Source organism: Astyanax mexicanus, chromosome 1, assembly GCF_023375975.1.
Source record: "Astyanax mexicanus isolate ESR-SI-001 chromosome 1, AstMex3_surface, whole genome shotgun sequence".
NCBI lineage: Eukaryota > Metazoa > Chordata > Actinopteri > Characiformes > Acestrorhamphidae > Astyanax > Astyanax mexicanus.
Genome location: NC_064408.1, coordinates 28,609,755 through 28,898,112, shown reverse-complemented (window position 1 = coordinate 28,898,112; position 288,358 = coordinate 28,609,755). Strand labels below are relative to the sequence as shown.

The 288,358-nt window shown below is 38.1% G+C and overlaps 2 protein-coding genes and 1 long non-coding RNA gene across 20 annotated transcripts; 1 reads left to right on the top strand and 2 right to left on the bottom strand.

The window, feature by feature from the left end:
• The first annotated feature begins 41,882 nt into the window (after positions 1-41,882).
• LOC125785768 (trichohyalin-like) lies at positions 41,883-44,034 on the top strand. Its single transcript, XM_049469910.1, has 2 exons — positions 41,883-42,306; positions 43,053-44,034. The coding sequence occupies exon 2, from the start codon at positions 43,077-43,079 to the stop codon at positions 44,001-44,003; it is 927 nt and encodes a 308-aa protein (XP_049325867.1). The 5' UTR covers positions 41,883-42,306; positions 43,053-43,076; the 3' UTR covers positions 44,004-44,034.
• Positions 44,035-65,729: 21,695 nt separating this feature from the next.
• tmem132e (transmembrane protein 132E) lies at positions 65,730-226,375 on the bottom strand. Of its 2 annotated transcripts, XM_049475812.1 has the most exons (10): positions 225,611-226,375; positions 223,864-224,794; positions 149,658-149,795; positions 130,777-130,969; positions 114,453-114,596; positions 99,231-99,436; positions 89,384-89,660; positions 75,223-75,417; positions 68,515-69,492; positions 65,730-68,362 (listed from the first exon to the last, which is right to left on the bottom strand). In XM_049475812.1, the coding sequence occupies exons 1-10, from the start codon at positions 225,678-225,680 to the stop codon at positions 68,330-68,332; spliced, it is 3,165 nt and encodes a 1,054-aa protein (XP_049331769.1). In that variant the 5' UTR covers positions 225,681-226,375; the 3' UTR covers positions 65,730-68,329. The 2 variants fall into 2 exon arrangements, with proteins under 2 accessions (XP_049331769.1, XP_049331765.1); XM_049475808.1 differs by having other exon boundaries at positions 65,730-69,492.
• On the bottom strand, positions 149,802-152,008 carry LOC125799322 (uncharacterized). 17 transcript variants are annotated; one of them, XR_007438172.1, is made up of 7 exons: positions 151,350-152,007; positions 151,072-151,133; positions 150,979-151,009; positions 150,824-150,916; positions 150,700-150,761; positions 150,576-150,637; positions 149,802-150,451 (listed from the first exon to the last, which is right to left on the bottom strand). It is a non-coding gene; the product is annotated as an uncharacterized LOC125799322 (long non-coding RNA). The 17 variants fall into 17 exon arrangements; XR_007438177.1 differs by lacking the exon at positions 150,979-151,009 and having other exon boundaries at positions 150,731-150,761; positions 150,824-150,947; positions 151,350-152,008; XR_007438168.1 differs by lacking the exon at positions 150,979-151,009 and having other exon boundaries at positions 150,824-150,947.
• Positions 226,376-288,358: the final 61,983 nt, after the last annotated feature.

Sequence of the window (288,358 nt, the reverse complement as noted above, 5' to 3'; positions counted from 1 at the left end):
GTGTCACAGTATAGAGTGTGGTAAAGGTCAGTGGTGTAAAGTATGGAATCTGTTACAGGTCAGTGGTGTAACAGTGTGAGGCATGCTTTGGCACGGTGGTGTCACAGTATAGAGTATGGTAAAGGTCAGTGATGTAAAAGTATGGAATGTAGTGAAGGTCAGTGGTGTAACAGTATGAGGTATGTCTTGGGTGAGAGGTGTCACAGTATAGAGTGTGGTAAAGGTCAGTGCTGAAACAGTGAACTGAACATTTTGTGTCAGTGGTGTCACAGTATAGAGTATGGTAACGTTCAGTGGTGTAAAAGTATGGAATGTGGTGTAACTGTGAGGCATAATTTGGGTCTGTGGTGTCACAGTATAGAGTGTGGTAAAGGTCAGTAGTGTAACAATATGGAGCATGTTTTGTGAGTTATGTATAACAGTATGGAATATGTTAGAGGTCAGTGGTGTCAGTATAGAACATGTTAAAGGTCAATGTTAAAGGTCATTGGTATAATGGGTCAGTATGTAATCGGACAGTGGTGTCAAACTATGGAATGTATTAAACGTCACCAGTGTAACAGTCTGGAACATCTTTTGGGTTAGTGGTGTCACAGTAATGGAGTGTGTTATAGGTCAACTCAACTCTGCCACAGTATTAAATGTGTAACAGGTCAGTGGTGTCACAGTATGGAAAATCATATTCTTTGCATAGGATCAGAATTAATGTACTTTCTTTTCCCCTTCCCTTCTTTCTTATTCCCATTTCCTTCCTTCCTTCCTTAATTGCTCTTATTTCTTTCTATCATTTTCTCCTTTGCATCTTTTTGTCTCTCTTTGTCTGCCTTCCACCACCACCCCATCACCACTATTACCTCCATTGCCTTCATTACCTCCATTACCTCCATTACCACAGAGGTAAATATTTGCTAATACTAGCCGAGGCGAAGAGGAGTCATGTGGAAATGAATGGAGTTCATTATTGCAGGCCATTTCTGAGCTCCTTAATTAGCTCTTTCTGTTAACAGCCAGATGTTGATGTTTTTAAACAGCCCTATTATCTGATCTAATAGTGTAAAGAGTAAATATTACTCTTTAATATTAATTTTACAAAAACAATATTTATCATGATACATAATAGTATAGCAATTGCAGTGTGTTTAATAACCCTATGGGCAAATATTACTGATTAAATTGCACTTGTGGAGAACAGAATGAATTGTTTGCAGAGTTTGGAATATCCTGTGTTAATAAACACTGTCATGTTTTGGTTTATCAGTGACTCGTGAAATTATACAGTATGAGACTGCCAGGTAAATCACAGGCTGAAAGATTCATATTGAAGAGAGAGAGAGAGATAGAGAGAGCACTAGGGGATTTAATAGTAATTTGAAATCACAGTAATCTCTGATATAATCTCTTTAAATGTTTATATAAACTGTCAAACATGTGTGCCATTAAAGCAGACTAGAACAGATGTTCCAGCTCTGATAGACTGAAAAAGTGATGCTGCACTTCAGGGAAATACTGCATGTTTAGCAGCTACGCTTCTGTCACAGATGCCACTTTTTTGGGGGGGGATTACTTGACATGTTTCACCAGACATGATGAGCAATGTGTGAATGATTCATTCTGAGTAATTAAAAGATGATTAATGAATATTTTAATCCAAAATCAAAATCATAATTTCAGCTGAAAAGCCTTTTTCTTAGTTTAAAAAATACATGAAAAAGCTAAAGAGTTGTAAAGATTCACTTTGAGTTTTATGTTGTTCTACCTCTCATCTTAATTGGTTATGATATTATGATATGATTTGCTGTAATATGTAAATATATTTGTTTCTGTATTTATTTCCTGTATAAAAGGAAATAATGCATCATCAGGTAAAAGCAGGTAACTTCAAAGCCTTTTTAAATATAAAAGAGCACGGGATGTTCAAGCATAGTGTAATACAGTAAAATAAAAACATTAATCAATATCAACATCACCATAGTTGCACCCAACTTTAGAAATGTAATATGCTGTATGTACATATAAATACGTACATATATGTGTATATTAAATACAATGAAGTGTATAAAATGTATGACCATATAAAGAAAACAAATGCACATACTGAATATAAATCCTTTTCAAATAGGAACAATATATTGACATATCATATACTGTATGTCTTGCCTATAAAATTGTATGGTCATATATATGAAAGACTATGTCACATATACATATACACTATGTCACATATGTCTGTCCAATAAAATATGTATGGGTATACATGTAAAAGAAAACGTTTTGACATTTTTTCAGACATACGTATGTCTGGACCATTAAAATATATGTGATTATACATATGAAACTTATTATACTTATCACTCTTGTGGGCAGATGGAATCAGAATTTAATGCAATTCAGTAGGGAGATAACTGTTACCAGGAACAATAAATGATTCAAATTTAGATTGATATGGGCAATTGGTAGTGTGTAATGGTAATAGCAGGGGTAACAACACGGCAGACGTAGAGATTTCTAATGGTATCCTGTGATAATCCACTGCAAACAGCTTGAATATTCATGCCAGACTTTTAAACATTTTAAAATAATATAACTTTTTAGCTTGACTGTGTAGCTGTGACTTTACCATAATAAAACTTATGGGGCCCTATTTTAGCAATCTATATTTGAGCTGTCAACACGTGCTGCACAGCTTGATTTAGGGTGTAGCAGTGTTTCTTTGCTATTGTTACGAACCAAAAATGCAGAAAAGGCATACATTAATTTTCTTATTTAATCATGGGTATGTTTTGGGTGAAACGTGAAAAAAAGCAATCAGCATATCACCTACCATTCCCTTTAAGACCCAGGTGCACTCTGACTAGACGGATTGCTATTTTAATGGTGCAGCACTTTTGTGCTTCTCAACAGAAGAAACTGACCTGCATGTAATGAGTGGGGATGTACATGAGTTGAGCTGACTGGTGACTGTTGTCAGGGTTCGAATCAGACAGTGGTTACCTTTGTGTTTTCTGTTACCAAGATAGCAATACGCTAGATATTTACCTGAACACACCTCACTTCCAGACAAGCATGCCCATCAGCGTAGATATACTCACAAGCGTCTATGCTATTTAAATGGTACCGTTTTTTGTTTTTTCTTCTTTCCAACAGTAGGTATCTCAAAAACTAGTCTTTACCAAACACGAACTGCTTCGTCTCCTGGGTCAGGAACAGTTATACAATCTTGTATAGCATGGTACGTACATACATGGTGACTTGCATGCACAAATCTATCTTTACCTTTTGACTGTACTTCTACTTTAGGACAGACCCTTTTGGTTTTTCCCTTATAAGGACTGACCATGTTGTTTCTTCATAGATAGATCACCTAGGTCATAGGTCAGCTTTGTTCACTCACTCGGCCGCCTCTGTACACCAAGAATTCTTTGTCTCTGGAAGGTCTTCATGCACTAGTGTATTTTTTTTGTACATGTTCAAACTCCAACAATGGCACAGTCACAAGGCGTAAAAATAGACTGTTTGTGGGGTGTAAAATAGCAATGAATGCCACTCTCATGCTGATGGGACCAACATTTCAGTCAAGGGTTATTTTTAGAATCACATCATCATTCTAATATTTTGTGTCCTCTGCTGATTCTCGTCCCCATTAAAATTGTCTCGACACCTTTTCTGAAGTCCACGCTTCTTATCATGCTAAATTATTGCCTGTCATTATAGTCAAAAGCTCCCGTAAACGCTCACGACGCCAGCCAACCCACAGCACTTAATGAAGACTCAAACATGCAGCTGAGAACAGCTAACGGCCCGGCCTTATCTCAGCATGACTCCTTTAGAGTGAGCTGTGAGCGGCAAAACAGATGGGGTATCAGATCAAATTAAACCAGAAGAAAAAATATCAACTGAAACCTTGAAGGAGGCAAAGGCAAAAGAAATTGTCTTGGCTCACACAAAGCTTTAAAAAAAAGAGAGGTGATTATTGCCCTGCTGTCTTCTCACACACACAATCCGAATTCGCACTTAATTAAATTCAAATTCACTCCGCCTCGCTATCACTGCTAATCGGAAGTGCCAGAGCATTATTCGTCAACTTCTGAAAGGCAACCAACACACACGTAGCCTTGTTTTAAAAAAGCACGTTATTTTTTCAATTATCTTGTTTTTCTTTAACTCATAACTGTGCTTTTTGGTTTGTGACGAATCTGTAAAGCACACGCCACAAAGAGGAGTGATGACCTTCCTGCGTTAGTACTGACTAAATAACCAAAGCTGTGAACAAGTTGGCAGTTGTTGATTGGTGCTGAATTCTGTAGCAGCCTGAGACACGGGCTTCATTTGTTATAAAAAAAAAATCCCAACCTACTGCTCACTCATTACATGGTATCTACAGCTCTGGAAAAAATTGAGACCACTTCAGTTTCTGAATCAGTTTCTCTGAATCAGTTTCCTTTTGCTATTTATAGGTTTATGTTTGTGTAAAATGAACATTGTTGTTGTAAGAGCCTAAATTTAGTTTATGTATATAATGTTTATCTGGTTGTTGGATTATTAGAAAGAATAACATATTTCAAGTTCATTATTACGTACAATTAATTTTTATTTGAAGGATTTACAGTTCATATGTTAATATATAGAATTTAGGTATTTATATAGATCATTTATGTATTGTGGAAAGTTAGATTTAGAACAGAGTGGTTGCCTTGCTAGCTGTGGGTAATTGGACTCTACCATGAGAAGGAGGCTGTGGGAGGGGCTAAGAGTTCCAGAGAGAATCAGGAGAGGGAGGGGTATAGGGCAGTTGGTGAACAAGAAGGAGAAGATGGAGCCTTAAAGCCAAACAGTTTTTTGACCTCTCTTTCTTTCTTTGTTAAGTTCCCCTTTTTGGTTAGCTTTGGAAGGACTTTGGAAGAATGTAACCTAACTTGGAAGAAGTAAACTGTTCAACTTTAAACCCAATGGTTCTGTGGATTTCTTGTCGTATTTCCTTTTTTTTTGTTTTTTGGTGGACTTAACCAAAGGGAGTGTGGTAGAGCGTCAAGCTGAGGCTTATTCTGAAATGGAAACTATAGTGTAGTCAAAAAACTGGCTGTACATGGATTAATGGAACACTTGGAAGCTGTGGAACTGAGATTGTGGAGGATGGAAACTGGATGTCGAAAAAAAACAACAAGTTGTAAGTCATTTTTCTTGTTTGGCTGCTTGATGCTAGTTGAAGCCAAAATGGAGGACAGTGTGCATTCTATGGAGGAATTGGAACACATGTAAATCTAGGTTTTCAGCACTGTAATCTTTACTAATTAAGTGGGAATTGTATTCATCATGGATGAAGAAGCAAAAAGTGGAAAACGGATAGTAAAAATGACAGAGAAGGCTTTAGAAGAGTACAAATCTAGACAAGTTCAGGCACGCAGAGGCAAGCTGTCCCAAATAACTAATACGGTGAAAAAGATTGAGCAGCTAATGGAAGATGACGCAAATGCTGACATTGTTAAAAACAAATTGCGTGTCGATTTTCATCGTTTGCACCAAGAATTTTTGGAGATAAATTCTGGTTTGCAACAATACATGACTGAGGATGATTTTTTGAATGATCAAAGAGATTGGTTCGATTCCAGAAATAAATCTTTAGATGACTTCTTCTGGAAATGTGAGGATTGGATGAAAGGAGTCATGAAACGCTCTGAGCAGGCTGAAGAGTATGATAAACAAGTAACTCCTAAGGATAGTAGGTCCACATCTTCAAAATCAAGCTCTAAACGGGCTAGTAGATCTGGTTCACAATGTGGAAGCATGTTGTCTTCAACTTCCTCTGCAAGAATGAGGGCTGAGATGGAACATGCAGCATTAAAGGCAAAGGCTGCAGCTTTAAGTGAAAAGTTAGCCTTAGAAAAGGAAGAAGCAGATTGGTTTGCTACTAAAAGACTGCGGGAAGCAGAGTTTGAGGCTGAACAAAAAAGAGTAGAAGCTGTACTAAAGGCAAGAAAGGAAATGCATGCAGTGCATACTGCTCTGGCAGAGTCTGGTGCAAAAATGGAAGTTTTGCAAAAATATGAACGTGGACAAGAAGCTGAGAGCATCACTAAGGTTGGCGTGCAAGATGAAAAAACAAAGAATGCTAGTTTTCAACCATCACTGAAGGCCTCACCTTCATCCGGTGCTGAGCATAAAACTCCACCTGACACGCATCCAGGAACTTTGACCACACAAGGCATTGAAAACAAGCACGAATCTGCATTTGATAGTCTATGCATAGCTATCTCTCAACAAGCCAATGTCACAGAGTACCTTGTAAAGAATCACAAAATGTCATTGCTTCCTGAACTCAGAGTTCCAATATTCAAGGGGGATCCACTTGAGTATAAATCTTTCATTAGATCTATTGAGCATGGAATTGAAGGTCGTACTAGTGACAATCGTGATCGGCTACAATTTCTGTTGCAATATACAAGTGGACAGCCACACGAATTGGTGAAAAGTTGTATCCACATGGAGCCATCGGCAGGGTACATGAAGGCAAAGCAGATGCTAAGAGAGTTCTTTGGTGATGAATACAAGATAGCAGAAGCATATATCAAAGAGGCTTTGGACTGGAAGATAATCAAGCCAGAAGATGGCGCTGCGCTACAGTCTTTTGCACTGTTTCTCACCAGCTGCTCCAATGCAATGTCAGACATTAGTTATATGGAAGACTTGGATAACACAGCAAACATAAAGGCGCTGGCAAACAAACTTCCATATAAACTTAAAGAAGCTTGGAGAAAATTTGCCTGTGACTTACAAGAAAAAACAAAGGCACGGGTTAAATTTAAGGATTTTGTTGACTTTGTCAACAAACAAGTAAAATATATGTTACATCCACTCTATGGTAACATAAAAGAAACCAGTACAAGCATGAGAGACCCAGTTCGACAGAAACCAAAGACACTGCATGCTGAGACAGTCAGACCAAAGGTGTTCTCAACTGCGGTTGCCTCTCCAGGAATTGGAAATAAAGGCAAAAGCGAGAACACTCAACAAACAACACCAAAGGCACAAGCTGTTGATACGAGCGGTAAACCTTGTCTTTATTGTGGTGGAGAGCAACATGGACTCATGGTTTGCAGAAAACTAAGAAGTAAGCCCCACCAGGAGAAAATTGAATTCTTGAGAAGCAAGGGTCTGTGCTTTGCATGTTTGAAACATGGTCACATGAGCAGTAGCTGTAAAGAGAAATCACAGTGCCAAGAATGCTCTCGAATACATCCAACACTGCTGCACGTGAAAAATAAGGACTCAAAAGATGAAACATCTATGGAAGTCTGTGAGCAACAATCTGTATCAAGTGCCCTTGTACAAACAACAGAAGCTTGTGGTGCTATTGGGGCCGGTAAAGAAGAATGTGTTCTTTCCATCATTCCAGTGCGTGTTAAAGCACAGAAGGGAACAAAAATAGTCACCACATATGCGTTTTTGGACCCAGGTAGCTCAGCTACATTTGCAACTGAATCACTGATAAACCAGCTCAACCTGAATGGGCGCAACACAAGCATCTTATTGCGGACAATGGGAAAGGAATCTATGATGAACACTCGCGTTGTGACTGGACTGGAGATCTGTAGTTTGGATGGTAACCAGTTTATTGCACTTTCAGAGGTGTTTTCACAGAAAACCATTCCAGTGACTAAAGACAATATTCCCCATCAAAAGGATGTTAACAGATGGCCTCATCTAAAAGATGTGAAACTTCCCAGCATCCAGTCGGAGGTTGGATTGCTCATAGGAGCAAATGTTCCCAAGGCAATGGAGCCACTACAAGTGGTTAATAGTGTGGATGATGGACCATATGCCGTAAGAACAGTATTGGGCTGGACGATAAATGGACCGCTTAGAAGTGGATACAATGCAAAAGAGGCAAAGAAATTGTCAGACTTCACTGTAAATCGGATTTCAGTAGCCAAGTTAGAAGACCTCTGGCAGCTGCAATTCAAGCAAGACTTTCCTGATGCTGGGCTAGATGAGAGCATCGAAATGTCCAAGGATGATCACCAGTTTATTGACAAGGTGTCCTTGTCTGCAACATTGGTGGATGGTCATTATAGTATTTGTCTTCCACTGAGAAACAAATCTATGTGTATCCCAAACAACAGATCAGTTGCTGAGCAACGAGCACTGAACTTGAGGAAAAGATTTACAAGAGATGTCAAGTTTCACAGTGAATATGTGGCATTTATGAATGAACTCTTCAAGAAAGGCTATGCAGTTAAGCTCCAAGGCGCTGAAATTGAGCCTACTGAGGGACGAACCTGGTATCTGCCTCATCATGGAGTCAGACATCCAGTCAAGCAAAAATTGCGTGTTGTCTTTGATTGCGGAGCGAGCTTTCAAGGAACATCGCTTAACCAACATCTCCTACAAGGACCAGACTTAACAAGTTCACTAGTAGGAGTTCTCATGAGGTTCCGGCAAGAGACTGTGGCAGTTATGGCCGATGTAGAAGCTATGTTCTACCAGGTCAGAGTCAGCAATGATGACACAGATCTTATTAGATTCCTCTGGTGGCCGGATGGAAACTATGAACAAGAACTTGTCGAACACAAGATGCTGGTTCACATTTTTGGGGCAACATCATCGCCAAGTGTAGCAACTTTTGCACTTCAAAAATGTGCTACAGATTCTGAGGAGGAATTTGGACAACACGCTGTTAAGACAGTCAAGAAAAATTGTTATGTAGATGATTTTCTGATGTCAGTTAAAGATGAAAACACAGCGATTGCTCTTTGCACTGACTTGAGAAGCATGTTGGCAAAGGGTGGTTTTCGACTGACAAAGTGGGCAAGCAACAACCGAAAGGTGCTCAACTCAATTCCTGAGCAGGACAGAGCAGAAGGATTTCAAGATCTGGATTTGGACGTGGACAATTTGCCTATGGAAAGAGCATTGGGAATCCAGTGGTGTGCTGAGTCGGACCAGTTCAGGTTCAAGATCAACCTAAAAGAACGACCGCATACTAGGAGAGGTTTGTTTTCCATTGTCAGTTCCATTTTTGATCCATTAGGCTTTCTTTCTCCAATAGTACTTCCAGCTAAAGGAATCTTGCAAGATTTATGCCGACAGAAGTACAGTTGGGATGAGAACCTGCCTGATAACATTGTTAAGGACTGGAACAAGTGGATTTCAAGTTTGCAGCAGCTTGCAGATTTTGGAGTTGACAGATGTATCAAACCAAAACAGTTTGGTGAATTAGTTTTCGCACAGCTACATCACTTTGCTGACGCAAGTGCAGATGCTTATGGAACTGTGAGCTATCTACTGCTACGTAATGCATCTGGTGAAGCTCATTCCACTCTGGTGATGGCAAAGGCCCGGGTCACACCTTTAAAGGCTCCAACTATACCAAGAATGGAATTAACAGCAGCCACAGTTGCAGTCAAGATGGACAGATTGCTGAAGAAAGAACTGGAATTGGAACTTCACACATCTGTATTTTGGACAGATAGCACAACTGTGCTAAAGTACTTGAACAGTGAAAGCACAAGATTCAAGACTTTCGTGGCGAATAGAATCGCAACAATCCTGGAGCATTCTCAGGCTTCACAGTGGAGATATGTCGGTACCAATTTGAATCCTGCTGATAAAGTTTCTCGAGGACAGTCTGTTGAAGCATTCTTAAAAAATAAAAGCTGGCTCTCAGGACCAAGTTTCTTGCATTGTGCACAAGATCAATGGCCCAAGAATCCAGATCCAGGAATGCTGGACACTGATGACTTGGAGATCAGAAGATCAGCACAAGCTCATGTCATTCAGTTTCAGGAAACTCAAAACGGAATGAACCAGTTGATGACTGCCTACTCATCCTGGACAAAACTGAAACAGATAGTTGCTTGGTTTCTGAGATTAAAAGAGTTGCTAAAGAAACTGAAAGAAAAGAGAAAGGAAGTAAACTCGGAAAGCATGATGAACCAGTTCAAGAAATCTCTGAAGGGAACAGAGCTAAACTGTGAAGATTTAACCAGATCAGAAGAAGCAATTGTAAAGCTTTGTCAGAAACAAAATTTCAGTGAAGACTTGGCAGCATTAAAGCAACATCAAAGGGTAAAGAAAAACAGCCTACTCTACAAGTTGAATCCAGTACTTCAAGATGGGATCATTAGAGTTGGAGGACGATTGAGTCGAGCAACAATACCAGATGATTCCAAGCAGCCAATTGTCTTGCCAAGGAAATCACACATCACATTGCTCATCCTGAGACATATACACAATGTCACAGCGCATGCAGGAAGAAATCATATGTTGGCTCAACTCCGTCAAAGATTCTGGATTCCTGGAGCTAATGGAGCCATAAGAAGATTCTTATCCAAATGTGTTGTATGCAAAAGACTACATGGAACTGCTGGTAAGCAGCTCATGGCGGATCTGCCGAAATGCAGGGTCCAACCAGATGATCCTCCATTCACAAGAGTTGGTGTAGACTACTTTGGCCCGTTCCTGGTGAAAAGAGGAAGAGGGCAAGAAAAGAGATACGGTGTAATATTTACATGTCTTGCCATACGAGCCGTACATTTGGAAGTTGCAACTTCACTTGACACAGATGCATGTCTTAACGCAATAAGAAGATTTGTATCCAGGAGAGGACAAGTCAAGGAGATGTACTCTGACAATGGAACGAACTTGCGATCTGCTGACAGTGAATTGAAGAAATCAATAAAAGAATGGAACACCACTAAGATCACAAAACACTTGCAACAAAAGGACATACAATGGCACTTCAATCCACCAGCAGGTTCTCACCATGGAGGAAGCTGGGAGCGGCTCATTCGCTCAGTGAGAAAAGTTCTGAACATCACAGCTAAAGAACAACTTTTGACTGATGAAGGTCTTCATACCTTGCTGTGTGAAGCCGAAGCCATCATAAACAGCAGGCCTCTCACAAAGGCATCATCAGATCTCAATGACGTAGAAGCCTTGACACCCAATCACTTGCTATTACTCAAGAAGAAGTCAGAGTTACCTCCAGGAGTATTCAACAAAGACGACAATTATGCCAATCGCAGATGGAGACAGATACAATACCTCACAGACCTCTTTTGGAAGCGCTGGTGTAAAGAATACCTAACACAGCTTCAAGAACGTCAGAGGTGGTTTACGCCTGGAAGAAACTTCTGTGTCAATGATGTGGTATTGATAATTGATGACACGTCACCCAGAAATTCATGGCCACTTGGAAGAATAGTGGAAACTTTCCCAGACAGGAATGGCTTTGTCCGTCAAGTCAGAATCAAGACCAAGACCAATGAACTGTGTCGCCCAGTAACAAAGTTGTGTCTTCTTTATGAATCTGACAATGACTGATGAGTATTTAGCAGGCCCAATTTGATTGAAGGCTCTTACTTATTTTCAGTTAAATTTTGGTAATTGTTTCAAAGCTTTGAGAACAATTAGGGGCCGGTAATGTAAGAGCCTAAATTTAGTTTATGTATATAATGTTTATCTGGTTGTTGGATTATTAGAAAGAATAACATATTTCAAGTTCATTATTACGTACAATTAATTTTTATTTGAAGGATTTACAGTTCATATGTTAATATATAGAATTTAGGTATTTATATAGATCATTTATGTATTGTGGAAAGTTAGATTTAGAACAGAGTGGTTGCCTTGCTAGCTGTGGGTAATTGGACTCTACCATGAGAAGGAGGCTGTGGGAGGGGCTAAGAGTTCCAGAGAGAATCAGGAGAGGGAGGGGTATAGGGCAGTTGGTGAACAAGAAGGAGAAGATGGAGCCTTAAAGCCAAACAGTTTTTTGACCTCTCTTTCTTTCTTTGTTAAGTTCCCCTTTTTGGTTAGCTTTGGAAGGACTTTGGAAGAATGTAACCTAACTTGGAAGAAGTAAACTGTTCAACTTTAAACCCAATGGTTCTGTGGATTTCTTGTCGTATTTCCTTTTTTTTTTGTTTTTTGGTGGACTTAACCAAAGGGAGTGTGGTAGAGCGTCAAGCTGAGGCTTATTCTGAAATGGAAACTATAGTTGTTTTATTTTAAAAACTACAGACAACATTTTTCCCAAATTCCAAATTAAAATATTGTCATTCAGAGCATTTATTTGCAGAAAATGAGAAATGGCTGAAATAATAAAGAAGATGCAGAGCTTTCAGACCTCAACTAATGCAGTTTAGAAATCAATATTTGGGTGGAATGAACCTGTTTTTCTTGCATCTTGGCATGTTCTCCTCCACCCGTCTTACACCCTGCTTTATGTCACTCCTGGTGCAAAAAATTCAAGCAGTTGGTTCAGCTTGGTTTGGTATCTTGTGATCATCCATCTTTATCTTGATTATATTTCAGAGGTTTAAAATTTGGTGAAATCAAAGAAACTCATCATTTTTAAGTGGTCTCTTTTTTTTTCCAGAGCTGAATATTTAAAAAAAATATATTTTTGTTTAGCCACAGAGTTTGATGTAGTCTTTAAACAAATTCAAAAACCTACTGCTCACTCATTACACTGTATACTGTAATATGTAAAAATTATGTTTTGTTTTTTTCACCTTCAATGTAGGTAAAATTACAAGATTTGTTTGACTGAACAATAATAAACAAATCCTCTCAGGTCCCTCGGGTTGCTGCAAGAGAGATGCGAAGGCGGATGTTAATTTAATAAAGAAGGAAACCAAATAAACACGAAAGCAGATACTAACATAAGATACTAACATAACAAAAAATAAATCAGAACAAAAACAAGAGACTAGCTGTAAAATACACAAGAACCGATAAGGGAAGACAGAAACAAAATAGGAAAGGGGAAACACCTGGGGACAGGTAAAGAGGGGGCAGACTTACAAATGAACACACAAGGTTTACCAAGCTGGATGACCAGTATGACCAGCATACTGGTAAAAAGAGTGCACTATGGAAGGAAGTTGGGATCAAACTTTGTAAAATTATTAATTTGAGTTTTAAATAAAATTGTGTGATAAACACCAACAATCTCCATATAAAAGTCTATAATAAACATAAGGAACATGTGACTGGAAGAGCACTATCTGCACAAACATGAATAAGGAAATGAGATCTCCAAAGCCAGCAGTGTCACAGTGGAATTCCCATCATAGAGCTTCTTTGCTTTGGATTGCATCAACTGATGTCCATGGTCAAAGGAGTCCACAAAATCATCACACGCTGCTCCTAAACTCATTACAGTGAGCTAGCCTTGTGTTAAAAGTCCACTTTCTGAGAGAAATTAGCATCTGTGATGCCTAACATTACAGCCGAGCTTCAAGAGGACATAGCTCTGCTGGTAAAGTGCTGTTTAATCAGTTAGCTTACCAGTATAAGATGTTTCTGTATGTTTCTGCATGTTTAACCAACTTTTAAACCAACTTGACCATCAAAGACTATTTTATACCATTTTCAGCAGGGTGGTGTCCTGCTGACTTTACTAAATTCTTTATTATTTAGCAATAAATCATAATAAAATGGTTATCATTAGCAGGGTATGTAAAAAGCTTTAAAACAGGGGTCTTTTTTTATTTGCAGAAAATTTGAAATAATATTAATATTAATAAAAATATATATATTTATATATATTTTTTTTGCCACAGAGTTTGATATAGTTAATCAGCTAGCTGTTACCTGTATAAGATAGAATGTTTCTGCATGAATAACCAGCCTAAAAAACAGCTTGACCATCAAAGACTATTTTGTACCATTTTCAGCAGGGTGGTGTCCTGCTGAATTTACTAAATTCTTTATTATTTAGCAATAAATCATAATAAAATGGTAATCAATAGCAGGGAATGTAAAAAGCTCTAAAACAGAGGTCTTTTATTTTTTTATTATCGTTCATTATACGTTCAAACATCCTCACGGGCCAGATGTTTCATGCAGGTGGGCCACATCTGGCCTGTGGGCCACCTGTTGCCGACCACTGCTTTAAAATGTGTTACAGGGACGGTAGGTCCTTGATACTTAAGTTTAGTAGTCTTAGCTAAGATGTTAAATCTAATTAAAAGCAGCATGCTATTAAGGCAGCCACAGTGAATATTGATGTCAAATAAACTATAAATAAATAAATAAATATATATATATATATATATATATATATATATATATATATATATATATATATATATATATATATATATATATATATATATAAGAGCATTATTGATGTAGGCTGAGAAATTACAGCAGAACTAAAGATGGTTCAGCAGGTTGATGGCCTCCAACTCGGCTAGTAGATCATTTTGTTCTGACTTTTTGTTCTGATTTTCATGCAGGTCTTTTTTTTTATACCGTTAACTGCATAAGAAGCAGCCTTTTTCATGCTTCTTCATCCACTGACTTCAATGACACTGCAGATCTCTTGCTTGGAGGCCTGAAAAAGCCCAGAAGAGCTGATGAAACCTCAGCAGTGGAAGCCAGTTAGCCTTTGATCACTGTCTTGCATGCTGGCCCTCCAGAGACAGTAAGAGCTACGTCCTCTTGAAGCTCGGCTGTTATGTTAGGCATCACAGATGCTAATTTCTCTCAGAAAGTGGACTTTTAACACAAGGCTAGCTCACTGTAATGAGTTTAGGAGCAGCGTGTGATGATTTTGTGGACTCCTTTGACCATGGACAGCAGTTGATGCAATCAAAAGCAAAGAAGCTCTATGATGGGAATTCCACTGTGACACTGCTGGCTTTGGAGATCTCATTTCACAAGAAGAGCATTTCCTTATACATGTTTTTGCTCTTCCAGTCACATGTTCCCTATGTTTATTATGGACTTTTATATGGAGATCATTGGTAAAATACTTTGAATTAGTGGTGTCAATGTGAACACGTGACAACATTAATACGTGATTATCCAGGAGACTTTATCCCATAATTTTATTTAGAAATATACAATCAAATTAACCATTTTACCAAGTATAGTCCCAACTTCCTTCCATAGTGCATTCTTTTTACAAAGCCTAGTGATGTATTAATGTTTTTGCTTAGTGATGAAAAACACAGGGTCACCACTGTTCAGAAGTAAGATTGCTTTTTATTTATGTTGTAATATGGATTAAATCTTATAACTAACTGTCAATCTTAGATTAACCCCTTTTTCCTTGTCTCATTCTTCTGGCTTTCTCTCTGCCCTTTCTCTGTTAATCACACACACACACACACACACACACACACACACACACACACACACACACACACACACACAATGATTTCCTCCATTAAAGCTTCTGCATATGAGCTTTGTCATGTTCAATACAAACTATAAAACTCTCTATAAAACCTTTTCTCAGCAGATTAAGAGAGTGTAATAAAAAAAATAATCTAATCAAAACTGAAATAATATAATACACTTTAAAACATTTTAAATGCATACCACACTACACATTTATTTTTTTCCTCACCAAAATTACAAGAAAGTACGTTAATTTTTACTTTATTAATTAATCGTCATGAATAATCAAAGAATATTGTTGAGATTAATGTTTTTAATCAGTTGAGAAATTGAGAAAACGTCGATTTAAGAAATTATTTTTTTTACATTTTAATAATTTCTGACAATTTCTGTTTAAGTTTATCCATGAATTGATGCTGTGTATTATTATGGAAGTTTTGTACAGTTGGGCCAAAAATTAAGTTTAAACAAGATGATTATTGGTGTTAGTCATTGGTGTTAATCATCAACAATGTTTAAGATGCTTTTGAACAGTAATCAGTAAAAAGTACACCTCATGTACCATATGTGATGCGAATGACAATAACATCTCCTTGAATCCTTGAGTAATCGGGAGTTTTATGTGTATGGCTGAAGCGCCTTTGTCTCCAAACAGAGCGATTTGTGTATCATGATCTAACAGGTGCTTTGACCCAAGTCTTTTCCCCAGAGGTGTTTGTAAACCAGTGTATCTCTGAGAGAAGAGGCTGAGAGAAGTGAGGAGCGGCTCCTCTCCATTACAGAGGTTGGCGTTCTCAGCAGCTGTGCTGCAGTAGAGCTGTGCGAAAGCTTTTCATTTCTCTGAGCTCAAAGGACACTGTGACTCAAAGTGGAGAGCCCGTCTCTCTGTTCCTGAGGGTGTGCGGCCTTCAAGGAGCTTCCAGTACTGAATCCCTCAGCCCAAACTTTCTGAAGATCTCCACTGGAGGATTGTGCACTGTACTGTACCCACTAATAACTCTGAGTCTGAAGAAAACTCATCTTATGTTCTATTGTATGTTATTTTTGGCTGTGTATATATTCTAAAGTCATGAATGCGATTTGATTTGGATTTTTTGTGGGTCAAGCTAAATTAGTAATGTGGAATGTGGCACATATTTGGGGATTAAATCAAAGTACAGTCCTGGTTTGAAAAGAAATCGATTACTAACGCAGGTTTTTTGTATGTTGCATCTGCTAACACTCTGTGGCGTGTTCTCAAAAAAGGCTTCTTCTGCATTTCTCTCCCATACAGCCTCTCCTTGTGCAAAGTGCGCTGAATAGCTGAACAACGCAGAGTGACACAGTTATCTGCATCAGGATGATTGTGTAAGTATTTGGAGCTGATATGTTGGTTGACTATGACTGTTCTTACCATCCTTCTCCTCTGCTTATCTGATATTTCTGGGTCTGCCATCACTTCAGTTCTTAACTAGAACTGTGTCTGTGGTCTTCCATTTCCTCACTCTGTTCCTCACAGTGGAAACTGACAGCTGAGATCTTTGAGATTTGAGCTTTCTGTATTCTTCCTCTAAACCATGATGTTGAACTATCTTTGTTTTCAGGTCATTTGAGAGTTGTGTTTTAAGGCTCCCATGTTGCCACTCTTCAGAGAAGATGCAAATACGAGAAAAACTTGTAATTGTCCACCTTAACCCTTTCTTATAATTGAATTTACCTGTGTATGTAAACTACCAAACTAATTTTGTGTTCCAATATTTGATGCTAAATTATTCAAATCAATAAAAAACGACAAGGGTGCCCAAATTTATTATGTTTAAATAATTATTGCACACTTTCCTAAATCCTATAAATCCTATAACCTTAATTTTACTTCTTAAATATCACTGTGTTCATCTGCTAAATTATATATTTAACCTAAGATGCTGATCTGTAAAACCAAAGATTTTTAATGAAAAATCCTGAAAATTATCAGGGATTCCCAAACATATTTATACCACTGTAACTCCAAAGTAGCAACTTTACAACAAAAAGAAACTTTCCACATTTTCATGAAATGTTAATAAAAGGTGATGGAGAGCTACTATGCTCAAATGATGCAGAAAACAAAAGAAAAATAGTAAAAATGGAGATGCATGTTTTTTGGACAGTGTATGAATATAGAAATGAGTTAATATCTGTATGACTACATATGGGTTTGCACTCTGTCCCAGGTCAATGCCCATAGTGCTTAATGCACTCCTCCAGGTGGACTGTTGTTTCCGGTTAAGAGTATGCTTTCTGTAATTGGCTGCTGCTTCTTGACAGTGTGTGATTGTTGAGTGCTGAGTGTAAAGGGTTGTGTAGAGTGTGTAGTATGTAGAATTTCTAGCATTCTAGTGTAAAGGGACACTAAATAAGTACAATCTAATGTATTCCTCTACTCGCTTAGTCACTGTATTTACAGTGACAGAATTCATGTCTTTGGGAGGCCCAAACAATTGCATGCCACTTTACGTCTCTATCATACTGTTCCTTTCTCACTCATTTCTATGCAGACACATTTTTAAAAAAGTACTCCAGCCATGTTCGTACTGGTGAGTGACGGAGTGACACTGTTTTGCAGACAGAACTGCCACCATGACATGACAGCTTGTCGGACGTGTGGCGCAGAGTCTGTCGAAAGCCATTTTTTGATGCTTATTTCACACACCAAGGGCTTGTTGTGGAGGAAGATATTTTTCCACGACAAATAAGACTACGAAATGACTATGAAGAGCCAAATGGTGCACAAAATTACATTTTAGTGCTGACTAAGTTGGTTGAGAGATGCTCAATTTTTTTCATCCAAAGCCACAAGCCTGTTACAGCTTCTCTGATGTCTGATCACAGGGTCTGATCACAGGCTAGAGAGAGATGTTAGTTTGTTGGATAGGTTCCAAATGCAGAAAGGAACTCTTATTATGACACTGCTTAGGAAGAAGAGAGAGAGAGAGGCAGATTCCCACTGGGGTCTGGTCTAATTTGGCCAAAGTCTTCTTCTCAAATTGGACCCCCTCAGAAGATCAGAGCATGGAGCTGATCATTTGCAGGCGGTGGTGTTAGAGTGTTAGAGAGGGCTGGAGATGACCTCTTGTTCTCTGTAAATTGACTGAAGGACTGACTGATGTGAGGAAAGCTCACTGCGTGTTTGGCCTTTCTCTCTCTCTGGCTGCGTCCAGATACCCCAAAAGTTTCTGCATTTTCCTATCAATCCTCCCTTTCTCCTCTGTTACCCGGAAACTGATTTGATGAGGCCATCTTGCCGTCTGTCCGAATACCAGAAGAGAAGAAATAAGCCAATGAAGTTTTCCCTTAAAGCCTCTTTCAGTTGAAGATACACCAGATTATCCTACCCAGGAAGTCTTTTTGGCATTTTGGAGTGACATCAATCTGGCCACAGCCACAGAACACATGAGCACACGTATGTTTGTTTTTGTATTATTTAAAAATATATATTTATTTACTGAATTAAAAATCTAAAACTTACATGACACTAGAACATATACAGTCACTTCTTATGGGCAAACAAAAAATAAATTATAATAAAATGAAACAAAATGTATAACACACAAGGCTTCTACTTTTATCTTGTTTGCAAATATTTCATAGTATTTTTGAAATGTACTATTTTCTCTGCAGGCATTTAAACATCCAAAATGAACACATTAAAGAGGATGTCTGCTTGCAGCAGCTGTGATTGGCTGTGCAGTATTAAGGTGAGCTGAAAGCAAGCACTGTGATTGGCTCCGTTGATCAGTATTCAACATCCTATTAAAAGGGATCAACTGACTCATTTCACCAATTTTTGCTCCTTCTCTCCATTCCTCCTGCTCCTCTCCTACCCTCAATTCCTCCACCTTTTTTGGGGGTAGGAGAGGAGGAGTAGGAAAAAAGGTTATCCTTTCACAGGAAGTGCTGCTCACTCCACCTCCTTAGACTAAACTTGAATCCTGACATGAATGGGTGCCTTCCTGCCTCAGAATCCTTTGGTTTTAAATCTCTTTTAGAACTAGTAAAAGAAATGCACAATAAATATAGATGGACTCTCATCAGGTTGACTGTGAGAAAGGGGTGTTGAAACCTAGCAACCGTAGCTATTAAAAATGCATTTGTGGCCAGAAATGGAGAGACTAGTTATGACCCTACTGGCAAAAGAAAAAAAAAATCAGTGTGCATATTTATAGCTTAGTTATGATATTACTCTATTTGTCCAATTATTGCATCAGTCTCCTCACTGGTCCATTTTAAGGATTCTGCTTTCAATCCGGGTTGTTTTACCTGTACTTGTGTCCAACAGCGAGGACACTGGTTTGCAGTGAAGATTTAATGCGCCCCCCCTGCATACAGTATATTTGTCTGCGCTCTACATCGCCTGCACAGCGTCAACTTGTTATTTCCCTGTGTTTTTAAACTTTAACACACATCCAGCCATGAAGAAAATAGACTCCGTCATTGTTGCAGTGATAACTGCTAAAAGCCTGTGTTCCTGCGCCGGGGCCGCTTGAAAACATGAAAGAGAACGGCGCTACATGAGAAAACAGTGGGGAATCAGAGCTGGGATAATGAGGAGAGTGCACGTGCTCACCCTTGAGAAGGGTACTCTGAAAGGATAAGGGGATTAGGACACATTTCGCTGCTACAGAGCTCCTGTTCTGTAGGCCTGTCCTCCTTTAGGATTACTGAGATGGATACAGCGCTGGTGGTCACTGAGTTTAGTAGGTTAGGCTGCAAACATCCAAAGTGTCTTACTGGAAATTATATAAACTGGAAAGAAATGATTGGTTCCTTCCTTCCTTCCTTCCGTCCTTCCTTGAGAGTTCATAGTGTCTTGGGATGATAAAATAAAACTCCCAAGAAAGTTATATATATGTGTATGTATATATATATATATATATATATATACTTGACTGATTTACTTTCCTTCATATCTTAGTGTTTTTTTTATCTTCACTTAGTTGAGAAGTTCTTGCCATAATATGGATTAGAACATTACTCAAATGCTTTCAAACGCATTAAGAGGCAAAACAAAATCAAGTACTTAACTCTTGACAAGTTTAGCAAAGCTGTTAACCGAAAATTTAAAATATAAAACATTCTGTTTTCTTTATTTTTTTGTTTGCTAATTAATTCCATATGTTTTTCTTCATTCTTTGGATGAATTAATCTACAAATCTACAGAGAGTTCTAAAATAATGAAGGAAAAAAACACTATTTTTAAATTAATTTAATGTAATGAATGTAATGTAATGTGTGTCCAAGACAATGTAATTTTTATCTGGGAATATGTCATAGAAGGCATTACCGCCCACAGGGAACAGAGCACAGTGGGTGTCAATGGTCATGACTTAGAATTGTTGGTGCAAATCTACATTCAGTCAGTGCAGCGTCCATTAGTTTACATAGGATATGATACTAGTCACATGTCCCTTTTGGCATGTCAGTGTAAAGTAATTAAAACACTGTGATTTTTAAATTAAATTTTGTTTAGTTTAGCGAAATATAATTAGCACATTTTTTATTGTACTTTAACAGGATTTCTCACACTGTACATGTCGTTTGCATTTCAGCATAAAGACTCAATTAAACCAATCATACATGCAAAATGATACACACCTCTGTTTCTTCCGTCTTAATCTCTCTCTCTCTCACTTTCTTTCTCTCTCTCTCTCTCTCTCTCACACATTGCATTATAGCATCCTGATTGGCTCGGTCGATCCAGTTCTCGCTGTAAATTCCCATGGCAAAGCTTGAAGTGAGAAACTCCATCCAGCTTGCTTTTTCTCTTGTTCACTCTCTCTCACTCTCTCTCTCTCTGGGTTGTGTGAGGTATGTCTGACTCCTCCGCAGGGATGTGGGTTTTACACAGCCGTGGTGAGGCAGACAGCTACTTCAGCTCCTGCAAACCTCATGAAATTTACAGCCTAACACAAGGCTGTAAGACAAAGAAAAACACCACAATACACAAATTATTCATCACCAGCAGACTGCAGCACATCATTTACTCTGACCATGATAAGGATGGATCATCAGATATTAAGGAAACGTTGTGTCAGTTTGGAGCAGGGAGAGGACGCGGGGAGTGGATGCAAAATGCAAATAATATTTATTAACAACACGAACAAACCATAAAAGAAAACTTGAACAACAAGAAAATGTACAGAGTACATAAAGAAACACACGCAACCTGAACTGACCTTAAAAAACATATAAGATCCAACAAAGGAAACAGGAAAGACAGGGCTAAAAATACACACAGAAGGTGGGAAGAAAACAGGGAACACCTGGGGAAAAGTAACGAGGGGGCGGAGCTACAGACAAAACCGGTGAAGGCACTAAACAGGGTAGGAGACACAGAAGAACACACATCAGAGCACATGGAGGAGACAAACAAACAGAGAGAGCAGTAAAAACAAAGAGACAGGACAGGCATGGAACAGGGCCAGAACATGATACATTGTGAGTTTAAGCTATGGTAGCGCTTGTCAGCAGAGCTTCAGCCAATATTTTCTTATATGAAATGTGTAATACGGCACGATATTCTGTGTGGGTTTCAGCCTCCGAATCATCCCACCGCCATTTCCCAGAGTCATATGTCCACAATTAAGATTGCCAGGTATAGACAACAGACAATACAATAGAATACAGTGCACTGCAGCCATGGAAACAGGCATGCTGGCTCGATTTCTGCTGAACAGGTAATCACTGTTATTGCAATTACCACAATCACAAGTGTAGTAGAAATGGGGATTTTGGACATTGAAATATATATATAATAAAAAGAGTAAGCCATCACTTTGTGTCAATCAGGCAACCCGCGTGAGCTTGGCATCTTGAGAGCCATACAATACACTAACATACGATACCACCTATAATAAGTCTAATTCTAACTTTAATCTCACCCTAAAACAATACACACCATAGTAGAATGTTATAATCTTACATCTTATGTGCATTAATTCCCTTTTAGAAGCTCCCTAACATGTAGACACTGGTTTCTCAAATTTTCTTCGAGTACATGGCAATCAAGTCGTGTGTATATGGCAAAACCACCAAGTGAACCGGAGCTTCACTGAACCAAAAATAAAAATGTGTTCTTGATTTTATAGGATCATTTAAAAAAAATAGAATATCATTGAAAAATGACTTTATTTCAGTGATTAAATTCAAAACGTGAAAAATATATTTTATGGGTGTATGGGTGGAGAGGCACACAGTCCAAGCTACTTGGAGATGTGGATTTCATTTTCTGGCAGGACTTAGCACAGTACCCACACTGCCAAAAGTAACAACTGGTATAAAATATCAAATAATGCAGAAGTTCATATTCATAAAGTTTTAAGAGTTCAGAAATCAATATTTGGTGCAATAACCCTGGTTATTTTTGCATGCATTTTTTTCAGTTTTCATGCATCTTGGCATGTTCTCCTCCACCAGTTTTACACACTGCTTTTGGATAACTTTGTGCCAATCCTGGTTCAGCTTGGTTTAATGGCTTGTGATCATCCATCTTCCTCTTGATTATAATCTAGAGGTTTTCAGTTTGGTAAAATCAAAGAATCTCATCATTTTTAAGTGGCCTCTTATTTTTTTGTTTCATATTTGGAACTGAACATTTTTTAGATGCACCTGCATGTACACATTATATGAGATCTTATTAAAACATAAAGGTCATCTGTGGTCCTCAAGGAAAAAATAATGGATATGTGCATTTTAATACCATTATTATTTTATCTTGTATGATTCCACAAGAGGCGGTTTCCATCAGTGAACTCACTAGACATTCTGCTAGACTGGTTTAGAGGATTTCCAATGCGGTATCTGCAGTGTTTTGACAGTGACATGCGTTTAAGACCGCCTGTTACCCACCAGAGACAAATGATAAATCACGTGCTTTTAAAAGAGTCTGGCTCATAACAGATGAGCTGAATATAAATGACGGGATGAGAGGGATGAAACGAAACCCTCGCCACGTCTGCTTTCTGGCCTCGTCAAGAATTAAATAAGCATTTTTCCTCCCGTAATTGTTTATTTGTTGACAGAATGACAGCTGTGCTGATAGCAGATGTGCCTGCACTTCTTTAATTGCGCCCAGCGTCAACAGTGTCCCGGGATGGCTCAAAGCAAACCCATAATGATGCTAATCATATCCAGGGGAATTCACTCCTCACAGAAGTAGCTTGAGGCCTGCCATGTTTCCACAGGGAGAAATACACACAGAGAAAAATACAAGTTTTCATTCATGTCTTTATGGGGTGTTTCTAATGCCTTGTGCACATAATCCAAACATTCACTCCCAATTTAGTCATTTCCAGCTCCCATCCCTTTAGCTAGAATACTCCCAGTGCTGGAGAGGACAGAAACAACTCATTATAATAATGTAATAACTGCACATGACATAATAATGGAGTAACAGAGTAATGAGACCAGGCCGTAGACTGTGTTTTGCTAGTATTGACCTACGCCCTTGACTGGACAGAAAAGAAGAAGAGAAGGGGGGGGCAAACACCGAGAAAAATTGGGGGTGGAGTTCAGGGCAGCTTCGCTGAAGTTCCCCCCACGCAAAGAGAAACACGAAGAGAAAGGAAGAAATGAAAGAAGGGGCAAGATGGGAAGGAGGTGGGTGCAAGGTTGCTCAACAAGCAGGTAGAGAGGAAGTGACGGTTTATATAGGTCAGAGAGGGGGAGGTTTGAGGGTGGAGAGAAAAAACCCAACTACAAAATCAGCTAAAACAGTAGCAGGCTGTATGGAGGAGGTTGGTGACTAGGAGTGTAAAATGATTGAGTGACATGTAACAGAGGCTCATAGGTGGAGACCCTTATTCACCCTACACTACGACATTATAATAAATCATAACATAATCATTACTTTTTTTTATTGAAATCGAGCATTCTTCATACACATTATGGAGATTCTTTACTCTTTATTATTATTATTATTATTATTATTATTATTATTATTATTATTACTATTATTACTATTATTATTATTATTTTATTAGGGGTTTATTACATATCAGCTTTTATTACATTTGCGCTTTTTACAATATATGCAGTTATTATAATATGAGTTGCTAAAAGAAGGCCAGTATGTGCTTTCTCACATGAAGTTAGTCACATCATGCATCTGATTATGAACTACTGAATGAGCTAAATAAAAAATAAAAAAACAGTTTTCTGTAGCACAGTAGCAAAATCCTACTGAGATCTAACCTATAGTAACACAATACTTATCATAAAAGAATAGATTTATTAAAAATCCACTTTACATCACTTATTAATCAATTCACTGACATTCTGTATTTGCCATTATTTGCAATAATTTTCTACTGCCTAAAACAAAACAAGCCAATATGTGGAATACGTAGATGCATTTTTCCATTTTTTTTATTCCAGCAGCAGAGCCCAAAGCTTTAGATTTAATTCTTAGTTCCTAAATGCCTGGAATTAAATATTTCTTTCGGTATGGACTATCAGGCCCACTTTTATTGTTCATTAAAGTTCAGTTAAATAAAGTTTTATTCCAAGTCATTAGGAGCATTCCTTTTGGTCCATTCTCCACAAGATGTCGACAGACGTAATGGTCAGCTGGCATTTTTACCTCCAGGTTCTGAGGTTATTTATGACAGTAATGACATTCATTTCTTCAGAATGTTGAAGGATGTGTTGCAGAAGAAGTTCTTGGTCCTTTGAAGGCTTTTAATAGGCGCCATGCTTGACTGCTCTTTCCTCTAACTCACACTGGAATTAATGCACCAAGACTAAAGATACGGGCCGTGGAATCTGCCTCCCTGCCCTGCAAATAGATACGCTGGCCTATCACTATTCTATCTAACGCTCAAACCGCCGGGATAATTATCTCAGAATTTCACACTCGACGAAGCAATGAAAAGGAGAGAGATGGCCCGGAACAGAGAGTTAACGTCATGGTCATATTTGGTAAGGTCAAGACGGAGGAACGAGGATGGCGGCTGGGAATTAAAATTGCTCTTTCGAAGAGATAAACAGCTAAAAAAAAAAAAAGTTTTTCCATTTGCAAAAACACTTATTTTCATCAGCAAGCAGGGCCTCAGGCCTTGAAGACCTTGAGTCTGGCCTTTTCTAGGCAGGCGCTTTTTTAAGATGTAATCTAGCAAAACGAAGGCCCTCAGGTCGATTTCCAATTTCAACAGCGGACTCCGCAAGTCTCCAACAGCTGAACCGGAGCTCGGGGTGAAATATCGCTTTGAATAGCTCATAATGAAGCATAATTTCCCCCGTGTCCAAGATCAGAGTTTAGACTGCACCTAAAGAGTGTAATGAAGAGGATATTAAGAGGATATTAATATTATTTTATAAGTTTTCTTTTTTTTTGGTCATGCTGTTCACCAGGGGTATCACTGGAGATGTATGAATGGAGGGGGCTAAGCTTTTAACTAGGGGGTCTCGGAGTTAGTCTCCTGGGAGAGTTAAAAAAAAACTGCATAATAAAAATGCTATAAAGTATAACACATACATTCATTTAAAGAAATTGCAAGATAATTGATAATTAGCTGATACACTTTACCCTTAGTACTGATAGATAGATAGATACATAGATAGATAGATAGATACATAGATAGATAAACTTTGATCATATTTTTTAAAAGTACAATATAGTATATAAAAAATAGACTACTATGAAGTACACTTTTAGTTTAATGTAATTCAATATACTTTTAAAATGCTTATTTCCAAATTTCCAATATTTCCATTATTTCCATATTTTTGTACATTTTTAGCAAAGTGTGTTAAAAACAACTGTTACAGTAAGTCTCTTAACGTGCAATGTATCATGTAACCTTTTAGGTAGTAAATTAAATTACAAAAAAAAAGTCAATTTGTTACATGTTAAAAATTGTAGTACAGTATGTTAAAATTATTATATATATTTTTACACATGAAGTATACAAGTAGTATGCTACTTACAAAAGACAGGAACAAGAAGGATATTTGTGCTCTAATGTATGTTAAATATATTTAACATAATTCCTAATATACCTGGTGTATAATAAATAGTGATACAGTTATAATACTCATTAAATGTGTTATAAATTTACCTTAAGCATATTTAAAATATTGGGTTACATACATGAATGTTAATTCATGTATGTTAAAATGTTACTTGAATATATTAAAAAAAATATTTTAGTACAGTTAGGTACACTTAGCACAATTTAAGTTTTTTTACTGTTTTTATACAATTAAAGTATAATAATTACAAAAAAAAGTTGTTCCATTTTAGCACTCTTTAAATATACTGATTAATAATGTGGCTACAAGAATACATTAGTGCACTATAGTATAACAATACATAGTATACTTTAATCTACTTTTTTCACTAGGGATATGTTGATTATTAGACAATATTACCTTACAACTTTCGATCCAAGCTCTGTATAGAAGTCACGTGTGTCAGAGTGAATAGGCTTTATTAGGAAGTGTGTAGTGTACAGCAGAAGAATCTACACTCAGAACCTGAACTGAACTGAGGTACAGTTTTATCATTTAAGCGCTATGTTATTTATGTATCACGCTTCTTCAAAGATCACACCCAGTCAAGTCATTGCTAGACTCAACACTATAGACGGCCAGTGTCCCGTGGGGGATCATGAATCACCTCTAATTGGTGGAGTGATAGTGCGAGCTCAGTGCCGCAGCCCCTCTGGAGCCTGTCTGCTTAGCTCAGCGTCAGCCTCCGCCGACGTGAACTGTGTGGAGAGAGGATGCCAAAACCCGGCCCCGCCGATAAATCCAAGACTGCTAACTCATCTCTCTTCACCCAAGGCCAGACATCAATCACATCCTTTGACCGCTATCAATGGACCTGTCGGGCTTGCAGATTAGCGGCGGTTATGCTAAGGCCGCGAAAGTCGCTCTGATTCATTGCAGATACACAGAGACGCATGCCGCCTGATTGCATGCAGATACAGAAAAGGAACAGCAGAGACGGTCGATGTCCGTGGTGCGATGATGAACCACAGCACTGCGGATCAGTTGCCAATAATCAAACTGTGCATGTAATGGTCAGCAGGGTGTAGACTAGGGGTGTCACGGTTTTCTAAATCCTCGATTAGATTTTATTTACAATTTTTTGGGACACAATTCGATACGATTCTCGATTTTCTTTTTTTTTTTTTTTTTTACAGCAGAGAGGCCTATGCCAGTTTTTGATTAGTCTATGGTCAGTCATTGGTTTGATTCATCAAATTTATAATATCTTATTTTAAAAGGTGGGCTCGATATAAGTGATGCAAAGTGATACAAACAACTTTTTTTGGTGGCAGCAGTGTGCTTATTTTGTGTGTCGGCTACAGTGTGCTGCATCACTTTGCTTTTCGCGTGTGCTTGCGTAGCTTAGAGGGAGGGACCGTCGATCCTCTTTTTGACTTCGAGGCTCGAGACCATGACATAATTTCGATCGATTTTGATGAAATATCGAAATCGTGACACCCCTAGTGTAGACATACTTTTTTATGCTGAAATAAGATGGTGCTTAATGTATATTGGAGAAAGTTTTCAGATTCAAAAGATTCAATAATTGTATTGTTATATAAACAACAGAAACAAGCAGTTACGCAGTTACACTGTACAATGAAATTTATACTTTGCAGTCACTCCAACTACCGACTGTCCTATCATCTGTCTTTCGTGTATATATATGGATATATATACAGCTGTGGAAAAAAAAAAGAAACTGCTAAACCTCAATGTTATCCAAAAGCAGTGTGTAAGACTAGCGGAGGTGAACTAGCCAAGATGCATGAAAACTGTAATAAAAACCAGGGTTATTCCACCAAATACTGATTTAATATTGAAATCCTAAATCTTTATGAATATGAAATTGTTTTCTTTGTATTATTTGAGGTCTAAAAGTTCTGCATCTTTTTTTCTTATTTCAGCCATTTCTCATTTTCTGCAAATAAATGCTCTAAATGACAATATATATATATTTATAAATAGCACAATCAGAGAAACAGTGGCGTAAAAAAGTCTTTTTTGTCATATTGATATTTTTCTAAATTATCAAACAAACTTTAATCTCAGACAAAGATAATATGTTAATTTAAATGATAATTTTATTAATTAAAGCAAAAAAAATATATATATATATCCAAACCCTATCTAGCCCTGTGTGAAAAAGTGTTTGCCCCCTAAACCTAATAACTTAGTTTTGCCTAGCTTTATTCCACAACAAAAGTGGATTTTAGTGGCAAAATTTTATTGTTGCACATAGCATTAGTAAATAATTTGGAAAAATTAGAATTAGTATTATAGTATAGTACAGTAAGTGAAAAGGGGGGCTAAATTGTTTATTAAATATTATTTAAAATTAAACCAGAACATAATCTCTGGCATGAGGCAGCATATTAGCATCCCAAACTCTCTGTGATGTGGTTTTTATGGATGCCCATTTGTCCAGTTCTTATCTATGTGAACAAATATTGTTTTGTTATGCCAAACCATTCTGAAATATTAGGTTTACATCTTAACCAGATTATTTAGCAAATATTGAGAAGAAATTAAATTCACTGGAATGTGAATAAACTGGTTAAAGTGCTGCAGGCTGAATTAGAATTATAGAGAAATGTAGTGTTTTTTTAGAGCAATCAATAAATTAATGAATAAATTAAATTAGAGCATTTTAGTAACATAATCTAAAAACAACTGCATATCGTTGCTATCCAATTAAAAACAAGTATCTCCATTTTTGACGACTTTTAGTTTACTACTGTCACGTGGTCCCTGTCTGTTCTCGTGTTTCTGTGTTTATTTACCTTTTCTGTGCCTGTCTGCTGCTTGTGCCTGTGAGTGTGTCTCCCACGTGATCTGTGTTCCTCAGTGTTTCTTGCCCTCACCTGTGTTCATTTGTTACTCCGCCCCTTAGCTCCAGGTGTTTTCTGTTTCCCGTGTGTGTGTTCCTCTATTTATAGTCCGTGCTCCCTTTCCCTCGTGTCGGTCCTTGTGCTTTGTTAGCCTGTTATGGTTGCGTCTCTGTTCCCCGTATTTCTTGTTTTCAGTTTAGTTTCAGTTTATTTGTTTATTTTTGTCTTTTGTTATTTGTTTAATAAATTCATTTGCATTTGCATCCGCTCTCCTCGCCATTCCTTGCTGCACCCTTACAACTACATAATTTGAACAGACAAACTGTCCTTTAAACTGTGCCAAACTTTCTTGATGAACGGACCAATAAAAACTCATCAAAATGACCTGAAATAATCTCTTTTTACATTGACGTTCACTGAAAGTTTAGAAGGTTTTATCTCTCTCCTGTAAAGTTGCTGTTTTGGAAATAATCGGTTTTTACTGCACAGCGACGATATGCTGCTGTCTTGAGGAGTTAATAAACACATTATCACATTTCAGTTTAGAATATAGGTCAAGTCTAATCAGGTCAATTATCTGACAATACCAATTTAATTTAATATCACATTACTATCCTCACATTCACAATGCCACATTAAAACACATATAAGAAAATTGAGTGGAATTTTAATTATAATTCTGAGCTGTGGGCTTTTGAACTGCTGAAGAATTTCCTGAAGGACATTGTTTTGGACTTCTTTATCACCGCGACTTCAACCCTCAGGGCCCACGGTTTTCGCTGTGCATATGACAGCTTTGTAATAAACCAAACACAAAACAAATCCTTTCTGAAGGCAGCAACTTCATTACTCTGCTGGCTACTGTAAATATACTGATAACCGCTTCCCTTTCAAGGACACTGAATGAGTCTGAAGCTGAAGCAGGAGGGCCAGAAGTTGAGTCAGATACGGTCATCACAGCTACGTATATATTTATACATATATATATATATATATATATGCTCCGACATGGTCAGATTTGATGACATAATCATCTTTATTTTCTTTTCTTTTTTTTTTTGCAGAATTGTGCTTCTGCAATATGTCTCGGTGACTCTGGGATGATTAAATGACCCACAGAGCGCATCCGGTGCAGAAGGAACACAAAGCATCAAACCAGACAGCCTCCTTGCTCCACAGCTGTGGGCTGCTACGCTGCTAAGTTCAAACAATAGTCAACTCGGCATCTCTTCATATAAAGCCGGGGAATGAATCAGTGTTATGCCCAATACACAGCTCCGTAGAGAAAGGTCATCCGAAAGTTATTGCTTCTGTCGGATGGGCTGGCCAGGTTTTTACAAATGACCCTCAATCATCTTTAAAGCGATTTGCCAACTGCCCCCCAATCCCTACCCCACCAACACCACTTCAGAGGAAGACAAACAGCTATATCCATCACCAGGGCCTCATATGCACCTCAATTACGCGAAGATATGCGGACATATCTCCCGAGCCCTTCATCACTGTCTCCTACCATCAATTCCCCTGCCCCGTCCTCCCCCCCCCTGAATTTCTTCATTTGTCAGTGCCAGTGCCATTTCCTGTGCAGATAAAGGTGTGATATGTAAATGCCACGGGCCACATTCAATAAAAAAGGGCCTTAAAAATGGGAATGTGCACCACAAGCAGAGAAGATGTACCTAGAAGAAGACTGAATATATTAGCTAATCTCATTTAAAATGCATGTTGACAACTTTTTTATAAATTTAATAGATTTTAAATTTTATTTTAAGTGTACAGTTTCATGGGCACTGAGTTCTGCCACTATAATAAGGAGATCGCTGGTTCGAATCCCAGTCATGCAGCTCGCCATCAGCTGCCGGAGCCCTGAGAGAGCACAATTGCCCATGCTCTTTCTCTGGGTGGGTAGATGGTGCTCTTTCCCCTCATTACTCCAAAGGGTGATGTCAATAAGCACAAGTCGTCTGTGAGCTGATGTATCGGAACCGAGTCGCTGCACTTTCCTCCAGATGCGCTGTGATGCTACTCAGCAATGCTGCATCAGCAGCAGTTAGAAAAGAGGCGGTGACTGATTTTACATGTATCGGAGGAGGCATGAGCTAGTTCTCATTCTCCTTGTGTTGTGGCATCACTATTGATGGGGGATATATAGCTGCTGAGTTGCAACTGAATGGGCCAAGCTAAAGTGGGGGAAAGTAGGCTAAACCAATGAGATTGGATATACTCGCTCTTCTTAAAGTTTCTTTTTTAACACTGCTGAACATATGTGAAAATATTAACAAAAAATATATCTAGTCACAGATAAACATGTGTATAATTTAAATGTGTAAAATGAAGAATTGTCAACACCTTATAAACCTTATAACTAAAACAAATAGTTAGTTAAAATACACAAAACAAAACCAAATACTGTACATATTCAATAAAAAGCGAAACCTGAACAATTTTGTTCAAAAAAAGACCAAAAAGAGCAAAAGAGTAAGAAAATGTGAAGTTTAACACTATTCTTTTTTATTTATGATTCACAATTGCTGTATATATTCTTATAATCTTCCCATCAATATATATGTCTATTTTTTAACATAACATATTTTAGATCTTGTCTTCTATGTTCTTTAATATGGTCAGACAGTCATCAAATAATTATGTGCAAATGAACTTTGGTTTGATTTGATAAAGATTTGATAAGTTTTTGCCCTGAGCAAGGAGTAAAAAAATAAATAAATAAGATAAAGAGAAAAATTGAAACTTAATTGGATTCCCAGCATGTATTTCATAACAAGAAATGCAAATGGGTGAATGAATCTGAAACATGATTGGTATTTCTTTCCCTTGTTGGTGCGATTTTGTGATAAAAAATGAAGGCCATTATGTTGTCCTGCTCTTTTGTGCTTTTAGTATCCTCTCTCTCTCTCTCTCTCTCTCTCTCTCTCTTTTGCTGCTTCTTTGGAATTCTGCAAACAATAGAGACAAACCCTGATGCAGGAAAGCCACCTTTTCACAAGGCCTGTTGAAAATACTGTCATTGTGAGCTGAGCTGTTCTTATACAGTGCTGTGAAAAAGTATTTGCCCCAATAGAGATTTCTTTTGTTCTTTTTGCTTTTTTGTCACACATGAATTAGCTGTCATTAACTACATTTTTTGGAACGTTGAGTTCAACCAGGCCTGATTACTGCCAGACCCGTAGAATCAAGAAATGACTGTCTGACAACATGAAGAAAAATAAAAGATCTTAAATAGATCTCAAATATGTCATTACCTGATCTAAATAATATCAAGAACAGATGAGAAAATAAAGTCTATCAGTCTACAAAATATTACAAAGCTATTGAACACTGATAAACCTTCCCAGAAGTGACCGACTCCAAAAGGGCATGGACAACTTATCCAGGAGGTTGCGAAAAAAAGAACCCAGAACAACATCTAAAGACTAGGAGGTAATAAAATAATAAGAAAGAGACTAGGCAAAAATGGTATCCATGAACACAATGAACACAAATGCCTGTCTTACATTTGCCAACAAACATCTTGATTATCCACAGGACTTTGGGAAAATAAACAGTTTGCTGACGAAACAAAAATTTCTTTTCAGAACTTTTTGGAAGGTGTGTGTCCTGTTACATCCGTCATTAAAACTAACATATAATTTTAGAAAAAGAATATCATACTGAACGTAAAACATGGTGGTGGTAGTGGGATAGTCTGTGGCTGCTTTGCTGCTTCAGGACCAGGACAATTTGCTGTAACTGATGGAACAGGAATCCTGCTCTTTACCAAAAAAAACCCTGAAAAACTTTTTTTTTTACATATGGCCAGGTTGATTTGGATAGTTTTTTTTTACTTAATAAATAAAACTGTTTTCATATTTACTCATAATTACTCATATATTTGTTTGAGATTAAAGTTTGTTTTCTAATCTCACAAATGTATGCGCGACAAAAAGGAAAAAAAAAATCACTGCTCAGTATATAAATAGCAGAAGTAGATTACGTCTTTAAGCGCAAAGCGTCCAAACGCAGGAAGGAATTCTACGATTACATTAACCTTTCTCTGAAGGTTAAAGATAAGACCAGATAAGGCCATTTCTCTTTAATTATGCAATCTGCCAACAAGTCTCCGTGCGACCTTGGACGTTAAGGAAGGCTGAGCCCACGTGAACGTCATGAGGAATGAATAACTAGCTGATGTGTTGAAGCAGGTGAGCCAGAATAATGCAAATGAAATTTTCTTGGACTCTTGGTTGAGCCAACAACAGTGTTGTTTGGAACCCCTAAGAGAAAATTGATCAATCCATTTCTATTAGAATAATTACTCACCAGTGCAATTATTCTCAGTGGCAGAGAACAGTCAGTGTGTTTGTTCAGAATGTCTAAAGGACAGTGACTTGTCTCCAGCCAATTATGCTATTTATTAATTAAACCTCCCACAGCCTCAAAAATAGACACATACCAAATTGTAGTTTTTCATTTTAGTTCCAACTTCAGTATCAATTAAATTAATATCTAGTGCAAAATGAATGTCTCTCATCTGCTTTTAGCGCTCAAAAATGAAAACACCATACAGTACCTGTGAAAGGTCTGGAACAGCTTTTTTGTGTTACCCTTTTAGAAGACTGAAAAGGAAAGCATAAAGAGCACAAGCTCAATGTAATTTGGTCACACTGACCCAAAAAGTCCAAATAATTAATTATAATTTTAGATGCTTTAAAGTAACCAGCCATCCATTAATCCAGCTGGCCAACAACGTCAATAGACGTTAATTACAGGTAGACTGTTGGTCAATACAAATCTTATCGCTTAAATCAGATTTTTTGCTCAGATTGGATTTAGTGGAGTTATGTATCATAACTAAATTTTGGGAGTGAACCACGCCCTCACTCCTCCCACTTCCTTCCCTATTTAAACCGTCACTTCCTCTCTACCTGCTCATTGAACAACCTCGCACCCACCTCCTCCCCATCTTCCTCCTTCTTTAATTTTATTCTCTTCTCATGTTTCTCTTCATGAGAGGGGGGGCTTCGGCTTCACGCTTAACAGCGAAGCTGCCCCGAACTCCATCCCAAATACTCTGAGTTCGCTCCCCCTCTTTTCTTCTTCTCTGCCCAGTGAAGGCGTGGGTCAATACTAGCAAATCGATCTTGATGGTTCATGTTAACAAATGTAAGTGACCTGTATCTGTATGTAATGTAAGTGAATATGTTTCTGAAATGCCTTACATGTGCACATTCATACGTGTATCAATATAAATGTCGCCTTCTTCACCAACAACAAAAAACGTCATACTTGAGAGACGACCCGTGTGCTGTTTTTGCACTAAGAGATAAAGTGCGGGTAAGAGAGAGAAGCACGGAGCGCATGCATAAAAGCAAAAAGACGCATGAATTCCGAACTTTTGACCGTTCACATTCATGACTCATGTCCATGCATTGGATATGTATCCGATTTAGGACCACATATGAAAGTGACTTAAATCTGGTGCATTCACACAGCCATGAAAAAATCAGATCTGAGCCACATTGAACAAAAAAATCTGATTTGAGTCACTTTTAGCCTGGTAATGTGAACGTAGCCTGTGTAAGTTACAAGTAACAAGAAAGTATCAAGTCTTCAACTCCAAGTCCTAGTCAAGCCACTGGTCAAAAAATGGTAATGCCAATTCAATAGTCTATAACACCAATAAAGTAGTTAATTAGTAGTGTATTAAACATCTCATTATTCCTAAAGCTTTACTCTTAAATAATTCCAATATTTTCAAACCAATGTTTCATTTGGCATAGTCTGGCTTTTTTTTTTCTTGATTATGAAAAAGATGATGTACTATAGATACACACCTGGACTCAAAGTTTTTGAGGGGATGTTATAAACAGTATTATACCACAGACATCATACTGACCCTGCAATGTGATTGGCTGAGAGGTGTTCTATGAGTGCAGTCATCAGCCGGTAATGCACTGTAACCGAAGCTCTCCATGTATTACTCCGCCACATACAGGTAACCTAGCAACGATACAGCGCTTACAAGCCAAACAGCGCAGCTACAAACAGAGCAGCAGTGGAACTCTTTTAACTCACTGAGTTATAACCAAACAAATCATATTTTCTCGTCCTCTTTAACTCAAAATCGTTCTATAAACAGCCATAATGGAACTGTGGTGTAATCAGAATAGTACACTTGAGTCTCCTGCCTGTGAACGCAGCACAGCAGTGCCAATATTACACGTTACAGCACAAATCTCAAGTGTATTATTGCTTAAGTAAATGGAGTCCATGGACTCCAGTTAGTTTTTAAGGTGGAAGGTCATTTAGAATCCTGCTTTTTCTGTGACTTGTGAATTGTAAGTGCATGTTTAATCCAGTGTCCACACCTCTCTTTCTCTCTCTCTCTCTCTTTGTCTCTCTTTCTCTTTCTCTCTTACTCTTTCTGCAGTCACTGCATGAGCTAAAATAAAGTGTGCATGTGAAAAAAATCCTTCTACATATTTATTAGCTATTATTAGACTAATTTTGTTAAATAATGCCCGCCCATACTGCTTGACTGATTGGTTGTGTGTCATTGCCATCATGCCACAGTACTGTTATTAAATAACTGAATTGCGCATGCTGGTGTTGTTTATGTCGCTATGGTTTCACCACTGTCTTACACTGGGAGGTCTGTTACGCCCACACACAGCCCAGTCCATTTTCACTCTTCACTCCGCTGGAGTTGGGGTTTAGATTTTTGTTTTCCAATCTGACTTTGGTTAATAATTCTTAAGACACAGATCATCAGAAATTTTAAGATTTTTTAATATTTGTAATTAAGCTGACATCCTTTGCCTTTTGTGATGAAGCATGACTCAACCGACAAAAGCAAAACTTGCTGCACTCATGCCAGACTAACATAGAATGACGCAGAATGGCAGCGAATCATCTTCATTGTCATGTCTCACTTTTGTCTTGGTGGAGAAAGCCAATGTATCCATGTGTAGTCATTCCCAAGAGCAACAGTCAAGAAGGACATTAAAGTTTTCTTAATAAGGTCCTGCAACCAGTGGCCATACCTTTACTGAAGGCACACTCCAGTGTGCTATTCCAACATGACAATGCTTGTGCACATACTGCTGCCATTTGAAGAGATTGAGTTAAAGACACTGATACACTGCTATACGATGGCCAGCCATATTGCCATATTTAATTTAATCAGATAAAGAATGTAGTCCTCTATATGCATCTATTTGATTTAATGACATCAGTTTACTGAAAACTTCATAACACAAAAATATGTGTGATAAGGTAGACTACTCCTACCTATCACTAGTACATCACAGACATTTTTATCTTGAACATACAAAGACTCTTAAAACACTTCTGATACTTACTGTGTCCCACAGCTTTGTAGCTTTGAGCAGTGTTGGGCACGTTACTTTGAAAAAGTAATCAGTTATAGTTACTAGTTACTTCTTCAAAAAAGTTACTAACGGAGTTACTCCACTATAAAAGTAACTAGTTACCAGTAATTTGCCCCGTAAAAAAGAAAATTAACAAAAGAAAATAAATTATGTAATTACTATTATTATTAGAAAAAAAACAAATGGAAATAAACCCAAAATGTTGACAAAAATACAATCTAACGAATTAAAAATTCGTGAAAATGAAAAACTTCACACAACCAAAGAAAGTTACTAAGACTTGTAATACAGAAAAAAACCCAGGAAAAACCAAATACGTGTCTGGGGATGAAATTAAACAAACCAAACCACACTCAAAGGAAAAATGTATATATAAACAAAACAAAAGAATGGACAAAAACACCAATCTAACAACAGTTAAAATGATATTAATATAACAGTTTAACAGATGGATCAAACAGCTTTACCAAGTAGGAAAATAAGAAAACAGCAGAAACCGGAGCAGCTAAAGAGAGCTTAACGTACTTAAAACGGAACTTGGCCTGTCCACGTCTAAAAAGAATACAACAATTCTCTCATTAACCTCTACAAATTCTACAAATAGCTAATAATTAAAAAACAAAAGAGAGTAATATTCCTACCTGGAGTAAAGCTGTGGATCAGTGAAATGGCGATGATAGAAAGAGATGAAGCAACAGAGATTTGCAGCAGAAACCGAATGAAGGCCTCAGACCCCGTCACAACACTACCACGCAATCACTGAATTGATTAGAACACGCAAATCGTTGCAATCGTGCCTCACTTCACCAAAACACATGTAAACCCACACGTAAACCCAAAGGCCCAGCGGCCAGAAGGTCAAGTTCACCGGAAAGAGGAGGTGTTAACCAGGGCAATCCATCCTTCCGTTCCTTGCGAATCACACGCACACTTGCACCTTTGTCTGTATGCGCGAAGTTAAACAAAGCTAAAAATTTCATAGAGCGGCTAAAGTAACGTGCCGTAACGGGGTGTCGGAAATGGTAACGGCGTTATAGTTACAGTCAGAGTAATTAGTTAGATTACTCGTTACTAAAAAAAGTAACGGTGTTAGTAACGCCGTTTATTTCGATGCTGTTACTCCCATCACAGGCTTTGAGTGGGCTTGGGGAAGTCTCTGGTGCAGGGGGGTGTCAGGAGACCTGTAAAAGAAGAAAATAAATATTAATATCTTGTATTGTGTCTTGTAATCATGTACTTACCTTTTCTGTCCTAAGAGTGAATGTCTAAATAACCGGTAATGTAAATAGTTAATTGCATTGTATGTGGTATTTTGGTTCTGGTCGGGTTTACCCAGGAGTATATCCCTTTGGTCTAGTCTGGGGAGGCTAAAGGGGTATATAAGGGGGTAAATGGGACATTTAGGGGTTGGCTCAGGGCACGTGAGAGGCTGGATGAGTTTCTGTTCTGATCTGTTTAACTTAACGAGCTGATGAGCTCGAGGGACTCTGCTATGGACTGCGTATGTCGTACTGTCTTTCTGTATAGCTAGTGGTAGCTATAGCCACTTTTTTTCAGCCAACTCTGTTTATTATTTTTATACTAAAATTAAAACTAACCCAGTTGAGATCTCACATCTGCTCTGGATCTCCTTCATTTCCCACTACTGCCTGCTCTTGAACAAGGTTTCTCCAAACCACACTACCACAAGACCCACACTACCACAACATGCCATACTTAATTATCTTTTTTGTTGTTCATAGTGTGACAAATCATCATTCTTTTTATAATCATCATTTTTCCCCAACAATAGTTTTGGGATTGGACAGACTACTGGAGATTTTGATTGTAGACTAGAACACACTCGCTGACCAGCTTTAGTTACAGTAGTTGTTGTGTTGAAGGTTGTGGAAACGCTCCACTGAGCAGTGTCACTAAGTCAGTGTTCATTAGTTTTTTCCTAAAGAGCAGAGCTTTGTATCAGTTTGAGCTGAAGAGCACTCTGAACTTTAAAGAAAATCACTGAGGGTAGACATATGTGTGTTCTGAATTTTCAATTGGACCAATACTTTTAAAGTTTATGTCCTTTATTGAGGATACTGAGTTATAGTTTTTCCCAAATGTTTAAACGCATTTCTAGGAACTTGACTCAGTTTCTCAAAACTATAAACACAAAGTGAAAATTATTAACCGCTTTGTTAAAACTCCACAAATCTCCAGCAAAACTGATTCCTTTCACCAAAACAACACACACAGCTATTATATGCTTATCTCCTGCAGAGCATCAAATAAACACTGACAAGATAAATTCAGAGCACTATTATTATTACTATTTGGTTATGTTTTTGACTTCATGAGGCCACTGTACAAATTCAAATGCATATCCATGCAAGTCCATGGAAATATGTTGCTTTTCTGTTCTTTATATTTATTTGGTGCAGTGTAGAACATGACGAGGACAATCAGTTCACATACAAAGTGGTAACAAAAATGTGTTTATAATTTATGTATTTGAAGGTCAGTGATTCTTAGGTGACCAATGTGCACCACAGTTTTTCCACATTGTTTAAACACAAAATGTGGAACTATGCACACAAATCCAAAAACATGAAGCTCATGTGTCGACATTGTGACTCCAAACTGCTAAACTCTAAACACAATTACACATGTTCTCACTCAAATATCATTCTAAATCACAGCTTTACAAAACTAAAACTAAACTAAACACAAATTGCATCCTTTAGAACAACTTGGTCACCTGAGAATTACTGACCTTCTACAGTTTTTCCCAAATGTTTAAACGCATTTCTAAAAACTTGGCTCAGTTTCTCAAAACTCTAAACACAAACTGAAAATTATGAACTCCTTTGTTGAAACTCCACAAAACAAATCTCCAGCAAAACTGATTCCTTCTACCAAAACATCACACACAGCTATTTTATGCTTATCTCTTACAGAGCATCAAATAAACACTGACAAGATCAATTCAAAGCACTGTTATCAGAGGTATTTGGTTGTGTTTTTGACTTCATGAGGCCGCTGTACAAATTCAAAAGCATACAAGTCCATGGAAATATGTTGGCTTTCTGTTCTTTATATTTATTTGGTGTGGTGTAGGACCCCCCCCCCCCATTTACAGTACTACACAAATATAAGCTATGTGTACTGTATGTAAAATGTTGCAAAACTGTAATTTTCACCTATTTTCACAATGAGAAACATGATAAGGAAAATTCACATACAAAGAGGACACAAAAATGTATTTATTGCAAAAGACAAAGAAACAGATCACTGTTCATCAGACCCCTGATCTCGGTCAGACCAGAGGACCTCATCTACATCAGCTGCAATATTCTCCCTCACCAAACAGCGGGGAAAAAACGCCTTGCATGGCAAATCCATCTTTGGCAATCATCTGCGTGGATGTCATCACATGCCTCCTCCATTACATGAAGTAGAGCCACACACTCGTGGGGTCTGCGTTTGTACACTTTCCACCTCCATGCAGAAAAGAATTCCTCTATTGGATTGAGACATGGGGAATATGGTGGAAGGTGCAGCACAACAAACTGTGGATTTAGAGAACCAATCATTGACCAGAGCTGCCCAGTGGAAACTTACATTATCCCAGATGACAACATAGTAGGGCTGTGTCAGTCACGTGAGGCGTCTTTTATATTCTGACAAATGATTAAAACGTTCTGCTAATTAAGTTTGCTCAGGTGCAACTTGTGTGAGAATACTTGGTAATTAGAGTTTTGTATCTGAAGGTCAGTGATTCTTAGGTGACCAAGGTGTACTAAATGATGTAATTTGTGTTTAGTGATTTGTAAAGCTGTGATTTAGAATGATATTTGAGTGAGAACATATAAAATTGTGTTTAGAGTTTAGCAGTTTGGAGTCACAATGTTGACACATGAGCTTCATGTTTTTGGATTTGTGTGCATAGTTCCACATTTTTTGTGTTAACATTTGGGAAAAACTGTAATGCAAAACCCTATTTACCAATAAGTCTCATACAAGTTGTAAACTTAATTAGAAGAACGTTTCAATCATTTGTCAGAATATAAAAGAGGCCTCACGTGACTGATACAGCCCTCCTATGTTGCCATCTGGGATAATGTAAGTTTCCACTGGGCAGCTCTGGTCAATGATTGGTTCTCTAAATCCACAGTTTGTTGTGCTGCACCTTCCACCATATTTCCCATTTCTAAATCCAAAATATTTTTTTCTGCATGGAGGTGGAAAGTGTACAAACGCAGAACCCACGAGCGTGTGGCTCTACTTCAGGCAATGGAGGAGGCATGTGATGACATCCACGCAGATGATTGCCATGGATGGATTTGCCATGCAAGGTTTTTTCCCCTCTGTTTGGCGAGAGAGAATATTGCGGCTGATTTAGATGAGGTCCTCTGGCCTGACCGAGATCAGGGGTCTGATGAACAGTGATCTGTTTCTTTGTCTCTTGCAATAAATACATTTTTCTTACCTCTTTGTATGTGAACTGTTTTTCCTTGTTATGTTTCTCATTGTACTTATATGGGTGCAAATTACAGTTTTGCAACAAACTACATACAGTAAAGATGTCTTTCATTTGTGCCGAATATACATGTAGTACTGTAATGCTATATGGGGGGTCCTACACCACAACAAATAAATATAAAGAACAGAAAGCCAATATACTTCCATGGACTAGTATTCATTTGAATTTGTACAGCGGCCTCATGAAGTCAAAAACATAACCAAATACTTCTGATAACAGTGCTTTTAATATATTTTGTCAGTGTTTATTTGATGCTCTGTGAGAGATGAGTATATAAATATATGTGTGTTGTTTTGTTTTGGTGGAAAGAATCAGTTTTGCTGGAGATTTGTGGAGTTTTAACAAAGCAGTTCATAATTTTCAGTTTGTGTTTAGAGTTTTGAGAAACTGAGCAGAGTTTCTAGAAATGCGTTTAAACACTTGGGAAAAACTGTTTATCTGTAAATATGTTGCACTGACTTGTTTGATGAAAAATATAAACAAAATGTCTATGTGGAAAGAATTAGTATTATGGTAAAGCTTGCTGAAGATGAGAGGGCTTTTCATTTTGCCCAACAGTGTGTAGTTAATATTTAAATCAAACCAGCATATTTTACAAAACTGTAATCCAGGAACCCAGTCAGACCTGTTTCTGAAAACGTATAAATTGTGAGATAAGACCTTTCTTTATAAGCGTAATTAACCCCATTTCTACCTGGACTCTTTACGTGTATTGAGTATCAGTATTATATTTTTAGATTAAACACACCCAAGATGCATTTAAACAGATACAAATCCAATCATCTGTGTAATATACTGTGTAATATATAATATATTAAACACTAACTCTAAGCATACTGACCTTGGACATACAAAATAAGAAATTAACTGTTTTTCATCTGTTTCTGCATGTATTGCGGAATGTATTTTAAAGTTATTTTGGGTGCACATTTACACATGTAATTTTTGGGGGACAGAAATGGTACAGATTTATTGGAACGGCCCATAAACACAATATATACATAATCTATATCACTGTTATCTATATTACTCATCTATATTCATCTATATTTTAGAATTTACAGTGTGGCCAGTTTATATATATGGGAGCGGACGGTTGCCATGGCAGTGGCTTCAGTACAGCATGGCTGCAGCAGTGTGGTGATGTCACAGTAATGACATCACAGCATTTGGAACTTTGGAGGTGAAGAAGATCCTGAGTTTGAACTTTAGTGATCAGTTCTGCTTGCACCTGCGACTGAACTGCACTGAGAGAGAGACACCTGCACTGAGAGAGAGACACCTGCACTGAGAGAGAGACACCTGCACTGAGAGAGAGACACCTGCACTGAGAGAGAGACACCTGCACTGAGAGAGAGACACCTGCACTGAGAGAGAGACAGAGTCCGAGAGAGAGTCTGAGAGTTTATCCATCTACTTCACTGTGAGTAAACCACTGCAGAGCAGCAGAAGGAACCATGTTGAAGAACCAGTACACTAAAAAAATGATGCATAAAATTTACTTTAAAAAAGATTCTGCATTTGCTTTTTTTAATAAATTTAATTTCAGATAAATTTAAGTAACTTCAACTGAGTTTCAAGAATTAAATGTTACATAGAGTAAATAAGTGATCTCAACTTCAGTCAATCCTTTCTTATAGTAAACTTTACTTCATTTCTGCATACAATATTACCTAATTACAATTACTTCATTTATACAATATTATTATATATAATTTTAGTTAAACACACATTCAAATATTTACATAATCTCAAAGATCTATTTTGTAAACAGACCAATTCTCACTGTCTCAACACATGGCTAACATTAAATACATTTAGTATACTAAAAATAATGTATTAGATGTCATCCATGTGTTGAGACAGTGTAATCTGTGTGTTTTAACTAAAAATATTACAATTTCAGGAATTATTATATATTATGCATCATAAATTAAGTAATTGTGATTAGGTAATATTGTGTGCATAAATGAAGTAAAATTTACTAAATAAAAGAAAGGATTGACTGAAGTCCAGTTCACTTATTTACTCTGTGTAACATTTAAGTCTTGAAATCGAGTTGAAGTTACTTAAATTGATCTGAAATTAAATTTATTTTAAAAAAGTAAATGCAGAAAGTTGTGAAACTTTTTTTAAGTACATTATTTTCCGCATATTTTTTTTTCAAAGTATTCCAGAGATCTGGAGAGAGAGATGAATGGGACAATGAGCGAGAGCGAGGTCCAGCAGACCATTGTACTGATCCAGAAGATTGAGAGTGAAAAAAGAGACCGAATCCTGCAGGCCTGGACTGTGGCCAGTAAAGAATGGACGGAGGAGAAAAAGAAGATGAAGCAGGAGATCGAACTGCTGAAGCAGGAAGCAGGGAGGCTGAGGATGATGAAGAAGAAGGATGGAGAGATAAAGGACCTCAAGGAAATGAGGAAGCTCCACCAATCAGAGATGGATCTGCTTCAAAAGAAAGAGAACGACAGGAGAGACAGAATCCTGAAGGCCTGGACTGAAGCGGGTAACAAATGGGACTCAGAGAAAAGGAAGATGAGGCAGGAGATCGCCCAGCTGAAAGAAGAAGAGAAGCTGAGAGCGATGAAGAAGAAGGATGAAGAGCAGGTGGGAGAGATGAAGGAGCTGGAGAAAATGAGAGAGCTCCACCGGAAAGAGATAGAACTGCTCCGAAAGACGGATAATGAAAGAAGAGACAGAGTCCGGGAGTCCTGGCTTAAACTCTGCTCTGAATGGAAGGAGGAGAAACAGCAGATGAAGCTGGAGGAAGAAAAAAGACAGCGTCTCCTGGAGTCCTGCATGAAGGAGAAAGACGAATGGAAGGAAAAGGTGGAGTTGATGATGAAAGAAAGAGAGAAGGAGAAGAAGGAGATGGAATCCATGATGAAAGAGAGAAAGGAGGAGAAGGAGATGGAAAAGATGAGGAAGGAGACGGAAGCCGAGGTGATAAAGGAGGAAGAGGAGAAGGAGGAGAGAGGGATGGAGGTGCTGGTGCTGAAAATGAAAGCACTGTCCCTTGGAGAGGAGGACAACAGGTGGCAGAGGACCAACCTGAAGTCCAGGAGGAGAAGAAGAGCAGTCCGTTCCATTTTCCCTTTCTCTACATCTTTCCTTTAATCTTCCAAATAAATCAGTTTTTTATTCAAACTGAATAAAGTCTGCTGTACTGAATTAATCAAGGGTTGTTACATACATCATTACTTGATATAATAATGGTTTAAAAAGGTTAATTAGAAGAAAATTAAAAAAGAAATGAAAAAAAATGATAAATACATTTATGAATGTAAAAAACTGATAGTTAACCAATGTATTATATAATAAACAAAAAGCTATGTATACATACATATATAAATATATAAAAGGGTAAAAAAATGATTGTATATAGAGATAAACAGCTACAACCCATCATAAGTACATTATAATGATTTTTTTAAAAGAGGAAATCAGACAATGTTTAAAGTGTAGCGCTTAAAGTGCCATGAAATAGTATTTGCAGTTTTTTTTAGATGATCAAACAATCTTTAATATCAGAGAAAGATAATTAACCTAATTAAACAAAAAGCATTTTTTCAAACAATTATTAAGTATTTATTAAAGCGTACTACATCGTAATGCTTGGGAAGGTCGTAGATAAAAATGAATTGAGACATTAGTTGAAGAAAATGCAATGATTAATAATGTCTTAACCCGTAATTGTAAAGTATTAGCAAAATGACTGATGTATAAAATTATACACTGTAAAAGATGGAAATAATAATAATAATAATAATAATAATAATAATAATAATAATAATAATAATAATAATAATAATAATAATAGTAATAATAGTAAAAAAATGGGTACCACTTTTTATAGTTTAGCAGTTTGGAGTCACAATGTCGATACATGAGCTTCATGTTTTTGGATTTGTGTGCATAGTTCCATATTTTGTGTTTAAACAATGTGGAAAAACTGTAATAACAGAAATAAACATACTTTTTGTCACAAACGCACACAATGAGAGAGGAACATCAAACAAAGGGTCTGTACAGTCCTTTCAGCAGCAGAGCACCAAAGCAATTAGTTGCTCAAGCCTCTCCACAGCCTCTTAATCACTCCAGTGATCCTATTGGCTGAGAGCTTCACTGATTGCTAATTACTAACTAGGAATGCCCCATTCTCTCTTGTACAGTAATTTTCACCTACATAAGTACAATGAGAAACATGACGAGGACAATCAGTTCATATACAAAGAGGAAACAAAAATGTATTTATTATTTATGTATTTGAAGGTCAGTGATTCTTAGGTGAGCAAGACGTGCTAAATGATGCAATTTGTGTTTAGTGATTTGCAAAGCTGTGATTTAGAATGATATTTGAGTGAGAACATGTGGAATTGTGTTTAGAGTTTAGCAGTTTGGAATCACAATGTCGACACATGAGCTTCATGTTTTTGGATTTGTGTGTATAGTTCCATATTTTGTGTGGATATCATGTGGAAAAACTGTAATATCCACAGTGCAGGGTAGTAAATCCTTAATAAATGATAACTAAGCCGTAAATACCCTTTTAGCAGCAACTTACCTTCAGCTAATGTTTCCTGTAGCTGCAAAGAAAGACTGAGTCATGGCCTAGTTCACTCTTCACTGTTGTTTTTCGTAAGTCTGATGATTTTCTGATGCCTTTTACAGACAGTGCACATTTTTTCCTCATCTGTTTAAAACATGTTTTCTTGCATTGTGGAACATCCAGATAGTCTTGGACAAATCTGAGACTGGCTGTAATGTGTTTTTGCAGAAAAATGGTTCCTTTATGGATGTCCTTCCATACATATCCTTTTTGCAGAGTGTTTTTTTTCTAACAGTAGACAAATAAACGTGAAGGTTTCTGCAGATTGTGAAGTCTTCTAAGGCTTCTTTCTGAAGCTGTAACACTTGGCGTTCTATTTTATTCTATTTGTGCTCTTGGAGTGACCTTCACAGGACACTCAGTCCTAGGTAGAGCAGCAGCAGTCCTAAATTTTCTGCATAACTCTCATCTTCTGAGGTCTGAAAGTTGTTCGTGGCGAGGCAAGGACATGGACAAAATTGTCAGCAGCGTTTTGTCAGCAGGTATTTTTGAATAGACAAAGCCACATCTCATTGATATAGTTAGCTCTAAGAGAAGTCATTAAAATAAAGCTTCACTTACTTTTTCTAGCCTGCATCGTATATATACAATATAAAATTGTTCACATTCATTACTCAGGTAAAAGTATAGACATTAGGGTTTAATGTACTTCTGCAGAATTATCAACTCAAGCTTTTTACTCAAGTATGTGTAAAAGTACTAGTTTTAAAACTACTTAAAGTATAAAAGTAAAATTAATGTATGTGCCATTAAGGACAAAAGCTAATTCAAAGCAAATATATTAAAGAAGCTTAGTTGGACATTTGGCTTGAGTTTGGCTTGAGAGTCTCTGCACAGATCATCTTCATACTAGACTACATCCTTCTGCTATGTTCTTGCTGGAGTGTGGGCGTGACGTGTGCAGGTGTGACGGATCGCATATAAACCAATAGGACGGAGTGTTACAGACTAGAAGCTCTCCAGCCCAGGGGGTTGTTGAACCCAATTGCAGAACAGTTGATCTCAAAGCAGGTAAACCCAAGAAGAAAGGAAAAAATAAATAAATAAACTCACTGCTCCTCACTGGGGATCAAACCTGTGTCGTCAGGGTCGTGGTCCAATACACTATTGCTGCCCCGGCTAGTGAATTGGGATAAAGCCAGGAAAAAACACCCTTATACGGAGTTAGTTATTTTAAAAAAAGGGAGAACGGGTGGAAACTAAAGTCACGCAGAGTGCAACAGAGAGACAGGGGAGGATCGTAAAGCATTTTATTGTAAAGCATTTTATTATTTTTTTTCATTATAGTTCATTGTAGTTCAAACAACCTCACGGGCCGCTCATTGCCAAATCCTGTCCTAGACTGTCAGCTATGTGCAGCTATTGGTCACATGAATGCTGTCTTAATTGGTGACTGTCTTTCCCATCCAATAGGGTTCTTTTGGCTATGGTACTGTGGGTATCTGATAAATAACTGAAATACAACCAGTTCACAATACAGCTACAATCAGCAGCCACCATCACTTCTTTAACTCTGAAAGTCTGGGCTTTTAGAAAAACAGCACTTTTCTACACTAGTAATTACCACATTGTGGTTCTGTGCATGTGCATTCATTTAGTAATTACAGTATCCCCCACCCCAGGCTACTGCATAGGGATGGGTACAGATCAGATTGTGTGGTTGCAACTAAATGGACACAATGGACTGTTCCAATCAGCGCTTTAGGGGAGTCGAGGTGGGTCCTAATCTTTTCTGAATGGAAATCAGGCCCCTATGAAGACCTCAGCATTGCTCAGTCATGGCAATATGTGGTTGGTTCCAGCTGATTAGACTGGCTGACTCACAGTGAAGCTGTGGGAGAGGGAGCTTCAGCATTCCGTTTCCTCCTTCCCAAAGAACTGCTGTGATTTATAACGTGTCCGGCCACTGTAATGACAAATGGTTAAATCCCCACCTCACTGGAGAGAAACTGTGTGAGTGTGTGTACAAGTGAGTGTGTGTTTGTGTGTGTGTTACACACTACAGCCAGTTTAACATCTGCACCCTGGCTTTCTCCCCAGAGAGGAGGTGAAGTCTCATGGGGACTGGAGAGTAAATGCATGAGATTAGAGGAAGAAAAAGTGCCACCTGCTGACCTGACTGAGACCAGCAGCACAGGTACAACAGACACACTGCTGAAGCTCTTCCTGAAGACCAACCAAACTAACTACCTACATTTAAAATGGCTAAAGCATTTGTGTTCGGTTTAGTATGTAGTATATAAACAGTGTTGATTTATATATATATATATATATATATATATATATATATATATATATATATATATATATATATATATTGTTATACAGTACCAGTCAGAAGTTTGAACACATATCTTCTCATTTAATGTGTTTTCTTTCTTTTGATAAATGTACATTTTTACACTGTAAATTTAATATTGAAGTAGGGGTGTGATACAGTCATATGAAAAAGTTTGGGCACCCCTATTAATCTTAATTATTTTTAGTTCTAAATATTTGGGTGTTTGCAACAGCCATTTCAGTTTGATATATCTAATAACTGATGAACACAGTAATATTTCAGGATTGAAATTAGGTTTATTGTACTAAAAGAAAATGTGCAATATGCATTAAACCAAAATTTGACCGGTGCAAAAGTAAGGGCACCCTTATCATTTTATTGATTTGAATACTCTTAACTACTTTTTACTGACTTACTGAAGCACAAAATTGGTTTGTTAACCTCATTGAGCTTTGAGCTTCATAGCCAGGTGTATCCAATCATGAGAAAAGGTATTTAAGGTGGCCAATTGCAAGTTGTTCTCCTATTTGAATCTCCTCTGAAGAGTGGCATCATGGGCTCATCAAAACAACTCTCAAATGATCTAAAAACAAAGATTGTTCAACGTAGTTGTTCAGGGGAAGGATACAAAAAGTTGTCTCAGAGATTTAACCTGTCAGTTTCCACTGTGAGGAACATAGTAAGGAAATGGAAGACCACAGGGACAGTGCTTGTTAAGCCCAGAAGTGGCAGGCCAAGAAAAATATCAGAAAGGCAGAGAAGAAGAATGGTGAGAAGCCATTTCTGCAAGCACGCCACAAACAGAGTCGCCTGAGGTGTGCTTTTGCATACGACTCTGTTTGTGGCGTGTTTGCAGAAATGGCTTCTTTCGCATTACTCTCCCATACAGCTTCTCCTTGTGCAAAGTGTTTTGTTGGCCGATGCACAGTGACACCATCTGCAGCAAGATGATGCTGCAGCTCTTTGAAGGTGGTCTGTGGATTGTCCTTGACTGTTCTCACCATTCTTCTTCTCTGCCTTTCTGATATTTTTCTCGACCTGCTACTTCTGGACTTAACAAGAACTGTCCCTGTGGTCTTCCATTTCCTTACTATGTTCCTCACAGTGGAAACTGACAGGTTAGATCTCTGAGACAACTTTTTTTATCCTTCCCCTGAACAACTACGTTGAACAATCTTTGTTTTTAGATCATTTGAGAGTTGTTTTGATGAGCCCATGATGCCACTCTTCAGAGGAGATTCAAATAGGAGAACAACTTGCAATTGGCCACCTTAAATACCTTTTTTTCATGATTGGATACACCTGGCTATTAAGTTCAAAGCTAAATGAGGTTACCAAACCAATTTTGTGCTTCAGTAAGTCAGTAAAAAGTAGTCAGGAGTATTCAAATCAATAAAATGATAAGGATGCCCATACTTTTGCACCGGTCAAATTTTCTGTTAGTACAATAAACCTCATTTCAATCCTGAAATATTACTGTGTTCATCAGTTATTAGGTATATCTAACTGAAATGGCTGTTGCAAACACCCAAATATTTAGAACTAAAAATATTTAAGATTAATAGGGGTGCCCAAACTTTTTCATATGACTGTATAAAATGGCAACTTTACATTAAAAAGAAGATAAAAACTTTTTACCTTTCAATGAAAGTCAATAAAAAAAAATCTATTGTTTTCTTCACTATTAATATATACAATATATAGAACAACCACATTCACATTATGATAAATATGGATCTAAGTTGCAAAAATAACTTTTATGACGTCAAGAAATCAATTACTATATGTATTGTCACTGGTGAAATAAAACCCCATACAGTATATCTCTTTTCTTTCTTGATTCTTCTTTTTCTTCCTCCTCAATTTACTCATTTTCATGTCTGATCCACTAGTTAAAACTCCCTCTATCACATTATGCTGCCAGTGCTAGGAGGCTGAAGGTCAGCTTGAAATATTTCACTGGCAGAGGGAAGAATAAAAAAAAAACATTCGAGAGGCAAACATCACACCATCTGTAAAGAAAAAAAAAGTTAAAAAGAGAAATAAAAAAGAGGATGGCTTCTACAGCAGAAGAGTGACCCCTGGAATCCACAACAGAGGTTTAGCCATGGCCCTCATAGTCTCCAGACTTAAACACCGTCTGTAGATAAACCTCAAAAGAAAAAGCAGTGCAGCAAGATGACCCCAGAATCTCAAAGAAAACTAGAAGCCTTTTATAATGAAGAATGAGAGAGAAAAATACCCAGAAACAAAACTAAAAAAAGACTTAAGGCTGGCTTCTAAAAGTGCAGGCGGCCCGAACGTTTGCTTTGGTCCCTATTTCTTTTTTTGTTTCTTCTTTTCAACCAATAAAAGATGGAAATAAAAATTAATCTTGCTTAAAATGCTAAATGTTGCGGCGAATCAAAACATCTCTTTTTTACAAACCAGAAATATACTAAAATTAACCTGTTTAATACCAAGACAGTTGTTTTAATGAAATGACTGAGTGACTGATGACTGTTGTTATCCACACAGCAGAATAGCATTCAATTCCCTTGGACAAGGATGCCACAAGAAACCTGACATTTTTAAATTCAAGGCATATTTGTGTGCTGTTTTAATACATTAATATCATTAAATGTAACATACACTGCCTGATCACCTGGATAGAACTAAGTAAATGATGTGGGGTTGATGCTGCAGTTGGTCTGCAGGTCTGGGTTCAGCAACAGTATGTGGTCCGAAAGAATGAGGTCAGCTGACTCCCTGAATATACTGAATATAGACCAGGTTACTCCATCAACTGATTTTTTCTTTCCTGATTGGAGGAAACAGACACATTCCAAGATGATAATGTCAGGATTCATGGTGCTGGAATTGTGAAAGAGTGATTCAGGGAGCATGAGATCATCACTTTCACACATGGATTGAGAGTTCACCACAGAGTCCAGACCTTAACCTCATTGAGAATCTTTGCGATGTGCTGGATGGTGAAGACTTTGTGCAGTGGTCAGACTCTAACATCATCAATGCTGCTGCAAGATCTTGGTAAAAATTTTGGATTGAAATAAATCTTGTGACATTGCAGAAGCTTATTGAAACAATGCCACAGTGAATGCGAGTGACATACCTTTAACGAGTGTCTAACCTTTTTTTTTGTGGCCAGGCAGTGTTTGTGGACATCACTTTATTCAGTGATACTAAATTCTGTATGTTTCTATGTTCTAACTTCTTGACATCCGAATATATAATATCCCTTTAGGAAGCTTGTTTTTTAAAAGAGAGATTTTAAAAGAGAGAACTCCTAATTTGATAAAAAAGAAAAAAAACGGAATATTTGTTATACACTGACCAAGTTGGCCTACACTTATTTTCTTTTCTGTTCATTTAGTGGTTGATGGGATGATCTGCTGCTATGAATGTTAAGAACATGTAAAATTAACTTTTTAGTTCTTTTGGCTGCTTAGTTTTGGATATTCTAACAAAAATGCAAAACTTTAATTCTGACAGTGAAGGAAAAGGGCACTGAATTTTCAAGCATTCTGAAAATCAGGGAAACTGAATTACTCTGATTTCATTACAGACATAGTGATAGTTTTTAAGGGTTATGTTGACTCCAAAACTACCAGTGAATCACATATGTCTTCTGAGATTTAAAATGCAATGTTTACTTGTGATCTCAAAAAATTGGAATATCATTAAAAAGATTTACTACATTTCAGTAATTCAGTTAAAATGTGATCTCATACCATATATAGATGATTTACACACAAAGTAATTTATTTTTTCTAAGTTTTATTGTTGATGATTTTGGCTTACAGCCAATGGAAACATAAAAAACATCAGTGTCTCAGAAAATTAGAATATTAAATAAAACCAATTGGTACTTGTGTACTGTAGTTTAGTGTAGGCAATGTGCCAAGTCCTGCTGGAAAATGAAATCCACATCACCATAAACGTGGTCAACAGAGGGAGACATCAATGACCTGGAGTCCGGAGGAAGAGTGGAGAGGCACACAGTCCAAGCTGCTTGAGGTCTAGTGTGAAGTTAATTATTAAAGGGCCAGAAATTAAAGGGTTGAACCAGCTGTTCAATAACACAAACATCATACACACTATTGAGCACACCTTCCCAGAGTGGTGGAAATCCTCTGCTGTGGTGGCCAGGGAGCAGTAAGGGGTTAAAAAAAAGTGGCAGTTCAGGGAATAAAGGGGTTAAGGGACTTGCTTAAGAGCCAAACATTGGAAGCTTGGTGTACCCAGGTATCAAACCCACATCCCTATTACAATAACCCAGTGAGTGTTCGAACCACTGAGCCACTACACAGCACCACAATACATTTGTCTACATCTTTTAAACTATAAATCCCTTTAGATAAGAGCACCTGCCAAATCCAATAAATGTAGCACAATAAATACGTAAAGAGAGATTGGAACGTGTCCAAGAAAAAATGAATTGTGAGTGTTTTGTACATAAACCCACACAAAATGTCGTAAGTGGCCCTTGGGGAAAAAACAAGAAAAAAAATAATAAAAACAAGATAAAAGTAGGATCCACACACCTCTAAATGGTTATGACAGTTTTTTCTGGGCCTTGGATTTGACCTTTTTCTAGTTCTAAAAGCTTGTTAAGTCAGTTCTCTCCGAGAGATGATCACAGTCGGGTACGCTTTGTTAAACCTGCTATATATTTAAACACAGTTTAAAGGAGGAATTGCTTATCTTCAGTCAAGAGTGCAGAACGGACTGAATTCAGGAAATTGAGATTTTTCTTCTTTGTTTTTATATTCCAGTACTTATCTTGGCTGTTTTGAGAGATGTCTTGTATAATTAGTTTTCCCTTCAACTGATTTATTTCTTAATGACAGCCTTTGGAGACTGCAGCTCTGCAACATTTATTCTTGGGTTATTAACTAATATGCTGTGGGTCTGATATAAAAAAAAAATATCTACAAAAATGAGCTAATTAATAATTAAAGCTTCACAAAGGTGTATAAGGTTACGAATCTGCCAGCCACTGAAGGAAGTGGAGGTCTGATGTTGCCTTTCTGAGATTCATTGTTAGGGATCTAAATGGGAAAAGCAATAGTAGATGACATAAATAAGCAAGGCTATATAGTGTACATGTTTCTGTAAGCAGCAAATTCAGAACTCCCACTGATTTAATCTTGATGGAATATAATAGCCATTCTAGGCCACCTCGGAAAATGAAAATGTGATGTAAACAAAGCTAGAGCGAAATCCCTCAGGGGATGTGGGAGACAAGACAACAGGCAGGTTCTCGGAAGAACTGAAGATGAGACATGATATCAGTCTCTGTGTTTATCACTTTATAGATCTAAATAGGAACAGGGGGGAGAGCGCGTTTAAATTATTCAATCTGTTTACTGTGCTGCATCATTAGGGTTTTCTCTAACACTGGTGCAAGTTACCATTACAGTGGTGCACTACCACTACAGAAACACTCTGCTATCTGAAGGTTCACTTCAGGTCAAATCTCCCCAAAGACCTTCTCTCTGTGATCTACCACAGCGTCCATAAAACACTTTCCTCTCAACGAGTCGTTACTGTCTACCCTTTGCTATAAAATACAGCATGTCTGACTGCTAGGCACACTTGGTGACCTCGATCACTATGATTGGTGGAATTTCTTTTTAAGGCCAGAGTTCACTACCCGGACAAACAAGGACATTCTACGAAGACGTGCCAAAATTTTTTAATGGGTCAGGAACTAAGTATTATGCGTCAGGACTTTTGCCAGGTCTTATGGAAGCTACAGAATGCTGCCCTGAATGTTAATGTGATTTCTAAGTTAATTGTCTGCTGGTCACAATCATTGTCACCCACTGCTCTGTCCACTATGGGCGTTAATGTCTTATATGATGTATTTCTAGTAAACATGTGGCACGGTAGATCAAGGAATGTTAAATATCTGCACAACTTCAGAACTGGATCATCCCATCCCTCTGGCAACCCATCAAATCTCACTCAAACTCCGATAATTCATGTCGCCTTGCCATGAGCACATTGCACTGAGGTTTACCACACCAATTCTGAAATGAAAGGCTTTTTCTATAATCTAAGTGAGTGTAAGTGTGAAGAACCTTTGACCACTGAAGTTGTGCATCATTCTGTATTCCTAGCTATGCCCATATTGGCCATGTCTAATGTTAATTTTTAATGGGAAGGAATGAATGAACGTTTTTTTTTTATCGCTTTTATCATGTTTTAAAAATGAATAAATATGAAAACAAATTGATTTCAGAACCCTATAGGGTTTATTCTGCCTACATTTGTCCCCTCAACATAACTGAAGCCTTTGAATTATGAGGTTGTTTTAGAGTCATAATTCTTATATGGCTATATGTAAGCTAGTGCTACTAGGCACAGACAGACCAACTAAACCATCAAACTTAAAATGCTGTGCGGGTCAAGAGCTAAAGCCTTGGATACACTACACAAATTTTGAAATCGGAGCAGATCGGACTGTTTTTGGGGATATTTATAGAATCTGAATCAATATTGAGCACACATTGCACGACTGCACCACCATGCAAGTGACTCGCATTTACCTTAGGAATTTAGATGCCAACATGGAGGTGCATGAACTTGCTGCAGACATTATTTGTGTGGATATCTGTGCAAAAACAAACAAAAACCTGTAAAAAATATATGTTTTTGGTTGAGTGTGGAGATGTGGACAGCATGGATGCCACACATTACATAAAGAGCTGAACTTGGCAGCTACAAACGGTGCAGCAGTAGCGACTCCAGCTGCTGCAATAGTACTTATTTGCACTTATTAAGACTGTAATTACTATTTATGTGACCCACTGTTTTTTTTTTTTTTTTAACGATTACTTCAGTAAAGATCTGTTTTAGTTGGCTGCTGATGCTGGATGCTGATTCGCTTCAGACTCAAAATGGTGAAGAGTTTACACTACCAGATTCTACCCAAAATCGGATTAAAAAAAAAAAAAATAAATCAAACATCTGTTTTTCTGCAACTAAATTCAGTTGCGATTTTAAGGCTAAAAACTCTGGATAGAGTCTCAGTCCATCATACACTACACGACTTTTACTCCAACTGAATCACAAGCTCGACTTAAATGGAAAATCAGTGTAACTCCAGTTTAAGCTCCTCAACCAGCTATCTTACCAGCATAGGGTATGTTTTCTCCCAGCTGAACAGTTTTTCATCCACCTTGTCCATCAAAGTCCAGCTTAGACCATCTGAAACCAGTTAGCAGCAGAAGCTGGTGTTTATCTGGATGTTTCAGCAGGTTACACTGCAGTTATCGGTTCTTCATCTAATACCCAACAGAGCTTTTCCCTCCTAGCCCACACTGACAATCCCTGTAGGTGGACTTGCACTCGTGTTACACACTGCTCAACACAACCAGACTGACAGTATTTTTCACATTTTTTAATATTTCTCTGATCCTCTTTGAGGAAAGATGATAAACCAAAATGTGGTATGCTATAGCCTGATATCTTACTGATGTATCATTTGCTTCAAGTAATCTAGTAATGTTATTATGGCTGTAAAAAAACAACAACTTATAATTCAGAGCAATATGGTCATAACCATGAGACAAATGTACAAAAAAACAAGCATTTGTGTGCTTTATTTGATCTCAATCCTTAGCATACTCACTTGTAACTGATGTGCATTAGCTAATTCACATGAAGCAATATTGCTATTACGACCCTGAAGTAACCTCATAATTCAGAGGCTATAAAGCAGGGGTGTCCAAACTACGGCCCGCGGGCCATTTGCGGCACGTTTCCCTTTTTTGGAGAGGCCACCGAGGTATTTTAGAAATAGAATGAAAGTTGGCCCGCTGTTAAGCAGGTTTTTATAATGTGAAATTCAAAGTTTTAACGCTAGGTGTCAGAAACGGGCCAAAGAGTCTAAAAGCGGAGAGGGTGCGCATTTCTAACGCAGAAAAACGGACCAAAGCATAGACTGTCTCTGGGACAAAGAGTCTAAAAGCGGAGAGGATGCGCATTTCTAGCGCAGAAAAACGGGGCAAAGAGTCTAAAAGCGGAGTGGATGCGCATTTCTAGCGCAGAAAAAGGGGGCAAAAGAGTCTAAAAGCGGAGAGAGAGCGCATTTCTAGCAAAGAAAAACGGGCCAAAGAGTCTAAAAGCGGAGAGAGTGTGCGCATTTCTAGCGCAGAAAAACGGGGCAAAAGAGTCTAAAAGCAGAGAGGGTGCGCATTTCTAGCGCAGAAAATCGGGCCAAAGAGTCTAAAAGCGGAGAGAGTGTGCATTTCTAGCGCAGAAAAACGTGGCAAAAGAGTCTAAAAGCGGAGAGAGTGCGCATTTCTAGCAAAGAAAAACGGGCCAAAGAGTCTAAAAGTTGCTGTAATTAAGGAGTTTAATATTAAGAGACATCATGAAATGAAACATCAATTTGAAAAATCTTAGTTTACACAACACTGTCAAAGATAAAGACAGTTAGTCAAGTAAAATGGTGTGTAAATGAAATAATCAGGACAAAAGTATTATTTAAAGTGGTATATTTCATTATTTGTTTTATTACAGAGTGTGGCCCGTGACTTCAAATATATTTCTCCTTCTGGCCCCCAACAAAAAAAGTTTGGACACCCCTGCTATAGAGAGTTAACATATTTAAGAGAAATATGTACACAGAAGAACTGGACAAGCTTCTGAACATATTTTCTTACCACAGAACAACCCTTGTGCTTTATTTGGTCTCAATACTTACAGCTGCATACTCACATTTGATGCGCAGTAGCATTAGCTAACTCCCATGTAGCAATATTGCTATTACGACTCTAAAATAACCTCTTAATTCAGAGGATTCTGTAATATTCAAGAAATAAATGAACATAAAACAAGTGTACAGGGTTTTGAAGATATTTTCTTCCTGTCCCCTAGCTTACTGATGTCTAACTGATGTGCAGTAGTAGCATTAGCTGGCTTTCCTGTAGCAATATTAGTGTTAAGACTCCAAAACAGCATTATATTTTAGATGATTCGTTTAGGTTTAGGAGACAAATGCACTCAAAGAAATATAGAGAGAGTTCTGAACATATGTATGTACAACAGAACGTGATAGAAGTGATTTTCTTAAATCCTTGCCCTTTATTTGGTCTCAATCCTTAGCATACTCACAGCTAACTGAAATGCAGTAGTACTAGCTAACTCACATGAAGCAATAATACTATTACAACATAATTTAGAGAATCAGTTTATGTTTAGGAGAAGAATGCACTGAACATATTGACTGACCACACAGAACTTGATAGAAGTGAATTTTTGAAAACCCTTGTGGTTTATTTGTGGCTTATCCTTAGCATACTCACAACTTACTGATGGGCATTGGCAATAGCAGTAGCTTACTCACATGTATCAATAACCTCATAATTTAGAAAATTCAGTCAGAGTTCTGTACATATTTACTTACCACCGAAAGTAATAGAAGTGCTTTTTTTTTTTTTAAACTCTGCCTTTTTTTGGTCCTAATCCTAAGCATACTCACATTTAACTAGCATTAGCTAACTCTCATGTAGCAATATTGCTATTACAACTCTAAAACCTCATATTTCAGGGAATTTTGTCATATTCAAGAGAAAAAAGTACTAAAAACAGAATGTACAGAGTTTGGAACACATTTACTTTCCACAGAACATGATAGATGCTTTATTTTGTCCAAGTCCTTAGCATCCTCACATCTAACTGATGTGCAGTAGTATTAGCTAACCCTCATGGAGCAATATTGCTATTAAGACTAAACAACAACCTCATAATTCAAAGAATTCAGTCAAATTTAAGAGGAAATGCTGAGTTCTGAACATATTTACTCACCACAGAAAGAGATACAAGTGATTTTTTTAAACCCTGGTGCCATTTTTGGTCTTAATCCTTGGCATACTTCCTCTAACTGATGTGCAGCAGCTTTAGCTAACTCACTTGTAGCAATATTAGCACCAGGACTCTAAAACCTCATAATTTAGAAAATTCAGTGTATTCAAGAGAAAATGCTGAGTTCTGAATAAATTACTGACCACAGATCATAATATAAGTAAATATTTGAGAACCTTAGTCCGTAGTCCTTTATCTTAGTCCTGCTAGCTTGCTGATGTGTGACTGTATTAAATAGTATTAAAAGTCTAAAACAGCCTTATATTTCAGAGGAGAAAAATGCCTCAGATAAAAAAAAAATGTGTAGAGTTCTGAACATATTTTGGCAAATAATTTTTGATTAAAATGAAAATTAAAAGAAAAAAAAAATCATTACTTCCTTTAAAAATGGAGTTAGACCCAAAGTACAGAATAGTGATATAGACAACATGGTACTGACTAAAAAAAGTCAACACAACTTCAGTGGCCTATTGGCAATATATATATATATTTTTATGAATCTATAGGCCTACAAGTTTATCAGCAATCTGTGCGCCTTAAGACGAGCTGAATTCACTAAGAACACTTATGAACAGTGTATGTACACACACTCTGTCACTCCGTAACACTCAGTCCCACCTTGTTTTCTCAGATGCACTTCTACTTCTTCAGCCAGTTCTGCTCCTCAGTCCCTCTGCTGCTCCGTTTGGAAAATGATGGGTGATTTGATGGGGAAAAGTGTATGATGATAGGTTTCAGTGCCATTAAGAGAAAAAAAGGATCCCTCTGCCATAGAGAAGGTTGATTGCTTTCATACAAGCCTACACTGCCCTTCTAAAGTTTGGGGATGCCAAGCCATATGTTTTAAGAATTGAAAAAACATTTCTTAGTCAGGTTTTTGTAAATCTGTAGTACTTGAATTAAGCCCTCTGTGTTTTGTTTTGTTTTTTCCTTTTGTTCTTTTTCTGGGAGCTGATCACAAGCATTTGTTCCCAAACTTGTTCCCACAAGACTCTTACACTGAAACGATTTCATATCAAATCACTGCATCTGTTTGTGTTTGATTTGTCCAATTAGATCAATAAGATTTGTAAGTAGAGGATCAGAAATTATATTATAATTTGAATTACAGGAAGAGTTGTGTATTCAGCTTTGTTTTGTTGGCCCAAATGAATCTGTTGGGAAAAGGATTGCTTTCAAAAAACTCCACCAAACAAACTTGTAGAGGATTTTGGGTACTCTGTTTTTAGTCCTAACCCTTAATTTGATCATCATGGGTCTTGACTTGGTCTTGGTTATTCTCATTTTAACCCCACCTTTTCTTGGTTTTTGCTCATTTAGATTCATGCTCAGTCTTGAACCCTTTAGACTGGATCAGCCTTCCCCATTTTAGACTTAGTTTTAACCATTGGTGTGCAGTGAGGCCCTTCTAACCCTTCAGAGAAGGGGTGACAATAAATGCATGTAAATAATTACATATTTTTTAATCAGGAAATATATATCATAGCTATTGTAAGTGTAAGAATTTATTTTATAAATTAACTAAAATAAAAAACAGCAACTAATTCAAAGCATTAGTCTGTGTTTTTTTAGTTGCTACAGGACTCTTATCTGACTGACAGCGGTTTTAACCAATCAAAGCTTTTTATAATGGCTTCTGCCCCCTTGTGACGGCGTGCCCCTTTTCCTGATTTTGAGAAGGGTGTAGTAATGAATCTTTAAGCAAAGTCGAAGGACAATCTAACCAATCAGATTCATGATTTTCACTACGGGGGCGGGGCCATGGCTGTCTAACCGCTTATCAGTGCTGTGTTGAAGGTGTTATGCGTTGCTTAGTCATAAACGGAGCTCATGCTGAATGGGCTGTTGATGTGTATTAAGTTAATATAACTAAGTCAAGACAGAGAATTTGTAGTTATTGTAATATTTATCTATGTGTCGGTCGGCCGGCGGCAGGTTGGGGGTGGAGGGGTATGGGGGGGTGGTTGCAGAAGGGGTACCCACTATATTCACTGCACGCCACTGGTTTTAACCCACTTAGATTGAGTCCTGACCTGGTCTTAGCCAACATCCGATTAGATTAATCTAATCTCGATTGTGTCCCAATTTGGTCTCAGCTCACCTTAGGCTCTTGAGTCTTGAGTTGGTATTAACCCCTTAACTTTTTTTAAAACTGGGCCTAAACTTGGTCTGAGCCTTGTTTTGGCCTTGAGCCACACTATATTTAGTCCTGAACAGATTGGGTACTTTAAGGTGCCTTTTTATTTTAGGTGTCTCAGTTTCTCAGTCTTGACCCCCTTGAAATTCTGTCTTGATATTTTTTTCTCATTCCATTTTGGATTGGGTCTTGATTTGGCTTTGCTCCCTTTATATTAGATATAGTAAATTCACGAATTAAATAAAATGCATTTTCATTTGGCCAATTCTTAAAACTGCTGAACTAACTTGTTATACATTTGATTGCTATATTGTGAACATTTCAGTTACTCAGATCTTTTAGTTGTTTAAACCAGTGTAAAGTCAAAGTGTTTTAATTCCAATGTTATCAATAATTTGGCAAATAAAAGTGACAAATTATTTTATTTGGGTAAATCTGCTTTTAATATATATGTATGAGGTGGGGAAAAAAGAAATCTGCTGAATTAAAAAGCTCTGGAAAAAAATTAAGAGACCACTTCAGTTTCTGAATCAGTTTCTCAGATTTTGCTATTTGTACGTTTATGTTTGAGTAAAATGAACATTGTTGTTTTATTCTATAAACTACGGGCAACATTTCTCCCAAATTCCAAATAAAATATTGTCAGTTAGAGCATTTATTTGCAGAAATAATATGCAGAATTTTCAGACCTCAAATAATGCAAAGAAAACATGTTCATATTCATAAAGTTTTAAGAGTTTAGAAATCAATATTTGGTGGAATAACCCTGGTTTTTAATCACAGTTTTTATGCATCTTGGCATGCTCTCCTCCACCAGTCTTACACACTGCTTTTGGATAACCTTAGATCACTCCTGGTGCACAAATTCAAGCAGTTCAGCTTGGTTTGATGGCTTGTGATCATCAATCTTCCTCTTGATTATATTTCAGAGGTTTTTAATTTGGTAAAATCAAAGAAACTCATAATTTTTAAGTGGTCTTTTATTTTTTCCAGAGCTTTATTTTTATGTGGAAAAAATACCAGTTAAAACCAAACAATACATGTATACTTTAAAAAATAAATGTTGCAGTATATTATACAGTCCATTGTGAACACAGGGTAGAGAATGCTATGTGGTTCAGAACAGTGTTATTATGAGACTGAAAATTGTTTGTAGAATTGAGAAATGTTCCTCCCTTACATGTGATGACAGAACAGGCTCTTTCCTACCTGCACTCACTCCTGAAGGCTTACGCTACCTCCCGGCCGCTGCGCTCCTCCAATGAACGTCGCCTCGCTTTACCAAACAAACATTCACACAAAGCAATCCAGACTGTTCTCATACAGCACATGTGTCAAACACAAGGCCCGCGGGCCAAAAGTGGCCCGCCACGTCCTTTTATGTGGCCCGCGAGAGCTTGTAAAATCTTAGTGTCTATAATAAATAGGTCAGAAGCGTTCTTTGACCAAAAACTACATTTCCCACAATGCTTGTCGATTGTATTACCCACAAAGTTACGGCTTACTGCCACTACACGGCAGTGTAGTCATTGATGTGGAAACCCTGCCGGAGGGAAGGTGTAACTTCGCGGGTGGAATTGAGACATGTTTATCCCATAATGTCCAGAAAAAAAGAAGCTGATGCAGACGGACGGCTGTGCTTCAAGGCGAAAGACCGGTATGCCTTTTGTGTTACGAAGAGTGTTACTGACCAAAATAAACGCTTTTTAGGAGAGATATAAGTTATGTGTAAATATTAATAAGACAATACCTGACAATCTGTTTTAATGATGTTAATAAACATCACTGTGACCCAGCAAAGGACGAGGAGGTGAATCACTTATCTAACCAGCCTGTACTGATTTCTGCCCCCAATACCCTTTCAATAACCTCCAATAGCCTTTAATAGTCTTCAGGAGCCTTCTATAGTCTAACCTTGCAGCCGTGGTGTGTTCTAAACTCCGTAGTTATAAACATCCTGAGGTTAGCAGCGCGCTAACTGACCTGTTTATAATGTAATCCGAGCAGTGACTCCGGGATGGCTGTTCTAACCTGCTGCTGTTAGCTGCTTGGGCTGAAAGATGAACTGTAGAGAGCTGTATTATCCGGTTAGTGCGGTTAAAACCTTTATTTCCTATACAGAAGAACTTTAAAAACTGTAAAAACGCTCCAGACTGGCTCAGCTGAGCCCTGTAGCCCGTGGCTGGGCTGTAGCTCTGACTCAGTAAAGACTGCGGGCTTGTGCTGCTGCAGCTCCCACTAGTGGTTGGATGAGGAACTGCTAAATCTGAGGAAATGCTAAATCTGTCACATGTTCTTAACAGCTCACAATTTTTGATTTTATATTTATTAAGCCTTATTTCAGTATTAAACGTTTTGATCAAAGTTAATATAACTTGTATTTTATGTCATTTCTATTCACTTGAATAGTTTGGTTCTTGATTGGTGGAGTTTTTGGATTTCATAACATGACAAATTAAAAGGATTTATGTTAATAGAGCAACAAGCAAACATTTTTTTCCATGCAACTGTAATATTTGATTGAATAAATAATATATTGAGAGTTATTTAACATTAAGGAGTAATTACATTAATTTTATATTACATCTGGTTACATTTTATTACATTTATAAGTTACATCTGGCCCTCAGAGGACAGCCAATATGCCAATGTGGCCCTCGGCCAAAATGAGTTTGACACCCCTGTCATACAGAGTTCCCCAATGGAGGAACAAACTACCTTCCACTACCAGATCAGGAGAATCTCTCGCTGTCTTTAAGAAACTCCTGAAGACAGAGCTCTTCAAAGAGCACTTACTCTCCTAACACCTCTAACACACTAACTACTTCTAACCCCATTTCCTTCTTCCCCTCCTTCACTCATCTATCCTACTATTCCCCTTTGTCCTCCTTTTATCCCTATCCAAAGATGCTTTACCTTTAAACTTATTTTACATTGTACTTGACTATTGTAAGTCGCTTTGGACAAAAGCGTCTGCCAAATGTAATGTAATGTAATGTAATGTTAATTACTGATCTGAGACTGTGACACACCATGCAGCCAGGCATGAAAAATGGCAGTATGACATCTAATATATTACCTACTGCACCTTCAGCCTGCAGAGCATGTGCATTTCCATAAAATGCCGCCTCGTTCGATCAGAAATTATAGGTTCTGCATGCTTTTTCTTTTGAGAGTTAAAGTGGAGCAAACTGCAGCCTTGCTAAAGCAATCAACCTTCCCTGCTTTGTAGTTATGCAGCTTTTAAAAACGTAACAGTATCAATATATTTAGTGCGGCTGGTCTTCTGCACGAGCATTAAAGAGGCCGAACACAAGAGTTTATGCATTGTATTTTCTTTAGTACTTACATATAAGTGGGGGATACAAGGGATTAGATTTTTATTTTTTTTTCCAGAAGAATACAGGAGTTTTAACAGTGCTCTGTACATTAAGAGTGAGGCAGCACAGCACTGCCATGACCGTGCTTCAGCAGGTTCCCATAGAGTACAGCTCAAAACGCACTACTCCACATCACAGCGTGTGGCCGGGGCAAAGACCTAGTAGCAGCTCCTATAAAAACAGACACGTATCAGAATAGTGGGCTTCACACTACAAAATGGTTTGCATATACATATATACATGGAGGGAGCTATAAAAAAATAAAAAATCATAAAAACAAAAACCCAGAATAACAAAAGCAAGGAAAAATAAAAATCTGAAAAATGACAGTCAGACGACTCTGTGGCATTTACAGGAACCAACAAACAGAAAGAAATGAGCATGAAAGAATGCATGAGCTGCTACTAGAAACTTGCTAGTAGTTTTGTCAAGCGTTAGCACCCTACTGGTTGACCTTGGTAATACATTGGACATGATACTCATTTTGATGGTCAGAGTACAGCTGGAAGGTATACATTCATCCTGAGACACCATCGTTAAACTTGTGATTTGAAGCTTTGGGACAAAAAAAAATAATACAAAAAAAAAAAACAATAAAAAAAACAATTGAAATGAATGGTTTGGTGAATAAATCAGATTTATACTTTTCATTTTTTCAATTAACCCAGATGTAGTCAACCAGACAAGACATGTTTGAGCTCCAAATGGAACTTCTCTAGTTTAATTCTGGAGCTACAAAGCTAATGTTGCTGACAAGCTTCAGAAATGATGGTCACCTGAATATGTACTGTAAATTCATGCACACACACTTTAACTGTAACTGAACCTGCATTCATGTAATTGTTGCGATAAAGCTGCAACAGTGTGTGTGTGTGTGTGTGTGTGTGTATGTATATATATATATATATATTTTAATACAGCTCTGGAAAAAAAAAGAAAATAAGAGACCACTTAAAAATTATGAGTTTCTTTGATTTTACCAAATTGAAAACCTCTGGAATATAATCCATATGAAGATTGATGATCACAAGCCAATTAAACAAAGCTGAACTGCTTGAAGTTTTGCACCAGTAGTGGCATATAGTTATTCCAAAAGCAGTGTGTAAGACTGGTGGAGGAGAACACTTAAAACTTTATGAATATGGACCGTCAGACGTTTTTCATTGTCTGCTAATAAATGCTCTAAATTACAATATTTTTATTTGGAATTTAGGAGCAATGTTTTCCGTAGTTTATAGAATAAAACAACAATGTTCATTTTACTCAAACATAAACCTTTAAATAGCAAAATCAGACAAACTGAATCAGAAACTGAAGTGGTCTCTTCATTTTTTTCCAGAGCCGTATAGGTGTGTATGTATGTTTGTATGTGATACAAACACAGACAGAGAGCTAGTCAAGTGTAATTTATATCAGAAAAGGATGAATCTTCTCCTTTGTCACACCCCTGGCACTTCCGCGGGCCTCCCCACGAAACATGTGAAGTGTGGTTGTGTTGTTTATTTATTTTTATATAAAAAAACATGTAGTGAAGTACATGGACAAATTCATGGACTTGAACAGATTTATTTTATGAATAAAATCCAACTGGCAAATGTGTTTGCTAGGAGAACAAGCCCTTTTCCAGAGCCTTTAGCAAAACCACTGAGCTGCTAATAAAGTCCAGACTAACTATTCTTTATTTTTTTTCTGAAGATGTTCTCTTCATTCTTTTGTTTTCAGGTATAATCATGATTCTTCATAGTCTTTTTTTTAGCTGGAACATTAAGATAAATCACATTTTGTTCTACTGTCACTGTTCTTACTGAAAGCAACTTCAATTGGTTATCCATATGTACTTCAAATGTATAGCTTTTTGTTTTATGTTAAAGTTTTATACCATGATGATGTTTTGTTAATTTATATATATATATAGTGGTTTGCAAAATCATACCCCTTGAACTTTTCAACGTTTTCTCACCTTACAACCACAATCTTGAAAATATAATGTATTTTATTAAGATTTTAAGTGATAGACAAACAACACAATGTATTGCCTAAGTGTGAAGTGGAACGAAAACGATACGTAGTTTATTAAACACAAATTTACTCAAAATTTACCCCCTTTACTCTAAAACCCCTAAATAAAATCCAGTGCAATCAAATGCCTTCAGAAGTCACTTAATTAGTTAGTAATAGAGTCCAGCTGTGTGTAATTTATTCTCAGTATAAATACAGCTGTTCTTGACTGAGCTTGAGCTGTTGTATAAAGAAGAATGGGTAAAAATCTCTATAGTAAAGTCTCTAGATGTGCAAAGCTGGTAGAGACAAAATACAAAGCACTTACAGTTGTAACAGCAGCAAATGGAGGCTCCACTAAGTATTGATATAGGGGGGCTGAATCGTTTTGCACATCACACTTTTCAGATTTTTATTGATATCATAATTGATATCATTTTTATTCCAATTTACACTTATGCAATACTTTGTGTTTGTCTAATGTGATAGAATTAAAGGGGCATGAATACTTTTACAAGACACTGTAGAGTTCCCATAAAATAATCTAAATGTGACTATTAACTTCTTGTGTTTTTTTTTTTTCATTTTCTAGCAACATTAGCCTCGGAGATCTAGTGCACAACTAAATAAGCTAAATAAGCTAACAGCCAAACATGTCTCTGCTAATCAGCTACAACTGTGGTGATTAAAAAAAATAAAATAGTGTAAATTTGATTTTTAACCAGACAATCCCATTAACATATGAAACACTGAAATGAAAGAAAAAGTTTCATTTGGATACAAAAAAAAACAAAAAATCAAACAGATGTGGGCCTGTTTTTGTACAAATCCATTGCCATTTCAACACACAACCTTTATTGGGAGTTTTATTTAAAATAAACCTCACATTAAAAAGAATGGGGAGTGATGTAAATCATACAATAAGGCAGAATAGGATGTGTGAGGTGAGGTGAGGCAGGGGTCAGTAGTGGGTCCTCTGTAATTGTGGCCTTGAAGTGCAGTGGACCTACGCTTAAGAACAGTGGATGTAAGAAGGCAATAAATAAAGAAACATGTGTCAGACTACTGTTTTAAAATGATTAATGTGCCTACGTGAACAAGCTACAAGTTATACTTAATAGAGAAATGTATGCATTTATGACTTCAGGAGATTTTACTGTGCCCTGAAAAAAAACAGAAGAGACTGCAGCTATATTAAACCATCCTTGGCATGATTAGCAACTCTCAATCTTTAAATCAGTCTTTAAATCAAGTCATTAATCAAACATCTTAAAACTTTCCCCTTCCAAAGGTTTCTACACTAGTAAATGACAGTTTCATTGCTTACAGTGAGCCTAATGTGCCCTAGAGAAAAAAAACAAAAACCCCTAAAACAAGTTTGAGAATTATTGGTTTGATAATAACTAAAACATAACTGTAAATAACTAAAAAACTAAAGTCTTCAGAAATAGATCTCGTATATATTTATAAAACATGTAGTAAGTAAGTAATGTGGCATTTCCACTTACAAACCCCACTGGCATTTACTAGTGTAAAAAGTCAGGCGTAATAATAATGTGTATCTGAGATTCTTCTAGTCTTCACAGCCAGTGCTCAATATATATATATAAAAAACAATATAAAAAAAAGGGAAGGAAACCTACGTGTATAAATAAGTGTGAAAGAATATGTACAGAAAATTTAGCATACAACTCAGTGACAATAATATGGATCTTATACGTATTTGCTACACACAGAATTCCACATCCTGCACGTGTTCAAGTAGGTTTTGCGTGTTTAATTAGAGTTCCTTTTTTTATGTTATCCTGGGATGTGAACCGTTGGGACGTTAAAAATAAAGAAAACGAAAAAAAAAAAAAAAAAAAAAAAGAGTAACAAAACGAGATCCAAATGAATGACAAGCACTTGTCTGGCATCCAGCCTCTCTCAGGGGTGACTGAGAATCGCAATGGCAATGAGCCTGAGTAGAAATAATTAAGCAGAATATGGTATGTACACAGGAAGGGGACGATGCTGGAGGGTTGGGCTGACACCGCATGCATGTAAATGCATGGTAACATGTCCTCTATTGATATTAATGCATGTTTAGGTAATAATTATCATAATACAAACATTTACAAATTTAGGGGGAGAAAAAACAAAAACAGCTGATTGTGCCTCGAGCTTCTCCTTTCATGCATATGAATGCCGGAGAAGATATTTCATGTTACAATGTAGAAGCTGCTGCCTTTCTCGCTGCTGACGCCAAATTGGGATACACAAAGTCGTTTGGAGGGTTAGCCACCCCCCCCTACCCCCTATGATGACACAGAGCGATGGGAACAAATATGGTGTCAACACAAACAGAGACTGCGATTGATAGGATTCGTTTAATAAGGCATCTGACTTAACCAGGGGAATGAGTGAATAAGTGACGTCATCCAAAAAAGTAGGCTAGGTTTTAGTATGAAAATGCTACAGACGTATGACAAAGTAAGTATTCTGGAAGGGAGCGAACTAAAGAGAGGTGTTGCTCAAAGACGATGCTAAAAAAGGGGAAGGAGAGACAACCATTTAGTGTTTTTCAACATTGGTGAGAAAAAAAGAAATCAAAATCAATAGTATCTGTGTCCTAATGACCGCCTTTGACATTTACCGTAGCAGAACTGTAAGCTGCCAGTGGCGGCATGAGAGTGGCACCTCTCGAACACTTTTTTCTCTGAGTAAAATTAAAATCTGCACTACAAAGGCCTCTTTGTTGGAGAAGAATACTCGGATGTTCGAAAGAGAGAGAGAGAGAGAGAGAAAGAGAAAATAAAACCACGGACACAGTGCCAAAGACTCGTGGAGTTCCTCTGAGAAAGTTCCTGTCCACAGCAGGGTGACCCCATGCCTCCTCCTTAAGAGGATGACTGAGCGCTCGAGGAATCCGTCGTGACACCGTTTGCTCAGAACTCAAAACGGGTTTCCCTTAGGAGATGCCCTCTTCGCCTGAGTTATGACGACACGCAACACTGAAGCCATTTTGTGCTAGCAAAGTAAAGATCTTCTAGTCTTGTTTTTTGGCTTTCCCGTCTATTTTTGTAGGTTCGCAGTCTCTTTCGCAGCTGTTCCAACACGTTCGGAAGGGAAACGGCACTGTGCAAATACGACCCTTCAAAGAAACAGGACAGTAGGCCTCGGTCACTCCTTCGTTCGTGTGAAAAGATAACTCCACTAGAGTGAGGGGAGAAGAAAAGAAGAGAATTAGAATTAGAAAGGAAAGGTCTTTTAGAAAACTCCTAGCCGCCACATTAGGCGATTTCTTTTATCCTGCGCATGTAGTCATGCAGTTCCTCTGGGTCTTGGAAGCCCATGTCCTGACATACCCACTGGATGTCCTCCTCGTCAGCTATTGGGATGGAATTGTAGGGCAGCTCCTCTGTGGGCAGTGTGGTGAAGGTGGTGAATTTGACACGCTTGCGCTTGGACGTGGGCGAGCTGGCTTCTTCCCCGGGCTCCTTGGTGGAGCCGCCGGAACTGCCATCTCCCCGGCCGTGAACCTGGCTTTGGACGCTGGTCTGAGAGCTTCCACTGCTGTGGTGGTCTCCATGGCAGCAAGTCTGTACCCCTTCCAAGGGGTTACTTGGACTCTCCACCGTCTGCGGGGAAAGGTCACTCTGGGCTCGCAAGGGTTGCCCGTTGCCAAGGAACACCCAGTGGTGCGAGTGGTCCATGTTGGCCTGGCCTTCGGGCGGGATGCGCTTGTGCCGGTACTTGAGGACGAATACGATGCAGTTGATTAGAAACACCAGAATGGCCAGGCAGAATACTCCAAGAAGGGCATACATGCCGATCTCCAGGTCAGTCATGCTACGAGGTGAAGGCACAAAGTCATCATCTTCCTCCTCGGTCGGTTGCTCCGGGATGCTGATGGTGGGGAAATTGGTGTAATCGATTGGGACGCTGGCGGGTTGCTCGTTGGATGGTTCGTAGCCGGCATCGATATTTGGATCGGTTATGCTGATCTGTGTACTGACCGACACATCAGTCTCTGGTTCTACTTCTTCCTCAGAATCTTCCTCAGTTCCAAAACGCACCTTAACATGAACCGGAGAATAGGCAATCACACTCTTTCGCTTGGTCTTCTGGCAGGCTTCGCATATAGTCATCTCTACACGCACAATCTCTCCAGACCCTTCACCTTCCGCAACAACGACAGGCCACCTCTGCTGAGGCTCCTGGGAAATGGAGGCCACCTTGTCGTCTACAGTAGAAGCGTTAAGGTTGTAGTCCTTAGGGTCGTATATGCTGAGCGGAGCAGCCGTATTGTCGCTGTAGTACACCCAGATAGAGAGGCTGGCCTCCTGCAAACAAGCATAAGGAAATGGAATCAGTCACAACATGAGCACTTCCCTTAAGCAGTGTGCAATTTCCAACAATCCATTTGAGGAAATTGTGCTCTTCTGTCTTGCAACAAAGACGAAAAACACTGGAAACGAAGTTGCTTTGAATTCTCTAACAGAGGCATTCGTTCCTTCAGGCCTTCGAGAAACACATCAGAGCAGCAAGTTAGCAAATATATTAGGTGCATTTGTGCTGCATTTTGTTAGAAGAGGAGCATTTTAGCTTATAACTATAATAGAATATATGTATTTTACAACATTACACATCGGGCGTAACATTCTGTAGCGTGGCACAACATTCTTTAGACTCATCAGATTGACAAAATAATTCTATTACTGTCCATCACTGGTTTTTCAATCATGAATTCATTATGCAAATACACAAATCAAACCTAGAAAAGACCTAGAAAAAATATATAATTTAAACAGTGTGGCACAAAAATGACAGTGTTCATCCCAAAGTATTCCAAGCCAAGTAAAGTAGTTTTATTGTCAATACTGCATAATGTACAGGACATACAGAGGATTGAAATTGTAATCCTACCTTTGAATTACAATCCCAAAACAGAAATGGTTTTGATAGTATGGAAAATGCGGATAAAAATAGAGTAGTATTTTTCTTTTCTTTGTATGTTTGTTTCATAGCAGACAGTATAAACTCAAGATAGTTCAGGTTTTTTTCTGCTCAACTTGATTTGTTGTTAACACACATCCGTTCCTTAATTTCAGGCCTGAAATTTATTTTAGTTTCACATGTTATTTTGTTTCATTCTTCTTTCAAACATGTCTTTAGGTGTGCACCAATAGGAGGACATTGTTGCATTTTTTTTTCTCCAATTTTCTTTTGGGGGCCGGTTAGAAATTGGAGATCATCTGCCTGTTTGTGCTGCTCTAAGGCTCACCGAATCATGATTACAATCACCTGTTGGCATCACCTGTCTGAAATCACATCATTATTTAGTTATTTTACCTCATTACTAGGCTCCCATCTCACCCTAACTGTATATTAATACATTTAAATTAAATATAATTCGTTTATACTCTCTGCAATTAAATAATAGTCAAAGATATAGATATTTTCCACATTATTTCAACTTTTTCTGATTGAAGCTGTATTTTTTTACCGTCTTCATTGTTCAATTTAGCTTTAGCAGAGCTAACCTTTGGATTTGTTGGAAAAGCACTGCGACCAGCAGGCCTTGAGAACAAAGACTCCATCAGTACTGGGAAAAATGCTGCGGCCTACGTCCCTCATCTCTGTCAAAACGTACATTATTCTCTATTCTCTATGTCTGTGTGGGCTTGTCGATCAGACAGGTACATGGTCAGAGGACCCACAGACGTGAGGCTTGTGTTACATGTGGTTTGAGTGTTTGCTTGACCTTTACTTGTTCCAACTTGCAGACAAAACAATGCTGCCGTGCCCGATGCTGATAGCAGGCCAACACAAAGAAAAGCTACTTTGACAGAGTGCTTTTAGCTAGTGATGCCAAGGTGGAGTTAATTCTTTTTTGTCTAATATTTCCCCTCCTCCTCCTTCTTCTCAGATGGGAAAGTGTTTTGTCTGGCTTCAGTCTGTTACGTCTTGTTGCGAAAGCTTAAAAGTGTTTGACAGCGTCGCTACCTTCAAGGTTGCTCTGACATTGTGGCCCAGCCGCTGTCATCCTCGCTTGTCAAGAAGAAGGCCGTCTTTGATATGTGCAGCTTGAATAAAACATTTAAGGCAATGTGCCATGCTGATGAACTTTTGGAACTCCACGCACGCAAGTTAAAAAGGAAGGCTAAGCTGCAGTTCTCTAAGCTGCAGCTCTCTTCAATGCTGTCTGGTTAGGAAATGATGGATGAATTGTTCAGAACAAGTTCAGAACAGCAGGAAAGGTCCTTAAGTTTCTGGTGGAGAAGATCTTCAGTCTTTTGCAGTTCTACTTAACAAACATGGAAATCAGAGCATTCAAGCATCTCCTGAACTGGGAAAAGGAAGAAATAAACTTAGCATGCAGCACATTAGCATGCGGTGCATTAATTATTTGAGCATGTCAGTCAGCCAAAGATGTAGAGAGAGAGGAAGAGAGAGAGAGAGAGAGTATTCAGCAGCTCCCTCTTTCGTACATGACTTGAAACAAAACGGTGACAAACGTCGGGGGAACAGCATGAGGGACAAAGTTGTAGCAGGAGTGAGGACAAAGCATGTCTCCTCCGACACCGTGACCGTCAGCGCTCTGCAGCAGGGTTCATTTATCATTGCTGCTGCTGCTGCTGCAGGGACGGCGGCTGAGAGAAAGGGCTCGAGGGCAAACTTTCCTGGCCGGCAGAACAACTGCACTGGTTTGAGGCTCTCCTCCGAGATCCAAGCGACCGGAACAGAGGAGGGTCATCGCAGGCTTTTACGGCACAAGCACTTAGGGCGATACATTACACTAATTAAATCCAAAGGTGGCCAAGCCTTTCGGGTGCAGTTGGGACGGGGTGGAGGGGGTGGGAGGGGCAATTACATTTTAATGCATGAACTGAGAGGGGCCGGCCATTGTTTGATGCTCTTTTTTTCGAGTTCGAGGCAGAGAACAGAGGAGAAAGGAAAAGGAGAAAGAAGAAAAAAGCAGCGGAACAAGAAAGAACGAAGGTCCCAAACTCCCGCCGCTGAAACTCTGGTATCTGCCCGAGACGTCGGGGCAAATTAGCATGGCGGCGTCCGGGGAAGCCTCGCTCCAAAATACGAGCCTCAATTAAAGCTTTGGGAGGATTACAAAGCAAATGTACGGAGCTCCCCCGGTGCCAGTCGAGCGGGAAGGAACAGAAGTGGCGGCATGTTCTTGGCTTCTTATTAAGCAAGACGGCGTCTCATTTGGTGCGTTGATGCCGGGGAAGATTTGAATACGTCTGAATGTCAAACAGTCCTTTATTGCACCTACGGGGCCGGCCTGGCGGAGCCGGCTGGAGCTAATTGGCCGATGGATCTTCAGAACATGATGAGAACTCGCGATGCCAATGTGTGCCATCAGAGTTTCGTCCAATTCAGGCTGCACAAATATTAGAGGAAACAAAGAATCGGAAATATATGTCCGTGTTTTGACAGGATGTGACTGCAACATGCGCAGAGCCAGTTCTGAGTACATATAATTATTCACTAGTGCAGATCGGTGTTGATTTGTAATCCAATGTTTAAAAAAAAAAAAAAAAACAGATTGAGGAAACTGAATAAGCACTGGAGCCCACAAGTTGTCCACGTCCACTGCAGCAATGTAGGCTGTTTTAAAATAATAATAACTGGCAAGTCTGCTTTTCCTCAAGCTTGCTGAGTGCTGAGTATCTTAACATTTTTTTTTTGTATAAGTAGGAACGTCTCAGCTAGACACTGAAGTTAAATAAGTACCTATGATAAAATGCTAGAATGTATACTTCTATATATTTTCTATACTAAAGATAAGGGACAACTGAGGAAAGTGGTCATCAAAACATACAGTATTTTTTTTACACTTTACAAGCTACCCTTCCAAGTTTCCCATTTTTGAAATATTAAGAATAAAAATAGGTAGAAAGAATATTATATTTGATGTGACCATGGATGGAATCCTTGCTTTCCCTGTGAAATGTCCCACATGTTAACAACTTTTCAATGATGGTGGTCTAATTCACGGGCCTGGGAAGACTTTCATCCAGCAGAGTTTGATGAGTTTGAGTTTGAGTAATGAAACACAGTCAGATCAGAATATTATTACCATCTCCCAGTTTCTACACACATTTTTTCACTTTTTCAGCTTCACTAAGCAAACAGAATACTTACAGGATTCTTTAATTATAGACTGTAGTCCTGTATTTGTATCTCTGCATACTTTATACTTTATCATCTTCCTCATTTCACTCTGTTCTTTAACGGTCAGGACTCTATAGGACCTCCACAAGGCAGCTATTATTTGGGTGAGTGTAATTCTCAACACTGTAGTGACACTGGCATGGTGGTGGTGTGTTAGTAGTGTGTGTTGTGCTGGTACGAGTGGATCAGACGCAGCAGTGCTGCTGGAGGTTTTGAACACCTCAGTGTCTCTGCTGGAGCTGAGAATACTCCACCAACCAGACAGCAGCAACAGATCAAAGCTTCTGTCTCTGACTTTACATCTATGAGGTGGAGGAGAAGGTGTAGGTAGCAATGTCTAATAGGGTGGAGGACAGTGAGTGAACACAGTGTTTAAAAACCCCAGCAGCACTGCTGTACACACACGAACACCTCATACACCACCACCATGTCAGTGTCACTGCAGTCATGAGAATGTGCGATCCACTACTTAAGTATTAGTTGCTCTATGGTAGTCCCAAGGGGTCCTGACTAGAGCTTAGATTCTATGCTGTAACCCGACCCAAGGCCCGACCCGAACTCGGGCCGAGTTTTTCCACCACTTTCCTTGGGCCGGGTCGGGTTCAAGAAAATAATCTGTGATGTAGGCGTCGGCTATTTTTATTTTAAGGAGTAGCAAATCACACTGTGTTTTAAATAAAAGTTTAAATAAAAATTTTGAATGTTATGATCATGCAGCTCTGAGGTGCACACGTAAGCTTCTCCACTTGTCCACATTTGACTTTTAGCATTGTGTGCAGCTGTTCTTAAAAAAATAATAATAATAATAAATAATAATAATAATAAATTCTTAAATAATAGGTCTGTGCTTCTTCAGTGTTGCAATGTTAATCAACATCATTCTAAACAGATTTTGCTCATTCAAACAGCCCGAATATTTTTTTTAAGCTCAGTTTTACTACCTTTCTAATTAAAAAATGTCTGGTTAAAATCGGGCTCGGGTGACAGTTTATTGGGCAGCTCGGGCTCGAGCAGAATGTGCACAGGCTCGGGCCAGGTGTGGTCAGATTTTTTTGGGCCCAATCTAAGCTCTAGTCCTTAGTGAAAGGAGAATGATAAAAGAAATATGTGCTCAGTTGAGCTGAAAACTGTACAGTGAGTATAGAAACAAGGAAGCGTTTATAATATTGTGACTGGGCTGTGTAAAAGACAGCTTTAATAAATGTATTTGCAAAGAAAAAATGACCCTTCTAACCAATGCTAGTCCACCAGGCCCAAAAGCGGATACATCTGAATGAATTTATTTGAGATTTTTTTCCGTCCAACAGCATCGGAGCTCTCCGCATTGTTTACGAATAACCCAGAGAACCTGAAGGGAAGCAGCTCCAGCTCCGAAAACTTCAACTGTCAACAGTAAACAGGGGAGATGTTCCTGTGAGGATGATGGTCTAGCAGAGTCTGCCACAACAACAGCTTTAATTATTTGTCAGCCCAGCAATGTTCCGGGCCACTTCAAGCGCCGACTGGTGTTATGGAATGGAATGTTGCCATGGAAATTGTTGACCTGAAATGGCTGGTTAACTTTTCAGATTCATTCGCTTTTCAGTTCTTTTCTTAAGGGATATTACACCTGTCGGAAGAAAGGAGGGTTGGCTGCATTCCTGACAACTATCATCTACAGCTCTCCAAACTGGTCGAAAGGTCATTTTGTGCTGCTGCCGTTGAAGAAGAAAAAGACATACACAGCTCTGTAAACTTTCAGAAAACGAGTTGAAAAGATTTACAAGTTTACAAGATGTTCTTCATATTGAGTGAAGGTTCACGAGGATGCCAACTTTCTGAGATGGATAAAGTTTATTTAGAAAAAAAAGAAAAAAAAAAGAAAGAAAAGTCAATAATACCTGCTTGAGAGCGGAGAGAGTCTGTAAGCCAGTTGCCTTGGCAACCATGGTGTGGCTATTGCCAGGGCTGGGCTGGAGACTCAGGGTGAGTCCGGAGATGGCATGGACACGCAGATCCACTATGGACACTTTATCGTCCACCACGGAGAAAGGCGCCTCCCCCAACACAGCCTCTACTGCCAGTGGAGATTCAACCTGTAAAAAGATGAGAAAATATGAGAAAATAATGTTCAGTTATTTTTAAATCAAATAAAAAAAATCTAAAATCTAAATCATTTATATATAGCGCTTTTTATAACTGATGTTACAAAGCAGCACAATACACAAATCTGGTTAAATCAACACACAAAACAAAATAAATAAAAAAAATAAAACATAAAAGCATCAGTGAGCAACAGCAGCAAGTAAAACCCCAGTCTCAAAGCTGGAAGAACAAAACCTGGATGGAACAAAGACTCTCCAGGGGGACTCATTCTCCTCTGGGCAAAACTACTTTTAAATTACTGATAAAAGGTCACAAAGCAGTCACATATCCAGGTACAAACTCTGGAAACCTGTACTGATTTGTATTTAATGTATATATACAAACAGCATACATATATATATATATATATATATATATATATATATATATATACGTATATATATATATATATATATATATATATATATATATATATATATATATATATATATATATATATATATACGTATGTATATATATATATATATATATATATATATATACATACGTATATATATATATATATATATATATATATATATACATACGTATATATATATATATATATATATATATACGTATATATATATATATATATATATATATATATATGTATGTATATATATATACACAGCTCTGGAAATAAAAAATAAATACAAATATTTAAAAAGATGCAGAGCTTTCAGACCTCAAATAATGCAAAGAAAGCAAGTTCGTTTTCATGAAGTTTTAAGAGTTCAGAAATCAATATTTGTTGGAATCATTTTGGATTTTAATCACAGTTTTCATACATCGTAGCATGTTCTCCTCCACTAGTCTTACACACTGCTTTTGAACTTTATGCCACTCCTGGTGCAAAAATTCAAGCAGTTCAGCTTGGTTTGATGACTTGTGATCATCCATCTTCCTCTTGATTATATTCCAGAGGTTTTCAATTTAGTAAAATCAAAGAAACTCATCTTTTTTTTAAAGTGCTCTCTTATTTTGAGACTAATTTACTTATTTTTGTTGTACCAGTAAAGATTATAAAGATTATAAACATTATCATCAAGTGAATGTGTGTCAATAACTTGATGATCCAAAATTGTCTGGCTTTTAATTGAAAAATGTGCAAATAAAACATATATTGTTTATTAGTACAGTGATACAGAATACTGAATGTACCTTTTGTCTAGTAAAATGATACAAATTTGTACTTATTGCTGTTAGAAAACACTTTGTACTTCAGAGGGAACACATCTGACCCTGTAAAGACCAATATTGTACCAAAAAAGAACTCATATTGTACCTCTATTTTTTTTTTTAGAGTGTACAGTATGTGACATATGCAATTTGTATATGTATATAAGTATTGACACAACAAGTAGTATCTCAATGCACAATGCAAATTTAATGTAAAAGCTTTACATAATACAAAAGTTTACATTGCAACTAATGAATAATTACTAATTAAGTTAATAACCAAATGACTTAAAGGGCAATTGCATAGACGTATATTAGATCTAATCTTCTGATTTCTAAATCATTTCCACTGAACTAATAATCTAGACTGATATTCACTTAAAAGTCCTGAGCTACAGGGCTGACCTCAGAAAAGAATCATCAACATTCACCAGACTTTCTGTGACAATAACAAAACAGAGTGAGAAAAACAGAGAGCGAGAGAGAGAAAGAGAGAGCGGGAGAAAGGAGATCACAGAGGAATACAAACAGGGGGAGAGCAGAGGAAGACAGATGGAGAGGCAGAGAGCAAAAGTGACAGCATAACAGCAGTATTTAGTGGGTGGATCATATACACTCAAGACACTGTGTGACCAGAGGGCAAAGTAACGAGAAAAAAAAACAACAACCCTGAATAGCGCACCTGTCGACCAAACCACTCCGGTTTCCACAGAAACCCCCATGAACTGCCCACTTTACAGCCATCGCAAGCCCCTGTCCTCCCACCCGGAAAGAGATACAGGTGCAGGGAAAACACCATGTTATTGTGAGAGAAAGCAGATGTTCATTTGTGGCTATTTGTAATTCCAGTGTACGAAGGTACAAATTCACACGTACACAAGGACTTGGGCCAGATATACAGTATATCCTGTGTATCCCATGTGTATGATACAGTGTTAAATACCTTAAATCTTGATTTCTGACATTTTTCACTTCTTGACAAGGAGTCAGAACTTCATTAATGCTTTAAAATGCGTTAAATAAATCCAATAAAATATTTTAACACTTCCGTCCGAAAAAATCCAAAAGAGTTCCAAAGTTAAGGTTTTTCTTCCACTGTAAAGGTGTCATCTTGGAGATACAGATACACTTTTTTATTGCATGACACCAAATGTAGGTAAATATATATAGCTCTGGAAAAAATTAAATTTCTTATTTCTAATCTATTTATAGGTTTGAGTAAAATGAACACTGTTGTTTTATTCTAGAAACTACAGACAACATTTCTCCCAAATTCCAAATAAAAATATTGTCACTTAGAGCATTTATTTGCAGAAAATTAGAAATGGCTGAAATAACCAATAAGATGCAGAGCTTTCAGACCTCAAATAATGCAAAGAAAACAAGTTCATATTCATAAAGTTTTAAAAGTTCAGAAATCAATATTTGCTGGAGTATCCCTGGTCTTTGATCACAGTTTTCTTGCATCTTGGCATGTTCTCCTCCACCAGTCTTACACACTGCTTTTGGATAACTTTATGCCACTCCTGGTGCAAAAATTCAAGCAGTTCTGTTTGGTTTGATGGCTTGTGATCATCAATCTTCCTCTTGATTATATTCCAGAGGTTTTCAATTTGGTAAAATAAAAGTAACTCATCCTTTTTAAGCGGTCTCTTATTTTTTTCCAGACCTGTATATATGTAATATTTCCAATTTATATCCTCACAATATACAAAAACTTAGGCCCCCCTGGTCAAATGTGGTCAATATGTTTTACATTACATTTTGTAAGCAAAAGTAAGCAAACCAATCCTCTACAAATCAATGGCAATTGATTGTACACAAATTGAATAAAACGTATGTGAACTTATATATGTATAATGATATACAGTAGCTAAGAATGTGTGGTATACGTGTAAGAATATGTGTTTAGAATGTTAAAAAGTGAAAGGATAAGTTAAGCTAATTTGCACAATAAATGGAGAACCTAGTACCCAGTTTAATCTCTGTTATTTCATTTTGCACTATACGGCATCCTCTGATCTCTGTTATTTGGTGTGGCTCATCACTTTGTAACTGAGTTGCTGTTGTTCCCAGTCGCTCTCTGTGTTATAATAGAACTGACAGTTGACTGTGGAATACTTCTAGAATGAGTAGTGAGGACATTTCACGACTGGACTTGTTGCATGCTGGAGTTCACTGAGATACTAAGAGCAACATATTCTTTCACTAATGTTTGTAGAAGCAGTCTTAATGCTGATGTGCTTCATTTTCATACACCTGTGGACTGGAATCTGAGGGAATACTTTTGGAAATAAAGTGTACATTTTTCCGACTGTTGCCCTGACATTCATGTTCCCGGCGGCTGTATGTAAAGTTCCTGCCAAAAGTGTATTTTATTCAGTGTTGAAAATAGAGCTTTTGTGACGAAACAATACCTTGTCTGAGTTGAAACTGTGTATCATGCCTATTTTCTCTCGTTTTATACCAAGGCACCGCTCCAGTGTCTTGGAAATCTGCGTGAACAATTGCTTGTTGAGAGCATGTACTGCAGAGCATGCGATGAGCTATCGTTCTTAGACAGAAATAATCTGCTGGAGGAAACTCAGGAAGCTTGAGTGAATCTCCGAACTAACACAGTGAATTATTGAAGACAGCTGATGTTCTACTTGCGGGCCTGAGCCTCGCTGCAGCGTGAGGAAGAACTGGGGGAAGGAATTACAAAAAAGCGCAGATACCAGAGGTGCCAGTTGGCGGCAATTCAATCTTAATTTCCACAACTTTTTGTTTCTTGTTTACTACATCCAAAAGATCTGTCCAAGGAGTTTAAATTACTCATAAATGGAATTCAGACCCACACAAATGAGACACACACACACACACACACAAACACAGATGTGTTACATAAGTTGCGGTGTGGAAGAAACACAAGATCAGATTCAACAACCAAGATGAGTAATAACTGCAAAGTGTAAAATTCTCAAATAATAAATAAAATTCATCTATAAAACATTTTGCTGCATGTTTGGCCAATTGGCCAATAGAAAAATTGAAAATTTGAATTGTGCATTGAAATTAAATAATAGCTCATAAGATTCTATAAGTCTTCTACATTTTAACAGACTAAATATGCCTTGGTTACTTTACACACAGTCTAGAGCCAGTTTTATCAAAAAACCTGACACTATGTTCAAAGCATGAAGGTCTTGGATTGATAATGGAGAATTATAACTATAATATATTACCATTAGCACTATGTGGCTGAAGTGTGCTGCAAGGTGAGCAAGTGGCAAAAAAAACAGGAAAAACTTCCTGGAAAGCATATTGATAAAATGTCACATTACCCCATAATATTCTGTTGTTATGCTCAGGCATACTGATAAAATAATAATAGTGATAGTAAGTAATAATTAAGGTTAATGGTGATAAAAAGAAAAAAAAAGCATGTAAATAAATAGCTAAAGCAATCTCCAACATATACTGGGATCAAGTGTAATAATAATATTGCTTCTTCTTCTTCTTCAAAAAAAAAAAGCTAAATTAAAGTTCAATACTGAAGTTTTTTTTTTTCTGAATTTATCAGGCCTGAAAAGTATTGGTTAATGTGACTTCAATCAACCAATCAAACCAACTTATTAAAGTGTCTGGGTCATGTTTATTATTCTTTACAATAGGAGATAGCAGGGTAACACTGCGAACAAGCACTGCATTTCTAACTGTCACCAATCTCATGTATGTAAATGCATGCTCAGAAATATCTATGTGGTTTAGAACAATGTGGTATGTCTTACCTTATTCTATAAACAGAAAATATAATAAATATAATCTAATATACGTAGTAATAATAATAATAATAATAATAATATAGCTAAATAGTGGAATAGACATTAATAGAGAAACCAGAACCAACATTTTTTACCAAAGTATATGGTAGCATGTGGTATCATTCCACAAGATTAGTACTACAAAGTGAAACGTTGATGATCATTTTGCTTAAATATTAACATAAAGCCTTTTAATGCCATTTTAATAAACTGTTCATTATACTTCTAGCCAAGTATGTAGCTCTCATAGATTATCATTAGTTCCCATATATGTTTAGAAGAAGTTTTGATATGTACTGTATTTACTGTAAGTTAACACTGGTGATAGTCTGGTGTTTGTAAGCCTAGCATCTTGCATTAAAAAAAAAAAAAGAAAAAACATGTCTTGCTGTGTCGACTGCATCCAGAGTCAGTAACACATTATGTTCACTTGACTGTACTTTTAATTCGGTCATTTCCATTTAATAACTGAACAATAACTGAGCAGGAGGTGAACAGAGAAAGAGATTTAAAGGCTCAGTTTGCAAGAAAATAATAATGAACAAATAAATCAATTAACCTTTTTCAAACAACACCCGCGTGTGGAAATATAAAAGTATTAAAGTGACGTTATTAATACATTATCCCATTATATTCAGTCACAGCAGAACTCCTATTCAAAAAACAGAGGCATAACATTTTTACTCATAATAGGCCCTATAATTGACTTAATCGCACAGTCAGATTTTAACCAGTGACTAAGCGGGGAGTAAAGCAACCTCAGCTTTTGGCCATTTAGCCCTGAAAGCCTATAAGGACCTTTTATAGCGTTTAAAATCTCTGACGTCTGCACTGCCCAGCCCTTTGGCTCCATGCTAGGATTCTCCTGGCACTGATGGATTTTTATGAACTTTATAAACTGGCACGTGTTATAATTTCCCTATAATTTCACTACTGCTAACTACTGAGTTTAATAATGTTAATGTACTGTGACATACAGTAGAATACAGTACAACATGGATGATTGCATAGCATTTTCTGTAGTCCCCTCAGTGCCAGGGGCAACTAGAAGCCTAGCACTCTCATTGGTTAGCCTGTACCTCCCCCACGCCTTCCCCTGTACTGCCTCCTGCCTCCTGCTGCAGCATCAGAAAGCATGTACAGATGAGCACGGCCTGACACGGCTCAGCCTGTAAAAGACACTGGTCCTTTTCTACAGCACTGGATGCACTGATGTTCTGGAACATGCCGTTATACTTCATTGGCCACTTCACTCCTATACGTTCTTGTGTTGTCTGCAGGAAAAAGAGCTGAAGGCCCTGGAGGGACAGGAGAGCAGGACCAATCTATAATTAAACCCAGCAGTTTCCTAACGGCAGCTTTCTATCTTTACCCATCTAAAGATAATTAAAAAAAGATAATTAAAAAAAATTTAAAAGAGACAAAGTCAGTAATAAAGAGAGACAGTAGAGACAAAGTGAGTAAGAGAGTGAGAAATTAAGTAAGAGCCGAGATGAGGTAGGAATGAATGAGAGAAAGTCAGTGTGTTAAGCGAAGGGAAGAGAGTTTAAGTGAGAGAGTACAAAGAGGAGAGCAGAGAAACAGAAAGTGAGTGAGAGAAAGTGACAGGCAGGGAGAGACAGTGAATGAGAAAGCAAGTGGAGAGACAGAACGAGAGTAAGAGAGAGGCAGAAAAAAAAGAGTCAGAGCATAAAGACAAAATGAGTAACAGAGAAATGAGTAGGAATGTAGAGTGAGATAGAGAAAAAAGTGAACATGTGAGTAGAGACAGAACAATTTTAACAGAAAGGAGTAGAGTGACAAAATAAGAAAAAGTGCAATAGAGTAGGGAGACAAGAACATAAGTGAGAAAGTAGAAAGACAAATGTAGGAGAGTAAAATAAGGGAGACATTGAGAAAGAAGAGAGAGACAAGGTAAGAGAGCAATAGAGGGAGAGTGAGAAAGAAGGGAGGCAGAGAGAAATTGAGAGAGAGAACAGAGAGATAGAAAGAAAATGAGTAAGTGAGTGAGTAAAGATAATAAAAAAGAGAGAAAGAGAGTGAGTAAAGAGATAACATAAAAAGAAAGAGAGAGAAATAAGACAATGTAAGAAAGTGAGTAAGCAAAGAGACAAAATAAGAGAAAGTGAGTGAGTAGAGAGATAAAACAACAGAGATAGTGAGAGAGAGAGAGAGAGAGAGAGAGAGAGAGAGAGCAGAGAGACAAAATAAGATAGAAAGTGAGGGAAAGAACAGAGAGACAAAACAGGAGAATGTGTGAGTAAAGAGACAAAATAAAAGAAAAGTAAGTGAGAGAACCGGGAGACAAAATAGGAAAGCAAGAGAATAGGGAGATTAATAAGAGAGAGAGAGAGAGAACTGAGAGACAAAATAGGAAAGTGAGAGAATAGAGAGTAAATAAGAAAGAAAGTGAGAAAGAGAGAAAGCAGAAAATACAACAGAGATAAAAAAGAGAAAAGAGAGGCAGCTTTAGAGAAAAAGTGAGAGAGCAGAGAGACAGCTTTAGAGAAAAAGTGAGAGAGTAGAGAGGCAGCTTCAGAGAAAAAGTGAGAGAAGAGAGAGACAGCTTTAGAGAAAAAGTGAGAGAAGAGAGAGACAGCTTTAGAGAAAAAGTGAGAGAATAGAGAGACAGCTTTAGAGAAAAAGTGAGAGAGCAGAGAGACAGCTTTAGAGAAAAAGTGAGAGAGTAGAGAGGCAGCTTCAGAGAAAAAGTGAGAGAAGAGAGAGACAGCTTTAGAGAAAAAGTGAGAGAAGAGAGAGACAGCTTTAGAGAAAAAGTGAGAGAATAGAGAGACAGCTTCAGAGAAAAAGTGAGAGAAGAGAGAGACAGCTTTAGAGAAAAAGTGAGAGAAGAGAGAGACAGCTTTAGAGAAAAAGTGAGAGAAGAGAGAGACAGCTTTAGAGAAAAAGTGAGAGAAGAGAGAGACAGCTTTAGAGAGAAAGTGAGAGAATAGAGAAATAGCTTTAGAGAGAAAGTGAGAGAATAACGAGATAGCTTTAGAGAAAAAGTGAGGGAATAGAGAGAAAAAGTGAGAGAATAGAGTGACAGCTTTACAGAGAAAGTGAGAGATTTGAGAGACAGCTTTAGAGAAAAAGTGAGAGAATAGAGAGAAAAAGTGAGAGAATAGAGAGACAGCTTCAGAGAGAAAGTGAGAGAATAGAGAGGCAGCTTTAAAGAAAAAGTGAGAGAGTAGAGAGACAGCTTTAGAGAGAAAGTGAGAGATTAGAGAGACAGCTTTAGAGAGAAAGTGAGAGAATAGAGAGACAGCTTTAGAGAAAAAGTGAGAGAATAGAGACAACTTTAGAGAAAAATTGAGAGAAAAGAGAGACAGCTTTAGAGAAAAAGTGAGTTAGAGAAAAAGTGAGAGAATAGAGACAACTTTAGAGAAAAATTGAGAGAAAAGAGAGACAGCTTTAGAGAAAAAGTGAGTTAGAGAAAAAGTGAGAGAATAGAGAGACAGCTTTAGAGAAAAAGTGAGAGAATAGAGAGACAACTTGAGAAAAGAGAGACAGCTTTAGAGAAAAAGTGAGAGAATAGAGAGACAACTTGAGAAAAGAGAGACAGCTTTAGAGAAAAAGTGAGTTAGAGAAAAAGTGAGAGAATGGAGAGACAGCTTTAGAGAAAAAGTGAGAGAATAGAGAGACAGCTTCAGAGAGAAAGTGAGAGAAAAGAGAGATAGCTTTAGAGAGAAAGTGAGCGAATGGAGAGATCCTGCCGGAGAGGCGTATTTGTTTGCCATCCAAGGAGCCTGCAATTAGTTGTATTGTGCTTGCTGCTCTACCTGTTTGATGAGTGCGTTTTTTAACAGGCGGGAGGGAGCTTTGTGTTTGTAAAGAGCTGTCAGAAACTGAAAGATAAGGACGCTCCTCTGTTTTTCAAACTTCATTACAGCAGTGCACACACCCAGCACACCCGCAGCCAATTAATCCACAGGGAACGCGTGTAATCTGGACTACAGAGTAAATGCATGTGGGCTGTTCACATGGCTTCTTGAGGCACATTAAAACTGAGCTATTACTAAGCAAAAAAGCTGTGAGCTGGACTCACTTGTGTCCGCTTCCCAACAGCGTCCATTAAAATAGCCGTGTGTGACGGGGGCTGGGCTTTGTATTCCAACCTCAGCAGAGCAGCATAAAGTGAAGATGCAGATCAGGGATGTTTCAGAGGCTGGGAAAAGCTCTGGCGGTGGCAAACTCAAACTAAATAACAAGGAAATTACAAAGAGCTGACGCTGCCACTGTTTGGGTGAGATGCAGCATTTATAATTAGATCCTCCTTTTTAACTGGTGACAAATTATTAGCAGCAAGCATTCTACACACAGCGTCGGGAGCAGGGCTGTACAAGGATTTCAAAAAGTTTTGTGCTGGCCTTTAATTATTAACGACCTTGGTGAGTTTTCTCTGTAATTAGCTAACTTTACTCTTGTGTGTGTGTGTGTGTGTGAGTGTGTCAGGGGCCCATTAGATAAAAAGAGGGCAGAAATTCTAAATATTTACCATATCAAGGTATTATATAGGGTATCGATTTATACTGTCGGTCTACTATTGCCAATTTATCCTGAGTACTGGGACCAGTCAAAAAATCTAAATTTCCCCTGGTTTATATAATATTTATGTAACATTTATTTCACATTCCTTATTTTAGTAGACACAAAGAGAATCTGTAGAACACACACTTATAGATATACCAAGTAAAGATTAAGCATCCAGAATACAGTAGGTCAAAAGATGCTCGTTTGAAGAAAAAGTATTTGGACATAAGGCTCTGGAAAAAATAAAAGACCACTTAAAAAGTGTTTCTTCAATTTTACCAAATTGAAATCCTCTATAATATGGAATATAATCAGGAGGAAGATGGATGAACGCAAGCCATCAAACCGAGCTGAACTGCTTGAATTTTTGCACAAGGAGTGGCCTAAAGTTATCCAAAAGCATTGTGTAAGACTGGTGGAGGAGAACATGCCAAGATGCATGACAACTGTGATAAAAAAACAGGGTTTTTCCACCAAATATTGATTTCTGAACTCTTAAAACTTTATGAATATGAACTTGCTTTCTTTGCATTATTTGAGGTCTGAAAGCTCTGCATCTTTTTGTTATTTCAGACATTTCTCATTTTCTGCAAATAAATGCTCTAAATATTTTTATTTGGAATTTGGGAGAAATGTTGTTCGTAGTTTATAGAACAAAACAACAATGTTCATTTTACTTAAACATATACCTATAAATAGCAAAATCAAAACTGAAGTGGTCTCTTAATTTTTCCAAAACTGTATTCTGACTGTATATATTTTTACTAACATCTCACACAATAATGATATTCCATTGTCATGATAATAAGATAAAAGGAGCAGTGAATGTAAACTCGTACATAACACATAATATGTGCAGAAAGCTCCGAAACCAAATGCTGTACTGCTCTACTGCTCTAAGTGAGAAGTGGCAGCTCTGAAGCATGGTGGTGGTAGAGTAGTGGCATGAGGTGTTTTGCTGCAACATGACTTATTCAATTTGTTGCTTTTGAGAAGAAAGAACAGAGAAGAACAGAATCCTGTTCTGACACGACTAACTGACACAAGTACTGACTAAAAAAAATGTATCTAAGAAAGCAAAGTTAAGTGACTGGTGTTTAGGGCCGGCGCTAGACATTTAGGTGCCCTAAGCACAAATGCTTTGTGGTGCCCTCCCACACAATAATTCAATACGTCAAAATCTGGATTATGCAAAACCAAATAGGCATTTTCCTGGGTTTGACCACCCATGCCGCAGTAATATCACTTGAAACACATACCTTGAATACATGAGAATGAGATATTTATGAATTTAGTTGCATATAATATGATACCTCTGGTCTATATACATCCAAATAGGTTTTTTTTTTTTTTTTTTTTTTTACATCAGCCATATAATGAATTCGAATTCTTACAATTTTATTAGTTGGAATATATAAATCAGATTTCTATGGTGTCATTTGATCATAATTTGATTTTCTTATTTTATAGGAGCCTAAAATCTGGTCTTTAAACAACCAGAAAAAAATGGCAAATTTTGCCATTACACCAAATTTCTACAGTAATATAATATAAATAACACTTATATGATTAATAATGTTTTTTTTTTTTTTGTCAAGACATTAGCTGTTTCGTTTGACAGCACTTTAATAAGTCTTTAAATTTTGGTCTATACTTAACGTAAAGTTTAAAAAATATAGATTTAAATATTGATTTAACCTAAAAAAAAAGCCTGATGTATTTTATGTATTTTAGTAAGAGAAAGGTCTGCAGAACAGAAACAGAGAAACTGTAAAATACCTTTTTTTTTTTTTTAAAGATGCTTTAAATAATTTGAAATACTGCAGTATATACGATATTACCACTATACCACCCAAACCCTGTTAGCCACTGAATTTGTGAATAGAACTGGCACTGAAGGAAAATGCCGGGACTACAACACAACAATTCCATCACATGCAGCATATTGGATCAACTAATCAGATTTAACTTCCAATCATGGAGCCTTTGGGAGGACGGAGCCGGGCAATAAGCTAATCGTGCTGACCTTGGATTCCCAGCAGATACTGAGGCAAATGAACAGACTCAATCTCCTCCATCTCAATATGGGTCTAATAGTCAAATATTTCGCATGTTGTGTGTGTGTGTGTTTGTGTGTGTGTGTTTGTGCGTATATAGAATCTGACCCACTAATATTAGAAAACTAGAGCAGTTTTGAAATCCGACTGTAACCAGGTGAGTTAGTGACGTAATGTAAAGATAGTAACATCGGCTCTGACGGGTCATATGTTTATTCGCTGAGTCATCTTCTACCCGGGAGCGAAGTGTCATGTTGAATAAGGGCAGACAGTACCTTCCAGTGACTCAGACCGCAACTTGAAAGCAGATTTAGAAACATATGGGCTACATATTGAAGCACTGGGTTCATTACTGGGCTTCGGAGGTTAAGTTGAACATCACACTGTCATATCTAGAGGCATCACATTAACCCAGGGTCTGCTCCTGCAGATCCGCTGCCCTTTAGCATTCGCTCCCTGGCATAATATAACACATCTGATCAGGCTAATTGAGGTCTGGAGAAGAACACCCGAGTCAAGTGTGTTCGAGAGCGGGGTTTAAAATTAGCCTCAGAGGTCAGAGCTTTCAGCGGAGATAACAAAAGCATGTTTAATCAGGTAAAGAGTTCCTACAATGTGTGTATTTCAAGTAAACAGCTCCACACTGGAATAAAATGTGCATCACGTTTCCCTGTCCTAGACTAGTGAAGCTTAGCTGCAGTTATAAATACAATTTAGCCTATAATTTAAATATGAAAATACTTCATGATTGTATGAATCCCTTGTCTGAGACATCTTTTTTTTTTTTTTATAAACTATCCAATTACAGGTTAGGAAAAATGTTTATTTTAAATGTATCCCACCCACTCTTTTACTCAGATCTGTTCACCCCTTAACAGGCCAGAACCTTTTTCTGTTTAAGCATTACATAAAAAGCTTTCATGTTTGATAATGAAAGTTACTGAAAAGCATAACTGTAATTTTGATAGAAAATCTGCTAATGTCAAAATATAATTAATGAAATCATAAAATTGTCTCTTTCCTGAACTTCAATTTAAAATCAATATTTTCCTGAATACAAATCAAACAGTTCATGTCCTCCAAACCTTTTGTTTCATTATGTTTGTCTAGTTGTAATGTCTATTTATGTGTCTGTTACTGATCTAAAATAATTAATTGAAATAAAGACAAAACAGGCAGCTTCTTCAAGTGTTTTCCTGCAGAGAATAAGAGTTTTGTATCACCTACACCTGTAGCCTGTTCACGGGCTAAGGCATTTAAATAGCTTAACATTATAGAAAAACAAAACATTCTGATTATTATTTTTGTATTTTTAGGAAAAACAAACTTTAAACAGTGTCCTGATCACTGTTCAATAAAGCAATCATTTCTAAAGTGTCAAGATTGTCTAATATAAGCAAAGGACAACTAGACCAATGAGGGAGCAATAAGAAAAGAGTTAAACAGTTAAACAGTTAATTATATATCTATATTAGCTTGTGATGCTAATGCTGCTCCAGCAGTGCTAGCTGGGGTTAGCAGCAAGCTACAGTCCGATATACTCGCCTCTGAACAGTGAACAACAGAGCTAACTAGTGCTTCGTGTGGTGAGCGGCTAATGCTAATGCTGCTCCAGCAGTGCCAGCCGGGGTTAGGATCAGGCTACAGGCCGATAATACTCACCTCTGAACGGTAAAAAAGAGCTAGCGCTTAGCTCGGTTAGCAGCTAATGCTAATACTGCTCCAGTCTCGAGTCTTGGCGCTGGAAAACTAAACTGACCAAACTCCTGTGTAACGATGTACTTCAGTGGAGTGGCTTTACTGCTCCTCACAAACTGACTGATGATTTTTGGAAAAATTAAAGGATTTTAGGTGCACCTTATATTGCAAAAAAATATTATAAATGACTAATTAGAGGCTAAAATGCACAAAAAAGTATGTAATGATTCATTTTACTTTGGCCTTGAGGGAGCTGGAGTAGCAATAATTCTCTGTATTCTCCTCATTACAAGCCAGATGAGCATCAAGATCATTCTGACGTTGTTATTTTAAGGTACAAAAGCTACATAATGCTGTTTTAAGTGACTGGAGTTATTTTGATTGCCAAAGTAACTTTGCAGAAATTAGATTTTGTTTCAGAGATGGAACAGCACCTTTATTAAATGGCTAAATGCTATTTTCTGAGATTGATTGTTTAAAAAACGTTAAGTTTACTTTTTAAATTACAAAGGCCAAATGCCACCCAAAGCGTGGAATTGCTAAATTACCTCTAAAGCAAGGCAGAAGGGCAGATCTGAACCTGCTGATACACAATATAATTGTAACAAATGACGAATCTTCAAGCTCTATTTGTGGTAATTTACCTTCAGGGAGGTGGAGCCCTGTTCCAGAGCCACGAGCACAGTACGGTCTACCAGTTCAGCCACCCGGGGGTCCACTACCTTCAGCGAGTCCTGCACCAGGTCAGTGACGTCCACCTGCCAGTCTGGCCCCAGCATGGTGATCACCTGGTTGGTGCCCTCTGTGGAGGTGGTGTGGAACTGGGTCAGGACCTTCACCTGGGCCCGCTGGAACTGCAGCGTGCAGCCCCGGCTCACTTTCTTATCATCCTCGTCGTCGTCGTCACTGTCGCGGGCTGACCTATAGGGGGGAGCAGGTGGGTCATTTGTAGGAAGGTATACACAGAAAGATTTCCATTCAAATGATCTTTAATGGAGAAGTTCACAAACAATCACACTCAAGCACTGTTAGTCTAGAGATTAAGATTAGGAGCCCTATCTTACAAGCTGCGCAAGGTGCGTCATAATGCTCATTGCTATCTTACACCCAGTGAACAATATAATTTTGACAGGGTGTCTAATCTAAGAACAAAGGAGCTTTGAAATATATCTACACTCTTTGCAGTGTAAAACACAGGTGCGCCACTGACTCATTAAAACCCTGACAACAGTCAACCGTCAGACGTTGATTGCTATTTTGGTGGCGCAGGTCAACGTGTATACAACCCCGCTTGTATTCAACATACAAGGACACGCTGCAGTCAACAAACCCAACTTTTACATCAACAATAAACAAAATACACAATAAAATAATGTTGCTGTTCCTGTAAATTACCTGCTGAAGCACCTTCACAGCAAGGAGCAGCTCAGTTTCCTCAGTTTGTTGAGAAGCGCAGAAGTGTTGCACTGTTAAAATACCAATCTGCCAAAGTCAGAGCACACCTGGCTCTTTAAGGAAATGTTATGTTACGCCCAAATTACACCCATGATTAATTTAAACCCCATTTTTAAAAGATGAGTTTCTTAGATGTTACCAAATTGAAACCCCTGGAATATAATCAAGAAGAAGATGAATGATCACAAGCCATCAAATCACCAAGCTGAACTGCTTGAATTTTTGCACTAGGAGTGGCATAAAGTTTTCCAAAAGCAGTGTGTAAAACTAGTGGAGGAGAACATGCCAAGAATAAATAGCAAAATCAGAGAAACTGATTCAGAAACTGAAGTGGTCTTTTCATTTTTTCCAGAGCTGTGTAGCACACATGGTCTACAAATATTTTCACATACATAATCCTTGAACTATCCAACACAAGCTATTTCGCACAGAAAAACGACACTGTTGTTGCTCTAATTCTAGCTTCATTGTAGAAACATTCTAAATGCAGTGACTTTCCTCTACAACTGGTGGCTTGAGCGATATACTGTACATATTAAACATCTCCTCATCTCTGTTCTACTTCATCTAGCACCTTACTACATGTCCTCCCTCTTCATGCACCTATCAAACATGCATATACAGTAGTAGACCTGCTGATATTGAGGGGTGGATCTACCACTTAAAGAGTGTGCAGTCAGGCGTGCAGTGTACACGGACACTAAACATAAATGATATTGCAGTCCGCCACAGGATTGGTTCCGGATTTTATTGAGATCATCATGGACAAAGTAAAGAGCAATAACCTTTTAAGAGCACTATTATTACTGTGCGGTTGGCAGCGGGCTGGAGACGATGGCGTTGTGACTGTGGTCCACACCACAGCATTTTATCACATTTGATCATTTTAGGCTTTGTCCTGAGGTTTAAAACCAGTCATGATGATGTTTTTTGGTAACACTTTACTTGGATGGTCCATTTGATGACCTTGTTTATCCTCAACTGACATTCAACTAACATTCAACTGAATGTCTATTACCTGCAACTAAATGATTCAAAACAGAACATAACCCTACACCTAACCCTAATCTTAACCTTTAATCAACCCTAAAATCAAACCCTACACTTAACCCTAACCATAACCCTTAATTAACCATAAAATCAACCCTAAAACCCTAAACCCTAACCTACACTTTAAATCTAACTGTAAACCCAATGCTAAAATGTTAAGATTGGAGTTTGGGTTAGAGTAGGATGTAGGGTTACATTCAATAAAGAATCATTTACTTTTACCTAATAGTTCAATTGCATTTAATAGGCATGCAGTTGAATGTTATTTGAATGTCAGTTGAGCATCATCAAACTGACCACCCAAGTAAAGTGTTAACTGTTTTTTTTTTTTGCAGTTTGTTGCAGGAAAGCATGGGTAGTATTGCAGCAAGAGTGTCCTGAAAGGACATATGATAATCAGTTTTGTAATCGCCGTGGCGATAGCAGGGGTTGTTTGGTTTTAGCGTGTGCTTTCGTAGGGCCTGCTCTTTTGCGCACTTCACAATCCGCTTTTGAACATAGCGAGCATCAAAAGCAGCATCATCTGGACACCTGAATCCAGCTAGTCATGCATCAGCGAGTCTTGTGCGCCTCATACATACAAACCAGGCCAATCTGTTCAGACGAGAGAGGGAGGGAGAGAGAGAGACAGAAAGAAGAGAGAGTGGAAAGAGAGAGAGAGAGAGAGAGAGAGAGAGAGAGAAGATCTGGCATCCCAGCCCGCCCCTGCCATGCAAAGCGAGCGAGCGAGCTTGTGATGGTTGAGAGCTCCTCCTCCAAACAGACTCGCCGAGCTAATTAATCTCCGCTTTGACTCCACACACTCGGAGAGCTGGAGATGTACGCCGAGCCTGTCCTCCTCTGTGACTGACCAAGCATGCGCCGCCTCCCATTGATTATCCGCAGCTGAAGCAGATCAGTATCCGAATGCTAAAGGCGGACTGCAGTCGAACGTCGTAAAGACAGAGAAAGGAAGAAGCTCGGGAAAGAGCTCCAAAGCTAAAAAGCTGGAGATTGATTTGAGTCGATTTGAGGCAACCAAGCTCCGCTACGGTTTGAAAATCAACTAGGAGATCAAGCAGTGGGGATTTAAAAAAATTAATAAATAAACAAAATGCTGCACTTTACAAGAAGCATTCTGCATAAGCTCCAATTCAAATGATCAACAAGCCCAAAGCATTTCCAGTAAACATGGCGGCGAACGCTAGAGTGCTATTAAATGATCCTGGCACTCAAAAGAACTTTGAATTTTCCCCACTTGATGAAAAAATTGCAGAAGAATGAACGCAAACGGAAGGAATAGGTGACCAAGAGTGTTTATCTGTCCTCATCAAGGCTTGAAACACGAGGCATCAAAGTCCTGCCGCAGTCTCGCTGTAAAACGAAGCAAAATGTTGCACTTTACGCGTGTTTCTTTCCCTTCCTCGGCTATTTGCGCGAGCACTGATTATCCGTAACCATCAAAACGGCTAAAGCTTCCCCCCAATTTCACAAAATATGGCGAGACTCTAGAGACTGGAGTGGCAATAAATTACACTTGCTGTCAAAAAGCATTACTCACAGGCCTGCGCCAGTAACAGAACCTGCTTATTTGTGTAACCCTGTGGAAATTAACCTCAGTAAACTCAGTGTTTATTAAAGATGTTTTGCCCCTCCCTCGACCATCACGACTGCTTATCAGCAGAAAGGAAACAAAATGCACTAAATCAGATCTCTCTGGTGCTGTAGACTAGATTAATGAATGCCCTGATAATAATGAGATATTAGCTAATATTAGGCCTCAAACAGCACACAGTGGACAGGTCTATTATTTTAACCCTAGTCTATAGCATGAATTATATTTTTGGGGAAAGAAAAAATAAACCACTATTTGGGAGATCTTTCCATTGGGAACTTTTTTCCAAACCATTATTTGTATCATCATTGCTTTATCATGACGGCGCTAACAAAAGTGATGTTACATAATGTTACATAATGTTGCCCAAAAGCAACAGGTAGAAAAAACAAGGATGTAATAATACAGTTAAAATATAAAGAGACAAATATACTTCTTTACATATCCTTGTACATATACATAATACAACAAATAAATACATAAAAATAAGATATGACACGGAATGGTGTCGTAACCAAAAGATAGTTTGTTGTCTAAGGGCAACATCATGGCTTCAGAGAGGGTTAACAGGGCATAGGAATTAATCAATCAACAGGAGTCAACAAATCAACAATGGCTGTTCTAAAAAATTATTTAATCTCAATTAATCTGATTAGAAAATATGTTTTGGATATAGTTTATACGACATATTTCAGTTCTATTTTGATTACTGAAGGATATCTGATTAAGTAACTCAATCTTTGATCATTTTTTTAAATTAGATACCCAATTATATATATATATATATATATATATATATATATAAATTAGATACCCAATTATATATAAATTAACCCATCTCTGCTCAGACAGCTTTTGCAACCCTTTTTTTATTTATTTTTTATTTTTATTTAAAAAAAAAAAAAACATTTAGTTCATTGAGATTCTAGACTTCTTAATCTGCTTAATCTGCTGGTAAAGAGTTCCCTCAACTTTTGCACACAATCATGTGACCAAGAAACGACCAATTTATTTTGCCCACCAGTTTACAAAGGTGCCACCTCAACAACAGTTGGTCATTTCTCAGTACGGCTGTTTTTAACTGGAGACTTTCTGTAAACAATGCTGCAATGGCCATTGGGGACTGTGGTGGACTGGACTGTAGAGCCCTCAGGAGACAGGAGTCAGGAGTATGAGCACACCCACTGCTGGAGCTACTCACTGGGGTCATACAGAGTGTATTTCCACAAGGACGTACCTGGAATTGTGAGCTTTTGTCTGAACTCATTAGGATCTAGATGACTCCAGGACATGCTGGGAGTCGCAGTCATCCACTCTTGCAAAACAAGCCATCAAAAAATAGCCTTTCCTTCTTTTTAGAGTAAAATATGATGAGCATGGGCTTCACCTACTGGCAAATTATAACACTGTATATTTTGTTAGAAGGGTCTTTTAATTAAATGTTGTTTACATTTATGTATTTTGAACAAGTAATTTAATTTGATGTTTAGAATGACATAATATTCTATAATGCAAAAGGCACATATACTAATTTTGATGTATTGTAGGTTTATACATTTATATAAATGTATAGTACTATTTAAACAATATAATTAATTACTATATATACTAGGGATATACGAAAAAATCTAGTTTATTAGTCTATTTAGCATTTTTGTTTTTCGCTATTTATTGTTACATATTAAGAGTATTTTTAAAAATATATTTTCTATGTCTGCACTTTAGTTTTGTGGTACATTTTCGCAAATAACTTACATTACTTTTTAGATTATTTTTTATTTATTTATTTTATTACAATAATGTTATTTTATACTAAATAAAATAATATATTTTATGCATATTTTATAAAATATGTTGTGCATCAACGAAGTAACTTGGTACTATTCACAAAATAAACACATTTACATATTTTTAGCTTCTATTAAATGTATAAAGCTTTATATTTATATTTACACTGAATAAATATGTAACATTTTATTTTGTAGCAATAGTTTATACCTAAAATTAATTTAAAAAATGATTAGGGTTTATTCATATTGCCAAGACTATTATTATCACACAAAATAGTCAATATATTATTTTTGGCCATATTGCCCACCCCTAATGCAATCGAAAAAAATCAGTTTTTTAGGTTACTTTTACTTTTACAATTCAAGCACTGTACAGTATGCTATATAACATTAATTCTATATAGATTATACATTTATGTACATAACTGCAAAATGAATTACATTTATGTTTGATGTAAATTCTGTATCTACAGGCTTAAACCAGGATTTCTCCATGCTTTAAATAAGAATGTGGTTTTAATTCTAAAAAAAAAAAAAAAAAAAAAAAAAAAACAAGATTATCTTTTTAGGCTTTATTGTATATCCCTATTTTGTAGGTCTGAGAGACACAGCCAACTGAAGCTTTTTAGTCTTATATTCAGAGAAATGAATCGAAGAAACTTGCTCAAGAATCAATGTCCCCCCCCCCCCCTTCCCCCCCTCCGACCATCGCAACTGTTCATCAGCAGAAAGGAAAGAGATGCATTAATCCGGATGTCTCTCTGGTTCAGCAGACTTTATTAATGCCCTGGTAACAATGAGATATTAGCTCACTTCTTAAATAAACACAAGCATTAAGGGCTTTATCTGTCTCTGTACGGACTCTTTACAGCTCACAACACAAACATATTACTGAACGAACACAAAAAGAAAGACTTCGCTGCAGGATTTGGGGGATCTAGGTAAAAGCTTACAGTGGATTTTGCAGTAGTTGAAAATTGGATTAGTATCAACAAATCTGCTCACATTTACATCTAAATGGTCTAATTGAAATGGAATTTATTCAATATAAAATAGGCTATTCTCTCCCAGCTCATGTGCACAGTACTAAAAAAATATATATATATTTTTTTTTTTCCCCAAATTCATCAAAATCTGACATGGCTTATCTGCCTGCTGAGCATTTTAACAATGTTCATAGCAACAAAGTGGATCTTAAACCTTTGATAGAACTCTTGAAATATTTAGAAAAGCACTGGAAAAAAACATTCTGAACCTAACCAAGTAGAAAATTCACTGCTTAGTGTGAAGAATTCTTTGCTGTATATCCACCGGAGTCTATGAGTAACTGGACAATGCTTTTTTTTTGTATGCCAGAACATTGTTATATGTATTTAACATGATTAAGAGGAATACAAATACAAAAAAGAGGGCTTCAATATTGATTCAGTGGAGAAGAAAACCCATGAACCTGAACACAATGAGGCACAATTTGAATCCATGGATTTTGCATGGAATACACATAATAGGGGTGACCCAATGCATCACGATAGAAAAATGTGAAATCTCATGCAGTTGCATTGTTTGAACACTAGAGGACAGTACTACATTAGTGCAAGCTGGAGAACCAGTGGGCGTAAGCAAAGTGTGGGGGACATTCCAATAATTTTTGACTAAAGCCAATCACACAAGTGCTTTTTAATGTCATCACTTTTTTAAGCCTGTCTTAAAAAACTGTCTGGCCACTTGAAAGAATCAGATAGAGGAGTAATAATATTAATAATAACAATAATAATAATAACAATAACAATAATAATAATAATAATAATAATAATAATAATAATAATAATAATAATAATAATAATAATAATAACAATAATAATAATAATAATAATAATAATAATAATAATAATAATAATAAATAAGATGAAAATATATACAGAAATAATGATATAACAGGGTTCTTGCACCATTTTCGAAGTCAAATTTTATGCTTTTTAAGACCTTTTTAGACCGCAATTAATATGATTTAAGACCCAAAAATGTAGTCATAATGTAGGTAGAACATTGGTAGAAAATAATTTATTTTATTGGAAACTGAACGTTTCCCATTTATCAATTTTTTTTTCTCGTCAACCTTAGTTCTCTCCCCAATAATGTAGCTAACTCACCGGTAACATTACAATTTTAGCTAGCTCTCTGCTAACCTTAGTTACATAGTTACCTGGTAACATAGCTAACTCACTGTTAAACATTACCATGTTAGCTAGCTCTCTGCTAACCTTAGTTCTCTCCCTGGTAACATAGCTAACTCACTGTTAAATATTACTATGTTAGCTAGCTCGCTGCTAATGTTAGCTAGCTCTCTGCTAACCTAAGTTCTCTTTCTGGTAACATAGACAACTCGCCGCTAATGTTATGTTAGCTAGCTAGCTTTTAATTTAAGACATTTTAAGACTTTTTAAGGACCCGTGGGAACCCTATATAACTAAGATCTATATATTTTGTAATAGGTCCAAGCATACTACTCACTCCAGTGATACTATATTACACTATTATGATATAAGAGTCTTGTTTCAAGGCTCTATAAATACACTAAGCACATATTCTCCTGGCTGTCGGGTTGTTTTTTTAGTCAGTTGGGCACTGAACTGCACTGTAACTTCATTGGAGAAAATTGGGCCATGCATTCAGTGTGAGACTGTTCCTTAAATTCCACTAAAATAATATGATATAGTATGCTATATTTACCGAGTCCCTCCAGGAGGGATATAATAGCGGAGGTAAAACAATTGAGCTCATAAAGACACCAATATGGTCGGATGATCCTCCAAAAATGAATATATTATACTGCTGTTTTTCTTTCTACCACAGGCACATTAATTCAATTATGCAGCAGCAGCACCAGGGCAAAAACAATTACACAAGCCCCACTAATCTGGGTCTTACCGCAATGGCTCGCTTTATGAAGCCGTCTACAGTGATGGGATAGCCAGAGTTTTATAGTAAAAAGGGTCTGGTGGCAGTTTGAGGATACCTGCATCCTTAATATTGTGTATTTTTTTAAGAACTTTAGTAAAAGTAGTAAAAGTTCTATAAACAACCACAATAACTAGCAGAACAATTCAAATAGTCTTAAACCATTAACTGTGCATGATGCAGCTTGATTTAGGGCCAGTGTTAGTGTGTTTTTTTGTATCGTTTCTCAGTAGAGGAGACTGACCTGTGTGTTCATGATGTGAAAGTGCGCAAGAAGCTTATTTACAGGAACAATAATATTATTTTATTTTCTATTCTGTTTATTGTTGATGCGTCCATGTGCGTTAGAGCTTAGACCAGGCCCAAAAAATAACAATCATAAATCATAAAACACATAAAACAATCATAATGAGCCTGAGCCCAATTAAAACCCCACATTTTTTTGTAAGCACAACATTAAAACGGACCTTTTTAACTACAACTGCGAGTTGTCTGAATGAGGAAAAATCTGTTTATAATGATATTAATAAACGGTGCTGCATGGAAGAAGCATAGACAGCATAGATCTATTATATATAGAAAAAAACAACAACAAAAAAAAAACTGTAACACACAGTGCTGTGCGTTCCCAGTGGTAATGACTGTTTATTTTGTTTTAAGGTGTTTATTCTCACTTGTGCCGAGTATTCAAGGTGCCTGGTGGCTGTGTCCGCAGCCCCGAGTAGTTAGAATAATTCTGAGGGGCTTGACAGACGTGCGGCACTTTTAATTTTAGCTACGAGGAGCTGCGGCTTTTGCGACTTGTCATGTATAAACATAACCAATGTATTAACACACTGTAATTTGTTATTTTGCCACATTGTGATTCTCACAGCTTTTTACATTAAAAGAAATGCATAAAAAACAAACAAACAAACAAAAAAAACTTAGGACTACATCTGAGGAAAGTGTTGTGAAATCTTGGCCCAACCCAGCCTGAGTTCAGATTGGGCACCTGCGCAGCTAAGATAGGTATGGTCTGATAAGTGACTGTTGTCAGGGTTTTATTCAGTCAGTGGCGCACTTGTGTTTTCCACTGTCACTATCACCTCTTATAAGGTGTAAGATAGGGCCCCTAATGTTAAATGCTTTTAATTACCAACAACCTGCACTTTTTTTCCAAAAGTACATCTATTAATTCTGTATACAAAAACCAAAATGCACAATGGAATGACTAATAAGGGAATATTAGTTAAACTGTAGCAGGCAGGGGAAAGCTAACAATACACTCAAACAAGTAGTATAAATACTGTACAAGGAACCTGGGAAAATGGGCTGATGGTACTGTTAAACTACTATTCGCTGCTGAAAAGTATTGCTCAAATAGTGACTAACTTAAGTGAATAATTTCATGCTGAGTTCCCAACACAGTAGAGTTCTTTTTAGTCAATTTAGCAGCTAGAATCATAAGGACCACAGGGTTTAGGCTCTACTCATTTTCAATTTAAGTGTAAATATAATTTGTTGTGTAACAATTTGCCATTCAAGTACAAGGAATTGTATTTACACTTTAGAAAAGAATATCTGTGGAATAAAATCATCACACAGTTGTGGCCACACTATGTATATAGGGCCTGAATAAAAGTGTTAAACACAGTGGCTCACCTGCGATCTGGCAGGATGGGGACCCTCCAGCCCTTGATGAAGGCCAGGCGGTTATCTGAGAGCTCCAGGCGGAGGGGTAGTTTGGGGACCCATACGGTCAGCTCCAGCGGTGCGTTCAGGTGCTCGTAGCTGAAGATCACGCGAGCATTCATTGAACCCTTCGTTTCCTTACCGTTCACATATACATAGTCACAGTTCACGGATACCTGAGGAAAAAAGACAACAAGAAAGAGAGGTTACACATATGATCACATTCAGAAAGAGTTGATAAAGGATTTGGGGAAATTAGATAAATACCTCTGAGGTTTAAGACCGTTTTTGTTACTCATTCTTTTTTTTTTTTAACAGAACACATAAAGCTACAAGGGGAATGTAGAAGTAATTTTGTAGATGACTGAATTTAAATGCTGAAGCAGGTAAATGTGGGAAAGAGATCATTTTTATATTATTGTTCATTTTCTTAGCTGATTTGGCAAATTAATGAAGATGTACACTGTGCTATCCAAACAATAATCTACACTTTGTAAAACGTGTTTTATTCAGTAGTTTAAAACCTTTTTAACTAATGATAGTGGACAATTTTGGTACTATGTACACACACAGTATATATAACCATCCTACAATGCAACGACAATGCAAAGGCATGCTAGAGAGAAAAAAAAAAAAAAAAAAAACACCTGTTGATTAAATATTGATTGTGATGTTGAATTGCTGCCAATTCTAGGACATACAGGTGCAGACAGCTTAAGCATATTGTATTTTTCAGCAGCAGATATTTCAGAAACTGTGTCCAAGAAAGAAAAACTACATATATACATTTTACATTGTTGTACAATCGAGTGTTTAAAGAGTGGTGTACAGTATAGCATATTGTCGCTGCCTTGCTTTTACTATTTCTTTAATTTTTTTCTTTTTACTTTTTGAACAAACTTGAATATGGTTCTTTATTTTATGTCAAACTAACAAAAATGTTTTTTTTTTTTTGTCCTTCTCAAAACATTTTTCTCTTTTCTTATGTAAAGTTGCCATTTTGGAGATATGATTTTTTTGTGTGTGTGGCTTACAGCACTGAAATACAGTATACACTGTGCATCACAGTTCAAAGATCCATACCTAGTTTTATAACGGTTCAATCCATCTACAGCTCCAGGCAACAGCTTCTTGCCTGCTGTATGTTGCTCTGATAGAGTCTGTGGGTATAACTGTTTATTCTAAATATATGTATGCATGTGAATTTTGTGTGTGTGTGTGTATATACAATATATACATATATTCAGAGAGAGAGAATATAAGCCAACCTCTTTGAGCATATGCTTCAAACCCCTAGAAGCTTTTCAGTGCTATATTTTTATTGTTTTTTTATTTTTCTCTCCCAGCATGCTTCTGAATAAGCATACTCTTAATGCCTCCACACCAAATAACAGCTCTTATTAGGCTCTGGCTGTGGCAGTTTTTAGCCGGAGGCATTATTTTCTCCAGGAAGCAGCCTTTCAGTACAGCACACTATCCCTGGACATACATGGACACAAATCATTAGTTTTCTGAAAGCACAACTTTGGAAGAATAACAACGAAAAGAAACCCCAGTAACCCAACGAGGCCAGTTAGGGTCAGTTATTCTTTTAATGCGAAGATAAAAATGTTTTTGTGTGAAACTTGATTTAGAACAAGGAAGCTAAATGTCTGTGAAGGTGTACAACATAAATAATAGCTGGGCAGAGCGGGTAAATGGAAACAGAACACAAAGAAAGATATAAACTTGGGTAAAAACTTACAGAGTTAAAGTGTTCTGCAGTCGGGAGCAAAGTTAAGATAGGTACCCATAAACTTTTTACATTAAAAACAAGTAAATACATAGAATTTAGCTAATGCTATTTGGCTAGCTAGCATGTTAACTCATTTGTACTCAGGAAGGAGACAATATACACTATACACATTTTATATATACACTGTATTTTACGGATTATAAGGCACACAGTATTATAAGGTGCACTATCAACGAATGTCTATTTTCTGGTCTATTTTCATACATAAGGCTCACTGGATTATAAGGCACATTTTAAGCGACAATAATAAAAAACAGGGGTGTCGCCATGTTTCCCTTCTAATTTAGCATGTCTTGCTAAAAAAATAAATAAATAATTAATTAATAAAATAAAAGAAAAATCCTCAAACCAGCACTGGATGTTAATCTACACAGATTTCTCTCCTGAAAACTGTTCATTTGGGTGAGTAAAGCGCTTCCGTTTACTTACAGTGAGCTTAGATTTCTAATATTTTCAACAGTGCAGTTAGCAGCAGTGCTAGCTGTGATTAGCAGAAGCTAGCCACAGTTAGCAGCACTTATAGGCGCAAATAAATGCCGCCTGACAGCGCTACACTAAGGAATCCTGAGTGTCTCGGTAAGCCAGGGCGCGATCAGCTAGCGGTTCGTCCCACGACCCACGCAGCTTGTTTATACACAGTAAACACGCAGGCTACAGTCTGATATACTCACTACTGAATGGTGAAAAAGTTAGCGCTGAGGTTAGCAGCTAATGCTAATGCTGCTTCAGCCTGTGCTGAAGAAAAACTTCACTGAAACTCCTTTTTAAGGCTGTCCTTCAGCAGAGTGGCTTTACTGCTGGAATTCATACATAAGGTGCACCAGATTATATGGCACACTGACAAATATAGGGAAAATTAAAGGATTTTAAGTGTGCCTTATAGTGCGAAAAATACAGTAACCATCCAATGCAAAGACACGAAAATAGTGTGCTAATTCAATTACAGACAGTTGAAAATGAAAAGAATACACATTTAAAATAAATATTGATTGTGATTTTAAAATTGGTGCAAATCTTAGTATAAACTAGAGCTCACAGCTTAATCATACTGTATTTTTTTTAGAGCAGATATTTCAGAAATTGTGTTCATCAAGGGAAGGAACATGTTCTGTATATACAATTTACACTGTAGTACAGTACAGTATCTATCTATCTATCAATTTAAAAGATTTACAAAAAAAATTGACATTGACATGTTACTAATTCAGATCTTTTTAATCATGGTATACATTTTAGCATATCGTTGCTGCCTTGCTTTTACTATTTCTGCCTCATTTTTCACTTTTTTTCTCAAGGAGAAGACTATTTTTGCCTCTGCTCATGGTAAGAAACTTCATTGGTTTCTTGTTTTTATTATTTTTTTCCTTGGTCAGTCTGCCACATCCAAACTCTGACTCTCTACAAGCACAATACTCTTTAATAAAACATTACATTTTGCAATGTATAGCTGGGGCTTTGCTTTGGGATACCATCTGTGATTTATCTGGAGCTCTCAGGCAGTTGACACTGTAATCAGAGAAGCTAATCTCGCCTTGATTGAAGCAAGCTGGAAGCTGGAGTCTTCCTACGACTTAAGATTCACCACAGAGGGGACGTCTTCGTAATGAAACACCAGGCCTTCCAGACAACCTGCTTCTTTATCCATACTATCAATGCTAGGAATTGATCAGTCAGGATTTAGTCAGCTCCTTATCGCACGCTTTGCTGGACATGGTTAGCGATTAGGGGATTATTTTTGCGAGTCGAGCGTTTGTGAGTGATCAGAATATCGAAAATGTTTCATAAATAATCACACACTCACTTTACCAATGTAACAATTTTTGTACTTTGCTGTTTTTCACATTATTTGGAAACACCAGCAACCTATTACACGCTGTGTTTCATGATGAATGGAGCAATATAGGTCCAAAATTACTTCCAATAAAACCTCGCGATATTAACTGCCACTTAAGAAGTTTTCTCTGCTCCTATAAAGTTACAATTTTAGAGATAAGCCTCCACTGCAATGTAATAGATACTTCTTGACCTCAGCGCTGTTTATTTTGCAGCTTCAGAAACTGGCCCTGAGACTTTGAAAGATTACTTTCCTGAAAGATGAACTGCAAACACTATATCAAGCCAAAGTACTGCTGTTAGGATGCACTATTACAGAATATCAACAAATAGTGAGCTCATAACAGCCTATTTAACAATACTGCTATGATAATCTACCCCTAAAACATATATAGTCTGTCACTCAGCTAATGCTTTGTCCAATGTGGCTTACATTAGCCACCCATGGGTCAGTTCCCATGGGCTAACTTAAGGGTAAGTGCCTTCTTCAAGGACACAAAGGCAGCAGCCATCAGCAGGCATCAGACCCCATAACCTTGCTTTTTGTGTTCCAGCCAAGCCATCAGACTGCTGAGGGTAGTTGTATAACTACTATTAGAGTGGTGGGGGCAGGGGTAAAAACAACAGGAACTATATCCCAAAGCCATTTAAGACAGTCTGTCTCTTTCATGGTCCCAATGTGAACCCTTGGGATTACTTGGATTTCTGCATAAATTGGTCATTAAATGTGTTCTGATCTTCATCTACATCACAGCAATAGACAAACACAGTCTGCTTAAACAAATACCACACAAAAAAAGTTATATGTTTGCATGTTTTTTTTATTGAACACAACATGTTAAAATTCACAGTGCAGAGTGGAAAAGTATGTAAACCTTTGGATTTAATAACTGGTTGACCCTCTTTTGGCAGCAAAAACCTCAACCAAACGTTTCCTGTAGTTGCAGATCAGACCTGCAGAACAGTCAGGAGGAATTTTGGAACATTCCTCTTAACAAAACTGTTTCAGTTCAGCTTTAATATTCTTGGGATATCTGGTGTGAATCACTCTCTTAAGTTCATGATGCCACAGCATCTCAATTGAGCTGAGGTCAGGATTCTCGAGAAGATGCATTGATGACGGCAATCCGTCCAGGCCCTGAAGCAGCAAAGCAGCCCCAAACCATGATGCCCCCTCCACCATATTTCACAGTTGGGATGAGGTTTTGATGATGGTGTGCTGTGCCTTTTTTCTCCACACATAGCGTTGTGTGTTCCTTCCAAACAAATAATTTGTCATTTCATCTATCCACAGTATATTTAGCCAGTACTGCTGTGGAACATCCAGGTGCTCTTTTGCAAACTTCAAATGTGGAGCAATGTTTTTTTGGACAGCAGTGGCTTCCTCTGTGGTGTCCTCCCATGAACTCCATTCTTGTTTAATATTTAATATTTTCTTTAATATTAGCAGATGACATGTCTCTCCAAACCATCGCTGATCATCAGTAAATTTTGCATGTAATTTGTGAATCAAGGGAGCAGAGTCTGGAGGAAGAGTGGAGAGACACACAGTCCAAACTGCTTGAGGTCTAGCGTGAAGTTTCTACAATCGGTGATGGTTTGGAGAGACATGTCATCTGCTGGTGTTGATCCACTGTGTTTTATTATCAATTCAAAGTCCCAGACAATCTTACAGCACTTCATGCTTCCCTCTGCTGACAACTTTTATGGAGATGTGGATTTCATTTTCCAGCAGGACTTGGAACACAGCCCACACTGCCACAAGTAACAATTGGTCTTATATAATATATTCTAATTTTCTGAGAGTCTGAATTTTGAGTTTTCATTGGGTGTAAGCCATAATCATCAACAATAAAATAAGTAAATGTTTAAAATAGATCACTCTGTGTGTAATACATCTATCCAATATATATGAGTTTCACATTTTGAACTAAATTAGTGAAGTTAATTCAAAGTTGAGATGCACTAGTACATCATAGTTATGTGTTCAGTACAGATTCAAATACACATGTGCTGTAGCCTGTTTTGTGTTATCGTAGTGAAATTGTGTAAGACACATCTACACAGACCTAGATTCATTTTAAAAACACTGCTTTATTACACCCAAAAGATCTGAGTCTCAGTTTACACCCACATCTGGTACTAAAATACAAATACAAATATTCTAAGAGATATTTTGAGGATAAACAGCCTCTGATACCTATGAAGGCACTGTGCATCACATCCTCATCACTTCCTCTCTTAGATAAGCTGGAGGCTCTAGAAGACTACTAATAAACTTGATATGCTGACACCCTACAGAAGCATCTATGCATCGTGGGCGTCGGAAAAGTAGCTGGAAGTGCTCTCCTGTTACAGTTACAGCTCCTCCACCCCCGAGGTACCGAGTGGCTAAGATGTTCTGGCACCTTCTGTGATGCTAGTAATGTGGCAGGGGCGGAGGCCTAGGCACCATGGCAGGAAAATGCTAATAGTGGGATTCCTGCAAAGCTCCGCGGAGCCTCCTACGCTCTTCCTCTAGCTGCGTTCATTCAGACGACATTCTCTCCGGAGCGGTGTACTGCCCAGACCACGAACAGATGGAGGGACGGAGGATCCCTCAGCTGTTGCTGCCTCTACAATGCTGAGGTTTTAAGAGGGCCATATTGGCTCCAGCTTGAAGCAGGGATGCAAATGTAATGGCGCGCTGATGGGATTTAAAGTGACAGTGCGTTCATGGGGTAATAGAGTGCGCTAATGTTTTAATGCGGGTTAATGGCACTCACAAAACCGAACGGTGGTGCGAGCAATTAAGAAGGCGCAGGGTGGCTTCGACGCTGATCCCGTGTCCGATTGTTCAGCACGGAAACGTGTTTTTGTGTGTGTTTCCGCTCAGTTGTGCTCACTTGAAGCTTATAATGCTAATTAATTTGAAATGGTTAACCCCAGCATGCTTGAGTACAGCTGTTAAGAGGAGAGTATATGGAGAACCCATTGTGTGAAGTGTGTAGTTAGCATGTTGTGTGTGCGCTGTGGCATGGTAATTGGGTTTCCTAGGTATTGGGTTCCTAACTACGTGCACTCAATAGTAAGTTTAATGAGTGGGAACTATGTAGTGAATGAGGTGGAAACAATGAAAGAAAAAGAAAACAGTGGTGTGCAGTTAGCATATAGCACACAGTATACAGTATACATTGGGTTACACTACGTGGACGAAAGTATTGGGACACCTGCTCATTCTGTCTCCCTGCCACAGATTCTAGTTCTCCCGAGAAACACCCTCAAGACCCTCATTTCCCAGAATGCACCTGCGCTCAACCCCCTTCGGACATGCTGGATCACATGATGCATTGGTGTTCCGGCTCACCGTGCTTCTAGATTGCTCACACCTGGACTTGTTAGTATAAATAGCCTCTGCTTTCCCTCCCTTGTCACCCAGTATTGAATCTATTTTCATAGCTCTTTTACCTCACGTTTATTTTGTTGTTTGACTGTTTGTTACTGACCTTTTTTGTTTCTCTGTTTATCTTTTTTCGCTAGACCCTTATCGTTTGCTTTTTTTTTTTCTCGTTGCCAATCTATTTTTGTATACAGACCATTCCTTTGCCTTGCCCTTTTTTTGCCCTGTTGCGGATTTTCCTGTGTATGATCTCTTTGCCTACTTACTCTGGTGTGTTTTTCTTTATGCTGCCAATTGGTTATAGCTTATTGACCCTGCCTGTCACTAACTATTCTACTAAGATCCTTTATTTAATAAATTGTGTGCTCGGTATCTGCGCTTGTCTGTTCTGTGTCTATTTTATTCGGATTTTCTTGGCGTAACTGTTCAGGAAAGGCTTTCTAATCAATTTTTGAGGACTGCACTAAGTATTTGATTGCATTTGGTGACTCCCCCCCCACTCTTAATTAATTAAGTTAATTTCAGGGAACACAGCCCAATAGCTACACTGCTCAGTTGTGGGGGGCTTTATACCCTTTTATCTAGCCCACACCTGGCATTACAAAAGGGGCCAATAGGTTCATGTTTATATGTGAGTCCTATTCGTTTGGCAATACTTCTCTTTAGGCAATACTTCTCTTAATAATTAAGAGAATTATTACATGTCTTTTAAACATTTTGAACTGCACAAGGTGTGCTTTTTGTGTTGGAATTGCTGAGGTCAAGTTGCCTATAGATTTCTAAAATAGCACCCATAGTCTTTTTTATATAGTATATAGTACTAGAATATAGCATTTAAAGTGCCTTAGATAAACCACTTGTTTATGTTTACTTCTCCCATGTTCTATACAGTTCTATTAATGTTTTCTTTAAGGAGCTGTTTGGTTAGTGTGTCGTATATATGTAATTATATGTGTTGTGTAATTGTCGTGCCATGCTAATGCTGCATGTGGTTAAAGCTTGTGGCATGCGACAAGTGCATTGCATGTGCTTGTGGCTAGTGTGTCATGCATGTGATTAGCACGGCATATGTGTTGTTAGGATGTCAAGTACGCTCGTTTGTGGTTAGCATGTTGTGTGGGATTAGTGTGCTGTTCATTCAATGGTCAATTTGTCACGCTTGTGATTAAGTGCGAGGGGTGTGGAGGGTGGTATTTTATGTATGCCGTTTTCTGGTTAGCTTTTTGATCATATGCAAAATCATCATAGAGGGGATATCTATGGAATAAAGCACTCAGGTCTTCCAGCCACCCTGTTTCCTTATCCATACTTTAAAAAATATTATTGATATACTGGGATTGACCAGTCAGTATACAGGATATGTCCTTATCGTATGATTTTTGGTAGACAGTAGTCAACAGCTTAAGGTTGTTGTTTTTAATGAGAACATAAAAAATTCTAAATAAAGCAATAAATCAGGCAAAACCTTGTAACTTTTCTGTACTTTTTCTTCGAAGCTGTTTGAAAACACTCGCTGCCCTTTAAACTGTGTACATTTATGATGAATGGAGCAATATAGGTCCAAAATTACTTCCAATAAAACCTTGTGATATTGATACTTTGATACTTTTGATATTTGATAACTGCTTTTAAAGATGTTTTCTCATCTCCTATAAAGTTTTTCTCAGAGATAAGCTTCCACTGCAATGTAATAGATACTTCCAATTCATAATTCTTTGGTTTGACCTCAGCTCTTTTTATTCTGCTGCTTTAGAAACTGGACCTAAGACTTTAAAATATAACTCTTTCTTTCTTTATAAGCTGCAAAAGCTATATCCAGCTACAGTATCGCCTTTAGGATATGGGTCATTCTCTATTTGAAGTGGGAATTTAAAAAAATCATTAAAAAAAATCTATTTAATGTGTCTCAGAAACAAATAACCTTTAAATGTCTATTAACAACTCCACTTACCAAATATGCAAAACGGAGAGCTTAATTTCAAATAGACTTTAATAAAATAAATTTTAACATAAAATGCAAAGTTTTGGTCAATTTGTCACTGGTGTTATCCCATCTTGAAAAAATAATTGTTTTTTTTTATCAATGTATTTATTTTTAATTAATTTAAATTACATTACTGCTTCAAATTATGTAGCTGAATGTGATAAAGAAATTCCATTTAACTTAACATGTTACCAAATATGTTTATACACAAGCACAAAAAAATAATAAAAAGTCTTCCAGTCTTTCTTTATACTTAAAGGCATCTATGTATACTATAAAAAAAAACCAATAACAATAACATAATACAATTTTTGTCCAATAAACATGACAATTTAACTACTGATATACGAATAAATGATTTGAACATTTCATGCAGGATACTTTAATTAAAAAATAAATAAATAAAAAGTTAAAATGGAGGATTTTGTGAAAAGCCTGCCTCATTGGCAGTCAAGAGACCATGTGTAACTACTCAAAATCAATTAAATGAAAGACATATGGAAATATATTTGATTAAAAAAAACATTTTTTTTAACAATTAAAGCACATAACATCGGCAGTGACACAAAAAAGGTATGTGCCACCTGATAAAGAGAATTATCATCAAATTAATTAAATAAAATGCTTATTCATGACCTGTGACCCAGGGAAACGTTTAACAGAGCTAACAATATCTATGATAAAACATAGTATAAGAGTCCTGATAACACCAGTGACCAAAATCTTTGTGACAAAAATATTTTTAAAATAAAATACATATATTTGTTTATGTAGTATGATGTTAATCATGCATATAGTAAATCTGGATCTGTTTTATGAAATCTTAATCTCAAATTAAACCTGTTAAAATATTTCTTTACACTAAAAATCTGAAAACGTTTGCCCGAGTGTTGAAAATTGGTTATGTGACGAGCTATTTTACATATGTAAAGCACCTTTGAAATGTGATTTAAATAAGGAAAATCTTAGGTTAGCTGTGAAAATGTATATTCTGACTCTTTATATAAATTTTCCCTAATATTTTAAGCATTTTTTTTACCCTCCAACCTTTGTGACATGGTTTCCCACTCCAAATGGAGAATGACCCACATATTATTTCTGAAGAGTATAAGTAATAAGTAGCAGCTGCTCAACAACACTGTGGAAGTCATTTACATGTATGTTCTGTCATTAGGCTAATGCTTTGTTCAATGTGACTCACATTAGCCAACCACAGGTCAGTCCCCATGGACCAGCTTAAGGTTAAGTGTCTTCCTCAAGGACACTTCCTCAAGGAAGAAGCAGCAGCAGCAGCAAACATCAGCTGGGATCAAACCCATGACCTCTTGAGGATGTCGTGTGTTGGTTTGTACAACATGCTCTGCATGCTTAGCATGCTGCGTGTGGTTAGCGTCATGTGGTGTGCATAGAAAGTATTTGGTGTATGGGATTCACAATTGTTGTGGAAAGCATGTTGAACGGTCAGTGAGTCATACGTGTGTGATTTGTGTGGGTGGTGTGGTGCAGAAATGGGCTAAGCTTTTTTTTTGTGGTTACCATGTCATAAATGTTGTACATGTTGTGGCTCAGCAGTTAGAGGGCCGGCTTATCGCTTACAGGGTTGTGGGTTCAATTCCCATTGGAATTCGTGCTGGTCTGAGCTGTCTGTTTCAATTAGATGTCTACACTGCAGAAATCCTTAAAACGAAAGAGAAATGATCTCATGATTTCGATATGCGATAAATCTTATTTATATATCTATATATATATCTGATAAGATTTTTTGGTCTTTCTAAGCATTGTAAGTGTAAGATTATTCTGTTTTATAATGCTCATTGTAGGAAAAATGATCTTAATCTTAGTCTTACTTAGGATTTTCACCTTATTTTAAGTCATTTCAATTTAAGTAACTCAAAAATCACGTCAGGTTATTCTGATACTTGTGTCCAACTGTAAGCCAATTAAAATATATATATATATATTTAAGTCTGTCTTGAATATTTTTGAGATTTTATAATATAGAAATATTAGCTCACTCCATTTTCCTTTTTTTATTCCCATGTCAGAGATAAGGTTCTGTTTTAGCCGTGATGATATATATAATTTAGTAGACAGCGCAATTTATTTCATGAAGATATCAGATCTACATCTTTTTGATGTTTGATGCAGACATGAATATCAAAGGTTTTATTTAGATGTATGCATTAAATCATTAATATTAATCATTTAGAAAGTTTGTTAGTGGAATATGTGGATTTAAAAGACAAGCAATCCAAAAGCAATGGAAAGTAAATCAGATTATATTACTTTAAAAGTAATTTAAGAGTAGTTTTTGAGATTGTGTTACAATTTTGTGTTTACATTTGTGATATAGATTTTAAAGTATTTCTTTCAACTTCGCTTTAATGCCAACTTGGCTCTGCCAGGCAGTTATTTCCAGTCACACAAAATTAGGTTACCATCTGCATGAATGAGGTAAGAATACAATACTGGTGAAATGGTTTCAAAAATACATTTTTAATTGCTATTAAAATCTAAAAAAAAAAAAAATAATAAAAAAAAAATCACTGTAGTGTTTCACTCAACAGCGCACAAAAAAAACATGATTATTTTTTTATTTTTTGGTTTGTTCTGGCTACTGCGCTTGCACAGATCTCCAAATTACGAAACTATATTCCGCTGTGAATATTTAAATAAATATAGAAAAATGCGCTCTTCGCATTTGTAATATCTTCGGTATGTTTAGCATGAAACTAGCGTGTTGATAGGCTGACTGCCATTAGCGTGGTTCTCTTTCAACACAAGTGAAATACACATCATACTGTGATTAGCATATATAACATGTAGTTAGCAATGGCATTTGCATGGCTGGCATGTTGTGCAGATTGTGTGGGGTGTGGTTATTGTGTGGTTATCTTGTCAGGTGTGCGATTAGCATCCCATATGCGTGTGTATGCATGTCATGCATGTGTGCTTTTAGTGGGTGGCACATGTGGTTAGCGTGTCATGCATGTGTGGAGGTTTTTGTGCGTGTGGTATGTTGTGTGTGTTTGGGGGGGGGGGGGGGGGGTCAGCTGTCTGCTCTGCTGACCAGAGGGAGAGGCAGCTAGCGAGGCTGGCGTTCTGTCCTCAGATGGCCAGCATGACTAAAACAGCCTTGGGAGGAGGGAGCAGCTGGCCGAGCACTGCTCACAGCTTCCTGCTCTCCAACACAAAGCCCCACAGGCTCTCGACGCAAACATACATACACAGCATCCCTACGTTCAAGCCCAATAAAGCCCCGGTGACCCAAAAAGAAACGAACTGAGCACCTCGATTAGGGAGGTTAGCATCAAACCCCTTTAAGCTCGCTTTAAGAAGATCCACTTAAATGCACTGGAAGTCTTTTTTATTTCTTTTTTTCTTTTTTGATGCACGCAATGCGAGTGACAGCGTGCAGCGCCCGTGCTTCTGCATTAGCTTCCCCTTCTTTTCAAGTCTAAGTGCATCAGTAAGGCATAGTTAAAAAGCCCGAAATCTCTGCTCTAAGGGATAACCTCAGTACAAAAGGTCCGCCAGTGAAAACTGCCACCAAAAAGATGCTGCCGAGGCCTCTAACCTCTCTCTCCCTTATGGAGTTTTTTACTTCACTCCCCCCCTTCCCCTCAGCCCCCCAGCCGGAGTGTTTTATTGAACTGTCAGGGCTCATGCACGTCACGGCATGAAGGGCTCATCTCAAATTAGCCTCCAAAGTTCAATGGCCGGGGCAGCCGAGCAAACCCATTAGATAAGCCAAGAGCCAGCGCGCTACGGCGCCTGTCCGCCATTACTCCAGATCTTAAACCAGATTCATGGCAACCCTTGGCCCACGCTTGCCTTTGACGCATGGATCTCACTCCTGGGTTGACACGCGGATGTCACGGGGAGGCCAGGCCTATATCTTAAACGTCCTTTTCCGAATGCCGGTTAAGCGCCGGCGCAGATACGTCCAGTGGAGTTTGTGGTGAGGAAACGGATGGCGAGGATTATTGGAAATATCATAAAAGTGCTGCAATAAAGGATAATTGAAAACGGGTTTATGTCTATATCGCGCTCGCCCCCTATGATTGAGAGTTCTCAGTGGCAAGAAAGAAAAAAAAAAGAGAGAAATAATCATAGAGGAAGAGAGCAAGAAAGCAAGAGAGAAGAGAGGAAACGTTTAAGCGTTTATGGAACTAAAATAAAATGCTACAGCGGGATTAGCGGACTCAATGCGCGCCCAAAGGAAATAGAAAGGAGGTATGAAAACCACGCTGTGTTTAATTTGAGCTCTCTCGAGCCCAAGCTCCATTTGCGACAGATCCCTGGCCTCTCAGCAACGGTATCCCTTACCTTAAGCCAGCGCCTGGGAGGTGTAATCAAACGGGGCGTCGTATCTCGCCGCATTACTTTCTCGGGGAGTTTTCATTTAACAGCCCTAAAAACGCGAGGCCGTGTGATTGCGGTCCCCGGCGATTTTGCCGCACGGTGGAGTTCCGGCACCGCGCTGATTTTGATGGATCGTCTCGGACGGAAAAGTCATCGATCCCTCCAGGGGGGTTCAAACTGCATCAGCCGCGGGAGTGTGTGGGAAAAAGTCAGCTCTAAGTGACTTTTTGATGCTTGTTTTATGGTCTTTTAAGCATAGCTGTACTTTCATTGGCTCAAAAGAAGCAAGATAATAGAGGAACAGTGGACGGGCAGGTGACAGAGGCGGGTGAAAATCAATACAAACAATACAGCAATGGGACCGACCTTTGGCAATAGCGGAACCTCTTTTGATGCTATATACCCCTTTTGATGCCCTTTTCCTTTTTATTTAAATAGAAGTTACTTGATATGCACCTTGATTTTTTCCTGCTGCTGTATCAAGTTAATTTTCCCCTTGGGGGATCAATAAAGTCTTATCTTATTTCTTTTTTAGCCCAGCATCATTTAAATGTTGTGCTATCGTAGAGACAAATAAATACATAATCAAATATAGGTTTTGAATCAAATAAACAATTTTGGTAAAAGTAGTTATCTTTTTAAGCTGTAACTCAAGTACTTCAATTAAAATATATTATACTGAATAGCATTATTCTTTTTTTGATTAGTCCGTAAAGTGCTGAGAAATCTTTCTGTCCTATTGAGATAATATGCAGTAGAAAGCAGAAGAACATTTTCTAAATGTTATTTTGTTGCTTCACAGTTCTGCTCTGCTGAATGAACTCAGATGAACAAAGTATAAACATAATTATATGCCGATTTCCTTTGAGGGAATAACTTTCAGTCAAAAGTAACAGATCTAAAAGTAATACATACAATATACAGCTCAGGAAAAAAAATAAGAGACTACTTAAAAATGATGAGTTATTTTGATTTTACCAAATTGAAAACCTCTGGAATATAATCAAGAGGAAGATGGATGATCACAAGCCATCAAACCAAGCTCAACTGCTTGAACTTTTGCACCAGGAGTGGCATAAAGTTATCCAAAAGCAGTGTGTAAGACTGGTGGAGGAGAACGTGCCAAGATGCATGAAAACTGTGATTAAAAACCTGGGTTATTCCAGCAAATATTGATTTCTGAACTCTTAAAACTTTATAAATATGAACTTGTTTTCTTTGCATTATTTGAGGTCTGAAAGTTGCATCTTTTTAGTTATATCAGCCATTTCTCATTTTCTGCATTTACAATAAACGCTCTAAATGACAATATTTTTATTTGGAATTTGGGAGAAATGTTGTCTGTAGTTTAAAGAATAAAACAACAATGTTCATTTTACTCAAACACAAATGATTCAGAAACTGAAGTCGTCTCTTATTTTTTTTCCAGAGCTGTATATATTGATATAAAAAGGTATGTAATCAGATATATCTTATTGTCATATACAGTGTCTAATACATTAAAGGTACACAGATATGGGAACTGTGTCTGCTGATGCCAATAATTAGGGTTGTAAATGCAGTAAAATGAATAAAATCACTTTTTACTGTGTTTTAGTGCAGTAGCCCAGCATCACGTAAATATTTTGCTCCTTTAGAGTCAAATAAATACATAATCAAATATAGATTTCAAAGCAAACCATCAATTTTAGTATAAGTAAATTTGTAATCTGTATAATCCATAACTTTGTTAGTGTGTTAAGATCTTAAAATCTTAAATCTTATCCTAGAGCCTCCAGTAATGGACACGCCCAGCAGGTGGGCTACAGTAGCTCCTCCACATTGAGAATGATGTACCTTAACGATGTCATCGTTGGCCGACTTGCACTCCACAGAGGATGAAATGTCGGTGACTGTGCCACTCATCTCTATGGAGACAACCTTGACCGGGATGGCGACGGTGCGGCCAGTGAGAATGGCCGTGTTGATGATCTCGGTGTCCTGGAGACGAGGAGAGAAAGAGGGAGAGAAGGAGGGAAGGGAAACGGTCAGGAGAGGTTAGCATGAGTTCAGAGCAGGAATTTAAATACAGAACAAAAGCCTAGAGACTGTGCAGCACAGTTTTATAAAGTCGCCGTCTGCATCAGGGCTCATAAAGTCAAATGTGTGGCCATGAGTAACTGTCTCTGAGGAAAATGCCTCAACCTTATAAAATACAGCCAATAAATTTGAAAGGCTTATTAGGATATGAAAGTGACTCATTTTCCCCATTCAAAGAAGCGAATGAGAAGACAGGCTAGAGGAAATCTCTTACAGAGGCAAGGCTGGTAGACACATACCACAGTCTGAATACACAAAACATATCTTTACACGCATAATCTTTACACATTCACTGCTAATAGATTTCATTCAAGAGATTTTCTTTAAGAATAGAACAATAGATTGCACATAATTTATGAATATTTGCAGCAAATTGATCACAGTGAACAACACGCATCTAATTAAGCTGTTTAATTGGGATGAGCTGGTGAGCTTCGATGTTTAACTGGTCTACCAGTCCACCAGTATGACCAGCACAACCCCACTGACCCCACAAACAGCATGAGCAACATATTCACACAGTTTGACCAGTCCAAACACATTGGTTCACAAGTATGACCAGCTTGACTAAATTGGTCTTCCAGTCATAACACACTAGTTAACCAGTATGCGAGTTAAACCAGCTTGATAACCAAAGTTGGCAAATTATTTATGCTGACTGACCAGCTAAACAATCACTCAACTCAACTTTTGGTGAAAAACTAAGCTGGTGTATCGTCTTCTTAGATAACTGGCTTTCAATCACAAGTTGTGTATTCAAGGAGATTTTATTGTCATTCGCATCACATGTGGTACATGAGGTGGAACGAAATTGTGAAAATGTAGGACTCCTCTCCTCTCCCATCACTTATAATGCTCCCATCATTAAAATACTTTCATTTTCCCCCCAAAAACTTGTCAGTGTGTCTTATAATCGAGCGCACCTTATGTATAAATTGTAAGGAGCAGTAAAGCCAATCTGCTGATGTACAGCATTATAAAAGGAGTTTCAGTTTAGTTCTCCAGCAGTATTAGCATTAGCTGCTAGCTGTGCAAAGCGCTAGCTCTTTGGCCGTCCAGAGGCGAGTATTATCCGCCTGTACCCTGCTGCTAACCCCGGCTAGCACTGCAGCCTTAGCATTAGCTGCTAACCACAGCGCTAGCTCTTTTGCTGTTCAGAGGAGAGTATATCGGACTGTAGCCTGCATGTTTACTGTGTTACAACAAGCCAGTGGGACGAACCTCTAACTTGGCTTACCAGAACACACAGGGTTCCTAAGTTTAGCACTGTTGGGTGGCATTAGCAGCTAACCACTAGCTGTAAGCCGCTAATGCTAATGCTAAAGCTAATGCTCCAGCTTTAGTGGGAATCTGTAAATCTAAGCTTACTGTAAATTAATGGAAGCTCTTACCCAAGAGAATTAACATCCAGCGTTTGTTTAACTTGTCTGACTCGTCCACAATGTTTTTTTTTTTAAGAATAACAGTTTTGTTTACTTAACTCTCACCCCCTAGTGGCCAGACCTGCTGAATTTAGAAGGAAAACATGGCGACACCCCTGTTTCTACTACTAGTTACTAGTGTCGCATAAAATGCGCCTTATAATCCAATGCGCCTTATGTAGGAAAATAGACCAGAAAATAGACATTGATTAACGTGCGCCTTGTATTGTGAAAAATGTGGTACTTTCTCCATTACAGCTACTGTAGTATCAAGCACCAAATATTGGATTTCTTTGCTCTGATTTGAATTGGCCAATGCATCACCACCTGAACTCACAGACCGCTGTGGTGTTGTGCTAAAACCACATATTCAAATAGGTCTCTGCATTCAATTAGCGCTCCAAAGCAAATGCCGAGGCCAATTACAGAGCACGCCGGCTCCTCGATTTCTCGCCCTGTTCACATCAATTCATTACTTTCTGTTGCTGCAGGGATGCAGCAGCAGCAGCAGCAGCTAACTGTAAATTATTCCGCATAGGGACCAAAATAGGAACTTCATCCACGCGGGTCCCACGCCTCAATAAATGCAGTGCATTTGCAGAAACTGTGTGACCACAGCTTGTGCAACTTGAGGGCAAGTATGAAAGGAAACACAACTTCATTAAATCCAGGCTTTGTAATCTCACGGCAGGCAGTATCCGAAACAGAAGCGGTCATGTCTGAGCGTGTGCTCAAGAAGGAAGATGACTCGCATTGTTAATTTCTGGAATTCCCTGAGGAAAATGTTGAAAGTAATGCGCGAATTCTACTTTGCTTCCGTTCACTTATCTGTGCTAAGTATTACACTCTGCCAATGTCTATTTTCACATCTGCCGTCTGTGTTGTTTAAATTGCAACAGAGCTTGTGACTATATCTGCAGCTCGTGGGTGGGCGGGGCGGTCTGGAAGTGAGCTGTGTTCAGGTATTTTTCTGGCGTATTGCTATTTTGGCAATGAAAACACAGGTGCACCCCCTGACTGAAATAAACGTAGACATAGACCTCAACAGTCAGACATTCATTGCTATCTTGGCAGTGAATTGTCAACACAGGTACGTGCCCAATGAGCGTACACCCCCACTTGTTACGCAGACATGGACACACAGCAGTGCACAAACCCAAAGTCAGAGTTAACACACTTCTTAACCAATACGTTTCATGATATTTTCATGATTTTTTACATGCCTTCAAGGTTAATTTTCACGACCATTCGATTTTTAAGCATCAGACATGGACAATAAAACCAAAAATCAACTAAAACTATAATCAAAATTGATTATAGTAGGTCTAAAATGAATCAGATAAAATGTTAACACAATCATAATTAATAAAATTCCATTGAATTCCATTGTGTAGGGCTAAATAACTGAATAAACTCTGAGCTGATGTATTTGTTAGCTCAAAATAGATTTTCTTCATCAATAAACTGAAACACGAAGATTTGTAGACTAAATTTTCATGACTTTTCCTAAACTTTCTGGTTATTTTTAGTTGCCCAAAACCATATTATCCAGGTCTGGATATTGCTATTTTGAAATTCCATGACTTTTCCAGGTTTTTCATGTTCGTACGATCCCTGCATAGTGAGCGCCTGTTGACAGCTATGCAAACTTGTACAGCAACAATAAACAATAAAAAATATACGAGTGTGAAGACAGTAGAGACAATTACTCCAATTAACAAAGACAAAGATAAATAAATATATTTTTAATTATTACTTTAATTTTGGAAGAAACAGCATTACGTTTCTAGAGTTTATATACAGAATAGCAAATGGTATATCAAATATAATCTACACATGGGGTAGTTTACTGTTACAACAATAAAGTATCCATAAAAATTAAATGTAGTTTTGAGCCAAAAGAGCTTGTGTTCCAGTGCAGCTGGTGCATGTACGGATAAGCATGGGAAATAATGAGTTAAGAGTGTAAAATCTGATGGCTGCAGGGGAGAGATGAGTCCCAGCAGCTTTGTGAAGAGTGCACTCCTCTGTCTCTGCAATGGTTCACAGAGTGGAATGGAGGGGTTCTTTATGATCACTGGCGTGTTTGCCGGTAAGCTCCTGTCCACTACCTTCTCCACTGTGTCCAGTTTAGCCCTAAGAACCGAGTCAGCACTTATTTCAGGAGCTTTTCCGTCTGTCAGCATGTTTTGGTGTCCGAAGTTTGCTTCTGAAGTTTAACAGTGGAGCAGTGAGACTAATGTAGCCAACAAGTTTTGGAAGCTAATACCCAGAATCCTTGCCTTAATGCATGTGGGGGTTGATATGTAATCCAAATTAGACTGACTAGACTAAATAGTTAAATAGTTAATTTATGCAGTGTGTGGCTTAGCATTGTCCTGTTGGAATAGCACACTGGAGTGGGTGTTCAAAAAAAAAGTAGAGCCACTGGTAGCAGGACCTCATTAACGTAATTTCTGAAGACCAAAGGTAATCAGGCATTATATGAAATTGCACCACATTTCACATAACCAGGCCTTCTGGATGCATGAAAACATACAGCTGATCTCGCAAAGTGAGAGGGTTCTGACTGGCCTGTTCTCTGCAATCTGCAGTCTGAGAGTCAGCCAATCAGTTTTTAGTGTGGGAGGGCAATGTTTTTTTCCCCTACTGGATAGGATGCATTCAAGAGCATCATGGATCCCATTAAAACTCATCTCACCTCTGATTACTCTAAAGTATATCCATGTCTGTTAAAAGTTAAAAATAATGAAAGTCTTGCCCACTGTACAGTTTATACTAGTGATTCTAGCATTGCCCACAGGGGACTAAATGATTGCTAAAGGCATGTTGAGGTGAGTTAATGTGACCCTTAACCCTTGTTTTCGAGTAATTCCTCCCCTAAAAAGAATTGGGACAAACCTTTAAGAACCCAATTAAGATATAGTTAGCTATAGTAGTGAAGCGCTAAAGTTCAGCAACCTAGCTGCTGCTGCTTAACTAGTTAACATTAGGGCATCATATCGTATGTCTTCAGAAAGGGGGCAGATGGTGCAGCAATTAAATATCACTGTCCATTCCTTAATTCCTTGGTGACGGGGAGCTAAAACTAGCTTTTATTTTCTTTTAATTTTCTGTTACACCTTAAATGCTGCAGCCTTTGCTTTCTGTTGCACTATTTAAGGTGGAACTGAAAAGTAAGCAATGCTTATGCTTATTTAGAAAAAAAAGTCCAGACAACGTTTTACAGATCATTTTTAACAAGGAAAATACTCAAATTTGTGGGTTTCCAATGATGCCAGTGATGGTCAAACCTCTGTTTTTATTGTCTTTCTGAAAAATCTTGATTTAAAGCGCCATATAGCGCCAACACTCCCTCCAACCCCTGCAACCTAACAAGAATAGGGACACCCTACCCCTAAGTGGTAGGGCCAAGCGGTGAAATGGGATTGGACCTAAGACTGACTACCTTTTTTACTGGTCCAGTCACAGTAGCTACTATTGGTAATGCCCTACAATCCTTCACAACAATCTAAGTAATGCTTTGTTTGATTTTAAAACTACAATGACTACAATGTAGCTAGTGTTACACTTTATTATTACCCATGGTGGACACTAAAAAAGACTACAGCTAAGAATTTTACAATGGCTACCCACAGTATTTGTGCCGTTCTCTGCATAAGACACCTCCGATCCCTTTTACTCCGCTCATTTCTCATAGCTAACCAGTGCCAAGATTCTGACACAAAGACTTTTCCGGGAGTTATAAACGTTCAGCCTGCAGATTGCACTCTGAGAATTAACAGGGCTGTGTAATATTTCCCCGTCTAAGTGCGGACCTTGACTTATTAGCTCAGTATTAGAGCAGAAGCCTTTATGCCCCCCTTTGGAACTGCATAACCATTATTCTTATGAATCCCTACAGTTCCTGCTCTGTCTGGATCATTTAGAGCCATTTTAGCAGAATCCACACTGTAATGGTGGGTCCAGTCTGGTCCTGGCTGGAGCTCCTGGCTTAGCAACCTCAATGATGTGGCTGGTTTTAGCGGTATAGTAGGGTAAATAAAAGAGGAGAATCAGGAGGAAATGCTTGTCCTTGTCTGGCTAAAATCAGTACTGTATTAAATATATGACTTATATTAGCATTGTTTGTTATGGCATAGGCTTAAAAGGAGCTCTCACTGTATACTTTAAGGGCAAGATGCTCATTTCCAGCTGTATTAAAATGGAGATAAGTATTTTTGGCCACTGCTTGTTGTTGCCATTGGCAGACACCTTGCAAGTCACCTCGAAAGCCAGCATCCAGAAACACTAAAATTTAATTGCTCCATCCTTGCTCCCAGTTCTAAAAACTGTAAAATCTAAAACAAATATGGAGACAAAGGCGATGGAAATGTAACACAGGGTGACCCACCAGCTTGTCTACTAACAATGTTTAAGATTGTTTATTTAAGAGAATGTTTTAATTGGATGATTTCATCATTAACGATCAATGATGAGGCAGATCAGCAGGTCTGTTTCCCCAGTTAATAGAAGTGCTCTATTTTGGGGGTGGCTCTGGGGAAAGAGAGAGACAGTAGGAAGGGAGAGGAAGGACAGGAGCAGACAGCAACATGTTTTTGGTTCACTAGTGTACTTTATTTATTTGGATTGGTGGCTGTAGCTGGTGAAGAAATATGATTTTACAGATCCAGTTTTTACTGTGCCAAGTAAAGGCATTTTTTACATTTATATTCAACTAACGACTGAAATAGATTCTATATAATAGTTACCAGCGCAGTGCAAAAATCCCAATTTAAAATTTAAATGAAATAAAAAAAAAAACTGAATTGTAATAACCTAAAGTTATTATTGAGAATGTGATATATTTAACATATATTTTTTTCTTCCAAATGGAAATGCAGACACTAACATTAAGCATACATTTCCTTATTAAATGTTATGATAAATAATTAGCAACAAATCTTTTTTTATTTCAAAGTAAATGAAATGGTAAATGCAATTACCATTTGCGAAAGTATTTTATTAAAGAGTAACATTTTTGCATCTAATGCTTGACAGTTCCTCAAATGACTTAATCATTTGGACAACCATTTTAAAGACTGTCCTATCATTTTCCACAATTTGCTTTTTTTATTTTATTTTTTATTTTTTTTTACAATTTCAATGATTAAAAGAGTTTTAAAGAGTATGTCTTTATGTTAATTTGTGGTCCATACAGTAATATCTGTATGAATTTCATGTTGTATTTAATAAGTAATATGGTCTGTAAGGCTTCATTGTTAAATTAATTATGTATTATGAATTTTTTTGAGCTTCATGAGATTCCAATTTGCAATCTCGATTCAAATACAAATTCAAAGACTGAATTGGAATTTAGGGGTCATTCTCAATAAAACTGTGGGTGCCACTTTAAAAAAAAGGATCCTTTATAAAGGGTTTATAAATAGTCTATGAGGAAGTTTATTAATGGGTAATAATTAGGTTGTAAATACTTTATACCCCTTTATAACCACAAAGTTTTTTCATCAGTCAGCATAAACATATTTAATAAAAAAAATATAGAGAAAATCAGTTTAGTTTATGTTATCTTATGCAAACATCGCACGTTATTAAATATTGGAAAAAATGATTAATCTGGGTAGTTTAAAGTTAATAAAAGATATGTTATTAACAGATATGTTATTGATCGCTGACTAATAGGAAAGACAAAGTAAGGTTTAACAGTATAAATTAATGTGGAATCACTATTTGGCCAACAACAGTCCATGGTTGTCCTTTCTCTGTATGTGTTCTAACTGCTTATTAATGGTTTATAGAGTATTTACAACCTAATATATATTAACATTAATAAACTACTTTACAAACTATTTATAAACCCTTTATAAAGGAGCCTTATTTTAAAATGGTACCAAATTTAGAATTGTGTACAATCCTTTGTACATTAAAATTCTAAATAAACATATAGTTCTAGTATAATAATTAACTCAATGAAAACATTATGCCACTAAATTTTTATTTTCTCAGATGTCATGTGGCACAACCGTTAAAAGGACTTTTATTCTGACATGCGTTTTAAGGATAAGATAGCTTGGTATTGGACCATAAAAGCTCAAAGGCTTCATGGCACCGTGTATAAGGTCAGTGGCCCCTTCATAAATATTGGAAGAAAAAAAATATACTGTATATATTTGACTTAGGCTGGTCAGACTGGTTCAGTTTACCCGTTTGTCAGATGGTGTGACCCAGGAGAACCATGAAAAAATTATTGTTGTGTGGTGGGGTGAATAACCTTAGTTCAAGGATGAATGGTCTATACAGGCGTCAAATCACAAACACTTTAAAGTCTTATTCAGTAGTTTTAGTAAAATCTTTTATAAAAATCTTATATAAATAATATTTTTTTATTTATATGTGGTCTGTCATGTCATGACATTATTCTACTTTTACTATTCTACTATTTTGTTGAATTACTAATTCCATAATAAAGCATATGAAATACAGTTCAACGCAATAATTATGATAAATGATAAAATATATTTCATTTAAAATAATTTTTTATTAAATAATTTATATTTTAATAATTTAGCTTATAACTATTTAATGTTAAATGTCTACATGTATCTATATGTCTTTTCAAATCCCGCCAATGTCACTGACCCACATATAGATAGCTAGACTAGTCTCACAGATACGATACTCTGTCGCTTAGCAACAGGGAGACGCACAGCAAGAAGCAGCCTTCAAAAAGTCTGTGCAGTCTTTAATCATCAATTCAAGTGTATTTCTGTGTGTGTGTGTGTGTGGTGATCTGAATGTAAATAGATGTACAGTGACAGTAAGTATCTACAGTATAATAAGTTCATTACATTAAGTTGAATATAAACATTTTTTGCACAGATAATTGTGACAAGTCCTCATATGCTCGACACAGAGTCAGTCACATCAAAACTGACCTGTATTTAAGCACCGTATAATATAGGGCACTGTTGTGGTGAGAGCTGGGCCACACTGGGTGGTTTTTAGAAGGTCTCACAAGGTTACTGGTACCCTAGGAAACTTAATTCCACGCTTTTTTAATCATATACTTGTGTGTGATGTAAAACATGAACAAAAATACACTTTTTCTCCACAAAAAGGAAAAATCTGCATATAAATCAGAGTACCGCCCATGTGCCCCGATGGTAAAGTAAACAGTCCACTGAATAATGAAGTTATTAAAAGAACTGTCACTTTCATACAACATGCAGTGCTTTGAGAGGATGCTGTGTGTGTGTGTGTGTGTGTGTGTGTGTGTGTGTGTGTGTGTGTGTGTGTCTGTGTGTGTGTAATTAGGTGAGTTAGCATGCTAATGTGTTTTTCTAGGGAGACTGAAAGCACCAGTGTGGTCAAAACAGAGGTACAGCAGCCAGTATGACACAGTCAAAATATCCTCTACATCTAGACTTGAGCAGTAAAATATATCTGTAGCCAATTCAATTCTATACAGAACAGCTTTAGTTAAATATACTGAATTATTATTGTATTCTCAATGTGCATTCTCAATGTCTCACTTTATTTTGAGATATATATTTTTGAGCTGATCCAAAAAGCAGAATAGTATTTGCTACTGTGTAATATGTACTTCTTTTTTAAGCAGATGTGAAAGTATGCAAATTTGAGATTTCCTAATTGAATTGAACTCTTGGGTTACTGGCACACAGGACTCACTAATGTGATCTATTTATAGAAATCAAAACTTTCTAACAGTATATTGTATAATTTATAACAGTGTTGTACAGTATACTGATACTTTAATATTAAAAATGATAAAATACCACATATACAGTATACCAGTACTTTAACCCAAAAATTGAATGACTGATTAGTAATATGAACACTCTGATCCAAGTGCAGTCACCTCAGGATGAATTAAAGAACTGAAACCTTAAAACTGAATCAAATCAGATAGTTTGCTAAACAAAATCAAAAACTGACAATCAAACAGTGGAACAGAATAATAATACAAAAAATAATGCTATATTATTTAATCAATCAGTTTCCTAAAATGATCAAACTGACAAACTAAATATTAAACAATTTAACAGTATTAAACTAAAAACAAATTCTGAACTGAACCCTTAATTAGTAAAATCTTAAAATCTTTATCTTAAAATTCATAACAATTACTTGTTACCCTTTAACTTGTTTTCCTAAACTGTTCACTGAAGTAACTAAAAAAAATAATTCACAGTAAGAAAAAATAAAACACCAAACAATGTAATTAAATAATATGGTAAAAACAACAACTGAACGGAGGAACTGAGGACTGAAGTATGGAATGAAATTGTTCCTTAAAAACAGCAATTAAAAAAAATCGGTATAACTCACAGGCAACTTGGTCAATTTACACTGCTTTACATGTAGCAAGCAAATAATACTTACAGTATAATAAAAGTCACAGACTTTAATTGATTTTTATATTTTTTTATCATAATGAATTAATCTGAACAATTTCTATATTAATAGCAATTAAATTGTGGTGAAATACACTCTTCGAGAGTATCCTACAGAGTTATAAATAGTAAGAAAGTGTAAGGTCAGAAATTGACCCTAACATAAGGATGCTTTCACACCTACCTTGTTAGTTCTGGACTTTTGGACTTTTCAGTTAGGTCTAACCAAAACCAAATAGCAGGTGTGAAAGGTGTCGGGAACCACGGTTGTAACCGAAGGACCAAAATTTTGTCTGGATCAATTAAACCATGGTCACGTATACACTACATACCACTAATTACAAAAGTTAAGTCAGGATATATAAAAGTCATATATCATTCATTTAAGAACAGCAGAAGAAAAAAGAATCAGTGTTGTGCCAAAATTGGCTGACTCTTTATTGACTGACTCTTTATGTGCGTCATGCAGCAATATGGGCAGAAATGCCTGCACTTGTGATTTCTGTATCTACTGTAACTGTAGATTTACCCTTATTTCTAAACAGAAATAAAATGAATCTGAGAGTAATCTGCTGCGCTTCATCTGCTGTGTGATGCACAGCATTTAAAGGGGTGTCAAATTCTGTCAGGGATGCAGAATTCAGCACAACACCTGGAACGTCATCTTGCTGAACTGCCAATATTCTACAAACCGATCACTGTCAAGCATAGCTCAGGTATGTGATAATACTAAACTGCAGTGTGAAATCCTGGCTCAGAATCAGGTCTAAAACCCAGTCTGAGCATCTGGACTGGGATCAGTCCTAAAACTGGTCTTATATCAGTGAGTATACAGCCAGTATTCTCCCCAGTAAGAGGTAACCTCTTTAATAAGGAAGCTGTGAGCAGCTTTGTGCTGCAGAATGCTAATTGCAGCCAGACTGTGTTTGCCAGGGGAGCTGGCCGAGGCTGCCATGCTGAAATGATAACCCAGCCTGATTTAACACTGTCCTCCACGCACACACACACACACACACACACACACACACACACACACACACACACACTCTCTCTCACACACACACTGTAAATTCCCCTCAGTCCCTCTTTCTACACCTGACTCAGAGAGACGAATCTGCTTTGCAAAGCTTTTCTGTCAAGGGCTTTCTGTGTAGATTTGTGTGTGTGTGTGTGTGTGTGTTGGGTTATGTGCATAATTTGTGTATACTCCACTGTCCATTCTTGGGTGTTTGCAATTTGCATATAAGCATGTGATAATAGCATGTATTCATGCGGGGCGTTTTGAGAGTGTGTGAGATTATCACATGCACAGCATGTTGTACAGTGTGTGTGTGTGTGTGTGTGTGTGTGTGTGTGAGAGAGAGAGAGAGAGAAGGGAGTGGGATTTGCCAGGCCTAAATCAGCGTGGGACTGGTTGTCTGCGTCTGGCATTCTGTGTATGAGCTCTGCCTTTGTTGTGGTCTCTAAACACGTGCTCTTATGCGGACCGCTCTGATTGCTTCCTGCACACAAATCCCCCCGATGAGACAGAGCAAAGACCTCATGAGGCTTCCGACGGTTTAGAGGAGGTACGGCTAACACACACTGCTGTCCACAAAGCTCCCCGATTCTCATATATTAACTTCCTCCCAGCTGCTCTACGCCCACATCCCTCAGGACGTGTATGGTGTTATGGCCACGCGTCTGGCTCTTTGATTGCTGCTCATTCACTCTGTGTGTGTGTGTGTGTGTGTGTGTGATTGTCAGGTAGTATGTGTGAGAGTAAACTGATATTGCATTGAGAAAACAATGTTTTGGATTTGGCTCTGCTGTGGTCAGTGCGGGTCCAAGTCTTCACAGGGGTCCTAACAAAACCTCATATGGGCCCCATTGTAATCAAAATGTTCCCCTAAAAAATACAACTGAATCAAAATAAATTATAGTGGAAAATAAAAAAAAACTAATCTCTAAATCTCTAAATAACTGAATCAATTAACATCACCAATTTTAGTAAACTCATATGAAAAATGTAATCTCTAAAGAGTCCATTCATGAGGAATTGAACTCAAGAACCAAATCTCTAAAGAATCAAATCCATTATCATCCGTATAATTCCAATCGTGGTGAATTGAACTGAGAAATTTAATCTCTAAAAAAATCTAATCAATTAATATACTTATAACTTCAATCATGGTTAATTGAACTAAATAACTAATTATCTAAAGAACTGAATCTCTAAAGAACCTAATCAATTAATATACTAATAACTCTGATCATGGTAAATTGAACTGAATCACCAAAAAACTTAACTAATCAATTTATATCCATAAACTTTAATCATATTGAATTGAACGGAAAAACTGAATCTCTTTAGAATTAAATCAATTAATATATATAAACTCCAATCGTGGTGAACTGAACTGAAAAACTGAATCTCTACGGAACTCAATCAATTAATATTCGTATAACTCTGATCATGGTGAATTGAACTCAAGAATTGAATCTTTAAAGAACTGAATCAATAAATATACTTATAACTCCAATCATGGTGAACTGAACCAAAGAACTGAATTGTGTTGTATTGTCTGTCTGCACTTTTGTACTGTTGCACTATTGTTCTGTCTACACTGTGTTTATGTGCACCATGGTCCCTGGAGGAACGTTGTTTCGTTTCACTGTGTACTCTGTATATAGCTGAAATGACAATAAAAAACACTTTGACTTTGACTTTGAATCTTTAAAGAACTGAATCAATTAATATACTTATATGACACCAATCATGGGGAATTGAACTGAAGAGCTGAATCTTTATGGAAACAAATCAATTAATATCTTTATCAATTGTGGTAAATTAAACTGAAGAACTGAACCTCCAAATAATTTAATCAAATAGTATAATTACAACTCTAATCAAGTTCAAGTCTTTTTAAAGAAATGAATAAAATAATTTCCTTAAAAATCTAATTGTAGCAAATTAAACTAAAAACTACAAGCCTCATCAACTGAAACAAAAATCTGAATTCCTTCCTTAAAAATTAGAATTATAGTTTTATTTATGTTATCTAAACAATCATAATGAGAATTGAATCAAATTGTACCAAATTAAGTTGATTTTAATACTGAATTTTAGTAGAAATATCTAAAAATATCTAAAACCACAACAGTGATTTAATTGAAAGAACTAAATCTTAATAGAATGAATGAATATAAGTATATTAAGGATATTAAGGAATATATTCCTTAAAAATCAGAATTAATTCAACTGCATAGACAGATGTATGTTCTCAACCCTACAGTACAAATCCATATTCAAGACGTAAACAGGTTTATTTTTGCAAACCATAATTTTACTTTCTTTACAAAGTTAGGACAGATATGCATATAAGTCTGAGAATGACCTGCCTGGCCGTTAGTGCACTCGACCAAGTGATAGCTCAAATACACAGTAATACAGAGCCTAGCACCCAAACTCTGCCCAAACCACCGCTGCAGAATGAACCAGCCAGATGATATTCTAATGTGTGAATAATGAAGTCTCCCTCTTCTGGAGCTATCGGGCTAGCGTACAGCAGATGGTGAACCACACAGGGAATTAATATGCCCTCTCTGGGCTTCCCAGCCTGGACCTATTACCTGCAAAATGACTCGCAATGCAGAGCTGTTTTATTCAATAATCTCCCGTATGATGTACCACATGCTGCTGTAGCTGGGAAATGGGGACCAGTGCAAGGATAATGGCCAGTATCTGTAAAATCAATGAACATCTCTTCTACATGTACGCTATGGTGAATATCATCCGATTGGTTCCACACAAGGTTAAAGGCCTGAGGTCTGTCTGTACAGTGCATCTCATCTCTTCTGCATATGTGTCCTCCTGACTGTGCAGTAATTGAAGTTCTTGCCTTCAGCGACATTAATTACACGACGTTAATTAATCGAATCACACCGAATTAATTGAACAACATGCATTACAGTGACCAGAGTAGTTGATCATGATGAGCGATTTTAACTAGGAGCTGCACTGAGCTGAAATGATCTACAAGGTCACAGGTTTCCAAACTGGGAGGTGTAAAGGAACTCAAGGGTTAGGGGTTTAATGGTAGTGAGATAAGTGACTCTTATTTTGGTGATTTGGACTATATAATTCAACAACAATGGTTTATTTTTTTTGCAGTTGATGATCAGTTAATGATCACATGAAAACTGGTCAGTTAAACACCTGTAAAAAAATCGGCCATTTTTATTTCTTATTTCTTATATTTTCTTTTCTTATTTCTTTTATTTGTTATTTATTAGATTTTCTTATTTCTTAATTATTATATCATATTATTCACACTGGATTGTAGGCACACTATCAATAAACCTCTATTTTCTGGTCTACTTTCATACATAAGGCACACTGGATTATAAGGCGTATTATGCAATACTAGTAAGGAACAGTGGTGTCACCATGTTTTCCTTCTAATTCAGTAAATCTAATTCAATAAAGTAACTTTTAAGATCAAACGAGTGCTTGATGCTAATCTACACAGATGTCTCTTCTAAAAACTGTTTATTTGGGTGAGTCAAGCATTTCTGCTTTTGTACAGTAAGCTTAGATTTCCAGATTTCTACTAAGGCTAGGTGCATCAGCATTAGCATCAGCATTAGCATTCCCTGACAGCTTTTACAAACACCCAATGCATCTACTTTACAGTAGAGCTTCATAACAGTATAAAATAAGACTTTCCCCTCCACATAAGGTCAGAGAAGATGTTTGGACATTTAGGCAGAGGTTTAGGTTAAATGTAGTGCCTTCAACCGTACATGCAGCTCTTCAGAAGGAATGTTGGCTACAGTCTAGATTGGCTATAAATAATGTTAAATAGCCTGTTGGAATGTTGACTTACCATTAGGTTTGTCATTATAATATATCGTTGTAGAAATTATCGTTGTATCACAAAAGTAGTGCAACAGTTACTTTTACTGGTAACTAGTTACTTTTGTAGTGGAGTAACTCTGTTTTTTGGAGAAGTAACTATAGTTATAAGTAACTAGAACATAAGTTATATAACGTAACTTATAACGTAACTATAACGTAAGTTATATTAAGTTATATAAGTTATATAACGTATAGTTATAAGTAACTATAACGAGTTACTTTTTCATAGTAACGTGCCCAACACTGCTGAGGTCATGTCCATTTTTTGTACAATAAGTACAATTATTATTAGGGATTAATTATTCCTAATTAGCATAGCTAGCTATGTAATGATTCATGTGAGGCAGCAGCCTACCTCTGTCTGTATTCAATCTGAATATGATATGACCATAACCCTTTGATATGAACTGAACAGAGGGGAGGGTGGTGTAAGGCGGGTAAACCAAAAAAGCAATAGATTTTTCTTTTTTTTTAACATTTCTTAAACTCTCAAGCATCATCTCAGCTTCCAACTTGCAACTTTTCAACTCTAAATAACGTTAAATCATATAAAAAGCTAGGCAGCAACAGCAGAACAGAACTCCCTACATTAAAATAAGAAACTGACTGACTCCTCAAGCAAAAAGTGGTGCACTTCAGCTGTGCAGCCCTGGTAGTTTGTAATTTGGCAGGTTAGTTTTTGTTGTGGTGGCTCACATTCTAAAAAACTGTGAGGGGACCCTCATGGGTACAAAGTTTGAACACATCTGCTCTATGTATCTTGGAAGCCAGAGAAACAGATTCTACCACCCATCTGTTCCTGTTTTTTTTTTTTTTTTTTTTCTCGCAGCATGACTGTACTAAACCATATCCACACTCTATAGTGCTGCTGCTGCACATCAGAAAGATCTGAACCGGAATCTGAATCACATTTCACAGGAATAAACGAAGGACCTTAAATATTTAGGCTTTGACAGCTGTGCAACATATGAGGTACATAAATGCTTGAACATCATTGGACTGTACAAATTTGCTCAACTAAATCTCTATACAGTAAAATTTACCCTAAGTAGAGACTTAAATTTTCCTCCATATACAGGTGCATCTCAAAAAATTTGAATATCATTAAAAATCTACTTTATTTCAGCAATTCATTTCGAAATGTGGAACTCATATATTGTGTCAAAGAAAGCCCAAAAATCAGTGTCAAATTGATACTTTTGATGTTATATTATATTGTAATTTTCTGAGATACTGACTTGAGTTTTCATTAGCTGTAAGCTATAATCATCAACAATAAAAGAAATAAACGCTTAAAATAGATCATCTTTAATAATTAATTACAAGTTATAAGAGGTTAAACTCACCATTGACAGTGGTATAATGGCCTGAATATCCTTCTGAACCACTGTGAGCTCCGTCACCACCTTGTCTGAATCTGGGGGTGGGTTCTGTCCCCGGTAATCAATGTTCCAGTTGATTCTCCTGGTCACCGACTGGCTGGTAAAGTTCTCCATCTCAAAATTCAGCTGCATGACTTCGATGTTGGCCGCCACATCCCTACAAAAAGGAAAAGAGAGAATAATTCACATGAATGCGGGGATGTGATCAATTACACAAGCATTTAGTGAGGAAAATATGCTGGAGCTAGCCACCAAATTTAGCCATTAGGTTCATTTAGAAGATTCTAATTAGGGTCAGGTATGTATCTGATCATTAAACGGTTTAATGGGCTGGCCACCAGCGCAGACAGATGTTCTGTCATGTATTAGGCATTATATATGGAAACAATCAGCGAAAGAACCAATTAAGAGAACTGGGCTCGGCCCATCTGTTGTTTTCGAATAGATGAGGAGGGGTAAAAAAATAAGCTTGGAATATTAACTCCGAGACCAAAACAAGGCTTTAGCATACGAAGTCTAATAAATAAAAATGATTCATATGCAAAAGACTGTGAACACAAACAAAATGAAAACAAAAACAAATTTTATACTAGAATTATAAATAGATATGAGCCATTACACACAGAACAGAGAATTTTACTTTCAGAATGTTGCACAAGTTAATAAATTCCAACTTATTTGTTTATATTGTATTCTGTATATCTTTAATGGTACCAGCATGGGCGTGGTAGTGGGGGGAAAAGTGGACCTGACTACACAGGGCCCGAGTAAAAAGAGGGGCCTATGAAAATCCACGTTCATTGTGTACTGGCATGGACAGGGGCCCACTGACATTGAGAGTGTACAGGGCCCAGAATTTGCTGCTACGCCCCTGGGTACCAGTGGATTTCAATTAACACCACAACTACACTCCAGCTACCAAAATACAGCTTAATTAATAGAGTAATCTATAGGGAATCTGACAAGCTGAACCAGCTGAACCTGCTTTAAAAAATTCTCCCTTCATGGGTCTTTGGTCTTCTATATTTTCTCTTCTTTCTATAAATACATCTAAATTTATCCTACTCTTTAGAATCACTTTTGATTTTGGATGTTGTTGAGTTTGCTGACATAATCAAGGTTATTGAATATATGAGGTGAATTAAAGGATCATACAGAGGCACTGGTTGATAAAGATCTGCATCTTACTAGTGGCGCAATATGGCAGAACTGACTTGATGTTCAAGTTAAACAGCATATGTGTCTTGGTATGAAGGTCAACTGTTTTGGAGATGCAGGTGTTCCTAATTGGGAGGAAAGACACTTCTTTTTGTATTACTGTATTGCATTGTTAAACTGCTACTGGCTACTAAATTTCTTTCAGGATCAATAGAGCAAGCGAGCGAGCGAGCGAGCATCCATCCATCCATCCATCCATCCATCCATCCATCCATCCATCCATCCATCCATCCATCCATCCATCCATCCATCCATCCATCCATCCATCCATCCATCCATCCATCCATCCATCGGATGCTCTAACTTCTAACCCTCATCACTCAATATGATGCTAGTCAGCATTGGCATCAGTATGCTAATGTAACTGAATTGGCAATTGGCAGTTAGCATTCTCCTCCAAGCATGTTGAGCTCTACAGTAGCATGTGCTAGTTTTTATCTTGGTAGGGGAAATTATAGATACTGTTGGTAATTATACATTATGAGAGGAGCCCAAAATATTGAAAGAGGTAGCTGACAGAATTTCAAAGTAAAATGTACAGTCATATATATTATTTATATTATTATTATTATATATTCTATTTTGAATCATTTACATTCAACATAGGGTTAAGTTAAATTTAATGGACATTCAATTCAGTGTTAGTTGAATGTCAGTTGAGCATCAACAAGGCCATAAAATGGACCATCCAAGTAAAGTGTTACCGTTCTTTGTTTTTATTAATATTGAGAGAAGATTGACAGATAACGAAACTAAGTACATCACCATTTTGAAATAAAGCTGTAAGTGAGTGATGAGGATAAAGTTTATACAACTTTTAATCAAGATTAGGACAATCCAATTCCTACTGACAAAGGAAGAAATGCTGAAATAGATTACAGGGCTAGTTTGTGCATGCATGCACTGTGTAACCAATAACTAATAACTAATTACATAACAATCATGGTGTCAGTTGAGGAATTAGGTTGTACATCTTTTACATCGTATACAGTAGAAGAAATAAAGAATAATTGCGATCGAGTTTCACTGTTCAAACTAAATCTTTGGATAAACATTGACTGTGGCAGTGAAATGTTTGTCCAACGTAAGTAAGCCGAGCGCAAATAACTCTAAACACATAAAAAGCGTCAAAACACCACGGGCGGCCATGCGGCGGTACCGACTGCACTTGTTTCATCTTGAAGGCCTTGGCTGGAAAACTCCATAATGGATAGTGACAGGCTAAATGAGCTCTGTCTGGGCGCCGCACGCTCACTCATCGAGCATTATTTGCTTTATCCGAGCCGTGCCTGCTGCACACGTTAGGGCCGCTGATACTAGATGACAACTACGGGGGGGGAGGGGGGGGTGGAGGTGCAGTAGGCCAGAACTGATTCCCCTCATACTGGGGCAGGGACGCACACGGGGAAGCGTTTGGAGCCAGAATATTAGTTTATGAACAGGTTGACAGAAGGATTGTGGCAGCGGAGGCAATGTTGTAGATTCCACTACGGGTTAGAGACAATAGCTTTCATCAATAATAACGTCAATCAATACTGGAGCCGCCATAACTTATAGCTGTCAGATTTATAATACTCAATATATTATTCAGGTGCAGTCCTCAGCTACGAAAAAAGACCACCACTATACTGGGCTATTGTTTGCTTTGTACAGCTTTGTGTAAAGACTAGTAGATGAAAAACAGTATTTGCAGCATTTTTGGCATTGACATTTAATTTTTAACAATTTTAATCAAAGGAAAAATCAGTCATAAATGAGAGAGAGAGAGTAAAACGGCTAAAATTAGAGTTTTCTGCCCCTCCCGCTCCTCCCCAGATGCGAAGCTTAAGCAGGTTGCCAGATTGACACACACTTTAGCTGACCAGTGAATATATATGATTCTAAAATGTCTAAAATGCCTGTGTCTACTATGCTAGTGGTGGTGGTAAATTACCCAGCTATGGATAGAAACCTTACTAAAGCTCAGTGATTACCTGTTTAGGACAAAAAAAAAAGCCAGCTTGGCAGTTTTCGTGGCTGCAGTATACTGTTTGTGTGCTGTTGTCTACACCTGGCAACACAGGGTGTGGAAATGGGACTAGAAGAATGGCACAGGTTACATTTTACACATATTACTGTGATGTACTGCACAGTTCTAATAAGAAAATACTGCCTGAAGCTTTTCTGACATGAGCTGTCTGTGTCTGACTCTGATAAGTGTAACTAATGATAAACCTCATGTTCCGAGTTGTTATGGTCATAATATGAGTTACTACAGAAAATAGAATCCTTAGTGGTCCTTTAAGAATAATACAAAACATAAAAGTGTTGGCTGTTATTAAAATATTACAAATTATTATCTTTATGAACACAGGGTATGTGCAAGTTTTTAACATTGGAATAATGTATTTTTAGCATAAAAGCAATGTAAAATTTGGGGTTTTACGCTGATACGTATTTCACTGTTACAGAAACTGTATTCCACATTTTTTCTACAGTGTGATTTATATATTTTATACACTGTGACTGTATGTTTTATGATGTGTTATAATTCTGGATCCCACAGCTGTCAGTACTGTGTGTTTTTTTTTTCTCAACAGTGTACAGTGTTATATATTGCGACAGTATATTTTATTGTGAAATTCTAATAGCCACAGCTGCCAGTATCTTATATAACTTATATAGCTGTCAGATTTACAATACTCAATGTATTATTTAGGCACGCTCTGCTACAGCAACAATAGCGCTAGCCTAGACTCTTCTTTTTCTTCTGTTTTGTACAGTTTCTGTGTAAAAAAGCCTAGCAAAAGAAACCCAGCCTAAAACCCTGTAAAAAGACAGTAATAATGGTTAGAAAGCACAAGATTAGAATAAATCAGAAAAGTTTTTATATGCAGTGTGAAGAGTCTCCTACATAAAGGAATGCTAATGATCTCAGCCCAAGCCAGAACATTCAGCACAGAGTTTAATCATTTAACATTCTGTCCTCAGAGTGCTGAGCAGTGCTGAGCACTGGCCGTTTAGCGCAAGCAGTTTTAAATAAGACGCATGCTCCGGGTTTTCATTCTGCAAAATGAATATGCTTCTTTTACGCGCTAACAGACTGCGCGCTAGTAGTTAGCATTCCTGCTGTAGAAGTTCAGACTAGGCACTAATGTCTGTGCCATACAGTTAGAGCTGCATAATTTATAGTTTACATCTTCATTCCTCTTCCCTCTGTGCACTGTAAGAGCGCAGTGATGATTATCCACTGTGACTGAAATTCCTAGTCTAATCTGCATGTTGCAACAGAATATTATACATATTATACACAAAGAATACCAGAAGAATGAAGAATTTGATGATAAATCACAGATCCAAAACATACGTGCACACATCTTGCATGCTGAAGTAGTTAAGTAATAGAGGTGGGGGACATTTTCGATTCTTAGATGCATCTTGATTTGGACTCTGAATCGATTCACAAAAGCTAAAATTCGATTTAGCTAAGCATTCTGTGTTTGGATTGTAAGTATGCATTAATAAATGCGTTAGATCTTGCATTTCCCTCATGTTGTCCCAAGTTTGTCTGTGTGAGAAGTTACTGAACTCTTCTTGAACTGGATTGTGGAGATGCAGCCTCCTCAACTTGGCAACCCGAGTGAGCTTCGCATCTGGGGAGGGGTGGGCGGGGCAGATTACTCCCTGTGGTGTTTTGAAATTGGACTGCTGTAGCTATTTCACACGCTCGCTCTCTAATTTCCTACAGAATGCTCCTTAAAAGGAAGTAAGTTCTAGCCGTTAAACCTCCAAAACCACCTGGTAGCATGATGTTATAGGGGTGTCTAAGGTAGCTGGTGAAACTGGAGCTAGAAAAAAAACAGTTTAAACAGTTTGCGGAAGCAAACTAGTATTTGTCTAAACCAGCGATTCGGAACTGAATTTTACATTAAATAAATGTAATATTACATTTTACATTTAAAAAAAGTTATAATCATTTAAATAATTTATGCTTATCTGATTTTGTATTCATATTTTTTATTGGGGGGAAAAAAAACAAGGTGTTTTTAACTAATGTAGTCTGAATGCAAAAAAATGCAGAGAAATAAAACATCAATTTTGTGGCCATTTTTGTGAGGTTTTGGTATTTAATTTTAATTGTAGTGACATTTAAACATGTAGATATCATGTTCCTCCTCAGTTTCTTAAAAAAAATGTTCTTCAATTTACTTTTCATTCAAATCTATGTTTAAATGTATATATAATTTTTGTAGGCTATTTTTCATAAAGAAATTTGCTTAGATTGTATTCTAAAAAAGTGGGTCACGACTTAATGACCATAAAAAAAAATTATAATTAGCCCTGGTCTAAACAATATCATTTTGAGAAAAAAAATAACTGTATCCAAAATGAAAAATAGGACTGAATAAGAAACTGTTGAATCCATTTTAAAATCCAGAAACAAAACATATCATCAACTGTATATTATGTAGAATTGAGTTCTTTTTGTTTTCCAAATGCTGTAAAATAGTGAATATTGCATTTAGGCACATATTTAGATAACTCATTTGTTGGGACTGTTGCTACTCTGTACACTTTTGGTATTGATATGTATTGATATGCCGCTGCAGTCGTCAGCAGTCTGCTGGCTGGGATCAATGCAGCCAGTCAAAGCGGTGGCTTCACTCAGGTGTGTTTGCTAACTTCAAACTTTGATTACTTTCCCTTTTGTTTGGATGGAAAATATTTCAGGGGAAGGGCCTTAAATAGGAATCAATCTCCATCAAACGCGTCGGCTCTCCCCGGTGCCCCTTCACTGGACACTGCATTTACAAAGTTAATATTGCCCTAATTAGCCACCCGTCGCTAAGGATCGATACTGCGGCGAAACACACACACACTCACTCACACACACACACACACTTTCTAAAGCGAGGCCAGGGAAGAGTCTTGTCAACAATCAGTCATTAAGCATTGCCTGTTCCAGAGGCGAGCTTTAAAACGCTGAGCAGTTAAGCAGTTAGACTCATTTTACGGATGATTAATCTACAAGCTTGTGGAGAAAGTCTGGGAAAAAAAAGTCTAACACAACAACAAAAAACGGTCAGCTAGAAGCTAATAATAGATAATGGTACTGAAGCGCAATTTAAAAAATGGGAGCTGAAATAAGGAATCATTGCAAATTTGGAGGTGGACAAAGTCAGCAATGGATCAACAAACCCAGAGTCTTTAGACTTGATCTTCTGCAAGATTTAAGTGAGGAATTGGTAACTTTATTGACTAATTTTTTAGAAATTCAGTTTGGAAAAAAGACTTCGTAAATCCTTCATAAAAACTGTTTTTACTTTAATCGTAGGATCAAAGTAGTCAAAGCAAAGCATTATCAAAGCATTTTTTTAGGATTTTTACAAAGTATATATTTAAAGGGTTTCCCTATTTCTTTACAAATCCCACAAAAACACTCAAATTACCATGATACCTAGAGTATTAACACGTTTCCTATCATATGTTACACTATACCATGGTAACAGACTATTATACCATGGTAGCATCCTTAAATCTTCTGCTAGTGATTTTAGAATATTTTTTTTAAACAATGTTAGTGGCTTCCACTGGATGTGTGCTGGATAGAGAACTAATGTACATTATTCATTTCAATTCGTTGTTTTACGTCAATAATCTCACTTGCTGACATTTTTGTTGATTATATATATTACAAGCAAAAAAATTAATACACAGACAAAATTAATATAATTTAATGCAGAATGACGGAGCCCTAGTAGCTATGGCCTCTTGGCATGTACACAAGAATTGATGTATTGGGTTTTAATTTTAGTAGTAAAACAAAAAAGGTTGCACAGTGCATGCTCAGTGTCTTCCATTTCCATTGGCGCTCAGTGAAAATGTTTATTTACAGTCATTATTTACCATATGTCCTGTGTTTATCCCATGTCTCCGCCCCTTGTTTCTCAACTGTTTGTTTGTAACTCCGCCTCCTTGTTACTCTGGCCCAGGTGTTTCCTATTTCCTGTCCCCTTCTGTGTGTACAAATAGTCTTCCTTGTTCTTGTGTTATTCATCAGGTTATGTGTTTCTTTGGTTTGTTCTATCCCCATATACTCTGTTTCTCAGTTTTTTGTTCTTTTGTTTGTTTATTTGTTGTTTAATAAATCCCTCACAAGTGCGTCCTCTCTCCATGTCTCCTTCCTGTTCCCTATCTGATGCTGCATGTTGCTTTACTTTAATTCATTGGTTTGCAGCATAGGCAGCAGCACACCAACCTCCTAACACTATCTATCTATAATGTAAAGTCATGAATATTCAATGTACAGATTAGAAAAAAAAAAAGTTTAAGTTCAACATTTTTGTCACATCTTAGCCTGTGTCTGTCTAGAGTCTTTTTTTGGGGGGGTCCTTCCTGCTCCTGTCCTCTGTTCTCTGGTTGTGTTTTTTTTTTTTTCCGTGTCCTTCATGTGAAGCACATGGCTCTGTTTTTGTTTTGGTCTTGTCTCCGCCTTAGCCCCGCCCTGTCATCTGCAATCCCTCCTGTCTCATTTGTAACCCCGCCTCCTTGTTACCTCCACAGGTGTCCCTTGTGTGTGCCTGTGTATAAATACCCCATGTGCTCCTTTGTTCTCTGTCGTGCTTTTTGTTTGACCCTGCCTTGTTTGCTGTTTTAGTCTACAGAGATCTGGTTTGTTGTCTTTATATTGTTTTATTCTTTGTTGGTAAAGACCTAGTTTAACTTTTGTTTAACAGTCTTTGTTTAAGTCTTAGTGTTTATTTTCTTTGTCTCAGTTTTTTTTTATGTCAAAAAATAAAACTGACTTGCATTTGCATCCTGCCTCCAACATGTTACAATTTTAATGGCTGTGGAAACAAAGAAGACCTTACTGAAGATGTTCTAAAGCTCCGGCCTGATAAAAGATCGTCAGTGGAACTCCACTAACAAGGGATGATCTGGGCAGAATATAAAAAGGTAAAATCAGAAATTTGGGCTGGGGGTGCTCCCAAAATCACATTCTAAACAAGTAATAAGACTATATATTTAGAACCATTTGTGCGCTATTGGTCAAACTATTATGAAAATCTCGCAAAGTGTAAAGAGCAGGCTTTTTGTTCTTTTTTTAATGGGGTTATAGGATTGTGATATGACAGCCGTGAAAAAGGAGACAAACTCTTAAAGAGCATAATAGATGAGCTCTGTTTTGACAGCGCTGTGAGCAGGCCTTCAAAGGGAATGTAATCCTGGCGTGTTAAAGATCTGTGAAAACATTCAGCATCACTTTTATGTTGATACATTTGTCATTCCGCTCAGCAAGCCGCAAGCTTGAGCCATTTAGGAGCGGCAATTTCACAGATTTGGTAATGAGGAAAATGGGGAGGCTTGAAAACCTTTTGTCTCCGCTTGAGTGCTTGTTTGCGCTACAGCGTTCAAACTTTGACTTTAGATACTCAAACCTGACTGATATAAACAACAGAAGTGCAGGAAGATACTGTCTACCTTTAAACTGAGCTGCTTTGACCCAAATACAAAGTTCAGAGTTCTGGCATGCATCTCCCTCACCACCAGGGTGAGTGTTGGGGAGGAAGATGCAGTGATTTGTATGTACCACACACTCTCAAAGGGAAAAGAAAATATGATATTTAAGATTTTTGACAGTCCCCCTGTGAATATGTTAAATATAATTTTCTCTTTTGAATTTTGATAACAAACATATAATTTGACTTAGATGTTTTAGAGTACCTAAAACATACTGGAGTGTTCTACCTGCATAATGTTGCTCAAAGGCAACAAATAAAAATCACTGTTTTAGTAAGTTTACAATGACAATATTAAAAAAACAAAAAAAAACAGCCAAATATACTTCTTTACATACCATATTTTTCGGACTATAAGGCGCACCGTATTATAAGACGCACCATCAAAGAACGCCTATTTTCTGGTATTTTTCCATACATAGGGCGCATCGCATTATAAGGCGCATTAAGTGACACTAGAAAGGGTGCCTATATCAAAGTGAACAGGGGTGGCGCCATGGCGGGGGGGGGGGTGTCTTGCCGGTGGAGCGTCTCAGTATACAAATCTAGCTCTTTCAAAGTCAAACGAGTGCTGGATATTAATCTACACAGATTCCTCTCCTGAGTCACACCCCTACTACATACAGTGTCTTTTTCAATGAAGAATCTTACACATGCACACCTTTTTATATGAGTGATAAATCTGTTGGTATTACAATCTCTCCAGTTCTATTCCTATCGAACGGTTCAATTTCTGTATGGATGTTGTAATTTCTGTATGGATGTTTAATTTCTGTATGGATGTTGCTGTTCCCACAAAGACTGTACGCTGCTTTCCAAACAACAAACCCTGGATTACCAGCTCCGTCAAGGACCTCCTCAACCAAAAGAAGAGGGCGTTCAAAGACGGAAACTTGGTAGAGCTGAAGCGCGTACAGGGGGAACTCAAGGTACGTCTTAAAGAGGCCAAGGAGTCTTACAGGAAGAAGGTGGAAAGAAAGCTGCAAGACAACAACATGAAGGAAGTCTGGGGTGCAATGAAAACCATCACTGGGTGCAAGAACAACAACGGCAACCCAGTAGATGGCGGTGTGGACAGAGCAAACCAGTTCAACAACTTTTACAACAGGTTTGACTGTCCTGCTCCTGCTGCCCCCTCCTCCTACCCTCCTGCAGCATCACCAACATCTTCTCCATCTCTACCATCATCACCACCATCTCCATCACCTTCAACTCCAACTCCACCATCTTCATCACCACCACCATTACCCTCACCTCCATCTTCATCAACATCATCACCGTCATCATCATCACCACCACCACCACCCTCACCTCCATCATCATCTTCATCACCATCAGCACAATCACCCTCACCTCTACCATCTTCATCAGCACCATCATCACCCTCACCTCCACCATCTTCATCATCACCACCATCAACACTATCAACTGGCAGACAAATCATCTCCTCCAGTCCACCAACCTTTACTGCTGACCAGGTCAGGAGACAGCTGAGGAGACTTCACCCCAGGAAGGCAGCTGGCCCGGACAGAGTGTGCCCCAGAATGCTCAAGGCATGTGCTGTTCAACTGGGTGAGCCCCTCCAACATGTTTTTAACCTCAGTCTGCGTCTAGGGAGAGTTCCTGCCACGTGGAAGACAACCTGTCTCATTCCTGTTCCCAAGAAGGCACACCTGAAGGAGCTGAATGACTACAGGCCTGTTGCTTTGACATCTCATGTGATGAAGACCATGGAGCGACTGCTGCTGGACCAACTCAGACCTCAGGTCCACCATGCTGAGGACCCACTGCAGTTTGCGTACCGGGAAAAGGTGGGAGTGGAAGATGCCATCCTCTATCTCCTGCACAGAGCTCACTCTCATCTGGACAAGGGAGGAGGTGCTGTGAGGGTCATGTTCTTCGACTTCTCCAGTGCCTTCAACACCATCCAGCCCCTACTACTGAGAGACAAGCTGATGGAGATGGAGGTGGATATGCACCTGGTCACCTGGATCACTGACTACCTTACTGGGAGACCACAACATGTCAGGATCAGGGACTGCTCCTCTGACACAGTGATCAGCAGCACAGGAGCACCACAGGGGACTGTTCTCTCTCCAGCCCTGTTCACACTGTACACATCAGACTTCAAATACCACTCGGAGTCATGCCACATGCAGAAGTTCTCTGACGACACTGCAATCGTGGGGTGTGTGCGTAATGGTGATGAGAGGGAGTACAGAACCCTGGTTGAGGATTTTGTGGTGTGGTGCAAGATGAACCATCTGCAGCTGAACATCTCCAAAACCAAGGAGATGTGCATAGACTTCAGGAGGTCCAGGCCCTCTGCTCAGCAGCCAATCTCCATCGAGGGGGTCGACGTGGAGGTGGTCAAATCCTACAAATACCTTGGTGTGCACCTGGACGACAGGCTGGACTGGTCAGTGAACACTGACTCCCTCTACAGGAAGGCTCAGAGCAGACTGTACTTCCTCAGAAGGCTCAGGGCTTTCAACATCTGCCAGAAACTCCTCCTGATGTTCTACCAGTCTGTGGTAGCCAGCGTCCTCTTTTACACTGTTGTGTGTTGGGGAGGCAGCATCAGCAAGAGGGATGCTGGACGACTGGACAGGCTGGTGAGGAAAGCTGGTTCTGTGCTGGGATTAGAGTTGGAGTCCTTAACACCACTGGCAGAGAGGAGAGCCCTCAGTAAGCTGCTGAACATCATGGACAATGTTCACCACCCTCTGCACAGCACCATCACCAGGCAGAGGAGCTCATTCAGCGGCAGACTGCTGTCCCAGTCCTGCTCCACAGACAGACTCCGAAAGTCTTTTGTTCCTCAGGCCATAAGACTGTTCAACTCCTCTCAGCACAGCAAACTAAAGACTCTGTGAAACATTTTCATTCCGGCCACTCTGGCCACACCATGGACACACCCCCAGCTATGGACACACTCTCAGACTTGCTGATGCCTAGAACACTTTTTATAGTTCTACCATATTTTGCACTAGTAGTTCATTCACTAGTTAATTCATCTACTGTTTATGTATCTTTTGCACTGTTTATGTATCTTTTGCACTGCTTAATTTAATTTAAATTATTATATAACTGTATTTGCACTTTCTGTTTGGCTGACATCAGTTATCCTCACATTATGCACATCAACTGGTGTTCACTGTCTATTGTGTTCAACTGCACTACCTCCATTCTCCATCTCCATTACACACACACACACGAAGACTGTACATTTACACTGTATATTCTATTTCTTATTTGATTGTATTTATATGTATCTTTATATTTTATATTTTATCTTTTTTAACTTTGTGTATTGTGTAACCTGCTGCTGGATGCCAAGAATTTCCCCCCGGGGATCAATAAAGTATCTATCTATCTATCTATCTATCTATCTATCTATCTATCTATCTATCTATCTATCTATCTATCTATCTATCAGATGAACACGCACATGTTTAAAACATGCAGTGAAAATCAGTTGTAACGAAGCTGAGCTGTGAAACAAGCAGGTGATCCCTTGTTCTGCTTCGCTGTCTCCTGTCTGATTGCTCATCTGATTGTGCAGTAAAATCGGCCTGATTGTGCTGGGAACTGCTGTTCACGAGCGAAAAGCCGCATAAACTCCACTCAGGTAAGTATGTCCCGAGAGCGGAGAGAAAAACACTTCTGTAATGTAAGGAGCCGCACTCTGCCCGTCTCTGCAACTCCATTACAAATCTCAGGTAGAGGCTGGGTTTGATTAAGAACAAGACAGGACCATCTCACGTACACAAATCTCCAAACCCATCTGAGGCAACGGGTATAAATATGGAAATGAGCTTCTCACTTATAAAAAAAAAAAAAAGAAAGAAAAAAGAAAAGGAAAGGAAAAGAAAGTAATACATCTAATTTTGACAAGTGGGACATGTTATTGCAATCGAAATAGCAGAACCTCTCCAATCTCAGCAGAACAATGTGTACCGCTAACAACTGCAGGTGTAAAATGTACTGTATATGCTGTCTCTAGCCAGCAACCAGTGCAGTATTTCCTACACACTAATCACGTGATATCGGGTAAAGCTACTTCAGTTAATTCCCTTCATTCAGAAAGCCCTGCAATATCATCCTGTGAAAGAGAAAACATTGTCTTGACTAGAACAATTCATCACTGCTTTTCTTTTCCAAGCATTTTTTAAAAATAATTATATTTCAAATTTTTATCCCATTTTCTCCCCAGTTTACACAGCAAACTACCAAACCTACTCATTAGGAGTCTCCCTATCTCTAGTGATGCCCCAACACACCAAAAGAGTGGAGTAAAGACTAGCACATGCCTCCTCTGATACATGTAAAGTCAAAGCCACCTCCTTTTTTCAAACTGCTGTCGATGCAGCATTGCAGTGTAGCATCACAGCGTGCTCAGAGAAAAACACAGCTACTCAGTTCCGATACATCAGCCCACAGACGTCTTGTGCTGATCAACATCACCCTTTGCAGTGTTGTGGGAAGAGAGCACCATCTACCCACCCAGAGAGAGCAAAGCGAATTGTGCTCCCTCAGGATTTTGGTAGCCAGTGGCAAGCTACATAAACAGGATTCGAATCGGCAATCTCCTAAACCTAGTGGCAGCGCTTAGCCTGCTGGACCACTCGCTTTTCAAAGTCAGTGGTTTTTGGACATACTGTATAACAGGTTTGTATCAAGTTTACATGGATATGTTTTCATTGCTATAACATGGAACCAAAATGAAGTGTTTTGAGTGATCAAATTTGTATCTGTTGTCAATAGGTCATGGATTTGTTTACACAATCTTGATATTTAGGACACACAAAGTGATGAGGTGTAAACAGGGTTTAAAGAGTAATTAAAGGTTTGCACAATTCAGGTTCTGTTGATCTACCACTCTGAGAAGTTGAGCTGGAACTAAAGGCACAGTGCATAAATATTAAAACCAGGTGTTATAACTCTAAACTCCAATAAACATCTAACATTTCCTTCAAATCACAGACTACTAGGTGTTTTTTTTCCCCCACAATTTCTTTGAGGTGGTGTGCTCCGCAATAAAAGCTTTACACAAAAGCTACATTTACAGAAGGCCCCCAAGTCGCAGTGTGGTCTCTGTGCATAATGCACTGATGCCTTAGTAATGGCAGTTCCTTTTTGGCAGAAATATACCTCTGCTTTTAAGGGCAAATTTATAAAGCAGCCAAGCCTAACCAATTATCTTAAACATATACTGCATGCTGCACAAAAAAAGGGAAGAAAAAAAAAGAAAGAGAGCAGAGCTATATCACTGTTAAATGTGCCATCACAAAAGGGTCCCCTATTAATGGTACTGCACTTAGCAGGATGAAGCAGGCTTAGAATAGCTTGAGGACCTCGTCATCTTTATTGGGCTTTAACAGCTTGCACAGGCCAGCGCTGTTAAATCCAATGAAGAAAGCAAAAATTATCCATCTATCTGCCAACATTTTACTCGACTCGAAAATGAGGGGAGGGCCTGTTATGAAAATGCAGAACTTGGAGAGATTCTCTGAAGATGAGGAAAGATCCTGAGAAAGTGTATGAAATGAAATTCATATTAAATTATATTACAATTCTATATTGAAATGCTAAACTGCTTGACTGATCGCTTTATCGTTTAGGCTCTGTTCGCTGCGAAGGGATTACTGGATGTCCTTACATTGAGATTATTACTTTCTCCACCATACCAATAACTGAAGTGTTGCTGTACACATAGTACAGTAGGTGCAATGCATGTAAAGAGTTGACCATTAAACAACATAACATCATATCAAACTCACCTCAACTCAACCCATTTGGGATTAATTGAAATTATAAAGTTTACCCCATAAGGATACTTAAAAATAACATCTCTATTGAGCCCCTAAAGTTATTATTAGTTAAGAGTTAGAAGTTAAGAAGCGCTATTAAGTCCTTTTAGGATGAGTTTGGGATGAGTGGTAAAGCCCCATGACCTCTTATGGGCTGAGATGGATTTTAAAAACTTGGATTTTGGAACTTGGAAACTCAACTGAATCCATTTTGAAAAGATTAGAATTGTGAAGTTTAGTGAACCTGATTTAGGATCATTAGCAGTAATACAGCTCTAAAGGACACCTTTGGGATAAGTCTGAAAAGTGAAGCTCCTGAATTTATTTGAGATGAGCCCTTGAAGAAAAGTTGGATGGATTTAGACTTGGAAAAACCATTTGGGATACCTTAGAATTAAGAAGTTTAATAAAACCCTCTTTCAAGGTAGATGCAGTGATAAAGGTGTACTTTGGAAAAAGCTGGACTGATAGAGCTACGCAGAACCCCTTTGGGATGAGTTGGAAACATGAAATACTACGGCACAATGGCTTAGTGGTTTGCATTTTTCGCCTCCCAGCACTGGGGTCTTGGGTTCAAATTCCCTGCGAGCCGCGCACACATTAATCCACCTGCGAGGCTTTAAACGTGCGGATGAGCGCTCACTTTCCTCAGGCCGGGTCGGGCTCCAGGAAATAGTCTGTGATGTAGTAATCTGTTTTTTATTACTATTTTTATTTTATATAAAGCTATGGTATGATAATCACCGTATAGCTAAGTAAACAAGTATTATTTTTAACGAAAATGAACGAAATAACCAAAACTGAAAGTGAAAGTTCTCCTTAATTGAAACTATTAAAAAAACTAAAACGAATTGAAATTATGGATTGAATACCCTCATTTTCGTGTCTGTTAATTTATTTATAATTTATTTATATAAATGTGGTATATCATGATATATATCGTTATCGTGATGTAAAAAAAAAAAATCCATACCGTGATATACGATTTTTGAACCCTTTATTGGATGAAATTAGTTGAAATGACAAGGTTCTAAACACTTAGTTGTTTACATTCTGTATAGTTTAGATTATTTGGAATATGAACATGAAGAAGGACTCTTTATATATGTAAAAGAAAATGCATAAAACTTGTCAGTTAAAAAAAATAAATAAATAAATAAATCAGTGCAGTTATATGTTCATGAGTGTGTACAGTAATGCTTCTGGGAATAAATAATTGTAATTAAAGTTTAGCATGCTTAGTAACTGTGGAGGGTCTGTGGAGATGCTGTCTGAAGCCAGGATTATAAAATGGCCATAAAAAAAAATAACGCAGAAATCATAAATATTTACAAGCTCTCATTATGGCTCTACAAGGAAGACAGCATTATTACATAACTACTACATCTTCAGTGTTAAAATGAGATAAATTGAAAAATCAAAATCAATTTGGACCTATTTCCTTTTTTTCAAGTGCAATCAGGATTAGGTGGAAAATGCTTTTTTTTTCTCCATTAATTATTAACTGTTGCAAGTATTAAGTACAGTCACCCCCCTTTGACATCAATAACACTGGGATATGATGGGATGATCCCGGGCATGAACGAAATTAATTCCACATGTCCTGTTTATTTGATGCTGTGTAAGTAATTACACCGTAAATGAGATGCTATATCTAACTACCTTTAGCCCGGGGGGGATAGTGGATCTCAGTGTATTGAACATCTTTAGTAGCTTGGCATTATCACGGCGGGAGTATGATTAACTACTTTTTAGCCAGCAGATTAAATATTATGCAGCTATCAGAGAAAAGGATCTCAATCTAGCCCAGATATTAAGCCTTTACAGCGATCGCTTGCTCACATCTCCTCATGTGGCTAATATGACCCATAGCTACAGCAAATGCTATGATTGATATGACTGTACATTTCCATTACTGGGCTTTGATGTAAAAGGGTTCTATGTGAAAGCCCTCAAGGTGGTCCTGCCCCTTCGTTCCCCTCCTTTATACCACTATGGCATGTTTGACCTTGTGCATCGAGGCCTCATCATCATCTGCTTTATAAAGATGGAGTTGCAGATTTAGCACCTCATGTTAATGTCCTTATATATATTTATACTACATGCAAGCCATACCATGCCTTCTGAAAGCTTGAGGCAGTTGAGCTGATATTATGGTATTACGGTAGGACACATTTTGATTTACAGGCCTAAAGAGGAACATACATTCTTGTCCGGAAACATTTTATTGATGGATTTACTTCATTTTGTAAAATAAATACAAGTAAATATAGTCTTCTTGTGAAAAAAGAATGGGACACTCCATGAAAACCTCTCTTTTCTAATATTAACTAACACATAAAACTAAAGAAAGAACTTACAAATAAATGTATAAAATACATAATTTCCACAATTTAGCTTTTCTTAATGTGAGGAAAACATAGGCCAGGGGTCGGCAATTAAATTTGGCCAGATATTTCTAAGCCAGGGGTGAATTGGGACACAGCCGAGAAAAACGCCCTTATAAGGAGATAGGGAGCCCATGAACAGGCGGAAAAACGAGAATGGGCAGAAACTAAAGTCACGCCAAACGCAACAGAGAGACAGAGGAGGAACGTAAACGAAAGCTCTTCAGAGAAGCTTTTTTATTTCTTTCTTTTTTTTATCATTGTTCATTATAGTTCAAACAACCTCACGAGCCAGATGTTTTATGGGCCGCCCATTACCAACCCCTGACATAGGCCATTCACACATTTACTACTACATGTACATGAATTGCCATAAACTGCAGATGTTTACGGCATGGTTAGAGAGGACACTGGAGGGGACTGTCTAAGCTATAAGTTTGGTTTGCTTGTGAATGTGAATACCTCAAAATAATTTACTAATAAAACAACCCTCAAGCAATTTCAACCCAAGAGCAGACCACAAGGCGTGCAAAAAAAAAGTCTCCAGCAATCCTAAAATGTCTTTCAACAGTTAATGTCAAAGTACAGGCATCTGCTTTCAGAAAGAGTTTGTTTGAGTAGGTGGTGTGCAAAAAAGAAACCCATGTATTGAAGTCTTTAGACTTTGTCTAGATGTGTTCTCTGGCAAACTTCATTCTTGCTCTGACATTTTATTTTATTTTAAAGCAAGGGTTTCCTCCCTACACCTCCTACTCCAAACCTCTGCAGTCTCTTATTCTGATGGTAGATGCTAAAATAAAGATCAATGGCTCTATTTTAGCGATCTAGAGCACACCGTACAATTGCATATAGCGCAGCTGGATTTAGGGCGTCAGTCAGTGTGTCACTTGTCATTCCTTTAAGAGGCAGGTGAGCTCTGACTTTGGCGCAATGGTATCTTAACAGCACAGCGCTTTGTGCGTCTCAGCAGAGAATACTGACCTGTACAGTGGAACAGTGATGTTATTTTATTCTTTATTCTGTTTATTGTTCAGTTAAAAGTCAGGTTTGCACGTTGTCTAGGTTCATTTCAGTCAGTGGTGCACCTCTGTTTTTTGCTGCCAAAAAGCAATATGTCAGAAATGTACCTCCGATGCAGTTTTAACAGTGCGTAACAAAAGCGCAAAAATAGACTGTTGACGGGTTATGTCAAATATGTAAAGAGAGGTTGCACTAAAAGTTCTAATTCATGAATTCACTCACATAAGTACTTTTGCACACCAAAATTAGTCTGGAATTTTGCAGGTATTTTTTTAAATGAACTATATATTTAAGGCATATTTACTTGAAACAAACAAAAAAAAAATCAGTACTGCAAATATCAGTGTACGTATGTGTAAAACATGTGATCTACTAGATTTTCTTAAGCATTTCTTAATATTGAATATTTAAATGTAAATAAAGGAATGAACATTAGACTGGGTAAATTAAATTAGATTTATATTAGTGGTCACTTAAATCACTTAAAAATACATAAAAATCCCGAATAATATTTTTTTTAAATACTGGTATTTCCATAAGGGGGGCAGAAGTAATAGTGTAGTGTGATTAAGGTAGAGCCACTGTTGTCTTTGGTTTGGTCATATATCTACACTTACTTCTGTGGTAAGACGTTCTGCACAAATACATTTATTACTAAATTTGATTTAATTTGATTAATCAGTCCTAATCACAGTGGCACTGAATTACACTTTTCAATAAATCTAGCTTAAAGTGGGCAAGGGAAGATGATGGCATGTATAATAAGGTCAACAGAAGGACAGAATGACATTAACCAGGAGGCGCAACATGTCAGAAAGAGGGTGAGAAGCTGAAAATGCTGCAGGAGCCATGTAATAAAGGCATCGCACACTCCGAGCCAATGCTGAAAAGACTGTTTGATATCTTACCCAGGGACCCCACGGATCTTGTTAACTTCCACTGTAGCGATAGAATGCTTGGCCCCTGCAAGTACGTCCCACCGTACGTCCCACTGGTTGCTCTTCGGCACGGTATTGAGTAGATTTACCCCTTTCTTCGCTTTCACCCTGGAAAAGAGAAAAAGAGATAGAGAGAGAATTAGTTACATATGAACATACAGAGTGAATCATGCACCTCCAGGAGCTGTGAGTAGAGATGTACAGACAGCCTGCAGTCATGACCCACTTCACATTTCCACGATAGCACAAACTGTCAGGAATAAAAACAGCTGACATATTGTCTTCACCCTGTGTGCCAGAACTCTTCCTTAACCCTGTTAGACCTATATTGAGCCTTGTCTGCTTTTGCATAAGTTTGTGTTTCGCACAATAACATAATTCTGACAGAAACATGACTTTCCTCCTTTTACTCGTTCTTCTAATTTGAATTCACATTTTACCAGCTTACTGTATTTGAATGCTTTTTCCCATCTCTCTCCTTGTTTCCTGCTCCACATATCTACTCCAAGATTTCCCTTTCGCTTTACCTCCCTGTTTCAATTCTTGTAGACTCTAACTTACCCTACTTCACTCTTCTACCTTGTTTAGAATTTTCCGTTTGCTTCTCCACCCTACCCAACCTCGCTCTACCTGTTCAGAGTCTGCCATTTGATTCTCTGTTATGATCACTCCTTCTTTTTCTTTTTCTTTTCCTTTCACTGCTCTGTCCTGTTCAGACTTCCTTTTGCTCTACCTCCCTGTTTAGACACTTTCTTTTGCTCTACCTCCCTGTTAAGACACTTTTTTTTGCTTAACCTCCCTGTTTAGACACTTTCTTTCGCTTTACCTCCCTGTTTAAACACTTTCTTTCGCTTTACCTCCCTGTTTAAACACTTTATTTCGCTTTACCTCCCTGTTTAGACACTTTCTTTTGCTCTACCTCCCTGTTTAGACACTTTCGTTTGCTCTACCTCCCTGTTTAGACACTTTCTTTTGCTCTACATCCCTGTTTAGACTCTTCCTTTTGCTTTACCTCCCTGTTTGGACTCTTCCTTTTGCTTTACCTCCCCGTTTAGACACTTTCTTTTGCTCTACCTCTCTGTTTAGACACTTTCTTTTGCTCTACCTCCCCGTTTGGACCCTTTCTTTTGCTCTACCTCCCTGTTTAGACACTTTCTTTTGCTCTACCTCTCTGTTTAGACACTTTCTTTTGCTCTACCTCCCTGTTTAGACACTTTCTTTTGCTCTACCTCCCTGTTTAGACACTTTCTTTTGCTCTACCTCTCTGTTTAGACTCTTTCTTTTGCTCTACCTCTCTGTTTAGACACTTTCTTTTGCTCTACCTCCCCGTTTAGACACTTTTTTTTGCTCTACCTCTCTGTTTAGACACTTTTTTTTGCTCTACCTCCCTGTTTAGACACTTTCTTTTGCTCTACCTCCCTGTTTAGACACTTTCTTTTGCTCTACCTCTCTGTTAAGACACTTTATTTTGCTTAACCTCCCTGTTAGACTATTTCTTTTGCTTTACCTCCCTGTTTAGACACTTTATTTTGCTTTACCTCCCTGTTTAGACACTTTCTTTTGCTCGACCTCCCTGTTTAGACACTTTCTTTTGCTCGACCTCCCTGTTTAGACACTTTCGTTTGCTCTACCTCCCTGTTTAGACACTTTCATTTGCTCTACCTCCCTGTTTAGACACTTTCTTTTGCTCTACCTCCCTGTTTAGACACTTTCTTTTGCTCTACCTCCCTGTTTAGACACTTTCTTTTGCTCTACCTCCCTGTTTAGACACTTTCTTTTGCTCTACCTCCCTGTTTAGACACTTTCTTTTGCTCTACCTCCCTGTTTAGACACTTTCTTTTGCTCTACCTCCCTGTTTAGACACTTTCTTTTGCTCTACCTCCCTGTTAAGACACTTTATTTTGCTATGCCTCCCTGTTTAGACTCTTTCTTTTGCTCTACCTCCCTGTTTAGACTCTTTCTTTTGCTTAACCTCCCTGTTAGACTCTTTCTTTTGCTTTACCTCCCTGTTTAGACACTTTCTTTCGCTCTAGTTTTTTGTTAAGTCTCTTCCTTTCACTGCTCTGTCCTGTTCAGACTTCCTTTTGCTTTACCTCCCTGTTTAGACACTTTTTTCTGCTTTACCTCCCTGCGTAGACATATTATTTCGCTCTACCTCCATGTTTAGACTCTTTCTTTCACTCTTTTTTTCAAAACCTGTAGCATGTTCATACTTTTCCTTTGACTCCTTTGCTATGTTTACTACTTTATTTTCTCATCCATCCTGTTCTGATGCTTCAGTCCTTCCTACTCCAAAGTTTTTTTTTTACTCTCTTTTTACACATCATTCTCCTGGTTCCCATTTTTTATTTTAATTCCTCTCGCTGTGCAGATTCTCCTATCACTTTATCTTACTGATTAGATTCCTCTTTCACTCGTCATATCAACCCATGAGTTCATCCACATGAAAGGATTCATTTAGGAAATAAACTACATGCTAATTGTGCTACTTGTTTTTGCACCATGATTTCATGCCGGCTAAACAACACAAGTTATTCCCTTCACAGTGGTCCATTGGAAATGGAAGATAATATTTCTTGAGTGTTATATTACATTTAACCACATGGTAACAGCTGCTTCCTTACCTAATGCCTTTAATTTGATGAATCTAATTTAATAGGAGTTTTTGTTAGCCTATGAGCTGTGAATCAAGAACTACAGCATTATACAGACTGCTCCATCACATTAATTGACATAGTACATTTTTGCACAAGTATTTTTTACATATATTACACGAGTTCAGTTTAGAGTGGTGGAGAAAATATCTCTAAATGAATGAAAATGCATGTAGGCTTAGGTCTTATGACAATGTATGTAGGCTATAGAGATTTTGAGGTTAAAAAGCCAAGTGTATTAGGCATATTATTTTGATACATTAGGTTATTGCAAAATATTTAGTACTATATCTATCTACTATAACAAACACATTGTGATAGCAACATTAGTGCAGAACTGACATTTTCTCATGTATTTTTCAACAAGACAATGCAAAACCCCATTCTGCACACATTACAAAGAAAAAAGAAATAAAATGAGGATATGGGTACTGGATTGTGCACCTTAAGACTTAGAGACCTAGAACACCTAAAACACTTAATCGCTTGGTTTCTTTTTAAGGCAGAAATATCTTTTGGCGTTTTTGTATGGCAATATAAAGTAGTAAATAGTTTATAGTAGCAATTTTTTTGAATGTGTTGTAGGACTGAAATACAGGAATGGATGTATTTTAACAAATTAAATTAAACTGACCAGATAAAACATTGTTAATACTGTCAACAATAAAAAAAAAAACTAATCACAGTTTAAGTTTAGGAAAAACTGTCCATTTTTTACTAGCATTTTTCACACTATCCCAACTTTTTCTGACTTATATATATATATATATTAGTCTCAAGGGCACATCAAAGAATTGACCCACATCAAGATAATGGGGATTTGTAGTGCAATTCTTGTGGTTTTGTAGAAAAAAAATAAGGCATATAAAGTACATAAAATGAATGTACTACATGTCCTTGGTCTGTAAGGATTATATGACTTCAGTTTGGAGTGGTGAAGAAAATTATTAAAATGGATGTAGGCTATAGAGGTTTTGAGGTCACAAAGCCACGTGTATTATGCAGATTATTATGCTATATTAGGATATAGCAAAAACTTTGCAATTTTAGGACCTCTTTCCTTTGAGACCTAGGACAGCTGAAACACTCGCTTGGTATCTTTTTAAAGCAGAAATGTCTTTTGGCGTTTTTGTGTGGCAACAAAGTAGTTAATATTTTATAGTAACAACTTTTCTTAATGTTTTGTAGGCCTGAAATGCAGGAACGGATGTATTTTAACAAATTAAATGAAGTTGACCAGATAAAACATCTTCAAAAAAGGGGAGGGCTATATAGCCCTGAATTATCAAAATATTTCATGGTATTTTTGTGATAATACTGATATTTTTGGCGATATAACAAAACACTGAATTAAAAAAATATATATTTCAAGAATACAATACTATGTAATTGTATTATTGCATACGATACAAGAATGGTATCAGATTTGTAAGAGAAGTCAATGACACAGAATGTCTCAATATATCCAGAATCTCCCTACATCCAGGATTAACGTAAAATGAATGATATTCTACAGATACTATCTGTCTAGAGACAGATTGTATCTGTAGAGTATCATTCATTTTACTTTAATCCTGGATGTAGGGAGATTCTGGATATATAAAGGGAAATGAGAACAGTGAGATTTTTTTCTTTTGCTGAAAACAGCAAAAAAAAAAAATAGTTGGGTAATTAAAATTTCCTATATATTTCAGGGTATAATATCGTTCACGATATTCAAAAATGTTGAAATGGTGATATTATTGCGTATAATATGATATGGCACAGCCCTAAGTTTAAGCTTAGGAAAAACTGTGCCTTTTTTTCTTTTTTTTTAGCACTTTTTTATATTATCCCAACTTTTTCTGACTCAGATTTGTACATACTAGATTCAAGGGCATAGTTATAAAAAAAAAAAAAAAAGTAGCCTGTACAGTTCTAGGAGATAATTTTTCAGTGTAACAGACCACTGAAGAGAAGCTGAAATCCACTGACAGTTTCTTAAGGGGAATAAAAATGCTCCTTCTCTGGCATCTGCCCAAGGAATCCATTCTGGCATCTATTTTTAAGAGACAGTACATCCCCAGTTTGTGACATTCTGGTCGAGCCAACAATGCAATTGTGTGCTGAAGCACATTAACAAGCCGGTATGAAGGTTTGTATTATGAAGTTAGAGGGCTGCTGTCACAGACAGATAGGGGCACAACCACACAAACACACACACACACACAGATACCAATATATATATATATATATATATACACACACACACACACACACATAAACATACACACACAGACGGAGAGAGAGAAAAAGAGAAAGGGAAAAAGCTTTGCTGTGATGATATACAACATGGCCCTCCCCCTCACGCACAGAGAACAAACCCCTGCACCAGCTTTTCTATTGCGATAAAACACACACACACACACACGCACACAGAGCACATAGAAAAACGCTATGCAACAGCTTCAGTGAAGACGCTACAATTATTTATTCATGTCACAGACACTTTCTGCCAAGGCAGGGCTTTATTAAGGGCCGCAGAAAAAGAGACTGACTACTAAACAGGAACAGCTCTCCTACAGCTCGCCCCAAAACCTTCAGGGTCCAATTTACTAAAAAGAACCGCACACTCGTGCTCCAGCTCGGGCTCGGGAATGACGCAAAAGCGTTTGCTGCAAAAAAAAAAAAACACACCCATGTCCTTTTTAACCCCAAGCTTACAAGGGCAATATGTTTTAAACCGTTATGAAACACACTCATATTTTATAAATCAATATTTGGTTGTGTATTTGCATTAAACACCCGTCAGTTTTTTGATGTTCTGAATCTGAAGGAGTTATTATTTTGCTTCAGTTCTTTTCTCTTTTTTTCTAATTTTTTCCCCATTTTTTTCTCTAATTACCCAACCCACTTATTAGAACTCCCCCTATCACTAGTGATCCCCAACACAAGGAGGGTAAAAACTAGCACATGCCTCCTCCGATGCATGTGAAGTCAGCCACCACCTCTTTTTGAACTCGGTTCCGATACATCAGCTCACAGATGCCTCATGATTAGCGACATCACCCTTTGGAGTGATGGGGGGAGAGCGCGCCATCCACCCACCCAGAGAGAGCAAGGCCAATTGTGCTCTCTCAGGGCTCCGGTAGCCAAAGGTGAGCTACATAAAAAGGTTTTGAACTAATCATAGTGGCAGCGCTTTAGCCCGCTGGACCATTTGGAGCCCACTTGTCCTTTTTAACCCCAAGCTTACAAGGGCAATATGTTTTAAATCATTATGAAATACACACATATATTATAAATCAATGTTTGGTTGTGTATTTGCATTAAACGCCCATCGCTTTTGGAAAACACATTTGCACCGTTTTAGGAGAAACTTCAGAAAACACTAGCAGTTGCTGTTTGATAAAAAAAAAAACCTGAATGAGTCTATATTTTGCTTTATATATTTTCCCTTTTTTTCACATTTTTCCCATTTTTTTCCACAATTACCCATCCCACTAATTAAAACTCCCCCTATCACTAGTGATGCCCCAACGCCAAGAGGGTAATGACTAGCACATGCCTCCTCCGATACATGTGAAGTCAGCCACTGCCTCTTTTTTAACATTGTCGAGTAACATCACAGCGGGTTTGGAGGAAAGTGCAGCGACTCGGTTCCAATACATCAGCTCACAGATGCCTTGTGTTGAGCGACATCACCCTTTGGAGTAATGGAGGGATTCGAACTGGCGATCTCCTGATTATAGTGGCAGCACTTTAGCCCGCTGGACCACTCAGAGCCCACCCAAGATCTTTTTAACCCCAAGCTTGCAAGGGCAATATATATTTGCATTAACCTATCTAGGAAAAAGATCTAGGAAAAATAGTTTAACATTTTTTTTCCAGTATATAACTTCTTCTGCTTGCCTTAATTAGTATAATCAACATATAACCCCTGGCAATAAACAAAAACTAAAACAAAATTCAATGTTATGTTTTAATGTTATGTAAAGCTTTTATGTCTAATATGTTGGTCTTTCAAAAGTAGTAAAGTAGTGAAACATAAAAAAAAATGTTTAATTAATTAATTGGATAATTAAACATGTACCTTCAAACTGACCCAGGAACACCATTGCTGTTTCCGACAAATGAACATAACAGGAGGGTTAAACGCCCATTACTTTCTGGAAATGCATTTGCACTGTTTTAGCAGAAACTTCAGAAAACACCAGCAGTGGCTGTTTGATTAAAAAAGTAATCCGAGTCATTATTTTCCTTCAGTTCTTTTCAAGGAACCTCCAGAACTCTTTATTTAACCAACTAAATCAACTAAATCAACCATTTTTTTATACAATTATTTACGTCAGTGTAGCCATATTTAGAGCAGTCTCTGTGCTCTCTGTAGACTGAAGCTGGCAGCTCTTTCTTTCTCTGTCTGTGTTTTTTTTATGTGCAAATATTAACCGGCATTGTTAGAGCATGCCTACGCTACAGTGCTGTTTATTACAGTCTATTATTAGTTTCACTGCTGTAACCATGTAATCTGTATCCATCTATTTATGTCTATATCTATCCATTTATCTGTATGTTTTTTATGTCTGATTCCACAATTGAGCAGAAATAACACTAGACTTAACGAATCAGTGAGTCTTACAAAAGAAAGTATGTGTACATGAAACAAAAATGAGAATGATGTTGACTCTTGAATGTTCTTTTTTTTATATAAAAATTACAATGATGTTCTTTAGTGCAATAATTTCTAGGATGATATGTCAACCAAAAATATTACTGTTATCATAACAGACATCTTGATATCTATTTTTTTTTTTCTTTGGTTCTTGTCTTGGATATGCAGTTCTATAAAGAAAAAAAAGCATTTATTTTGTGTGATAAATGGGTTTACTATATGAATCATTTCTAAAACTCTTTGAACTGAAAGATATATTTTTATTATTTTTTATATTTTTCAAATTCTCTGTATTTCTCATTCTCTGTCAGACAAGCACTGGATGTTAATCTACACAGATTTCTCTCCTGTTTATTTGGGTGAGTAAAGTGCTTCCGTTTACTTACAGTAAGCTTAGATTTAAGTTAGCCAGGGCTGGCACTTAGCATGGTTAGCGGCTAATGCTGCTCCAGCAGTACTAGCTGGGGTTAGCAGCAAGATACAGGCCGAAAATACTCCCCTCTGAACAGCGAAAGAGTGGCTAATGATAATGCTGCTCTAGCACCTCACCTCTAAAAGGGGAAAGAGCTATCGCTTAGCACGATTAGTTGCTAATGCTAATGCTGCTGGATAACTAAACTGAAACTCCTGTATAACGCTGTACTTCAGCGAAGTGGCTTTTTGGGAAAATAAAAGGATTTAAAGTGCGTGTATAGACTACTTCACTACTGTACTGTACTAAAATGCTGTATGTGTTGCAGTATTATTTTATATCCTACTTTCACTTCACTACATATTTTCCATGAGTTTAATACTTTTACTACATTTTTTTTGTGTGCTGCAACATTACTTGTTACAATTACTTGCACTTGTTACAACTATATGGATCTGTTCATTTCCTCTAGCAGCTCAGCTGATTAACTAATAATGCAAGCTAAGGCTGTGAGAGTGCAGCATAGTGAAACAGGTCCTGGATCAGGGCAGAAAGTGTAAAATGTACTGGCAGTGAAGCAGAGAGCTGGTGGTTAACACCTTCTTAAAGAGGTGTGTGATTACAGGGCTGCTTGGCGACGGCTGACATGCTGAACGATGTGCGCACTTTTTTTCACCCACAGATCACTGACAGCTATCAGAGCAATCAGCTCAGCCTCTCTGATAACAGCCTGGCTTATCAGTGTGAATACACAGCTCACAGATCTGTCTGCAGTCCTGAGTTTAACACTGGGAGGAAGAGGGGAGGAGGAACCATAGCAAGAGAGATTAGATGCCAATGAATTATCAGTGAAGGAATCTCCAGCTGTCACCGTTTCTCACCATTTCACATGTGAATGGGGGTATGGTATATAATTTTTATATTGAGTGAAGCATGTTTAATTGTATTGCTCATCAATGGCGGAATTTCAGAAAGCTTCATTTTTGTATAAAGGTTATAGCAACACAAAATCACAGTGTTTATATTTCTGTAATTTGTGTTCTCCTGAGCAGATCTCAAAGACCAGCATTTATTTTTCAGCAGTATTTTTTGCAGTCTAAATCGACCTTTAGATTAAGGCTATGTAGTGTTTTTGATAACATAATGATAACATCTATATATCATATTTGCACTACTGTTTTACGGGTTCTATTTATACTGTCATTCCATCTCAATCACCATCACTATTGCACTATTGTCTTTCGTCTTACGTATGTCTATTGTGTTCTGTTGTTTGGTACATATAGTGTCTCCCACTCTTTTAGATTATATATCTTATTTCTTTTTACTTATATTTATATATCTATTCCTTCCCCACCTTTACTGCACCTTGTTTTTGTATCATGTATGTCTATTTGTGTCCCTGCTGTATTGTACCCATAGTGTCTCCCATTCTTTCTTTTATTATATCTATTATCTGTACTTGCTGTAAAATTGGGAAGGAGAGTAAGGTAATTTCAATTCTCTGTATGTCCAGTACATATGCAGTATTGACAATAAAACCACATGACTTGACTTGATAATAATATGATGTGGTTAAATACTGTACTACATTCATTTTTAATGTTTTAATCAAATTACATAAAGAGCTAGATTATAAAAATGCACAAATAAAAAAAAATGGTGATGTGCCACACTTTTAAACAATTACTGTCATAATTTCTAAAACAATAAAAATAATCTATACCACATAAATGCCCTTTTTTCATCTTTTTATTAATTGATTAATCTGAAAAACAATCAATAAATTAAACAATTATCAAAATAATCAATACATTCATGATATATCTTATAACTCAATCTGTGTATCAATGTGTAGAGTACTGTAAATGGTATTTGGGTAGATATAATCTGTAATCTGACAGGATAATGTCGTGCAAAACGAGAATAGTGAATATTTCTTTGTATAAAGCAGGAAAAAAGACTATTGCGCAAGTGTTCTTTGTTCTTTGCATGTTTTCAGTTTATATGCATGCACTTTAGTACTGTGCTAGATCATTTTGTTACATTATTTTATTAAAATATTATTATTTTAGAAGAAACCACATGTTTTCTGTACTAAATGTTTAAAACTTTGTTTTGTTCATTTTTACAACACATTTTCATCATCAAGAATAAAGTCATCAGAAAAATACACTTGAATATTGTGATATTATTTTAGGACCACATCACCCACCCTTAGTCTGCATGATTAAAGCACACAGTAAACTACTGTATCCTATAATTGGTTAAAGGCCATATTCATATACTGCAGCCTTCTGTTACATCAGTATCACAAAGCACAGCACTGTAATAATGATTACTTAGACGTGATATACTGTGCCGTCTTATTAGCAGCACCTTTACTCTTCTACTGACCACAGCAGCGGGCTGACTGAACTCTGGGACGTGAGTTGGGAGAGCAATGTTTCTGCAGGATTAACCCCCAAATGGGCTTTCAAAGGCCTGCTCTCGTTCCTTTTGAACTGCTTCTACCAGCTGCACCTACCAGATAAAAAAAAATGAAATAATAAAAACACACACACATACATGCGGACCCTCTGCTCTGCAGCGTGGACCATGACCAACAGCGGCCCCTCCAGCCAGCCGGTTTAACCAGACGGACCACATGCCCTTATCTCACCTTCTACTGCCTGCACTAAAGACAGAAACAGTCTCAGTCCGTCAACCAGGTGCGGAAATGTTCAGTCTCAGAGACGAAGAGCAGATTTCAATGTGGTACTAAACGACCAGATGGCAATGTGCTAGCAGGCATCTTACTAGATGAATCTGGTTGTCAAAAAATATATATTGATGAGTTTCTTAGATTTTACCAAATTGAAAACCTCTGAAATATAATCAAGAAGAAAACCAAGCTGAACTGCTTGAATTTTTGCACCAGGAGTGGAATAAAGTTATCCAAAAGCAGTGTGTAAGACTGGTGGAGGAGAACATGCCAAGATTCATGAAAACTGTGATTAAAAAACAGGGTTATTCCACCAAATATTGATTTCTGAACTCTTAAAAATTAATGAATATTAACTTGTTTTCTTTGCATTATTTGAGGTCTAAATGACAATATTTTTATTTGGAATTTTCGAGAAATGGTGTCCGTAGTTAGAATAAAACAACTATGTTCATTTTCTTCAAACATGTAAATAACCTATAAAGAGTACAGGGGATGGACAGTGTGTCAGTTAAACCAGTTTCAATTACAGTTAAGCACCATGTTAAGAGAGAGACCTAGCCCCTCCCCCCAGCTGAATAAATATATTAGAAGGGGTGTAAACAATCATTTGGGCATATAGTGCTTAATGTGTACAAACAAAAAGGTAATTAGTAATATCCTTCATGTAGCTCTTTGCCAGGAATGTTCTAGTGAAAATAAAAAAAAAAATCTATATTTTTGGCCAAAACCTTGGGCTGCAATTATCTGGAGAAAAAAAAAATAAAAATCTGCCTCAGGCAGGAAGCACAACATTCTTGGCCATATCTTGCAGTAGAGGTTTAGGTGCATTAAACTTTTCGGATGTCTGGATCCACTTAACACTACTGTAAACAATTTATCTGTTCTGGAGTTTCTCTGGAACAGTTGGGGAATGACTTGGTTTGCTACATACTTTAAAGTAATGCAGATATTTTCAGCCATTTTTAACCATTTAATGAAATCCTACTCAGTTCTCTGATCATACATTGGTCCTAAAGCCTTAGCCCCAATCCCATTTCACCCCTTGGCCCTACCACGTACCCCTACCTCTACCCCTTGTTTTTGAGTGTAAACCTTGGGTGAAATCCTCCCGCTAAAAACTGGGACAACCCTAGGTCATCAGGAGCGCTCAGTTAACTTAACTTTGGGGTTTTATTGTATGTCTTCAGAACAGGAGCAGATGGTGCAGAAATGAATTATTATTGTCCATTGCTTAATTTTTCTGTGTGATGGGGAGCTGAAATTAGCTTTGATTATCTTTTATTATATTTTTTCTGTTCCGCCTTAAATGACATGGGTGACATGGGATTGGGCCTTACAGAGCAAGCACTGGAAACTACAACCCCACTGTGACACGGCCTCCAAATATCCAACCAATTCTCTCTCTCTCTCTCTCTCTTTCTAAATCCCCCTTTTCCTACCTAAAACAGCTGTTTCAGCACCTGGTCCTGCATTCGCTAGAGCGGCGGCTAAAGGCCTGCAAGCTCGGGACACCAATTAAAAAACAAGACAGGCCTCCCCCTTCTCCCTGGTCCGATCCCGGACCGGTCAGCGGCAATTACTGTCCAGTCCGAGCTATGGGTGCCGCTGATCCTGCATTAGCAAGGGCTAACAGAAGCCAGAGGCTGCGGTGGGATAAGTTAGGGGTGATGGATAACTCAGGCCTGTGCCCACCATCCCCACAGCGATCTGTTAGTGCAAAAAATATGGGTGCAAAATCCAGTGGTGAAAACAATAAAATAAAGAAATAAAATAAAGAAATAAATAACAGAGATAGAACCCCCTGTAAATAAGCAGCAAGAGAAATGTCAGCAGTAGCATTTCTCTAAGGCATTAGCCGCTCGCTCTCTCTCTTTCCTTCTTTCCCTCTCTCCCTGCATTAGAGGGAAAAAAAACCCACACAAAAAAAACAGTCCCTCTTCAGTGGCTATATCTGGCCAGCAGAGCCCTTCTCATTTTTATTCTTTTTTTATTTTATTTTTTTTTCTTTTCCCCTCCACTCATCTGTAGACTCCGGGCCCTCCATTAGTATCTCTTGAGCTATGAGCCACTTTCACAGATACAGTTCGTCAATCAAAACAAATGGCCCCTTCCCCAACACTCTACACACTCCAATGCATTATTCAGCCATCCATGTGTGCTAATAGCAGCGCAAACAGTGACCTCTGTGCACGTTTAGTGACATATCAATCAATAATGAGGCCTGTTAGAACCTGCTGCTGCTGCTGCTGTAGTGCTGTGTGTGAACAAACGCCACATTTGTACTAGAATTCCACTAGACCTACATAATAGACAGAGAGGAATATGTGTTTTCTCCTTATTGAACCTTGGTTCTACTTATGGGTTCTACTTTTTTCTTATGTTCTCAAAAGTTTTATTCCTTTGAGTCTTTTTTTTTAAACATAGCACAAAAAGTAAGTATTCTGCCATTGACTCGTTTGGAGTTTGAAGATATTGTTGGGGTGTCGTCTTCTTGGGACACCTACTTCACAACCTTTCTCTAAAATCTCTGGCATTATAAGAAACTTGGTCTTCCGTATGGAGGTACTGGTATCCTAGGGCTCGCTCCAAGTCAGATCAAATCAAATCATATCATATCAAATGTATTTGTATAGCACGTATTTATAACTGATGTCATAAAGCAGCTTTACAGAATAAAGCATCAGACAAAACATTGAACATATAATATAGAACCCCAAGTGAGCGAGGATGCAAGGAAAAAGTCCCTCAGAGCTGGAGGAAGAAGAAACCTTGGGAGGACCAAGGCCCAATCCCATTTCACCCCTTGGCCCTATCCATTTGTGTTGCGCATGCACGTCAAGGGGTAGGGGTGTCCAGATTCTTGTTAGGCTGGAGGGATAGGGCTTTTTTTTGCGGACGATTTATTACATTACTGATGTAATGATAACTGAATAGCATAAAAAAGTAATTATACATGTTTTAAAGACAGCAAACATTTAAATAATCATTTATCATAAATAGTTTGGGAATTATTTACTAATTTCTTCACCTACTTTAGCCCAAGCTGTGTGTATGGAGTCACAGTTATTGAAGCATGACTGGCTAAAATACTGTTCACTGTTATATATGTGAACAAACATACAAATAAACACAATAGACAATATTACGATTATCAAAAATGATTGAGGTCATGTTCATTTATTGCACGATAAATCGATATTGCATTTATTGTGACAGGCCTAGTCTTAGTAGCTAGCTAGCTAACTTTCCAATTCCACCTTAAATGGTGCAACAGATGACAGAAGCTGCAGCATTTAAAGCTAATTAAAGCTAATTTCAGCTCCCCTTCACAAAGGAATTGAGAAATGCACAATAATAATTAATTTATGCACCACCTGACCCCTTTCTAAAGACATATGATGCCCTAAAGTTAACTAGTTAAGCAGCAGCAGCTAGCTCTCTGAACTTTAGCGCTCATGATGACGTATCGGGTGCTTGAAGGGTTTTCCCAATTCTTAGAGGGAGGATTTTACTAACTATAAATTTGTTCCAAGGGGAAAGATTACACTCAAAAACAAGGGGTAGGGGTAAATGGTAGGGCCAAGGGGTAAAATGGCATTAGACCCAAGACTAACATATAAGGGGGAATATCCTACCACTGGTCAGATGTGTAAAGCAACACCAGCAAAGGAAGCTGTTAGAGTTCATGTAAACTTCAATGTAATCGGTAGTAGGGGGTGAGCAACTAGTCTTAGGCGTGTTGCTAAAACTGGATAATGAGCAGCTGATCTGTGGTGGGTGATGGGGAAGGCTGACTTCCAGAAACTTCTATCAGATATAATGCTGCAACCTGGTTTTACAGAACACAAGCTTGAAGGTGCTCATCGGCCACTGTAGCATTGTAGGGCCCATGCTCACAGGTGTTGCCAATCAGGGGCCAGTGAGGTACCCAATTGGCAGCACCTGGGGGTTCCAGAAGCTCAAAACAGGTGACAATAGCAACAGCAAATTCAGCTGTTCGGCAATGGCAAGGAGATTTGGCCAAATTTTGTCATGGGTGCAATCCACAAATTCAACTCATTACATTACTCAAACATCCAAAAAGTGAAATTAAAAGGGTTTTCCAAAAGTATAATCAACCAAATACAAATGTATTTTCCTTCGCGTGCTAGGATTACAGATCACTCTGACACTACTTAAATAAAGACCTGTTCTCCCGGCTCAGTAACAAGATGCTGTGCTGTGCTTGGACCCAGTGTTCGCCATCCACAGCTAAACTCTCATAACCCTTACATCAGCCCACAGAAATGAACGTCTTCTACATAAATACACACTAAATAAAAGCAAAAAAACTAAATGAAAGCGGATCGTCTCGCTCGCTGAAAATGATCATTTGCACATATTAACCTCTCGGCACCCCCTGTTGAAAGCCTATTGAAGAAAGAAATGTGAATATGTGAAATCGTCTTTACCGCCCACACCACAATCACGTATCACAGTATCTCACACGGCTCTGATTCAACCATAAAACTAGAATAGTGTTTGTGTGGGTTGCAGACTCCCCCACCTATTCCCCCACCCAAATTTAAAACGCATCATTGCGTACAGGTGTAGCTAATAAAGCAGCCAATGAACATTGAAGTTAATGTTCTACCTACATTACAGTGTGTATCCAACATCAACATATACAAAATATACAATAAATCAGCAGGATTTATTAAAATCCCCTAATGATTTAAACGTCCAAAAGCCAACAGGTCCTAAGGCCTGTGGGAAAGAACACAGCTTTACACAGTGTTGCAAGACACCATTACTAATGCATTAACTAATATCTGCATGTAAAGGGTTAAAGAAGAGCTACTGTATGTGGAGAGAAAAACAAAAAACAAAACATGGCAGTCTGAGTCAGAACATTACTCATCTGAGGTGTGGCTGTACAGGCTGGTCTATACAGTATGTGTGCTTAACAAAATGACCACTGAACGGAAATTACAGTGGACAATGTCTGCTCTATGCACACAGGGTATAATCGGAAGTGACGCACATGTGTGGACAGCCACTTGCTCTGCACCGAGAGAGAGAGAGAGAGGCTGAGAAAAGAGATAGAGAAATACATGGGAGAGAGAAAAAGAGACCCTCAGTAATCTTTAATGGAAAACAAAGAAGGACTGACTAGACAGGCTTCACTTCCACACAAAAAGACAGCACTGCAAAGAAGGGTCACACCAGATAGTAAAAGTAAAGGTTCACATACTTTTGCCACTCATTCACAAATTTGTAATATACCAAATAAATAACCAAGAATAATATTTTTGTCTTATATGTTTAACTGGGTTCACTTTATCTGCTTTTAGGACTGGTGATGTTTTAGGTCATATTTCTTTATGTTTCGTCTTTAGGTCATAAAATTCTGCTGGCTGGATATTCCTGGTTGGACTATTCCTATGCTGCCTTCAAGTCCTCCGCGGAAATTCCTACTTAAGAGTTTGGAAGTCGTAATTACGATGAGACATGCGTTTGAGTGTTTGTTGGTCGGGTGGAAATGGACGCCATTAGGAAAATCCTTTTGTTTATACTTTTGCTCTATTATCATTAAAAACAGGAGATTTAGTTCGCTCTTAACCAAGAGAATGAAGTGAATTAGAGTAAATGATGTTTTTAGTCCATTAGGACTGTGAATCAAACACTTTTAAGTTTTTTTCACATATTGCTAGTGAGTAGTTAGCTTAGTTAGCTAATAACAACCTGCAAGTGTTGAAGTGTAACTGTGTAACTACTCATTTCTGAAGTTTTTATCTGTCTTACCTTGGTTATCGGCGCCTCCCACAGACTTAACGCTCGCATGTTTTCATTCCACAGAGAACAAACTCGAACCGAAAACAGTTCCTGCACTGTTCCAGCACTTGCTACAAAAACACCCAGTGGGATAAAGCTTACATGCAGCGTCATCGCTCTCCAGTGAGGATCCTTGATTAATTTTTGGAAAACAATTATAAACTTTCATTCCAAGTTTTTTCAGTAACTCGTTTAGTGCGTTATTTCTCAGTTTTCAGTCACAGACCCGCGTTCTGAAGTATAATCCAGTGTCCATTAGCGTGCGATATGAACGCATGGGCTTGTAAACAATGCTTTGAATCATTGATTCACTCAGTGAGTCGACTCAACACAAATAGTATGAACAGCTAACACCTTTTTTTTAAGAGGTAAACCTAGTTTTGAGCCATTTCTTTGTTTGATTCTTAAGTAGATTTTTAGTAGTGAGGGAAAATAATCGATTATAACTAAAAATTAGATAAAAAAAAGATTAATTTTTTTAGGCCATAATCGCCCAGCACTAACCCAAAACAGAGAGAGAGAGAAAGGCTGAGAGAGAGAGCGTAGATGGAAGTACATGGAAGAAAGAGAGAGAGAGAGAGAGAGAGAGAGAGAGACCCTCAGTAATCTTTAATGCAAAACAAAGAAGGCCTGACCAGACAGGCATGACTTGCACACAAAGACGGCAATTTCTCAACGCCGGGAACAAAACAAAGAAGAAAAAAAAAAAAGTAATTCCCAGTGTGTGCAGAGAGAGAGAGAATTCCCATCATCAGAGATTTCCTTCCACTATAACAAACAGCAGAACGCAGCCATCTATACTGCAGCGCGCTAGCACCGAGAAATAAGCCGAGTTTATTCTCCCCTGACAGCAAAGCACACGAGCTTCAGCGCGATTCCAATCTAAAGACTTCAGTCCGCGGATGAAATCACTGAAGACAATAAATCAATGCAGGAGTCGCAACTAACTGCACTTTTAGGAGTTATTATTGAATGGTATATATCAAACTGCACAGTTTAGATGCACCACTATTGTTCAAAACTGTGTGTAAAAATACAAGTTAGCGCAAAAACTTTTTTTTACCTTTATCAGATAAATTTAAAAATTGTCTTGTCTCATATGAAGTAAATATCATCACTGTCCAATAATAAGGAAGCAAGCATCTCCATTTTTGTCTAATTTTAGTACATAATCTGAACACACAAACTGACACTTTGAAATGTCAAAAGTGTCAAAATTACTTGATGAATGGACAAATAGAAATTGGACCAAATTGCCTGAAACAAACTCTTTTTACACTGACTTTCATTATAAGTTAAGAAGGTTGTCTCTCTCTCTTCATACATGTTTTTCATTGGACAGCGAATATATGAAGTAACTTTGTCTTGTCTTGTCTTTACTTGTCTGAAGATATTAAATGGCATGATGATAGATAGACAAATAGACAGACAGACAGACAGACAGACAGACAGACAGATAGATAGATAGATAGATAGATACTTTATAGATGTTTTGACTATTTGAATCTAGCAGATGTCTAGCAGCACTGCCGTGACACTGGCATGGTGGTGGTGTATGAGATGTTCGTGTGTGTCGTGCTGATTGTACGAGTGGAAGAGATACAGCAGTGCTGCTGGAGTTTTTAAACACCTCAGTGTCCACTTACTCTCCTCCAGTCTATGAGACACTCCTACCTTTAGCTGTTCCACTTTGAAGAAGTACCGTAATGCTTGAAAGCTTGGGAACCCTTTAGAATTTTTCTGTATTTCTGCATAAATATGACCTAAAACATCATCAGAATACCAAAAAGATACTGAAAGTAAAGGTGCACTCACAAATATGTAATATTGGATCATTTTCCTCAATAAATGAATGACCAGGATTAATATTTTAATCTCATTTGTTTAACTAGGTTCACTTTATCTACATTTAGGACTTGTTTGGATATCTGATGATGTTTAAGGTCATATTTCTTCATATTTTCTTATTTAGGTCATATAAATCTGCTGGCTGTATCTTTCTGGTTGGACTATTCCACGCCTAGCAGTAATACTGAGGTGTTTAAAAACTCCAGCAGCACTGCTGTGTCTGATCCCATCATATCTATCTGCACATACCCATCTTGTTGGTAATAAATGAAATAAGTTCTCTCACACATGAAACTACCAGTGCTGGGAGGCTGAAAATGTGGTTTAGATGACACGAGTACAGTATGTGCTTCCTCCGAGTCATATGAAATCATCCAACCGCATCTGTTGAAATGTCATGTCATTGGACAGCTGAAGACTCTTGAAGGGGAGCAGTAACTGCCAGTTCAGAGATGGAGGGCCATCCAAGCCACCCAGAGAGAGCGAGGCTCATCATGCTCTATGGGAGTCCTGCTGGCTGAGGCAGCACAAGGAATCAAAACGCCAATATCCTGTTGATGGGCGCCAAAGCTTCCACAGCTGCACCAATAAGAAACACAGATACTGATTGTCTAAAGTATGTATCTGCTGATACCAAGATTTAAACATTTTTGATTTATTAATTTGGACTAATTTGAATTATCATTTGCATTATTTCTGTAGGGTTACAAATACTGATATTTTAGTACAGCAGTTTTGACTTGGAGTTGACGGTTTTGTATTAACCCTCTCATGCATGAATTATAATAAACTCAGTCAGGATTTTTTTTCTAAGTGTTTTTATACATCCTTAGGGATGTAAAACAAGGTTTGAAAAAAATATTTATTCTATCTTTATTCGATAAAGAAATATTTATCTGTCCACTCAAGTGTACTTCATGCATTTTTTGTTGTAAAAAAAACACAAATGTAATTCAGTTATACAGTTGTAATATGGTATTCTGTTGGAATAGTGGAACTGAGGAGGATATTGTGACACAAGAAAATGTCTCTGAACCGTAGAACCTTATAGAATCTTGATTGTGACTGGTATTATCATACTGTATTCTTGTCAAGTCTCTGAACTGTTAAGTGAGCATATTCTCTTATAGTATTTTATAGCATGTATCATATTTCCTGTCAAATCATGCTTGTTGCTAATTTCTGAGACTATTTTCTATGATGGTTGCCAAAGCATACAGGGCACAAAGCTACAAGACACTGCATGCAGATGTACTTGGTTCTTCGTGTGCTGGCATTTTATACTTTCTTGAGCTGGGGCCAGTGGTTTCCAGAGGCATACTGGATATTGGGGTGCCCTTAGTTTCAACAGCCTCATCTCCTTCATCTCCGTTCCTCAGCCTCAACTCCCTCAGTAACATTTCCAGACTCACCTTCACTATCACTGCTTGACCCTACTTCTCTGCTTGCAACTGTCTGTACTGGCAGACATTCCTCAATTAAAGAAGTTGATTTACAGCCAAAACATTAAACAATATGAATTATTTTAAAAACAACACTGGAAGTAATTGACATTGCATAAAAGTTGAAAAATAGCTAATGATGCATGATGTACAATTAAGTGGACAGATGATTAATCTACAATTCCCTCCAATATAAAATCAAAATTTCGAAAATCTTTACATAATATGTCACCTTAGATGTTACTTGATGTAATTATATATTTTTTTACCTGCGGTGATATAATTTTATAAAAGGTAGAAACAAAAATAGCCAAGGTGTTTGGTGGTTTTCCCTGTCTGCCGGCCATCTTGATTTCATTGACTTCTTTTTCCCATTACAATGACCAACCAATGGGATTTTTTTGTATAGGATGATGCAATAGCTTCCACTACAGTGGACTATATGCAGCAGTGCCCAAAATTGCAAGCATATTTAAAGAAAAATTTTTTTTAAACAGCTGTACACTGTAGTGACCTCTATGCATGAAAGGGTTAATGGAACTGATGTATTCAATGAACACATTAAATATGCATTTGAAATATCTGTCAAGCAAATACTGACCTAGATATTTTATATGCACTTACAGTATCTCACAAAAGTAGGTATACCACTCACATATATTTGATTATATCTTTTTATGGGACAACGCTGAAGATATAACACTTTTATACAATGTAAAGAGTACAGTCAGTGTACAGCTTACACAGTTTAACAGTGTAAATTAGCTGTGCTCTCAAAATAACTTAACACACCCTTAAGTAAAAATGGCCAATGGTATAAAAATGGTATGCATTTGTTCAGTTACACAAGTACTTCACCTAAATGTCCTTAATAATAGACTGATTAGATAAACCTGGGGGTGAGGGGCAGAAGGGGTGGGTTCAAATGGTAATACTAGACCTCCTTGAGAAGAGTTTTGGAAATCTGGTGATGCAATTCATATTACAAACTATAAAATGGTGACAAATTAATATATTGTCATATATTTGATACAGTACACAAAGGTTGAGTAATAGTAAAATACAATTGCATGCATAAAAAAATCTCTGTAAATTTGTATCCAATCAAAACAGTGAGATCTAAAGACAGCGCACAACACTGCTATATACCAGCTGAGGTTTAGATAAAACTCAAAATCAACAACTGTGGGCCCCCAATCTTTACACCTAAACAATTCATTAAACATGATACAGGGTAATTGAGAATCAATACAGTACTGCTCACTAAATATTGAAATAAGTTAGTTGACAGTGGTGTGAAAAAAAAAATCCTGAAAAAGTTTCAAGATTTCTGATTATGATTTTTTTTGCATGTTTGTCAATCTTGATAAGGAACAGGTGTGGCAGGTATTCAGGTGATCAGGCCTGGGTGTGGCTAGAGTAATTAAACACTTTCAGACAGGGCCATGTAGGTATGGATTTATTTCCTTCTTAATAATGAAAACCTTTATTTAAAAATAGAGCATTCATTTAGTTTTTTACTTGTGTTGTCTTTTGTGTTGACTATAAGAGAGGGAAAGAGAGGGAAAGAGAGAGAAAGTGATGGAGAGAGAGGGAGAGAGAGAGAGAGAGAGAAAGAGGCAATCCCTCCTAGAACACAATTATTCTAAGTAGTTTTCCCATCAGCGGGCTTCTGTGAGAGGAAGAGCCGCGGGTCAGCCAAAACCTTTCTGTCCAGCTGATCCGATGTGTGTGTGTGTGTGTGTGTGTGTGTGTGGCAGAGGGGGCTTCCAATTTATTTGATAAGACGAGTGGAGCTCAGTTCCGCCGGCCAGGCCGCTGACATTTCACTGGCCATGTCAGCGGACAGAGGAATACATGCACTCGTCTTTGTTTAAACCCACAGTCAGAGAGAAACAAACACACCACCCATCTACATCCCATAATCACTCAGCTCCTCCTCACTGTTCTAACTTACACTTCTAACTTTCTTCACTGTCATACAATTATCACACAACTTCTCAAAAACTTACTTCAGCTATTGTAAGAAAAGCACCACACCCCGCTCAGACTCCAGTATCAGTGACAGCACTAGTTCAGGACTACTGATATTCTCCATTCTTTTGATTCCACTGGTGAGTGACAGCACTCCTCCGCACTACAGGAGGGGTTACTTACGGTGGCCGAGAAAGCCCAACGCAGTGCAAATTGAAAAGCGCTGCAAAAGCACAAAACACATCCATCAAAATTACAACACAGGCGCAGCAAATAGAAAAACGCGCTGCAAAAAGAAAAAGGCGCTGCAAATAGAACCACAACACAACGGAAGTGAGTCACAACACAACGGAATTTTCCCGGGGGACCTTAAAAGATGCTGTACCAGCTGTATACAAAGGACAATAAGTGGCAAACAAGCTTCTGAAAAGTAAGTTATGTTTATTACCTGTGATTACCACGGTTGTGTGCATATTATTAAAAGTTCTGCTTCACAAAACGCCTTGTTTGCCACTTATTGTCCTTTGTACACATAGTGAAGTCCGAGACGTTACTGAAGACGCAGCTTAGCTGGTACAGTATCTTTTAAGGTCCCCCGGGAAAATTCCGTTGTGTTGTGACTCACTTCCGTTGTGTTGTGGTTCTATTTGCAGCGCGTTTTTCTATTTGCAGCGCGTTTTTCTATTTGCTGCGCCTGTGTTGTAATTTTGATGGATGTGTTTTGTGCTTTTGCAGCGCTTTTCAATTTGCACTGCGTTGGGCTTTCTCGGCCACCGTAGTTACTGGGGATCAGGATGATATAAATTGTGTTGTTTAGTGAAGAAAAATCTGCCTGTAGCACAGATGGAACTTGGAATTACATCTGCGGCAGAAAATTGAGAAAACTGCAGGAAGCATAATGGTTTGATTAGTGAATTAATCAAACAGTCTGTGATTAATTGATCATTAGCTCAAAAAGATTTTTTTCTAACAGAGAAAAGGCTTTGTTGTGAAAAATATAAAAGGTAAAAAAAACAAACAATGAAGAAAAAAAATAAAACAAGAAAAGGAAAACTACAAAGCAACACATACAAGAACAAATCAGTTCATGTAAAAAAAAAAAACAGGCAAAATACAAAAAAAGCAAAAAAAAAAAACATAATAATAAACAAAAGAAACAAAAAAATCTGTCATGTTATTATCCTGTTCTGGTTCTCCCCTATTTTTTTTTTTTTTTTTTTTTTTTTAGCTCTCTTGTGTTTTCTTTCCCCACATGCTCCCCTACACGTAGACCTGTGTGTTCCTTTCCAGTCTTTAGTGTTTCAATCTGTGTTCATTTTGTAACTCCACCTCCTCGTTACCTATCCCCGATGTTTCCTGTTTCTGCTTCACTTGTGTATTTATAGCCCCTTTGTTTTAATGTTTCTTGTCGACTCTTGTACTCTTGTGTTTAATGTCTGTAAGGTAGCTTGTTTCTTGTTTTTTTTGTCTAAAATGTATTCTGTTTATTCTAATAGTCCTGTCTATTCGTGTATCTTGCTTTGAGTTTTGATTTACTGTTTGCTTTCTTTGTTAAAAAACACAAACTCGCATTTACCTCCTGCAGCGGCCCTGACACTCTAAAATAAACATAATAAAAAATAAAATAAAAATACCAAATACCAATACCAAAAACAAACAAACAAAAAAAGAGGCGGATTTTCTGACATACAATGAAACAATGAAGCAATGAAAAAAAAGGAAATAGAAGGAAACTGGAGTTGGGGAGTTTAATATGACATTTTAACATTATAATTTTTTATATTATCATTATCTAAAATGATCATATTGTCATAAATTACACCTCTACACTATTTATGATTATAAACTGACATTTTTAATATTTTTAATGTATAAATGCTGCATGTTGCCATATTGTGATGCTGCACAGGCTTCTCTTAGCTGGCTGTAGAACAGAGACAAACAACCAACCCAACAGGAGCTGAATCATAACAGGCTCTAATGACCCGATACCCCAATCTGACTGGCTGCTGGGGTCTGATCTGGTTTCTGAATCTGCATATTTAGATGCTGGTCATGCTGGGGCTGACTGGAGGGAGCAGACTGGGATTAAGCACTAGCACGGCTTTGGCTGCGGGTGATATGCAGCAATACTGAGATCCTTTATTTTCTTCAGAGCTACATCATTCCAGCTCCTTTCTACCTCTCTCTCTCCCTCTCTCTCTCTCTCTCTCTTTCTCTCTTTTGCTCTTCATTTCAGTCTCGCTGTCTCCCTCTCTCTCTCTCTCTCTCTCGCTCGCTCACTCTCTCCGTGCGAGAGAACACAGAGACTGACACCATATATTAATTTGACGGGAAGATAAATGTCATGTCAAGCACTTCTGAAGATCGACCAAATATCAGATTCTGTCCATGCTCTGAATGAATGTCAAAGACAATAAAAGAGAGCCCGTGGCCAACAAGGGGATGATGGGAAAGAGGAAAGAGGGAGAGGGAGAGGGAGAGAGAGAGAGAGAGAGAGAGAGAGAGACAGACAGCGATGAAAAACAACTGTAAAGGAGATTTAACTAATGCAATATGAATTATGCAATGATAAAATCTAATAAAATAGTATCCAATAAAGTGTAATTTCCTAAAGAATCACAATTAGATTCATAGTAAGCATTCAAATTTCAATAGATACTGAATTATTTCCCAAAAACATTGAACTGATTTAGTGTAAAATGTTACATTTCCTGGCAAACAGAATCTTCTTCTGCTGAAACATAATGAAACCGAATTGTAAATTATATGGACACGAAGAAACAATTTATTTAATAGATTGTGAGATTCAGTTGTGTGAATGAACCACACACATTATTTTCTGGTAATATTTCTGTATTTAATTAATAGAAATTAAATAAATTCTTAACTACATCTATAACTACACACAGGGTTCTTGTACCAAATTAAAAATTCAAATTTAATGCTTTTTAAGACCTTTTTTTAGACAGCAAATCATATAATTTAAGACCCAGAATGTAGTCATATTTTCTTTGGTAGAAAATAATTTGTTGTATTAGAAAAAAAAAAATGTAACATAGCTAACTCGCCGCTAGTTAGTATGTTATCTAGCTTGGTGTTAATGTTAGCTAGCTCTCTGCACTAATGTTACTATGTTAGCTAGCTCTCTGCTAACCTTAGTTCTCTCTCCCCGGTAACGTAGCTAACTCACGTGCTAACGTTACTATGTTAGTTAGCTCTCTGCTAACCTTAGTTCTCTGACCGGTTTTGTAGCTAACTCGACGCTAATGTTACTATGTTAACTAGCTCTCTGCTTACCTTGGTTCTCTTCCCGGTAATGTAGCTAACTCACCGCTAACGTAACTATGTTAGCTAGCTCTCTGCTAACGTTAGTTGTCTCCCCGTAATGTAGCTAACTCGCAGCTAACGTTACTATGTTAGCTAGCTCTCTGTTAATGTTACTATTTTAGCTAGCTGTCTGTTAACCCAAGTTAGCTTGTGCTTTCCCACTGGCATTAAATGCACTATCTGAAAATTTAATACCTACAGCAAATTTACAGTAAATTTGAGAAAATTTAAGATCTTAATTACCCAGATTGTAATTTAAGACATTTTAAGACTTTTAAGATTTTTAAGGACCTGCTTTAACTCTGCTACACATACAAGCCAAAAGCAATAGAACATGAAATAGAATTACTAATAGAGTTACTTGCCTGATTACAAAGACTATTCTCTCGCAATTCACACTCTTTACCAATCACTGCGCTGTCCACTGTGTGTGGTAATGTCTTTTATGTGGTAACCCTGGTACACACATCATTATTATTATTGAGGAATCTATCAGTAATCTATCACAATCGAGCTCTCATCCATCATGTCTCCTTGCCAGTGGTTAAGCTCTCTCACAAGATAAAACCTCACGACTTATACAGGCGTGTGCACTACCAAGCTGTCCCCTAAAGGTACCACTTCATGATGAATTTACATACTGCTCTCTAGTGTAATTCAATTTGGTGTCATTTATGGTGAGCACTGACATTTCATAACATGCCAAATCACTTCTTAAATAATCATATCTGAGTGAATTACTGAGAAATTTTGAGACTTCAAGATAAAGCAGCCAAGGCCTAGACACACACACACACACACACACACACTTTCCTAAACCTTCACTCCAACCTGACAGTATAAAACCAAGAGGAACGGGTTGAAGGTGGCAAGGAGGCTCTTTATATTAACCCTACTGCCAGAGACCATCAGCCGTAGATCTCTCTCTCTCTCTCTCTCTCTCTCTCTCTCTCTGTCTGTCTCTTCTACTCAGTCTATTTCTCTCCTACTAACAGAGGACCAGCTGCTCAATAAAACCTTCAGCAGGCTTTTGCCAATAGCTCCTATTGCTAATAGCTAATCAAAGAGTCATGTGAGGGAGTGTGCGGCTCACCGCTAATCCACTTTAAGCTTCTAACATTGACTGGATTTGACTGAAAGCAATTTCAGTCTGGAGAAAGAAGACATTAGTAAACATGGCTACACTTTATATTAAGTGTTCCTAATAACAGAGTAGTTACATTTTAATAATCCAGGCAACAAGAAGGGGACTACTGGTAATATATTCACTGTTCCAGATTGATTACAGCTGTACTGCTTGTGGAAACAGATGGATTACTCTGGCACACTTGTGTAAATACAGTAATGTACAGTATGTCAACTATGGTAACTGCAGTGGGTGCCAGATGGATGGGATCAGATTCCATTTCCAAACTTATTTGGGCATTTTAAATTTCTTTGATACCTCATGAAATACATCATAGAAGACATTACCAACCACAGTGGACAGAGCAGTGGGTGTTAATGATCCTGACCGCTGGCATCTGGCTAGAATTATCTGCATGGCAGCAACAATTCAGGAGGCTCCATGAGTTCAATTTTCAGATTATAAAACACAATTTAAAATCAGACAAAGATAACCTAAGTAAATACAAAAAGCAGTTTTTAAATTATAAAATAATTTATTCAGGAAAAAAGCAATCCAAACGAACCTGCCCCTATGTAAAAAAAAAAGAAAAAAGTAATTGATCTCTAACTGTAAACTGTGATTATCCACATTTTTGCAAAGCTGAGTTCAATTTCTCTAGCCACAACAAAGTCTGATTACTTTCAGACCTGTAAAATCAAGAAATCATTTAAATATTACCTGTCTGAAATAGTCTAAAAGATCTCAAAAAGCAACATATTATAAAGAATGAGAAAACAAATGTAATTTACATCTATCAATCTGGAGAGGAAAGGAAGTCATTTTTAAAGCTTTGGTACTTCAGCAAACCACAGTGAAAGCTACTATTCACAAACTAAGCAAACATGGAACACTGGTAAACCTTCCCAGGAGTAACCGGCCGACCAAAATTCCTCCAAAAGGGCGAGGGCAACTCATGCAGGAGGCCACAAAAGAACACAGAACAACATCAATGAACCCCAGCTGTCAACAAGGCACAGTGCAGGCTGGTGGTGATTCCATAATTTTGTGGGTACTGTACCATGACTTTTGCTATGCCAATGTATAATCTTTCTATAACAGTAAATATATGACCAGCAGTTACCGTATTTTATATGACACTATAAAATAGGATTAATGCTTGAATGTCTAATAATTTAGTTAATATACACAAATTCATATTTTTGTTACAGTTTGTATTATCCTCTAGACCTTCATTAGTGGGCAAAGCCACACCCACATACTACAATGCCTGTGTCACTGCTGTGCTAAGAATGGTCCACTACCCAAATATTGTCTGGTGAATATTGATCCTGAGGTCAGAAGCTGACCAATGATAACTGGTGTAAAAGCAGGCTGATGAATTATGCATGATAACAGATGGTCTGTAATTGTACACTTTCATAATGGACCTGTGATGTAGGGGTTTCTAATAAAGTGGTCAGTGAGAGGTCAGTAATAAAGTGGTCAGTGAGAGGTCAGTAATAAAGTGGTCAGTGGATGTAGAGGCTTTTGTAGTCTACTGATAAAACATATATCTGTTGTGAAAGGGGTGCACTTCAGGTCTGTTTTTAACTGAAGCTGTGTAAATATATTCCCTATGTTGAGTGCTGGCAGCTCTGCAGGACAAGGTGTAATAAAGGTTACTGTCCAGCAGGTGGCCTACTGCTCCAGAGCCAGGAACCTCCTTTGACACCCCTGGTATTAAATATAAAGTAATGTTAAAGAGGAGCGTTATTGTTATAGAGACTGTGTCCAAACTGTATTTCAATACTAAATACTTAACTGGACATATATTTCTCTCCTTCATTTTGAGAGCAGGAGAGATAGAGAGAGAAAGAGAGAGAGAGAGACAGAGAGAGAGGGGGGCAGATGGGTTGAGAGAAAGGTGCAGAGGAGAGAAAAAAATAGAAAGAAGCGATGAGAAAGATGAGAGATGGGAAGAGAAAGATACAGGAAGGAGGAGAGAGATGAGCTAAAGAGAGACAGTGAGAAAGAAAAGTTATGAGAGAGTGAGAGGACAGGGATAGAAAAAAAGAGAGCAATAAAGTGACCGTGAAAGACTGGAAGAAAGGAGGAGAGAGATAAGATAAAGAGGGACAGTGAGAGATAAAAGATATGAGGAAGAAAAAGAAAACTAGCTAGAGAGGCAGAAAGGGACAGAATGAAATGAAAAAAAAAAATAGATGAGAGACAGTGAGAGAAAGGGAGACAAGAGGAGACGATATGAGAAACAGGGAGAGAGAGAAAAGTAGAGAGAGGTAGAAAGAGAAAGGTGCAGAGGAGAGAGAAAAAGTCAGAGATGATGAAAGACAGGAAAAGATAGAAAGATCACATATATGAAGAGACATGGTAAGAGATAAAGAAAGGAGGAGAGAGATAATAAAAAAAGTGAGACATAGATAGCGAAAAGATATGAGAGACAGTTATAGGAAGGAGGAGAGAGATGAAGAGAGAAACATGAAGAAAGAGAGAAAAGTATACAGAGGCAGTTAAGAGATACAATGAAATGGAAAAAGACATCAGAGACAATGAGAAAAGAGGAGACAAAAGGAGATGTGAGTGAAGAAGAGAGGGAGGGAATGGTCCAGAGATACAAGACATGGAGAAAAAAAGAGGAGACAGAAGTGAGACAGTAAGAGAGAGTAAAAAAAAAGGTAGAGATAGATAAGAGACATGGAGAGAAAAGAAGAAACAGAAATGAGACAGTCAGAGAGAAAAAAGAGAAAAAGGTGGAGATAGATAAGGTACTTGGAGAGAAAAGAGGAGAAAGAGGAGAGCAAGTGAGAGAAAGAAGGGAAGAAAAGTGGAGAAATAAGAGTGACAGGTAGACAGTCAGAGAGAGGGGAGGGAAAAGTGGAGAGAGAGAGGCGAGGTATAAAGTGAGACACTAAGAGATGAGAGGGATAATAAGAGACAGTGAGACAAAAAAGGAGAGAGATGAACAGAGAAGGGTAAAGGTAAAGAAGGAAAGAGATAAGACTAAGCGAGAGAGAGCAGCTTTAGGACAGATGTTCAGAAGGCTTCATCACCTTTCTGAGATGATCAGCTTAACGATGTGATGATGAGCAGCAGGAAGAGCAGTGTGAGGAGATCTGTTTATTCATGCTGACTGTAAAAGTAGCACAGACCTGGGTCTTTGGGTGCACTGGGCGAGTGATTACTCTGCCTGACCCCTGGCTGACCCCCACATGCACTTTTATATACCCGACCTGTCCTCACGGCAACCCCGCCCTTAATCTACTTCCCCTGCCAACTGCTGTGCTGATGCTCCCCCCAATCTCTCTCTTTCTCTCTCTCTCTCTCTCTCGTTCCTTTTTTTTTACAGACCCCCATCCTCTCTTTCTCTCTCTTCTGTTGTCACTCTGATGATGTAGCTCATACTTTTTGACTCTCAAACATGTAGCATTATACTTCCTTTCACCTTTTAATGAACCACACACACACACACTCACACACATACACAAAATGTGCTAACTGTAAAACAGCATGTCTACACTGAACTATTTTCATGCTAACTAACCATTAACTAACATTCTAGAGGTCAGCCAACATGCTATATCTACATTTTGCCAGTTTCAGGTCACCTAAAGCCCCACTAGGTAGGATTTTATTGATTTTTGATCTTTTTAAGAAAGTAAAATTACAGCTTGAAACTCACTGCAGCGCTGCACTGAGGTGTGATAGAAGGAATAGCGGTGCTCTCGTGTCTGTGCAGGGTTCCTTTGAGCTCAAGCCAGACTCTGTAAGTTTTCCGAGGCAAGCAACGCTCGCGAGAACTGCGACCTGCTTTCCGACCTTTAGTTCTAACAGTTCTACAAGGACTACTGGTTCATTCTTTACAAACTAACATACATACATACATACATACATATCTGGCAGAAGCTGGAAAGAGACCGAATATGTCTGTGAAAGCTAAAAAAAGGAGCCTGAAACATTTATTACACTCTACAACTGTAGGGGGAGCCCACAAGCACAAAATCTCAATCCTACCTAGTGGAGCTTTAAAAGCAGTGTGAAAAAACGCTGGAGAGCATGTCAAGACGCATTAAAGATGTGATAAAAAATCAGGGTTGTTCCACCAAATGTTTAGCTCTAAACTCTTCCTAAGTTAAAGCATTAGCATTGTTTCTAAATTAATATGATTTTTGCCAGTTTCAGTCAAGCTGTCACTGAAATTGATTCCGCCGCTGATCCGTTAGGCCAATCAGGGTGCTTAATTTTCTTCGCCTCGTCTAGCTTCACACTTCTGTCAGAGATAGAGGTGGGCGCTGGTATCGATATTGATCGATATTTGTGTAAAAAGATCGATACTCAAGCTTTATTTTCTCTCCCGCACACGCTGACTGCTGCTCACGCGGATTAATCACAGTCTACTCTCTGTCTGTAAGAGCAGCGCTGCGTTACACACACAGCACGGAGCAGCACACCCTCCCCCCCCTCTCGTCATGTTGTTGCACGTGCGTCACGTGGCTCAGCGGAGCCAGCCAATCAGCCATGCAGGTAGGCTCAGCCTGGCCCACCCACTCAGCGCTCTCAGCTCGAGCCCACACGTCACAGCACGGACTACGGAGAGAGACACCGGAGTAAAATGTCTGAGAGGAAGAGAAGCGCTGTTTGGCTTTATTTTGATGCACAAAATGAAAGTACAGCAAGTTGTATAGTTTGCAACAGGGCTGTTAAATACAGTGGAAACACAACCAACCTATACAAGCACATGAAAAACCATGCAGCAGAAAACGCAGAGCTACAGAAACGGAGAGAAGAGGAGAGACATCCCTCATTCCCTGGCCCCGACAGACCCTCGACCCAGAGACAGAAGTCACTGGCAGAGGCATTTCAGTCTAGCAGCAGAGAATATCCAGGCAGATAAGAGTGGTCATCTTCAGCATCAGTTTATATTAACTTTCACATTGCATGTTAGTTAAGTCATATGTTACTGGAGCCAACTCAATATATATATATATATATATATATATATATATATATATATATATATATATATATATATATATATATATATATATATATATATATATTTATATATAATTAAGACATTGAAATAACCTAGTACATTTATTCCATTGCAAAGTGTTACCTAAAATAAGATAACATTAGATAAAGCTTTAATTATCCCACAACATGGAATTTTATAGAATTAAAGCAACAGGCAAGTGCACACGGTGCAAACAAAAATACATAATGATTGAATATATAATATAATATAAGGTGGACTAGAAAAAACATTATGAACAGAACAATTTAACTCCAATGAATGTTTACACAGCCATTTAAACATAACATTAGAACAAAAAATTAGATTAATGACGTTGTGAAATTGAAACTCAGACTTGATTGCATAGTACCCTTTTGTGTTACATGTGAAATAAATACAGAATGATTACATACAGGTTAAAGACTTACTATATTATTATTTCCCTTAGCTGATTCCCCAAGAGCAGAGGAGATCACCAGGGGCCTGGCAGGAATGATAGTAAAGGACCTGCAACCTCTCTCCATTGTGCAAGATAAGGGCTTCCAGGATTTTGTGAAGACCCTTGACCCGAAGTATAGAATTCCAAGTCGGAAATCTTTAAGCGAGGGGAAACTGCCGGCTCTTTATAAAGACTGCTCTTCCAAGGTTAGAAGGGCATTGAATGAAGGGGATAATGTTGTACTGACAACTGACATGTGGACATCAAGAACCACAGAAGGTTATTTAACAGTCACATCCCACATTGTAAATGAGCACTGGCAGATGCAAGCATTTGTACTCGAAACATGTGCTTTCCCCGGACAACACACAGCTGACAATATTTGTTCCCAACTCACAAGAATTGTGGAAGAATGGGGCATAAAGGGCAAGATTGTGGCAGTGGTCACAGATAATGGGGCCAACATGGTTGCTGCTGTGCGCAAGGCAGGTTGGGCACATTACCCACGTTTTGCTCACACCTTAAACTTGGTCGTAAAAGACTCGCTCAAAGCTGTCCCGAACTTGGTTGAGATCCAAAAGAAAACAAGTGCAATTGTTTCTTTCTTTCACCACAGCACCACTGCTACATCCAAGCTCAAGGAAGTTCAAAAGCAGCAGAAATTTCCTGAGCAAAAACTACTTCAATCTGTCGAGACCAGATGGAACTCATTATTTTACATGTGGGAGAGACAGTCCGAGCAAAAAGATGCAGTGACCACGGTCCTCTGTCTGCTTGGCAAAAGCTCTCTTTGCTTGACTCAGGAAGAATGGTCTGAAATCAGTCTCTCCCTGAATGCACTAAGAACATTTGAGGAGGTAACCAGGGAAATATCGGCTGAAAAACATATTTCCATTTCAAAAGTCATACCCCTGGTGTCACTGCTTCAAAGAACCCTATCTGGATCTGAGCAAGAAGGCAGCAAGCTAGCTGCTGAGCTGTTAGCTCAAAGTCATCGCCGTTTCAGGACCATAGAAACATTTTATGGTCTTGCCGTCAGCACTTACTTGGACATCAGGTTCAAAAATATGGGGTTCCGTGACTCATCAAATGTTGAACCTATAAAGGCTCGACTTGTCACAGAGATGCAGTCAATGAGTCAGACCTCAGCACCCCCTTCAACTGCCACCAGCTCTGCCACCAGGTCTGCCATTAGTTCTGCCACCAGCTCCGCCACCAGCTCTGCCCCAGCTCCTGCAACTTCTACATCTGCAGCAAAAGGTGGGATTTGGGCAGAGTTTGACTCTGAAGTATGTTTGTCTCAGCACCACCGGAGAGCTAGCACTGATGCGCTGATTGAAATGCGCAGATACACAGAAGAAAGGCCTATTACAAGGGACCAGGATCCACTACTTTGGTGGAAAAACAATGGATACAATCCGGGTTAGCACCCGAACATCCCTTTCAGACAGCTTCCTCTTGCGTCCACAGTTAATCCTGTTGGATGTGGTTCGTCGTTCTTGGTGGTATGATGACATTACTCTGGATAACGTGGCTCTTGATGCATTACAAAGACTTGCTGTCTTGGTCACAGATGCGCCAGGAAGACATGCACCAACAATGTGTTATGTGCATTGCAATATTTTGAGCAAAGCTGTGCTCTTACCCTGCTAATTAAACCTTCACACTCTGCTCTTACTGCTGCAATGTGCAATTAATGAAGATTGGCCACCAAGCTGCTCCAATTTAGCCATGAAACCTCCTACACTAAAATGACAGGTGTTTCAGTTTCATTGTCCAACCCCTGTACAACACAAATACATAACCTGGACATCTCTGCTTTAAACAGTAAGAGTGAATGAGTAACTATACAGCAGAGAGGAGAAGAGCACTGAGCTAAAGTTGCTCAGGCTCCACCACATTAGCCCTGGTTAACAGGCTTTGACCCTGACCGGACGTTAATAATAATAGTCATGAGGCCGGTTTTAACAGCCGCGGCCCGCTCATCCGCACCGCCTCGCTCTGTTTTTTTACGACTCATCATTATGTTTGCGCATGGCAGTGAGCCAGAAACAACGCAGAGGAAGAGGACGGCTACAAAGACGTGCACGAGTTAAAGAGAGAACAGAAAGAATAGGAGATGATGAAACAAGGATTAGAGCAGTGAGCTGGAAGACAAAGAGGAAGATGAGGTGACTGAGTGAGAAAAACAGAGTAGACAGTAGCTTAGCTTAGAGTATGCTAACATTTTTTTTAGCTTTTCTTCCCCATAAAGAAAGAGTGGCTGTAATGGTGTGATTGTTTCTGTGCGTGTACATGTGTGTGTGTGTGTGTTTTCAAAAGCTTATATAGCTTAGTGTTATTAGTGTTAGCCTGACCACTCTCAACCAGAACGCTGCTAATCCGCTAACGTACACACGCTAGCTAAGACACTCCTGTATTTCCCCCCATTCATATAAACCTCTAATTCTCTTCTTCTAAACTCCAGAGCGCTGTGCAGCGGAACCCTGCCTGTCGGCCGGCCAGCGCTCGAGCCTCCGCTGGCAGCCCGGTGAAGGACGAAGGGCGAACAATCGGTTGAAAAGGAATCCTCTGGTGGCGAACGCTCAGGGCCGCTCGTTTTTTTGGATCCGTTTTGCTGAACCAAGTCAAGTCAACAGCCAGAGTTTAAACGCAGCACAGCCACTTGGCTGCTAAATCAACCCCCCTCCCCCAATATAACAATATGAATATGAAACGCTTCATTTTTCACAGGGGCCCAAATGTACCAATGCCAGCGGTTTCCATAGAGACAAATGATGCCGTGTGCCCAGCAAATGATTTAATAATGTGTACCAATTTGTAGGCAAATGAGTTCTTTCACTTGTTTTACAATGTCTCCTGGCAAAGGACTTGAAACCGCTATTAAAATCACCATCTAAACGCCAGGGAGGGAATATTTACAAGATCATCGCTAATTTCAGTGCTTTTCAAATCAGTCAGGACGAGTGGTTGACCCGGTCACAACAAGAACAACGAGAAAAACAAAAACAAAAAAAAAACATCTACAACAACACAGGTTATGGTGACAACATAATTTCTGATGACAGTATTATCTATTAACAGCGTATAAAAAGCAGACATGATTTTGAAGGGATAATAATTCTAAAAATCGATAAACAACACATTGAAAAACTCACTCAAGTCCCCCTTGACTTTTCTTAAATGCATAATCAAAGAACCCTAAAGGATTAGACTTTCGGTAGTACCTCATAACATGATTAGGATGTACCATCAGATATTAGAGAAACATGTTTAAGTTTAAGCACTAGCAGCTCTTGTGCGCAGAGCTTCACCCAGTATTTTCTTATTTGAACTGTGCAATATGTCACAGAAATCTGTGTGGGATTTTTAGCCTCTGAACATACCCACAGTCACTTCCCCAGTCCCATTTCCACATTCAGGGTTGTCAGCTATAGACAACAGCATGCAAACAGTTTACTGCAGCCATGGAAATGGGTAAACTGGCTACTTTACTGCTGCTTTAGCTGCTCAGTAAATATAAATAAGTTTTAATGTCTATATACTGCTACTATGCTAGTGGTGGTGGTAATTTACCTAGCTATAGTTAGCAACCTTACTGAAGCTCAGTAATTACCTGTTCAGCAGTAAAATAGCCAGATCGCCCATTTCCATGGTTGCAGTAAACTGTTTGCATGCCGTTGTCTATAGCTGACATCCCTGAGTGTGGAAATGAGACTTGGGTATGACGGTGGGTAGGTTCAGAAGTTAAATCCATCAGATATTTGAGAAACATGTTAAGTTTGAGGACTGGCAGCAGAGCCAGTATTTTCTTATTTGAACTGTGCAGTATGTCACAGAAATCTGTGTGGGATTTTTAGCCTCTGAACCTACCACCATCACTTCCCCAGTCCCATTTCCACATTCAGGGTTGTCAGCTATAGACAACAGCATGCAAACAGTTTACTGCAGCCATAGAAATGGACAAACTGGCTATTTTACTGCTGAACAGGTAATTACTGAGCTTCAGTAAGGTTGCTAACTATAGCTAGGTAAATTACCACCACCACTAGCATAGTAGCAGTATATAGACATTAAAACGTGTATATATATATATTCACTGAGTAAGACTTGCCGTTGTTTGCCGCTGTGTTACAATCTGGCAACCCACGTAAGCTTCACATCTGGGGCACAAAACTCTATCTAGTGTTTGGAAAATGGACTCCTGTAGCCATTTCACACAGTTGCTCACAATTATTTATTACAGATTGTTCCACTGAATGTGCAATGCACAGTTTGCAACTGTGGTTTGGACCTTGTTTGATCCTGTGCAAGTGCTGTACACCAAAGGACATGAAGCAGATTTATTTTTATTTCATTTTAACAGATGGATATATACAATATTATATATTGTATAGCAAAATAGCCTTGAAACTTGAACTTTTTCCCCATAATCACCATCTATTTTACTATCATTAAATTTGAATATGAGCACTTGATAATGTGTAGGCTTGCTGGTTTGGTTTTGGGTAGACCTCACTGAAGGTAATTGGAACTGGATAGGCATTACTGAAAGTGTTCGACATTGTGAAAAAAACATCCAAGAAAACTCTCCATCATCTAAGACTGAACTTTTGAAGCGTGAAAAAATCTTCAGCAGTTCTCTGTGGAAACACTGAAAGTGAGAATCCTGAAAAAGAAACTGAATCTGTAATATAACTGTAAAGGTCATCTTACTAAACAAACTAAAAGACCATCAGACCAGATGTACTTTTCAAAGTCAATGGTCTTTAATGTAAGTTTTCTACTAAAGGTAAAAACATTTAATTTGTTAATTTGTACCTTTAAAAAAAATAAATAAATAAAGAGTGGTCTCAGACTTTTGCTGTAAATACGCAGCTGGTCAGTCATATTTAATTGAGACTAGCCGGAATTGCGACACTCTGAAAGCAGAGATTAGCGTCTCGCCATGAGTGCCACAGATACGTCCACTAATGCGTGTTTCCTGACACAATATTAGAAAAGATTATTTTCCCTTTTGCATGAGAATGAAAAAGTGGAGGGATTAGCTGAAAGCTTACGCTATCGTTCAGATTCCCTTAATGCAGATTAAACAGCTTTAATCAAACCGGTAATTTTGTGAAACTGCCACTGAGGCTAATAGCATTAAGCTTGCGCTAAAAAACTGGCTTGCTAATACTAGGGGGCAAAGTGAGCCCGTCAAAAGCACACCTTACAAATCAATGGAAAGGGAATTTTTTTGCAAACAGATGCAGTGCCACACTTGTTCACCGCATGCCTGTATAAGTATTAGACAATATCCTGAAGTAATTTTTTGTCATCTGATGTCATAACCAACATTCAATCTGGTGGCCAGCTGGCTTTGTTCTGGTGGCCTGATTCCAAATCAAAATTTAAAGCCTTTCTTCATGTGCACTACCCACTTTCACCTTCAGTATGCCAACAGCAAAGCTTACTGGGTTTTTCTTTTGAAGTGATGCAGCTACTTCTAATTCCAGATAATGCTTTTCAATTTGCAGCTCATTTTGAGACCCCCGTTCCTCTGCGGTATCTGTACACAGAGAGAACAAGACCATTAAGCACTGTTGCATTTGAAAACAGTTCAATTTGTTTCCGCATCGAGTGGAAGGGAGAGAAGGAAGTGAATAAGCGCTCATTATTCCTGGGATTGGAATCTGGCCAGTGCCTCTCGCTAGTGGTGGGTGATGAGTAGAACACTAAGATGGATCAATGGTCCCCTCCGAAGCATCACCAGTAGATTATGTGATTGCTGGTGGGTGACCACCATGTTCACAAGGCTAATTTACAACTCTACCTGTCCTATCAGTGTAGTGTAAATGCAAATACAGGGGAATTTTCCCAGCATGCACATGAACTGGTCCAAATGAATTACATGACCAATGGGAGAACATCAGATAGGACATAGCCAGTCACCAGTAATTACAACAACCAGGGCCAGAATCTGGATTATTGGTCAGGATTTAAAGACCTTCAGAGAAAACCCAAGTCATTTTACATCACAAGCACTGTTTAATGCAACAATTAACTAGAAAATGACTGATTTTGAAGTGAAAGTAACAACAAACTCAAGGCGGCTCCTTCCACTAGTTACTGACAATAGCCAGCCAGCCAGGTTTGTGATTCCTGCAGCCGGCAAATTATGAAACTTCAGCAATCATGAAGCCAGAAAAAAGAAAAGAAGAGAAAGAATGGAGAAAGGACAAGATATTGTGTTTAAATGGTACCAGTGAGCTGTAACGAGCATCCCTGCTAAGCCTAATAATATATTCATTCTAAAAACTAGGGTGTCGGGTCACTTTTCGCAGGAGTTCTTCTGGCCAAGTAACGCGTCTTTACATACTTTCGTCACACGTACAGCCTCTAAACGTGGATCCGGATCAGTTTTACTGAACGAGAGCGGCTGGTGGAGCAATGGGGACTTCAGAAGAGTAACCTCAGAGCTCAGTAGCTCATTCCCTCATAGTAAACACAGTAAACAGGTAGTGCAACTTGTTTCAAATGGGCTGATAATTTGACTACACACTGTAAAATGTCATATTAACAGGATGAGGAAAATTCAGATCAGTTCCAGATTCACTCTTTATCGTGTTTAATGACATGATATTGCAAAAGCCTAACGTTCTTAAATTCGGATTTTGCTTGGGCCCCCCAAATCCCTTGAAAATCCCCTATCATACCATCTTATACATTATATCTTACATTTTAGTCTTACTTTTAATTTTTTTTTTTTTTACTTTTCAAATGTAATACTTTCACAATTTTAGTTTGTGTATATATGTTTAGAACTGGATATTGAACACATGATCCAGTACAGAGTCAATATGGTGTCTGTTGTATATATATTTGTTTTATCATGTTGGTTTAGACTTTGAGTATGTAGTGACTTTCTCTATGGTTTCTCTATGGCTTCCTGGTAAGAGATTCAGCCTAGTCCTAGTCTAAAATTAACCTTTTAAATTAAAACATTTCTATTCATAATGCTGTGTAGTTTAAGACTAGCCTCAGCCCCTGAGTGGGAAACGGCTCCTATATGCATAGAGCAGATAGAAACACAATCAAATGTCTGAGTTTTAAATAAACTGGCAAGTCAATAAATAACTAAGTGAGTGTAATATGAATGTCTTAAGCCCTTCTACAGCCCTGAACTGAACAGATAAAAGAGACAGATACAGACTATTTGTAGAGGGAAAATCGACATCTGCTGTTCCTTCTTAAATAGTTTATTCTTGCAAATATTGAACTAAATGATTTTTTTTTTTTTGTATCTGCACCGTTGCCGAGCACAATGCTTTTAATAATTTGTTTGGGCAGCTCCTTGTTTAAATGGCTTGTTTCGAGGCTTTTCTGAGTAAAAATAAGTGAACAAAACCTTCGTAAGAAACAATCAAATATGGCATTAAGTAAATGAAAAGTAATCATGTTTTACAATGTGCAGAAGTGTGTTCTATTTAGAGAGAGTGAACTCAATTACACTTAGAAAATCCACAACATAGTCTGCATATAATTATACGAGTGCATTTGATAACACAGCTTTGAATGTGGCTCAGCCAATCAGATTTTACAATGGCTAATCACATTCAGAGTTTATCATAATGTAGCAGTAGTGCTGGAAGATATGACTGTGAATCAATATCACTAATAAAAAAAAAACTGACAACTGACTACTGTCTGTTATAGATGGTTAGAGGTTCTAAATATCTGATTCGATTAATCAGCAAAAAAGAAAAAAAATACATTATTGTTGTACAAATCTGTGTATTGTCTAATTGACGTTTTGCGATATCCACCGCGCATCATGTGAACGTATTAAAAAAGTGTTAAACACTATTCCTCAGTGTGTATATTTGCACGAAGTGAAAATAGTACACTCGCTAACAACCAGGCTATTTCCACTAACTTTGTAGTTTAAATCATGTGACTATAGCCCACCAATAGGAACGTACTTTTCCACATGCAAAATTTGGTGCCAGAAATCCAGTCTCTACTGCAGCATTTACACATTTACACACTTCATCATAATAACTAGAAAAAGACAGAGAACTCTGTAACTATTAAGTATAAAAGTTTTATTTTCTTTGAAGAAATTGCAGATGAAGGGCAGAGAGCGCCAAGTACTGTTTGCCACACCTTAAACACTGATACAGGAACAGTCAGGTCTGGTTGATCCACATGGCAATGACTTAAGTTCAGCGTAACATTGGACTACGTCTCAGTTTTAGCAGTGAAGAGAAGAACTAGAGGTCTGGCATGTTTTTTTCCTCCACCAGTCTTACACACTGCTTTTGGATAACTTTATGCCTCCACTCCTGGTGCAAAAAATCAAGCAGTTCAGCTTGGTTTGGTGGCTTGTGATCATCCATCTTCCTCTTGATTATATTCTAGAGGTTTTTTAAATTGGTAAAATCAAAGAAACTAATTTTTAAGTGGTCTTTTATTTTTTTTCCCAGAGCTGTTTACACACACACACAAACAGAGAGTGAGAGAGAGAAGGAGAAGAAATTCACAAGAGAAAAAAAGGAAACAAGATCTAAATGTTCTGACACTGTTTCCACACAACATCTCTCTCTTACACACACACAGAGAAGCACACACACACACACAGATTAAATTCCCAGCGCAACACACTTGTCTTTCTTTTTCTGCAACGGGCACAAGGTGCAGGCCTTGGGGGAGCAACCCCAATGATAAGCAAAAAAGAGGACACAGGGAGAGAAAGAGAAATAGAGAGAAAGAGAGAGAGAGAGAGAGAGAGAGAGAGAGAGAGAGAGAGTTGTGCATACACCACAGAGCAGGAAATGTGTGCTGGAGCACTGTGTGTGTTCGGATTGTCTCTCTCCATTAGCCTGCTGGGCTGCTCGGAGCTCCGGCGGCGCTGCCCGGAGGTGGACGAGGCTGGGAGGGAGCCTCACACTGCAACTGATGGAGTAGGACAGGCTCAGCTTGGCTTAGCTGCTTCGGAGGTGCTGCTGGAGAAAGACCTGTAAACCCACAGGGGCTCACGGTCTCCTCTTAAGGCTGACTCACACTTGCCAACTATCTATGGTAGCCCACAGACACACACACGCACAGACTTGACCTAATGAGACCACCCAGGATCCAGTTCTGAAAGCGTAATCTATCCTCTCCACTCATTGCTAAAGAGGGGTATCTTTAGGATTTCTGGGTCAATACCCCTGCTGTTACTGCTGCTGCTATTGATCCAGTCATTTACTACAGCTCTCATAATGGCCTCTACTTACATCTGCTGTACATAAGGATATACAGGGGTACTTATATAAAGCAATGAATCCATAGGCTGTGATTTAACTGATCAAATCATTATACTTCGATCCGACATAATCACAACACTTACGGTTCCAATTCTAAAACAATTGAATCAATTCTGCTACTGTTTACTGATGTTATCATATATCAGCATAGGAAATGTAGTCTTGAGCTATGTAATTTAAATTTTAACTGGTTGTGCTATATATTTATTTTTAATTTAAAAAAAAAAAAAAAAAAAAAAAACATTATGGACCCCCCCACACACACTATACAGACAGCTCTTGAAAAAATAAAATAAAATAAGAGACCACTTAAAAACGAAGAGAAAGATCTAGAGAAAAAAAATCAAGAGAAAGATGGATGATCACAAGCCATCAAAACACCAAGCTGAACTGCTTGATTTTTTGCACCAGAAGTGGCATAAAGTTATCCAAAAGAAGTGTATAAGACCGGTGGAGAAAACTAAGGATATTCAACCAAATATGGATTTCTGAACTCTTAAAATACTCTTTATGTATAGGAACTTGTTTTCTTTGCATTATTTTAGGTCTGAAAGCTCTGTATATTTTTTCGTTTGTTATTTCAGCCATTTCTCTCATTTTTATTTTATTTTTTTGCAAATAAATGCTCTAAATGACAATATTTTTATTTGGAATTTGGGAGCAATGTTGTCTGTAGTTTAAAAATTAAAACAACAGTGTTCATTTTACTCAAACATAAACCTATAAATAGCTAAATCAGAGAAAGTGGTCTCAAAGTGGTCTGTTGAGATGCAGGCACTGCATTAAAAGAAAAAAAAAGGAAACAACAGGACTGAAGATCTGCCCTGCATTAAACAATAAAAAAAGGGAAGAAATGAAGAACCATGGCTTCCCCTTGAGCTCGTCCAGAAAAAGGGCCTATTCACCAGTACAGTACCAGGCAATATTTTGGTTTTCATCCAGATTAATGTGAAAACTAACTGGAGTCACACTGAAATCAGTGTTATAATGATAACAGTTATCATTATACAGTATTCATTAATATTACAAGTCCAGCTGACAAGTATGTGATAACAAGCTCTGTTAAAGAGTCTGTAATGCTCACACACACAGTACTTTAATTTACATCAGTAATATTGAGAAAGAGAGAGAGAGGGAGAGATGGAGAGAGCAAGAGAGAGAGCAAGAGAGAGAGCAAGAGAAAGAGAGAGTGAGCAAGAGAGAGAGCAAGAGAAAGAGAGAGTGAGCAAGAGAGAGAGCAAGAGAAAGAGAGAGTGAGCAAGAGAGAGAGCAAGAGAGAGAGCAAGAGAGAGAGCAAGAGAAAGAGAGAGTGAGCAAGAGAGAGAGCAAGAGAGAGAGAGAGAGAGAGATAGCAAAAGAGAGAGCGAGAGAAAGAGAGAAAGAGAGCACATAAGAGAGAGAGCAAGAGAGAGAGCGAGAGAAAGAGAGAGAGCAGAACAAATGTTTCCAGTGCTAATAGAAGATCCTTTACTTTTATTCCGTTCAGTTCATTTAAGAAGCACTTATCAATCAGAACTGAGAATTTTGGGTCATCTTTACTCTCTGACATTGAAATATAGTGGGAATATAAGACCAGCTGATGCAATGCTTTATGGTCAAAGTGAAACAGGCTCTGACAGGTTCTGTGAAACCGAGCTTGATACCGAATGTGACGGCAAAAACTGTGCAAAAGAATTTTAATACTAGTCTACTCTAGTCTACTTCAAAACATGCTGTATTTATGAGACCTGATTCTACTAGAAATTTCAAGACATTGTAACGTATTTTTCTCACAGTAAGGCACACTTAAAATCCTTTAATTTTCCCAAATATTGCCAGTACACCTTATAATACTTATGTATGAATTTTACCAGTCCGGTTGTAAGGAGCAGTAAAGCCACTTCACTGAAGTGCACTGTTATACATGAGTTTCCGTAAAGTTTTTTTTCAGCACCGAGGCTGGAGCAGCATTACCATTAGTTGCTAACCACGCTAAGCGCTAGCTCTTTTGCAGTGAAGAGGCGAGTATTATCGCCCTTTGGGCCTGTTGCTAACCCTGGCTAGCACTGCTGGAGCAGCATTAGCATTTGCCGCTAAACACCTTAAATGCTAGCTCTTTCACCATTCAGAGGTGAGTATATTGGACTGTAGCCTGCACTCGCAGTTCCTCGGTGTAGCGCTGTCGGGCAGCAACACTAGCATTAAACACAGTTAGCTGCTAACGCTAATGCTAATGCTGCTACAACCAGCCTTAGTAGAAATCTGGGAATAAACTGAAGCGCTTTATTCAACCAAATAAACTGTCTTCAGGAGAGAAATTTGTGTAGATTAACATCCAGCGCTCGTTTGACTTTAAAAGAACATATTTTTTTGTTTGTTTGTTTTTTTATTTAGCTTAGCTTTACTTAACTTAGTAACCCCCCCAACACCACCACCACCCAGCGGCGTGGCTTGCTGATTTAGAAAGAAAACTCAATGACACCCCTCCTTGTTCCTTACTAGTGTTGCATAATACGCCTTATAATCCAGTGCACCTTATAGTGCAAAAAATACAGTAATTTAGGTTCAACACAGAATATTCTGTATTTAAGAGTGGACAGTACTTTCTCATTCATTTCCATTAAGAAATTTTGAAGGCAAAAGACCTAAACTGAAGCTGCCATCTCAAATTTGCACTTGTACAGTAGAGGAAACATGGAGCAAAAGCATATGCAGTAGAGATGGGAGGTGAAACCATATGACTGCCCTAAGTTCTTAGTGGCAAGACCTTATACTGGGAGTATAAACAGCAACTAAAATTCAATTTTCAATTTTCTCAAAAGGAGAAAACATGAATATCACACGTTTATGATGTTAAACTCTAAGTATTTGCTGTTACCATCTTGTCCAGGCAATCATCCCATTACTAGACCCCTTTAAGAATCATCAAATAAATCCTAATTAATTGTAAAAAAAAAAAAAAAAAAAAAGGATCCATTCTGCTCTGTTTACTTACATGGGATTGTAAGAGTTTGATGCCGTACTGCATCCAGCCTGTACATCCAAAAGTGAGATATGTTTTGGCTTTGGTTTTTGGCTTTTCAACCACCATCATTTGTTTATTCTATGGCTCAACAGCTTATTTCTTTATAGCATCACTGTTGCCAATGTCAGTAAATCCATACAATCACAATGCATCATAGAGAACCTACTAGAACTGTGCTGTGTTTAAATGACGCATCATCTACCATTGACAAATGTAAGAAATCAGCGCTTCCTTCAGATTGGAACTGGGCCAGAACCAACAAACTCCCCAGAAATGTCTCTTTGATTTGAGTCCCCTAAAGACCGGGAGTTCATGTATATCAGTTCCTTTAGTCGAGCATGCACAAACACAAAAGAGACGTACACAGTGAACATAACAGTGTGAAAAAACAGCTGACTGTACCGCCCACACGAGTTAACACAACACTCCTACTACAAAAACAACACGGCTTAGCTTAAGGTTAAGTAACACTGATCGTGCTCATGTTCCATTTCTCCACTGTCGCTCGCTTTATCTACCCGGAAAATTCTGCAGATCTTTGGCCTCTTGTAACTTTATGAATAACAGAAAGAGAGGAAGGGTTCAGAGAGAGAGAGGGAGCGAGAAAGAGAGAGAACAAAATAGAGAATGAGAGAAAGAGAGAGCGAGAGAGAGAGAGAGAGAGAGAGAGAAGACAGCAGAGGGGGTAGAGGCACTAAACAGCCTTTAAAGAGCAGTGGAGGCCAACGGAAATCGCCAGAACAAATGTGGCCCAGTTGGCTGCGAGGCATCCCATAATAAGGGCATGCTCACATTCTACCGCCTCATTTAAATCAGCCTCACGGAGTGGCCGCCGCCGCCGCTGCAGCACCGAGGCTTCAGTAGAGAGGGGCGAGGGCTTCACACACTTGACAGTCGGAGCAATCATAGACTCTTCCAGCAGCCTGCAGGCCTGGAGTGTTAGCACAGGCAGAATGAAGCAAAATGCTAATATAGAACAAGCAATTAAAAGAGAAGATATGAGCTGAACTGAGAGCTATTTTCAGCAGAAATTGATCAGTGAACAGAGACAGCAGATTAATAATGATAACAAATATTGGAATTACCGCGTAAAATTGAGGGCTGGCAATACTATAATGTGGTATTAATTATATTTCTCCAAATATAGAGGGCACACCATAAACTGTGAAAGTGTGGGTTTTACACTTAAGAAGTCACCATATGCCAGGTTCACACTACACGAATTTGGGCTCGCTCAGTCACATAGTGTTCACTAGTTATATCAGTAAATGACTGTTAAACTCTAGAGGGAGCCAGCGACTGAGTCCTCTGTGAATGGGGTGAAAACGATTGCAAAGTAAAGATTTAATGAAATAATATGAAATAAATAAATAAATAAATAAATAAAATATAGAATAAAATAAATATAATAAAAATAAAAACAACAAAGTAATAAAAATAATATATATATATATATATATATATATATATATATATATATATATATATATATATATATATATATATCTTTGAATCAAAGCTGAGTCATAAACACTGCATTTTTAAATCAGTCATCGTATTTTTCGGACTGTAAAGCGCATTATCAATAAACGTCTATTTTTCTGGTCTATTTTCATACAGGAACAGGGGTGTCGCCATGCTTTTCTTCTAATTCAGCAGGTGGGTTGTGGTGGTGGGGTAGGTTAACTAAGTTAAGTAAAGCTAAGCTGAGTAAACAAAATTCTTAAAAAAAAAAAAAAAAAAAACTTTCTTTCAAAGTAAAACTCACTGGATGTTATTTTACACAGATTTCTCTCCTGAAAACTCTCCTGTTTATTTGGGAGAGTAAAGCGCTTCCATTTAATTACAGTAAGCTTAGGTTCCTATATTTCTTCAGCACTAAGGCTGGCGTATTAGCATTGGCTGCTAACCACTAGCGCTAGCCGTTAGCAACTAATGCTACCCAGCAGTGCTACACTGAGGAACCTGAGTGTTCCAGCAATCCAGGGCGATATTACGTAGCTTGTTTCTCCTCTGAAAGAGCTAGAGCTTAGCTTGGTTAGCGGCTAATGCTAATACTGCTCCAGCCTCAATGTTGAAGAAAAAATTCACTGAAACACCTGTATAACACTGTACTTCAGTGGAGTTGCTTTACTGCTCCTTACAACCTGACTGGTAAAATACATAACTTAATTCATACATAAGGCACACCAGATTATAAGCGCATTGACTTTGACAATGATTTTTTGGGAAAATTAAAGGATTTTAAGTGCGCCTCATAGTGCGAAAAATACGGTAAACCATATTTTAGAAAGCAGTCCATAACTTTTTTAACCTGTTGCCTATAAAGCTGTAAGTTATGAACACCATACAGGTTTTATAACGCATCTGAAGATTTTCATTGTTTCTTCTCTGAACAGCTCGTAAGAAAATCAGCAGCAAAGCAGCAGCTCATATATATATATATATATATATATATATATATACATATATACGCATACGTAAATGCAGCGCGTCACAGCTTAGGTGCTTTTTCTTTTTTTACGCTGTATATTCCTTCACTGGAGAATCTGAGGGCCCTGAAATAACGGGAGATGCATGGTTTGCCCCAGGGAACAATACGTGGCTCACTGCCACTTTAGAAGAAGCAGCTCTGCAGAAATGTGAGCGAGGAATACATATATATATATATATATATATATATATATATATATATATATATATATATATATATATATATATTTTTTTTTTTTTTTTTTTTTTTTTTTTTTTTTTTTCCCCGATTGTCTATTCAAAGTGCCCTTCCACTGACAAAAAAAAAAACAAAAAAAAAAAACTAAATCTATTTAAGGAAGGTTTCCTTCTCGCCCCGGGGCCGCGATGATCAGCAGCTCACACTGATCTTGTTCTGATGCGAATATATCAAAGCACACAGACAGCCATATCCAGGGCAACTTTGAATATTGTATTCGTCTTCCCTCCTCCTCCTTCAACACTTTCCTCATTTCTCCTTCCTCTTACGCCTTCTGTTTGTGTATGCTTGAGTGTTTTAACAGCATCGGTTCTGCTTGAGCAAGTGTCAGCTATCTGTGAGCTCGAGCAACCCGGCGTCTCCAGCGGAGGTGAGATACTAGGCTGCGGTCCACAGAGGCCTCAGAAAAAAGGCCTGGGTTTGCTGAGTTCAAAGCGCGAGAGCAGAAAGCGATGAGTGTTCTCATGCGCAAGTGCAAGTCCTGTGCATGCCCACCCACACACACACACACACATATACACACGTGCTTCAGTATGGATCTTGGCTCGTTGCCTAGCTAATACATTAATGCTCGTCGTTTCTTTGTAGATCCAGTTGTTTCTTTATGGATCTACTTAAATTGAACATTTCTGCTGTCAAACTGAACAATGAAGCATCTAACGATCAAAAGTGCAGAAATCAGCCCTTTCTCAGCTCAAATTGCAGAGGCTGCACACGGCCACTTTATTACAGATCAATCCTTTATACCTCTGGTCAGTGGCCACTTTATTAGAAACACCTATCTCCACCTTGTGCTTCCACTCAATGGGCACTTCACTAGAAACACCTACCATCACCTTGTGCTTCCACTCACCTATACTTAACACTGCCACTTATTTATTTGACACTCTATTTGAAAAAGACATACCTTGTACTTCCAAATCACTGGCCACTTTATTAGAAACACTTGACACTTTACAGACTGATACAGCAAGTCTTTGTGCTGTATCAAGAGCCACGGTATCCAGGGTAATGTCAGCATACCACCAAGAAGGACAAACCACATCCAACAGGATTAACTGTGGACACAAGAGGAAGCTGTCTGAAAGGGATGTTCGGGTACTAACACGAATTGTATTCAAAAAACATAAAACCACGGCTGCCCAAATCAGAATTCAATGTGCACCTCAACTCTCCTGTTTCCACCAGAACTGTCTGTCGAGACAATAAATTATTGTGGTCTAAAACCAGGTTTCAGTTTCATTGACCAACCCCTGTACTTACTGCTGTCACTTACTGGCTATTTTATAAGAAATACATATTTAACACTGTCACTTACTGGCCACTTTATTAGAGACACTCACCATCTTGTGCTGCCACTCAAATGGCACTTTCTTAGAAATCCATACTTAATGCTGTCACTTACTGGCCACTTTATGAGAAACACCAACCTTGTACTCCGAACTCACTACCTTGTACAGTATATCTACAGGACCTGTCAAAACGTTGGGACACACCTTTTGGAATTCAATGTTTTTCTTCTTGAAACTACTTGAAACTAAAGACTTAATGATAATAAAATAGGTTTTAAAAAATTTTTTTTCAACTTGTTCTGGCCGCTGCGCTTGCACAGATCTCCACATCTAGACGGGGCTGTTCCCACTAGAGCCACAGCATCTTTGATCCTCCTCCACTCACAGAATATCCAAAAAAGCTGATTGGTTCTTTTTGAAGGGCAGGATTCAAAGTCCAACCAGCGATCGAAAATGAGAAATGACTGAAATAACAATAACACAAAATAATGCAAAAAAAAAAAAAAACAAGTTCGTATTCATAAAGGTTTAAAAATCCAGAAATATTTTTTTGGTGGAATAACACTGGTCCTCCTCCATCAGTCTTATTCCAGGGGATTTCAATTTGGTAAAATCAAAGAAACTCATCATTTTTAGGTGATCTCTTTTTTTTTTTTTTCAGAGCTGTATATCTTTACATGCAATAAATATCACAGCAGTGTAAATCAGAACCGGACACTCCTTTTTGTTTCACCTTTTTGCAGGTTCTCTCATCCAATGTCCCCTTCATTCACATCATTCACGTTCCATGGACACTATACGCACTAGAGGCATGGTGGACGGACACAGTGGTTTTTGAGCCTCTTCAAAGCTCCAGTTGAAAAAGACATGAGAGCGGAATATTCCCTTTTATCGGGTAATTACAAAACTCAAAGTCTATGTCTCTCTCTTTCTCTCTCTCGTGCATTTCTGTTTTATTCTCTTGGCAATGGGTTTAATAGAATTTAGCAAATAAAAGACCATAAAGGCTAAATTATGGCGAAATAATATAATCAAATGTCTCGGTCTGAATGCGTCGCGCTGATAAATTTGGCTGCACTGAATTAGGATGAGGAGATAAAGAGGACAAATTAGCAGTAGTTTGCCTTTATTCAGATTAGAACATCAAGAAAACCCTTTGCTTTTTTTAAAACCAAGTGGATCAAGGTCAGTCACAGCGTTTCTTAGATGTTGGCCTGCAGATGTTGGCCACTGTCGGTCCCATTTACATGCATATTTCACAAAGCATTCCTCAAAGGATCCACTGTTGAGAGTGTGTAGCATCACTAGATGATGGGTTTCATGTCTGCTTGAGAAACCTTAGAGTACAAGATAAAGGCCACTAGCACCATATGTGGTCCACCTTCACCATGTTTAGGTGCACAGGTTACGGATTGGATTACAGGTTACAGAGTGCAATCCATTTTTTGATCATGACATTGTCAGGTCTTGAACACAGGGTGTCACTAATTGGAGGGTAGGGTAGGGATGGGATGATGGATGGATGGATAGTATAGATGGCTACAAGAATAAAGAGGAAAAAAAGAAGAGTACCTGTACATGTACATGTATATGTCCCACTTTCCTAGAAGTCACCAGTGCCTGGTTGCGTAGATCTTAAACTTGATTTCCCCCCCCCCACTTAAGTTTGCCCTTAATCATCCCTTTATGATGAGTGTGTTGCAGAAAAATGCTACCTGAACATAAATACAAAAACCCTTATATGTTCCCTCAGGTAGCGAATTTTGCTTACATGATCCTCTGAAAACCATCAAGTGCCGCATAAAGTTTTTTAAAATGTACACACAATTGAATTTATTTATTTATTTATTTTTTTGGTACGGAGGCGAGCTTTTTGAAACTTTTTGAGTTATGAATATTTAGTAATAAAAAAAAGAAATTACAGATTTAACTGTTACTCAATATATAAAGTCAATAGTGAGATAGTAGATGTCCTTAGCCATTCCAAACAGCATAATCATGTGTTACTTACAGTCCCCCGTAGGCAATCGCACACGGTTCTACTCTGGCAGATATGACATCATTCCATAGCTGCTGAAACAACAGGCTAAACAGATAAAATAAATGCTTTTGTTTTATATTTGTTAAATATAAAAATGTGTTTACAGCACTAATTCCCTTTTTTACCATCTGTCATCTGGTGAACAAACACGGTTCTGCACTATTATTAGAGCTGTTGTTAAGTAATGGTGGTTTCCACAGCTACAGCACTGCCGCAAATCTATTTTTACGACCCTCTCAGCCATTCAACCATCAACACGTCTACTTGGAAGTACAGCTAGCACTTTTCAGTGGAACGCAGTGGTGGAATAAGCTGGTGTTCTTCAGTCAGGTACAGTAAAAGCCAGAATATACCATAATACTGAGAAACTGAGAAGTGCACAGAACACAGAGACAAGAACGCCACCAGCCCAGAGGAATGCTAATGCCATCACCATAGCAACATTTACGCAGCTGTGTGCCTCCATCAGTCAGTGTTTTTGATTGAGTAAATCACTGTAATACTATAAGGCAGAACGGTGTATTAGTTTAAGCTTTATACTGTATGGCTGTTATGAGCTGCAAATGCATATTTAAGGTAGACCAGTAGCACTAAAGCCAGGGTGTGAAAAAAAGTGATTGCATAGGTTTATATTGTATCATTATATGGATCATTCAAATATGAACAAGACACAATTGCATTTATACACCGCCTGGCCAAAAACTACGAAGAAACAAGATTTAGCTAAGCAAATGATATTGGGTTGCTGCAGTTGGTCAGGTCTGGGTTCAGCAACAGTATGTGCTATAAGAATGAGGTCAGCTGACTACCTGAATATACTGAATATAGACCAGGTTATTCTATCAATGGATTTTTTCTTCCCTGATGACACAGCCATATTCCAAGATGACAAGGTCAGGATTCATGGGGCTGGAATTGTGAAAGAGTGATTCAGGGAGCATGAGATCATCATTTTTACACATGGATTGTTCACCACAGAGTCCAGACCATAACCTCATTGAGAGTCTTTGGGATGTGCTGGAGAAGGCTGTGTGCAGTGTGTGAAATAAATCTTGTGACATTGCATAAGCTTATTGAAACAATTTTTTGCTTTCTCGGTCACATGACATCGCGCTCAGTAGCTCCTCCATTTCCACTCGCTGTTGTGTTCACGTGGATCTCAGTGAAAACGAGTGCATAAAGTCTAATAGCTATTATATTAAACAAAAGGAGACGAAATTCAGAGATGTGTGTCCGAACGGGACTAAAATTACAGGAGGACCACGGAAATCAGCTAAAACAGTATATATATCAGCCAGTAATTTTCTCAGAGGACGTCTAAAAAAACACATAAAAAAAATACATGGTCATTTTGGGCGGGAATAAAATCACAGAGGACCCCCGCCACCCCATAAAATAGAGAAAAAATACCCCAGGACCCCCTGAGAAACTAATCCCATCCGATTCGGGCTTAAGTAACACTTGAAAAATGTAACTGCTTGGTATCCTCAGAGAACGTTACAAGTGGAGTGTTACAAGAAGGAATTAAAATGTGTTGCAAGCCTAAAATGCATCAATGGATGTATATTAACATATTGACAAAACAAAACATGAAATATCCTGCATCATTTCTGTTTAAAATCAAATATATATGTAAGAAACACATTTTTTTTTGTTGCATTTTCCATACTGTACTGAACTTTTTCTGACTTGGGGTTATAAACATACATTAAACAGATTAAACAGCAGCAATGGCAGTTATTCCTGGGACTCCAGAAAGTGGTTAAAGTTGTGCTGTAGAGCAGTTCAGCACTTTCCTTTTGTTCTTTTTCTTTTGAAGTCCACATACAATAAAATTCTCTCATGTGATGTCGGTGAATAAATACGGGCTGCGTAGGCTAAGTGCTGGCTTTAAAATACTGGCTTTCAAGTCTTTAAAATAATACGGTTAGCATAACCACGCAACCCAGGAAAAGTTGCTGCTTGCCTCGCTTTACTGGAAACGACAACCGGTGACCAACCAGAGGCTGTCCGAGCCACAGTGTGTGGATTTCACACACATATACCCACTGCTACACACACACTGCTGGCGGTGTGTGTAAACAGGGCATGTGGGCCGAGCGAGAGTGTATAAAACAGCAGAGAGAGCGAGAGCGCGAGAGCTCACAGTCTCGCAGTTACACTGTGGCTCTTGTTGCATTCTTATTGCTCCAGGGGAACTTTGAGGTTTCAAGGCCAAAGGGTTCACACATCAACTCCCAGAGGACCGACCCCTTCTGACCACCGTGTACCGGGGCTGTGGAATAAGTGTGGTGTGTCAGAACACACGTTTTAAGAAGTTTCGGAGCGAGAGAGCCATACAATAAGCTTTTGTTGGCCAGCGGGTGTGCGAGTGTGTGGCCTGGTTGCTCCCTCAGAGGCGTAATTTTCTGTCATTTTGACAGCTTGTTTGCTTTGAAGATATTCCCTCTATCCCTCTATTTTCTCGCTGCTGCCCGGCAAGCAGGGACATGTGCAAGTGTGTGTGTGTGTGTGCATGTCTGTGTGTAAGTGTGTAAGCGTGTGTGAGTGTATGAGCTCACGTCTGTAGTTTCGTCGAAAGGCTTTGAGGTGTAATAAATGGCACTTTGGTCTTTTCTCTGACTGGAAGCCTCCCTTTAAAGGATTTGTGTGGTGTGTGTGTGTGTGTGTGTGTGTATGCACTGTCCATCAGTGTTGTTAGCATGTGTGTGTATGTGTAGTACGTGTAGGTGATCGGGCACTGTGTGTGTGTGTGTTTCTGTGTTTGGGGTGCAGGCCTCCTCAGTTGGCAAGGCAGAACACAAGGACGCCTTATCTTCAGGCCCCAGGCAAGCCACCCCCGGTGAGAGAGTGTGTGTATATACGCGTGTGTGTGTGAGCGTGTGTGTGTGTGTGTGTCTACGTGTGCCCGTGCTCGAGAAGCTTTTGGCCGGACAGTCTTTTTGGACTGAGCGACTGTATGTCAGTGTCAAGGTAATTACGCTAATGTGCTCCCATTACTTCCTCTTCAGCCTCACTAACAGACCCAATTTCCCCACTTATACCAGCCAGCCACTCCGGTGTTCTGGAATCAGCCAGCGTCCAAGTTTGCTGGGTAACAGAAGAGGGTAGAGGGTGTCCAAGCAGATGTTGTAGCTCCTCCTACTTTCATAAGAGTTAAACTTCAAATGCAACTATAAAAATTAGGCTGTAAGAAAATCACCTCATTTGCTTCCAATACGGTTGAACCAGAGAATGCAGTTAAACAAACAAACAAAAATTGCCATTCAATAAAATATGATGAACCTTGTGTAGGCTTCCATGAAGTTATCCACTTAGAATGCCTAGCGTTGTGGGATAACAGTACGTAAATTGATCATGAATGTGAAACGCATACATATATATGTTGTAAATCGTTATCTTTTTAATGAGTGAGGCTGAGCACTGGCCAGCATGCTCATGGCAAGGCAATGTTAATTATCATCGACTTTGACACTCATCAACTTCAATATCTTACAGCGAGGAGGAAGAAGAAGAAGACGAAGACGATGAAGAAGAAGAAGAAGAAGAAGAAGAAGACGATGAAGCAGAAGAAGTAGAAGAAGACGATGAAGAAGAAGAAGTAGAAGAAGACGATGAAGAAGAAGTAGAAGAAGACGATGAAGAAGAAGACGATGAAGAAGAAGACGATGAAGAAGAAGACGATGAAGAAGAAGACGATGAAGAAGAAGAAGAAGAAGAAGAAGACAATGAAGAAGAAGAAGACGAAGAAGAAGAAGAAGAAGAAGAAGAAGAAGACGATGAAGAAGAACTTAAAAATTATGGGGTTTTTTTTGTTTGATCTGGAATATAACCAAGAGGAAGCTGGATGATCACAAGCCATCAAACCAAACTGAACTGCTTGAATATTTGCACCAGGAGTGGCATAAAGTTATCCAAAAGCAGTGTGTAAGACTGGTGGAGGAGAACACACCAAGATGCATGAAAACTGTGATTAACTAAGAGGGGTTTTCCACCAAATATTGATTTCTGAACTCTTAAAATTTTATGAATATGAACTTGTTTTCTTTGCATTATTTGAGGTCTGAAAACTCTTTTCTTCAAATAAATGCTCTTAATGAAAATATTTTACTTGGAATTTGAACAACAATGTTCATTTTATTCAAACATATACCTATAAATAGCAAAATCAGATGTGGAAACTGAAGTGTTCTCTTATTTTTTTCCAGAGCTTTATGTATGTTCATAGAAGCTCTACTCAATATACTGCATTCTATAAAATGTCCGTCACTGTGCCAGACAATGTCTCTCAAAAAATGACAAACGGTTCAATTTATATATATATATATATATATATATATATATATATATATATATATATATATAAAAAACAGTGTGAACAATAGTTGACAGCAATGCACTTTCCAGTCGTTTCCCAATCACCTGAAATTGTGCAATAGTCCCGTAATCTAAAGAAATGCCAAAGATACGGCAATTTTCCTGCTTTCATTTTAAACAAGCTTCAGCACTTCTACACTTACACAGCACTTCTCTAAAACAAGCCCACTTCTTGAGCAATGCTGTACACACACCTGCGAGATGACCTTTTAGACTCTAATGAAGGATAGCTCAGAGGCTAAAGATAAAAAGCCGTGAGGAGGCTGGAAGACTGAAACACTACAACAACACTACAATAGCAGCCTAAGGTTTGAACACAACTGACTGAGGGTATATTTCTAAAGACACGTTACACTGAATTATTGATCCTGACATTTTTGTAGAAAGGTTTGAGCTTACACCACATCCTAAGAGCAATTCAGACTTTCAATGTAGCATCTTGTTTCAAAGCCTTCTGGAAGTCTGTGCTGGAAGAAAAGTCCAGTCGGTGCATCCACACTGCTTTCTGCTTTCTTTCTTCTACTTTAAGGACCAACACCAGCAGATGATTATGTCTCTCCAAACCATCACTGATTGTAGAAACTTCACACTAGACCTCAAGCAGTTTGGAGTGTGTGTCTCTCCACTCTTCCTCCAGACTCTGCTCCCTTGATTTACAAATAAAATGGAAAATTTACTGATTGGTCAGTGATGGTTTGGAGAGACATGTCATCTGCTGGTGTTGGTCCACTGTGTTTTATTATCAAGTTCAAAGTCAGTGCAGTTTTGTTTTCCCAGAAAATCTTACAGCACTACATGCTTCCCTCTGCTGACTAACTTTTATGGAGATGTGGATTTCATTTTCCAGCAGGACTTGGCACACTGCCAAAAGTACCAACTGGTCTTATTTAATATTAACATTTTCTAAGGCACTGATTTTTGAGTTTTCAACAATAAAATAATAATCAAATGCTTAAAATAGATCAATCTGTGTTTAATACATCTAATAATAATATATTGTTGCTGTCCTATGAAAAACACATATCTCCATTTTTGTCGATTTTTAGTTTACTACATAAACTAAATTTGAACAGACAAACTGTCCCCTACACCATGCCACAATTTCTTAATGAACGGACCAATAGAAATTCATCAAAATTACCTGAAATAAACTGTTCTTACATGGAATTCCATTGAAAGTTTACAAGTTGTTTTCTCTCTCCTGTAAAGTTGATGTGTTGGAGATAAGTGATTTTCATTGGACAGCGACGATGTGAGTTACACATTTTCAACTGAATTACTGAAATGAAGTAACTTTTCAATGATATTCTAAAAAATTTAGATGCACTAGTATATTTATTTCTTTTTCCTCTCTTTATTTGACATTGGTTGGTTTTGTAGAAGGGCCTTTCCATTGCTTTTCCGGGTGTTGTGCTGAATTCGATCCCTCTGCCAGAATCTGACTACCTTCAAGTGCATCTACTTCACACAAAAGAATCAGTGTAGCAAATTACCATGTTTAAATATAAGACTTAATTTACAGTTACAGTAGATACATGAATATTCTGTTGGTACTCTGGCAATACACGTGTAAATACGCAGCACTTTTTCTTCTACTGTTGTTTATTGGTTGACGACTATTTGTGACAACTTCCTGTAATTCCTGTAAACTACTTTTATACTGGAATCAAACTGGACCATGGTTCACCAGATCCCGACTGAGATTATCTCGCTTGTTATAACCAAAATTCAGTCAGTTGATCCGTACCATGGTTTGAGGTTTCACACCTTTCACACCTGCTATTTTTTTATTTCAAACCAATTTGAAACTAAACAAGGTTTTGTGTTTTGGTGAAAGACGGCTAGGTTAACAACCAGTGTTTGTTGAGGGGAACATCGGCTTGATGCAAAACAACCATAAAAAAATGAAGCAGCACATCAAAGCTCATCAAGCTCTGTTGTTCGTAGCTGGTGTGGAGAGCGCCACTGATTATAATGGGGCAGTTCTGATTTTGCTGCTCAAGCTCACTCACGCCTGCGAGGTCGAGAAGCTAAATGGGAATGTCACCTTCTTTCCATAAAATTTTCTATTTCCTTCTGAAATAGAAACAAACATGGACCTTTATGGAAATGAAATCTACAACACAAATATGACTGCATTATTTTTTATTATCCAAAACCACCAGCATAGAAAGGTCTTAATTTTGCTAATGATTCAATTCATTCAGTAAGATGTAGTTTGTAGAATACCCACTAGATGGTGCTAAGGCTGTATTGTTGAATGCTTTTTTTATGTGTAGCTAATGTTTTATCCCTGATGTTCTACTGTAGTTCCTTCAATTGCTGATAATTATAACTCTTTATTAGGTAATATTATTTTAATTCATATTTTTGTATTCATATGATGATGCTACGACTGAACACAAGTAATTAGCATATACAATGAGAGCGAACTGCGGTTGAAGTTGAAGTGAACGGTATTGTATATGTTTAATAATTCTATATAGATATTTTACATTATACTCTAACATATTTTAATTAGTAGAGAAACTTCTTTATTTGAGTCTTTTGTCTATAACTTTAACTATAGTCAATAATAAGATAAGAAATAGTCTTGGAGTCTCAGATGCTGTTTACATGTATTAGGCAGATACAGTATACACGTCATTTATTTCTCTACTGACTCACTCACTCGCCCATACTAGCTTGATTATATATACAGCTCTGGAAACAAATACGAGACCACTTAAAAATGATGAGTTTCTTTGATTTTACCAAATTGAAAACCTCTGGAATATAATCAAGAGGAAGATCGATGATCACAAGCCATCAAACCAAGCTGAACTGCTTGAATATCTGCACCAGGAGTGGCATAAAGTTATCCAAAAGCAGTGTGCAAGACTGGTGGAGGAGAACATGACAAGAAGCATGAAAACTGTGATTAAAAACCAGGATTATTCCACCAAATATTGTTTTCTGAACTCTTAAAACTTTTTATATAACTTTGTGTTCTTTGCATTATCTGAGGTCTGAAAGCTCTGCATCTTTTTCTGTTATTTCACCCATTTCTCATTTTCTGCAAATAAATGATCTGAATGACAAAATTTTTATTTGGAATTTAGGAGAAATGTTGTCTGTAGTTTATAGAACAAAAAAAACAATGTTCATTTTACTCAAACATATACCTATAAATAGCAAAATCTGAGAAACTGATTCAGAAACTGAAGTGGTCTCTTAATGTTTTCCAGAGCTGTATATATCTACATATTACCAAGCTAATGTCCTATGACTGTATACTCAACTCCAAAGTGAATCTAGCTTTTAAAAGATCTGTTGGCCAGCACCCCAATAGTTCCCACTCTACTTGAACCAGTGAATCTACATGAGCAGTGCAGTATATTATCTGCGTATTTAAAGCCATTTCTATGTTCCAGCTTTTAGAGAAGCCAAGCACTTTGGACGTCCATTCAAAAAGCTTATTCAGACAACCGGCTCAATGTCATTCATTCACTTAGCAGCATGGCAGCACCCACATAACAGCTCAAGCGCTGGCATTTGTAAAGTCGCAGTGAGAACGCTCGGGCGCACTGTGTCTCTATATAAGCTCCTGACAGCGCCGAGAGTTGTGACTGATGTCAATAGCCACTTGCAGCGGTCCGAGCCAGAAATGGCTCGTGAACAAAACGCACTGAAACACATTTATATTCATCAGCGCGCACACAATGCCCAGCTTCAGCCATCTGCTGCGGACGCGCACGCACAAACACACACAAACACACACACACACATGCACGGGAATGCCAATTCACCACCGCTGCGTAAGATCACTCACTTGCGTTTCCCTGAATGCCGCATGATGGGGCAGCTCAGCCAGCGGGCACCACGCACTGGCACAGCACAGCAGGCTCGAGCGAGGCGCCCCCAGCCGTGCCAGCCTAGCGCCACCTGATCAGGCCGCGTGTGTTCGTCAACAGCCCGGAAGAAAAAACTGATCATAACAGCGACGGATGGTTGAGTGCGACATTGCCGATGGTCAGAGTTCCCATTAAACAATAGAAAATAGAGCTGAATTGGGTTTCACAATCGGTACTTTAAGGTCTCCTCTCTTTTTGTAGTCCGGTGAATTCTCTCGGGAGTGATATTGACAAAAAGAGCTCAGGGTATGTGAAAGGTATAACGCAAGGGTGCTGCCGCAAACGGCTTCAGGACTCAGCGAGCAGGGCAGCGGGAGAAGCATGGGCTTTATCGATTTACTCAGGAACGCAAGAGCAAAAGCGTGGCAATAAACAACTTTGCGGAGTCAGAGCAAGTCAAGCAGAAAGAACCAGATATATACAGGCCGATATATTGGCTGATGTTGCGGCGGCTGATAAAGCACCTAAAATCTGACATATTGAGGGGCAATATGAAATGCAATAAGAATGAATTCACAAAACAACCACAAAAACAACAAAAACAATGTTTGAAAGAAAGAAAACAAACAAACAAACAAAAAAAACAGCTCACAGCAACAGAAAAGTCTCACTCCAAATGTGAAGCATGGTGGAGGAAGCTTCATGATCTGGGTTTTCATGATTGGGGTTAACTTTTTGTTTCTGACTAGCAATATTTGTGATGTAGAGTGAATTCATAGTTATACAAAATCATTTCAAAGGAGCAACCAGTGACCTCAATCTAAACAGAGCTACAGTTCAAGAATAACCATTGTTTTGCTACTAAAGACAGATCCACAGGTTATTATTTATTCATTCATTCGTTCATTCACAAATTCAAACACCTCCTATTCACCTAAACAGCATGTCTTTGGACTGTGGGAGGAAACCAGACAACCTGTAGGAAACAAGTTCCCCAGCCGGAAACTGAACCAAAGCCTGCTGCCCGCTTCTCACCTCGGCTAGCACTGCTGGAGGAGCATTAGCATTACCTGCTAACAGTACTAACATTTTCTTCATTCAGAGGTGAGTATTATTGGCCTGTAGTGTGCTGCTAACCCCGGCTAGCAATGCAGGAGCAGCATTAGCATTAAGCACAAACCGCAGTAAGCACTAGCTCTTTCGTCGTTCAGAGGTAAGTATTATTGGCCTGTAGTGTGCTGCTAACCCCGGCTAGCAATGCAGGAGCAGCATTAGCATTAAGCACAAACCGCAGTAAGCACTAGCTCTTTCGTCGTTCAGAGGTAAGTATTATTGGCCTGTAGTGTGCTGCTAACCCCGGCTAGCACTGCTGGAGCAGCATTAGCATTACCCGCTAACCACCCTAGCTCTTTTGCTATTCAGAGGTGAGCATATAAAGACTGTAGTCTGTGTGTTTACTGTGTAAAAACAAGCTACGTGGGACGGACCGCTAGTACTTACTGCCCTGGATTGCTGGAACACTCAGGGTTCCTTAGTGTAGTGCTGTTAGGTGGAATTAGCCGCTAATCACGGCTAGAGATAGCAGTTAGCTGCTAATGCTAATGCAACTGCACCCAGCCTTAGTGGAAATCTGAAAATCTAAGCTTAATGTAAATAAAAGGAAACACTTTACTTAATCAAATAAACAGTTTTTAGGAGAGAAATCTGTGTAGATTAACATCCAGCTTAGCTTTACTTAACCCCTTAGTTTTAGAAGGAAAACATGGCGACTCCCCTGCTCCTTACTAGTGTTGCATAATACGCCTTATGTAGGAAAATAGACCAGAAAAAAAGACATTTACTAATAGTGCGCCTTATACTACGGTACCTATGAGGTATGCCATGAGACTTTTCTTCTGTCGATCATTAGTTACATTTTAAAGTAAATTATTAACTTGTATCTTGCAGAAAAAAAACAAGTAAATTAACAATTGTTACATTTACATTACATTTTATCTGCAAGTTTAACCTTTAATTATTTTTTTTACTTTTGGCATGAGATGTAGATGCAGCTCCCAACTAAGCCAGATTTTGCTTTACTTTGTTTTAGGCTCTATAAAAAAACTAGGACTGGCATTGCCTTCCCAGCCTCCAGTAGCACAACAGCTCATGAATAGTTGATCTGTGGTCAATATAATCGACAACACAGAAACCACCTTATTTTAATGCTAATTTTATACAGTGGGACTAACTGGATGAAAGAACTTGGGATTGTTGATCGTTGAAGTTCAAAGGAGCTTTAGAAAAAAAGCTTACAAGACGGCCAAGGACGTTCCAGTTCATTTATGATGAGGAGGATAAAACGGGACAGTGGCTGAAGTGTGGAGGTCAGCGGCTTACACTTCAGTTCCTTTGAAGCTGATAACAAACAAGCTAATAATAATAATGTCAGTTACCTTCCTGCACTGTACTGTATTGTACTGTATTAACATTCTAGCGCAACATTCTAGACTTTTTCCTTTTTCTTTTCTTTATTTTTTGAACTTCTTATTTATTTATTTTACATAGTACAATATAATATAATACAAATACAATTCTATATATATTCCTTTTTCCAGTATTTTGCATTATTCACATCAATTTTAAGGCAGTATATTTAAAAGTATAAAGATAAATGCAATAAAAAGATAGTAATAAATAGGGGTGTCACGATTCTCTAAATCCTCGATTCGATTTTATTTCCGATTTTAGGGTCACGGTTCGATTCGATTCTCGATTTTCTTTCTTTTTTTTTACAGCAGAGAGGCCTATGCCAGTTTTAGATTAGTCTATGATCAGTCATTGGTTTGATTCATCAAACTTACAATGTCTTATTTCAAAAGGTGGGCTTGATATAAGTGATGCAAAGTGATACAAGTGATCTGTAATACACCACATTAGGCACTAATGGTCAAATTTAAATAATTTAACTAAGATATATTTGCACTGCCATCTAGTGGCTTTTTTTGGTAGCAGCAGTGTGCACATAACAAAATAAATAATAAAAAAAAAAATACAGGAACAGTCATGTAAAAAATAATAGAACAATTAGAGCCTTAACAAACCGAACTCTATAAAAAGACTTTAAGACTTTTTCGGTCCCTGAGAATGACAAGTTTTTTTCTTTAACAAAGATATATTATTAACTTTATCTGAGAGAAAGATGCTCCTTATGGTACCAAAACTATTAACATATTTGAGGCTAGACAAAATAACTGTTATTTTTATATTTTCAAGTTTTTCTTTAAGAAGAGAAAGGGCTGCTCTTTAAGCTACAGTGTGCTGCGCCATTTGGTGAAATATCGAAATCGTGACACCCCTAGTAATAAAATGAAAAAAATAAAAATCCACTCCCGAATAGTTCACAGTCACATACACACTGAGCATTCAAAAAGAAATGGACAAATAAGAGATGGACCACAAAGAACACCAATAAGTACCACTAATACAGATTTTTTCTTATTTTTAAAGAATTATGATTCGTTAAAAATGTTAGCAAAAGGTAGAGGTGCAGTGGAACATCTCAAACTGGAACAGAAGGTAGCCAGCATTTGGTTTCCGTCTAATTGGCTTCATTCTGTTTGTTTTTAAGCAGGCAATGTTTTCAGATTTCCTTAATTAGCAATTAGCAAAGCCCTGGAAAACCTTAGAGAAGAGAACAGAGAATCGGCACAAATTCAGCAAAACTCGTTTTTGGCAGAATTTTAAGCAACAACAGGATGGAGTTGTCTTAACAGTAGGATACCTTTACACTTGAAAGAAAAAGCAAAAAAAAAATCTATAATAATAATTATTAAATAATACACAAAACAAGGCTCGTATATCAAAGGCTAAATCCTAACATGCAACACCCCTGCTTACCGCCGCAGCAATAAACACCCCGGCGACCGCCTCCAGCCGCGGCGTTCACACAGGCTTGTTATTGAGACTTCTCCGCAGGTGTTGACGGCCATTTGAGCAGCGCACACACACGTCGCCCGGTATATCATTACAAGCTGAAAAAGTACGTGTGGGGAAACCCCAGCCGAACGCCCACGGCTGTGTGTTTGAAACAGTATCGGGTGGCGGAACTAAACAGCTTCCTTCTCCTCGGCTCCCCTCCCCTCCCAGCCTTTTGTTAGCGTGCGCAGAGATAAATCCACAAGGTCAATTTAGACATGTGTCTCAAAATAATACGGAAGGGAAGGTGATAAAGCAGTGTGTTTAAGAGCAAGGCATGCAGCTCAAATCAGAATATAAGGATAAATAAATAAAGTCTCAGAAGAAATCTTCAGTATTGTAGCAAAATAAGGCAATTGACTTTGACGAAACGGAACTGCGAGACTCCAATTTGCTGTAATGATACACTCCTTGGAGAGAAGACATCTGTCTATCAGGAGAAAATGGAGTTGTTTAGTATACTATGGTATCGACTCAATGCTAGCCCACTATTGTGTTTCCAATGATAAATACCTTTAAACCTTAAATAACTAAAAAAATCACGGATGAGTTAATCTGATCCAGTGGGTTGAGAATAGAGCAGAGCCAGGTATGTTTTATAGAGAAGTGGGGGTTAAGGGGTTAGAGCTTTGGTTTAATAATGACAATCAATGGAATTTTAGTGTGTTGAACGTGTTTAATACTCAGTTTTGCTAAGCAGCCTCTGTTGGCCGTCACAGTCATTCACTGTCTCACTGTCTGTCAACGGGTGTTTTCACTGCAAGAACGGGTTAAAGGTCAAATTCCATCTGTGTCCAACACAAATGGTGAATGTTGCCATGTTGTGTTGTTTTGTCTTGTCCTGGATCTTTACTATTACCAGTCCCTATACCCAACCTGCAGCACTAAGACATGTTAACAAAATTGAATTAATAAATAAAAGTATTAAATTGCAGTGTCAAACTACCAAAAGGACAGAAATTAGAAGAAAATAGAAATGAGTAGAAATGAGGTAAAAACAAGGTAAAACAGTATCTACTGAGGATAACAAAAGAATTCAGGCATGACTGGTAGAAATGAGGTAGAAACAATCCAGAAATAAAATAGAAATGAGCTAGAAATAAGTAGAAACAAGGAAGAAAAGAGGTAGACACAAAATAGAGTCTACAAGGAAACAAGATGGAAATTATGTAGAAACAAGGTAAAACTGAGATAGAAACAAGATATAAATGAGGTAGAAACAAGGTAGAAATTGGGTGAAAAAGTAGAAAATAAACATAGAAATGAGGTAGAAACAAGGGGGAATTTAACTAAAAAAAAGAAACAAGATAGGAATTATGTAAAATAAAGTTGTTGTTTTTAATTAGGTAAAACAAGGTAGAAATTAGGTGGAACAAGGTAAAAATTATGCAGAAAAAGTAAAATAAAAACTAAATGAGGTAGAAATAATGTAGAAACAAGTTAGAAGCAAGGTAGAAACAAAATACAAATGTGATAGAAAAATGTGGAAAAAAAAATTAGAAACTGAACGACAAAAGAAGGTAGATATGAGGTAGAAAAAGTAGAAACAATATAGAAATGGGCTACAACAAGGTAGAAATTAGGTAAAAACAAGGAAGGTATGAGGTAAAAAAGGTAGAAACAAGAATGAGCTAGAAACAAGGTAGAAATAAGGTAAGACATAGGAACAAGAGAGAAATTAGGAGGAAACAATGTAGAAATTAAGTAAAAACAAGATAGGAATAAGGTAGAATCAAGTTAGAAATGAGGGAGGAAAAAAGATAGGAACAAGGTAGAATCAAGGTAGAAATAAGTTAGAAAAAAGGTAAAAAAAAAAGTAGAAACAAAATATAAATGAGGTAGAAACAAAGTAAAAAAAAAACAGAAATAAGCTATAAACAAGGTAAAAATGAGGTAGAAAAAGTAGAAAAAAGATAGAAATAAGCTAGAAACAAGATAAAAATTAGGTATACACAGGACAGAATCTATATAGAAACTATATAGAAACGATGCAGAAAATAAAAAAGAAAAACAGGTGGCTGCTGAGGATTCCCTCTCTCTGGTACAGAACCCTCACCTAACTCTGCTTCACTCTGTTCCTCAATCGTGACAAAAAACTAAAGCCTGCAGTACAGGCAGGCTGTCTACAGGTCAAATAAAAAGGACAGTTACAGGAATTCCCCAGCATTCGTCAATCTTATCTCTCTCAGCTGCATCTGTAACACAGGCTTGATTACAGCACTGGCTGTATTGTAAGTGGGCTTCAAAGTCAATGCGTTTTCACAGGGGAATTATTGTCTGTGTTCATCGACCGATGTTACAGATGCGGCGCGTCGAGAGTCGGGTGAAAAAAAACGCTTCCTTCGAGTATTCCCTTAAGTACATCCGTGAATACAGAAAGGATGCAACTTGGAGCTGGAAGAAGCGTAGAAAAGAAAAGCGCGGCGCTTACCCGAGGACGTGTAATGAAGGCTGATGGGGAGCGATTGCTGAAATCTGAGCGGCTGGAAATCGCCAGGTTTTTGCTGCTGCGAGGATAAGAGAGTGCGTACTCCTTCGGATAAGGGAAAATGTCAAGCTGCATTTAAAATTTAAGATTAGAAGGTTCCTAAATGTTAGAGGGCACTTTTTTTAGCTTTACTTCACCTTTATCTTACTGAAGCAGTGTCGGAAATGCGACACTGGAATAATAAAGCACAAGAAATACGCAGGTAGAAAAAGAAGCCAGCTGTGAAAGAACGGCCTGTTTTATTTCTTTCCTTTTGTATATCTGTGTGTGTGTGTGTTTGGCTGTGTGAGTGTGTGTGTGTGTGTGTGTGTGTGTGTGAGAGCAGCTTATGTGTCCAAGGCCTCAGTAATGGATATCTGGTCTTCTCATTGTCCACTGTTAAATGGTTTTTCCTGTCAGGTTTCTCCTACATAAATAACCCAAGCAGAGGGCATGCATTTAGAGGTGTGTTTACAGGTGGAGCGCACAATGAAAGAACAGACAGAGGGAATAAAAGGGAAAGAAAATGGGGTAGCGGCGATAAAGATCTGAAAGCCGGGCTGTTGGGGTCAGAGGCGGAACGGACCCCCACTGAGCAGTCAAACGGCCAATCGGAATAAAGGGAGGTGGGGTCCCTGCAAAATAGAGCATGACCAATAGCAGGAAAGTGTGGAGAAAGATGAGCTTTGATCTCTAATTGTCCAGTGTAGGTGTTTCTAAATAGATAGGACAGAAACACAGCTGTGCCTGATGCACTCTACCAGTGGAACACACACACACACACACACACAGTACCCACGCCACTCTGCCAGCAGTCTGCCTGCTCTTGTTGAGAAGCATCCACCACCCAAACCATATCCGGTCATATCTGGTAATATCTGCTTTTATATATGTGCAGCAACAGATGGGCGACAGCCGCAACTTAACAACTACAGATGTGCACTTATATGGTGGGTGTACCTTAAATTAAAAAAGCCATAAAGTCAAGTGGAGGATATAAACATTAGTCTATTAGTTCTGAGATCCAGACGACATGGATGCAACAGTGGAATGGAGAATAAAAATAATTTAAGATTTTCTTTTTTAAGAAAATCCATTAAATTCGCAAACTCTGGTCAAATCATTTTACAAACTCAACAAATATTGAACCAATTTGTGTAATTTGTGCTGATTCCATGTTGATAAGATTCACATTTGCTAGCAAACACATTTTATTTTTCAATCAATCAAGGGCAACCCTCATTTTCAACGCAGCCAAGCTTTAACAAAATTAAAAGGGTATGATTTTAAAAACAAGCAAACAATACCAGATTTAATTAAGAAGAAATAAAATAAAAAAAATCCAGAATAAAGGAATATGCAGCCAGGCTAAAATGTAAAACACTAAAACAAAGAGATAGATAATTAGAACAATAAAATATAAATTTAATTATACTGTTGTGAGTCTCTTTACATTACAGTGCCCTAATCCTTCACATCAGTAATCAATTACAGGTTTGCCAGATCATGCCAAGTTTGCCAGATCATGAAATTTAAGCTTTTGTCAATGTCACACAAAAAAAACCTTGTATCTCTATGTTTGCTATGTTGTTTTCACTTTGAGACATAGCGTCTTTGGAAGTTGCTCCAAACATAGTGTCAAATTTCAAGATGAACAGATCAACAGAAACGCATCAAAATAACTTGAACCACAACTGTTTTTATCTATTTTATACCAGCTACATTTTAAAGATTGCAGCTGGAGTATGCTGCATTTCTCACCTGCTATGTTATAGAAAGCTATTTCAAAGTGAAAGACCCTGAATACAATCTAGAAATGTAGCCTAATTTTACCTGGCAGAGAAAGAGTTAAAAATATTTGTCTACTGGCACAAAGGAAGTTACATCACAAGGACATTTTCTGCCCACATGGCAAGACCAAGAGTAAGTGCTCTAACAATTTTCAAGTTTTTTCCCCAAATATGTTACTCATATTTTTCTTTATATACTTATATAACTATGTTTGTCCTTGATCTTGTAAACATAGCTACATTTTACAGTTAGCATCTGTTCCTGGGTTAAACCACAACTTAGCCTAGATTTGCAACCCTGTTACTCGCAACCCTGTTACTGTAAGTTACCAAATATATTGCAGAATCTAATTTAAAAAACTGCTTTGATACCTTCAGAAGTGATACTTTCAGAAGTGACCACCCCTGAAGTGTACCAAAATCCTGGAATGTCCCATAAACCACTGGAAACAAGTAGATATCAGCTAGTCAAACTCTTCTTGTGTGGTCTGTACAGTACTTCAGAACGTCCTTCACGGTGCACAACACACACACAGCACACTGTAGTATTAATCTAGTCATATTTGTCTGTAATCTAGATGTTTTGGGTCCTTTTCCTGAAATCCGGCTGTGCTGCTCCATGCAACACCTCAACTTCCTTTAGAGCAGAGAAAAGACTTCACTCCTTCATCGTGTGAGTAATTAATTGTGTCTTCAAATGAAAAAAAAAAAAAGGAAAGAAGAAGAAGAAAGCAACATCTACATCTGCGGGACTACACACTACTGTCATGATCATATTTCCATGGTAACCCAACATCTGAGACACAGAGAGCAGCACATCAGCTGCACGTGTGAGAATACATTCACTCATGCCTATGAATCTAAATCAAACAATAAAGAGCAAAATATATTACTCCTATACACCAGGCTTACCCTCTCTATACACATTCACTCACTCACTCACACTCTCTCTAATGAAGGATCTGTATTGACCAGTGAGCACAGTACATATGTTTTAATCAGTACCATGATACTGGCTTCATTATACTTACATAGATCACAAAAGCCTGGAGTATGCAAATAAGCTGCCTAACCACTTACATATTAAATGTGAGATTCTGATTCAAATGAGTCTTTCTGTAGAACATTTTAACAAAGAGAAGTATACAAGAATATGTGTCTAAAATAATGCTGTTCTAAGCTGAATTACTGATAAATATTTGTACTTATTGCATTTATACACTAGAAAACAGTACACACTGAAGCAATGACAATAGAGCTACCTAGACTTACACTTTTGGACTGTAACATTCTTTAAAAAAGTTTTTATGTAATAGTTTGTGTGTTATAGCTCATTATTTTCAGGCTTTTTCTTCAATTCAGATTTTTCTCCAACTTACATTTTGCATCAAACCAATTTATTCACTTGTTTAAACAAAAAACTCTTTAAATTCCCTTAACAGGCCTTGGCCTCTATACAGGCTGCAAGTGTAGCTGAAACAAATCCATTTTTCTCTACAGTATATTAAGTTACAATTTAGAAAACTTTGAGGGTTTTAAAGACTCCTAAAGAACACTTGGGGAATTAACCTGTATATTCTGTACTCTTAATCTTTAAGAATTTCAAATCAGTAACAAGAATTAATCCTAAATTCTCCATGTTTAAAAATAAGAATAGAAATGACACAATTGTAATGAATGAAAAGTTTGGAAGACATGAAATGACTGATTTGCATTCAGTAAAATATTGATTTCAAAATTCAGAATTTTAGAAAAGTGACAATTTTATGATTTGTATTCATTATATTTTGAAAGTTGCAGATTTACTTAATACCTTTTATGCAATGCTTGAATAGAAATTCGAAAGATATAGGCTTGGGATATCAGAAACTGAGAAGGCAGAAAACCTCCTGCCTGTTAAGGGGTTAAAAAGCAATTAAATTATGTAGAGATTCTGAGTAAATTTCTAAAATGTTTCTACTTCAGTTTCAGTTTATTTATTTATTTTTTTAATCTATATTACAGGAAAATTGGAGCTTGAAACTGTGCTTTATGGATACATATTTCAAAATGTTCTATTTGTCACATAGTGATTATGATCCATTTTTTGTGATTGTGATTCAGTTTCCTTGTTCGCTTTTACAGTTGAGGAAGGGAAGGAATGTCTTCCCTGTTATTTTCATTAAATTGCCTTAAAAATAATGATAATAATCAGTAGACTACCTAATAATCTAGTAGTGAGCTCAGTCCCTAATAGTGACAGCCTTATCGTGCGTACAAAAAGCAAGCACAGCTAAAAAGACAGGTAATTCTAGGCCTGTACAAGTCTGTAATTCTCCCTCTGTCTAAGATATAAGCCCAGGCAAAGCAGAAGCAAACAGTGGAGGACTTCACAAGTCTGACAGAAAGTGAGAATAAAAAGCAGCAGCAGTGGATGGAGACCCACTGGGCTCAGCTTAATTCATATTTAAAGATTTTCTTTATTACATCTTTAATATTTTTTTTTCTTTTCTTTTTCTTTTTTTTTTGGGGGGGGGGTTTTGGCGGTTGCCCCTCAACCTCTCGCTCGCAGCAGTGTTTAATTCGCATCCCCATCGAGTCGCCTGGCACAGACTTCTAGACTCGGGACTTTTTCATCTTCCCTCTCTCTTTCTCTGATGGAGCTTTTATTGCTCCTTGGTCACTCCGCGGAGGATTAATGCCAGCACGCCGGACCCCGGGCACACAAAGACTCCAATATGAGCACATAAAAAAGTGTGCGGTCAGGGAGATTTACACTCCACACTTTGATCGCAGGGCAAACGAACAGGCCTGCTTTGGACCAAAGCTCAGGGTCCAGGAGTCAAGCAGGTCAGCTGCACTGCACCATCAAGCTTTTGGGGCTTACGGTTGATTTTCAGCTACTTTTTATTCAAGTTCAAACAGAACTTTGGTTTATTCTTACTTTATATTAAATAAACTGAACATAACGCTCTTTAACATACATTCCTTGGTATATAGAAAGCAGATTTACAGAACTAAGGGTGTTTTCACACCTGTAGTTCATTTCTCTGGTCTGAATCAGTTGATGATTTAGTTTACTTTAAGCGTTTTCTCCCTTTGTTTGGTTTGGTTTGGTTTCACACAGGCACAAACCTAAATAATCCCAATAAAACACGCAAGCACATTGTCTCCTCTGATTGGTTAGAGCTGTCTGGCGTGGGAGTAAATATAAATATACGAAACAAAAGTAAATGTAGCGAGAAGATTCTGTGTTTTCCAGCACGTATATCTGTGCTTTAACACTGAACTCTGAAGCGCTGCACTTTCAAACACAGTGTTTGGACGTGCAGCACAGATGCACAGTACTATGCACAGCGATATGGCTCTAAAATAATATCACGATATTTCTGGGTATTTTTGCGATAACGATATACTTGGCGATATAGGAAAACTAAAATAATTCATTCATTTCAGGAATATAGTATAACAGTATAATCATAATGTGGCAAAGTAAATAATATTGCATAAAATAATATAACGCAGCAAATAATATTGCAGAATATTTAGTGCATGCATCTAAACTGCAAACTAAAACAATTATACAATAAATACACTTAAAGCTTTACAGTAAATAATAGACTACTTTTAACACAGAACAGCCCTATTATCACGATATGGATTTTTAATATCATGATATTTCTGTGTCACGATATATTGTATACGATATAATATTGCCCACCCCTACACAGTACACATAGTAAACGTAGTTGCATGGCTGTGAGCAGTGAACGCAGCACAGACCGAGCGTCCATGAACACAGCGTTTGTTCATAGCTGTGGTAATCAGCGTTATCTGCCTAATATATCAGTTTAAACTGCTCAAGCACAAATAAATTAACTATATTTAATAGCTGGGTCGGATCGAGACCGGATTACGCTTCAGAGTTCTTTTGATCCGCTCCCGAGTGCGATTAATGTTTCAACACCTGCTCAATTGAACCGCAGAACTGAAGTTACAAACGGACCAGAGTTCTTTTTAACCGGACCAAACAGTGCTGGTGTGAAAACGTCCTAAGTGACCATGGCATGTGTGCACTTAGAGTGTTGCCACAATATGGAATTATTTCATATATAAACAAAAAATGAATGTGTGATGACAACACTTTCATATTTTTTATAGAAGCATAACAGGTTAGGGCTTTTATTGCGTTTCATTACTAGAATGCATAGAAGTAAATTATCATTTATACTTTAAAGAACAACCTGCTTAAACTGCTCCAGAAATGCATTCTATAGCAATCTTTAGAGAAACATAAAAAAAAGGTATTAAAATCATTCTTAGCTACTTTTATTAAGCAATAAGCAATAAAGAGTTATTCTCTTAATTTTCTTTCTTTCATTTCATTCTTTTTATTATTATTATTTTACACAGTTGGCTTGAATTCTCTCAGGAAACAAAGCTCCCAATTGAAGTCAGACCTCTCTGTCTTGCTTGCCTGGTCTGAGCTTAACAACTAGCCAATTTGCATTTCTAAGAACTGAAAGCTGCTCTGAATATAAAAGCAGTCCCTAGGCCAAGTTCAGGTAATGAGGTGAAGTTAATCTCTTGACTCTTGAATTGCTCGCTCTAAAAATATATATATATACTTAAATTTAATTTTCTTAAGTAAATTTGAATTAAAAGAAGTTTTTCAGCTCACGTCTTAAGTGTATGATTTGAATACTTCTTGCTCAAATTTTAATTTAAAAAAGTTTTTAGCTACTTTGAATTTATGTTTAAAATGAATGCATTTTAAACATATACTACTAGTTGTGTGTTTAGGTATTATTTCTTATATATGTTTGAAATAGTAAATATTTAACTGTACTTAAGTACAGTGTAGTGGGGCTGCACAACATTTATAATACACTCTGTGTATCCAATGTTGGAGTAAAATGAACAAAACTATATATATAATATAATATGCGTCTGGTAGGGATGAGAGTAGTGTAAAAGTTCCTTTTGTAACTAGCTGGAAAAGTAATAAAATATAATAAAACTTTCTAATAAAATATAATAAAATAAAAAATATATATAATAAAATGTGCTCAAGACACTTAAGACTAAGTTAAAATGCTTAGCTATACTTTTTAACAAGTATAGGTCAAATAAACATACACCTTTTCATATTCTTTTAAGTATAAACCAGTCATTTCTGTTAGTGTATCTCTGATAGGCACATCAAAAGTTAACTGAAATAATTCTCGCTTGTGTTTAGTTTAAAATAAGTACAGCACACGTCTAATATTTAATATATTAAATATGTTTAATGGTACTGTACATATTAATCTACTTAAATGCTTTTGTTCCTAATATGAGACTCTATTTGAGAGCTTCTTCATTCTAGTCTGTAATTGGCTTTCATATACTAAGAATGTCTCTCTTTTACCTTTGATCTCAATGTATAGTTCACAATGTATAATTTCACACTCTGCTCTTGTAATCGTCTTCTGTGATTCTGTGAAGCATTCCATGTGTTAAAACTTAAATTAAACAGAATGCGATGCAGAGGTAGGTGGCATTTAGTCAATTAACTTTGTTACATAACCTATGAATAGATTTAATGGGTGTCATCTTTTAATTTACATAAAATACACCAGTGAGAGAAGCAAACTTGTTTTTACTAGACTGGAGTTATATGGTTATTCATTACTTTTGTCTTTGTGTTTACTTTCATACTTATGTTGTTAGAGGTGATTGGATGTGTTCTAGTTTGTGACTGGCAGGCTTTTACAGCACAATACTCTGTAACAGGAAAACAAAAATCTAACTAATGATTAGGGTTGTATGATGCATCAAATTGATCATTTATCATTTATTGTTATTGCGATAGTAGTTTTTCACTATAATTACAGTGATAATGCCTTAAATAACAGCAAACTCATACTGGATTACCTGCACACAGAAACAAAGTAAGCTCTTTACACTGCAGACAGTGATCATGTGACATAATAAGGCTGGAGGTAGAGTGAGGCGGAGCTCCACAGTGAACGCTCACACACAGACACTCCTTAACTTCTTAAACTTGGAAAAAAAAAGAGTGTTGAAAACGAACTTTTTGATCTAAATGTTATTATAATATACAGCTCTGGAAAAAAAAAAATTAAGAGACCACTTCAGTTTCTGAGTTTCTGATTCAGTTTATCTGATTTTGCTTATTTATAGGTATATGTTTGAGTAAAATAAACATTGTTGTTTTATTCTATAAACTACGGACAACATTTCTCCCAAATTCCAACTACAAATATTGTCATTTTGAGCATTTATTTGCAAAAAAAGAGAAATGGCTGAATTAATAACAAAAAAAAGATGCAGAGCTTTTAGACCTCAAACAATGCAAAGAAAACAGGTTCATATTCATAAAGTTTTAAGAGTTCAGAAATCAATATTTGGTGGAACAACCCTGTTTTTTTATCACAGTTTTCTTCCATCTTGGCATGTTCTCCTCCACCAGTCTTACACACTGCTTTTGGATAACTTTATGCCACTCCTGGTGCAAAATTTAAAGCAGTTCAGTTTGGTTTGATGGCTTGTGATCATCCATCTTCCTCTTGATTATATTCCAGAGGTTTTCAATTTGGTAAAAACAAAGAAACTCATTATTTTTAAGTGGTCTCTTATTTTTTTCCAGAGCTGTATAATCAGGAAATATGCAGAAGTGACATATTTTATTTCATAAAATCAGATCAGATTAGATTAGACTATTAGTGGGAACAACACAACTCTCAACTCCACTTTTTACATACATAACAGTTCTTATATCTGAGTATGAGTTATGCTACTATACCCAGCGCTTGTGTTGGGTCATATTAATATTTTATATATCTTATTCTGCTAATAATATACTGTAGGTACATTTATGTGGAACTACTGTTATTGCTACTGTAAAGCTGCTATCTTTATACCCTGTACCCTGAATTCTAGAAGCAAAAGCATTTTCTGTTAGATATGAAGTGACACTCACACATATGCTGACCCTCTTACACCCACACTCTCACACACACGGTGGGTCACACGCACCTTAATCCACATACTTCTCTGACAGATAATACTAATGAACTATCTTTGCTTGCATAAATCACGGCACAGCCTGCTCCTGTCAGGCTTAATGAGTTATCGAAGCCTAATTAATTCACGGTGAATTCCTAAATTGAAGTCTGTGAGTTTCCATTACGGCGAATGTGGGGGTTTGGGGGGAGGGGTAGGGGGTGGTGGATTCGGTGGATGTTTGAGGGGCTGTGTTTACGGAGCGTTCCGTAGACATGCCTGGGAGAGCAGCTAATATCATACTCCTCCTCCCCTTCCATTTCACTCATCTCATCAGGGGGAAAAAGCTCATTTTGTGCTGCTTTCAGGGATTTAAATAATCATTTTCCTTCACAGGAACCCTAAATCTCCCCATTATGCTGACGGCAGAAAAGAAAAAAAAAAAAGAAAACGAACGGGAGATATACAGGCCAGGCAAGTGAAGTCATGCCTCGAATCCCCTAAGCTCTAATTCGACAAGAATTGGGTCAGTTCCTGAGGAATTTAATTCCGGCAGATGTCAATTAATACCCATTATGTCTATACTTTGAAAAGCGGAATCTTCCTCGCTTCCTCTTAATACCTGACACTGCAGCACTGCAGACTTATCGAGATCCTCCGTGATGTACGCCTCGCACTGTTTATATGCTTACATGTTTATATGGAATCCATTTTTTTTATACCTTCTAAAGAATAAAAAAGAAGAAAAGAAGTTTGCGTGGGCTTTATATACTGTTCTGTTGAGATGCCTAGGAAAAAGGCATTCATCCATGCAGTAGAAATCACCAGGAATTCAGTTTGTGTTTATGTTTATCTTGTATTTACCAGATAGAACAACATTGTCACCATTGCATGTGGCTCTCAGCACGTCCAATATGTTCACAACTCTTGCGCTAATGATCTTTTTTTCCAGCATGAAACACCTTAGAGCAATATAAGAACAATGCAGGGACTTACTTGAGTGTGAACTGCTCCACTGTTGAGTTTGGCACCAAGAACAGCAAGATGCTGAGAATCTCGCCAGGCTTCAACGGCTTGTCAGGCAGCCTTAAGAAGAGGTTCTTGTCTAGTTGCTTGTCCACCACCAGTTGCTCTTGGCTGGGCTGGTACAGGCTGATGCTCCCTATCCTAAGTAGAGGTTGTTGGGACGAGCCCTCGCCCCTAGATCCTCCTCCTCCTCTTCTGCTGTAACTTTCCCCACACTCCCCTTTGCTATCCGGATCATGGAGGGTGTAGTAAAGCTCCACCTGAAGGGTCTCCCCAGTCATCTCCAGACCGTCAGACACGGAGGACTTTCTCCGACCCAAAGGGGCTACATTGACGTTGAACCAGGTGGAAGGAAGGTCCAGTTGAGCCAAGCACTGAGCCAGATTTCCCTGGAGCCTGCAAGAGGTCTTGATCTCCCGAACATCTCGGAAGGCGTGCAGCCTTACGCAAGGCAGCTTGTCCTGGACCTTAAAGTCGTCCCAGTCACGACCTGCGATGTAAAACAGCACCTGGACGATCGGGTTGTTCGCAAACACCCTGGACTGCACAATGAAAGCCCGAACTTTCCAGTTGACGGTTAGCCGACCAGGGATGTCCAAAGGACTGGATGGCTGCAAAAGGTCTTTGGAAAGGGTCTGATCCTGGGTGAAAGGGCCCAGGGAGATGTTGACTGAGGGTAACTCCTTGGTCTGAAAGACAACAAAGCTTTCTGAGTGCTGCAGTGGGTGGCCTCCGGAGCCACCCCTGGCTGGGGCTCGGCTCTCTTTGAGGAAGAAGGCCAGTTGGGTGTTTGAAAGCTTGAAGCTGGCTGGGAGGTATATATCTGGAGGGCTGGAGGTGGCGCTAGCAGCGGGGTCACTGGGGAGGGCATCGGAGCTGTTGACGGAAACCTTACCTGCAACTGCAAAAAGAAGAAAACAAGACGTTTTGTGTTAGACAAATTAAGTGGTAGTTTAAAATGTTAACAATCAAATGCTGTTAAAGGTCAATAAATATTGATGGTTTGGAAACCCTGAACACTTTACGCTTTATAAAGTTCCTACATATACACTGAAAACATTGTCGATTCTGCTTACATAGCAGAGAAAGTGGCATGAAAAGGGATTGAACACATAAGAGGATAAAAAAATTGATTAATCCACTTCCAGTTAATAAGATGAACGCACATTCAGATTATGCTGAGTAAAACAAAGGGGCACAACAGGCCACGCTTAATGAAGATTCATACGAGCCTCTGGTTGCTCATGGATGTTGGACAGTGTACGACTGCCTGTTCAATAGCATATTTTACACAGAGACAGCATTGATTTCTAAATCCCAAGCTCCCAAGATAAACCATCTAAGACCAGGTGCTTAATCAATTACTCTCTATATACAATACCTTTGCTCATATCCTGGCTAGGACTGTGAGAAGAAAAAAAAAGTGAGCTACTTGGCCAAAATCAGACCACAAAGTCTCTGAAGCAAAAGCTAGCCAAAGCATAAATGGGTTTATAAATCTTCAGCACCATAAAATTCCTCATATCAAACCGCCATAAAAAGGGACAAGCACAAAGGCGGCCCGGTGTTATTTGAGGCCGCAGAATGAGCAGAAGACCATAAACAAACAAACAAACAAACAAAAAAACATCTTACGTTAGTTCCCTGCAAGCTACCACATGCAATCTGTTCAAAGCTGGGGTCTGCTTTCACAAGCAATAGCACAATCACAACATACTTATCAGAACCGCTAGGAATGGGAGCCATGGCCTGTCTTTCCAGTCCAGTAGAGCAACAAAGTGTCCCATATTACAGCAGTGCTCTGCAGTCAAGCCCAGCTGAAACACACTCACAGCCTTGGTGAAAAAATATCCATGAAAAAAAAGGGAAGGAGTATCTCCAAAAGGATTTGATTTAACCAAAGGTTGCGAAACTTAAAAACTTAAAACCTTAAAACGTAGGCTTGGGCAATCAGGGAAAACACCAGAAAAAGAAGTAGTAGTATTCCCAAAACAAGGCTTGTTGAAAGTTTAAAAGGTATCCAAGTTGTTATCCAAGTTAAAAGCTCCTTCTTAGTTGTAATCCAGCCATGTTACAATTCCCAGGAAAGCTATTCCACTGTAGGTAGAGTCGTGTAACCTGCTGTGAAGTCCTTGTACCATCCTCTGTATTCCAGCATGGTATAGTCCACCCACCATCCCACACTCAGTCAGTCACTCTCTCAGTCACTCTCTCAACTAAGCCAGTCTGCTCTCGGCCGGCGTGACTCCTGCTCGAGCTTGACTCCTCCTAGCAGCTCTAGTCACTCCTCCCAGCCGGAGACAAAAGCCCAGACACCGCCCTGTCTCGCCACACCTTGCCCCGGTCCTATAATCACCACTTTAGCTTCTAGCAAGTGTTCCTGCAAAAGCACGGGCCTCCCAGGACATCGACACCAGCCCGACTACAAACTCCCCTACTCCATTTATCTTCTCCCTCTGGACATGTTGAAGCAGACACTGCGCTTGTGAGTGTGCGAGAGTGTGTGTGTGTGAGAGAGCCTGTACTTCAGGGTGTGGTGGGGGAGGGTTGCATTACTTGAACGCCTTCAGGCAGAGAGGGAGAGAGAAACGGGGGATTAGAGAGAAGATCATTGACGAATTAGCTCTCCTTTCCTTTCCCCGTCCAAAGACTTCTGAGAAATACATTTGAATGAAGGTGACAGAAAGAAGTGGGGGAGGGGTGGCAATTCACTTCACTTCTTCTACAGCACACACTCCAGAGACCGGCTGGCTTTTTCAGCACAGCACAGAAAGGAAAAAAAGAGAGGGAGAAAGAAAGAATATATATATATATATGGGTATTCCCTCGCAAAACAATGTGTTCGTCTCTTGGCTTCAACAGCAGAAAATCAACCACAAAGTCAAACAGACAAAAGGCCTATTACGAAATTCCAAATTCCGGATGCGCTCGCATTCCTCAGCTTGTTGCGGCATTTGGTACGCTGCCATTTCTAATGGGCTGCCGCGGAAAAATGGAAGTTTGTAACGTGGCCCTCGCGTAAACATTTCTTTCTTCATTTCAGGGAGAGCCGCTGTCAGCTTCGCTCCATTCCGCAGCTGAAGGTTACTATCTTACCGCCTTTCAATGGAGGTGCACTGATTGTAAAGGCCTGGATCGAGTTTCACTCTCGCGCCGAGGCCTGAGCACCTTTGGCACGGTTGTAGACTGCGGCACAAGAAATGAATACCTCCTAAAGGGATGAGCTAATGCCTCTGAAAGCCAATCCATTACAAATGCATTAGCTACTAAAGAGCGAGTATCCCTTCGCCTTTTGAAATCTCGCAGGTGGACTGAATTCTATAGTTCTATAGCGATATCCTCTTCCTATAATATAACCGAATGCTCGGGGGCACACATTTCTGGAGCTAAGATTGCTGGAGCTAACTGTATATAGGGTCCATCATTAGAGCGGATTCGCACTTACTTACTTCAGCGTATCAGGAGGCACAGATGGGGTTACAACATGAAACCAAAAGGCTGTCCCATTCTGCTTCCCATTAGGCCTCTGGGTCTAATAAGAGCATCTGATGCTGCGGTGCTAAGTTACAGGATATGCATCATCTGGTCCATGGAGATGTGGCTCGAGCCGACCCTCCGGGTTTTTCCTTTGAAGCTGTCTCCTCTCACGAGCCTCGTGGGAAATGAAGTACGTGTCACACACACATGGCATCACTGACTTGACCCACTCGCACCGTTTAATGAAACATTCAATCGCAACAGTTCCCCTAGGTTCCCACTTTCTGTGGCGCAATTCTTTCCACCGTAAAAGAAGCACTTCAGCCTCACCCTCACCCCACTGAAAGGTTGATAGTGATGAATGAACACTAAGCACAAGCTATTGCAAGATCCTTCCTACACACCTTTTTCTACTCATTGTAGATCTGAAAATCAATAAGCATTTATAAGCAAATGTTTCAAACATTAGAACTGTCGCTACCCTACCCATATATTTCTATTTGTCCTTTACACTGGACATGTTACAAAACAATACATTCCTACACTTGAGGGCAGCTTCACAGAGCCAGAAATGTCCGACAACAACAATCATGGTAACAGTGAAGGAGATGATGATGTACTTTTTTTGTAGGTGCGCACTAAGAGTTCACTGTTTTATTGATTATCTGCACAAATTATTTGGGACCAATTGATTAATTTGAAGTTATTTCATCACTAGGGTAATGTATAGTTAAGGTAATCCCTGGCTAGTGGTCTACCATATCGTATCGTACACAATAATATCGCCATTTTTTTTTTTTTTATATTATGGTCTCAAAATACTCTGAAATATTGTGCTATAATTTTAGGGTGATCTAGGTTCTACTTTTTTGCTTTTTTTAGCAAAAGTAAAATTCACACTTCTCATTTCCCCATTTAATAATATCTGCTAGAGACAGATTCAGATATCAGTCCACTACAATTTATTTTACTTTAGTCCTGGATATATGGAGTGCATGACATGTTGAATCATTGACTTCTGTTATAATCTGGTAAAAATCTCAATTAGGAGTGTGCTAAATCATATCATTTCATATTCATTCATTTGTTCCAGTAAATTCAATGTTTTGTCATATAGCAAAGTACATCAATAAATATGTGAATATTGCAAAAATATATCATGATATTATTTATGGGCCATATCATCCACCCCTATCCCTGGTTAAGGCATTTTGCTTCACTGTAAAGAAGCAATAATAATTAAACCTATTTACAAACAGAAGAAAACATATTTCATGACTTTTGTAATGTCCAGTGGAAGCTGAATATGGATGTGATTTCAGTCAGAGTTGCTTGCCTGTTCACACAGATGGCTCTAGTCAGAGTCCCCTGGTCACAATCATTACAATTCACTGCACTGTACACTGTAGGTAGGAATGCTGTGGGAAATGGAATGTCCCACCCATTTAAGACCCAGTTTTAGGCCTTATTTGAGCTCCAATAAGCCACATTTCAAAACATTTTCAAAATAAAGTTTTTGGCATCACTGTGGTGCTCGCATATAAGAGGCTCGAACCCGTTTTCTCTGTAAGGCTGCTTTGTGACAACTTTTTGTTGTAAAAAACGCTATATAAATAAATCTGAATTTAATTAATTTGAATTTTGAAAATGTTCCAGGAAGATTAGCCAGTAACATTACAGAAATATACTTCCAGAAGCATTCTGAAAGCATTTGACATAGTAATGGTTTGCATTGCAAAATTATTAGAATGTTTCTTACATGAAGATCACAGCTAGACAAATCCAAACATTATGGAAATGTTAAAAAGCAACATAACCAAAATTAAAAATTAAAACATGGACACAAGTGACATTGTAGTGACGTTACCAAAACCTTTAAAAATGTTAAAAATAATAACGTTCTAAGAACATCCAAAAATATTGAACGATAGAAATGTTCTAAGAAAGTTAAATGTAATGTTCACAAAAATGTTCTATTAACCAAAAGTTGTTAGCTGGGTTTGACTTTGGGTACAACTTTACATGTAGTTTTGATTTTTACAGGAGTTTTGATTGGTCTGGGGTTACTTAGGTGGGCGGGGCAGAGCGTCATAGAAAGTACGTACATAGCTAATTTCACTCATCATTAATAAGGGTGATTAAGTGATTATAAGTAAGCTTACCAAAAAAGTAAACAATTTAAACAATGTTTTTCAACTTTTACAAATTAAAAAAAGTTGGGATTTAAAAATAAACACTGATTTTTGTGAAAAGGTAATTTTAGGTATTGGCCATATTACTTAAAAATTGTGTCGTGGCCCATTTTAGACCCCTCCATATAGGTTCCCAGAGTTGCCTCAATGCCCTAATATATAAAATTATATAAATGGTGTAAATGATGGAGTAAATTCTTAAAAAAAAAAAAAAAAATTCTGCCAGAGTTATATCTTTGGTAGTAGCAACAGCAGTACTCTTTGCCCATGATTTTCAGAGACTCTGCTCCATTCCGTCTGTTTTCCCAAGCTTTCAGAGAGTGTGCACAAATACAGACAAAACGGAAGCTGAATTATAGAAAGCTTATTTAGCACAGAGCATAATTCTGTTCATTTAAAGTAAAGCATTCAACCTGAGAGCAAGAGAAATCCACGCAAGGACGTGGATAAGGATGATTGCATTTTTCATATTTCCACAAGAGTGTTCCTGCCACTTTGTAATTACAGACCTGATGTTCTCATCCATTTCCAAGTCATTTTACCTTCAGAGATTGTTTAAACGGTACATCAATCCACGTCTACTCGCTTTCTGAATGTCTGAATGTTACAACTTGATCAGAGGCTTGCATTAATTAGTATGTTTATTCCTAGGACTCGTTTCCATGAAGACACACAGGAATAGAGGAAGGGTTTCAAGAGTATCCCAATAGTACTGGCTCATACCCAGATAAGAAATCAAATAAAAACAAGGCCAGTCTTTTTGACTGTTGACTATTGATTAAGTAATGTTATGTAAAAGGTGAATGATGGTACAGCAGTAAAGGAGATAACCAATAACAGTGAGGACCTCCAGAATTTAATAATACATATTTGTATATTAGCCATATTGAAGTAAAACTGGACCAGACTTATAATGCTGAAGCAGAGCAACACACAGGGTAACGCCTGGTCAACACTACAGGACAGTAAGGTAAAGACCATCAAAAACGTTATGATGAAATTGGCTCTCATCAGGACTGCCCCAAGAAAGACCAAAAGTTACCTCTGTTACCAGAGTTACCAGCCTCAAAAACTGCGTAAATGTCAGCCATATTGACTTCTATTTTTAGTTATATCCTACATCAGTATCATTCATATCCTAAATCCACTCTGAGAGAAACTTTGGAGCTTTCACCTGGACATGTATAATATTTAAAATGTGTAGTGTTTTATTCAGGGCTGGTTTTATAGTGTAGAATATTTTTCGCACTATAAGGCCCACCAGATTATAAGGCACACTATAAATGAACGTCTATTTTCTGGTCTATTTTTATACATAAGGAGCACTGGATTATAAGGAACATTATGCAACACTAGTCAGGAACAGGGGTGTTGCAGTGTTTTTCTTCTAATTCAGCAGGTCAAGCTAAGCTAAGCAAACAAATCTGTAATTCTTAAAAAAACATTTTCTTTTAAAGTTAAACGAGCGCTGGATTTTAATCTACACAGATTTCTCTCTTGAAAACTGTTTATTTGGGTGAGTAAAGCGCTTCCATTTATTTACAGTAAACTTAGATTCCCAAATTTCCACTAAGGCTGGGTGCAGTAGCATTAGCATTAGTGGCTAACCGCTAGTGCTAGCCGTGGCTAGCAGCTAATCCCTGCAACATGGCTACACTGAGAAACTCTTTCTGGTCTATTTTCATACATAAGGAGCACTGGATTATAAGGCATATTATGTAACACTAGTCAGGAACAGGGGTGTTGCAGTGTTTTCCTTCTAGTTCAGCAGGTCAAGCTAAGCTAAGTAAACAAATCTGAAATTTTAAAAAAAATATACATTTTAAAGTTAAAAAAGCACTGGATTTTAATCTACACAGATGTTTCTCTTGAAAACTGTTTATTTGGATGAGTAAAACGCTTCTGTTTATTTACAGTAAGCTTAGATTCCCAAATTTCCATTAAGGCTGAGTGCAGTAGCATTAGCATTAGTGGTTAACTGCTAGTGCTAGCCGTGGCTAGCAGCTAATCCCTGCAACATGGCTACACTGAGAAACCCTGAGTTTTGATAAGCCAGGGAGATATTAGCTAGCGGTTTTGTCCCACGTAGCTTGTTTTAACACAGTGAACATGCAGTTTACAGTCTGATATACTCACCTTGGAACTGCGAAAGAGTTAGCGCTTAGCACAGTTAGCAGCTAATGCTAATGCTGTTGAGGAACTAAACTGAAACTCTTGTATAATTCTGTATAATTCTACACTTCAGCAGAGTGGCTTTACTGCTCCTTACAACCTGACTGGTAGAATTCATACATAAAGCGCACCGAATCATAAGGCACGATAACGATTTTGGGGAAAATTCAGAGATTCTAAGTGCACCTTATAGTGCAAAAAAAAACGGTAATGAAAAATGTGTGTGTGTAGAGTCTCTCACGACTGAACAAATCCTGTAGTTGTCCAGGCACTAAGGGTGATAGGGTACTTTTTTTAAGTGGGTTCTATTTTCCACCCACTTGTACATTTCCTGCTATAGCTTGTTGATCAAAGCCTCTATCGAATTCTGAGGATTTCATTAGTGGACAAATATGACTTGACAAGAATTCATAATCCTCAGTGGGTCGTTGCAGAGGGAAGTGAGGTGGCTCACATGGGGGATGCGAAACCTTTTGATCCACAACTCTGCTAACAAGGAGCGGTTGCCATGATTCCGTGGGCCAGTGAATGAGCAGTGGCCTGAACTAGCATGACAAACAACACTTGCAAATGAAGTGATTAGCATGAGAAACAGGCACTGACCAGGCAGCCGTTATCATCGTAGCAGGCTCCTGGGCTGGCAAATGAAATCCTCCACTAAAAAAAATGAAGCTTAATCAATGAGCGTAGCATAACAATAGAGAGGATAGCACTAGCTTCCTGTGAAGCAGCAATAGCAGAAGCTTTAATGTGAGGGAATAAAAGCACGGCACTTCCCTGACAGTTGCAATACTGATGCCAATCTTGTTGGAAAATAGAGTGAGAATGAAAATACTCTCAGAATGTAGTTCAGATGATAGCACTTGTCCTTGATATCGTAGTTAGCACAGTTGACCGCAGAAAATGATACTAAATTAGTTCTGTTCTGTTGTGATATTTACAATATTTGGTAATGACCTTTTTTTTTAACTGATTTCTGTAAGAGAAAAGAGAACCCAATTATATGAATGAGCTAGTATGCTGACTTCGTTGGAAACATTTTCATTTGATTCAGGCTTTATTAATTTAGGATATTTAAACAAAAGTACAGGTAATCTGACAAATAAAAGAAATAAAAGTTGTCAGCTTTCCTCTGCTGACAACCTTTCTGGAGATGCAAATTTCATTTTCCAGCAGGACTTGGCACACTGCCCGCACTGCCAACAGTACCAATTGTTCTTATATATTTTTTTTACTGACTTTTGGCTATAAGCCATTATCATCAACAATAAAATAAATAAACACTTAAAATAGATCACTCTAAAATAGATCACTGAATTACTGAAATAAATTAACTTTTCAATGATATTCACATTTCTGGGATGCACCTGTATTTTCCACTTATTTTATCCATTGTCCGAATATTTGTAATAATTACAAAAAAAATTAGCTCCTTAGAAGCAAGTAATTGCATTATTATGGTATTATATTACAATTGTGTGCGAGCCATAAATGGTCTCAAAATGACAATAGTATCTGTCACAGGAGCCAAACACGGGACAGACAAGTGCAGATACAAAATAGATAATTTATTAAATAAAGGATAAGGCAGATAAGAATAGTCAGGCAGGCAGAGCAGAGCAGAGCAGAGGGCAGGCAGAGTCAAAAATAAAATGGCAGAGTAAACAAACAACATACGAGAGTCCGCAGGCAAAGAGATCATACACAAGAATTCCAAAACAGAGTAATAGGGCAAGGCAAAGGGATGATCAATATACAGAAATAGGTCAGAACTGAAAAAAAGCTAACAAACAAAGCTAAAGAACAGTTAAAAAGGTTAAAAGGGTCGGCAACAAAAGGGTCAAAACACAAAAGAAACGTGAGGCTGAAGAGCTGTGTAAAATAGATTCAATACCGGGCAAGGGATAAGTAGAAGTGAGTGTTACTTATAGTCCAGGTGTGTGCAATCAGTAGGAAGGCGAACCAGAACGCCAATGAGTCAGGTGATCCGGCATGTCCGGAGAGTTGAGTGCAGGTGTATTATGGGAAATGGAGTTTCTTTGAGGAGCATTAGAGTTTGTGGCAGGCAGACAGACAGTGTCATGACTGACAGTATCGTTATCATTCAAAAAATATATTTTCCAGTCATACATTGCTCAGTATTGTTACTTAAGTTAAACAGAGAAATGCAGTCAGTATTAGACTATTAGCTAAACTAATGTTACTTTTTTAGCCTGGTAGCTACAGCTGGAAAACATTCCAAGAGTAATAAGTGGAGGCAAACGCATAAAAATGAACTTAAACCTGCCGTTTCTCGGCACTCCCTCACAAAATCCTGCCACAGTTAGAGGAGACACTGAAATATGGCTTCAATATTAATTCAATGTTCAGTATAAAGTATTTAGCCAACACTAAAAGTGCTTTTTTTGACATTTTCGATTTTCAATATTTTCAGTTGCCAAATAAGACCAGTCACAAAAATGGAACAAAATGATGCAACCAAGTCCAGTAAAATATAGAACAGCAGCAGTTGAGAAAAAAAATGATGCTAAAGGTTTTTGCATTACGTAGCCAAGAAAAAAACAAAAATATCAGCAAACAAACAGACAACTAAATAAACAAATCTGGCACTGTATCTAGAGACTGCAAAAAAGCAATATAAGCAGCATTTAATGTTAATGTTGTATTTGTAGAATTTCCCCCTCTCTTTCTGAACCTTACTCAGGAGTTAAGATGCATGCAGAGCTGAATTTAAATATGCTAATGTATGAGAAGCTTTGCACCAAGGAAGGGAAGCAGGGCATGTTCAAGGGCAGTGGTGTGGTGTTTAAAGCAAGCCGAGGACTGGCCACCCAGGTCCTTTTATTGAACTGGGCAGAAACTTTCACGGGTGTCTCGTCCGCCCGGCTACTCTCTCTGCCCGCCGACCTTCAAGCCTTTGAGACGGATTGCCTTTTAAGTTCTTCTAAATATTGATTTGATTATAATAAGGGTTAAAATGGGCCTCTGCAGACCATCTGGCTTCATGGAGCGTGGAATGTTTACCACATTTCACTGCTTTACATAAGTAGCACAGTTAAATCTGTATCTTGTGTCGACGATTATTGTGGCATTACTTCATTAGAGGTGACAAATATATGGCTTAAAAAAAGTGTTTTAATTAAACGTGCTTATGTATCTTCAATATACTGAACTGTGGAATCGAAATGAAAATAAACAGGCAACAGCTTAAGTGAATGGAATAGATATTTGAAAATATTTAAATATGCTCTAGAACTGAAAACTATTTACCCATTTAATGAGAGTTTGGTAAATGGAAGTGACATACCATAAACTTCAAACACTACTGTGGCTTCACTGAAAAGAATATCCTGCATAGTTAAAAGAAAGCTGTATAAAAAGGGCCAATTCTGAAGCCCCAAAAACTGCAACTGTAACTTTTCAATATTAAGTCAATGTTGATTATTTGCTGTTGACACTTGTAACACTGAAGACATTTGCACTAGCCAAAAGTAAATCTATTCATAGCCTAGTTTAAACGTAATTTGTCCCTATGTTTGAGTTTCCGAGCCACTTAAATTGATTGTAAATTGACAAGTAATTTACAGGAAGAACAATCTCATTTTATTCTGTATTCTGTTAGTTCTGTTTTAAAAAAAATTATGTTAAAGTTAGGCAATGAACGGGCGACGGTTAACTCTTGCCTAGGTTTATTTCAGTCAGTTGCGCACCTGTGTTTTCTGCTGCCAAGACAGCAATATGTCAGAAATTTACCTGAACACACCTCACTTCCAGACCACCACGCAAATCAACGTAGCTATATTAATAAGCTCCATTGCTATTTTAAGAGTGCAGGTGGCAGGCGTGAAAATAGATTGTTGGTGGGGTGTAAGGTAACAATGGGCATTACAACATGCCTTGATTTGTTATAAATAAACAAATCTTCTTTCATATTGTGGCTTCAGTTCCCTGAAATGTAACGCAGCAAAAGTGACTCTAGTTTGGGGCATTTTTTACAGACTTATGCTAAGTTTCACGAGAACTTGAATGTCAGAATTCCAGTTAATTAAAGTCTGCACAAGTCTGAAGTCTGAAGCCCTGGTATTGCTAGCAATGCTAACTTGGGGTAAGGTTAACACTGATAGCTGATATTTGAATGTTTAACAATCTACCTGGGTGTGATGTCATTCCCAGCTCTGACATCTGACATCCAAGGTAAAAAGATTGCATTATATCATATAATAAAATTACTATTTATTTACACATTAATAAACGACAACACACTAAACAAAATGCCTTCTTATTGCACATTTAATAGTATAATGAAGCACAAATGTCTAAATAATCATTGCTGTTGGATATTGCAAGACAAATTAATCACAGAATCTAGATACAACAAAAAGCAATTCCCTTGCTTTGAGACACATTTAAATACATTAAACAAAAAAAACAAAGAACAAATAGATATCTCTTTCTGAGTGAAATTTCATTGGGATAATGCATAAACATAAAGATAATCATGACAGTGATAAGCTAACAGCATCACTTGGCTTTAGCCACAACAAGTATCTCTAAATATGAATTGTATTGGTTACTGGTTTATCTACTCAGAAACGTCCTGTCTGTTCAGCCCTGCAGCTATTAATGATCAAAGCCTGACGACTAAACACTTCTAAACCTTAAAACCAGGATTCCCCAGACTAGGACTGTCTGAAAAACAAAGAATTCTGCAATAAAGCCTAATGGCTCCAAAAGTCTAATAAAACCTATTTATAGTCTATTCAGAGCTGTTTATCTCTTTGTGTTGTGGGTGAGAACCAGCTCTACAATAGCAGACCACAATGCACAATTGTATCCACATCACAGAGCGGTCATTAACTCGGAATGTGATCTGCTGGCCTTGAAAGAGATTGGGTGAGACACATGTGGAGACTTTAGCATAAAATGGTATGCCCCACCAAAGGCGCTACCAATGGTATATATTGGTTTGCGTTTGAATGGGTGGATTTTGACAATGAAAAATGTACAGAAATGAATTTACTGACTCACTGTCTCTAACATGTTTTCTCTTAAAAAAAAAGACATTGCTCATAAGAGCGTTATGGTAACATACAAAATGATCTCATCTAAGTCAGTTGCCTGGTTACCTAGTATGTGGCTCTAACCTAGTGTCACATGCTAAACTTGGGGGTTGGTAGGTGTGATTATGTTTTCTTGTTAAGCTTTTGATATGGGTTATTTCGAAGAAGGATTTTGATAATTGGAGACTTATTCTCTGGTCCACCTTTTCAACTCATTTGAACTCATAACCTCTCGATGATAGAAAGAAGTCTCAGATAACTGGATCTCATTTAAAATGTTACCAAAGCACAATCTTTAGCATTAGCATAAAAGGGACATTTTTCATAAAGAGATGTGAAAAGAAAGAGAAAGATTATGTTCAGCTCCCACTGCTTCCATACTGTATTTACAAGACTGACGTCTTTCCACTGAATGGTGAGAACATTCATTATCACGTACACGACACACAATCAACCAAAGCAGCTTTAATTGGAGCTCCAGTTCTTCCATCTCTTCAAATCAACACTTCAAATCCTCCTCCATTGGGGATACAACACAATATAACAATATCTATATTCCTTCCAAATATCTCTTTTGAGAGCCTGCATATATGCATTACACATTGTTTTTTGATTGCAGACAAAATGAAAGAGAGAGAGAGAGATGTTTTGTCTGCTCAACTTCATTTAATTTGGGTATATAGATCTATTCCTGCATTTCAGGCCAATCCTCAAAGGAGCTAAGGAGCTGGGTATACTATGTTCAGGTTGTAAAAGTAACAAATGCATGAGAAAATTATTGCAAAAAATGCACATTTAATGCATCAAAAATGTTGATGTGCATCAAACAAGAGTTGGATAATATGTAGTCTATAGTGCAAATTATCATTAAATTATTCAAGCAATCATGAGGATTTTATGGGGCACAAGCCTACATATATAGGCTTGTGCCAAACCAAATCAATCCAGGCCTATATACAAAAAAGTATATATATATATATATTTATTTATTTATTTATTTTTTTTTTTCAATTGCCCCTGGTGTTACTGGAACATTTCAATACACATTTACATTTTTTAGATTATTAAACCAATATAACACTTTTTAAATGATGATTTCATTTACTACGGGAAAAAAACTATCCAAACCAATCTGGGCCTTGCCCCCCTATAAATGAACGATTTCTGGAAGACCTGTAGAATCAATAAATCACTTAATAGAACCTGTGCGACAACATATAGCAGCTAAAATATCTCAAAATCAACACATTATAAAAAAATTAAAAAAATAAAACAGACCAGAAAACTAAGTCATTGACTTCTACTAGTGTGGAAAAAGTTATGTTTTGCCTTTTTTCTAATGCACTGGGACTCCAGCCGACTGAATGTAAAACATGGTGGTGGTAGTTTAATGGTCTGGGGCTGCTTTGCTGCTTTAGGGTCTGGACAGTTTGCTGTACTAGATGGAACCAGGAATTCTGCTGTTTACCAGACAATTCTGGAAGAGGATATGTTCATGACCTGAAGCTCATGTTTACCTGGGTTCTGTTGCAGGACAATGATCCAAAACACACAAAAGAGTCCACCTCTGAATGTTTATAAAAAAAAAAATTATATTTGATAGTTATTAGTTTTCTATAATATTTGTGATTTGTGAATTTTAGTCAGGCAGGTGGTTAGCCACCTAAGTAAATCAGTTGAAGCCCCTCTAGGCCCCCTCATTTCCAGTTCAGCAAGGGGAAAGGTAAAGCTGAGTAGCAGCAGCAGACTCTCTCTTCAGATAGTGTGGTGTTTGTGCATCTAAGGGTGAGTTTAGTCACTAGAAGTGGATATTTCTGTTCTATGAGCTGCCTATTACAAAATGCTAATCAATGCTAAACGCGATTAGCATGCTAGCACAGTATTTTGCTTATTATTAGCCCTATTGATGCTTATTTTTGCCATATTTAGGGTTAATTTGTGTTCTGCTATCATTATTTGGTTACCTAAGTCATAGCTATGTGTAGTTTTGTTACTTTTATATTGTAAATTGTGTGATAAGCTATGTTTATTATTATTGTGTCTTTAATTTCAGAATCACACACACACAAATGCAAACACATACACAAGCTTGATGTGTTTGAGCTGTCTTATATTGTTACTACAGTGTTGTGGGTGTAAAGATTTAAAAAAAAAATCCCTTTCTTAAACGACATAACGACTCATGTTCTAATAAATCCCTTTCTTTTTTTCTTCTTTTAATAAATAAAATTATAATTTAAAAAGTGAATTTTACATTTATCTTTATTTTTTGTCTAGTATTAAAGTTTGTTTGATAATCAAAAAAAAAAAATCAGTGTAACACTGTATATATGTATATAAAATAATGAAATGCATTAAATGACGTTAGAAAAATAAGAAGTTGACATTTCTGAAAGTCTTTTTCCTTTCTTTCTTTGCTGTCTCATATTGTTACTACAGTGTTGTGGGTTTAATGATTTAATAAATCCCTTTCTTTTTTCTTCTTTTAATAAATAAAATGATCATTTAAAAAGTGCTTTTTACATTTATATTTATTTTTTTGCCTAATATTAAAGTATTAAAGTTTGTTTGGAAATTGAAAAAAAAAATCAGTGCGACAAAAAAGCAAAAACAAACAAAATCTGTATTGGGCAAATACTTTTTTTTTCACACCACTGTATATATATATATATATATATATATATATATATATATATGTATATAAAATAATAACATGCATTAAATGAGGTTGAAAAATGAAGAAGTTGACATTTCTGAAGGGTGAGGTTATGCTACTATGTCAACAATATGGTTTGATGGGAGATGTGTGAAGGAAACACATGCACTCATAACAGAAGGCATGCTCCAACAGCCATCTATTTGCAGTAACGTCTGGCTGGTCATATGGTCATTTCAGAGAAATGACCAACTGCCATCCTCTCTCGTACTCCATCCTCCATCAATGAGTCAGACCAAGGGCTGTGTAAAGATGGACTTGTAGATGGTTGTGAAGATATGTAGTTTACAGCTGCTAAATGCATAAAATAAATCACATACAGCTCTGAAAAAAATAAAAGACCACTTCAGTTTCTGAATCAGTTTCTCTGATTTTGCTATTTATACGTAAATGTTTGAGTAAAATGAACATTGTTGTTTTATTCTATAAACTACAGACAACATTTCTCCCAAATTCCCCCCAAAAATATAGTCATTTAGAGCATTTATTTACAGAAAATGAGAAATGGCTGAAATAACAAAAAAGATGTAGAGCTTTCAGACCTCAAATAATGCAAAGAAAACAAGTCAATATTCATAAAGTTTAAAGAGTTCAGAAATCAATATTTGGTGGAATAACCCTGGTTTTTAAGCACTTGTTCTTCTCCACAAGTCTTACACACTGCTTTTGGATAAATTCATGCCACTCCTGGTAAAAAAAAAAAAATAAAGCAGTTCAGCTTGGTCTGCTGGCTTGTGATCATCCATCTGCCTCTTGATTATATTCCAGAGGTTTTCAGTTTGGTAAAATTAAAGAAACTCATAATTTTTAACTGAATTTAACCTGTAATCCTCAAAGTGTTTAGAGGTAAGTCAAGTATCTTTTTTTTTTTTTTTTTTTTTTTAGCGAACAGAATGGTAACATGTAGTGTAATACCATTTATCACTCCTGTTAGCAGCCTGTCAGATAAGCGGCCTAACTAAGAGTTTACACACTTACACATCCACACAAACAAACACACATCCCACACCAAACCCAACCCCACAAACACACACATACACATACATACGCATCAGTTGCCCAGCGAACAGGATTGATTTCACTTTGAAGACGCCTTAATGAGCGTGGAGAAAGAAAGCAGTATGGATAGACGAGGCCCACAGGGAATGCTAATGACTCTATTGACAGAGAAGGTGTCTGCTTATGTTGATAAATGGTTTCAAAGTAAGTACATTGTTTTCACCTTCATACAGAGCATGCTCATCTCCAATGCTCTCCAAGTGAAATTGCCACAATTGGGCGACCTTTAACTGCTTCCTAGATGAAACTGTAAATTGAAGAAGAAAAAAAAAGGAAGAGACACTTGTCAGGGTGATAGTTTCCGAGTGTCCTTAACTGCTGTAGGGTCCTACACACGTGTAGGAGCTGATGAGCATTCTACAGCATCGCATGTGAACATCTGCCAAGACCAAACGCAGCCAGCTTGGTATCACGTCTTTTCACTGAACGGTGAGAACATTCATTATCACTCACAAAACAACCGCAGCAGCTTTAATTGAAGTTCCTGTTTTTCCATTTCTTCAAATCAACTGTATTCCCCACTACCGGGGACACAACATAACATCACAACATCTAAATCTATTTACAGTATCTCTAGAGAGACCCTCACAGGAAGGTGTTACACATTATGTTCTCCACTACTGTACTACTACTACTAGTAATTTAATAATAGAGTTTTATTTATAAGCATGTTTCCAGTCACTTAAGGACTAATTGGTTATTCAGCCTTATTAATACAAAAAAAAAAACATTCCAGGCTTAAATAATACTTATAACTTATAAATATAATTTAATACTAGCATCCAATTTGAATTGATGGAGCTAACCTGCAGTATGTGTGTAGTAACAGGTAGTGTGTCAGTTTGTTTAAATTCTATAAATTTATGCATAGAAAGATTAGTGTTTTTGTAGCCAGTACTGATTTCAGATCATGTTTTCATATTATTGGTCAATTGCTGAATGGTCAACTAATTGAGTTGGAAGCCACATCAACCGATTATCAGGGCTAAATTTGTTAAAATGCTGTAGGACCTACCTGCATCAGCTGACAGTGTCTAACAATACCAAGAAAACAGCTGCTTATCTAGCACTAAAAACTCTCTCACTCCATCATATGCATCCTTTTGAGTTCCTACTGTTACTGCTGTACTTTTTTTGGATGTGGTTAAATGTAGTTCGTGTATCGCTTGCTGTGTTCTGATGCTATACTCCAAACAGTGGTATCCAGTTAATGGTGTTAAAATAGGTACTCTGTTTCCTCCACAAGGTAGATTAGTATTACACATTCTACAAGTACTGAGCTTGAATCAGATCCTGTAAAAAATAAATAAATTAATTAAAGTAAATAAATAAAACAGCACACAGAGTATAGTTTCTGTGGCCCTATCTAAGCTTTGCAATGTTACAAAAACCTGATACCTGATTGGCATTCAGGATCAGTCAAGTTAAAGACAACATCGACCAATTGCTGATTGGATATTCTGGTTGGAAATCAGATGATATCGATACATTTATGAACACTTTTTCCATCTCAAATATAATAATAATGTTTTGTTTAAACAAACTGTTCAACATTTAAAAGGGGATGCTTTTGATAATGTAATAAAGTGGTAAAACAATGCGAGAAACAACACTTTTAGGTCTTCTGTGAAATTATATACTCTCATACATAGACTTCTGTCCGTGTAACTGTAAAAAAGACGGCTATCAACATGGGTGAGAATTTTATGCCACTTTCTGTAAAAGAAATAATTTATCATTGATCTTTTTTTTTCATGTTCTTGTACTATTAATTCAGTTCCATAAAAAGCATAAAAATTAATGTGAAATAAATAACTCACCAGATTTAATGCAACATGTATATGACAGTATACTAAATCATAGAAGCAGGGACACAGGAGTAGTGGCTAAAGCTGATTTTTTTTTTTTTTTTTTTTTTCATGTACTTGCCTGGTGATATTTTTTTCAATAAGTGGAAAAATTAAAAATGGGCATTACAGGGCAATACATCTTAAACATCCTGTTACAACTAAACATTATTCAAATTTAATAACCCTAGAACAAGCTACAATAATAAAAGCTTTCAGAATCACTTGAGCAGAATCACTTTTACTACACAACTCTCAGGCACTGTTGACGTAAACTCATTCTCCGAAACACAAAACTGGGGAAAAACAGGGGGAAGAAAACAAGCGATCTTTGTTTCTCACTATTTAGGTCTCACATCTTTTTCTTGTGGTTCCCATGGTGATGGACCCCAAAAACTCCGGGCCAAGTCACCATAACAACTGAAGCACAAGTAGTGGTGCGATCCCTGCCAAGAAAGGAGTGGGGCTTGGAGAGAGCACTCCTGCACTGGCCTCACTCCTCAATATCTCCTCCCTTTCTATCAGCTAGGCCATCGATTCAGACAGATTAAGCAGATTAAGGCCCACCTGGCTCCGCTGCGGCCCACAACAGTGCTATTCATTACAGTCGGCATTAAAGGCACCTTTTTTTTTTCGGCCCGAATTGTTTTCGCTGAAGAGATGTCGCAGCCCGGTCTAAGGACGGAATGACTGGCTTAAGCTGCTGCGGCTTTGGTGATAGTCCCTCCCTTTGAAAAGCTGCTTATCGGCATTGCTAAACATCATTGTAAAAACCTTTAAGCCTTGAATATTGCTGTCGAGTTCAGAAAGATCGTAATCTTGGCCTCCCCATAGTGTGGGTGGGAAAACTGCTCGCTTTAAAGACAGAATGTGCTTCTTTCACTTGGATCACTGTGCTCTGTCTTTACAGAAGGGAACGGAACGACTGGCAAGTGGCACAGATTTAAATGAAAGACTAAAAAAAAACATCTTTATTAAAGGAAAGTTCCAATTTTACTTTAGTATCCATACACTGACTGATCTACTGGCAGTGTGTTTCTAGTAAACAGCTTCTCATCAAAATTTCCCTTAAAAAAAAAAAAAAACATCATCAATTAAACCACAGGAACGCTGTTCAACAGTGATGAGCCATTATTTCCATGTCAGATGGAACACATGATTATGGTATGTGTGTTTAGTGATTATTATAAATTATAATCGACCTTGTTCTTTAGGTGGATACAATCGCCTACATTTTAACATATTTTCTAGAGATTAATCTATCAACTTTTTATGAATTATTCAATACATTTGACCAGAAACATACAATACAACATTTCTAATTTTATAATGCAGCCTGGAAACAAAACTGTAAACAGTATAAATATTACATAGTACAAAAACTCTAGTCAAAAGTCATTCATTGTTAAAATTTTATCTTAAATTGTAAATTACCGCTAGCTGATAGCGCCCTGGGTTACCGAAACACTCAGGGTCTCTCAGTGTAGCGTTATCGGGCTGCAATTACTAGCGCTAAGTGCTGCTGCTAACCGCGCCAAAATACTAGCTTCTTGTAAATATCTAAGCTTATTGTAAATAAATGGAAGTGCTCTACTTATGCAAATAAACAGTTTTCAGGAGAGAAATCTGCGTAGATTAACATTCAGCGCTCGTTTGACTTTGACTTTTTTTTTTTTTTTTAATAATTACAGTTTTGTTTACCCAAATGCCCCCAGCGGCGAGACCTGCTGAATTAGAAGGGAAACATGGCGACACCCTTGTTCCTTACTATTGCCGCTTATAAGACGTTCATTGATAGTGCGCATTATACTAAGGTGCACTTTATAGACCTTAAAATTAATAATAACATTAAAACTATCATAGAAAGAGTGGTTCTGTCTTCCAAAACTAACCAACAATAAAAGGCTAGCAATAAAAGGATGGCAAATACAAACTGCACATCAGCAAAGAGGCAACAATGACCATGGCTGTTTTTAACTGTAAGGTGGAGCTACAAAGAGAGGGTTTCCAACAAAGTTGCCTCTAAATAAGGTAGTGCAAAATACAAACAAATCCTTAAGTAAGTCTGTTGTCTGTTCTGCACGAAATCCAGTTCAGCTGAGGCCTTTACACCTTCTGCTTACAAGCTCCAGTGTCCTCATTCTGAACCCCACCCTGAGTACCCTCCACTGACCTAAAAGCATCTTAACAAGGTGCTACTAGGGATAAATGGACAAGACACCACGAATCCATGAGGACACTGGAGGCTGATATCAGTTTAGCTTTCACAAGCCAAAAAAATCGTAGAGCCAGAGAGAGGGAGAGATATCACAAGGACCTACAGGCTTACATCTCTAATGACTTATTAAGGATCTTAGAGTGTGATTAGCCAAGACCTGAGGTGACACTGCACAGAGGCCGTGGGAAGCGCTTGGTGCTCAACCTGACTGTGCAGCCTCACTCCGTAGAGGTAGCCATTATTTCAGCGATGCTCAGATAATTACCGCAAATATTGTTGATGCTGGAAGCAGCTTTTCCATGCACTCATTAACCGATTCAGTCGCTAAAACAGCCCTGAAAAAATAAAACCCCAGTTTAGACTAAATTGGCAGCCCTCGTGTAGCATTGTTGATTGAACATTGTCCAATATTATCCCAGCAAACACAACCACGATTCAACAAAGATTTATTTGATTCATTTGGTTTATTTGGGAGATCAGCAATTGCTTGCGCATGCCATAAGCATGCTAAGATTAAAGCTAACAAAGTACATTAGTAATCAGGCTGAATCAACTGGAACATCTTGTCCAAATTCAGGCCTAGTCAGACATTCAGCTCTGCTGTACTCTCGCTTGATGGCCTGTCTGACTTTGCGAAACCATCTGGGGGGAAGAGTGAGTGGCTAATGTATTTCATTTAGCCTGGGTGTAGAAGTCTGAAGGCCTTTGTACACTGTTTACAGCATAACCAACGCATCTGCTGGGAATATTCATGAACTTTTAATGAGAGGCCATCACAAATAAACTCCACCGGCATCAATATGCCGAAATCAACATGGTCTGCAAGGCTATTTGTACAATAATTGGCTGTTTGTGTCTTTAATTCATACCGAGCCGCTGATGAGCTCTGCTGAATATTCACACCCGGAAATGGCGCCAATGGACCAAAACACAGACTTTTCTATACAAGCATCCATCAGGTACTCTTGATATCTTCATGAGCACAATAAGCAATTTTTAGATATCTATTTGTGGCATCTTAACTGTGAGCACTCATTTTCCAAGTGCACTTTCTGTCTTTGAGGGTAGAGGAAATCTAGTGCATTTATAAATATAGATATTAAAAAATGGGCGTGCGCCAATCGTATCCTGGTGAAATTACTGGCCAAAAGTAGATTTCAATAGGATCCATTAGTCTACATCATCTTGTCAATGCTTAACCCAGAACTATAACTAGAGCATATCCATTATGAGCTACCTTGTTTTGAACATACTGTTTTTTTTTTCTGTATTGTCCTTTCCTGTGTTAGCAAACAAATTTAGGCAACTACAGCTCTACAGGCATTCAAAAGGTGTCTGCTACCTCCAACCAAATATACTTCTCCTGCCAAAAGCCAACAGCTTGTCAAGCCTTGGCACCTCGGAATAGCTCCCCAGGGGGCAAATTGCCTTCCTTGCAGTTCCCGTGCACTACGGCCCAGGCGAAATTTGAAGTGTGCAACAGGTCGTATTAACAGATTTAATTCCGCCTCATTAACTCTCGACACAAATAGCTCCGACTTTTTCATCAGCCTCAAACATCACATCTCCACCGGTTCTCCTCAGTCCAGATACAAACGATTCAAGTGCCTCGTGAGGACAAGGTCATGATATCACTGCTGCAGGTCCTCCTGGGGCCACGTCTTCTGGTTTCATGAAAGCCTTCGGAGGACTGGAAGAGGAAAGCTGCCGGTTCGAATGAAGTAGATAAAGAAATGCAATTCATAGTCAAGCTTCCCAGCTTGGGAAGGTTTTTTTCTTGATGTTTCTTTAGAAAGCCAGCAGATAAAAGGAAACAGGTCACGTATATAAAATATTCAGGAAACTCTTACAAGAGAGCATATGTTTTATTGATTGGGTAAAAGGAACAATGGAGGCCAAGGTTTTAACTTTTAAGTGCCCCTTTGAGAAGAGCAAACTTTTTTCTTTTTTTTTTGCGTTATGTACAAGAGATACAACAGCTGCCGAGACATACTTCTATGGAACCATTTGCTCCGCTCGGATGCGCAGGTTTTGGCGGCACACCACCAAAGGCTAATGGACCAAGAGCTGGACCTCCTCTTAACCGAGAGGAGGTCTAGGCTAGAGCTCGCTCACAATGGATCATCAGGGGAGATATTAAACCCTGCTTCATGGAGACCTGGAGAAATGGACTGAGAGAGAAAGAAAGGGAAAGGAATAGCTGAAACAGCAATTTGTTTTTATCAAACATGGGAGGCCTGGGAATATACAATGTTTGAGGTCTCGCTAGCATGGGCGGTTTGCAAAGTGGTTGTTTTATGCTACCCTGGGCTTTTGCTTCTTAATGGGCCACAGCAGAGAAGACGTTTGTGCCAGCAGGTTGCAGTCCATTATGCTTTGAGAAGCCTGTGTGAGCATGTGCAACAGAGATGAAGGTCACACTAAAGGCTAATATTATGAAACCTTTACATGCGAGCCGACACAAATAAGCAGTGTTGGGCACGTTACTTTGAAAAAGTAATTAGTTATAGTTACTCGTTACTTCTCCAAAAAAGTAACTGAGTTACTAACGGAGTTACTCCACTATAAAAGTAATTAGTTACCAGTAAAAGTAACTATCGCGTTACTTTTTATTATTCGCCCGTCAAAAAAAGGAAATCAATTATGCATTTACTATTATTATTAGAAAAATAACAAACGAAAATAAACCCAAAATGTTGACAAAAATATAATCTAACGAATTTCAAAAAACAAAACGAAATTCTCCACAGAACCAAAGAAAATTACTAAAACTTGTAATACTGAAAAAAACGAAAAAAAATGAAAAACGCGTCTGGGGATGAAATTAAACAAACCAAGCCACACTCAATGGAAATATGTATATATAAACAAAACAAAATAATGGACAAAAACAACAATTTAATGCCCGTTAAAATGGTATTAATATAACAGCTTCACCAAAAGGGAATAGAGCTTAGATCGGGCGCAAAAAATCCGACCCGACCCAGCCGGAGCCCGTGCCCGTTCTGCCCAAGCCTGAACCATGAACTGTCATTATGAGCCGGACCCGATCCGCCCCATAAACTGTCTGTTTTCGGGCTGATTGAATGAGCGAAATATAATCAGAATTATGTTAATTAACACTGTAACATAAAAGCATAGAACTATTATTTAATTTAAATGTTTTTTAAGAACAGCTACACACAACGCTGCAAGTCAAACGCGGAGGCGTTCACGTGCGCCCAGAGCTACGTGATTACATTTTTCATTATTATTATAGTTTAATTTTATTTTGTTTTTATTTTTTCTGTTATAAGTTTTTAGGGTGGGCTTGCTAGCGCGAGCGCTTTACACAAGAACTAAAGGACCACGAGGTGCCGCGCGCTCGGCACAACACCGCCCGCTGTACAACTCCACTGTACAACAGCGCTTATAAATAAATTAAACACGAAAATGAGGGTATTCTATCAGTAATTTCAGTTCGTTTTAGTTAGTTTTATAAACACAAAATACAGTTCGAGATAGTTATGTTTTTTCCTTTTAATTACCTTTTTTATTAGATTCAGTTAACACAAATGTTTTTTCACTTTCAATTTTCGCTATTTCGTTCGCTGTAGTGAACAATAATAATTGGTTACTTAGCAACATTGTGATTATCACATCAGAGCTTTATATAAAATAAAAAATAGGAGCTAATAGGAGCTTTCTCTAAAAGAGAAAGCAGCAGCACCACAAAAACCGGAGCAGCTAAAAAGAGTTTAACGTCCTTAATTCGGAACTTGGGTTGTCCACGGCAATCACTGAATTAATTAGAGCACGCAAATCGTCACAATTGTGCCTCACTTCACCACGCCAAACCACGTAAACCTACAGGCACAGCGGCCAGAAGCTCAAGTTCACCGGACAGAGGAGGGGTTAACCAGGGCAAAGCGAAGTAAAAAAAAGTGCGGCTAAAGTAACGTGCAGTAACGGGGTGTCGGAAATGGTAACGCCGTTATAGTTACAGTCAGAGTAATTAGTTAGATTACTCGTTACTGAAAAAAAGTAACGCCGTTACTCCCAACACTGCAAATAAGACCACCTAGATGCTGGCTGACCGTACACCATTTGTCGTGCAGCCTTAAGGCTCAATTATGCTATTATTATGCTAACTATGAGTACCCTGTGTTCACTTTATTCATACGCTGCCTGACCAAAAAAAAGTTGCCACCAAAAAATGCAAAGCCTTCTCTAGCACATCCCAAAGATTCTCAATGAGTTTAAGGTCTGGAATGTCTGTGAACAATCCATGTGTGAAAATGATGATCTCATGCTACCTAAACCACTCTTTCACAATTCCAGCTTCATGAATCCTGGCATTGCCATCTTGGAATATGTCTGTGCCATTGATGGAATAACCTGGTCTATATTCAGTATATTCAGGTAGTCAGCCGACATCATTCTTTCAGCACATACTGTTGCTGAACCTAGACCTGCAGACCAACTGCAGCATCAACCCCACATCATTTGCTTAGTTAAATCCAGGTGGCGACTTCTTTTTTGACCAGGCTGTGTATATGGATGGAATATACATATTAGTATATGGACAGAATCCCATTAATGTAGCTTGCCTTCAGCTACCGGAGCCCTGAGAGAGCACAATTGGCCTTTCTCTCTCTGGGTGGGTAGATGGTGCTCTCTTCCCCACATCACTTCAAAGGATGATGTCGCTCAGCACAAGGCGTCTGTGAGCTGTTGTATTGGAACTGAGTCGCTGTGCTTTCCTCCGAGCACACTGTGATGCTACTCGGCAATGCTACATTAGTGGCAGTTCGAAAAGAGGCGGTGACTGACTTCACATGTATCGGAGCAGGCATGTGCTAGTCTTTACCCTCCTGGTGTGTTGGGGCATCACTAGTGATAGGGGGAGTCCTAATGAGTGGGTTGGGTTATTAGCCTTGTAAATTGGGGAGAAAATGGGATAAAAATAAATACATTTGAAACAAACAAAAAAAAAAAAAACAATTCTCAAACAAAGCAAAAAATAAAAATTACAATACTGAATGTTGTATGTCAGTTTCCAACACAATTCAAGTACAGCACTAAAACCTAAAGTTTATTTCCATCCTTCTTAAATAAAGGATCTTTTTTAAGGTTTCAAAAGTTATTAAATAAAAAAACTAAAAATCTTAAATCAATATATATATATAGGGCTACCAAAGTATGTATAAATCCACACTGCACACAAATAGTGTCAGTAAAGCGTACAAACATTTTCCATAAGTCATTCAAAACGTCCATCTTTCTTGTCCCGCTGCTGTGTAAGAAACTGCTTACCCCTCATGTACGCATTCCAGCAGTTACTGAGGAGGGAGCGCTAAGCGCTAGGATAAACAGTGCAGCACTTTTGTCAACAGGATTTCCCTGCTTGTTGTGGAGCAGTCTATCACATCTCCCTTCTCTGTCATGGTGATAAGACGTGTGAATAGGAGATTAACGGCCCAAGCTGTGACAGCTTTACCTTGGTTGTGGCCTCGTGGAAAAGCTAAGAAGAAAGGGGAGGCTAAAACCTCGCAAAACACGTCAACTGTCAACCGCTTCAAATCCCCCCTCCAGTGACTGACTGTGAGGGAACGCAGCTACTCTAAAGCTCTCTCTCTGTGAACTGAGGAGCGGCAGCGACCATTTTAGAAGCTCCCAGCATCAATTACAGCCATGCTTCAGGCTTAAAATGGAGCCCCTCCCACACGCCCCCACCAAAAAAAACAAAACAAAAACAAAACAAAGGTTCTAACATTAGCATAGCATACCACCACAAACAAGGCCGTAAAACTCGCAAGTGAGCAGGAGCTGAGGTGTTTTAAGTTAAAATAATATAACTTTCTGTGTCTGTTTGCTTTAATGATGCAATTACGATGTAAACAACAGGCTAATCACGAACAAAGAACTTGTCACTTCAAAAGTTCTGCCTTCTAGCAGAAGAATTGATGCAATCTAAGAGCTTGTTCAAAGATAACCTCATTTATTACTGAAAATAAGCATCAAAACATCGTGCAAACACAAGTATCTATAATTATAGTCTGCTGCAGACAACAACAACTTGTTTTTTGTTTTTTTAAGCACTGGAATTTTAGGACGTTGTCAAACAAAACAGGTTTGCAGGAGTGGATGTGCTAATATTTATACTATTTGCCACTGTGCAGATTTGAGAGACCACCATGTATCTCTTTCATTTCCAGTCAAAACAGCCGTTAAATTAAACAAGTTCTTAAATTTTCAACACCCGATTTTCTGGAGATTCAACAGAAAACAAGCTGTTTGCAAAAGACAAAAAGAGAATTTTAAAGGAAATGAACTAGAAAAAAGTCCTTAAATAAATGTGGAGGGAAAATATAAAGCATTAACATCAACTATGTAAGACCTATGCTAGATCACCCACACTTTCCCAACAGATAAACAGAAGATTTCTTTGTGTTTTGAGAGACACAAACAGGTGCTTTGGTTTGTCCAACCACTGTGAGAATCACTGAATCCTGTGGGTCTGCAAGGATGTAAAGAGACAAAACACAACAACATCTGATCAAATCAAATTGTTAAAACATCTGCTGCTCTCAGTGGACAATGGAATGGACTGGGCACCCAACCTCACTGACCTCACAAACATATCACAGTTGTGAAGTGTGATGGTGAGAAGAATAAGAAGAAAATGCTTTTTATACTGTATATCTAAGAAATTTGAAATTTGGAGAACATGAGGAAAAACCTCACAGCAGATTGCTGTAGAAAAACAACACTTATTTGACTGGTTTGGACTGATCTCTGCTTTATATAGTTCCATGAGCTCAAGCAGAACTAAATATTGTGTTAAAATGGTAAAAAATTCAAAAATAACAGTTTTTATGTTTCCACTGTGAGGATGGTCCATCCTAGATGACTCTGAGCCCAGAGAAGTTGATGCTGGTTTAGAACCTTATTAATAACTACTATTAAACTAACATATTTTACTAATGAACTAATGATCTTCTATTTACTATTTACAAAACTACCACTGTCATAGATACACAAGATCTTGATTTCCTTACATATAGAGCATCCTCCATCATTTTGGCACCCGTGGTTAAGAAGTCTTTTTTGGCTTCTAATATATATATTTTTTTAAGGTAGGACAACAAAAAAAGAGAAAAATTTAAGCTTTATTTCACTAAATATTTAGTGAATTCTTTTTTTAAGGTAATGTAGGACAACAATGCAAAAAAAGAAAAAAATCTAAGCTTTAATTCACTAAATATTTAGTGAACTAAATCTTGTGTTAAAATGGCAAAACAGTTTGTATGTTTTCACTGTGAGGATGGTCCATCCTAGATGACTCTGAGCCCAGTAAAGTTGATGCTGGGTTAGAACCTAATTAATGACTATTATTAAACGAACATATTTAACTAACTAACCTTGTTTTAAATAACTAAAAAGTCCAATTTAATAAATAGATTTAAATCACATCTTTTAAAACTTCTATAAGTTTTGAGTAGAAAATTTTAGTTTACTATAAGTAAAGTTATTAAATTCTTCAGGTAAAAAAAAAAACGCTCTATAAAAGTGTGAAGTGAGGAGAAGGAAAATGGGAGCTTTGTTTAAAAGGAATGTATGCTACAAGATAATATATCTTCTATTTACTATTTACAAAACTACAACTGTCATAGATACACAAGATCTTGATTTCCTTACATATAGCGCATCCTCCATCATTTTTGGCACCCCTGGTTAAGAAGTCTTTTTTGGCTTCTAATAAATTCTTTTTTTTTATGTAATATAGGACAACAATGCAAAAAAGTGTTTGAACTACATACAGTATAATATATATATATATATATATATATATATATATATATATATATATATATATATATATATATATAAAATAAACAGACACAGTACGCAATCAAAAATGCATTTAAATCAACATGACTCACAGCAACCAATTTTCTACCATGTCAGAGACATGCAGCGCTACATGTGCAAATCCAAACGTAACCCGTATGACACGAGGAGCTCTCATCCACCTGACACAATCGCAAAGCTTCCCTGCCACCTGCGAGGCTCCTCTCAGTTCCACTATAAATATTAAGCTCCGGTTTGACTGCTGCTCGTGCGGCAGCAGCACCACTATGAATACATCTGTTTGTGTCTGCTCCACTTTGGCCCCCCTCAGTCTTAACGTCTGTGTAAAGGTCCTAGTGTCCCCGCCCCGCGCTACGGACCTGGAACAAAGGGTGATGGTGCTCGTCGTAATTACACCAAAGCCCTTCTGATGAGGTCCCGCCGTGCAAGAAGGGTCCTTCAATTATTCATGTTGAACCGCATCAAAAGGGCTTTGGGGAAAGTATTTTTTCCTCCAGAGGTGGGGGAGGGAAAGCCGGGGAATTATAAAGGCCCACCACTTCAGAAGACTGTTTGAAGAGCTATTTAAATGTATTTGCAAACTTGTATAAAGCCGTCGCTGCTCTCTATGGCATGCAGAATTCAGAAAGACACCAATATTTTGCAATACTTTGCCCTAGTGCTGGGCGATATGGGAAAAATCATATATCACGATAGGGAATTTTTTTAATATCACGATAACGATATATATCATGATATACCACGTTTAAGTATGTTTTTTTTCAGTTATTCTTCGAAAAATATGACAAACTAATATCATTGCTTGCTTTTTTCTCACTTTATTTCAAAGTGACAGTAAACCAAACTTTCACAAATAAAAATGACTACCTTTTAGTGCAGCAATACATATGTATAAAATAAAAAAAAACAGATGAGGTAGATGCAGTAGCTAATTTTTTCAAAAGAACAATGCATCTCCTAATGGAGATTTTTTATAATTTTTTTTAATAATGTCGCAAACCGGCGTGTTAAGCAGCGTCATGTTGGAAAACCACATTATGAAGCTTTTTTTTTGCAAAGATTACTTTATTATCACTTATATAAACCGATTTTATGCAAAGTGATCACGCCAATACATTTCATCGCAGCCTACTTTATATATTTTGCATGAATAATTGATGAAATTACTGTAGAAACGATATTTAAACGATATGTATCGTCATATCGCACAGGACTACTTTGCCCTATGGGACCCTTAAATATATATATGAATTAATATTAGTAGCAGCTTGAAAATAATTACACAATGACTGACTATGGGCCATTACACCGATTATGTGCCACTGGCGTGTTGATTCTTCCAATGTCATGTTTTTTTTTATCTTTTTTCAACTTTAGAATCTAGTAACATTTATTTATTAAAAACATGTACTGGTCAAACTCAGGCAGCTATACTTAATTTTTTGCAAGGTTTCTAAGCCAAAGATAGTTATAAACCTCATGTGAGACTTAAAAAGCATGTCTACTAATTCCTTTTCTGTAAACAAAGTCTATATTTTAAAGAAATAGTTGACTGCATGTTCACATAATTGATATTTATGACAAAATAATCACTCCTGTTAATGGTACTCATTCCTGCTTCTGGAACTCACTCCTGTTACTTGCACTCACTCCAGTTACTGACACTCCTATTACTGGCATGTATTTTTCTGGGGACAAAAATGGCACCTGCTCTGCTCTGTATCAACAGGGTTGCTTATTATTATTATTATTATTATTTTTCATTTGGGATCTAAACTGTGAGATCTGCAATTTTAAAAGAACATACAGTACCAGTCAAAAATTTGGACACATCTTCTCTTTCAATGTTTTTTTTTTTTTTTTTTTTTTTTACATTGTAGATTCATATTAAAGACATGAAAACAATTAAAGGGACACATATGGAAGTACATACTGAACAAACAAAAAAATAAAAAATAAAATCTACCTAAACCCAACTATGATGGGTGATTTGAGGTGAGCTTAAGCACATTGTAAAGAAAAGTAGCAACTATTGTTCAGCACTCAGATATGCAGCACAAACTGCTTCATGATTGTAAAACTAAGCGCAGTTTTGAGTAGAAAGTCTAAGTAAAATTAATAAATTCTTCAGGTTCACCATGACTTTAAATAACAAGTAAATCACCAAAAAAAAACACTTTACAAAAGTATAAAGTGAGAAGGAGGAGGATGGGAAGCTTTGTTTAAAATAAATGTATGCTAAAGGATAGTATATCCTTTATTTACTATTTCTGAAACTACTACTGTCATAGACACACAAGATCTTGTTTTGCGAGAGAACTGACAGGAGCAGAATAGAAATTATTCTGCATGAGTAGAAAGAAGAGGAAAAAGGATGGTGACTATAATAACAGCATGTAGAATAGTGATGGAAACAACATGTCTACGCCTACTCTTTCTCTCATGGAGTAAGAAAAAGGAAGAAAAAAATGTATACTGTGAAGCTATGCTATCTGTCATAAACAAGCAACTTATTTCTCCTATTTTATTTTTGTGTGTGAACCTACATATAAGTAAAATAACCATATTTCATGCTGAGGACATATACAAATTTTGTAAATAGGCTTGTAAAATTGCATCAAGGCAATCCTCTCACCCCAAACAAGTCACATAGGAACCCTAACTCAAACTCACCTTAACCAAAACATTAAAGCTAATCCTATACCTATTCCTAAAATGATAGCATTAGGAGTTTAGGTTAGAGAATCATTTACTTTCAATTTAGTGAGTTCAGTTGCATTTAATAGATATGCTGTTCAATTTAAGGTAAGTGTTAGTTGAGCATCTATGAGGCATCTATTATGGACCATGCAAATAAAGTAATATCAATGCTTAATAAATGCAATTAATGACCCCTTTAAGAAAACTGTCTCACCTTTCTATGACTTCATGGACATACAGAAACCTATACAGTGCTGCAAAAAACAAATAAGAGACAACCTAAAAATGATGAGTTTTTTTGATTTTATCAAATTGAAAACCTCTAGAATATAATCAAGAGGAAAATGGATGATCACAAGCCATCAAACCAAGCTGAACTGCTTGAATTTTTGCACCAGGAGTGGCATAAAGTTATCCAAAAGCAGTGTGTAAGACTGGTGGAGGAAAACAAATATTGATTTCTGAACTCTTAAGATTTAATGAATATTATTATTATTATTTTTTTTTTTCATTATTTGAGATCTGAAAGCTCTGTATTTTTTCTCATTTTCTACAAATAAATGTCATAAAAATGACAACATTTTATTTGGAATTTGGGAGAAATGTTGTGCGTAGTTCATACAATAAAACAGCAATGTTTATTTTACTCAAACATATACCTATACACAAATCAAAATCAGAGAAACTGATTCAGAAACTGACGTGATCTCTTAATTTTTTCAGAGCTGTAAATAGTAGTATTTTGAATGTTTTCTGTTGTTTTTTTTTATAGAGTTCAGAGCCTTAACTTTACTTAACTTTAGAGTTTAAGGCAATCAAAGACATGAATGATTAAGGCATGCACACTAATTGCTAGTCATTTAGTCATCCTTATGCTTGATAGTTTTACTGCAAAGCTAAAGGAGCAAATTTCAAACACCAGCCGTGTCTTGACTGGTCAAATGCAGCTTGGGTAAAAGGAAAATTGTGTAAATATGATTTTTCTCCACTCATTTTAGTCTCAGACCGCACATTTTCCACTATAAAGGCCTGCATGCACATGTCAGAACATTACTTATACACACAACCTCGTTTAAAGTGATTCAATTCTGGAATAAATGCATAGCTGGATGGGTCGTCCAAAAAAAACAAAAAACAAAAAAACAACGTCCTTTTAGACAAGCGTAACACACACGTCCCCCCCACAGCCCTCGTTACTGGGTGGCACTAATGAAAAGTGCTGTGGCGAGGCAGTGCAGCTGATCTTTAATATGGGCTCTTTTCTCATTAAAACGACTGACAGCTGTCTGCTTCCACTCCCCATGCTTCTTGCTGAGTCAGGATCAACACAACACACACACACACACACACACTGATCGCAGCTAATTAATCTGCTTTGCTAATTCCCAATCCCTCCCTCGCAGCTACTGCAGGCGAACTGGAGCTTCACACTGAAGGTTTACTAGAGCTGTCGTAGAATCATCCATTCGTAGAAATAGAGCCCAGACCCGATATGACAAGTCTCATGACAGCTCTACTTACATGCCAATCAAACATGGCTCATTACTGCTGAAAATCCCCCATAGCCTATACATATCTTATGCTATATGTTACAGCAGGAAATATATAGTACTTATATACAGTATATATCTGATCCACACATACCAGTGCCATCCAAATCGTCCCTCAATGATGCTGAGGTTGAAATTTTCTAGAGAGATCAGCTCTTGGCTCTCATAAAAGTGGTAGGTTTACTCCATTGACGCCTATCAGTCTGGAAAAGGTTACAGAGCCGTTTCTAAGGCGTTGAGACTCCAGTGAGCCACAGTGAAAGCTATTATTCAAAAATTGAGAAAACATGGAACACTGGTGACATGGAAACCTTCCCAGAAGTGACAGGCCTAATGAAATGAATCCAAAAGGGCATGGGCAGCTCATCCAGGAGGTCATAAAAGAACTCAGAGCAACATCTAAAGAACTGCAGGTCTCACTTTCCTCAGTTAAGGTCAGTGTTAATGATTCAATAATAAGAAAGAGACAAGGCAAAACATTTCATGGGAGAGTTCTGAGGCAAAAAACACACTGCTGACCAAAAAGAATGTAACGGCCCATTTTACATTTGCCAAAAAAAAAAAAAAAAACATCTTGATGATCCCCAGGGTGTGAAGAGACAAAATTAGAAATATATAGAAAAAGAGAATCCGACTGAAAGTCAAACATGGTGACCTCAAGCTCAGGGGTACTTGGGTTCTGCAGCAGGACAATGATCTAAAGAACACCAGCAAGTTCACTTCTAAACGGCTCAAAAAACAAACAAAATGAAAGTTTTGGTGTGGCCTGGTCAAACTCTAATTAAGATGCTGTTAAGATGATCTTAAACAGGTAGTACATGCTGGAAAACCCTCCAATGTGGTTAGAATTAAAACAATTCTGTAAAGAAGAGTGAGCCAAAATTCATCCACAGAGATGTGAAAGACTCATTTCCAGTTATCGCAAATGTTTGATTGCAGTTGTTGCCGCCAAGGGGGGGATAACCAAGTTATTAAGTTTAGGGGCAAATACTTTTTCACACAGGTCTAGATTGGTTTGGATATTTTTTTCCCCTTAATAATTTATTTAATTATCATTTAAAACATGTTAATATATATATTTACCCAGGTATTATTATATTTGTCTGATATTAAAATGTTTTTTTTAATTTGAAAAAAAAAAAATAAGCAAGCTTTCCTACAATCAAAATTTCTTTAGAAACATCTTATGGAAATTGACAAAATTGTACCTTATGACAATTTCGACTGATAATTCAGTTTTTGCAGTGCTGCTATATGATGCTGAAATATTTAGGGACCCACAATACACACCCGCCTACCTATAAAGTGCTAAAAGCTACATTTACCCTGCTCAGCTGTCATTTTTTCATGAAAAATCCATTTTTCAAATTGACAAAAATGACTTATTACGTATTACCACTTCCATAAGAAACTGTGAATCAATCATGAAGTGACGAGTGCAGCCAAGGTCATAGACGTTGGCAAACTGAAACATTTCCACAGAGCAATTGAGGAATTAGATGGCTTAGAATCAGGAGAAGAGTATTAAAGTGTCCAATCCGTTGACTGATCATGATCAGTCTGTGTAGAATGTAGTTTTAAGATGAACCAGTGCCACCCTCTACAGTAGGCCAGTCCCTTCATCCCACCTCACGAGGTCCCATGGGGATTTGGCAAGCGCTACTAAGACGCGATTTATCCAAATGAGATAAATCTTCTGCAGCCTACCCCTCCCTGAGACTGTACTGCGTGACACGTGGAGAACAGTATGAAGCAGATGACTGAACTTAAGCCTCATCGAGAGCCAGTGTGCAGTGAGTGAAATCACAGGAAACGCATAGCAGGGATCCTGGCATCAAATCAGGCTTTCTCATGCTAAAGCTAGATGTTGCTCCAGTATGGTTCTGCAGCATCCTGCTGGGATTCAGATTGCTGCGTTGCAGAGGCTCATTATTTTTGCAAGTCAATTACCATCCTGTTGTTTTGTTAATCGGTTTAAAACCACAACAAATCAAACTAAATATTGACACAGTGACAGAAACGTACACTTTCAATTTGACAAGATCTGCCATTTTTGTCTTGATTAACCCACGTTATTTATTGCAAATTCATGTATGTTCAGACACTGGGGACGTCAGAGTTATTAATTACACTGGTCTCTTTCTCTTATCATGTTTTTCACATGTCATTTTTTTATCTGGTTAAATAAGACTGCTCCAACTGTTCTTTGCTTTTATATAACAACAAATGGCTGTAGCAACAAGTTGCATTTTGTGCTATTTATCATCTCAGAAACCTAAAATTTATATTGTAAATAAGAAGTAATGCTTTTTTTATCAGAAGAGGGCAAGGGTGTCGCTTTAGGGGCTTTAGCCCCGAATAATTTTCCAGTAGCCCCGAATCGTTTCGCTCAGCTCAGCCAGTTCAAGGATAGCGAGGTTCAAGTCTGCCTTTCAGGAGAAACAGCCAATCTGCTTGCTGCTTTTTCAGAGCACGGTGGGCTAGAAGGGAAGCCAACCTCGCTGGGGAGGATTTTTGAGAGTTTTTGAGCTCTTGCAGCAGAGGTGCAGATGTGATGGTAAAACATCTGAATATACTGCGATTTTTTTTAATAGAAAGGTAACGGAGCTAAACATGTAAACTGTGATTACATTGTTTAACTTGCCCTGATGTACCTGATCAGCCATTTTTTTCTACGAAATGTATTTTAAACTGAACCCTCCCACCTGTTGCCTACCTTCACACAAATAGGGCAGAACATAATGTATAATGCAAGAAAGTTACCAGAATCAGAGGCTGCGGGTGGACCTCTGGGCACAGATGGCTGACATATCACTGGAAACATGTTTGCTTTGTTAGTATTTTTTATGAATTGCAGCATCCTATGAGAACAGAGGTGTAGCCCACTTTCTAGTTTGATAGTCCTTCTAAAAAGGAAAGGAAACCCACTAGGATTATTCCATTCTTGGGACAGTAATAGGCTCCCTAGTCAAGTATTGGATTAAAATATTGAAGTACATGGACCTCAGCAGATGTTGCAGAGTAATTTCTCTTGACTTGACCTATTTTGCCATAATCCGCTTTTACTCTGAATTAGGAAGGGGAAAAAAAAGAGAAAAAGGGCAGAAAATGCAGTCTAACGCTTTATACTGTCCCCTCTGATTTACAGTAATTGGAATCAATGTCACAGCTATTTAGCATGCAAATTATAGCCAATGCAGAGTGTGCATTATTCACTCATTTTGAGAAAATCAAAACAAATATTTGTACGGACAAAGAAAGCTCTACATAATCCGAAACCCATTGAAATAAATCAACTACCAATGACTCAATTTAGCATTAAGAAATTGAGAAAATGAACAGCAATGAACAAAAATCTGAAACTTAAAACAAGTAAACAAATATTTTGAATTACAAACCATTTTTTGCTGTCCTTATTCTATGCAGTAAGCTATCCACTTAGTAGCCAAAATTTAGTTATGATAGTTAATATAATGTAGACATTGAACAACACAATATTCACATTTTCTAACAGAATATTATTAAATCAACAAATCAAGCTTTAAACAAGATCATTCTAACATACAAAATTTCCAATGTTTTTTTTTTTTTGTTTAGACCATCGGTTGCAAATGTTCTTTTGGCTTATGGGTCATTGTCATGTTGCATGACTCGAGTGCTTGGGAGTTTCAATGCAACATAATAGCACTTAGGATGGTTGATAAGACTAGTAGGAGCTGGAAAGCGTAAGAAAGACCAAGAAAGACCAGCCAAAATCCACAATAATCACTGTCATATTAATATTCTTTTCTACAGCATTGTTGGCTATGCAGAGTCATTTTATGTGCACTTTTTAAGTTATTATTGCCTCGATTAAAATGTGAGGGCTCTCCGGATTCTAGCAAGGAGATATGGAGCTACTTTCAGCCTGGATAATGTAAAAAGTAATTTATTGGAGCAAAATATGCCCCGATACGACCTTTGTACAGAGTGCTGGGAAAAAAGCACAAAATTACTGCGTCTCAGAAAGCTGCGGGAGAGCGGGGGTGTGCTATTTAACAAAGGTTAGTACTCTTTATTATGTTTTACTACACCAAAAGTCAATTTTACACTGGAGTTTTCCTTTAAGAAATGAAGGGCAGTCAATGCAAAAAAACTGAAGAACTTTGAAAGTATCCTCAAGCGCAGTCGCAAAGACCATTAAAAACATTATGATGAAACTGGCTCTCATCAGGTTTACATGATTTCTTATGCTTTCTTTCATAGTCTGGATGACTTCAGTATTAATTCATAATATAGGAAAAAAAATGAATGAGCAGGTGTGTCCAAACCTTTGACTGGTATTGTACAACATTCTTAAACAATCAAATTTAGTAATGTTTAATAATGTCGATAGAGTCGTTTGATAATTACTTGAGACAATACTTTACAATGTAACAATGTTTATTATGTGAGTATAGTTATTTATGACCCTTATTGAAAAGTGTTAACTGTTAACTGTGGTAAATAATTTTTGTAACATTAGTTTTATGTACTGTTTATGTATTGTTACATTTTTATTATTTAGTAAAGTAATGTATCAATATATATATATATATATATATTAGTGAAATAAGCGGTATAAGATTTATTCGATTAATGATTCATAAGTCATCAGCAATGGTTTTTCAACAGCACTTGTTGGGTAATTCTCCTTCACTCTGTTCTCTAACACATTTCAAACCATCTCGATTGGGTTCAGGTCAGGTGATTGTGGAGGCCAGGTCATCTGCTGCAACCCTCCATCACTTTCCTTCCTGATCAAACAGCCCTTCCATAGCCTGGAGCTGTGTTTGGGGTCACTGCCCTTTTGAAAAACAAATGGTGGTCCCACTGAGCGCAAACCAGATGGGGTGGCATGCTGCTGCAGAGTGCTGTGGTAGCCATGCTGGTTAAGTGAACTTAAGTGAATTTTGAATAAATCACCGACAGTGTCACCAGCAAAGGACCCCACACCATCATCTCAACTCCTCTCCTATGCTCCACAGTCTGAACCACACATGTAGAAACCATTATTTCTTTGTCTTAGCGTCTTACAAATCTCAAATGTTGACTCATCAGACCACAGCACAGATTACTACTGGTCTAATGTTCATTTATTGTGTTTCTTGGCCCAACCAAGTCTCTTCTTTTTTAATAGTAGCTCCTCTGCATCAGTCTGAGTATAATGGCCTGCAGCTTCATGCAGCTCAGCTGAACAGTTGATGTTGAGAGGTGTCTGCTACTTGAATTCTGTAAAGCATTACTGTGGGCTCTAACCTGAGGTACTGCAGAAGAGGTACTCTAACTCTTGGTCTTCCGTTCCTCAGGCGGTCCTCATGAGAGCCAGTTTCATCATAGTGTTTGATGGTTTTCGTGACTACACTTGAGGACATAAGTTCCTGACATTTTCCGGATAGACTGAACTACATGTCCTGAAGTGATAATGGACAGTCGTTTCTCTTTACTTGGTTGAGTGGTTCTTGCCATGAAATGGATTAGACTAGTATACAAATAGAGCTATCCAGTGTATTAAACTGTGTATTGGGCATAATGCTGTTGAAATATCCTGATATTAAGGTAAAACACACTAAATTAAGATTCTAAATTATAAGGAGCTCCTTTAAGGCTACATTCATACAGCAGGAAAATTTACAGTGCTCTGTAAGTGACACACATGTGTGACAGAACAATGCTTCACATTAACTTTAATCCCAGCCAGAATCTCAAGAGTTATGAATGAATTCAGACTTTTTATATTTAATGTTGCAGCCACAATCTGTATTCCTTCTACACTGGTTTTCTAATATTATTGAAACAAATATATCAGTCCCAACATTTATAAGCTTTACTACTTTACTACTACGTTTTTTCCACCACTAAAGACCTAGAATCACAGCCTCTGTCCATTTTAAAGTCTATTGACTTTAAAATTTCCCACTGTACTCACAGTCTCTTTGCCGTTAAAGTCGCATGAATTCCGATCTGGCCATTCAGACAGCGTCGCATTGCTGTGAATTGAATATGTATCGGATTTCAATACCACATATTGAAGTTTGGAAGATTGGAATTGAAGCCACACAAAAGATCCATCTGTGAGGTAAAAGATCTAATTTGGGCAACACTTACCTGCTGTATGAACATAGCCTAATTGGCAAGCATGTGCAAAAGAGCGGTGCTGAGGCTCATCACAAAGAATACATTCAAAATCAATAATTCACACCAATTATTCACATCCCTTAAATATGGACATGTTATTTGGATTGACAGGTTTTTAGTTTTTTATTTCCTTTAATGCTGCAGTCATGATCTGTAGCTGCATTTAGCCAATTCATTAAAAACACTGCGCAGCTGTGACACAAACCATCTTTTATCATCCAAAATATTTTAAATCACTGTTACCTAAATTTTTCCACCTCTGGAGTCCTCAATTTTCTGTCGCTCACCATTTTCTACACCTTTTGGTCTCAAACACATTAAGAAGGCAAGCAATTCCACAAATTAAGTACCTGTTAATAAGAAAACCATTTAAGGTGACTACCTCATTACGTTGATTAAGAGAATGTGAAGAGTATGCAAAGCTTGCAGCAAAGCAGAAGGTGATTTTCTTAATTTTATAATCTTAATTATAAAACACATTCTGGTTTGTACCTTTTTCCACATTAATTTAATAACACTGAATAAGAAGGTGTCCAAACTTATAATTGGCACTGTTGAATATGAAAAATCTATTATTTGACATTATATTGATTATTTGGCAATTGTACTGACCCCACACCCAACAAAAATACAGAATAGGGGTTTATACCACAATATTTCACACCAACACCAACCTTTGTGTACCACCTTCGTGGTAAAGGAACTAAAAACAAAAAGTTAAAAAAGCAAAAAAAACACAAGATTTAAAAGGACAAAATATTGGTACACAAGTTTAAATCACTTCTGAAGATAAGTTAAGTGTAAAATGTCCGCCATATTCAAAGCTGCAACAACCACCATCCCACACCAGGAGACATGAACATGGCACAGAATTACAGACACAGGCAGAGGCAACTCGTTGATGCAATGCAGAAGATTCGGTTATAGGTTGCCAGGTCTATATAGAAGCCTTAGAGGGTTGTCAGTTGAACACAAAACCCTCACTAGGGGGGGAGATTCTTACTCATGTGAGATCATAGAGGAAAGAAGTTGTTAGGTTTATGGTAAAACCTACTCCAGTACTCGCATACCATGCTGTATTTTACTGCATATGATAAATCATACATAATTCACAATCAGAGTGAAAATTTATTGACGTCCATTACAAGGCGATTACTTACCAAACAAAAAATTATAATAATAATCACCTGCAGTTTTGCATTTGGAGTGTCTGTCAAATAAGCGATTTTCAATCATATATTGCAACATTAAAATGAAAAATAATATATTGTGAAAATCTTGTCTTGTAAACACAATATCATGTCGTTACGTCACACCCCGATACAGAACTTTTGGATCTGTGGACGGCTGACACAGACACATTAAAGGACATGTGGTAAAGGATGTTTTTTTTATCCCAGAGCCTAAAAAGACCTAAAAGACTGCCAAATGATGGATATTACATAAGCTTGCACTCCAGAACAGTATGTTCCCCAGCTAAGCACAATGGTTGCCAACACCAAAACTCACTTAAGTCACAACACATGCTACAATGCATGGCCAACTTTAGACTCCTAAGTCTTTGTTCTAAACAAGACCCCGAATTACTAACTAATTCACCCAACTGAGTCTAAAAGCGCTAAAAAGCAAGCCTCCCTCGATGCCACTGACAGCCGTGGGGCAACACGTCACCAGAGGCTCATTAGCACCAGAAAGCGTGTCATCTGATGAGATCCGTCAGTGAGATGTGACTTGCTCTCGCTTTCCCAAAGCCAGCTTCTGAGGAATCCAAAATAGCCCGTCGTGTCTAGCACTTGTACTGTAAACATATGAGCCTCGGTGGCGATGAGTCAGTCAGATAGGCTGCCGCTCTGAGATCTGCCACATTTGTGCGTTCATGTCTGCTGCGGCCACCGCGGGAGCGCCCGGGCCTTCCTCCTTCTGCTCCTTCTCATTGGTTCTAGATGACAGCCGGCTGTGGGGAGCCGTGTCATCAGTCAGCGCCTTTGACGCTCTTGTCACTGTCTTGTCAAAGCTGCTGTTTATCAGGGTAGGACTGAGCTATGCACCAGGGTGGCATTTTAAGAGGGGCTACACTCTATCTGCTTGGTCACATCAAAGATATTTTGTCTGCTTCTTAGCCCACAGGACATCATACATACTGGTTACACCAAAGACTAGTATACAGTACATGCTATTTAAGCCAAAAAGACAACAAGCTTACTAGTTACAGACAGGTCATCATTAGTGCTAGTTATGCCGAAGGTCATCATGCATGTTAGTTGCCCCAAAGGACATCATACAGGTTAGCTACACCAAAGGACATAATGCATGCTAGTTAACCCAAAGGACATCATACATGTTCATTTTAACAAAGAACATAATGCATGCTAGTTACACCAAAGGACATTATACATGTTAGTTACACTAAAGAACATCATACATGTTAGTTTTACCAAAGAACATCATGCAAGCTAGTTTGCCAAAGGACATCATACATGTCAGCTACACCAAAGGACATCATGCATGCTAGTTACCCCAAATGACATAATACATGTTAGTTACACTAAAGGACATCATGCATGTTAGTTTTACCAAAGCACATCATGTATGCTAGTTATGCCAAAGGGCATCATGCATGCTGGTTATGTCAAAGGACACCATACATGTTAGTTTAACCAAAGGACATCATACATGGTAGTTTTACCAAAGAACATAATGCATGCTATTAACGCCAAAAGACAACATACATGTTAGTTTTACCAAAGAACATCATGCATGCTAGTTGCACCAAAGAACATCATATATGTTAAGTACACCAAAGGATATCATGCATGCTAGTTACACCAAAGCACAACATGCTTACTATTTACATTTAAACATCATTTGTTCTAGCTGTGCCGAAGGGCATAATGTATGTTAGTTACATCAAAGGACATAATGCATGATAGTTGCACTAAATGACAATGTACAGGACCTTTGGCTTGCCTGTTACCACACAGGACACCATTCATGTTAGTTACACAAAATGAATACATACTTGCTAGTTACAGACAGGACATTATTTATGCTAGTTTTTCCAAAGCACATCATGCATGTTAGTTATTCCAAAGGACATCATACATGATAGTTACACAATTCGAAATCACACTTGCTATTTTCACAGACAGGACATCATGTATGCTAGTCATGCTATAGGATATCATATCATATCACATCAAAAATACTAGTGACATAAAAGATGTGAATGTTAGTTACATCAATGATATCACACACATCATATCAATCGACACCATACTTGCTATATAGAGACAGGACATCACGTATGGTAGCCATGCCACAGGATATCATATCATATCAAATCAGTCATGCTAGTGGCATGAAGGACACGCATGCTAGTTACATCAATGAGATCATACACACATCATACCAAGGACATACTATACATGCTAGCTCAAACAGAGACATCATATACACCCCAAGCATACAGGAAACTATACCAACACATAAAACTGGGTTGAAGGAATAGGGAAAGCCTGTGCAATTAATCCGGCAAGGGCACTGATGCTATCTACACACTGATGTAGGGTAATGTGTACTGGAAGCACAGCGCAATGGTTAAACTGGAGACACCACACATTCAAAGTTCACCTGTGCTTATAATTAAGTCATTAATCAACAGCACTTATGGGGCTGACTGCCGTAAACTGGGCGAAGCAAGCAGTTCTGGTTTGTTTAAATACGAGGAAACGAAGGGAGACCCCATGCAGGCATATTATATTAAAAACAAAAATAAATAAATAAATAAAAACCCTTTAAAGATCAGGATGGCACCCCTGGTCAAAGAAGAATAACAATGTAAGACAGGACTAAACACACAGATAGTATTTGTAGGGCCGTTTGCTTTTCCCTAAATAATGGAAGACCAGAGAAAGGTACAGATATCATACACATATCATACCACAGAACAAATCTTACCATATCTAGCCAGCACTGTAACATCATTCTGATATCAAAAATCAGCCATTAATTCAGCTCGAAATACAGTTAGCATCCAAGCTAACTCCCGCCAATCCTTTCTGCTAAGTTCAGCTGTTAGCTAGCATTGAGCTGCTAGCTGCATTCCAGTGTTCTGAGGTAAATAAATGAGAACTGGTATGCATTATAGCCATAATCCACATATCATATCACACAACCGATTATAGCATATCTAGCCAGCACAGTAAACATATTTCTGATATCAAAAATAAGCCATTAATTCAGCTTGGAATACAGTTAGCATCCAAGCTAACTTCTTCCAATACTTACTGCTGAGTTTGGCTGTTAGCTAGCACTGAGCCGCTAGCATCATTTCGATGTTCTGAGGTAAATAAATAAGAACTGGAGTAAAGTATAGCCACAATCCACGAACAACTACTAAACTCCTAAACCTACTAATCTAAACAGCACAGTCCCTGCCATCTGTTATCAAAAATTAACTATTAATTCAGCTCAACAACATTTCGCATCCAAGCTAACCCCCTCAAATCCTTACCGCTGAGTTCAGCTGTTAGCTAGCATTGAGCTGCTAGCTGCATTCCAGTGTTCTGAAGTAAATAAATGAGGACTGGAGTGAAGTATAGCCATAATCCACATATCATAACAAACTAATGGAAGTACTGATCTAAACAGCACAGTCCCTGTCATCTGTTATCAAAAATTAACTATTAAATTACCTCAACAACATTTTGCATCCGAGCTAACTCCCTCTAATCCTTACCGCTGAGTTCAGCTGTTAGCTAGCATTGAACCGCTAGCTGAATTTGGTGTTCTGAGGTAAATAAATGAGGACTGGAGTGAAGTATAGCCATAATCCACATATCATATCAAACTACAGAATCTACTAACCTAAACAGCACAGTCCCAGCCATCTGTTATAAAAAAATAACTATTAATTCAGCTTGACAACAGTTAGCATCCAAGCTAACTTCCACTAATCCTTACTGCTGAGTTTGTCTGTTAGCTAGTATTGAGCCGCTAGCTGCATTCCGGTGTTCTGAGGTAAAATAAAAAATGAGGCCTGCAGTAAAGTATAGCCATAATCCACATTTAATATCAAACTATATAACCTACGAATCTAAACAACACAGTCCTTGCCATCTATTATCAAAAATTAACTATTAATTCAGCTCGAAATACAGTTAGCATCCAAGCCAACTCCCTCCAATCCTTGAGTTTGGCTGTTAGATAGCATTGAGCCGCTAGCTCAAATTGGCTTCAAATTTAAAACCCCAGAGCAGATACAAAAATCACTGACTTTATTGACTTAATGAATAAAGTTTTTGTTTACTTATTTAGTAAAATTTTTATCAAAATGTGGTAAAAAAAAAAGTAAATTAAATATATAAATATGTAAATTATGTTAATATTTTAAACATGTTAAGCAGGGCTGGTACATTTTATTATTATTATTATTATTATTATTATTACATTTTATTTTATTATAGAGCAAAATATTATGTAAAACTGCTTTTACAGTGTAGTTCATCTTTAAGAAAATAACCTTTGGCATTTTTTTGTACTTTTTATATTTTTCTTTATTCTGATACTGACTGATGCTCAATATAGAGAGCTTTTTAAGTCTATGCCTGTTATTTACTAATTCATTTACTCCTCAGCTAAAAATCAATTTAATTGGACAGTTTAAAACTTGATGACTTCAATGATGAATTTGATTAAATTCAATTCATTTAGATTCATTAATCACAGAGTATGTCATTAAATGAATTACTTTTTAATTATCTGACAGCACTGTTAAAGACCTAAAAATCCTAAAAAAAAAAAAAATGAAAACCAATGAAAACAGAAATAATAAAACTTAATTAGCCAAAAAAAACTAAACCGATTTGCTGTAATTTCAGCATATCCCCAAAAAGACACTACAGCTCTACAGTTCGAACTCTGTGGACATCTAATGGTACAACAAAATTAATTAGCCCGAAATTAGTCCTCATTACTAAATGTACCACTGATGCTCCCTGTGTAATATCTTCTATTTTGAGGTGGACGTACGATAAGAATAGAAGTGTTACATAATAAAAAAGGTCAAATAAAAACGGTGTCGCCTAATTGCCTTTGTGTCACTTTTGCTCTGCCCAGCTGGGGCTGATTCGTGCAGCTCTGGAGCATGAGAGGAATTCAGTGGGCCACGCTTACATAAACACTAGCGAAATTAACAAGAAAACACCCACTCTTACTACTCTTTCTTCCCTCCAACACACAGCAGCTGAAGTCATTATCTAGAGAGAATGGCATGTACTGTCCTAATGCGCGTAATCAAGTCCCCGGCTTCATCTCTGTACAACATCACAGCACATGCAAACCACAGCCTGCTTTTTTTCTGTGTAAAACCAATTCCCCGCTGGCCAATTTATGATGACAAAAGTTTCCTTTATGCCGTCATATGTCTTTTTTCACTCCGGCGTTAGAAGATACACAGCGACATTATGCTCCACTTTAGTTATGCAATGTATTTCTCAGGAAAATGTCAGACAGTCTGCTGCCATTACACTGTATATAGCGGTAATACAGTATGACACCCCGTCCCATCTGCACACACTGCACTCACTCTCAACTCCAGCCATCAACGCTGCCGGCCACATCATGAACACCAGTGCAGAAACTAAAGAGAGAGAACGGCTCAGCAAAAAATCTGACTTGCATATTTCTTCCCTTACACTAAATGCAGCCCATCAGCCAAAAGGCATTTTGGGAAATGTTTGCTCACTTAATTCTGCAGAATTCTGTACTGTTCTTCATGCAAATCCAAGTCCCAGGACATTTGTCATGACTCAGCTTATGTTCTTACATATGTGAAGAATAGAACTCACTACAGAAACAGATATGATCAAAGCCTCGAACAAGCAGAGATGTATAGTAACAAAGTAGAAATACTCTTCTAGTGTACTTAAATACTAAAATACAGTATCTGTATCTACTGGAGTATTGTTTTTTTCTCCTATTTCCATTTTTACTTCACTACACATTTTTACTTTTACGTTTAATATTTTTATTCAGAAACTTTTTTTCTGCATCATAACAAAATCATTCCATATCCACATTATCGCTAAAGCCAGAGCAGTAGATGTACTGCACTATCACTGGGTTTGATTAAGCTTCTCATACTTGAGTGAATCAAGTGACCAAGCTGATCTTATAAGACTATGCTGCTCCTGTTCTTCCTTTAGCTCTGAGAACTTTCCACTGCTTTCTGTAATAACTACACAACACAGTACTGTACTTTTACTTTCAGTACTTTAGTACTACATTTTACTATACAATAAACTACTTGTAATAAATAAGTACAAAAATGTTGAGTACTTCAGTTTAAACACTTCAACTTCTGCTCAAATTACTTTTTATGAAAGAGCACTTGTAGTTTTACTCAAGTCTGGGTATGTAGTAATTTGCACATATCTGCTAATGAGGCAAAACATTTAAGCAAGTATTGAAGATCCGCTGCTTAAATAGAACATCTCTCTAAACAAAGACTGTGAAAAATAAAATACATTTATTTCTTCCTTTGCCTTGACCTTGGCAGAAAATGAATGATGACTTTTTTCATTTTTCTTAACAAAAAAAAGATTGCTTTCGATTTTGTTTGTTTTGTTTTGTTTTTCTTCGCATAATTCTCGTTCTGTTTTTATTAGACATATTCAGGGTCTCACAGCAAAAGTCAATTTCATTACATGAATTATAAGATTTGAATGGAATGACTTATGAATCTTAATGGTTCTCACTAGCTGCCTGTTTTCATATTAAGAACTATTTTTATATTAAGAACTTATTCAGATGGGATTAGTTTAATACAGAGAGGTGGAAAATGTAAATTTCTCTTGTAATGTTTATAACCGTTTTAGACAGTTATAATAATCCTTTCTTACTAATGACTCCTCAATTACTCGCCTGTAAAGTTTATAAACGTATAAAGTGGCTCGTACTGATGCTCCTAGGTGGTTGGTAAGGTGTTGCTGTACTGTAGCTGTTGGTCACCAAGCTCTTGCCATTGGTTGCAAAGGTGTTCGTAAGCAGTTGCAATCTTAATTGGGCTGGTTGCTAAGATGTTTCAAGGTGATTGCTATGGAAAGGAGCTTGAGCCTATTCTTCAAAATAAAGTATTGCTTTGTTGTTTGTTGTTTTGATGTTTCCTGTGTAGTTCCAGGTGTGTTTCGAGTTGGAAGTCTGGTGCTGCAGGAACACAGAATCTCTATGGCTTGGGCACATGCAAAAAAGTGTGAATAAGAGCAAAGAGAGACGAAAAACAAAAAAAATATTATTGTGGCTCAGTATGGCTGTAGATTAAAACTTGGGGATGTGCCCCAAAGTAGTAGATGCAGATGTAGGTTTTTTTTTATTGTGAGATTAGGATTTGGAAGGGGTAAAAGTGAACAGGGAACATCTAAAAATGTGTGCACTAGTGCACTTAATAAAACAAGGAAATTAATAGGCTCTCATGTGGGAATGAGTGATATACTGTACAAGTACACCCCACATAATTATAACCAAACAATCTTATACTGCAGTCGCAATGCACAACCATAATTACAGAGATGGAACATCGCCAGCTAATCGATTAAACCATCACTGTCACAACAAATAGTTTAGAGCAGCATTCACTTTTAATGGTTTGTTTGCAAGAGATGACAGCTCTTGGTTGACATCCGCCATGGACATCTGGATTCTGGCTGTCTCCTCTACCACTCTCTACCTCCATCTTCTATCGATCTACCCAGCATGCAACCTACATGCCAAGCTCATGCATTACACCTCATCGATATCTCTCTTCCACAGACGACATGTCCAACACGGCCGTATTATGCTCAGCTTTTGAAACTTCAAGGCTTGTCTAAGTCCTGTAAGCTCCATTTATAGAGTGCCTGGTCTTCATGACTTCCTCACCCAGGGTGACAGCGCAAAGACCCTGGCGGAAGTAACAAGGACAAGAGAGACTGATTAGAGTGTGATGCATGTCCACACTCTTTCCTTCTCCCTCTTGCTGTCAAGGCTGGTAATAAGGTAGAAGATGCAGGGCTGATACATAGCTAATCTCTCCCGAAAGCCCAGGGAGGTCACGTTATCGGAGCAGCTAGCAGGGAGCAGAAGCCAAAGCGGCTGCATATGCTTTTCCCGATGCCTCCTGCAGGACTCCTCTGGGTGTCAGCTGAGTAATGAAGTTTTGTGAAGGGTCTACTGGGAGATGAGGATAAAGATAATTCACAGCCACGATACAGGCCTAGCATTCCATCTGAATCTGGAACAGAAGCATCCCTCTCGATCAAAGAACTCAAAGAACTCTCTTTTAAAACTCTGTGTAGCCAATTAGGGATGTTTGTGAAATGCAATTTGAGCATTTGTGTAGCTACAAACTGCCTCCATTAGATATTGGAGAACAGAAGGTCATACGAGAGGTTACAGTGAAGCAAAAATTAAATAAGGAGGAAACAATTACACAGACAGACAGGCAGTACTTTATTGGTTCTCCTCTAGTCTCAATGGCATCACAGCACTTTATCATATTTTCAGGATTTCTTTTTTTTTGCTATTCTCCTACTCAGACTACTTTTTCACTAAAGCAAAACACTGGAAAATTGGCATTTCCCTGTCCTGGGCACCTGCTACAGTTGAAACACCAATTTCTCTTTCTCAGTCACATGACATCGGGTTCAGTAGCTCCTCCATTTCCACTCGCTGTTGTGTTTACGTGGATCTCCATAGAAACGCGTGCCCAAAGTGTAATTACGGAGCGTAGCAGTGGACAAATAGCTATTTTATTACACACCAGATAAAAAAAACAGAGATGTTAGTCTGGACTGAAATAAAATTACCTTACGACCACGGAGTTTTAGAAAAAAAAAAAACAGTCGATAATTCAGCCTGTAATTTTCTCAGAGGACGTTTGATTAAAACACGAACATGGTCGTTCCGAACGGGAATAAAATCACAGAGGATCCCCCCCATAAAAAAGAAAATTACCCCAGGACCCCCTAAGAAACTAGTTCCGTCCGGATAGGGCTTAAAAGTAAAAAGAGCCAAGCCCAGAGACATAATGACATCACAATCACATTATAGCTGTTGATTTAACATAAAATGCTTTATTTTCTAAAATTTTTTACTTGCTGGCAAGAATTTCCCTCCTTTAACTGATCAATTACGAATGTACTGACAATAACCTACACAATCTAAAATACAAAAAATGCAGTATGGTATTTTTATTAGGGCACACTCTACTCAAACATGTCTTACACTGAGATCTTTGTTATACTTAACAGCAGCTGAAATACAGTAAGTAATTTAGTGTCCGCATGTATTGTTTGTAGTATGTATTATTACATGCTGTGATGAGGACTTTTATTTAGAAATTTAAACCCTCAAAGTAAGCAAAGCAGGCTCACCCATTCCGGACAAATGTTTTGACTGGTAGAAGCTTGAAAACATGTACCGTTCTAAAACAACAAAAACAGCATCTCTGGGCATTTAAACAAGAGGTTTAAATGCCCAGAGAATACTAAAATAAAGAATGTACTAACGAGGGCATTGGGTTTAAATTATTCATAATAAAAAAAAAAAACAATGCTGTATTTTTTGAGACGATGAAAACATCTCTATACTCATATCTTTACTGTACTGTCTTGCAGGATATGGGTGTGGGGTCTACTGCATTTTATGTGCATATGATTTCAATTTGAGCCAGATGCTGCTGGTCATGATCATTACCTCGCATAGTGCTGTCCACTGTGGGTGGTAATGCCTTTTATGACATATTTCCAGTACATGTGGGTCACTGCTGTGGATCGAGGAATGTTTTTAATATATCTGAGACCCGTTTTCAATCTTTTTTTTAATCTCTCTCTTACAAGATAGCACCTCACAACCTATAAAAAGGTATGGGATTTCCTAAATTGTCTTCTGATCAGTGAATTTTGTTATTGCAAGAAAAATAAATAAATAAATAAATAAATAAATAAATATATAATAACCCAACAGTTATGATTAGGTAAGAAACAGGTGATTAAAACTGTTTAGGATGCCCCAAAATTGAAATGTTTTGTAGTGTGTAAAGAACAGAAATCTGGCCAGCATTTCACTTACTCTACATGCCTCGGCCAATCCCTGGAAACAGGAGGAAGCCATAGAGACCCAGCAGCTCCAGACATCACGCATTCTCCTCTAGGACTCCCCAAAGCCTTTTTTGCCTTTTGCTTCCTAGCAGGTGGTGCCTCATAAACATGGAGAATGCAGGTGGGGAGGTGATTGTCTGTCGGAGGTTAAGAGGGGAGCGCAGGTCGGCGGTCCTTTAGCGGACAGGGCGTAAAGCAGCACATCAGTAAAGCAAACACGCTTAAACCCCCAACACTCCGCCTCCATCTGGCCACCCTGGAGGAGTGCTATTAGGAAAAAAGGCCCTCACTACGGTGTTTTTATTCCTTCTGCTTTTTTCCTCCCAGCTGTAACAAGGAGGAGGCAGGATGTAAACGCAAGTCTTTTTTATTTTCCATATTTAAACTAACAAAGAAAAGAACACTAGGGAATATAAAAAGAAAAGGTAACTAAAACAAAACACTATGAAACAGAGGATAAACTAAAATACTGAACCAAACAAGCAAGCTACGCAAACAAAGAAACAAACTAAATAAAGCAAACCTAAAACACTGAGGACAAACAACACAGCAGGTCTGTGGCTAAACAAAACAGATGAACACAATCTGGACAGAGTAACATGACAAATAGAGACAAAAGATGCGACAAACTACAAAGGAGCACATGGGGTATTTATACACAGGCACACACTAGGGACACCTGTGGAGGTAATGAGGGGGCGGGGTTACAAAGGAGACAGGAGGGGTTACAGATGACAAGGCGGGGCTAAGGCGGAGACATGACCAAAACACAGTAGCACATGGCTGGGAAACATGACAGGTACACAAAACACGAGAACAGAGGACAGGAGCAGGAAGGAACCAAAAAAGGAAAGACACTGGACAGACACAGGCTAAGGTGTAACATTACCCCCCCTCAACGGCGCCACTACCAGAGGCGCCGAGAGAGAGGGAACAGAAAAACAAAAGACAGGGCTAGACAAGACCTGGGGACGAACACAGGGGCTGGAACAGAGTCAGGAAACTAGACAGGGGGTACTAATTTGGACTGGAACGGAGACTGGACAGGTGGTAGAAACAGAGACTGGACAGAGGGTTGTACATTGGACAAGGACACAGACTGGACAGGGGGCTGAACTAGAGACTGGACATGTGGCTGGACATTGGACAAGGATGCAGACTGTACAGGGGGCTGGACGTTGGGCAGGGATGCAGACAGGTCAGGGGACATGAACAAAGACTGGACAGGGGGCTTAGACTGGACAGGGGACAAGGACTGGACAGAGGGCTGAGACAGGACGGGGGACTTAGACTGGACAAAAGACTGGACAGAGGGCTGAGACTGGACAGGGGACTTAGACTGGACGAAAGACTGAACTAGGGGCTGGACACTTAACATAGACGAAGACTGGACAGGAGGCTGAAACAAAGGTGGAACAGGGCCGAACACAGAACCAGGGGTTGAAACAGACTGGACCAGGGATGCATATGGGGACTGAACAGGGGACCGAGCAAAAGACTGGGCAGTTGACGGGGCAAAATTAGATAAAGGAACAGGGACCATAACTCGGATGGGGACAGAAACCAATACAGTGACTGGGACAGGAACAGAAACACAACTAGACAAGGGCACAGGGACACAGACGGACACAGGAACCACAACTGGGAGAGATACAGGAACAAACAAAACTTGGGGATGCCCAGGACTGGCTAAAGTCTGTGGGGTAGTTAGAGGGGCCAGCCTGGGCACAGTTCTTGGGAAGAGGTCCGGGGGCCTTGGGGCGGGCCTAGGAGCCCGTGACCTGGGAGCAGGCCTGGGGATAGGCCTGGGGGCATACAAAGTTCTGGGAGTGGGCACAGGGTCAGAGGCGGCCGGAGCCGCGGCCGGAGCCGCGGGCACAGGGTCAGAGGCGGCCGGAGCCGCGGGCACAGGGTCAGAGGCGGCCGGAGCCGCGGGCACAGGGTCAGAGGCGGCCGGAGCCGCGGGCACAGGGTCAGAGGCGGCCGGAGCCGCGGGCACAGGGTCAGAGGCGGCCGGAGCCGCGGGCACAGGGTCAGAGGCGGCCGGAGCCGCGGGCACAGGGTCAGAGGCAGTGGGTACCACGTGGGCGGCAGGCACGGCTGGTGCTGGAGCTGAGGCTGGAGCAGTGGGAGCTGCTGGAGCTGGAGCTGAGGCTGGAGCAGCGGGAGCTGCTGGAGCTGAGGCTGGAGCAGCGGGAGCTGCTGGTGCTGGAGCTGGGGCAGCAGGTGCTGGAGCTGGAGCTGAGGCAGCAGGTGCTGGAGCTGAGGCAGCAGGTGCTGGAGCTGAGGCAGCAGGTGCTGGAGCTGGAGCTGAGGCAGCAGGTGCTGGAGCTGGAGCTGGGGCAGCAGGTGCTGGAGCTGGAGCTGGGGCAGCAGGTGCTGGAGCTGGAGCTGGGGCAGCAGGTGCTGGAGCTGGAGCTGGGGCAGCAGGTGCTGGAGCTGGAGCTGGGGCAGCAGGTGCTGGAGCTGGAGCTGGGGCAGCAGGTGCTGGAGCTGGAGCTGGGGCAGCAGGTGCTGGAGCTGGAGCTGGGGCAGCAGGTGCTGGAGCTGGAGCTGGGGCAGCAGGTGCTGGAGCTGGGGCAGCAGGTGCTGGAGCTGGAGCTGGGGCAGCAGGTGCTGGAGCTGGAGCTGGGGCAGCAGGTGCTGGAGCTGGAGCTGGGGCAGCAGGTGCTGGAGCTGGAGCTGGGGCAGCAGGTGCTGGAGCTGGAGCTGGGGCAGCAGGTGCTGGAGCTGGGGCAGCAGGTGCTGGAGCTGGAGCTGGGGCAGCAGGTGCTGGAGCAGCAGGTGCTGGAGCTGGAGCTGGGGCAGCAGGTGCTGGAGCTGGAGCTGGGGCAGCAGGTGCTGGAGCTGGAGCTGGGGCAGCAGGTGCTGGAGCTGAGGCTGAGGCAGTAGGTGCTGGAGCTGAGGCTGAGGCAGTAGGTGCTGGAGCTGAGGCTGAGGCAGTAGGTGCTGGAGCTGAGGCTGAGGCAGCAGGTGCTGGAGCTGGGGCAGCAGGTGCTGGAGTTGGAGCTGAGGCTGGAGCAGCGGGAGCGGCTGGTGCTCTTGAAAATCTGAGCTTCAGTAGCTCAAAGAGTCCCTCCACCGTCTTTGCCTTTTCAGGCCTTTGGTCCGACACAATGTCCGCCCATTGTGAAGCCCTACCCCTCAGTAAAGTCTTGATAAAAAGTACCTTTATAAGTTCTGGAAGGGTAGGGCACAACAAATGGTCGAGGTAGAGGGAGCACTGCATGATGAAGCCCTCACAGGTCCCGTGTTCCCCATCATATTCACCGGGGGAAGACATCAATGAGGGTAATACCAGCGGCTGTCCATCTTGAAGCATGGAAACAAGGCTCTCCAAAAACTCCTGCTGTTCCTGCATCGCCGAATAAAGACTTGCTACATCCTCAGTGGGTCGCATCTTATGTAACAAGGAGGAGGCAGGATGTAAACGCAAGTCTTTTTTATTTTCCATATTTAAACTAACAAAGAAAAGAACACTAGGGAATATAAAAAGAAAAGGTAACTAAAACAAAACACTATGAAACAGAGGATAAACTAAAATACTGAACCAAACAAGCAAGCTACGCAAACAAAGAAACAAACTAAATAAAGCAAACCTAAAACACTGAGGACAAACAACACAGCAGGTCTGTGGCTAAACAAAACAGATGAACACAATCTGGACAGAGTAACATGACAAATAGAGACAAAAGATGCGACAAACTACAAAGGAGCACATGGGGTATTTATACACAGGCACACACTAGGGACACCTGTGGAGGTAATGAGGGGGCGGGGTTACAAAGGAGACAGGAGGGGTTACAGATGACAAGGCGGGGCTAAGGCGGAGACATGACCAAAACACAGTAGCACATGGCTGGGAAACATGACAGGTACACAAAACACGAGAACAGAGGACAGGAGCAGGAAGGAACCAAAAAAGGAAAGACACTGGACAGACACAGGCTAAGGTGTAACACCAGCTTGGTCCACCCTTTCGGAGAAACCACTGCTGGAACCAGTTAATTACAGTACACTCTCACTCCTCAACTTCCACTCCTCACTCCTGTCTTTCTGTCTCTTCTTCTCTTTAATTGTTCTCCTTCTCTCTTTTTTTTTCTCCTTTTCTTAGTTTCCTTCCCGTCTCAACTGCCCACTCTCCTTTCATCCTCTAGAACGGTCCTGCTGGTCTTTTTATTCCACTCCTATCCCATTTTTAGCACCACTTCCGTTCTTTTCTTCTTTCTGTCAAGATCAAGATAATGCGTTCCTTTTTTCTTTTACTACTATCTGCTCCAGTCCTCTCACTATCCATTTGCTCCATCTCTGACTATCTTCTCTTTCTCTTTTATTACAGCCCTCATCCTCTAACATTTTCCCTTTCTACTCTTTTCTTTTGCCATTTCTCTATATAATTTCTAAGTTCCTTTATTACTGTGGAGCTAATATTTGCTTTGCTTGACTTTTCTTCTTCTTCTCTCTTCTTCTTTAGAACTCACTATTGGATTCATGTTATTTGGGGAGTATTAAAACCACTCCAGATGATCCAGAACGCAGCAGCACGTCTGGTCTTCAACCAGCCAAAACGGGCACATGTCACCCCGCTGCTCATTGAGCTCCACTGGCTACCAGTTGCTGCTCGCATCAAATTCAAAGCTCTTACAATCGCCTACAAGGTGATGACAGAACAGCTCCTTCCTACCTGCACTCGCTCCTGAAGGCTTACGCTACCTCCCGGCCGCTGCGCTCCTCCAATGAACGTCGCCTCGCTTTACCAAACAAACATTCACACAAAGCAATCCAGACTGTTCTCATACAGAGTTCCCCAATGGTGGAACAAACTACCTTCCAATACCAGATCAGGAGAATCTCTCGCTGTCTTTAAGAAACTCCTGAAGACAGAGCTCTACAAAGAGCACTTACTCTCCTAACACCTCTAACACACTAACTACTTCTAACCTCATTTCCTTCTTCCCCTCCTTCACTCCTCTATCCTGTTATTCCCCTTTGTCCTCCTTTTATCCCTATCCAAAGATGTTTTACCTTTAAACTTATTTTACATTGTACTTGACTATTGTAAGTCGCTTTGGACAAAAGCGTCTGCCAAATGTAATGTAATGTAATGTAATGTAATGTAATGTAATATTCTATAGCCTCTTAAGTGTCTACCAATAATTAAATTCAGAAGTTATTAAACTCAATTGACTGTCAACAGTGTTTGAGTTGGGAATTTGGATCTGTGTTGGATCATAAAAAAGGATATAGAACTAGGGGGTGCCATATCATAACGTACGCAATAATATCGCCAGTATTTTTGAATATTGCTATTGCAAAAATATCCTAAAATATATTTTGATATATTTTAGAGCCATAAGTGCCTTCAGGGTAAAAAAAAAAAGAAGTAAAATGAATATTCACACTGTTCTCATTTCCCATTAAGGTTCTACTAGACAGATTCTGTCTGTTCAGTATAATTTCTTTTACTTTAATCCTGGTTATATGGAGCGCATAATTAGAATCATGACATGTTGGATCATTGACTTACAATGTTACAATCTGGTGAAAATCTCAATAAAGAGTTTGTCATATCATATCGTATACAATAATATTGGCTAATAAACTTAAATAAATATTTTATTGCAGTAGTATATTTTTTTTAAATTAATTTTGCTGTTATACAATGTTTTGTCATATTGCCAAAAGAAAAAATATAGCAAAAATACCTTGGAATTTTGTGATATTATGAAATGTTTTATTGCACTAAAGAAAGTTTAGGTTAGGGAAAATTAAGTAAAATTTAATTTATTTAGTTTAATATAACTAAAGTAACTCACTGGAAATTTGGCCTTTCTTTGTCCTGGGCACTCCCTACAGTCAAAACCAAATTTTTGTGGACACGCTGAGTGATACAGAACCGTCAATAAAAGTGAAAAAAAAAAAAAAAGCATGGAAATGGACGTGGTAGACTAAAGCCCTATCCAGATGGGATTAGTTTCTTAGGGGGTCCTGAGGTAATTTTCTCTTTTATTTTTCTAATTAGTCGATTCTGAAAACTGATCAGATTAGGTTAGGAAATTAAGGATTACAGCAGCTTTGTGATTCTGTAATGCTGCAGTTTCTTGTTCAACTGTTGTTTAACTGAACTATGATGCCTGCACTGCTCAGCACTCGGTCTGTATCAGCAATCAAGTGATCTTTCTGAAAGGCTGTATCTGTATCAGCCTCAAAATCACTGATAATTGCATAATACCTATTGTCTTCCACTAGTTTTTACCATGTTTTTCATGATCATAAATGTTTGCCACATTTTATTTTATTTTTATTTTTATTATCAGTGGGCCTACCAGCTCACATGTTAATGCTGGGGCAGTTAATCAATTCAATTCAATTAATTTGACCACAAATCAAAATATCATTATTAAAGGAAATCTGCCTAATACAGTATATGCTACCAAAATAATCCAAAGAACTATTTGAGCACATTTTTTTTTTCTACATTTATTTCTAAATTTATTCAATTTTTCTCGCAAATTTAGAAGGCCAATTACCCAACCCACTCATTAGGGCTCCCCCTAATCCCTCCAGTGATGCTCCAACACCAGGAGGGTGAAGACTAGCACATGCCTCCAGCAACAACTGCCTCCTTTCAATAGACTGCTGATGTAGCAATACTGGGTAACAGACTCCTGTGCTGACTGGCATAATCTTGGGAGTGATGAGGGAAGAGAGCACCATCTACCCACCCAAAGAGAGCAATTGTGCTCTCTTGGACTCCGGCTGCTGATGTCAAGCAGCACAACCAGGAATTCAAACCCAGGTTAGAAATCCTCATGAATTTTGATTTGGCTGTACAGACTTATTCACATTGCCACAAATCTGAGATTGTAAACAGCAGTGCTTCATTTTAAGTTTCAGTTTCACCCTTGCCAGAAACAAAAGTCTTGTGAAGTAATTCAGGTTTACAGCTGAGCTTATCTACAATAATCCACACAAGTTTACTGTAAAATGCCACGCTGTTCAGCCACAGTCAGTTCTTGATTGTGTCCAGATAGTGGCAGCTCCATAGTCTGCTGGACCACTTAGAGCCATATTTGTCTGTACTTTAATGCTGTTTTAAGCCCCCACCCTAATTAAAATCAGTTTAAATTCACTTAATCTACTTAATCTCAGCTCTGTTTTCCTTGATTTTACCGAATTAAAGACAGATGACAGATGATCACAAGCCATCAAACCAAGCTAAACTGCTTAAATTTTTGCACCAGGAGTAACATTAGGTTGTCCAAAAGCAGTATGTAAGACTGGTGGAGGAGAATGTGCCAAGATGCATAAAAACTGTGATTTAAAACTAGGGTTATTCCACCAAATATTGATTTCTGAACTCTTAAAACTTTATGAAACTCTACATATTTCATATTTTATGCTCTAAATGACTAATTTCATATTTTATGCTCTAAATGTGTCCATATGTTCCCAATGTCCCAATGTTCATTTTACTCAAACATATACCTATACAAAGCAAAATCAGAGAAACTGATTTAGAAACTGAAGTGGTTTCATTTTTTTCCAGAGCTGTATATAATTAGAAGAGTACTCATTTACCAAAATAAGTGGCACTTTTGCAATGTTACATGTGGATAGACATATGGATAAGGACAGAACATTCTGTCTGTTTTCACCATCTTTTCACACTCTCAGAAAGTTTATGGATATGGAGCAGTAGAAACTGTGGTAGAAAAGACAGAACATTTGATTTTTTTTTTTTTTTTTTTTGCATGCACATCATCACAACCTCCTCCACCATCGCCAGGTTTGTTGTTGTTTGTTTTTAACTGGCCTCAAGCAGATATACTGCTTAACATCCCAAATTACGCTTTTGAGTATATGGGACATGATGGTGACAATTCAAAACAGATGTTGATTTTCATATGTATATGTATACATTTCTATACGTTTATACAAGTATAAAGGAGTCTATAATTGACAGTCGTAACACAAGTACTTAATCCAAATCACGCTGCTGTGTGTCAATAGCGAATCTCAAATGACCCCGATTCCAGCTCCCACTGCAATGTTAGCATGAAAGAAATGTCACACAGTTAAGCTCTCACTCTCTCTCTCTCTCTCTCTCTCTTTCCTGTGTTCTTGAACATGATGTGATGCCTCCATTAATTGGCAGGTCATTAGTAGGCCTAATTGTGCATTGGGGAAACAGTGGCCGCTGTGCTGCGCTAAGTGTGCTCGGGATCAGCCATCACTCATGCCTCAATCAACTTGAGCCGACACCTGCCTCGGCTGACCGTTAATCAATCACAGATCCTTAATCATATTAAGCATCGGCCGATGCCCTAATAAAACAAATCACGACAAAGACGCCAAGCGGCACGCGAGCAAATTCCCACACAACCAGATTACATAATACGCATCATTCATCACAGAAGACACACATGTGCTGGACTGTTCTATTAAATGTGATTACACGCTGTGATAAAGTACAGAAATCAGTCACATCGTTCACTTCAAAGTCAAAACAGCCATTAGGTAAAAGTTACTTATTATTCATCATTAAGACAGAAAACAGTAGAAAACATGCATTTATAAGAAAATTACACAGAAACCTCAGCATCCAAATATAATATATAATAATTTTATTACTGCTCTCATTTTTCTCAGCAGACTCACTTTAGGCTCACACAGCAGGTAAATGTGACCCAAATATGATCCTTTACATCCTATGTGAGTGTGAACAGCCACACACACAACTGAATCTGAATCATCTTCACTTCAATATGTGCTAATAAAATCTGATATGTATCCGGGTCTGTACAGCCAGATCGTAATTCATGCAACTTTTCCATTAAGTAGAAGGAAAAACGTCAATGAAGAGAAGGGAAAATGGACGTAAGTAGATGTGAAACTAACTATAGCTGTGAATAGGGGGTTTCACTGGAGGCATAACAAGGTAACTTGGTAAATATTTTGACTGATGTCTGACTGAAATTCCAGTAATATTAGAACGCTTCTGTCGGAACCAATCAGTGTTTTCAATGAGTTGTCTGAGCGTAGCCACTGGACAAAGTAATATTTAAAAAAGCTGAAAAAAAGTTTTTAAGAAAGGACGCAGTCAAGAACTGACTTTGGCTGAATAACGTGGCATTTGAATGAATTATTGGAGAATTATTGGTGTCTCGCCATCAACCTGAATTACTTCACAGGACTTGTGTTTCTGGTAAGGATGAAACCGAAACTTTCAGTGAAGCACTGCTGTTTCATGCATTTGTGTCAGTAACACAGAACAAACTCATGTCTGTGGCAGTTTAAATGTCAGCAAACACACTGAATCTGACATTTTGAATTCTGATTCATGCCGCTTCAATATGTGCTACTTAAATCTAACATGTATCCATTTGCGGCAATGCGAGTAGGTCTGTATAGCCAGATCGGAATTCATGCAACTTTTACATTAAGTCGAAGGAAAAACGTCAGTGAAGAGAAGGGAAAATGGACGATAAAGTAGATGTAAAACTCACTATAGCTGTAAATAGGGGTTTCACTGGTGGCATAACAAGGTAACTTGGTCAAATTTTTTATTGAAATCTCTATTCCAATAATATTAGAACTCTTTTGTCTTGTGTTTTCAATGAGTTCTCTGAGCGTAGCCACAAGACAAAGAAAAATAAAAAGCTCAAAAGTGATTATTTTTCTTAAATGACACATTCAAGAACAAACTGTGGCTGAATAACGTGGAATTTTACAGTAAGCTTGTGTAAATGATTGGAGATTAGCTCAACTGTCAAACTGGACTGGACTTTCTCAGGACTTTTGTTTGTGGCACGGATGAAACCGAAACTTAACATGAAGCACTGCTGTTTTGTGCATTTGCATCAGTTACACAGCACAACCTGTTCAGTAAAATATCTGATATGGGTCACATTAAAAAAGACTGTGTGAATAGCTTAAGGGCGTTTCCACACCTGTACTTGGTTTCTCTGCTACAGATCCATCGATAAGTTCATTTATTTGAAGTTTTTCTCTCTTGGTTTGGTTTGTTTTCACACAGGCACAAACCTATATGCAGCAACATTTCCTCCAACAAACCACATGAGCGTGTTGTCATTTCTGATTGGTCAGAGCTGTCTGGCACAGCAGCAAAAAAGTAAATATAGCTGGAAGGTTCTGTGTTCCAGCCCAGCGCATATAGTTGTCTATCTGATTTAACACTGAACACAGAATACATACCACAGCGAGCAGTGAGTGCTGCGCAGAGGGCATTCAGTGTGGAAACAACTTAAGATGTAATGTATTGGTTAATTATCTGGTTAATAAATCAGGTTAAACTGCACCTGAACAGCTGTTTGGCTCAAATATGAGCCAACTATGAGTATATTTGATCTGAGTTGCATCAGCTCGAGGTCGATTCACGTTCCCACCACAAACAAACTGCTTTTACACCTGCTAAAATAAACCATCCCAAGGGTACAAAGGAACCCAGTGGTCCATTTGAACTGAACCAAATAGTGCTGGTGTAAAAACGCCCTATAATAAACACCGAATTTGGGTCAGTTTTATCTGTTGTATGAATGTAGCCAAAAATATGCAGATATATTATTCTAAAACTCCAAACCCCCAACCTATTTTCTGCTCCTCACTATACAAGTAGTTCCAAACACATGTTGAGGTAATGATGTTGAGGTCTGGACTCTAGAAAAGGTCAGTCCATTGTTTTGAGAACAGTGGGGGCTTCAGCTGTTTGATTTGACCAAATGTTCTTTGTTGTCTGTTTGCTTTTCTCAGTAAGAGCTTCTTAATCACCTCCTCATCCTATCAGACCCACAGTGCTGAGTCTTCTCACAGCGGGTGTGGATGTTTTCAGATTTAAAGGCAGAATGGAGCTTGATTTTCTTATCTTGTTCACAGATGAAAGCATTAAGTGTTGGTTATCTTGGTGGGGCAGGACTGCTGGTGTTTTAGGTCTCACATGGTTGTTAAAGGTGCTGATTTTTTCAGTTCTTTTCCTTTGATTTCTGCCTTTTTTGTGAAGGTGGATTACCTGTTATCTAATACCAGAAGTACACTGACATGTATGCCAAATGTCGAGAAGAGCTAATATTATTTCCCATGACTTTTGCCATATCCCATGGAAGGTAAAGAGAATGGTAAAGAGAATGACTTTCAGGTCTGGAGACAACTTGTAGTGGGCCGTTCTCTTTCTCTCTTCTTTTTTATCCTATTATCTTATTCTTTTATCTTTTTTCAACTCTGAATCTAATAACACATGTATTTAACTAGTTAAAACATGCAATGGTCAAACTCAGGCAGCTTTACCTAATTTTTTTACAGAGTTTCTAAGCCAAAGATGCTTACAAAACTCATGTTACTTTTAAAACGCATGTTTAAAAGTAAGTCCATTTAATCTCCTTTGATTTTCTCTCAAGTCTCAAATCTTTATTTTAAAGAAATGGTTGATTGATGTTCAAATAATTGATATTTACGACAAAAAAAAATCACTCCTGTTAATAGCGCTCACTCCTGTTACTGGAACTCACTCCTGTTACTGGCACTCATTCCTGTCACTTTTTATGTTTTGAGTGACAGGAATGAAAGTAACAGGAATGCGTTTTTGGCATAGAATTAGTAAAAACATGAAAAATAGCTAAATAAGACACAGATTGCAGTGATTTTCCCAAAATGTGCATTTTAAAAATAAACAAATAACGTCTAAAAATATATTTAGGTAACTGGAAAGAGTGTTGAGATTGACCTTCTCAGCCATAGTTACAATAAGATCAAATATACAGAAAAACAAATGAGGGAACTTAATGGTTTACGGTAACAGGAACGAGTGAAACCCAGGGACGCGACTAAAATGTGTATTTTAACTTAAATATTATGGAAAATATATATATATATTTGAAGGATTTTAATAATTATATTTCATGGTAAAATGTATTTATAGTTAGAGAGTGAGGACAGGTAGCAAATGCTGTTTTTCGAGTGTTCAAGTAGTTTCTATAAATTTTTTATTACATATCTTATTTTTGCAATTAGGTCAATGTACAAGACACTATGCTTGATATTAAAATGTATGTTAAAGTTATTTTATGTACACATTTATACATGTCATTTCTTGGGGACAAAAATGGCACAGATTCTGCAGAATACGCCTAAAATGTTGCTTTTCTGGCTGCATAACAATTCTAGTTAGCAGTCACAATCATTACCACTCACTGCACTGTCCACTGGGTGTGGTAATGCTATTTCCATGCATGTTCAACTGGAAATGAATGGAAAATGAATGTCATCCATCTAGCAACCACTGTCAGACCTTACTAGAAATACAATAATTCACATCGCCTTGCCATGAACACATTGGACAGTGCTCAAACCTCACTGACAAGATATCACCTCACACCTTATACAGTTTTTGGCATTCCCAGCACTTCATGATGAGGCAAAACTTGATATTCCAATGACATTATGTTATCTCATGACTTCCCATGGCATGTCAGTGCATAACTTGCACTTAATGGCTGCTTTGATTTAAACTAAAATAAATGATGGTACTGAGTAGATTGAATATGTGAGAAAAACAGGATGTACTGTGTGAGAATTAATACAGGAAAACAAATCAAATATAAATATATAAACACTGATGTCATCAATTAATATCATGCACAAGTAAAAAAAAAAGGTCTTACCTGCTCCTAATTGAAATGACATCATCGGCAACAACAACAAAACAACAAAAAAAAAAAAAACAGAAAAAAAGAGAGAAAGAGGGGGAGAAAAAACGATTAATATTTCATCAGATGGTGCCAGACAGTATAAATAAATACATAAAGAATGACTTATATGTGTTGCTTCTGAATAATTCATACGGCTGGAGAGCACATACACTATTTACTGTTAGATGTAAATCCTGGGGAGCGGAGAAGCTTGAGTGTTTACTATTACTATTTACTATTACTAACTGTTCCATATTCAACACTGGCCCACTGCAGTGGACACAAGACGTCCAAAAAATAGCCGCTGGCAGAAGTATCGCAGGAAAAAGCAGGAAAAAGTTCACATCTGCATCGCTTCAATTAAAGTAGGACAGCGCCAGCATTAGGCTTTGTTGTTTCCTGTCAGATTGGCATGTGCCCAGATCATCACATATCCCTCAGAATGGGTTAGATTTATGTATTTCAGATATATATGGTACCAGTCATAACGTTTGGACAACACCATAAATACAGTGTTTTTTTTTTTTTTTCATTACTTTAAAATAATGTTCTGCATTGTAGATTAATACTACAGTCATCCGAACTATGAAGCATAGAAACATGGAATTATTTAGTAACTAAACAAATAGTTAAACAAACCAGAACATGTTTTACACGTAGGAATGCACATCTTGGAATTTTACTTGAATTTCTTGCCCTCTTAATGTGTTTAAGAGCATCAGTTGTGAAGTTGTAAAGAGATAGAGTTGGTGGTATACAGTGAATAGCACTATTTGAGTAATGTTCTAATACATATTATTGCAAGTATATTCAACTATTTAAGTACTCAAGTACTCAAGTAAAGAAAAAAAAGAAGACCTTGGAAATATCAGTCGCAAAAAGTCACATAGTTCAGTCACATAGGCCACAAAAGAGTCATGAAGAAACTGGCTCTCATCAGGACCACCCCAGGAAAGGGAGACCAAGAGTTACCTTTGTTGTTAAGTTTATCAAAGTTACCAGCCTCAGAAACAGCTAATCAACATCTCCGCAGACAAGAGCATCTAAGGGTGCTTTCACACCTGCCTCGTTTGGTCCGGATTTTCGGACTTTTCAGTTTGGTCCGAACCAAAGTAGTAGGTGAAAGGGGCCGCGAACCACGGTCCGGACCAAAGGACCAGATTTTGGTCCGACCAAGAGAGGTGGTCTCGGTCCGGATCTTCTGAACCATGGTCCGGTTCTCCTGCAGTGTGAAAGCGCTTTTCTGGATGGTTCGAACTTTCGGACCAATTACAGGGAGCTGAGCAGGCGTTCCTCAGCAACGGCAATATATATCAGCAATATATACAATGTAGCAAACGCATGAACCTTGGTTCAGACCACGGTCCAGGTGTGAAGCACCCTAAATGCTTTACAGAGTATTTTGGTTTGATTAACAGTTTTAACTTCAGTATTAATTTGGAACAGGGGTGTCCAAACTTTTTTGTTGGGGGCCAGAAGGAGAAATATATTTGAAGTCACGGGCCAAAGACTCTGTAATAAAACAAATAATGAAATATACCACTTTAAATAATACTTTTGTCCTGATTATTTCATTTACACACCATTTTACTTGACTTACTATCTTTATCTTTGACAGTGTTGTG

What these genes read in the sequence shown, in the direction of transcription:
- LOC125785768 (XM_049469910.1), top strand. Translation starts at nt 43,077, where the DNA reads ATGAATGGGACAATGAGCGAGAGCGAGGTCCAGCAGACCATTGTACTG.
- tmem132e (XM_049475808.1), bottom strand. Translation starts at nt 225,680, where the DNA reads ATGGGACACTTTGTTGCTCTACTGGACTGGAAAGACAGGCCATGGCTC. An exon ending in CCAACGATGACATCGTTAAG is followed by an intron (nt 99,437 to 114,452) that starts GTACATCATTCT and finishes TTTTTTCCTCAG; the next exon opens with GTATCCGTGAACTGTGACTA. An exon ending in CCCATCCTGCCAGATCGCAG is followed by an intron (nt 89,661 to 99,230) that starts GTGAGCCACTGT and finishes TCCCCCCTATAG; the next exon opens with GTCAGCCCGCGACAGTGACG.